This window comes from Carassius gibelio, chromosome A13 (genome assembly GCF_023724105.1).
Source record: "Carassius gibelio isolate Cgi1373 ecotype wild population from Czech Republic chromosome A13, carGib1.2-hapl.c, whole genome shotgun sequence".
Lineage (NCBI taxonomy): Eukaryota > Metazoa > Chordata > Actinopteri > Cypriniformes > Cyprinidae > Carassius > Carassius gibelio.
In genome coordinates this window covers 10,803,133-11,039,124 of record NC_068383.1, presented here as the reverse complement: position 1 = coordinate 11,039,124, position 235,992 = coordinate 10,803,133, and the positions used below count along the sequence as shown (strand labels likewise).

General features: G+C 37.1%; 6 protein-coding genes across 11 annotated transcripts; 3 read left to right on the top strand and 3 right to left on the bottom strand.

Moving 5' to 3' along the window:
- Positions 1–38,424: 38,424 nt before the first annotated feature.
- LOC128026130 (zinc finger MIZ domain-containing protein 1-like) lies at positions 38,425–161,516 on the top strand. Of its 6 annotated transcripts, XM_052612883.1 has the most exons (26): positions 38,425–38,641; positions 76,296–76,414; positions 91,763–91,837; positions 92,304–92,426; positions 125,724–125,843; positions 131,302–131,415; positions 134,866–134,971; positions 142,638–142,673; positions 150,702–150,837; positions 151,426–151,540; positions 151,624–151,841; positions 152,170–152,365; positions 152,459–152,749; positions 152,845–153,027; positions 153,172–153,240; positions 153,373–153,541; positions 153,884–154,019; positions 154,240–154,450; positions 154,712–154,817; positions 154,921–155,081; positions 155,290–155,357; positions 155,458–155,526; positions 155,659–155,909; positions 156,162–156,328; positions 157,472–157,729; positions 158,481–161,516. In XM_052612883.1, the coding sequence occupies exons 5-26, from the start codon at positions 125,775–125,777 to the stop codon at positions 158,586–158,588; spliced, it is 3,237 nt and encodes a 1,078-aa protein (XP_052468843.1). In that variant the 5' UTR covers positions 38,425–38,641; positions 76,296–76,414; positions 91,763–91,837; positions 92,304–92,426; positions 125,724–125,774; the 3' UTR covers positions 158,589–161,516. The 6 variants fall into 6 exon arrangements, with proteins under 6 accessions (XP_052468843.1, XP_052468842.1, XP_052468841.1 ...); XM_052612881.1 differs by lacking the exon at positions 92,304–92,426 and having other exon boundaries at positions 38,426–38,641; XM_052612882.1 differs by lacking the exons at positions 91,763–91,837; positions 92,304–92,426.
- Positions 161,517–163,013: 1,497 nt separating this feature from the next.
- LOC128026129 (peptidyl-prolyl cis-trans isomerase A) lies at positions 163,014–168,352 on the top strand. The gene is made up of 6 exons (XM_052612880.1): positions 163,014–163,288; positions 163,576–163,606; positions 163,969–164,057; positions 164,218–164,314; positions 167,632–167,707; positions 167,801–168,352. The coding sequence occupies exons 1-6, from the start codon at positions 163,148–163,150 to the stop codon at positions 167,934–167,936; spliced, it is 570 nt and encodes a 189-aa protein (XP_052468840.1). The 5' UTR covers positions 163,014–163,147; the 3' UTR covers positions 167,937–168,352.
- A 1,143-nt stretch (positions 168,353–169,495) lies between these two features.
- LOC128026128 (zinc finger CCHC domain-containing protein 24) lies at positions 169,496–205,292 on the bottom strand. The gene is made up of 4 exons (XM_052612879.1): positions 204,738–205,292; positions 202,170–202,370; positions 175,579–175,743; positions 169,496–173,734 (listed from the first exon to the last, which is right to left on the bottom strand). Exons 1-4 carry the CDS (start codon positions 204,972–204,974, stop codon positions 173,621–173,623), a joined length of 717 nt encoding a protein of 238 aa, XP_052468839.1. The 5' UTR covers positions 204,975–205,292; the 3' UTR covers positions 169,496–173,620.
- A 6,247-nt stretch (positions 205,293–211,539) lies between these two features.
- On the bottom strand, positions 211,540–213,378 carry wu:fj13e08 (zinc finger protein 37 homolog). The gene is made up of 2 exons (XM_052613898.1): positions 213,239–213,378; positions 211,540–212,940 (listed from the first exon to the last, which is right to left on the bottom strand). The coding sequence occupies exon 2, from the start codon at positions 212,841–212,843 to the stop codon at positions 211,905–211,907; it is 939 nt and encodes a 312-aa protein (XP_052469858.1). The 5' UTR covers positions 212,844–212,940; positions 213,239–213,378; the 3' UTR covers positions 211,540–211,904.
- Positions 213,379–213,616: 238 nt separating this feature from the next.
- Positions 213,617–216,678, bottom strand: LOC128025998 (peroxisomal N(1)-acetyl-spermine/spermidine oxidase-like). The gene is made up of 5 exons (XM_052612658.1): positions 216,279–216,678; positions 216,112–216,179; positions 214,412–214,780; positions 214,182–214,336; positions 213,617–214,022 (listed from the first exon to the last, which is right to left on the bottom strand). The coding sequence occupies exons 3-5, from the start codon at positions 214,704–214,706 to the stop codon at positions 213,876–213,878; spliced, it is 597 nt and encodes a 198-aa protein (XP_052468618.1). The 5' UTR covers positions 214,707–214,780; positions 216,112–216,179; positions 216,279–216,678; the 3' UTR covers positions 213,617–213,875.
- Positions 216,679–224,176: 7,498 nt separating this feature from the next.
- LOC128026765 (C-X-C motif chemokine 9-like) lies at positions 224,177–225,905 on the top strand. Its single transcript, XM_052614034.1, has 4 exons — positions 224,177–224,282; positions 224,971–225,094; positions 225,181–225,264; positions 225,407–225,905. The coding sequence occupies exons 1-4, from the start codon at positions 224,228–224,230 to the stop codon at positions 225,474–225,476; spliced, it is 333 nt and encodes a 110-aa protein (XP_052469994.1). The 5' UTR covers positions 224,177–224,227; the 3' UTR covers positions 225,477–225,905.
- The last annotated feature ends 10,087 nt before the right edge of the window (positions 225,906–235,992 follow it).

Sequence of the window (235,992 nt, the reverse complement as noted above, 5' to 3'; positions counted from 1 at the left end):
ACTTCTCTCATACTCAGGATTATCATTGGTCATTAAGTATCCTTTCTTCACACTAATTGGTTTCATTACATTTGACAATGTTGATTAAATTAATAAACGATCAAATAAAATGATCTACTTGAAATTATTCCATTGCTATAAAGGTCTCTTTGGCTGGTCCCATCACCCCTCCCCAATGTAACTGTTGATCGGGGTCTAGAAACTAGCGTTAATTCAACGTTATGGATATTATGTAACGTGTGTGCAAGACCTGTTCGACATTTTCTGAAGAGTATGTCATTAGCGTGCCTGTAAAAAGCTATTAAAATGCACGTAATCACAGTGAATAGCAGTAGTGTTTCCCCAAGGTTCTCAGAGGTTTGCGTTACATTATAACATTTATTTGCCTGGCAGATGTCCTTACCTTCGGCAATATGCAGTATTTATATTCAAGTCTCCAAGTGTGACACAGCTTACGGCTGCTTTCAAAGCCATATGATATCTGTACGAGGCAGATCATTTATGTTCAATAAGAATGATTGATTTCATGTGATCTGACCTGTCAGACTCAACGTGTTTCATCAGGGAACTGAAATAAATAGTTTATCTAGAAATTGGAATTAGTATTCTAGAAATATTAATAAGAATATAGATTATATGTTTTTTTATTATACGATTTTTTAGAATGTAATTGCTTTAAATATTTCTAAAACTAAATTTAATTTCAATTAAAAAAACATTCACGCGAATGTCTTCGTAAAACTTTATTCAAAATATACTATTTTGTGTTCCGTAGTATAGTAAAAAGAAAGAAAGCCATATGGGCTTTGAAGGTGACTAAATGTTGACACTGTTCATGCTTTGTGTGAACGATCTCTTTAAAGTTCCGCTAGCTGCCACTGAGTGGCGCTGTTTGCCTGGTTTTGCACGTTGACTCTAAAAATCAGTCACACATACCACACACAAAAAGATATTTCCTGTTGTGAGGCTGATTCAATATTCCACCAGCTGATTTACGCAGAACAATTCTCCACAGGAATGGCTAGAACCAGGCAGAGGAGGGGGTAAAAACATTTCCAAAAAGACTGTGGTAAAAAATAATTATCTCTGGTGTCACTGTAGCACCAGTCTTTGAGGCTGATGTCAATGAAATATTGAGCAGCACAATCACTTTGAATGTGATCTGAGGAGGGCTGGCGGTGGGTCAGGCAGAGCCACAGGAGCGCGCTCAGAATGTTCCGGAAACGTGGGCTGAATGCACTGTCTGCAGTCATTTACTATGTCAAAACACTCCTGCTTCTCCGTGTGTGCGATCCTGGCGTCTGCCAGTTTGCTTTTTCTAAATGAATGTCACGTCTGTGAATATATATAAATAATATCACATTGAATTATTTCTCATTTGGGTGCTCCATCCCATGTTCTTCTCCTGTATGTTTTTTAGTGTGTGGAAATAGCAGCAGAGCGGGGTTTCCTTTTGCTTTGTGCCCTACACACACTCGCACATTGAGTTTGTTATGGTCTCATTGTCAAGTGTGAAAGCCAGTCATTCTCATGCACCCGCAGAAGTCTGTTTTCCTCGGACTGCTGTTTAACTTGCTTAACTGGTCAAAGCAAATGGTCAGCAAAAAGTTGCATTTTAGCATCCTCATCACACTGACCACGACCTTTTAAAGAGATTTGCATAGAAACAGAAGGTCCTTGATGATGAAAGATGCATGCTGATGGTTGTCTTTGAGGTTGCAGATTTAATAAAAGCTACAGCGATGGCTGAACCTGAGGAAAATTTAACTGTAGGCTATATTATGTGGCCACTGCAAGTGATAGCAGATCTTTATCGCCTGCATTTAACAAGCTTGTTTTCTCTCTCTCTGTGAAACTGAGCTTATGACACACTTTACTTTGACCAACTCTTAAGTAGGTCAAATCAGTTGAGGCGTCCTTGATGTCTGTCTCTCGGAAGTCTCCTTTACTTTCCCATACTGTGTTTTCAGTTACAGAAACATTTTCTGTTCACCAACCTGTTTGCATGTTTGCTAATTAGCACATTTTCCTATTCAGTCAGGTACATGTCATATCAACAGGCTTTCATGTTAGTAGGTTATTTTCTTAATAGCCTATATGAACAGTCATCATGGGGTCATTTCTCAAGGGAACAATTAGTCAGGAACTAGTTACTGAGTCACACTTTGCAAGATTGTAATAAAAAAAAATTCAGGATCCTTTAATGCATAGAAAGTTTAAAAGAACAGCATTTATTTGAAACGAGTCTTCTACTGTCACTTTTGATAAGTTGAATGCATCCTTGCTGAATAAAAGTGCTGATTTTTTTTTTTTTTTTTTTTTTTTTTTTTTTGACATAGGAAATGATACATTTGTGTTCGGTTTACATTTACATATTTTTGAAACAGAATGAACAAAGGCATTTTATGACAGATGACAACCTGGTGACCTCATTAAAATGCATGCACAACTAAACAAAACATCTAAAGCATTTTTATTTATATAATAATATTTTAATCCTAGATTTTAGGTTTATAACTATAATGCAGGGAAATATAGTGTTAGGTTACCAGGTTAGTCTAACCAGACATCTTTTCCATACATGTAGAGTGTGTGGGCGCCCTTGCGTTCGATATTTCCTGATCACCCTGCATCTTACCACAAAGGTTACAGCATGCTCTCCCCACAAATTGATTAAAGGAGAGTCTCACTCAGTCGCAGTAAAGTGCAAACAATCCTGCACCCATCGATAGGAAAGAGGCAGCCAGGTAAACTACTGTGTTCAGCCAGTGCTTTGAACACAGCACACATGGCCTTTTCCATTTTCCGTGCCTACTTCTTAACCCCCTGCAGTGCTTCATCTCTGTTCCTCAGCTATTCACTGTCAGATCGTTTCTTATGTTTCCTTCACTGCACTTCAGACTTTTATTGTAAAAATATACAGAGTAACAGTTCTGGCAGCTGTTGCTTTGAATCTTTAATGCTTTAAATCAGAGATAACAGAGCAAAGCAATAAAATAGTTTTAGATCCGTCTCAGAAGGCATTTATGAATCATGCTGGTGTTTTTGGAAAATGCCAACTTTTTACAGATTTGTATTTATTTATTTATTAGTTTTAGTCCTTGAGTTTCATTAGCTGATATTCAGTCCAACAGCACTGGGACTTTTCAGCATTTGTAGTCCTATCGCTTTTCTGTGTTTGCGAGTTCCTGACAAACTGTCAATTTTGGCTGCCTTTACCAAAATCGAGTGCATTATCAACAATGCGATCTGAGAGAACAGCAATCCAACCACTCTCTAAAAGTTGTGTATTTTATGTGCTTAAGATGCTTAAAAAAAAAAAAAAAACGCCCTGTGTATTAGTGGTGGGTATTTTCAGTGACTCCTGCATGTAACAATGTTATTCCAGTAGATGGTGACAACTGTTTTTACAAGTGAGTCAATTCATTCAACCTATTTATTCAAACTGCACTGATTCATTCACGGAGGGAATCAAGTCTTTATAAATAAACCATTCAATGTTTTAAAATGTGCTCTTTCATTAAAAATCAAAATAAGTGATTTTGTGAGCGAGTCATTGAATCAGTCAATAGATTCATTCAGAAACACCACTAGTGTTCCCTGGAGAGGCACTGTGCTTGTTCTGCGCTGACCTTTGTTTGGATTTCATTATAGTGACACAGAAATAGGTTAAGTTTAAGGTCATTTTTATTTATTTAGCACCTTAAAACAACATAATTGCTGACCAAGGTGTTTCACAGAAACCAGTAAAATTAAGACAGTCCGAGTTTAGAGAGTTAAATATAAATATAAAAAAAATATATAAATAAAATATAAATAAAACAACATAAACCATGAAACCAAATAAGAATTCAAGGAATTGAACTCACTGAGACTAACATAACTAAATTATAAATAGGCCTAAGAAAAGACATACGTTTTCAAGGATGATTTGAATGCAGATAAAGAAGGGGAAAATCGAACAGATTGAGGTAGTGATTCCGCAGCTTTGGGGCTAATAAAGAGAAAGCTCTATCACCTTTAGATTTCAAGGTGGACAATTGGACAGTTAATAGTTTATCAGCCGATGATCTTAGAGATCTCTGGGGGGAGTCTGGACAAATAAGGTCTGAGATGTAAGCTGAAGCAGACCGTGCAAGGATTTAAAAGCAAAAGTTAAAACCTTGTAATCAATTCTGAATTTAACTGGAAGCCAGTGTAAAAGTGCTAAAATCGGGGTGATATGCTCACTTTTTTTTCTTCCCTATTAAGAAACGAGCTGCAGCATTATGAACTACTTGCAAGCGTGAAAGGGAAAACTGGTTGACCCCAGCATGTGCATTGCAATAATCAAGCATTGTTGAAATGAAGGCATGAATATAATTAAAAGATAAGAAAGATTTAAGTTTCTGTAAACTCCTAAGCTGGAAAAGACTAGTTCTGACAACAGAGTTTGTTCAACCCGATCTCACAGCAATTCGTACATTTTTCACAAAGTGGCTTATTCGTACAAATTCGTACGACCACACTCGTACAAATTCATATGATTGTTGCCAAACCGTACATATTTTACGAGTTACACAATTCGTATGAATTTGTACGAATGACCTATACCTAACCCCGCCCCTAAACCTAACCGTTACTGGGGTTTAGGCAAATCGTATAAAATCATACGAGTGAGGTCGTACAAATTCGTACGAATAAGCCACCTCCTAAAATATGTACGAATTGGCCATGAGATAGCGTTGAGTTTGTTTGCTTGTCGAAAAAGAACAACACCCAAATTTATTCCATGAGTGCAGACATTTACTTGCAGGAAGACTAAGTAGACCATGAAACAGACCAAGTAACTTGAAATAGTGTGTGTAAAATGTAAGCAACTCCATATTAACTTCCAGCTTGTTGTATATAAGCAACATAGCGCTTGCAATTGGAAAATTTGGTCTAAATATCAGCAAGGATGTGATTATCAATTTTCAGTACTATTTCTCATGTGATATTACTTTAATATTGTATTATATTATGGTTGGGCCATAAATCTGCCTTCTAATTATTACAATAAAAGTGAGCTGCTGATGAAAGAGTCAGAGTGGTGGTGTATGCAGCAGTAGAAGTGGATGTGCTTCTAATATGGCAGCGGTAAGAATGACTTAAATGGAGCTTTCAGCTCAGGGACTGGTAACAGATGGTCTTGGAAAATGAGGTTCTTCTCAGCAGCGCTGACGTGCACTCCCAGACCCCCACCGCCCCATATTTCTCTCTTTTCCTTTTATTCTCCCTTTACTGTTTCTCCCTCTTCATTCTCTTTGCAATTTCTTGTGCTTGCTCCCTTTCATCCCCGATGATTTTGCAAAGGTGCAAAAGGAGTAGTCCTTATCCATGCCAATACAAGTGAAAAAGGTGCACAGAGGGTATGGAGAAGACTGGAAGAATGGGAAGATGATAAAGGGGAAAATAGAGAGCAACAAGAGGAAAGATGCTCCTAACTGAGTAGAAAGTACATCTGCTGTCTGCTTTCTTAAAATCTCTCTTGCAACACAAAATAAATATAAAGTGTGTATTTTTTAAAATAGTTTGTTTTCTCTTAGTCCTGCTTAATTTGCAGTGACAACTAAGACTAGGTTGAGTGATTTAACCAAAAAATGCAAAAAAATATTGATCTTGTTGTTCCGTACATAAAGATTTCATACATTTAAATAGGGCAATTGATTTTGAAAGGTAACTTAGGAAAATATCGTATTTAAATGATGAATTCACAGTGAAACCCATGACTCTGCAGAGAAATCTCCTGTTGCCTATGAAATCATGACTAGAAAATTGCACCAAAAGAACACTTTAGCACCTGCCCATTACTATGAAGCAGTACAAATTATGTAGAGTCAGTCTCCTTAAGCTCTAATACTAGGCCTAAATATTTTTGATGAATGTGAAATAATAATTGTCATTTGACTGTGATTCAAAATGCTTCAAAATTGTAGTTTAATCCTTCATTAAAGCCATTCAGTTAATGGTTTTGTACCTTTTTATTTCTGTCTGAATTTCAAATACTATTTTTACGTCAAATGAAAGTTGACCTAGTAGCTATTTGGTTTGGTTTATGAGTTTTTGAAACTTTTTTTTTTTTTTTTTTAGTTTGTAATGTAGTTATCCTTTAATGTAAACAGTGTGCAAAGTCATTAATAAAAAAACTGCATGATAAATAAAGATATTGTTGCTCAAAAGAAAGAGTAGACTTTTAACCTCCATAACGAGTTGTCATATTTCCGAATCTTCTGCCTGTTACCTATATATAGGTAACATTTGCATAATCCCCACCTGCCCACGAAATACCAACACTCTCCCACAAACACTTCTGCTAGTTAGTGTGTTTACATCAGGTCGAGAAGAGGCTGTGTTCTGTGTTGTGAAAGCAAGTTTGTTTTGTTTTCATTGCCGGAAGATGATGACGTGATGACATCATGTAAAGTACCACATACAAAGTTTAAACTTACCACTGAGAAATGTCCTGATCAAGTTGTGCTTACAGTCGAGTATCCGGTTGAGCAACTGCACCGTTATTATCCTTGGCTCGAATTGATATTGATGCCATTTTTGTAAGCTTATAGCATCTTCTGCCATCTTTTTTTACAAGTAAACCTTTTGTATGCATTGCATACGGAAAGACCAATCACAACAGACTTGACCAGCTGACCAATCAGAGCAGAGTAAACTTATGAAAGGAAGGAGAGTTAAGTTTACAGACCTTAAGCCCAGAACTGCTTAGAATGAATAATTTCGAATACATAAAAAAAAAATACTGTAATATTAAATTCTGAGAAAATTACATTTTCTGATCTTAGATGCATTTAATCCTGTCAAAAGGGACTCCCAACATAATATTAGGACACTTTAAAATACCGTATGACCTGCTCTTTAAACTAACTTGAGGGTCAGTTTGAGATGGGGCTCTGTTTTTCTAGCCAGTTGAAGATGGGGATGTACTTCAGCTTTTAAAACCATCTCTCGTTGACTGATATATAAAATTTTGATTCACATTTGGCATCCTCCAAAATTGCCCTGTATCATCTAATGTATAATGCATTAAGTGGTATTAACTGCATTAACTGTTTCTCTCTTAAGTAGACTAGGGAAATTGACTCACTTATTATGTTCAGACTGGACTTCTAACACTATTCTCCAGCTGAATAGAATTTAATAGAACTAGAAGAACTGAGAGGTAATAGGTACAGTTGCAGGTTTATCATGCATGGATTTGTGAGCTTGTGCTGGCCATTTCTGTCACCTGGGTCCTGGCAGCCATTCTGGCTCTTCCAGACGCAGCTAGCAGATGGCGGGGCTGTGCCTGCTCTTCTCCAGGGGCTTCTGTGGATAGAAAGAGAAACTGAGACAAATGTTTTACCTTTGTTACAGACCAGGGACATCCCCTAGCCAAGGAGTCTGTCAATGTCAAAGTGTCCAAATTTGTTGAAGTGCGTCAAACTGTGTGTTGGTATTTGTCCAGAAATACCAGTGAGATGTCATCCTTAATTCAGCCACCCCCCTTCCAGTGGGATACAAAGTCAGTTCCAGGTTTTGATGCTTGAACACATGGCTTAGCTTGTATTGGTCTGTCACTATTGAGGATTGGCAGGGGTGATTACCACACTACCTCATGTCAAAGCAAACAATGCCTTGTCAAAGATTTTCCTAAAACAAATTGAGGTTTATGAAATTAAAGCTAGAATGAGATTTAAATATACCCAATCAGAACTTAAAATGAGATGGAGTGTATTTGATAGAATTATCAGCGATGAATCAATCGCTATTGTATCCTTTGATCTGTTGTACATTTTTGTAAAGCGTTTCAACTGATGAAATTTGTTGAATGATTTACACAGTTTTTCAGCAACAAAGCAGTTTTCTCTTATAAACATCAAGTTTAAATAAATCTATCCTTAGTTATTATTTTAAAGGAGTAATTCACCCAAATATACTATTTTATCATTATTTTCTCATACTCTTGTAATTACAAATCCATATGCTGTTATTTTTGGAACGATCATTAACTACAACCACCAAAAGAGCTCCAGAAACATCACAAAATATAAGGCAGTTAATAATGTCCTTAGTTTTACCATCAGTTCAAGCCTGAAAGGGGAACGAAGTGGTGTGACAGACACAGTGATGAAGATCGTATGTGTTTGCAATACACAAGTAATGGACGGTTTAGACACCTGACTACTGTGTGACCCTGCTCTCTCTCTCTCTCTCTCTCTCTCTCTCTTACACACACACACACACACACACACACACACACACACACACACATTGATTTATACAAGGCTCTTCGCTCTGAAAAGCTAGGTGTGCTATGATTGGCCAGCTATCTAGTGCTTTCTGATTGGCCAAATGTTTCAAGCATCTAATGGAAATTTTATGCCCCTCAATATATACTGTTATGGTGTGTCCCGGTCAGAACACCGACATGACAGAACAAAAACAATAAAACCCATTACAAACAGCCTGCGGCTTGAGTGAGCGGCAGCCAGCGGCTATAACGAGGAACAGCCAGCAGATTCGATGAAGGAGCGGCCATGGGATGCGGCAAATACGTATGACGACTCCGGGCTGGACTCCGGATGTCGTGTTCCAAACAAAGTAGTTTCACTTTCACAATGAAACACATTCTCCACGAAATGGTGCTGGCAATAACAGAGAGAATAAAATGTACGCCTTCTTTCTTTGTGTGAACATTTGGGCGGGGTTTTGGAAATCTTCCCACATTGTGACGTAGAGATGTGGGGGCGTTTTAGATTGGCGTGGACAAGTCTTAACTTTGATAAAGAACATCTCTTTGGATTTGAGACTTTAGTCTTTGCAACTTTACAGAACTTCTTTATGCACCAAGAGCTTGTAACACAGAAAGAAAATGGTTTTACAAAAAATGTATGAAATAAATAAAACAACAAAATAAAATGAACAACTCCACCTTTAAGGGCTAAGGATGTGTTATTTTATTTAAGCAACATTTAGCTACTTGTTTTCTGTGTGTCGGCTGCTGTTTTAATCAGTTGTATTGGCATCACTACCTCTACATTGTGTCAGTTTCTAGGTACTAATATATAAAATGTGTTGTCTTTAACCCCCTCAGGACGTTGCAAAGGATTTGCTTCAGAGGCCACGTAGGATCGGTAGAATTCTAATCATGTGCGCTGAATCCCAAGCTTTGCTCAGGTTGCGATATTTCACACACACACAAAAGGAAGAATGCATGAGGCATGAAGAAAACAACCCGAATATCCCTCACAGACCCAGTCACATATTTCACTCCAAGCAGATACATATGCTGGTGTTGCCATTTCACAGCTCAGATTCTTTTGGTCAATAGATCATTTCCCCCTCCCTCGTTCTCTCTCAGTTTTGAAATAAATGTCTGAGTGGATGCCTTTCAATCATGAATCTTATTTTTTTCTTTCCTTCAGACCCCCATTTTCCCATTCCAAGCCTCTCCTGGTGTACTGTTGAATGTAGATGTGTTGCACGTGTTAGTGTGAGCATCTCACTCGCTTGATTGTGCAGGAAAACAGAGTGAATGAGATCGCAGCATGCGGTGGGCTGGAAGCATCTGCAGTGTAAAGGACTCTCCTGGCTCCCTCTGATCGCACGTCCCTGTTGTTTTCATGAAGAGAGAGGGAGTGACTGAGGAGTCATGGCTTCAGCAGGGCCAGCAGATGTTCAGATCACTAAAGGAGGCTGGGATGGACTGAGAAACAGGCTCTGGTGGTCCAACCAGAATGACAAACTTGACTCTTTGGATGAGGGCCCACCATTTGTTGAACAGATTGCCGAGTGGTGGTGTGACTGGATGTCGTGCGGACTGATTTTGTAACGGACTGATCCAAGACAAGTTGTGTGCTCTCCATAGCGATTGGGAAGCCTAGTAATTGGCTTGTAGGAGGACGATCTCAAACCATAGCTTTAACTCACGTATCAGTCTGTTCTCTTATCTGAACTGAGGCTGTTGCTGACACCTCCGGTCGTCTGTCTCTCACCTGTGGCCGATTATCTCCAGGCAAATCAGAGGAAAAGGTTTGACTGAAAATGATTCATTCAGCTCTCAGGGATTAAGCCATCTTCATTCGACCTGGTCAGGATTGTATCAAGCTACGTTTTGTGTACAAAAACAGTTTTCATTCCACAAGATCACAGTGATTGTGAACCGCAGGGTAAGAACTTCGACTCCTGAATTATTTGTAAAAACCACACGTTCATCACTGCACCCAGTTCTCATTCAGTCCTCAGTTAATAAGCACGAACAAGGAATTCTGGCATCATTTTCTCACCAGGATGTATTTCATAGAACAGTTCATTACTTTTATCAGTCTCTAAAACTGACAAAAATACAATAATATTAGTCCATATGATGTGCTTTATTCCTGGTATTTAACCAAGTCATATTATACTGCATTGTGTGAAAACTGATTCAGTGAATTAGTGATTAAGTCAGACTTGAACTTGAGCAGTATGATTCATGAACTGAATCAGCAGATTCATTGGGAAGAACTGTTTCAAAAGAACAATTGCTAATTGATCCAGTATTCAATTTAAACTCACTGATTTGTTGATGTTGTTGTTTGCTTAGCTATTATCTATGAAAAGTGGCTTTTATGATAAAGATGACTGTGCAATGCATGCATGTTTTCATTTGTGTTTTACAAAAAATCACATAATATAGGGTTGGAGCAAGAATGACAGAATACAATTGTTCAATTCAAATGATTCATATAATGATATGAATTTCCATCTTTGAGCTAATTGTTCCTTTTAAGTATTCCTTGAAGCTTCCTTAAATGCATTTTAGTGAACTCAGAATATGTAAATGCCTCCCAAACAAGAACCTCTATAAAAGTGTATTTTCAAGCATTTCTCTATTTGTATGCCAACTGGTTTTTAATCAAATATAAATGAAATAATTTCATTACTGTGTGAACAAAATCTAATTCAGTGTGGAGATAAGAGGGCTTCAGAATCCAATTAAATGTTCTGCTTTTTGTGCAATGTTTAATTCATTGGTGTGGGGGTTGCTTCGTTACATGGTAACTATCATTTGCAAAATTCAAGTCATATGTCAATAGTCCTTTCAGTCATAAATTTTGCATGCATGATATGAGGTGCACGTTCATGCAAATTCAGTAATGAACCATTTATTCAGTAATTTCAGCACACTAATATGTGTTATCAAATACAATTCATCAGTAATGGATGCCATTACTTTTGCTGGGCAGTAAATCAGTGGCTCATAAATAATTTATTTGTCAAGATTGTGATGCATTTTGCCTATTAACCAACAACAGGAAACTAACAAGAGGGGGCACCAGTAAAACAAACTAGTTAAATGGGTACTTTTCGTCTGAACATCAAAAACAGCGTATATAGCCTATGCTTATGTAGTGTAACTGAATTTACTTGAATCATATCTACAATTCAGGAATATATATGATTCTCATTATGAGGTTAGAAAAATCTGTATCTGTGTAATTCTAACCAATTTAAGAACTATTTTCATATTTGTTGAGGATTGGTATACATCTCAGGCTTTCATGTTTTGTCTATTTATGTAAAGAAAATACATAAAAGACCCCTGCAAATGGCACTGATGTGTTTTACTGTACATGGCTGTCATTGCAGGTCTAGGCCCATGTGTTCCTGGATCCATTTCAACATTAGGCTGTATTACTGAGAGTATAGCCCGTGTTCTGACCGTCAGGCAGGTGTCATTACTGCACTTCATTTGCAAGGTAAGTGACAGTGGGCTGTGACAGTGGTGGAATTAGTCTGCTGTCATTTTTATCAACAGTGCCTGCAGTGATAAAATGGATATTCCTCCCTCTGCATTAATACCCTCTGCCCCACTTTCAATTCCATTTACTTAACCGAGCACAGAATGAGGAATTTTCCTATCGATTGCTAAGAGGCGAGGCAGATTCTTGCACTACCAACGTGTTTTTTTTTTGTGCTGGAAGACCTCACATCTGCTGGATTAGAGGATGTGTATGGAAAATAATATCTTTCATCTTATTGCTGTTTTTTTTATTTATCTTGTTATTAAGAACAGAGGATTGTGTAGTGCAGTGTAGTAAGACTGAGTTTGTCCATGAATGTGAAATGAAACGTGAAGGAATCTCATAATACACATCATTTTCAATTCCATTGTCTAATTTTATTGGATAGACCGGGGCCAGTTCACTCAAGTGAATATTTCTTTGGGTAGGTCTATTTTGAATAACAATTTCTGATTGGTCACGAAAAAAAAAAAAAAAAAAAAAAGACTGTTGTCGTCCAGGTAAAAGATACAGTTCAGTTTCACTATAAGGGGTAAGCGGTCACAATTGAACCTCCAAATGAATAGTTTAAACAGTTTAAAAGTTGGATTTTTGTTCAAAGAAATTACTATTTTGTTCAGCAAAGATGCATTAAATCGATTCAAAATGTGACAGTAAATATATTTATGACGTTACATTTTATTTGTATTTCAAATAAATACTGTTCTTTTCCATTCATCTAAGAATCCCGAAAATTCAGTTTTCCACAAAAATATTTTGCAGAACAACAATTTTCAAAATTTAGAAAAATTAGAAGTATTTACTGAGCATCATATCAGCGTATTATGATTTCTGAGGGAATATGTGACAATGAAGACTAGAGTAATGAATGACTGCTGAAAATTCAGTTTTGCCATCATTTGGAATGAATTACATTTTAAAATATATTAAAACAGAAAAGTTATTTTAAACTGTAATAATATTTAACAATATTACTGTTTTTATTGTAATTTTTTGTTGTTGTTGGCCTTTTTGTGCTTTTTGAGAACAACACAGTGGAGATTGACAGGAAAGTGTTGGGTGGAGAGGGCAAAGGACCCTGGGTCAGGATTCAAACTCAGGTCGGCTTGAGGCACAGTTGCACTATATGTCAGTGCGCTATATAACAGTACAATACATTTGTGCCAACCCCACATTTTTGAACAGTAGTATTTATTTATTATTATAGCAATTATTTGGCAACTTGTTCCTATAATGAGGTATTTAAAAAATATACCTTTTTTGTTATATTTATTGAAATATTACTTTAAAGGATTCGCAAAGTATTGTAATTAAAGACTGGGTGTTTGAAACCAGCATACAAAATCACTGCTACAAACATCCACTTGCTTGATTGAACTGGAGATACAGTTCTTGTGACAACTAGCCCCAGTCTCCCCTGTGTGTTGCCGCTGGTTCAGTGTTAGAGGCCAGTGATGCTGTGTAGCAGACACCGCTGCAGTTTACAAGCTGGGTGGGGGAAGCAAATCAATAGCCATTGACCTTACGGTTCCTTTTCTGCATGAATGACTGAAGAACAACATTAGCTATTCTGCACTGCCCTTGTGTTTAATACAGCCATAAATAGGAAATCATCATTTATGAATCAAAACAAGGAATTAAAAGCTTTGTTTTAATCAAATAATGTGCACTCTAATTTCCACTCGTGTAACAAGTTTAACACAATTAATCCTTAATAAGTGGAAATCTGTAATGTGCACTGTGCCACAGTGAGGTTCACATCAGAGCACTGTTATAAATGAATGAAATGGTGAAAAGCACTGTTTAAATATGCATGCGATGTGGAGATAGATAGATGGGAGGTCAAACTCCTGACTACTTACTTACCTTTCAAATATTCATGACAAAATGTTCAAATACATCGGGGCCCATATTTACCTGCACTTGTATTTGACAGCGTCTGTGAACACTGTCTGCCCAGGCTGGAAGTCGAGCATCAGCTGTGGACAGAGCTGTGGATTTGATCTGGAGACCCCGGTCTCATAACTCTCTGCCATACGCATTGCAATATTCAACATTTATGAGGTTATGATTTATGAGCTGGCAACCACACAGGTCACTCTTGTTTCTTCAAAAGCATCAGAGGAGTGTGGCGTTTCCACATTGTGTGTCTATAGAGGCCTCACAGGAAGCAAAACACCAGCTTTTCCTCCTTATCATTTTGGACCCACATTCATGGTACATGCAGGGATCAATCATTTCACTCATTTTCAAACAAAATTAGATGACTATAAAAATGTTTTTGCAAGCCTTGCGATAGCTTTATGTGTGGAAAAGAATTCACTGAAAATAATCAGTATTAGCTTTCATCCACAGAAACTGTGATGTCTGATTTGTCACTGAATCATTGATTTTAGTCTTAACATGATTAACAGCTCACTACAGTTTGTTTTTCACACAAAGCTAAGATCTAATTTGATAGTGTCTGAAAGAATAAATACACTATTGTTCAAAGGTTTGGAGAAAGTAGGATTTTTTTGTTATTGAAAGAAGTCTCTCATTCTCACCAAGGCTATGTGTATTTGATCAGAAATCCTAAAAACGGCAATTGTAAAATATTACTAAAATTTTAAATAACTGTGTGTGTGTATATATACAAAGCTGAACTTTCAGCAGCCATTACTCCAGTCTTCAGTATCAAATGAGGATGCTTCAGAAATCATTATGCTGATTTGTTACATATTTCTTATTATTATCATCTGTGTTGAAAACTGTTTTGCTGCTATGGTTGTGAAAACAGGATTCTTTTTGATGAATAGAAGGTTCAACAGAAAAAAGTTTTAAATAAAAAATATTTTGTAGCATCACAAATGTCTTTCATCTCTGTTGATAAACATTTTTTTTTTTTAAATAATTACTACAAAAGTATCTTATTGTCCTTTATAGTAGAGCTTTACGACCCCAGTCCTCATTTAATCTCATATATGAAAAACTCTTCTGTTCCTCAAAAATTAATACCTTTTGTATTCCACAATATAAAAAGTCATGCTGTTTCGTAACAAAATAAGAGTTAGTAAATTATGAAATATTTGTAATTTTTTGGGGTGAGCTATGCCTTTAATTAGCCAGTGTAAAGTAGCTAATTGGTACACAAAGACAATACTAAAAAAAGTTCACTTGGCTGAGTTCTGACAGAAATACAACAGAACTGAGTTATGACAAAAGTGCACCTTGTACATTCTTAATGGATCTGAAATGTATGCATGATTTAGTGCCTGCAGGCATTACTATTTCAGGCACAACAACTGATGCTTGAAGTCCCTGTGGAGAGCCTGTTCATCCTGCATGAGATTATTTCAGAAAAAAAATAAATATTGAGCCTTTGTGGAAATCAGATCAACCAAATTCAGTGTTCAACAATTAGTGGTATTATCATGCCAACGGTGTGACAGTCCAGACAGAACTGTAGGTGTCACTCCTGACATAGAATGGGGGCCGAGGCCGTTCACTCGGAGCTGTCATTCCGAGTCAGTGAGCCCTGTCTTGCTGAAGAGGGCCCCAGTCAGATGTTCACTATGCATGCTGCATTGTCTGCTTGCCTGTTCGATAGGGCTGGCAGCAAAAGGTGACATCTGGTGACTAATGTGCTCCCATGTTCCCCCTCTTCTCTGGACGGCAGATGCTCAGCACAGACAGATAGGAAGATGGGGTGGGGGAGCTGGGTGAGCTTGAGATGGACAGGCAGTGTAACACGTGTGTGTAATAAATGCAGTCTTTTGTGGTGCTTTTTTGCAGCTGATCTATTGGTGGCTGGTGAAGAAACAGAGGAAACAAACAATTAGCACACGAACACTGGTGGATCTAAAACTGGTTCAGATATTTTGGATGACAAGTTATTTATAGCCAAAATCAAAACACTAATAAAAAAAGAGACTTTTTTAAAATCAGTATTGCATGAAAATGTCTCATTTTGACATATCTGCCACAATGAAGCTATTTGAATAATAAAAGGTTAATTCTTTAAAAAGCATTGTTAATCATTACTTAGTTTTTTTTTTCAGTCTAAATATCAAAACATCCTTAGAAACTAGACTCAGTAGGCACAATTTTTGTAGATAACTTCTTGTTTTTAGAGTATTTAACTTGTTGTGAAATATATATATATATATATATATATATATATATATATATATATATATATATATATATATATGTATATATATATATATATATACATTTCAAGATATAGAGTTATACGGTATAATAGTTTTTTAATTGTATTGCACAGTGTTACTATTATTAATTTAGTCATTCATTCATTTATTTCTTCATTCACTAATGTATATATTTTGATTTATATATTTATTTAGTTACTTTATTACGACAGAGCTGTTTCACTTCTGACATTTCGAATTTTTAACTCTCAATATATTAGGATAACTATTCATATTTATTTTTAAGACCGTTTTAATCATTTTATTTTATTTTTCAGTAATTTGGAGCCTCCTGCATTTTTATCATTCTTGACTCTACTTTTCTGTGGTCGTTCTGGGATGTGGCTCATTCTTTAGGTTTAATGGTGCCTGGAGATTTTGTTTCAGCAAATCTTAAAGGTAACGCTTCCAGGGAGCTTCTTTAACCCGGTCCCTACACTACCACATATTCCTATCACGCCATGTCACTCAGACAGCTGTGCTTAACCTCCCTCTGGCCTTTTTGCACAGCTGCAAGTGGGCTCTTATACCCCTGTCTCACCCATGAGTGGGCTTGCAAACGCAAGTACATGTGACAGAGGAGTGGATAGCTTCCTAACAGCCCTTGTTGTTTCTTCACCACACAGAGACTTGCAGCAGAAGTTCACACAATGCCACGCTGTTTTAGACTGGCAGTGCAAAGCTGTGCTGTTTCTAGAAAGCCTCCAGCGTAAAACAAACAGAGAGCGATGGGAACAGACTGATGAAATGTCTCGGTTGTGACATTATATTTTCTCAAGAAGCCGTCATTTTGTAAGATATGCATCTATAATGAATTAAAGTCTGCAAAAATAGCATGTGTTTCACTCAGTATTGGTGATAGTCTCTCTTGTTGTCTACATTGAACTGCCTTTATGCTGATATGGCAATTCATACATTCCACAGGAAGAAATTATTAAAAGCCTTTTCATTTTAAGCTATATTGCCCTGTCTTTCCAGAGAAAATACCCGTGCTCTTTGAGATGAAAAATCTGCAGAGAGAAAATGAATTGGCAGGTTGCTTCCCCCGGGGTCTCCTCTATCAGCTAGTGCAGTGGGTGACAAAATGCAGCGCATGTGTTCCCAATACAAACCTTATTCCATCTGTGGCCCTATCAGCCAGGAAATGACATATTTATCAGAGCAGTGTGGCCTCGCAGGCAGCAGAAAGCATAGAGGCTGCTGACTGTGAAATCTCCCAGAATTAACTGGGGCTGTCCTTTTCTCCCACCACATTACTGTTCCCTGAGGGCCGTGGCAGTTCAAAGTATCCTACATCAGATTGCTTTCCTATTTGTTGTGCTGCATACAATTGATAACATTTGTTTTGACAGAATAAATGCTCTGACACAATCAAAGCTTCCGTGTCAGAATGCAATGCGGCAAAATAAAGAAATCACTGGACCAACTGTAATCTTTTGCAATCTGAATTATTTAATCAGACAAATGTGTAAGTAAGACGTGGAATGAAAAGACATGCAAAGTGTTCTAAGAATGGGCGAGATGAAATATCTAGTACTGAGATTGAATAAACCATTATGTCTTCAGTGCCAGGGACGAAACCGCATGCTATCAGTGCTCAAGCATTGCAGAACAGCCTGCGGAAAATTGTTTTTAATGTTTCTCAGTTTCTGTGAATTTTTTTTTTTTTTTTTTTTTTTCAGAAAACTTATGCATGACAGCCTAAAACAGAAAGCATGTACTTTAGGTTGTTAGACTACAGATAAATGGTTCCATTGGAAATTGTTGTGTGACATTGTGTAAACATATGCACTTATATTAGACAATGAAAAAAAAAAAAATCTAAATAGAACAAAAATAAATAAATAATAAATGAAGACCAAGGCTATTTTAAAAAAATTCTGAAGTATTTTAAATGGTAAAACAGGTGTGTTTTATTTCTCCTGCATTGACTGAATCATTTAGATGCATATCAGAAATAATTCACAATTATTGTTTATTATTCTGCAGATCAATACAGACAAAACCACTGATAACAAATAATGGCTTGGTTGTTTTTTTTATTTATTATTATTATTATTTCTAAACACAGTTATGTAAGCAGTAGGACGAGGTGGAGGTGTGTAAACAGATGTGGTGTCAGTGTGGGGCACAATGCCAGGGGTATGCGCATGTGGCTTTCCTGTGTGATCAACAACAAACAGACCATACACACATCTTACACAGAGTCACACGTGCCACAGTGTCAGGCCAAGTTCATTCCAATCTTGGCGCTGTAATATCAGTCTATACTTGGTTATTTTCGGTATGTGACGTAGCTAAATAAAAAAGACAACAATACAAACACACTCAAATGCATTCTGAATTAGATGAAATTATTTTGTTACACTTAAAAATACAGGTTTCAAAAATGGGGTTAGCAGCATTTCCATAAGGAACCGAAAACAAACAAAAAAAAGTCTTAGTGTGTAGAATATTTTAATTATCTAAATAAAAAAATTCCACTATAAGGAACCTTTTGTGCAATGGAAAGTTTCCATGGATGTTAAAGATTCTTCATGAAACAATCAATGCCGATGAAGAACCTTTATTTTTAAGAGGGTACAGTTTGCTTTTCAAGGGCACTTAAAAGGCTGATGGTTTCGGTGATGTTTGATATTGCTGAAAAGACACCACTGCTTAATGTGCATTTAAGGGTGACTGGCTACTAGTGATCTGTACAGTGTTAATCAGCCAAGAATATGCAATTTAAAGAATAATCATTGAATGTGACCGGTTTCCTTTAGCTAACAAAGGGAATCTGATTAAACGGATGTTAACTCACAGAGCTAATGATATTATGTGAAAAATCTGTACTTGCCTATAAGCTGGTTGAATAAATCACATCTTTTCTCCTCGGTGCAATTAATCCATCAGTTTCCTTTAAAAAGAAATGGCTAAAATGAGCAGTTTTAAATCTCTAGGGATTTTTCTTTTCTATCAATCTGTTATATTTGTCCCACAGGACTGTAACATTCCACCCTTTAGTCACTGCATCAGAGCTGTAAAGTGCAGGTAGCAAGAAAACACATCCGATCACTAGCCGGGTAAAATCTTCTCCTGTGTAATTGCAATGTTCCACTTCAAAGCCTCTGACAGGAAGGCTGGTGTAGGAGTGAGATAACCCTTAAAATAGCAATTAAAGAAGCCAAGGAATAATTTGACCTCTGCTTCCCTGGGTCACAACACTGAAAAGACCGAGTATATTGAGTATATTCTCAGCTGTACCTTTCAGCCGCTGTTCAGAGCATTTATATCAACATCGCTGCTTCCCCGATTAACATTCTCTCGCTTAAAGGATTATTATGTCACAGCACGTCTCTATTTAGGTTCTTCATCATAAGTAAGTATGGTAATGCGGCAGTGAGTTCATTTGATACGTGCAGAGATTCACTTCAAGCTACACTAAAATCACTTTATTTAAACAGATGTGCCGAGGATATGATGATTAAATGCATACTTTTCTGGCTTGGCTGTTTTTAGTTTAATTCTATTCTATATTCATATGTGAAACATCGATTTGCAGTTGTCATCGTCATGAACATGAACCTGGACAAGGGTGGGAAGGAAGTAGTTAAACACAATCCTTGCCACATTTGTCACAGTAGCATGTGTGATGCTCTCCGGGTTGGTGGCCTGATTTCCATTTCGGGATGAATCTCTGTTTGCCTGCGCTGCCTAGTAACGGTCAGATCTGGAGTGTGATTTATGTAAATCGGCTGGCAGGGGCTCACGGGTCAGAAGCGATCTGTTGTGAGACCACTGCTGGGCAATTGCAGGACAAGACACTGCTATCATTCTTCTTTAATAAAACATCCAGCTAGAATACCCAGCACCTTCTAATTATAAATCATCACTCATTTGTATTCATTTTGAATTGATGAATTTACAATGGATTGTTTTATTGTGTCTTTGGATCCAGCTTTTGTGTAATATCAAGCAAATTAATTTGACCCATCAATTTTATAATAAACTGATGATGCACTGTTTTGATCTGATTGCTTAGTCAAGATGATAATGACTACAGTATGTTAATGGATAAATCTGAATCACAATGGTCTTAAAGGGATGGTTCAACCAAAAAGGAAAATGATATCATAATTTATTCACCCTCATGTTTTCTATCCCTTTATAAAGCCAGACTGATTTATGCCTGCTTTGACCTGTCTCTGCACAAAATATACAATTGCAATTGCTATGTAAATACATTAATGCCATTCATGCAATATTATACAGTCTGTGTAAAGGCACCTTTAGTCAGATGTGAAGTAATTTTGCACATGTATTAGATTAACTTCCCCAGGTATTTTGTTGTAAAACAACCAAGATGACTACTTGTATTCCATCTGAGAGTTATTTATTATATTTATAACTGTTTTGCCACTGTTATGGAATAGACCATTTCTTGAGATGTACCACCCCATCAATACAACATACACCAGGGATGCAGCTCTGTGGCTATGTCAGTGACTTCAAAGAAGTCACACACTATCTGAACGCATGGGTTTTGCCTTTGAGTGCAAATGTGTTTGCAGCTGGGTCTGAATTAGAGGAGTGCATTGCAGTGTTGATCAGAGTGCTGTCATAAGCTTCAAGCCATTCTTATCTCCTTTTTGCAGCATGGCTTACAGTGCCGTCATTTGGATCACCAGCAAAACAAAACTGGGCAAAACAGAAGCAGGAATTAGTCCGTTTTCTTTTTTATCCCCTTGTGTTCAGAAATGCTAACTTTGACACAGCGAATAATTCTGAGAGGTTCAAAAGAAGCACGGCATTTGCTAGTCTTCTGTGCATCACCTTAGAGTAATGATATCCAGATGATGTAGAGCTCAGCAGTGCAATCAAGAAAACTCATACAGATGTTTCTTTAAACAGAGGCAAAGTGTCATGAAATAATTAGAGCGGTGCTTGCCAGTCCCTTGTGACAACCGATACAACTGCACCGTGGTGCGGCACTCGCCTTGTTTTCGGAAAGCTCAATCTGAAACGACTCTTATGAGGGTGAGTTCTTCGGTACCAGTGCAGATGGTCTCAGGGCCATGCGGGCCAATGGGAAATTTAATTGCGCTGCATTTAAAAGTATCTGTTTTAATAGCAGGGTTCTGGAGTTTCCCGCTGGCATGTTTTAATTAGTTTGAATACATTAGGCTGCTGTTGGAGCATTACCTGCCAGGATTGATCACCAGACTGGGACTACACAGGGGCCATTTGCATTCACTTCCATTGGCCTCCTAGATTTAAGCTGTTACGCACCCTGCAATTCAGTGCATGGGTATTTCTGCTTCTCTTTATCAGCAGCAGGTAAACATGGAAACCTATTGCCTGATGGGTTACAGCAGTTTTAAGGAGGTGAAAATCACATATTGAGTGGTTTTCAGGAAAAGTATGGAAAGGTTAAGTTCACTAAGACTGCATGTCACATTTTTCTTACTTTTTTCTGTTTTGTTTCTCGTTATACTGTCAGATTTATTGGTGTGATGATGTACCTTCTGTACTAAATTAAACTTTTAAAATTGATCTGTGATTTTGTACTTAAAGCAATGACAGAGAGATTCAATTTCATATGTGGCTGATTGATTTCTTTCAGCACACCATACATGCATATGCTGTTGATCATCGTGGTTACCTAACACAGATGTTCCCTGAAACAGCTTTTTCCTCTTTCGCAATCATAACTTGGGTGTAAAATACAATTTGATTTAAGCAGAACAGCTACGCCTTGATGGAGAACCACAGCACTACTGCTCAAAATCCCATGGTTTCTTATCTCCTCCAGTGAAAAGCTCTTCAGGACCACGACTATAGCTGTATCAGTCAGCAAAAACAAGCTGATTTAGGTCTAATTTTTGTTATGAAAGTGAGAGTGAGAAAGTCTTAATTTGAAAATTCCTGCATCGCGAGCCTGCAGGCACAGACTTCATAGCCATCAGGACTGCAGAGACTGAAACGCCGTGTTTTTCCCCAGTGCTTCAATATTATGATCTCCTGTGTGTCTGTAACCACAGGTTACATTCAAGGAAGGGTTTCTATGCAGAACAAAGTGTTTACTGTGATTACAGGGTCCAGGTGTCATTGACATTTTGAGAAAAAGTAGAAGTTGGTGTTCATTAAAGGTACTATAAGTGAGGTTAACCACTCTGGAACCAAACGGAGCCACTGAAGTAAGTCCTATATCTTTTAAAAACCATATCTAAATTACCTACTATATATAATACTAAATATACTACTAAATTAGCAGATAAAAAATGACAACACTAATAATCTGATGACACCACTAGATATTATATAAATGCTGGTTAGCATGACCTCATTAGCCACTGCTGGCAGATGTTGTAACTAGACCATCTGCCAACAATAATCATCTTTCCTGTTGACAGCCATTTAGATAAAAAATAAAATGTTCAGCAAGCAACATTTAAATTTCAAATATTTAATTTAACATTGTTTTATATATGTAATGTATATATATTTTTACAGTAATAAATATATTTGATATATATTGGTATAATGCATTGGTTGAAATTTAGTTTGAAGGCTTATAGATGATAGATCTCTTTATCATTCTATGAAACATATTTATGGCATGTTTAATGCAAATGTGTATGAAAATTCCGTTTTTAAAATCTCTTTCAGATATTGTCCAGATCAAGCAACACTGGATCCCATTGACTTTCATTGTATGAAAACTGAGACACATTTCAAATTATCCTTTTTTTCTGCTTCAATATATTAGCTACATGATGATGAGTAGACATGATAAATTGCGATCTCTAGCTAGTATTTTAAATGAAACATAGAACCATGAGAAATACCTTTATTTATGATCAGACATCAATCAGCGTGCAGTAATAGAAATCAGATGGGAAAAATGTGAAAGGAATATTATTATTAACCTGTTGCCAAGGAGAGAAATGTGTGTGTGAGATACTGAGTGTGTGTGTCCTGTAACAACCAGAGCTGTTCTGAGCTTACTAGTAAAAGCAGATGTTCACCTGAGACCCTGCCAAAGATATGTGATGTAACAGGTTGAGCTGTGAAGACCCTCCTTGAATCTCTTCCCTCTGGTTCCCCACAGGCCTAGAGCTGTTCAGGGCCTCCAAACCTGAACAGACTGCAAGGAGGAGTTCTGACTACTCCATTCTAATACCCCCGCATGACACACAGTTGCTGTGGAAACGTGTGGGGTACTGGGAAGGGCGCCCTGTGCGCTTTTTGGATGCTTAGGAGACCCATGTGCTCTCTTTAATGATGCTTTTCATTCCAGTTCCATTTTAGTAGTAATTCACTGTGCTTATTCACACAGTTCTTTTTATATTCTGAAAATGTTTGAACATTAACATTGATTTCATAATATACATATAATTTCAATAATAGCAGGCAACAGCTAATGCGAATTTCACTCCATATAGTTCTAATTTAGAGAAAAGCCATGTTGTGTGGCCATTATGTCTAACTAGTCTCAAAGTCAATCAGAGCTGAGGTATTTTTATAAATGAACTATGACAATGATACCAGACATGGCAAAAAACAGCCATTACTCTAGTCTTCAGTGTCACATGATCCTTCAGAAATCATTCTAATATGCTGATTTGCTGCTCAAGAAGCATGTATTATTGTCACTAATGTCCAGTTAACACTCATCTGAAAATACACATGTTCCATTAGCACCTGACAACCTGAAAATTGTTCAAAAATTCTTTATCGGGCCATTGAATTTATATGTTGTTTTTCACTTTTCTACAACTGGTAACTCTATTGTCTTATAAAACAGACATCAGATAAGGATAAAACTGTAGGACGTGTGTTTCTATGTTGTTAATGTATGTCTTTCTCTTGAAAGCCTCCGTCTCTGTTTCAGACCCTTGAAGTTATGGTAAAGGAACTGAAAGGCTCTCAGAGCCCTGAGGGTGATTTGTTGTTAAGGAAACCAGGCAGGAGCATGTTACAAGGCATCAGTTCACTCCGAGCCGCCTGTCCTCTGCTGTGCGCTAGAAGAGCGGGTAATGGATCAGACTGGGGCCCAGGAGACCTCTGCCTGAATCAAACCGTTCAATACGTGCCAACACAGGCTCCTCTGCCTCCGAGCAGCAAACAGAGGAAAGAGCCATAGACAGACACCTGATTTAAAGCTTCAGCTCTGTACATATACGCTCACCCTCAGCTGGTTTAGCATATAACATGTACTCTTTTACTCATAGAAGAAAAACTCACCATTGGGATGGCCTGATTGATTCGCTGTGTTTGTGTATAAGAGGTTGCTGTGCTAACATGGCTTTGTTCCTTAGCCACAGAGCTTTCGTATCCGTCACTGTCCCATTAAGTCTGCCTGCAAATTAGTCTCTGTCAGCTTTTCTTTCCAGGATGCAAAATAAAGGAGTTACAAATGATTAAGTGCAGATGTAAACAGAAGTGTGTTTGCCCTCTTTAGGACTAATTTAAGTCCTTGCTGAATTTGGTTACCTCTAAGTAGATTGATAACTCTTGGAATATCAGAGCAGTTGACTAATCTACTTATTTTCCAAGATATATTGAATTGGTCCAATAACTATAGGAAACCAATTGAAATGCAAACTCTGTAATAGGAAATAGGGGGGAAAAATGTTTTTCTTAAAAAGGGTCAAAAGCATTCTGTAATTAATATTTCTTCACGCCATTAATATTTCTTCTTGCAAGCTCAGTCTGAGTGAATCATTTATTTTTCAATTTTGTTCTAAAAATCCAAGCTCATCCTTACTGCATGTCAAACATAGCTGTGTTATTTCTTCTGAACAAATAAAACAAGTATCATTATTATTGTGCTACTTGAGCATGTATACAATTCTATTATTGTAAACATTTCCAAAAATTCCCAATGAGAAAACGCAATTACGCATGTTCCATCGTGGTACAGAGTCTTGTTGATGAATTAATATCTCATACAAAATTTAAATAATGCATTATAGTATGAAGACGCTACACTCTTAGAAACACTTACAGCAGTTTTGAACTTACTGCAGGTTAAATATGCCTGTGAATATGGATATTATTATCTGAGAGGGAACCAGGTGACTTCCAGAAGACCACTTTATAAGTGGATAGAGCAGCTGACATTTTTCAAAAGGGCAGGAGCATTTCATACCATTAGGGCCTCTGGCTGTGTCTAGAGAGACTCAGCTAAAGCAATCTAGAAACCAAATGTCATAGCAGCGTGCTCAGTCTATTCAACCTGTTTTAAAATCAAAGTGGTGAATGTATTTTGCTTTATACTGATACTGGCTTCCAACATCTGAGTGGTGAGGACCTCTCCCTGTGTTTCTCTGGGAAGAGCGTTCTTTCTTTGCCCTGAGGATGTCCTTGCCTGCTCTGTCGGGCCTCAGCAGCTGTAATTCGGGTGATACATGTGCTGCCCGTGACCTGGCTTGCTTTCCTCTGTCTACACACCATTATTACTTGGAATCTCAAATTGCTTTAGATGAACATTCACCAAGTAAGGCTATCTCGTTCTCCATTAAAGTACTTGCTGTCTCAGTTCTTGTATGTGAATCGATTTAGTCTGGGATGGGGCCTGGTTTTATTGTTGCATTATTTTTCTTTATCAAGGGTCAGAGGTCACGCTCAGCAAACATGTGTCATCGGCTAAACAACCATGTATTCTAATCACCTCACATTTTTATAAAACGCCCTATGACTCATGGAAGTGTATTTGGTCCAAAATTTCAGTCTAGATATGTTCGTTAAATTGTTTGGGGTCGGTAAGACTAAATATGTATAAATATATACATACATATATATATATATATATATATATATATATATATATATATATATATATATATATATATATATATATATATATATATATATATATATATATATATATATATATATATATATATATATATATATATATATATATATATATATATATATATATATATATATATATATATATATATATATATATATATATATATATACTTTTATTCAGCAAGGACTGAAATTGATAAAAAGTTAAAGACTTTTCTAATGTTACGAAAGATTTCTATTTTTAAATAATCAAAGAATCTTGAAAAAAAATGTAAGGTGTTCGGCTGTTTTTAACATTGATAATAATAATATATATTGCTTAATGTTTTATTACATTTTTTTCATGTCTTGGTCAGCATTTTAAAAAACATTTTAAAAAATCTTACCAACTCCAAACCTTTCAAAGAAATGTATAGTTATTAGTATGTGCATTCTTATTAAGAATTTATTTTGAAATTTAGAATTTTGCGACTGAAAACAAATTATTCTTTCATGACCAACATTTATTTGAAATATAACATAACATGACATGACATGAGATAACATAACAACACAATATAATATAATATAATATAATATAATATAATATAATATAATATAATATAATATAATATAATATAATATAGATGAAAAATAAAGTGAAACCAAATAAAATTGAAAAATTAATGAAAGGCTTAAATCCAACTAAATAATAAATAATTAATGCAATTAATTTTGGTTTATTTTCATTTACAAATGTGTACACTTTGCAAAAAAAAAAAGTAACCTTTTTGGTTCATCATAATAAAAAATGACATTATATTTGCCCACTATTGCCTCCATGTGATTTAAGCATGACACTCAAGTCCAAAGTTCCCACAGACTAATACTAAAAATTAAGGTTGAATGACCATGGAAGAGGAATTAAAAACTTAATAAACACAAGTGTGAACCTGATTGGCATTCTCAAAGAACCAAATCACCTCTTTATCAGACGATCAAGTTTTAATAAGGACTTACAGCTCTTACGGGAGGTTGTCCTTTAAACTCAAACTGGAGAAAAGAAAAGGACATAAATCGATGGTGCCAGTTGCGTTCTGAAGCATCTCTTGCGAGGGTACAAAATACTACCCGCTGCCTTGGGGATATTAAAAATGAAATACGGAGTCACTTGCCGCAGAGGGTCAGTCTATACACTGATCTGTTTTTGATTAAAAACAAGCAGCTTAGAGGCTTTCCTGTTGCCTGATAAGGCATCATGTCAGAAGTCTGATTTTAAACATGGCCATACAGACAGTAGTAGTGAGCTTTGGCTGTACCTTAATAATCTTACATCTAAATGTGTGAGAACTCTCTAAACCCTACAGCATCAGTCATTGCTTTTAAGCTTACAGGTTTTGGCTTTGATGGATTTCTCTTACAAACCTCAATTTGGAAAATCTGTGCTCCTTCCCCTCTCTCTCTTTCCAGCCTTGCACTTTTTCAGGCTGACTCAGAGGGTAAGATATGAAGAATCCACTTAGTTTCTTAATACTTGTAAGCTTTTGGATGCTATGATATTTTCATAGTCCAAAGACAGTAAAGATTTCTTGACACAATGCAATGAGGAAAAGCAATAGACTTGGGATATATTACTCTCCAAATATACTACTGTGGATATCAGAAATAGCAAGCTGAAACTGACCTATATTTTAGCACTGTAAATGTTGAATTTTCTGCATCGCTGACATCCACAAATGCTTGCGTGGAGAAATCACGCTCCACTTTTATTAGCCTGCATCTCAGAGTAGATGAGCCTAAACCGGCATGGGCCATGGCAAATATAGTGTGCTCGTGCTGAGGCTACATGAGACAATTGTTCAAGTACACGAACTAGCTGTGCTATTAAACCTTCTCCAGGTCAATAAACATTTATAATAAGAGCAGTCCCCTTTCTGAAAACCTTATTTTTCAGTCCCAGTATGGCTCTGCTTTTCTCAGCTGCATTTAATCCATCCAGGAGGGACTTATTCTGAGTTGTGGGGGCCACTCTGTCCCTCTTTCTTTTTTGCTGAGTTTCAATGGCAGAAAATCCATAGCCTCTCTAAGAGGAGGAATTCCATTAGATAATAGATATGGAATCCATCTCGATTTTCCACCTTATCTTCTCTCGGGGTGAGAAATCAATACAGAAGCTTCAGCTCAACTGCCAACAATAACAATAAATTGATAGGCTTCTGAGAGAAGAAGAGTGATGAAGAGCATTAATGAACAAAACGTCACACTCTTCATCAGCAATGACGCAAATCAAAGCGTTAATTGTGCACACAGTTTTCTGAATGAATGAAGGTAGGACAAAATATAAGTAGGCGTCTTAGTTAGATTTTGTGTGTGAGGTGATGACGTTTTTACTCAGCAAGTTGCATTGTTGCAACATTGCATTGTCTTTATGGGTCACTGAATCATTTAACCAATCAACCCATTCTTTCAAATTAACTGATTTATCAACAATGAAACTTAACCAATTTGCTCAAAAATCACCAAAAATCACTGATTCATTCAGGAAGGTTACTGGTAGCTAATGTGCCTGAAATGTTCACAAACTTATGTAGCCACACCCCTTTTGCACTAATTGTCTTCCAGTTTGTATTTCAACAGCATGATCCTAAGATCTTGTGATTTTAAGAGGATCTCATAGGTTTAGGATCTTATGAATGAACCGCTCATTTAAAAATACAGAGCTACAAAAAATATGAAAATTCCATAAAAAATATTGTAAAGATGGCTGCACGACATGCCAGTGTTTATTGCTCAAAGAAGCACAACGGTAGATGGTTTGGAAAAAATAGTTACATGTAAGTTATTCAGTATTTAGTTCTTATTTGTTGAACTGTTCAAACTTAAAGTAAAATTACACTTCCAGTTTTGCTGTGTAAATATCAGCACGGCTCTGATTAGCATTATCTGTTGCACTTAGCATTTCAAGCACTTTTGCTTGTGTGAGATTGTTGTGTTTGTTTTATGGTTTAGATGTATTCATGAATCTCTGATTAAAGAGACATGGGTGTGCAGTGGGCGGGCTTTTGGATCTTTAGGACTGCCAGGTGAGTTGTGCTGTTTGCTTCGGCTGTTGCCTGGTGACACATTCCAAACAGTGTTGACAGCGGTGTGGAGAGCAACCCCTCGTTCAAGTCTTTCAGCGTGAATTAATATCTAATGATACTGCAATGCTTAACTTCCCGTTACAAAGTATTTCGACAGCTCAGACTGTGTAACGTTTTTTAGAGTTGCACAGTTGTGGCTGGCTCCCGTCACATTATTGATGAGAACCGCATTTAAATTCACCACGATGACTGAGGAATGAGCGCTGCATACCACATGTGTTCTTTCTATTGACTGTTTGACAAAGAGTGTTTATGTATTCCTAATGTTGTTGCCTAGAGAAGCAAAGAGAGTTAATAATTTACATTCTGGGTGTCATTCAACATATCTTGCCATAAATAGAATAGTGCTTTCGTTATGGGAATGTAATACAAAAAGCAGCTGCTTTAAATTGCTTCCTGCATGACACATAAGTTTGCTAACGTGAATTGAAGTGTTCTAAACATGATGTATTGTAACTTGTCTCCTGCACATAAATGCAAATGTGATTAAATGATAAATGCAAACATTAAGTGACATGTTTTCTTATAACTGAATGCTGGTATTTATTGCATTTATTGCTAGGCTATCACAATATATTATAAGTTCCTAATTCATCCATTTGAAGGGTTCTTAAAAGTGTGAAATAGACTTATGTTTTACTGTCTTCTGCTTACATTTCGTGATGGATTTAAGTGAAGTGAATTCTCTGCACGTTTTTGTGCTTCCATCAGCCTCACGGCGTCATAGTGACATAATTATAAAGCAGCTTCAGAGTGATAAGTCACATGTCATCTATGGTTCAGGATATTGGCTCAAACACTTCTGTGGTCCCGTGAGCAAAGATGACAGATTTCCAATTGTGTACTTCCACCTCCAGGTCCTGCACCAGCCGAACAGCTAGTCAGCCACCATTAAGATGAATGGGAGCGTTAACAGATAGCTTTCTCCAGGTACATGACTTTCCTTTAAAAACACTGAGCATCAACTGAATATCACAGTCATAAATCTATAACTAAAGGCAGTGTTTCTCTTCTAACATCATCCTGCTTATATTACTGACACTTAGCCAGCAGATGTCAGTCTTTTCTGTAGTATCAATGGCACAATCCAAATGGCATTGCCCTGGAGGCAGATTTAAAGACTGAAGGGTTGAAACTGTTGAGAGAACATGTAATGGTTAAGAGAAAATGTTAATAAGGATGGACTTAATGAGAATGGCAAGCTCTCAGCACCATTGACTCAGCATTAAATGCAAGCTCTAACTATTAATGATAACATTATTCAATTTAAACTGCACTTGAGGCCTAATCATTTCATTTACATGTATGAGCAAACAGTTTAATCAATGTGTAGCTGCGGCATAGAGTGGAATCATGGTGTTTAGCTGCAGACAGAGTAAAAGATACACTATAAAGCAATCAAAAGCCACTGCTGTGCCATTTGGCTAGTTACCTAGTGCTTTAGAAATAACACTTAAGAGCATGTGATGATATAACTCCTCATCCTAGAAATTTCAAGTCAGTCATAATGAATGAATTCTCACCCAGACATATTCTTCAGGAGAAAATCTAAATGGAACAATGGTATGCCGCTAATATATTTAAACCATGTCATATCTCTTGCGCCTTACACAACTTATCTATTACGGCTTGCGTGGGATCAGTTAGGCAGCTCACTTTTTCATGTTGAGCCACATATGGAGGGAAGACCACCCTCATTGGGAATTGAGTGCAAGTTAATTTCAACCCACACAATGACACAATCTAGAAGACTGCAGAACAGTCTTTTGTGCAACTGCTCTCCCCCAACCTAGTCAGTGGGAGGCATTAGCATCCCTGTCATCAGTGCCTGAGAGCCATCACTTCTTTGAAGGATTAACTTCATTAGCATGTTTTCATGCCACTCGTCTTCTAATTGCCCAATTGAAGCGCCCACTTGTTGTGCTTGTGAAACATGCCTGGACCCACAAGACCCAGTCCGGGACTTCCGTCTGAAGGTTATTCCTTTAATTTGATCATGTTATATTAATGTAATTTGAATTTGTCTGTTATTAAGGCTTTCAAAGTATTCAAAGGTCAGATTTAGTTTTATTGTCTGGCATTGAGAATTGAATGTAATCTGAATTAAGGTAGCATTGCAGAAGCTGAATTTTAATATAAAGAAGTAAAATGAAAGTGAATTGAAATTTAAAGAAATTCAAATAACTGTAACTTTTTAAAACTATAAACACAAAGCTCGTCAATATGATTTATGAATGTTGGCTTGGGGAAACAATTTTTTAAAGCTCTTAAAGGTTCATAGATAGATAGATAGATAGATAGATAGATAGATAGATAGATAGATAGATAGATAGATGGATGGATAAAAGATAGAATAGAAATTGAATCTAGAATAGATACAATAGATACAGACATTACAGAAATTTGTTTAGTTAAAATATTATGTATTATAGTAGTATCTGTCTGTCTATTTTAGATTCAAAATGCTACGTTTTGAAAAATAAATGTCGTTTAATAAACTACTTTTAATTTATAAAAGGTATAGAACGTATTATAAAATATTTTTTATTGTATTTCGTAAACCTATTGTGAAAGTACACTTTGCCATCGGTGTATTGTTTGAATTACAATGCAGTAAATTCTTCAACCTGTCATTCAAATTCCAGTTGAAATTCCTGTAGGGGGTGTGGCCAAATCAATTCAAGCTCGCACACATGACTTGAAAGAGAGCCAGTTCTTCAAATGCACATTTTGTACAATCCTGCTATTTATTGTGATGAGGGACATCATGCACCTTTTTGAAGGTGCAGCATTTGGCTCACTTGGTGTCCTAGGCAAGATATAATATGATAAAAGAAAAAAAAAAAAACACTGTGTCACATCTTAGCAGTTCTTTGAAAGTATAAATTCTCCTACACATTCAATTTATTCAAATATTCATGGCCATTTTATTCAAATGTTTAAGAAGACGGAATAAAACAGCAAGAGAGAGCTATTGCATCAAACATTTTCATCCAGCCAAACAGAGAGAGGTGTTACCCTGCCTGAGTGACCACAGAGAGAGAGGGAGAGATGGAAATCCAAAATCAAAGTAGCATGTATACATAGCCGTGGGTCCTCCTCTCATTTCCCTTATGAATCACAAATACAGACACTGCATGCTTGAACTAAAGCTCTTGCTCTCTGAAGTTCTCCACATGATGTCATGTACAGGAAGGTATTTCTCAGTCTCAACCTGTCTGCTCATGCCAGTTCTTCAGTAATATGATACACATCTAAAGGCTCTGAGAAAATGCTGGTCATTCTCAGACAAGGGCTTCATTTATTTCCCGAGAAGGAGGCTTATTTTCCCGCAGTGCAGTCTGGACTGCGTTTTACACAGCAAATAAAAATCCTCATGCACTCATTTTCTGATCATATGATGAAAGTGATACTGTGTTTATGCAACATGCAAAGAACATAATTAAACACTAACTCCCTTTTATATTTTCACTTCTCTGTTAATTGTACAACACTCTGTAATCCCAAAATCTGACTGTATTTTCCTCATTTGCTGACAATTACCAACACGCATCAACTATAGACTATAAAATGTGTATCTTCTGATGCACTGTATAAAAATCTTAACATTTTAAACTGAAACGGACTCCCAACAGATTTGAAGTGAATGTCAGAGGCTGTTGATATTAAAAAGCTGCTCATAGTTGTGGTGTATCTGAGAGATAAGTAAAGTCTTATTGAAGAACCAACAATCAATAGACTTAAAAAGGTTTTGTGGATCAATGTAAAATTGTTTAGATCACTAACACTATCATTTGATTATTGCCATCTCAAGGAACAGAAATCATCTTCTGTTAAAGGTTTGAACAGACATTGAAGTTTTATTTGTTTTTATGTTTGTTTGAAGGTCAGAGAAGCGAGGCTGGGCAAATCTGGGGCTGGTCGCATTTATTTTCCAGAATAAACCCAGCAGGCATTGAATCAAGAGGGAATTTGGCCGTCCCATAATTTACTCTGAGAGGCACTGGATAAGTTGATTCTCGAGTAACTTGCCTCATGTCATTTAATGAGGATAATTAACAATCAAACCAAATAGCACAGTGAACTTTATGCTCTCTGCTGCTCGTCTGCTGTTTCAAGTTCAAATGCTAAAATTAGCCTCTAGGGAGTGGCATAAATTCATTTCTTTTTTCTTTTTTTTGCAGTTTGCAATTCAAACACATAGTCATGTCTGGTATAAACTGGTTAAATTAAAAATTAACATGGTGTGCAGCTGTAAACTCTCAAGGTATAATATACAGTGTGCATTCCACAGATTGAACCAAGGGCCTGTCCTACCCAAACATCGTACATCTTTTTGTAGAAGAGGGGAAAATAAACTGTGTCCTCCACTGGCTCTTCATTAAGCTCCAAATAAACCTTAACTTAAGTCTTTATGTCCATCCCCTACCTCTCAATCCTCTTTCTCCTCTTTCCTGCATGGCCTGAGGGAGCAGTTAGCTCCCTGAATGCTCTCGCTCTATTGTGAGCTCACATTGATTGTCTCTACCCTCTCCAAAGCCAGTCAGTCCAGTCAGCATGGGGTATAGGCTGTCTGCTTTATCCACCGTAGCTCACATTTTTCTGAGAAATAAAAGAGGGGGGAGAGAGAGTTCCTCCTCCTCTCCTGCAAACAGAGAACCAGATGCATCCCCCCTGACTCTCTTCTCAGTGGCTGTACTCTAAAGGGAATCAATAGTGTACTTAAACGGATTTCTCTTGTGTCTTGTTGTCAAATACGTTGTGCACCTCTGCCTTTCTCCGTGTGGGCTGATATTTGTGTGCTGCAGTAACGTCTCCACAACGCTCATTTATATGCCCTTGATCTGCATATCTGCTCTTTGTCTGTTTTACACTTCTCTAATATCCTTTACACCTACCCAGTTAATGGTGCTTTGGCACAGTCGCTTGTGTTTCCTCTAAGGAGGTCTGTGAGGGCGATAGAGCGTTGTGTAAAGGAGCTGTAAATAATCTGTGAACGCTCAGTCTGTGTGTGAAAGCTTATGTCAGCAGAACTGAAACTCTCCTTCCATCATGTAGCTATGAAGTCCCAGCAGCATCAATCATTTCCCCTGTGATTGTCAGGGAATTAGCTGAGCTGTGGCGCTCCGGCCCACTTTAGCCTGGGTCGAAATGTGCAGCAAAATGGGTATACAAGTCCAAAATGTCTAATCTAGTGTCCTTTCATTTGGCCTTTCATCTGAGAGGGAAGTAGCAATTAATGAAATCAAATTGACACCTGCCAGACCACAAATGAATTAAGGATGCTTTTTAAATTCCAATTCTATTGCAAGTAGAAATTAAATGTTTTGATTTAAAGGGGTGCAATTATGCTTTTTCAACTTTAGTTAGTCTGTAATGTTGCTGTTTGAGCATAAAAAAATAACTGCAAAGTTACAAAGCTCAAAGTCCAGTTCAAAAGGAGATATTTTATTTAACAGAAATCACTTTTCAAAAACTACAACGAACGACTCGTTTGGACTACAACGCATCTTTTCCGGGATTTGTGATGTCACAAAGAATGATGAATGGGACGAGACCCAGTTGAGGTGCACTAGAGAAGACAATAAGTGTTATCACTATGTCGGAGACGCGCTAGTGTTCACAAGACAGACGAGTTTAGAGTGGTTACAATCATCTGGGTTTAAATCACACTCAAATTAATTTGATTTTGACGTGATATTTAAACTGAAGCTCGTAGTAGGCAGCTTTGTCAAGAGGCAGGACATTTCCCGACCAGGCGCCGAGTGCTGTCAATCACAACACACACTGGCCCAGCTAACCAATCACAGCACATCTCGTATTCCAGAAGGCGGGCCTTCTTTTGATACAGGAACTATTCGAGCAGTTCATGCCTGACTGGGGAGAGAGGTATTTTAATAATGTAAGATATGGGGAAAATAATGTGTTTTTCGAACAACCTAGTATGAGAGCTTGTTCTAGTACACCCCCATAACAAAATCAAGACTTTGTAAAAGAGCATAATAGGACCCCTTTAATTTAATTACTTGACAAACTTGTGTGGGTGTTACCTTTTGAATGTTGACTGAGCCTTGCTTGAAAGTTTCGGTAAAAAATATTTCATGAAAGTTTGCTCAGTTTATTTTGTTGATAGAGTTTATAGTTGATATTAATAGATACTATTTATTTATTTAGTTTAAATGTTTTTAAATGTTGATGCATTTTATTTTTATTTAACTTTTGTAATTATTTATTTAAAAATGTATATTTATTTATTTGTATACAATTATTATATAAATAATGTATACTTATTAAATGTATACTTATGAATAAAAATAATTACAGTAAATTCTTACATAACAGTACAGCATTTAAATAATTAAATATAAATATGAAATGCATCCAATGCATTGTCAATTGAGTTCAAATTCACACTCATTAATTGAAAGGGAGCTGATTTTCTGTTCTGAGTTTTGCACAACCCTGTCCAACATGTTCTCAGACCTTATAAATTGTATCTTGATTTCTTGCATCTGTGTGTGTATGAAATGATACCAAGGTTCAGTCAAGCTGAAGTCACTCCACCTAAAGTCCATTCATCTTCTTGGCAGCCATCTGGTCATATTGTCTCAGAATGTAAGAGTTGAGGGCTTATCCACGAACACTAAGAACCCTTGCAACAACTAGCTTTGAACTGAAGTGTGCTGTTCATTGACTGCTCGTGATTTTGTTCGCATGAACCGTGGCATCTTTGAAGGACTTCACAATAACATGATTAATGGCCCAGAACGCAGCATATTACAAGCATCTTAAGAGGTATATCACAATAGATACTGAGGTACTCAGCATTACTAAAATGGTGCTTTGATACTGATGTTACACAGGGATATCCATCTTTGCAAAAACCATCTGAGGCACCAGTCATCCTATCGACTAATTCAGACAGCATCTGTTAAATCACTTTGAAATTCAGGCCTTGATAAAGTGCCTTCGAGACCTTACGATATAAGTACATGTCAACAAAAGACATTCAAGCTAGCCAATGAGGACCGAAAAGGAAATGTGGTTAAAACAGCAATTGGAAAACTAAAGGAATATATCTGAATGTGAGAATAAGGGTGCTTTGACATTGACTGGAGCACTTAAATTGTCATTTGGCGGATCGTGAACTCTCCTACTAAGAACAGGACAGAATGTGACCGATGATGTCATCTGCTAGATTTATCCCTGCCAACTTAGATAACTGTACAGGAGCAAGTGTCCTTGAGACAAAGTGCTCAGAGAATGAGCCCCGTGCATTAATGTCAGCAGCGGTGTGGTGGAGATGCTAAGGATGTCAAAAGACACTTCCAGACACTTTCTCTGACAGCACTGGTCAAAGAGTGCTGGGAAATAATTGACAGATGGCAGGAAAACAGAAAACCCTATTGAGAAATATGCGACAGTGTTCCTTTAATAAAAACAATAGGTTCTGTGAATTGTCAGGGAGTGTCAATTGTCGCACCTTTGGTTTAACCAATTATACATGAGCTATATCACACATGACCACCATCTTCCTGAGGTGACAGTTGATTTATAGACTTAGGCTAAAAGGGGGGAAATGGTCATTTTTCACATCTAATTTATAATTACATTGGTGATCAAGAAAATGGATGCAGGATTATTATAGTTAACTGAAACTAAAACCATAAAACATTTTTTACTTGAAATAAAATAAACTTTAATGTAAATAAAAATAAATTTGTGTACTTTACTAAACTAATTTAGTTTAACTTACTGCAGTAACTAAAACTGAAACTGAAAATTAACTAAACCTAAAAAATGACAAAAACCACAAGATGACGAAAACTTTGACTACAGTTCAATTGAAAAAAAAAATGATATATATATATATATATATATATATAACAAAAAAAATTCAATTAAAGATATTAATCTCAATGATATTAAAATAACACTGAATGGCAGACAGAAGTGGGGTCATCTAAATACGTTTCTCTGAATTAAGTTTGTAATATTCACAGAACTTAAATTCTATAGTATATAAACTAGATTTGCACATAATATGGCATACACTGTTATGTATAATTTCTTTCAATGTTTGCTTTCATTCCAAAGGATTCTTTACCATATTGATTTAAAATGTTTATACTGAAATTGGGGTGGTGATAGGGGATGTCAAAAGTATTTCAAGTAAAAAAAAAAATAAAAAAAAAAAAAATTAACAAGTGTTTTCTATTATGGTTGCAAAAGGGATGTAGATTGTATCAACATCATTTTGGCAATACACAGTTTCATTGCAGATTTATAAACTGCTTTAATTAGTAGCAGACCAATGAGAATACTGTGTTTTACAGCACTCAAAATCTGCCTTTATTAAAAACAATAATAGGCTACCGCTTGAATCATTTGCTTTGCTCCTGTCAGGAGAGAAAAAAATGACAAGCTGTAAAATCCCAGGCAGTGCATTTGCATATCTCCATATTTTAGGAAATAAGTCATAAGGGACATGATGGAATTTTGTTGTGGTGGTGTGAGGCAGCGCAACGTGTGCAGTGACTGATTCTATCTGATGCACTAGACGCTCGCGCGGCGGCGGCCTCCTCCCACTCCGGTCAGTAGAGTCGTGCAGCATTGGCTGAGGAGAGCAGAGGAGGCAGTAGATGCGCGCTGTCTCGGCACTGTTGGAAGAGTCATTGTTCCTTGACGTCACCACTCAGCCAAGCCTGGCGCTGCTGCTCTCAAACATGTCTTTGTTATTCAGAGCTTTCCATCGGCGAATTGCAAAACACGGAACGAGCTGCTCTTTTTATCTGCGGGAAGTAGAAGGACTCAAATGGACGCGCGTTTGTTTGTGTTTGGGGAGGAGATTTTTATCAGATAACTTTAGATTTATAACTGAAATAGAAAAATATGGATTTGTATAACGCATTATTGTTATTATATGCGTATCATAATATTATAGCTATAGGATAGCCTACTTCTAATGTATTCAAAAATATTTTTGTTTTATTTTAGGAGCGTAGAAAGCAAAACAGAAACGATAAAAACAAGAGTAAAAGAAAAAGAGTTTCAAAGGCAGTATTAAAAGAGTAAATCTCGACATAAAAGTGTCTGCTAAATGCACAAACTTGATGCTTAATTTCATGTGTATAATTGTGTAAATGATGTTTACTCATAATTATATCTTGAAAAGAATGTTTTTTTTTGTTGCAATTCTTATTTACTGAAAATACTTACATATTAGTAAGACTTCATTATAGTATAGCTACATTATAAAAAATATTGCACATATTGTTTTGATAACGTTATATATTTGGCTAATCACACTAAGTATTCATCCTGGATCCTGGAAAGGCATTGTGGTCTCCGTGGTTTGATTACAATAAAATAGACCCAAACGACATACTGTAGCATTCAAACAGCAAACAACCGGCACTCGCGTGTAAATCCAGTCCGTTGATCTGCGCACGCCGCCTGCTGTCTTCCAAAGGCGCGAGCCCTTTACGCGACTCTGGGACACATTTTGTCAGCAACCAGCAAGCATGGCTCTGTGGTAATAGAATAGCCCGTGTAATTTGACACTTCAACTTGCCGTGCTCTACGTTAGTTGATTCAGACAGTCACACTAACGAAACGCCGTGCGCTTTTCTACCAGTGTTTGTGAAGTATTAGGGGAGAAAACACACCGCAACTTCTAATCCAGGAGATTTTCGGCGCCGTGTTGTGATTGGACCTGAAAGTAAGTTGTATTTGTGTTTTCCTATCATTTTCCACACCTCGCTCGCTGGGAAGGTTTTTAGGCATCGCACTGAAATGAATCCGTAGCCTCCGCGCTAGCTCCAACCTCAGCTAACAATAGAGTCACTTAAAGTATCGCTAAAATGTGTACACATGGATTTCTGCGGAGGAAACAACTGCACTAACTGAAACGTTGGCGATACGGCTTTGTGTTTTCGAAGCAAAACAATATTGAGCAATTTTTCCTGGACAGTGGCGTTCAGAGGAACGCGGAATTTGGCTGAAGCGGAGAAGCCCACCGTTTACATACCGTTCAACGTATCGGTCTGCTGTGTTGCATTGTTCGATGAAGAGGGCACTGTCATGTGGTGGACGGTTGGTTGGCACATTTAGATGGGCACGTCTGGATGGCTTGGTTGCACAAATGCGATTTAAATTCGCCGGGTCTTTTTGATTTGGTGAAATTATATAGTGGCTGCTTGATAAGTAAGAGGAAACAAGGCTTTCAACCATGTGCTGAAATGTGATGTGATGTTTCATGCTGTGCTCTAGTAACAAGACAGCAGCTTTCGGAAGCACGATTATACGTTGTAACCGCTGATACATTTTAACATCTCGATCGATTCTTGGAATCCTTGAATGTTTGAATGTAACATTGGAGCAGACTTGGAGGATACACGCAGTGTTGGGTACCAACTGACTCTGATCTGCGTTTCGTAATAAGATTATACAAATCGAGTGTTTTTAATTAGAAACCATTCAATTTTTACGTTTACTTATTGCTAATGGGTGACGTTAAATGCCAGGAAACAGCAATAAATTAATGTTTAATAAATTAGCAATTTACTGATTGTACCCCTGTAGCTGTAAAACATGCACCAAACATGCAAAAATAAATTTAAGCAGACACGTATTGTTGTTATGGAGTCATTGCTTTCAAAATATTCATGTTTACATACAATTTTTAGTTTACTTGTTTATTTACAGTTTAATCTTAGGTAACATAATTTGCACTTGATACACTTATTTGTTATTCAGAATTCAACAAGAGGTAATATAGAAATAAGCTGATGAAGAAGATGTTAAAGAAGTACATTTCTTGTTGCTTTTGTATGTATTTGTATAAAATCCAGAAGAGATCAGATTTTTTGTACATTTTTAGTCATAAAATTTGTAATGGGTACTAAATTACATTAAGAGGTTGCAAGATACAACACAGTTCACACATACCAAGTGTCCACCAAGTATTCTTTTATTAATTAATGTATTATTTAATAATTTATGCATTTCTGTTTGTTTTGTCAAACTTTCAGCTTTGGTTAATAAGATTGTATTTTCCTACATGATGATGTATGAAGTGATTTATGAATGTTTTTTGATCACACCTGGCCAATGCTTTACACTGTGTCATGCTATTGCGTTTGATTTTGAAATGATTGATGTTGAATCATTTTAGGAGAATCTATTGCCAAGAAGCCTATGAAGGTAGCCAAAGTTCTTTTTAGCAACAATTAGAATTTACAGTAAATTGTCATTGTTTTCATGAAAATGGGTTTTGTTTCCTCAAAACTAAGTTCTAACGGTAGAGTTTCTCTTTGGCGGGCATGCTTGTTTAAAATGGAAAGGTACTGTTTTTCAGCATGATTCTTCGGTCAACGTTGTCATTTGATGACAATTGCTTTGTCATCTCTCCAGTACAGTACAATCACAGTCAATGTTTACATGGCTGTGTGAGTATAATGTTAAAAACTCCCCCCTTACTTCAGGGTGAATTGCTCCTGGAACAAAGGTGAAAGTACTGACCTCTCAGCTCACTCTCTTTGAATTGTGGTGTTGGTTCATGTTAACATTATTGGAGGAGGTGTGTTGTTAAGGCCGATTATTGTTAGCAAATGATTAAAAATGAACCCACCCATAAGACCGGAGTCTCATTTGGTGAGTCTGCTGGGGGTGTATTTTAAAACACCGCAGATTTACCCACCAGTGTGATGCCCCCTTCTACGAGTGGCTTAACTTGTATGAGTCAGGAATGGAGAATGTGTCTAGGAGAGGAGTTTATTTTCCTCCCTCCTTCTGATGGGGCCCCAGGTTGAGGATCATCATTACCAAGGGCAGAGGCTTTAGCAATAGTCATGTTAAGACACAGATAGAGCTCAAGTCATTCTGTCAACGGGACTAAAGAGGTATTGCACAGGACTTAATTGAGCTTAATGTGGGATTAAATGTCCATAAGATCGTTGAAAAGTTGATTTTAACATGCCAAAATAGAGAGAATCATCAGCTGTCATTTTAACGAATTAACATTGTTGAAATTTATCAGATTTTACACGCAAATTATTCAGTTAGGGTGATTAGTCATTATTACTCACATCACTGCCTATTTATGCACATTTGTGTCTATTGTGTCTAGTCTACCAAATGTGTTCAAGGTTGTCCAGTTTAGGAGCGAAGTCTAGATGATCTCTTTTCACATTCAAATTCTTGGCATGTGTGACAAAAGCTTGCCTAATTCACTGGGCGATTTAAGGGTGGGAATCATGAGTGATTCCGTTATAGAGTATTATCATGATACTTGGGTCACAAAGCCATAGGTAAAGGGTTTTTTTTATAAGTTGTGATACACCAAGTATTATGGACTTGTTAATTTTTTATTGTGAAATTTAGCACCAGAGTAATTATTTCAGCATGAAATAATCAAATGTGGAGTGGTGCAAAACCTTTGCCTTGAGGATTTTTTACAGGTCAAATGAGTGATGAAAAACTTTCAAAGAAATAAGAAAAATCAGGCAGTTTTAGAACTTTAAAAAGACCAACGAGTTCCAATATGTCTTCCAACAGGTTTCATTGTACCATAACATACTTGGAGTTCAGATTCATCACAGAACAAAAGTTTTAGGTTTAGAAATGTAAAAAATTGAGTCTTTGTTTACTTGAGAGCAAAATTTTGTTAAAATGACTGGTACTCTTCATTAATGGTGTCACATACTGCATTGCTGTGTTTCCTCTTCTTCCTATAGCCAGGATAACAACACACAATGTTTTTTTCCCCAGCTGAAAATACTACTCAGTGTTTTGACAGGTTTACATTTAACTGTTAGCACACTGTTGTGGTGAAATTGTGAAATAGTTGGCCCACGTTCATTCATCATAAAGCGAACAGTCGTCTAGCCACCACCCACTCACGCCCACTCTTGAACCCAAGTTAGGCTTTGTTTGAGTTCACATGCTGCACTGTGGATCATTTATTACACTTAATATGCTGATGGCCTTTTTAACAGTTCAAATTTCGTCTGCATAACCGCCTGCTTGACTTGTGTGTGCACTTTTGTTTCTGTGGTGATCAGGGTTAGTGTGTTAACATGAAGTGTAGCCTCCGAACCACAGATTATTCAGACAATAGTAGTGCATGACTTGTGATTTCCTTGCAGACTTACGTGCACATTGCTCTGTTTCATCTTGCGGTTCATGACCTCTGCAAAGCAGAGGGAGAGGGACTTTTGATTTTAATTACATGCATCTGCAATGAGCGTGGCGTGGGACCGAATCTGCTTCCAGGCTGCATAAGTTGAAAGCTCGTTGAAGGCTGCCTCTGACTCTTGAGCTGACAATGTGGCCAAGGATGCCCTGGGATGCAGTGTGCAAAGCATTAGCTAGCTGGTGCCCTTCTAAGTGCTTTATGCCTTAGATAGGGACTTTCAGGCCCACACTGTCATGGGCTCATGCATGTTTGATTTGACACTCTTTGAAAAATGAACGCAGAAGATGTCACAATGCCTGTGTCCCGTTTCTGTCAGCTAGAGCAAGTACTTTGAATCAAAAATGACACCGAGCGTCTCTTTTTCCAATGTTAGGGCTTGATATTTGGCACCATAGCACAAAATGTCCCCACCACACTGACACAATTTTGCATGATCATAAGCAATTACCTTCGTTTTTTTCGGTGCCAATAAAAGCTCCCAGTGCTTTGAAGTCTGATTGCCGCTGTGTGCCGTGCAAATCCAGCTTAAGCAAAACAAACATATTGTCCTCAACATGTTTTCTTTTGACTGAGGCAAATTAGTATACATTCAGTGAGCCATGTTCTCTATGCTAAACTGTTAAGTCCTGCTACTCTCTTAAAGAGATCCATCTCACTTTGAGAAAAAAATATCTGTGTTAAGTCCCCTGATTCTATAGACTCAGAGTCAGGGCTAGGTTTCAAGTCATTGAAAATATAAAACTGAAGTAACTTGTTGTACAAAAGCTATTTAATATATATCTTAACACATAGAGATTGCTAAAATCCAATGCTTTTTTTTTAGCAGTGTTTATCTGTATGCATTTATTCAGGCTTTGCAGAAGAACGCCAATGCATCTGCGTTCATTTTATGTATTGAAATCCTGCCATGTATTCCATCATGTGGAAACCTTGGACCTTGTCACCATGTCTGAGCTGTCTGTCTCTGTCTGTGAGAGGGAGATTTCCCTCCGTCCCAGCAAGTGATCACTGTGTTTCTGGAGGGGGGTTTGCAATTAAGTTCAACACGACCCGGGGGGATTCATACATGTTTTCTGACAAAGTAAATTAATTAGGTTTTCTTAGGAAAGATAAATATTGTTTCTCATTCAAATGTGCCTTTTACGGGAAGGAAGATTTGCATTTGCGGGTGCCAAATCACATGCATATATAACCTTGGCTTAGACATTTGCACAAGGTGAGACTAAATGAAAGCTGAATGAAAGGCAACTAGGAGATGTCAGGAGAACATGAAAAATGGACGGTGGCGAATGAAATTCATACTAGATCCGCCAAATCCCTCAGTGTCGCAGGAAAAAGGTGAATTTATTTCAAACAGTAAAAATGCATTTAATTGTTTCTCAGATTTCTGGGTTTTGTAGGCAGGGTCTGTTCAACAGTTTATTTTGCAGTTTTTGTTGCAAATTTCAATGATTGTAATTTAATTAGCATGCTTGATTATGTTTAACATTAACGTGACCAATTGTATTTAAAATATTTATATATAGGCCTCTATATTTATTTAGTTAGTTAGTTAGTTAGTTAGTTAATTTTGTCAGAAGGTATGCAAAATTCAAATTCCCATGCCAATAAGTAGTTTTTACGATCAACTAGTCAGTGATTAGCCCGATTCAGTCTTGTAAATTTCAGAATTTCTTCCATACAAGTTTAACTCCTCAACACACCATTCTGTAGATTCAGAAATTTTAAATGGCCTTTGGTTCAGTAAGGGTCAGAAATCTTTTTGACTGATTATTTGATAATTCAGATTCTAGTGGTTGTGTTGTATGTGGTAAAGTAATACTTGAAATACACATTGTGTTTGTTTTATTTTATGATACCCAACCTTTTCAGTGATTACATTCAGAAGGTTCATAACTCTGGTAACATGACTTTTCTTTGGCACTGTAGACTCAACAGAGCGCCACTGTTAAATAATGGTGCAGGGAACACTGGTATGATGTAATATCATATTAGTCTTGCGTAGTATGCTGTTAAAGCAGCTCATTTTCTTTACATTAAGCAATTTTCTATAATCTCTTTTTTTCATATCATATACATATCATTCTGATCTTCCATGTATTTGGATTGAAACCTGTTATTATATGGATTCTGCTGCGTCAAAATCACAGAACTGCACGGCCCTGAGCTTTCTTTAGCATTTATTAACCGTACAAGGCAGATCTCACAATGAAAATGTATTCCATCTGAGAACATACCTCTTGCTCCACAAATACACTTCATGCATCACAGCCTCCATGCAGAGCTCATGAGGTGACAGCTGTAGGCAACAGAGAGACGTTCATGGAGTGCTAGTGTAGACTCGGTGCTAGATAGAGCATGATAAATCCAGAACAATGTAAGTGTGTTTGTTTGCGCGTGTATTTCCAGACTCAAATTGGCATGCAATGGCAAGCACCACTTCCCAGGTAAGTGCTGTGTGCCCTGGCTCTTAATGACTGTTTCATAAGCCACACTCTTGGTGGCCACTATGTGCCCTTCCCTCTCGTTCACCCCTGCAGTTCTGAACCAGACTGCTTCACACTCTTATGAGCTCATATCTTTTATTTTCTCTACCTGGGCTGTTTAGATAAAGAGCCATATTAGAAACACCAGAGTGCAAATATTGTAAAATGGCAGGCTGGTCTAGTGGTTTTCACTGAGCCTTGTCATAAGGGAGAAAGTAGAGTTGATTTAATAGTGTGTAGTTTCTTAGAAATCCAAAGCAATTAGGTGTTGTTGTTTTTTCACGCAAAGTAGTCTGATGTTTATTTATGCTGTAGCAAATTGAAACTGTAGGTTTTGTGTATTGTCTTAATACCATCACAATAAAGTTGTCAGCTGAAAGAGGAGCGATAAGAGTAAGTGATATCGCAAACTAAACCTTGATATTTCATACCTCATTCTTGCTGCATCTTTTGAGAAAACAGAAGCCATTGTTGCACCGATCATTTATCATTGCTGTAATGAGATTAAACTAATCGTATATTCAAGAGACAGCAATGATAGACTGTGTGGGGCTTGCCAGGGATCATCTTCAAACAGTATTTGTCATTGTCTCTCAGTGCTTTTTAATTAACTGTTGACAAACAGTGTAAGCCTTTTGGATGTTATGATTTAAAAGCAGACCCATTTCAGTGTGTCTTTAAAAATATGGTTTCTTAAAAAACAAAAGCTAGAAAGAAACAAATATGTTTTGCCATCTAATGGACAAAAGCTCTGTTATGTTCCGTTCCAGAATCTAGTGAGCCGACTCTGACCTTAGTAGTAGTAATAATAATAATAATAATAATTCCTTACATTTATATAGCGCTTTTCTAGGCACTCTAAGCGCTTTACATAGACAGGGGGTATCTCCTCATCCACCACCAGTGTGCAGCATCCACCTGGATGATGCGACGGCAGCCATATTGCGCCAGAACGCCCACCACACACCAGCTTATTGGTGGAGAGGAGACGGAGTGTTGAAGCCAATCAGCGGATATGGGGATTATTAGGAGGCCATGATGGTCAGAGGCCAATGGGCGAATTTAGCCAGGAATTCACCTCTACTCTTTTCGAAAGACATCCAGGGATTTTTAATGACCACAGAGAGTCAGGACCTCGGTTTAACGTCTCATCCGAAGGACGGTGCTTGTTGGCAGTATAGTGTCCCCATCACTACACTGGGGCGCTAGGACCCACACAGCCCACAGGGTGAGCACCCCCTGCTGGCCTCACTAGCAACCTCTTCCAGCAGCAACTAATGCCGCGTTTCCACCGAAATTACCCGGAACATTTTTACCAGGAACTTTTTTTCCCAGGAACTTTTTTCCCCCCAGACCTGTTGCTTTCTGCGTTTCCACCGCGGTGTAAAGTACCGGGTAGATTAGGCAAATAGACTGGTGATGTAGGTCTGCGCGCGTTTCTCAATACAAAGTACTGCTGATTTGTTTTTGTTTTTTTAAAGTACGCTGATTTTGGACGTGCATCCTCGGTAGTTGGTTCAGACTTTGTGCATTCGACTCGGGAGTGTGATGTCCGCGACGACGCAAGTCCGGTAAATCTATAAACAGCAGCGTACTTGATAACTTCAGTCAGCTCGTCTTGGCTACTGCAATTTTCCTATTTACAATAAAAACGAAATGGGATATAAAATACCACTGCCTCCTTTGGTTTTCATTTAAGCATAATAACAGCTGCAGAAATGTACTTAGTTCAGGGATATGTGTATATGCAGCCATTACAATGAAACGAAATATTATATAAATTTGCCTTTTTTATTTCCATTTTAACATATAGATACATTGAATACAGACCAAAGAAAACCTGTTAGATTTACCCCGCAGCTGAATTATATGTTATGTTTAACCACTAAAGACACATCAGAGCCAGCGGCACATATCAGAAGGTCTAGCCGATTTGAGGCTGCATCTCGGCGGATACATGAGGACTGAGCTCTCGCTGATCGAGTGGAGCTCACCATCGCAGAGATCGGCGAAACACATTTTTTAAATAGGCACGGTCTTTATAAATAAACCATAGATTTGCGTTTTAAACAACTACATTCTCGCCTGAAATACTTTTAAAATTACATTTCATGACACAATAACAGTAATATTTGAAAATGATCCAAATAAATGGTGGTTGAACTCAACCAATGCTGCGTGAACTCAGATCGCTTTGGCTACTGCAATTTTCCCCTCAGTACATTTACAATAAAACGAAATAGGATATAAAATACCACTGCCTCCTTTCGTTTTCATTTAAACATAATAACAGCTGCAGAAATGTACTTAGTTCAGGGATATGTGTAACGTTATATACAGCCATTACAATGAAACGAAATATTATATAGACTTGCCTTTTTTATTTTCATTTTAACATATAGATAAATTGAATACAGACCAAAGAAAACCTGTTAGATTTACCCCGCAGCTGAATTATATGTTATGTTTAACCACTAAAGACACATCAGAGCCAGCGGCACATATCAGAAGGTCTAGCCGATTTGAGGCTGCATCTCGGCGGATACATGAGGACTGAGCTCTCGCTGATCGAGTGGAGCTCACCGTCTCAGAGATCGGCGAAACACATTTTTAAATAGGCGCTGTCTTTATAAATAAACAACAGATTTGAGTTTTAAACAACTACATTCTCGCCTGAAATACTTTTAAAATTACATTTCATGACACAATAACAGTAATATTTTGAAAATGTTGATCCGAATAAATGGTGGTTGAACAGAACCAATGCTGCGTCAACTCAACCAATCAGGATGTTTAGCGCCAAAGTCCCGCCCCCGAAAGTTCCTGAACTTTAAAAAAGTACCACCTCGCCAGCAGGGACTTTCTGGGGGGCATTTTTTTACCCGGAACTTTTATTTAGTTCCTGGTTCCTGCGGTGGAAACACACCAAGTACCGGACCAAGTCCCTAGTTCCTGGGTAAAGTTCCTGCGGTGGAAACGCGGCTCTAGTTTTCTCAGGAGGTCTCCCATCCAGGTACTGACCAGGCTCAGCCCTGCTTAGCTTCAGTGGGCAACCGGTCTTGGGCTCCAGGGTGATATGGCTGCCGGCAAGTTCACATAAAACATGAAAATTGTCATTTTCTCATCCTCAAGACATTTCAAATGGAACACAAATTACATTGTCCATACAATGGAAGTGAATGTTGTTTTACATGGACAAAAGCTGTTGAAACATTCTTCAAAATAGAAACATTCTTTTGTGTTCTACAGAAGAAAGTAATAGAGGTTTGGAATGACACAAAGGTGTGTCATAAATGATTCTTTGGTGTTAAAATACTGTTCAAAGTCTAGGTTGTATTAGCTTAGCAATAAGTTAACTCTGAACTCCATTAAAATTGATTGTGATTCTAGTTGCTACCTAGGTAGAGCATTTCAAATTAGCGGTGTATTATTTATAGTATTTATTATTAATTGGAGTTTCTTTTATGTTTTCCACAAATTGACATGATTCTTTAGGGTCTTAATGAAACGTCTGAAACATAGTTTGGTTAAAATTTCTCAATGGTAGTGTAAAACTACACCCTTTTTACCTTGTCAAAAACAGCTCTTTTTTCTTTCTTTACACTAAATGTAAAAACTATAAAACAAATACTGAATTCTGATTAAGAAACATCTTATTGAATGCGTGTTGATTGTGTTGTTTTGGTTGTAAAACTAATGGTAATTTCAAATGGTTATGGTTAATGTTTTCATTTAAGGCCAGTTCTATGTGGTTTCAACCCAATTCGGAAACAGTAGCTAAATGCTGATGTCTGTAGCATCAATGTTTGTATTGGATGTAGGCTACTTACTGTGTAGTTACTGCTGTTAATTTCAGATGGTAACAGCTATGTTTTCAATAGACAAAAGCCAGTTAGGTCTCTTAAATACCAAATAACCATCTTGCATATGTATACTACTTTCTTGTTTGTTGCGTAAAAAAAAAAAAAATAAACTGAAAACTGTATCAGAATTAGCCAGTTTGCTTGTAAAATAAATCGGGATCGGCTATAAAAAATTATGATCGGTCACTAATTTTATTATTATTAGGGAGGTTGTGTATTTATTTCAATTACTCAAAATTATTTTTTATAGTTTTAGTTATCAATAACAGCATTGCGAATTCGTCACTCATAATATTGCCTGATGCTTAGAATGTTCCCTTAGAAGGCAAGCAAAGCGAACCTTCTAAGTGAGTAGTTTTCTTAAACACATTCAATGTTTCATTAGTGGCTGCTGAGATCGTTAATCTGATCTTTCTGTAGTGAGCTTGTCGCTGATGCATAAGCAAACAGTGTTCACATGAAATGTTTTAATTGCACATTAACCCACTGCTGGCATATTAATCTGGCATGCCTTAAAGACGGCACGGCGTCCGTTAAATTCCCCCATAGTTTTGCTATGATGGCGAGGCCCTGGGTGAGACGTTGAACATCAGAGTGAATTGTTGTTTTATTAGCTAGATTGAGCCGGTGGCGGGTTGAACATTGGGTGTGTGTCCTCAGAGGAAGTCTCTGAAAGCTCCTGACTCCGCATCTGCAGTAAGCAGTCATCAGGAACGGATGGCACATGCCAGCTCAAATTTTCACGGCGGCCCTCAGAAGAGGAACAGCAGACTGGGAATAACATGCAGATCTTGTTTTCCCTTGTCGCCATCACAAGTATAGGAAAGCAAAGCACCTTTTTCAGGATATCTCGAGCGTCGAATCGATATCACTGAGCATTATTGAGGTTGGCTTGCTGTGATTTACCCTGTTCTAGCTCTCAAAAGCTGGTTTCGTGCACATGGCGGTCTGTCTAATTTTCTCTGGAATTCTTTTGACTCTGGGACACAGGAACAGAGGAAACTCAATCTGGAGTGCCCTGAGGGGTTCCTCTGCAAGAGAATTCCCACCCAGATAGTTGCCAACACCCACACGAACATATGTAGGTCTGTTTTCAAGGAAGCGAGCGCAAACCTCAAACCTGCGTCACACCACAGCCATCGACAACCGCAGAAGGCGAAGCAGCTTGTTTGTTAGTGGGCAGGTGGGAAGTGTAAAGGCAGTTGAACATGTGCACAGGGGCCACTGCTTATGTGCCGCAGTATCATTAATGAGATGGCAAGTTGTACTAACAAAGAGCCGCAATGTACATGCTTGCTTATTTAACATGTTGGCCTATTTTGTACTCTTCATTCTTTATAGAAAAAGGAAAGGAGGAAATACTGTGTCTGGGATAAATCAGAATATTTGATTTGATTTCTGAAGGATCATGTGACACCGAAGAAGCTGCGGAAAATTCAGCTTTGCCATCAGGAATACTCATACATTAAACAGATTTATGACTAGGCGTGTATTATATTTGGGTAATGGAAAAACCAAGCAAAATATCTCTGAAGTACTTTATCTGAATCGATTGTATTTGTACAAACATTGTTCTACAGTTTTGCATGTTTGTATTAAATGAACTTGTCATATCATAGAACTGCAAAGTCCAAAAATAATTTTAATAAGTAATTTAATATTATTTGTCAGTTGTCCATGTCTTTTTATAGAGTGGCTATGTGTGGACTTGATCTTTTAAAATGATTGTGTTCAGCACATTGCAGTGATCAGAATTGGTCTGTTGTATCTGCATGTAAGAATATTTAAATTAATATTAAGGATTAATATTTAGTTAAAATATTTTCTGGAACTAAATGGCCAAAAATCTGCTCGGAGATTTCAGTGTTTTCATAAAGAGCAGTGTAGTCCCGAGCATGGTTTTGTGTTGTGCCGTCCATGTCAATTGTGCTTTTTGTCTCTATATTCAAATAAAATGGTTTATTTAGACAGAAGAACAACAGTTTTTTTGTTTAGATTTGACCCTAGTAATGAGGTGGTGTACCCCGTGTTGTTAGCTGCAGCTGGTATCTAAAGAATTAGCACACATCGCTGCCCTCTGGCTATGGTTCGTCAGCTCAACCGATATTGAATAATGATAGCGGCTGGTTTGTAGCAAACTGCCGTTCCAAGTGTCTGTCACTTTAAGTGACTTCCACAATGGCAGCCTTCTTCTCCACCCTGTTTGTTGGTGGCTTCTTTTAAAGGGGTGAATTGAGAGCACTCGCGGCCTGAGTCTGTACTAGCGTGTTTCCCGTTCTTGGCCTCCTGTGAGCAGAGGGGGTTGGCGGTGGCGGTCACGTGAATAGTAATTGTATTTGTGCTGGGTTCCTTTCAGGCTGTCGCTGTAAATCTGTTTGTCTCGTCACTTTGTAAATCATTATGATGGCTAAAAGCCTTTTTATTGAACTAAGGGAGGGGGGAGTTGTTCTCCTGAGCAAATGTAAGATGTTTTTGTTTGTTTGTTTGCCTCAAGCTCATCTTTGGTAAAGATGCCATACAGTTTTTGTGTGCTTCTGTTAGAATTGTTTGTTAAAAAGGGAAAGTTGGCTTTGGCTTTGCACTTGTGCTTTTAGTATTAGTTAATTAGTGCACATTTAATTGTCTATTTTAATAACCTTATTTATTTACATTGGTAGATTAATTTCAATTAAATTATCTAGGTAATTTTCAAAAATTATTTTTCTTTTCTAATACACTGAGTCAGAAATCAGTTTTATTCCTCTCAATAGCTCAAGAAGCTTTTTACAGAATGTTACATTTAATTTATACATTTCTAAAAATAATGTCAAATATATATTTTTCTGCATGATGAAAGTAGTTTCTCATATATGGAGTGATAAAAACTGAACCTGGCTTCATACAGTGTTCATATTTCCGTTCTGGAAATTTATGCATGCAAATTAGTGTGTTTATTATTATTTTTTGATAGATTAATGCCTCATTTGCGTATTTAAACATACCTTTTTAGAAAACTTAATATAACAAATTGTCTCAAGAGTTTATTTATATAAAAAATGTTAACCCGCTTTAAATTGCAGATTTGCATGGGCTGTTCCAGATGCTATAACACTATACAAGAATATGTTAAATCTCACAAACTGTTTGAAATTTGGAACAAGCAGGGCAAAAATCACTAGAGGAAGATTGTCAAACTCAGTGTCACTTGCTAGCAGAACAGGTTTTGGCTGACAGAAACATGACAAAGTGCATCATGTCCTGAAGATCAGCTTGGCTTGTTGTCTGATAAACATCTCCGTGCTCCTCTGCCACTCGTGGCTGGCATCATGCGTGGCGGCAGGCGTTTGTCACTCTGAGCTGATGTACTGTCAGTAGCACGCTAGACGGGATAGGAAAACTACAGATCTCCTTTATTCTATTACTTGTTCGCAGAGGCAGAACAAAAGTCATTTTTTGAAAAAGATGTGTTTTATTGTTTCCATATAGATGGAATTGTCAGCTGAAATGATATGTTTCTTGTTGTTAGAAATAGGGTTGTTATGAATGTGGGTTTTAGATTTGAATGATTGGATGCCCTTAAGTGTCAGCTGTATATTGATACACTGAAGCTTTCAAAGCGGGAATGTCAACTTTTGGGTGCAGCTGCTGACGTCAAAAGAGCGTCCTGCCTGAAGTTAATGTGAAATGCTTTTCGCAGTCTGTCTTGCTTCTGTAATATGTATTTCAAAGTGAAACGGGATATTCAATGAGGGGGAAAAAGCAGGGCATGACTTTATTTATCGAAATTGATTGGCTTGTGAAAATATGTCTTTTACAAAAGAGATTGAAAAATTAGATGGATTCTTGAACAATTCTTAAAAGGAAAGTTGTTTCAGAAATGTATTAAAAGTGTATGTGCACACACACACACACACACACACACACACACACACACATATATAAACATTAATAAAAATATAAATAATATATAAATTTAAAAGAAAAAAAAAATCCTCAAAACTAAAATTAATCTCTTTTAAATGGTACAAGTCAGTTATCACGTCATTATTATGTAAAGTATGAATAGTATTCATTGACATTGCTAAAGAATCAATTTAATACTGTTATTAAAATTATGAGTTAACTAAGTGAGCATTAGATTATGGTAAAGGTGATTTTAATGTAAAAATAGATAAATATAAATCATTTTCCCAACATCACCTGATATAGCACCAATATATCTTACACTATTTTTGATTAGAACAGTATCATTCATTTTTAGCTAGTTATCGGCCATAACGTAAAAATGGGGTGGTGTTGGCGCAGTGGATAAGTCGCATGCCTTTGGTGTGAGAGACCCGGGTTCGAATCCACTGTGAGGCACCAATGTGTCCCTGAGCAAGACACTTAACCCCTAGTTGCTCCAGAGGCGTGCGACCTCTGATATGTATAGCAATTGTAAGTCGCTTTGGATAAAAGCGTCAGCTAAATGAATAAATGTAAATGTAAATGTAAATGATATTGACAGTATTTGAAATGTACGTCACTACTTATGTATATTTGCTCTTAACTGTCTTAAAAGGTTGAACACAATTTGAGTCCCAAGTTGACTTAGAAAGCCAGAGAAAGTTGGTTTTATGTACTTTTAATATGTTTGTACTCCGGGAGGGCTCGAGGTTCCTGGAAGCCTGTGCTCTGATGGGCAGCTCCACTTTTATAGTACGAGGGAGGAGAAACAGCTGGAATTTCTCACAGTTGCCTTTCTGACAGAGTAACAACTCAATCTGAAAACTCTTCTGGAAAATATTGATGCTGGAGGAAGTCAGCAGGCTGTCACAAGTGTGGAAGACTTTGTGTGCCTGGTGATGAATGTGTCCTTGGCAAAACAATTGGCTTTTCTAGTGCTTTTGGAGTCTTAGTTAAGCACTTGGATATTGTCTTTTGTTAACTAGATTTCAAATTTCAGTAGTAGAATCAGTCTGGATTTTGGTTGTTTCAACAGTTTATCAGTTCTACAAATTGGTCGTGACATTTGAGGAGAAGATTAATAATTATATCCCATTACAGTAATAGATGCCCTAAAACTGCCTCCCGTAAAGATGAAGCTCTCAAACAATCATGGATTTGATCATTTGCTTAGGCTTCCGTGAATTATCTCAGAAGTGAATCTGACATTTTGTTTATTCAGTTTGCCCACAATGTATTGTTTAGTGAAAGACAGTGCAGACTGATTGCATTCAGGCCTGTCAGTCAAAGGTGTAGTCTTCTCCGTCTCTGATAGCTAATTAAGTTGTGACACATGTTTGGCAAGATGTCCAAAATGGATTATGAAATTATTATAAAAGGCATTCAGAATAGAGGTTCAGAAAGATCAATACTGCATGTTTGCATAAGCTCATTACTAAAGACTTCAAACGCTGGAAACCATGTCTGTTGTATTATGTAGTGGTTAACACATGATAGATATCTTACACCGTTGTTGCCTAGTTTGCTAGCGCAATGATACATGTAAAGCCAAAAATGGCAGCTATACATTGGATTGGATTCTTCTTTAAATGAAAAAAAAATGCATGGTATTATAATGTTATGCTAAATGTAAAATTTAAAACCCTAGAAAAAAACCCTTAAAACGTTTTGCACACAGATTAAAATATGTGGACTATGATTGATTAGGCTAATTGCCACTTTGAACAGTTATGAAATTGTGGGATCCATAACTGTAATCAAAATTAGAAATTCGATTAATTGTGCAGCCCTCAAAAAAAAAAACGGTTCATTGTTTACTGTGCTTGCTTGATGAAGTTGTTTAGGACTGATGAATTATGAAATATGGCTGTGTGGCTCATGTTTACTTGATTTTTGCTTTTTAAATTATGTTGCATGTATTTTACAAATTAAGATTTGTATTCAAATGTTTTTGGTCATTAATCATTAGGGGTGTCATGATTCTCCAAATCCTCGATTCGATTGCATTTTCGATTCTAAGGTCACGGTTCGATTCGATTCTCGATTTTTACATTTATTCTTTTTAAAGCACATATTGTCATTTTTCAAACTAGACTTTTATGTAATATAATATCTGACCTTTGTTTGCAATGTACCACATTACACTGTCAAATTTAAAACTTTTATTAACAACATAATGTAACAATAACTTATATCTTTAGTCAATTGAAAACTTAAAATAAACTGCCATCCAGTTTCTCTTTTGTAAGTGCAGTCTTCTTCACAAAAGATGACATTCAAGTTCATAACAAAACAAACAAAAACAATAAAAAATGACTAAACTAACCTTCAAATATTACGATGTATCTATTTAAAAGATTAAAGATAAAACACTTGTTAAACACTTCACTGTCATTCATTTATATATATATATATATATATATATATATATATATATATGTGTGTGTGTGTGTGTATGTATGTATGTACAGTATGTGTGTGTGTGTGTGCATCATTACAGTCTGTAAAATATGTGTATCTCTTATTACAAGACTGCAATCACTAGCAATCCGAAGAATTCCAGTTAATCAAGTATCTACAAAAAATCTACTCTATAAACAATGCATTAAATTACATTAAAGACAAAAATAAATTAAACAAGCAAAAGAAATGATAACTCACATGTATCTGGTCCACTGATGAAGTCATGGGTCAAGTCAAGTGAATTATTAATCATTTTCTAACAGGCGTCGAATACTGACTTTAGGAAAAGGGGAATAACCAATGACATTTGAGATAACAACTAAAACAGCAAGCCCCGCCCCACGACTGACAAAAATAAAATTGTTCGCACGAGCGGAGGTGAGATGATCGAGCGCGAGGATGTGGGGAATGAGCATGCGCGCGCGAGGGCTTTTATTGCGCGCAGAGTACATGTCATGCGCGCGCGAGAGTTTGAAATGAGCTCGCGGGCTCCCGTTTCTTCGCATCCAATTCAGTTTTCCTCTCGCGGAAGCCATATAGCGCGCGCGCCAGCATCAGTTGAATGTTCAGTTATTTTTGTCATTGATTTGCCGTCATACAACATGGGGGCGTGGCAGCATCGACGATTCCATTTTTTAATTTAATCATGGTATTAAATGGTATCCCCTATTAATCATGGTCAAGTTTTGGCATGTTGGGCCTTGTATATGGCATTATTTGTTTGCATAGGATCACAGTAATTCAAGCATGGTTGTTTGGCCCATTTGTAAGTTCTGCTTTTATGAGCAGTTTGTTAAATTAGTGCTTGCTAATTACAAAAAAATACTAATATGAAATTGTGAACAGTTTTTTGTTTTTGTGTGACATTTCAATTTTTACTGAGTGTCTTGTGTTTGTGTTCCTTGTACTCTATGTCGAATGTGACTGAAATCAAATAATACGATTGACTGGATGAGAGCCAAGACAAGATTACTGGCACAGGGATTGCTGTCAAAAACATCTCAGAGGATAATTAGCTGTGCTCTATTACCGCCGTTTCGGCTTCTTAAAGCCACGTTTATGTACACGATGCCCATGCCTGTTAAGTCTAGAGGGTGTGTAATAAATTATTGTGACTTTATTGCTAAGGTAAATATTAGTTTCCAGTCATTTACTCAATAATATATTATTTGCTAATAATGAATCAGATTATATATTGCCACCACAATTGGAGTGATACACTAAATATTTACATTTTTAAGACCGGCTGTAATGTGGCTTGTGAAAGTGGTTGGTTCACGTTCAAAAATTCCTACTTGTTGACCAGTGCAGTTTAAAGTCATTCTGCTATGAACAGCAGGCGGGTGTTGTGTACTTGTCGATAATTTGCTGTCTTTCAGCTCCACTAGAAGTCTCTACTGTATTCTGTGTACAGTACAGTATGATATGATCTCTCAGCAAAGCTGACATTGACGCTGCACAAAAAGAGTGCTTTTAGCTATTATTCTCAATCAAAGGTCATCTGGTTGTTGTAGAGACAAATCAGAAGCAATAACAGAATTCAGCTGAAATGTCATTGCAGACCGTGGACGAAATCGATGGATGGCAAGAAGGAAAGGGTTGTACTAACAGGGAAAGTGCAGGAGCTTAGTCACAGCTTTGGAACCCAGGATTACAGTTGACGTCTCAGGAAAGCCTCGACCTCACAAGGGATTCCCCAAATCATTGATGTGTTCCTCCCTGAAAACATAACTTTTTCCACTAAAAGAGAAAACATGGGATGGTTTGAGGCTAAATATTATATATTTAACTGGAGATTTTTAGTGTATTTGATAGTTTTTCTGCTTTTTACAGTAAGATTTGTTAATGCTTTTAAATTACAAGTCATATTACCTTTATTTGATTAAAAATACTATAATTATAACAGTAATTTTGTGTAAAAATAAGTGATTTTCTATTTGATTAGATTTTAACATTTAATCTAATCCCATCAAAAATATAATTCTAATATTATTCGGGGCTCAATAAATATTTCTTATTATTATCACAGTTGAAAACAGTGCTGTTTAATATTTTTGTGGAAGCTTTTTGTGTGTAAAATGTTTTTTTTTTTTTTTTCAGGATTCCATAAATGGAAAGTTCATAAGAATAGGGTTTATTTGAAATGAAATTAACTTTATAAGTGTATTTATTTGTGTTGCTTTCGTCAACAAAAATTATGACTAAATATCATTATCAACAAACCTTTAGCAAGTGAGGAAAACAAAAACGTAAATACTGGTCGTGTGACGATGACTATAATTAAATGTATAATGTAGTGCCTTTGTGGTCTATATAACACAAAGTTGTTGTTAAATTTGTAACTAGAGTCCCCAAGATCCCCATGACAAATAATAATAAGATTTTAAGCAGTGCCTTTCTTTCAGATCATTGCACTTCTTGTTTTTGCTGATAGAGGAAACCCCAAATGTTTATAGGAGGTTTCAGTGATTCCTGAAGACTATAACCAGCTCTTATGTTGGCATGTAGACTCCATCACGAAGGGGTTGCCAGTAGGGATACAACGATACCATTTTTTCAGAACCGATCCGATACCAAAAATTCTGAGTATCTGCCGATACCGATCCAATCCGATACCAGCCCAGTTTTTTCATTATTCAATATAAAATTTCTATACTTCTCTGTGTTCTCTGATCATTACTCTCGTGTGTTAATCACAATCTACTAAATATGCACAACTTCATTTTAATGAAAAATTAACCTTCACAACAGTTCAGTCAGTGTTCTGTTTAAGTAAATGAATTACTCCGTGATATTGTTTTATTTTGACTTTACAAAAAGTAATTAATGCTTACTGGAGACACGAACTGGTTCAAACGATTCAGTCCTATTTGGTGAACTGGTTCATTAAGAAGAACCAGTCAAATCAAACGATTTGTTTGCAAAACAGACATCATTAGTACAAAGGGAAGATATATATTTATACATAGTCTATTTAATCTGCGCCTTAGTTTAATGAGACTTTTCTTTGAACAAATTTAAACCTCAGTTACTGTGCGCTCTTGAAGAATTTCATCGTTCTGACTGTAGTAACTGAACATGACGCACCGTTTGATCGCTGAATGGAGGATGACAGACAGCCGCAGCAGAGATAATAGAGTTTATGGGAACTAAAAAAAAAATAATGACTTCAATATTTATATGTACCTCACACTGAACACTTGAGCTTCAGAACACTTGAAATATGTTCTTGAAAATGTTTTGGTGCTTTATAATGTTTTTGTGTCTTTCGTGGAGCTCAACAATAACACAGAATAGTATACACAGGATCGGATTTGGATTGGTCTCATCTGTCCGATACCCATTCCAAAGAAAATGCCTGGATCGGAGCCGATACCGATCCCGAGAATCGGATCGATGCATCTCTAGTTGCCAGCCTTCTATGTTATGATGCCAGGGCAGAAAACACTTGCATGCAGACACTAATTGCGTGATTGGCACCAAAGGACTTTGCACAGAGATACTCTGTATTCCATTAGTCCGAGTGGGTCCGAGTTTGATTATGCTCACCGTAGACATGACCTTAAAGAAAATATTTGCCTGCCTCTAATTGTATTATAGTCAGTTTGCAATTAGACATGCTAGCAAATGTTTCCCAGTGCAGCTGTAAATGACTGATTGTCAAAGATATGCGAGATGAAGTTGTTTGTTAGTCCACACCGAATGCATTTGTTAGAATCCTTGACCTAGAGATCTGCTTCAATACAGTTTGCTCAGGAATGATAAATTCTAATTGTCTGGTTTATTTGAATCCTTCAATTGAAGTGAGATATCGGAGCGTAGGCCCTCCACCTTTAAGTGAGATCCGACACTTGAGGGAGTGAAGTGTTTTCGCTGGGAAATGCATGAATGATTGATAGCAGGAGCAGGGCTGTTTAAAATCGTCCTGCTCCCTGCTTATCAATAATTCAAAGCACTTTCTGTTTTTTGGTGGCACATTAAATATCAGTCACTGGTTTGAATTCTCAGTTTGATTTATATCTGTCAAATACACTAGTGGTTTGTCGTGATTCGCTTCATTTAAATGAGTTAATTTTGTCCATGCTGGGAGTTATCTCACTTGTCTTAGTTTTCTCGTTACTAGTGTTTTATGTTACAAGAGTAAAGTGTTGATTAATAATTAGGCAGCTCTTAGAAAGCGATTTCTGTTGGGAACTTTGACGCATGATCTCAGTCATTGGTTAAAGTCTGAAAACCAATTAATATACAATGTAAAAATAAAAAAAGTAAAGTTAAAAAGATTATTGGAGTACATTTTACAAAGAAAAATGTCTCTCTCACAATTTCATGTATAATTCACTGTTACTTGCCATTTCGTTGTAATTGTTTGTTAAATTTACTGATTTACTAATACTAATTTAAAAATAGTTTTTACACCAAATTTTTTTTTCAGCATTGAATAGAGATGTGACAGGGTAAAGCTGATGGTCTTGTATCACTCTAAAGAGATTGGGTTTGCGATTTCGACCATGGAATATTGATTTAAGGTAAAATTAGTTTAGTATGTAAGGCCAAAGAGTCCATTGAGAGTAGCAAAACTAGTAAAGCCTCATACAAAATTGTTTGCAAGAGGCAGCGGTCAATTATTCAGTGTAGTGATCGTTACAGAAAAATATTTGACAGCAAATGCCATGATTGACTTAATAAGAATCAAGTATTTCAGAGAGCATGCAATGATTTTTTTTAAATGTGGTACTGACGTGACTAAGCACTCCTGTCTCATTCCTGTCTTACACATAATTTACTGTAGGGCGCTATCAGCCTGTGTTCAACATGCCTTCATTTTCCTCTGGCGATACAGTGACGGTAGGAGGTTGAGGAGCTGGTTGCGGCGCGTCCTGATCTTTCCATTTGTTTGCTCTCTTATCCATGAGGAGCTACCAGGATCTCCTGCAAAAGCAAGAGGGCTTTTAAATTTTCAAAGATAAACCATGCGGCACTATTGCGTAAGTGCTTTTTGCGATGCATGGATCCCTGCTGTTAAAAAGCCAGAGTCGACTTTGCTCTCATCCATTCGTGGAGAAGCGCAGCGTCCGGTCCATTTGCATTAACAGGGAAACACAAAAGGATTTGAAGGAGGAAATTGCCTTTTGTGAACACAATGGCCTTTCCTGTGAGTTCTCATGATAATGTCCTGAGTGGCCTTGGGGCAGAGTCTAGAACATTCCGTCGAAGAGCACATTGAGGACTGCCTCTGTTTGGCCTTTAGCGTGAAATGGCAGTGAGACTTGCACCCTGGATATTGAGCCGCAATGAGCACAGTGGCTGGCTGATGTATACTAACAAGCTTGACTTTATTTCAAAGCTGTCTGGATGGGCAGTATCATACGTGTCTGTTAGGCAGAGCCGGAGTGACTGTGGCATGGTTGTTGATTTCCTATGCCTCAGGGACCTTCATGTTGGCTCTAAGAGAAGAAATGGTAAGCAGTAGAAGCGTCCTCCCTCATCCATGTTTTTGCCCTGATTGAACATTACATTACTCTGCATGATTGAACATCCCACTTGAATTGTTTTGTACTGCTGATAAAGGGTTCACCCAGTAAGAACATTCTACTTGCCAAAATGTGGCTCCAAGTGTTTTATTCCCGTTCACTATATGTGGAACATACCTTTAGATGCTTAAAAGGAGCTGTAAAGATGTACAAACCTTTAAACTTTACTTATAAAGTTTATAATCTACAATAATCCACAGTTTAGAGAGAGCAAGATGGCAGTGTAACGGTGAAATTATGTAGTGATGCACATATACATATATATATATATATATATATATATATATATATATATATATGAGAATATAAAGAAAATTGGGGACATCCCATAGGCGTAATGGTTTTTATACTGTACAAATTAAATTGTATATTCTATCGCCCTACACCAACCCTACACCTAACCCTAACCGTCACAGGAAACTTTGTGCATTTTTACTTTCTCATATACCTGTGTCATACCCATTTCATCATACAGAGTTGTGTCCTGATATGTCACACAAACACGCCCACTTTGTGTTTTTAACATTGTGTATGTATGTTATTTGATAAATATGTCTTACAGATTATGATGGGCCTGCTGTTGATGGGTTGAACTGTAGCTTTTGGCAGTAGGAGGAGGAGAGGGACAATTTACATCAGTTGACATTAGCGTCCATGGCTGATTTTGTTATCGCCTGTTCCTCATCAGCTCAGCCTGTCAGTTTGCTGAAATATAGTCACAGTCTTGTGTCAACAGTTAATATTTACATAATCTCTTTCCTCCCGCTTTAGTAACATGCACATCTGAATAGCCAGTGTTTAGATTAGAAGATGGCGATTCATTTTTAACGCCAGAGGCACATCGTGAAAGTCTTGAAATGGGATGTTTGGCCTTTTGAGAGGAGCTCATGTAGCCTGCTAATGAAGTCTGGGAAAGTGTACATATGCAAAACATGACAAAATGAAATTTTAATTTGTGTGCAAACACTCTTAGTATTTAGCGTGGTGTCAACGGTGTAACTGCAGAGCTTTTACTCTCCAGACTAGGGATGTTCATTTTAGTTAACCGATAATTAACCATTACCCAACAACATTATTTTAAATTAGAATTTAATTAAATTAGAAAGGATAGCTAAGTGTATGTGACCTGTTAAAAATACTGACATTTGTTTCCCGGGAATTAATTTTACGTGCACAAAAAGCAGCAAAAAACGTGAGGATTCACACGGTCATCACATCACATACCTGCAGCGCTTCTGCGAGCATAGAAAAATAGAATAAAGCTAGGTCATATATATATATATATATATAACAAATAAATAGGCATATGTTTTTACCTAAATAATAAATTAAGAAAATGAACGAAAAACTGCAACAAGTAGCCTAGTATGCAGAGTTTGTTCATTTTTGTGCTGTGTGAAAGGAAACCTGACGGCTTATATTACAAAATCACAGTGATTTGTTTTTATTGTGAATGTACACAAATAAAGGCAAAGCTTTTACAATTCCGATTACCTTTGACTAAAGGAGTTGGCTAGTTGCTTTCACTGTCAGAATGAAAAATTTAAAGTGATTGCGCTGGCGCCACATGCGCGCTTACAGTTAAGCTTTGCTACCGTGACAATGTCTGTTCATTATCATAATAAAATACAGTCAGTCAAACATATGGGAAAAAACACACATTGCTCAGTGTAATTATGTAGTAAAATCAGTGCCGTTACATGTTACCACCATACTGCCATGATGTTATGCAAAAACATTTTGTTTAACTTGGATATTGGAACGCAAGTGAAGTAACTAGGCTACATAATAAATAATAATTTGGCATTCAGATATATAGTTTGGCTTGAATAAAAAAATAATAATAATAATTATACGCGACTTATGTTTTTTTTTTCTCTAAAAAAACAATTTGTTTATATGTGTAGCATATTTTAACCATACAGCAAACCTTTTTCAATATTTTGATAAATTACTGAAAATAAATAAAAACTGATTGTATTAATCAGTCAAAATTCTCAACGGTCAGTTAACGGTTAAATGAACATCACTACTCCAGACTGCTTGGATAGATGATGGTTTTGTGACATACAGCAAATTCAATATGATTATGCTCTATGCTGTGATTTACTCATCTGTGCAGTTTCCTGTGGGTCATGATTGCATAAGCCAGTTGAATCATATAGTCTGTAGTCTGCATGCTGCTCCGTATGTCAGGGAGTTGCATCTGACAGCAGAGAAGTTCATTAGGTTTTTGTTTTTTGAACTGGTAATGCAGCCCTGCGTCATTGACACTCCTCTTGCAGTTGCACACATAACACATTGTGTGTTGCCTGATAAACAACCTCGCAAATCGAACAGCCACAGAAGTAATTCAGTGGAGCCTGTTAAAACAGACAAGAGGAAGTGCATTAATGCACTTGTGTGCCCAAATAATGAGACTGTCCAAATACCTGGATACAATGCCCTGTAATAGGATCAATAGTAATAATAAAGTATTTGATTTCTATAATAATAACTTTTATAACATTTAATAATAGTACACACACACATAGCATTAGCATTAAAAGCTGTAATTAAATTTTTACACTTCAGTAAGTACATAAAAAAAAAGACTATTTATTTGTGAAAATTGTGTTGAATCTAATTGGCAATGATGGCCAAAACAATGATATATATATATATATATATATATATATATATATATATATATATATATATATATATATATATGTATGTATGTGTGTGTATGTGTGTGTGTATGTATGTATGTGTGTGTGTGTGTGTGTGTGTGTATATATAGCCCTAAAATGTACAGTTTATGGATGAGAGAGAGGACCAGGACACACACTTACATTCAGTAAAGCTCTTTAAAAAGCAGGAACAGAAACCTGCCTGAAAGGACTGCATCATGGTGGCTATTAAAAGGAGTGGTGGCTGCTTCTGATAAGCTCAGTTTACTTATTGCAAAGCACAAGTATTGGGGGCAGAGGATTATTGCCACTTGTGTATATTTCTGCTGATGTATTTTTTTTTCTATCCCTCTTCAGTCAGATGGTGCATATTAGAAAAACCTGTCTGATGCAGAAGTGGAAGGCGTTTACTCTCACCTGAATATAAAGTGAGAACACACAGGCTCTATTTCTTCCTCACACATGTGCACACACAGTCACTTAAAACAGCTGCAGACTTGAAATGTAGACAGATTTTGCTTAACGTGGCATCTGTCAAAACGACCAGATAATATTCTAGCACCTCACAAAAAGACTCGGAGGCCACACCCTCCTCTCCTCGCTATGAGCCACCTCCCCACATCGGCGCTGACGTTATTTACATAAATGATAAACACGGCGGATGGCCGGATTGGCAGTGTAATCCACTTGCAGTGCCATTAGGGAGGAAAAGAGAGAAAGGCTATTACGGCTCTTGCTTCATCAGTGCGTCTCTCTTAGGCCATTTATGGAGGTAATGGAAACCTCTCTCATTAAGGTGCCGCTCACTGTGGCACTGAGAAACATCTCCACTCTGTAATTGATCTTGTTGGTCTTTAGTGCTGGAAAGTGGCCCTGAAGTGCAGCCCGCTTGCTGCATTCATTTTTCAGCTCGGTCAGAGCCGCCCTGCTCGCTCGCTTTCGTCCAGTCACCTTCACTTCTGCTGCCGAGCACCTGCGTGCGGTCTGCACCTTTTGCTCTTTGTGTGTCTCTAAGGGAGAATTGCAGTCGTGTTTGTATTAAAGAAATAGTTCTGTCATTATTTACCGCCTCTTATGTTGTTTGTTTTCTGTGCAAAACACAAGAGGGAATGAATGTTCCAGAATATTCACACAGCTGTTTGCTATACAAAAACAGCACGATGTCATTATTCACTGATCATTTTCCCTCCAGTGAGGTGTTAATTTGAGAACTGTTGTGACCGGAGCATTGAGGCAGTTAGTTGAACTAAAAAAATATATATAATAATAATTCAGTGACTGATTTATTCTTTTGAACTGGTTCTTTTCAGTGAACGAGTTCATCCGATTCACAGACCAGACGAAACGGAGTTCAAATCACTAATTTAATGATTCTGTTGTAGCAGTTCTCGAGTTAACGGCTTGAATTTTTGTCTGTTCCTCACACAAAGCTGCCATATATCTTCAGAAGACTGAAATACAGTATATGTCTCTAATGGATTACTGTCAAGCTGCTGATTTTGGAGCATAACAACCATGATAAGTCAGTATTAATAATTCATGTAGAATATATATATATATATATATATATATATATATATATATATATATATATATATATATATATATATATATTATCCCAAAGAAGAAAGTATGTCATATAATATGATAAAATTTTTTGATACAACTATTTCTATTAAAAGTGAAAAGTGCAATTTTTGCACAATTAGGTCAGCAGTCAGAACTGAAGTCCATTTGTTTGTTTTATGAGCAAGGATTAGTTTTTTCGATGGTTAAAATTCATGTTTAATGTTCAAATGAAACAAGGATGCGAGTGACAGTACCTGCTAGTGTTCCAGAAATTAAACACTTTGCCATTACAATTAGCTGAAACTGTAACTATTACAAATCTGTTTTGTCAAATGAAGTAAAGCTGAAGCTCAAACTTGAAAAAAAAAAGTCAAAAACAACTAACTTTAAACTAATTAAAAGTATAAATAAATAACAGCATATAAATGATATCTTTAACCTTTTTGAAATAAAAAGCAAGTGCATTTGCACTCCGTTGGACCTGGATTATCCAGTGTAGCAAATGATCACCTTTTGTACAGAAAACAGTGAAAACACTTCAGTTGTAGTCTTCAGCTGAATAAGAGCGTGCACAATGAGAAGTGTTATACAGAAGTGCTTTATTGAGTTGTCTATGTATCCATATAAGTGCGCTCTTTATTATCTCGGTCTTGTCTCAGTGGGTGATGTGTTTGTGTATAAGTGTCTGCAGCTGTTTTGGTGTGTGTGTCAGGCTCGTGGGGGCCACTGGGAGTTGTGACATGTGTGGTGTAATAATAGACGAGTTTTTGTGATCCAAACAGCCTGCTCTGCTCTGTGACTCACTGAAGCTGGGCCTGAGGTCTGGACTTGCATCATCACCGGGATCCGCTGTGCTGTCAAGAGCACACAAGGGATCCGGCTCTGTCCGTCAAACAAGAAAATAGAGCATTTCATTTCCTACATTTTCTGCTTTGTTTCAAAAGCAATCCTAACTCAACTTAGAAAAGACAAAACTATCCTAACTGCAATTCTTAGTAGTCTGACAGCAGACAGCTGCTTTCAAATTAGTGTAGCTTTCCAGTAACAAACTACATTTTTATTACTGGGTTGAAATGTCAGATTGTTTTTTGGTAAAGAACTGAAGGAAGATGCAGCTTTGGAAAGCATCATTTTTTCTTAACAATACTCTCTCTTAGGTAGTGTTGGACAGTTCAGTTCATTCTATGTGAACAGAAAGATGTCTGTCATTTCTCTAGGCTGTCGAGTATATCGTGACATTTAAAATGAATAAAAATTCAACATGCATAGTTGAATCATGCATTCATGAAATAGATGGTGTATTTCCATTTCATGGGTCTTTAGGAAGATTGTCCGTTTAAGTAGCTTCAATGTAGTTAGATAATATTGTTATTATCTTGTAGTAAGATAAAGACGTTTAAAAAGTAGCTTTCCCGAATTTTGATCCTAGATATCATTTAGTACAGTGAAATGTCCTGAAATGTGACCTAGCACATAAAAGCACATAAAAGTTGCTATGTTGTTTTTAGGGGATGTTAGCGAGCATTTTTAGCTGATTATTGAAATAAGCTTAATTGTAAGTACTTTAGAATGTTTGCTAGAACGTTTACATTTTCCAGCGCTCTGTTCTTCCCCTTGTGGCGACATGCTTCCATTTAGACCCTGAAATGAATTCTATTTACTGTTTGAGGGATGTTATTGTTCATCTCAGACAAGCAGCGGTTGGGTTTGAACACACGCAGTCAGACCACTGTAATGTGTCTGACCTTTTGTTCCCATTGACGGATGAGGTATTGGCTCAAAGGAAAATGAGATATTTCCAGCATTCTCTTTGACAGGCATACAAATGAACGAAGCAAACTGTATGATTCCACTTGGATCAGATGGATCAGTATTCCAGCATGGTAAGCAGGAGAGATCATCAAGCTTCATGGGGAATATGGATAGGATGACATGATCAGAACTATTGCTTTAGTTATTCCATATAATAGCTCAATGCACTTTGTCTTTATAGTGTCAGTTGACGTAATAAGGGGCTAGTGCTATCATCATCAGTCACTCCGCCCTTGATAAGACCTCTGACATCCCCCTCGAGTGTTATTAATAAAGACTCTTGTGTGAATGAGCACATAGCTCAAGGCTACGCCTGAATTCCTGTACTACATTTCAAATATGTTCTGAAATTGATCTTAACTATTGATGAAGTATGCACTGTATAATGCAGGTGTCACCGTAAAGACAATGTGATAATGTTACAAAAGATGTATTTTTCAAATAATTGCTAAAGAATAAGAAATGATACTTAAGCATCAAATCAGCATATTAGACACTAAAGACTGGAGTAATGGCTTCTTAAAATTCAGCTTTGCCACCACAGGAATAAATTGCATTTAAAATATATGAAAATAGTTATGTTAATAATAATAAAAAAAAATGAACATAATCTACTTACTGTATCAATCGTTGTTTTTTTGCTGTTTTTTATTTTGTTTATACATAATTTTCTCTCCTGTGTATAAATATCAAAACTTAAAAAAAAAAATATATATATATATAATAATAATAATAATGACAATAAAAAAAAAAATATATATATATATGAAAATAGAAAACAGTTATTTGGATTTGTAAAAATATATATATATTTTATTTACTCCATTTTTTACCAAATAATTGTAGCCTTGGTGAACAAAAGAGACTTCTTTCAAACACACGCACATGCACACACAAGCTTTTTAATGCTATTAAACTACTACTGCTGCTTTGATGGACTTCTTCTTTCTACTACTTACTTAGTTTTGCATATTTTTCCAACTTTTCAAATACGATGGTTCCTGAGCTGGTTGCAGACTTCAGAAGATGTAGGTGGTATTCACCCACAATATTATTATCAATACAGATTTTTTGGAGATCATCATTTCATGTTCTGCTGTTTGAATACTGAAGTATGTGTATTCGGACTCTAGTTCTGTTTTTGTTTGATCGTGTTTCGATTTATATCTAGGCCATGTGTACATAACTGCCATCCTCAAAAAACAGGCTAAAGACAGTTTGGAGGTCTTGCCCAGTCACTCATTCCAATCTGCTTTTAAGAAGCTTATACGGGCTTTGCTAAATGGCTTCCCGTATGGGCAGATTTGCAGGGAATTGAACAATTTATGAGCAAATGAATGATTTCAAGAAAAGCATTCTTTCTAAGAACTAGCCTAATATATGAGATGCCATGCGTCATATCTTGATCAGGAAAATGTATCGTTAATCAAGACACTGGGGAAGTGTGCTCAGCATGAAGCAAATTACCTGGATTAGCATAGCAAAACGCTGCATAATGTACCTTTACTGCTATGTGGAGTCTCAGTCAGAGAGAGTTGCTTCTGTTAATTACAGTAGCGGTAAACAGAATGTGAATGTGTCAGGGCTAAATGGAGCTGAGAGAATGGAGAAGCTAAAATGGAGTCCGATTTTTATATTCCTGTCATGTTTGTTTTTTCTCTGACATTTGACTCTGTATGCACATGATCTCTAAGTGGATGAGAGACGCTGGACTCCGCAAGTACTTTTTGACAAGTAAAATTCATCAATATAACAGATCTCAAATGGCCTATAATCAAATGGTTTTCTTTTCAGGCCAAGAACCACATTCGATCAGAACTTCTAAATAATAGGGGTGTAATGATAGGCTATTCAAACCTAAAGAGAAAAACTGTGAGCCACAATCAGTATACACATTTTGTCATCAAAATTAGTATTTCTGAATTTAAAGTGATAGTTTACCCAAAAATTAAATTTACTTTTACTTATGTTGTTCCAAACTCCAAACTTGACTTCAGTATGGCATTTTCCCATTTAAAGTTAGCAAATAATTACGTCTGTAAAACTGCATAATAACGACAGAGCAACAGAAAACAGTATCATAAATGTGGTCCATATGACTTGTGAATTGTTTTTAAAGTCTTCTGAAGGCATATGATGGAGAACATATAAAATTTAAGTAGAACAACTTGTTTAGTTTAACTGTGTGTGGAATGACTAAAATGCCCTAAAATGCCCATCCCCAGTAAATGGTGTACACTAGGGATGCACCGAAATTTCGGCCACCGAAAATTTTCGGCCGAAAATGGCCTTTTCGGTTTTCGGCCGATAGACTTTTATCACCGAAACAAGACGGCCGAAATGTTGTGATGACGCAAACAGAAACCGCGACCTGCACGTGCACCTGCATAGCGCAGACCACGAGCTCCATGCGACATTCACTTAACACCAGTGAGAACATTCTCTCTCTTCTTACTCCTTTATTCGCAGCACTAAAGCGTCTCCTAACAAAGAGATTAAGACGGACCACGAAGTGAAAACAAAGAAAAGTACAGTCTTATAGAGTCTGTTAGCACACGTCTCACTGAGATCTTGTCGGATCCTCTGCACTTCATCGCGAATGTGCTTGATCCGCATTATAAAGACCATTACTTGGATGCGGAAATAAGGCAGCACGCACGAGCAATGATCCAAATGATCACGGAGAACCCGCGTGGAGACGGAGAAGCTCCAAGCGCAGGAGACAGATCAGAGCGCAGAAAAAAAAGACTCGTCTCTGCACCAGATGAGTGGCATGCACCATCGTTGTCTGATATGTTCAGTGGAATTCTGCAAGAAAGTGCCTCAAATAATAATAATACGTTGGCTATTTTGTTCTTAGGCTACTACTACTACACACACACACACACACACACACACACACACACACAAACATATATACATACATAATATCAGATTGTAGCCATATTTATGCTAGATTTTCTGCTAGATTTCTGCTTTAATTTGATAAAAATGTTTATTTATGCCCTGGCCCTATTTAAATTCACTCTCTCAAATATTTCTCAAATGTCAGGCAGATGACAAGCTCAACTGCTCAACAGCTAGATGGTTATCTGTCTGAAGTCCCCATCCCCAGAAGTGGTAACAGTCTTGCCAACTGGAGAAGTAATGCACTTTCTAGTCCTACAGAGAAAAATTTCAAATGCACTTCACCTAAATGCACTTTGTTTTTATGAGAGAACTGTTTATTTTAAAACCTTTCTGCAGGCCAGTAGGCCTGTACATTATTATTAAATATACACATGAGTGGGATACATTTTTAGTTTGAATTTTATTTTATACTGTGCATTGTTGCAATGTGCTTAATAAATATTTGCATCATTTGTAATTATGTATTTTTATGTTTTTTTTTTTTTTTAATAAGTTATGTAATTGTAATTATCTTTGTAACTTTAATATTAATTTATGCAATTGCAATGTCTTAATTTTAGTAAAGTTAGTACACGGTCATAGCAATAAATGCAATGGTACTAATAATTGGCATAATTTCTTTCGGTGTTTCGGTTTCGGTTTTCGGCCTTGGTTTTCTCTTTTTCGGTTTTCGGTTTCGGCCAAGAATTTTCATTTCGGTGCATCCCTAGTGTACACGCAGCTGACTCCATGTACCACAGTTTGAGAAGCACTGATTTAGGACATAGTTTGTAGTTGTGTGTTTTATTTGATGGATTTGCTTTTGGCAGAGATGTTTTGGTTCAAGCATACTTTGAGGGAAATTTAAACAGGCAGTGATAGTAAATCACTGATAGTATATATTTTTTTTAGATATTGTATTCATTTTACATGATGGACTTTTTCCTGCAAATATAGGGTTTGAGGTTTATAAATGCACGTCCTTACAAAGTAACCATTGTAACCACAGTTTCCACTAAATAATCATGTGGTAAAAATGTGGTAACTTGCTATTAGCCACTGCTGTCATCTAAAAAAAGTAAACAAAATGACAGAACATTTTTAAATGGTAGTTTTATTGTTTGCAACATTTTATATTGTTTTAGTTGTGATAATAACTGTCATTTGCTGTGGTATTATTTACAGATAGTTCCCATGGTCATTATTTTGTGATTGTGTGGATAATGTGTGTGACGTTATTTTGCAGCTCCCTTCAGAGTGAGTCTGTTCACACTGATGACAGATATAGGTCACTTAACAGACATGAATGTGATTAACAGTCAAGACTAAAACAAACAAAGCTCTATATCTGAACTTAGGCACTGACAGACATTTTGAAGGAATATGAACATATTATTAAGCATGTGTCTTTTAAATATCCTGAATTCTGATTTGATGCATCTTTAGTAGGGATGTAACAATTAACAGCAAGCAGGTTGAAAATCAATTCAAATATGTGACAATTCAAATCAGTTGAGGTGCCAAACAAATCACAATACAATCGGAGTAGGAGTTTATATGAATGTGTCTCTTAAGCTCCGGAACATTGCAGGGTCGCCTTCTGTGTGAACGCAAACATGTCCTGGGATTGATTATGTGATTGATCCCAGGTTGGGGACCTAGTAACATTTCCGGGTCCAGTCCCGGAACGATCGCTGTGAACAAAAGTAAAGGGTTTGTCTCTTTTACCGGGTGTTTTGAAGGAAGATCAGCGTTCGCGACTAAAAAAAAATATGTGCAAACTGTAATGAAGCAGAGATCAGTTAGTTCCTCACTTTTCATGCTGAAGCTGAGATCGTTAGCCAATTTAAGTGAAAGTTAACGTGCCTAGCATTTTGACATGTACATTACACATCACATCCTGATGTCACGTGTCATTACTAGACCGTTACGGGTTGTGTGTTGTGGGCAAATATTCCAGGTAATCAGTGTGAAAGTGCAAAATCTAGCGACCTGGGAACAATTGGCAGGACACATTACGTGTGTATTTTCCAGAATCAGTGTGAAAGGGCTTTAGGGGATACAACAATACCATATTTTCAAAACCAATACGATACCGAAAATTCTGAGTATTTGTCGATACCGATCCAATCTGAGACCAGCACAGTGTTGTTGTTTTTTTTTTAATATACTCCTATACTTCTCTGTGTTGACCTGATCGTTGCTCTTTTGTGTGTTAAACACAATCTACTACATTTAGACATTTAGTGCTTCTGCGCATCCCGTGTGCAGAATAATTAACTTGAAACGACACTGACTCACAGTGCGCAGTGCGCATGATCCACATGGAAAAGTTAGTACAAAGGGAAGAGATATTGATACGCAATGTATTAAATCTGTGCATTAGTTTGAGCCTTTTTTTTAACAGTTTTAAACCTCAGTTACTGTGCGCTCTAGAAGAGCGTTTCATCGTTTTGACTAGTAACCAAATGAAACACACAGTTTGATTTCTGAATGTAGGAAGACAGTACCTCAATCTGTACCTCACAGTGAACTATGGAACATGTTCAGAACACTTGAAATATAGTGCACACAAAAGTTTTGGTACTTTATCATGTTTTTGTGCCTTTCTTGGGGACCAACAAACAGAATAAGTATATGCACAATATCGGATTAGGATCAGTCTCATCTGATGAATACCTGATCCGGCAGAAAAATGCCAGTATCGGAGCCGATATTGGCATTGACTATCGGATCGATGCATCCTAGTATCTCTGAGGGGAACTATTTAAAAAAAAAATGGTAGTATGGTATGGTTTTTTATCTTGCCTCTGAACAATGCATATTAAAGTAGTGTTCATAAGCGCAGATCTGCTTTGTTTACAGTGATAACTTAGCAAACACTGTATCATTGCTGTTCATAAGCGCCACCTTTTGTCAGAGAGTGAATCTGCATCTCATTAAGCTCGTCTTTTGTTTTGTTCAGATATTTATGTAGTATAGTTCTACAAAACTAAAGTCAGTATATTCTGTTTTTCTTCAAATTAAAAAATTATACAGTCTAATTTAATTAAAAACTACCCATGCTCCATGTATGCTGCATCTTTGTTTGAATCACGATTAAAATTAAGTGGTTGCCTCTAATTTTAAATTAGAAAGAGCACAGACGCCTTAGTTTTTAGAAAGAGCAAAGCCTTAGTTTTTTCATGTTAAGAGATTTATTTTATTTGTGTAACTTGTTTGATTTGGGGTTTGGTATTAATTTGTTAGTTTTGTTATATTTCAATTTCAAGAAGAAACATGCAGCAATAGCCAAATAAAACAACACCTTTTAATTTACTGTATAATGTCTTCAATCTCATATTGTTAAAAAAAGTCGTGAGAAAATTTGATTCGTGAAATCAAAATTGTGAATCGAATCATGAGTTGAGTGAATCGTTACATCCCTATTAATTAGAAAAGCATGTTTGCTTCTTTGAACATTATTCAGTTATAATAATTTTACAGTATCAGAGAGTATGTTTAAAATATTTCTCTTAAACAAAAATTTCAGTTTCTTTTTCTTAGATCTGTATCTGGATAGTTTCTCTGACAGGCATGAACATCTGGCCTGGGCATTGAATTCATTTCTGCACAGTCATGCTTTTAATGCAACCAGTCCTGTTCCACTTGGGGTTGGTTTGTGCACCGATATTTGAGCCAAAGGGGTTTTTAGAAGAAGACTGTTGTCTGTTTCGTTAAAGGTAAAGTTTGTTATTTCTGTTACTGTTTCAAACAAGTTTCCTGAAAACTCCTCCTGTCTTTTATTGGTTGATGAACAGATAGATCTGCCCCCAAACTGTAAATAATAGTGCTGCTCTTTTGGTCTGGTTGGGATTTTCAAACAAACTGAGCAACGTTTCATCCTTAAGGCCTTTCCACACTGAGCGGGAAAAGCGAAACGAATTTTGAACACATAATATAGGCAAGTAGACATAATATAGGAATATAGGAATTAGGAAATTAGACATTTGATTATTTCTGTATGAGTTTTTTTTTTTTTTTTTACAGCTCATGGTATTTTTATAACAATAAATGATTTTTAGGACGGTAAGCAGTGTGGCGTTATTAAACATGCAAAGAGTGCATGTCTGCCTAGAAACATCCCTAGAATCAAAATCAACTAGGCTATAGATCACATTTATTTATCACAGTTATTACAAGCACTCAATGATGGTTTAAAGTGGAAAAATGCATTGCTAAATGCAAGTGTAAAATAAAAAAGCTAGTTAAATGACACATTTTTGTTAAACTTCTCCGATGGAAAATCTTTGAAATCTGTCATGAATTTTAAATAGACCTGTTAACTAAAGTAAATTAAACGTTCTAATCAAATCATCCCTGAAGATCTGACGCATTCAACAGCTCTAAATGGCTTTGCAGTGTACTGCAGAAGTGGCTACACAACAGGAAGACTCATTCCACTCTTAAATACAGTATTCGCTTTCCTTTATATCCCCAGGATGTTTTAGAAATGACCAATTGGAAGGGACTGTGCTCAAATCATTTTAATTTTTGACCTTTACTCTGGAGCTCCAGTTGATGATATCACTGATTTGGAAGGGAGGTGGAACGCTTGACCTGTTTGTTTTTTTTGGGTGGGGGGAGTATTCCTTAGCTAATTTCCCTCTGATAAGTATCTGAAAACCCATAGTGTGGCACATTATCTCCAGCTGAGAAAAACTGTTTCTTCAGAGTGTGAATTGATTTTGCTGGATGCCTGTGTGAAGCAGCGCCTCAAAATGCTTACTGGAGATTGAACCAATTTTTTGCCTTCTCTGTTTGCATGTAAATGATCAATTCTGGGTTCTGCCAACTGACTTTTGTCTGTAGTGAAGAACTCTACTGTTTCACCTTAAAAGATGATGTTTGCACTCCCGCCCCCCACTTCCATTCGCAATTATCAACTGTTTGCACTGCTGGCTACATTGATTTTTTTTCTTTCTTTCTACATGTCATGACTCAACATTTAGTAATCTGTTTAAATTGAATTAAAGGGTGTGTTATGTAAAAATAACTGGTTCTTTCAGAAATGTGCAATGTGAATTTTAGGATGCTGAGAATGATGTGCATGCAGGAGCGTGTCGCATTTAGAGGTTGGAGAAGGGTAATGGCTTTAAAGGGTTGAAGCAAATCAATGGAATTGTGCACTGTTGAAGAGTACATGGCTGTTTAATTAAAGTCCAGCCTAAATGTAAATTATTATACTACTATAATTTAATTCAAGTAAATCCTTTTAGCAAACAATAGGATATATAAAGTTAAAAGATAAATGTTTGATTTTATTTTATGCTTTTAGTATTGTTTTTTTCACAATTGTTATTCATGACTTTGTCAGAATAGGCCTGCAAGCAGTTGAAAGGCACTTGTCCAAAGTGGAAAATGACTTGTATATAGCACTTCATAAAGAATGATCACACATTTTAAAAGCATGTGCATGTGTTTTCTCTGCATTTAGTAACTGTACTGACACTTCCAATAATCTCTCTCATTTTGAAACACATGCTATTACTCAGGCATGTTTTTTTAGGGTTCTTTTGAAACCTCATTGAGAAACAGAATCAGTTTGATTTGCTTTAGCTCCTTACTTTTTTCCTAGATCTGCACATGAAACTTGATTGCAGATATGCACCAAATTTTCCACTACATTTATTTCTCATGAATGTTTGCATATTTCAGTGATTGCCTTCTAGTGGATTCAAATATGCAGAAATTGTAATCTTCCTCTCCTGGAATGAAGCATGTACTGATTGTACTCATTTCACAGCCTCTAATTGTGTTTCTGTGTTGTGTTTCTAATTGTGTTTCACTTGCACAAAGACTAAAGTAGTTGCTAAAGTAGAATATTCACTCTGATCATTCATAGTGATATATGATATGTTCACTCACACACACACACACACAAACATTTTTTACTTACTGTACATTTTTTTTACTGGTGAAATCTGAATTTGATCATTTACCCATCCGAGTTGTCATGGTGTTGTGGGTAAAACTGCTTTGAAACAGCTGCTTGGACAAGTTAGAGACTTGGCTCTTCTCTTTATGCCTCACATTTGAGTGTTCCTGTGTTTGCTCCAACGCAGACATTGCTGCACATCGTCATCCGCTGATCCTGCTCTCGTCAACTTAGAAGATATGTGTATTATGCTCAGAGAGATGTGATGGTCAGCCATCCAATCCAGTTAGCAGCTATTTAAGCCGGGCACGATGAGAGTGCCCCATCATTATCACTTTCACATTTATGCCACACATTACTGTCTGACATTACTGTCTGACCATTGCTATCACTCAGAAAGCGGCCCCAGGAACCCGTGTCACAGGGTGGCCGTTCATGCCAAAAAACCAAAGATTCTCCATCTTTATCCCTTATACAGGGTTAATAGGAACCTAATTTCCTTACCTAACAATTTGTGATTAGTTGTGAGGTCAGTAAATTTGATTTGCTGCTGACACATACCACTTTACATGTTTATGCCACTTTTGCGATTTCACAAAGCATCTCTGTCCTTTTTTATGCTTTGTTTTACGCTGTCCTTAACTCCCAGTGAACTGTGAAGGATCTCACCCAGCCATTCAAGAAACGTATCGTATTAAAGTGTGGTAACTGCTATATGTAATGAATTTTGGATTAGGAGCGACAAATCGGCTCTGTGATAACCTTTCGGAAGGACGCAGTTTGTGAGCAGTGGGAAGCGGGTTATAGCAGGAGTCTTTACTCCTAGGCAGTCCAGGGTGGCTGTGTTTGATGTCACTCTAGCTGAAAACTCCCAGCGCAACAAACAAAACATGCCATACCAGACCTGTGCAGGAGACATCAGTGGAACGGGAAATATCAGATCTTCAGGGGTGTATGTGTGAAGTGATTTACTTTGGTTTGGAGAGCGGTCCTTGGAGGATACTCTTATTTCATGCTGAAGGTGTAACGTGTTCTTTATTTTTTTTTGCAGGTGCGGTGGACCCTAGTTTAGACGGGAGCTCACGGAGGGACCTTCTCCACGGACTTTATGAAGGGAGGGGAGGGGGAGGGGGGGCTGCTGACCTTACTCCCAGCTTGCAGAACACACAGGTCGGCATGCCTTTAAATTTGACATTGTTTTCTTTCAATTTCATGGTTCAATGTTTTTTTTTTTTTTTTAACAGTGCTTGTAAATTTAGATGTTTGTCCTTAATGTGCAATTAATTTATTGCATTTTTGCATTTAGATTAGTACTGTTTTTGATTTTAAGGTAGTTTCCTGTGCATCTTGTTTTTTCCTAAGTGCTCACCATTTTTTGTGTTCATTGGGGACGGTGTGCATACAACAGTGTGCACGCAAGGTGAAATGTTCAGACAGTCCACTTTCATGTTCAGAGTTCACTAGGTGGTACTGCGCCTGTTTTGAACTCATCCATCTGTGTGGAAACTGCTGTGCGTTAGACTGAGCAGAATGCAGAAAAATGAAGTATACCTTAACCTTTAGGTTGAGGCTTACGTAAAAAAACAATTAGATTATTTGCGATTTAGCTATTAAAATACATTTAGGCCATCAAAATTATGTGAAAAATATAGCAAAGAAAAAAATATATGGTTTCATATTTTTTAAACATTTTATAAGAATTTATATAGCGCACTATTATAGTTAGATTATAAAATGTAGATTGACCTAATGCTAATTATTAGTTGTTTTTTATAATTTATTACTTTTTATTATATTTAAACATCAAACGAAGTACTATTTTTGTTACATTTATAAAAAATATTTGTAATGCATAAATATATGCAAATATTTATAATGGAGAAAAAACTAATATATTAAATATATTTTCATATTTTTGTACAATTTATAATTCTATCATGTAAAAATATATAAGTACATTGTATTAGTTTGTTTGCTTGGTTGCTTCTAGGGCAGTGAATAACCTAAATGAAATGACTAACAGGGAAAAATAGGAAAACAGGACTAGGATGTTTTTTAGAAACGTATGTATGTCATTCCACATATCAGCATCAGCTATTAGAAAGAAATCCTGATTGACCCCTAGTACTAAAAGATTTTCATATGGTCACTATGATTGTATGTAAACAACTCCCATTGTCTCCAAACTCATGAAAAGTCACGAAACAGTAACAACAATTAAAGCGGCTTAGAACAAAGTACATAACATCTGGATAAAGTCTGATCTTTGCACATTGTATTCTGTACCGGCAGCGGGTCATTCCCGTCCTCTGCCATAAGCTACGAGATGTTTACATATCCCGGACGACTATGCTTTTTCATGGGAGCGCGGCGAGCAGAGAGGAACATGCTGGGTTGATTTGGCCAAATTGGAAGCCTGTGAGTAATATACGGCAGAGCAGAGCTGGGCTGGATGGACGTCTGGTAGTGTTTATGCACAGGGTAGCAGCATATGCACACAGCCCAGTCCTGCGGATGCCTCGTACCCTCAGGCCTCCAGCACCTGCATAATGGAACAACAGAGAAGAAAGAAAGGGGAAAAGAGATCAAATGACAAGGGCTTGGGTTTCTCACTTCAAATGTTTCTTATTTTTGACTTACACCAGGAAAATGTTCCAAGACCTCAGAGAGTTGCGTGTCGAAATGATAGAGTGGCCTTGTCGCTGTTTCGTAAACATTTGTCTTATTATGCGTTTGGCTGTTCTCCCCAACGCCGCTCTTGGAAATTCATGGAGGAAAACAAATTTCTTTGAAATGATCTAATATAGTGCTATTTTTTTGCCCTTAGCTTTTTAGTTAGGGATTAAGAATTGGGGCAGGCGGGGGCAAGGAGGGAAATAAATAAATATATAAAGGTGCCGGTTAATCTCGCTTGGTGCAGTGTGAACGCTGAGCAGTGCTGTAGCCTGACAAACATCTGCCTCACACACAGCCGAGCGGGATCAGCTAAAGCGATTAGTGCACTGCGTGCTCACGTCAGCCTGTGGAGACGGATGCCCATTACAAAAGCCAGAACACCAGCCTTTCCTCCCACACTCCACCTGGAACACTGACACTGCAGTGAGAGGCCCCGCTCCGAAAGCAGTGCTAGAACCACCTCACAAATGTTACCCTTTTCCAAGGGCATATGCTCTTGTCTTTTTTCCCGCTCTCAGAACAAAGCAACATATAACTTTGAGGATTGAACAGATGCTTATCACTGCCAGAGTTGTATCTGAAACTTGTTAATTAGCATGTATGTGTAATGAAATATGCCATTCATTAAGGTGTAATTGTAATTTTACACTTGCTTTGTACCGAGACGGGGGCCTTGATGTGATCGCAGGCGACCTTTCCATTGCTGTGTATAAAGAGAGACTGTATCCTGAACATGCTTTAACAGTTAACCTCATTAAAGCAAAGGAGGGGCAATACTTCCTGAAGGGGTCTCGACAACTTTCTTTTTTCACTTTTTCTCCTTTTCCTTTCCACATATTTTTAATTTCACTTCTCTTTTGTGTTCTTCACTGAAAATGTTTTATCAATCATCTGCATTTTATCAAGTCTTCATTTACAATATATTTAAGATATTAAAACATTTTCCCCATATTTTTTTGTAATTTATAAAAATATAAGACCAATTTCTGAAATCAAGAATTAATATTTAATATTCATGTTTTATATTAATATTTTACTCCTGGTTTTATAGATTTGAACCATAATAATTTATATAATTTATAAAATATGTAAATGTACATATAATTAAAAATGTATAAAACATATTTTATATGTACTTATTATTAATTGCTATTATTGTAATAATTCTTATTTTTACTTTAAACTTTAAACATGTTAGTATTATTATTAATTTTAGTTATATTTATAAACATTAAAGGGTTAGTTCACCCAAAAATGAAAATTAGCCCATAAATTACTCACCCTCAAGTCATCATATGTGTAAACCACTTTCTTTTTCAGAAGAATCCAGTCAGTTGTATTTAAAAAAATATTAATTAAGCTGTCCCTAATTAATAAAAAATTATTTGATCTTTCAAGCTGTTTAATTCCACTTAGTGGGTGTTGCAGTACATCAATTCAAAAAGAGTTGAATAAAAAGCGCCCATCCTTAATAAAAAGTGTCTCACACAGCTCCGGGGCTTAACCAAATCCTCCTGTAGTAAATCGCTGCGTTTTTGTAGGAAAAATAACCATATTTAAAACATAATAATCAATTTAATCTATTTTGCGCTCACAGCTCCAGGCAGATGATGTATGATGTCGCCTTTGCGAATGCCCCGCTCAGAAGAGACGAACGCAGAGGCACTGGGAGAGATTACAGCAAACACAGCTCAATAATTAGAAGTACAAAACAAGGATTTGTAAAGAATGTCCGAAGATTTTGATATAAGCTGAGCCTGGTTTTCCATTTGCTAAAATAAGAATACTTTGCTTCCTTTGCACCCCCCCCCCCATAGCAAAAGTTAGTTTTCACGATACTCACCGGTGCATGCACAACGCTGACCTCATATGTCATCCTCCTGGAGCTGCTTCTATGTCCAACTGTTGGTGCAAGCTAAATTAAAGTGATTAGTAAGTTTTTAATATGGATATTAAAATAACTTCAGGAAAACATTACCCTGACTAAAGTCTATTATTTCAGCCTTAAGTGACACATAATCTTTTAGAAATATTTTTTTTTGAGTTGGTGCTCAAGAAAAATGTCCAATCTACTTTGGAAACAGTTGTGCTTTTTTTTTTTATATTTTTGTGGAAATGTGATAATGTTTTAGGATTCTTTGATGAATAGAGTGTTCAAAATAACATAATTTATGTGAAAATAGTTTTTGTAACATTATAAATCTTTACTTTTATTTTTGATCAAATTAATATGTCCTTGCTTAACAAAAGTATAAAAAAAAAACAATGTTGAAAATACAACAATGATCTTAGTCACAGCAATTAACTTACATTTACACAACTTAAGTGGAAGTTGAGAAAAGCAGCATGTTAGTAAATATTTTCTACAAAAAAAGACCATAAAAATGCTTTTTCTGAGAGTTCAGGTAATGAATCAATGAATCATTTAAAATAAACTGTTGATTTACGTTAATGTGGATGAACCGATTTACAGAAATGAACCTGACTTCTAAACGTTTAATTTATTACTGCAGTTTATTTGATTGTAAATCTGCATACCTAATATATGTCTACAAGACTAAGCTGCTACAATATGGCCTTTCGCACCACAGGAATCTTTTCATAGTACCCAAACCTTTTTAGTATCAAACTGCCTTTTTCGTAAACCAAATTAGCTCCTACTCTGGAGCAGGGTCTAACCAGCACAACTGGTACTAAACGTGATGTAAGTAGACACTGATTGGCCAGATGTGTTCGAAACGACCTTACCGACCATGATTTAAAACACAGTGTAAACATACTGTAAACATTGCGTCAACTTATTTCACAAGTGTGATGAACAGCAATAGATGGATGGACACTGAAGTGCAGGCACTTGTAGCAAATTTAGCACTGCCAGTTGTCATTGGAGATTCTTAATCCTCCTTTCCGTTCTTTCCAACAAAAACACCACTCCGATCACATTGTCCTCTATCCTCCTGTTGTTGACGTTGTTCTTCTGTTGTTGAACGTCACGCTCAATTGACGTTGCTGTCGACCGGCTTACGCCATGTCCTAGAACACATGATCGATGTGAATGCAACCCTTAAAATGGTACTGGGAAATAGTTCGCGCAAGATCGTCCCAGTACTTTAGTACTGTACATTTAGTTCTGGAACTATAGAAGTGCGAAAGGCCCCAATAATACACCAGCCTAAATCTGTCAAATAAGACAGCTTTGCCAAGAATTGTCTATATACTGGCACTTTGTTGTTGTTAATGGATGTTTGCCATTGTTACTTTACTTTTTTTCCATTGTTGGCTCAGATTAAGGTCAACACCCCTTTTGAATGGAAGGTGTTGAGACAAGCTGAAATATCCCTTCTACCCATGCCAAAAGTGCATTCATGAAAAGCACTGACTGTTCAATGCGGGACAGATGTGGTGATTCCTCTGGAAATATGTCTTTGTGTAAATGGGAAATGAATGCTTAGGCTGGGATGTTCTTCATCAAACTTCTGGAGGTGAAGAGGCAGAGGATTTAGCATCTGTGTTGCGTTTATGCTAGTGACAGCTAGCATCCTGATGGGAGTCACAGTTTGACACTATGCCAAAGCTGATAGTCAAGAACACTGTTTCAGTGTAGCATACATTTGAGCAATGCAAGTGTGATCTTGTAACCTATTGATTTTAGAATCCCAGTACAGCTTTTTTGTAACTTCAGAGGTTTAGGTTTTGTTTTTGTGATTTGTGTGGAAAATAATGGCTTGTGCATTATTAATTATTTTTCTTTTTATGTTCCACAGTAAAAAAAAGAAGCTCAACTTGAAATTATTGTTACTCATAGGTTGTCATAACAGTGAGATATTAACTTTTCCTTTGTCAGTTGCTCGCCAATAAAACAAACATCTGAATCATTAAATGCACAGACGTGTGCTACTCTTGACAGGAAGCTATATGATTACAAAAGCTGTTTTCTGTTAGCCAGCCAGGCTATGCAGCCATGATGAATGAGTGTAATATACAGTGCATCAAGAGTGGACACATGCATTAATGGCTCTGAATAATTTGAGCAATACGTTTCAAATTCTACTTTCACACAGAGGCTGATTGTTTCTGAATGATTTAATCTTGAGTTGTGTCTCTCCCCTCCCATTCGTGTCAGTAAACAGGAAAACAATGTGCTGATTTGAATAATATCACAAATTGTGTAATTCCTGGCAGTCCCGGGCTGTGCCGTGTGAAAGGTGCCAGCCCTCAAGCTCTGAGTGAACAAAAACAAATCACTTGCATTGCTTACACAATTACAAACCTGCTTACTATTCATCTGCACAGGATATGCGAATTACTTATCTGAATGCGTCTCCAGATATTATCACTAGTGCACAGTGTTGCACAGATTGAGATGTACGAGATATAGATTCTCAAAGCAGATCGGTGTGCATGCATAAGAAAAATCTGGCTGTAATAATAGACTTATCTTTTTAATGTATTAGAGACTATCAAAGAGACAGGATAATATCTAGGAAAAAGGAACCCATTTGCCCCACTTTTTTGTTCTTTTTACTGAGCCAGTTAAAAAGATTCAAAATGGTGTTTTGATTCAAGCTGATTTATCCAGTGGATCATTCCGAGCCATTACTGACTCACTCACTGGGAATCATTTTTCGGTTCTGTTGCATTTGATATGAAATGAGCATCATTATAGTGGTGTTAATTTTAAGCGTGTCAGACTTAACATTAATCTAATTACTAAATGGTTGTTCATATAATGCATTTTAAATATATATATTCATAACGAGTTGTCTTTTGGCACTGGAAATTATGTAGGTACTGCTAATCAGTTATGCATTTTATTTTATTTGAATTTTATTGCAATTTAATTCAGTATTCAGCCATCTAGAATTTGAAGTGATCCTTCATTTTAGTTTCCCTCAGACATCTAAAAGAAATCACTTGGCTCCTAAATGTTTCATTTTTGAGCCAATAGCTTCCTAATAGTTGTTCTGGTCTGGATCCCTGGAAGAGCTTGAGAAGTATTGGGGTGGAGGCTGAACTCAAACAAAGCCTTGAATTATCAGAACATACCGTCTCGTCCAGCTGCACTGATTATATGAATTTCTCTCATTTATTTGCTGGTGATTTAGGGCGTTCACGATGTTGGTGTTGCTCGCTGGCAGATCTATCTGGAGTTGATTTACGGATGCAGTCTGTTGGATAGAAAATCTGAGCCTATTATGATTCTGCCCAGGCCAACATTAAAATGTGTATTTATTGCACTTCCAGTTTTTATGTGTGATCCGTAGCAGGCGGCGTGCACCAGATTGGATGCTCTCATTTGACAAACCTCCATGTTGCTTGTATCTGACAGCAGTCATCCCGACGCATTACATCCAGCATACTCACACTACTTCTCCAATCATATATTTTCATTCTCTCCTTCCAACTCTGAGCTCTTTATAGACTCTATAAAGAAATACAGATGTTCCAAGTTTTTGGGTTTCCCCCACCCCAGGCTCCCCATGTTGGGTCCCGGTGCCATCTTTGGTTCAAGGCCCCCAGAAGGATCAGCAGATGTGTAGCGGTGTTCACTCTCTCAGAACTGCCGTGACAAAGTAATTAAGGAGCTGAAATAAGGAAATTTTATAGTGTCAGTAAGGATGTCTCTGAATGTCTACGAGGAAAGAGGAGTGTGGAATGCATTTTAAAGCAGCAGGACATTCATGAGCTGAATGAAAACGATTCCATCTCCAGCGAGGCCTCTGGTAGCCCCACACTTTCTGGAGGAGGAAAGCTTGAAAGACATCCAGACTGAGTTTAAGGCCTTGGCGCTATTGTTAATGAAGCACCGAGAGGGAGGGAGAAGGGGCCTCTGATATGTGTTTAATTAGCACAGGGTCTAGCTAACTGACTATTAAACTTCTGATTACAGTGTGGAATTTCACTTAAATTAAGGAGTTCAAGAACTCTTTGAATGGAAGTGATGGCAGGAATAGGACAGTTGTTCAAGTAGGTAGCTTGCTGGTTCTTGGCTGTTAAAAGATTTTTTTTAATTACATTTAGAATATTTTACCTCAATTAATTTCTCCAATGGTTAATACATTTGAGAAAATTGTCTCAATGGTTAATAAAATGTATACATTTAATATTATGGTTTTATTATTTATTAAATGTTATTTTATTATTTTTAAGTTTATATATATATATATATATATATATATATATATATATATATATATATATATATATATATATATATATATATATATAAATTTTTCGTTTTTGTTATAAATTTGTATTGTAGTAGTATTAGTAATATTATCATTATTTTTATTTATACATTACTATTTATTATAATTAATTTGTTTTCCTGGCACCAAGATTATTTTCTTGATGACATTTTCATTAAAGTCAAGCACATTTTACATCCGTAAAAAATGTATACTTCATATTATGATATTTGCATAATTATCATAAAATGGTCATTCTTGTTCCTAAAAATGGGTTTCATTTTCTTTTTTTGGGGTGTAACAAGACTGGAATACATTTTTTGTGAGATTAATATGACTGGTTAGAGTTTTGGGGCCAAGTTGTAATGCTTAGCATGAATCATTCAGCTAAAAAGGTTAAGTGTCACAAGCTCTCCGCTGACGTTCTCAGATATTTCACACATGTACAAGCACAGTTTAAACTGTTTTGAGAGGCAAATAGCTGCATGGCTGCGTGAGCTGCAGTATATTGTTGTACCGTCCAGACCCAGATACCAGAGAGTGAGTTATTCCCTGCACCGTGACCTGATTAATTGAGAACGGCTGAGGTTGTCTGTGGGTTGTGTTCAGGCTCCAGTCGCTGCCCCAGCCTCATCCATCTCAAATGCTTGTGTCTAAAGGTTGGCCACCGAACGCTGACCCCTCGCCTCAGCTGCAAACAAAAAGTCAGTGTGTTTAAGTTGATTGAATGAGAGTGAGCAAGAGAGTGAGTGAGGGATCAAGAGAGAGAGAGATAGTGTCAGAGTGAGCGAGAGACAAAAAGAGGCAACATTTAGACAGCTGCACGCGTAGCACCATGTATCCATGTCTGTCAAAGGAAGATATTTCTGTCTCCTTAGTGCGGCACACAGGCTTCCAAGCAGGCCATCTCAATGTCATCACCGTCACCCTGCTGTCATTGGCTAAAAAGGCCCGGCTGCGTGCATGCCTGAAGAACAGTGTGTGCTGGAGTTAAGGGCTCTACTAGCCCAGGTCTAATTGGAGTGCTTCAGTCAGGCAGCTTGACTCATCGAAAATTACTGGGAGCAGTGCTCTTAATAGGAAAGCAGATAAGAATGACAATAAGGTCACGAAACCACCACATCCAATGGCAACGATCACATTCCAAGGCTGTGGTAGTTATATCTTATGAGCACCTCATGTTGACAGTGTATGCAACGATAGATGGTCACATGGCGTTGAGAATGAAACCTGTAATGTTGATACAGTCAGGGTCCAAAAATAACACTTGTGCCAAATGCAAGTAAAAATTGGCTTTGGTGAGTACAAAACGTCACTTTCTTTGGAGCTGCAACATAATATGTGGTTTAAATTGAATTGAAAGAAGAGTCTGACCTCGCTGATATAAGTGACATGAGCAAATTAAATCAGCCATCAACTAAAGAAAACATCTGTTCTGACTGGGAACTTGAGCTTCAGTCAGTGGAAAATGTTAACTTTTCGATTTACATGTTAACCACAAATAACATTAAGGCACCAAAATGAGAAGTATGAAAATCAATAAAAATAAATGTTCAATATATTGTTGTTGTTTTATATATTTAAATAATTGTATATTAATTTATTTACTAGTATTTGTTATCGTTATGAATGTTGTTATTATTAGTGGTTATTAAATGTATTAATGTGTGTGGAGGCATATTGTAAATAATATTAATATTAGTATATATTTGTATTATTATGATGATGATGATAACTATTCTACTTTAGTTTTTTAAAATGTGTGTGCATATATATATGTGTGCCAAAGTATCAGTGACATCTGAGCTGTGGGAGCCCAATTCAAATCAAAGCAATGCTGAGAGATTTCTTGTGTCAGGCTGCCAACGCCTCTCATATAGCGAAGGTTAGATTGATAGCCTGAACCTGCTGTTGACTTATATCTGATGAAGCTACCAGCTTGCATTTCTCAAAGTCTTTCATTGACATTTGGTTCTAGAGATTTCTTGTTTTCATGTAAATGTGAGTGTGAACACGCAAACCAGAACTGAATTGTCATTTGGCAGGCACATGCATGGCACATTTGTTGAATGGTCAGAAACTGAAGCATTGCATTCGTTGCTTCCGATTGCTTTGTAACCTCTTGGCACACATGCTTTTGCGGTGAAACGTTAGGGGGGTGTTTATGTTCTTTAAGTTAAGATTTGTATGGTTATCTGTGGAGGAAACCTGGCCTACTGGCTCTGTTCTGATGAGCTGACTTCACTCCGCAGCTGCAGAAATATTCTCTCTCACTGAGCTGCAGGGACATGCCAGTATTTTCATTCCTAACTTCAGGCATTTCCGAGCGCTAACAAAGGGAGAGTGAGGTGATGAAACCAGGGTGGATGGAAGTTGTTTTGCAAAAGCACCAGATACATTTTTCTGTGTGAGCAGTAGATGCCTATTTCCTCAGATGCGCTATTAAGGTTTGTTCAGAAATATTTAATGCCGTTTCTTCATTATAAATATTGTTTCAGTAGATGTTTTCTCATCAAGACAAGTCTTTTTCTTAAATGTATGTTTTTTAATTTTATTTTCCTGAATCAAATTTTCCACCAAGTAGAGTAGACTGGGACTTCTTTTCACACAGGAAAGTTTCAATTGTGTGAAAAAGTTAATTAAAAAGTGTGACAACACTAGTCTGAATGCCACATCAGCACATATTTCCCTCCATTTAATTGCTTTACTATATATTTTTTTTAACTGGCGGTATTGGAAAATTACAAGCTAGCGCTCTAGTCACCATCTTGTTTTTAATCCTTTTGGAAACCGCTTCCCTCCTGTCTAATGCTGGTGGATGAGCCCAGAGTAACACTGCCTGCTTAAACCGGAATCCCACTCATTTCTGTCGAGTTACGCTCAATCTTCTTCCATTGACCACTGGGAAGACTCCTGCTGAGGATTGACGGGGAGAGCCTCTGACAGGCGGATACCAATAAACAGGGAATTGCCCTTCCAGAGAAAATAGCTCTGTAATTGCTGGGTACGTTCAAGCTCGGCCGCAAAGAAAAGGCTAGAGTGGGCCTGTGCATTTTTCTGCCCTGTGTCAGGGTTGTAGATGTGTCAGCAAGCCCCTCGCTCTTGTGCGCATGGCTGTGGCTGTCTGCTCGACTTGGCCCGCTGGTGGAGGCCCAGCTGAATGCTTAGTGGTTGGCAGGCTTGGACACTTGCCTGTATAACTGGAGTTTGAATGAAAGGGGCCTTGTGAACTTTCGGGCTACTGTGGCAATTTCCAGCTGCCGAGCGCAGTAATTAAAAATCTTTAGCGATATTGCTGAAACGTGTTGAGTTACAGTGCTCTATTTGCTGGAAACACATTGTGAGGCTAGTTTCAATCTTGATTCTTGTTCCTTTCTCTTGATTTTGTTCATGGCTCTCTGGTTTCATATCCACACATTTGCACTTTGGATCTTGGACTTGCTTTTTGAATGTGGTTTGCACCTCTCTCTTTTTTTTTGTTTTTCTTTGCACTTGATTGCCACTCACGGTCTCTGACAAAGAGCCTTTTTGTTTGAGAAGAAACAAGTTTTTGGTTATATTAAAACATGAGAAATCTGGAAATATTATGGATTTTCTTTTTTAAATAATACATTCTTATTAAAATATTGAACTTTTATATAAATATTATTAATAATAAAAGATAATAATAATTGTTGTTGTTATTTTATGTAAATACATAACTAGATTAGCTAGATAGATTTTGTAGTATATGAACATACTACAAAATAATATAATAATATTACTAGTGCAACAACCACTACTATTACAAATTATTACTGAATGATTTTTATATGGATATTCTTTAAAAATCGAACATTATCATGCTATATTATATTATATTATATTATATTATATTATATTATATTATATTATATTATATTATATTATATTATATTATATTATATTATATTATATTATATTATATTAGTGCCCTGTAACATGGAAAAGTGTGAAACTGTTACTTTGCAGTCTGACATGAGCTTTTTCTTCTTCACTGATGACCCTCTTAGAGTGTGTCTTGCGTACTACAGTTACTGAGTAAATTAGAGCTGCAGAAAACATGGTGACAGATGTCTTACATCACTCTCATGTGATTGGCTGTGAGTTTTTTATTGTCTGTGTGAAGTCTCATTACCCACTGCCCCTGGAAAAGAGCCTAATAAGGCAGGCAACTGTCTGCGGTCTCTATTGAACTGTACAGAGAAAAATAAAGGTCTGCACCACATTTAAGGACACATGCTTGCTAATTTGTATGTCCACAGAATGCTCATGTTGTGCCTTTTTTTCCAGTCGGAACAAATATATGCTCTGATTTTGATGCAGAAAACCAATTGGGGGAAAATATGTCCCTTCAGCGGGTTAAGCCCTAAATGAATTATTCAGATCTGCATGTTGTGTGTTTTGCCGGCCCATTCTGCTTCATGGCATCTTTTATGACATGCTTCAGAGACGACTCCAGATGCAAGACAGCCTCGGCATTCCAGCTTTCTGCATTGCCTCACTGTGTGCCTGAGAAACAAAGCTTAAAAAGCTGGAATTCATTTCACTTTTAGTGTCCCATTAATAAACGATTCGCAAATCAATGGCTGCTTTTGTCATGTAATTTGTTTCCGTGCTCTGTTTTGTGATAATGTTTTGCAAGCAAGGCTCTTTGGATCAATATGAGATTGAAGGGAAAAACACAAGCCTGGCTTCTATTTTTCTCTTCAAATATTTGGAAAATGATACAGTTGGTGCATTACCTCATCCAGAACAATTTCTCTTCTTAATGGAATGCTAGTTTTTGTTCAGAGAGGAACAACAGAAGTGTATTTGAACATGCTAGTGTAAGAAGATTCGTATTAAAATCTACTATAATCAGAAAGAGCTTTATCATTCTGATTATATGCTTGATCAAACACTGATTAGTCTTAATGATGTGTAAGTTAATGTAAATGCCAGAAAATAAGCTTTTATCATTTAAAGATCATTGCCATTTATGCAAAACAGCAAAACATGCACATCTCCAATGTCCAAACCAGAGAAAACCCACTAAATTCAAAATCTTTTTGCAATTTTTTTTTTTGCATTATCGGTTTTTATAATGAGCTGATTTTCAACTCATCAGTGCTTTTGTTTTACATACTACAGCCCCCATCAAAGATGTGCAACACCTCAGCAAGTGTGTGTTTTCTATCTTTGTGTGTTTGTCTGTGTTGTGCTTGGTCTTTCCTCAGCTGCACCTGCACTAATTGTAAGTGTGCAGCTGTGATGTGAGAGCCGTGCTCCAGCTGGGAGAGCTTGTTGAGATGCCACACAAACCCGGCGAGCTAAACACCCCAGTAAGTCTCTCCTTGACTCGGCTAATGAGTGCGGAGCACAGACAATGCACCCCAATCCAACAGCCCATCTGAGCGCCACTGCAGTCCAAGAACCGGAGGAGGCCGGCTATAGACAGCTCTCAGTTTGTGCTCCGTGACCGTGAAAGTGTGGATAATCAAGCCTTTGCTGTCTCGGCCTCCTGTATCCCGACTGTGTCTTTCCTTTATTGTTCATATCAGTCCATCTCATGGGTTTCGATCGCGCTGAGTGACTCCAGATCAGTCATCCAGCCTGAAGGTCATATTTTCTTCATAAGTAAATAATACTTGCTCTGTCACGAAGGTTTCATGTTCATGCAGGGTTTTTATATTATTTATTATTATATAATGTGTCTTATTGCTTTTTAAATGTTTCAGAAAGACATGCATTAGTTTTTTCCTTATAAAAATTATTTTATTATTATTAAATCAATAATAAATGTTTTAAATGTTTAATTGATTTATTATTCCGCATTTAATTTGTATTATTTTTGTTCATTTTATTATGATGCTGGATGTTACATCAGATGTGGGTTTCGATAACCTAATTGTACCAATTAAAACGGTAGTAGCCCGTTGAAATCTGGAGCAGTGGCAGTCCTTAAGGAATAACCTATAACATCATCGTGTCTAAACCTTATTTAAGTAAGTCCTTGGGCATCGTGTCCGGAATAACACTGGTGGATGTTCTTCGTGCAGGACGTTAATTTGCACTTCCACATTTTTGGAGCATTTTGTTAATTAAAAGGATATGTCCAGTTTAATTTGACTCAAAAATAAGAAAATAAATGAGAGGGTCACAGCACCCAACCAGATTTGAGTGTAATTTAATAGCATGTGTGGGACTTGTTATTATTTATCATCATCATCATTCTGGTATCTGTAGTCACTATGACCCGACACAATTACAATATTCTGCTATATCAAAAGTGGTATGTGGGTATTAGAAATGAAGTCAGGATAAATTAGTCCGTTAATAGTCAAAGCATGATCCCATTAGGATATCAGTAGTTTTGCTTTACTAAAAGCTGACTTGAAATATTCATATCAAATTACAGCTTTATGGGTCCATAGGGGTTAATAGCAGGAATTCAAGCAATAAACACAGCTAATAGACCCTGCACTCCAGTCGCATGCAGAGGGCCGAAAATTGGACAGATCTCTTTAGATTATACATCCATTTATTCAGGTGAGAGGACACTTGCATGACAGGATACGGATGGTGGTACTGTAGAAGCTGAAGATAAAGATAAACAAAGACCGTTTTATATGAACAGATTATTGCTGCCTTCATTTCATGTCAGAATTATCGCATTTTATGAAAAGAGTGCATGTGTGTAATAAGTGCCATTTGGAAATCCTGGATTTTCTTTGAACACCTGACTTTTTGAGTCGCGGATGTGTCCATTATATAATCATGTTGGATGATTTTGCTTATTGGTTATAATTGAGCTGGGGCAAGTCGTGGCCTAATGGTTAGAGAGTCGGACTCCCAATCGAAAGGTTGTGAGTTCGAGACCCGGGCCGGCAGGAATTGTGGGTGGAGGGGGTATTTCTTAGTGTTACATTAGCCCTAAAAAAGCTTCCAGGGTGTCTGTTTTTTTCTCCCCAGAATATTTAATGGTGTAACTAAAAGCTGTAAAATGACTTTTAAACTCACAAGATGTTGTATATTGTAAAATCTCATTGTGTGATTTATAACCTGTGTTGTGGTCTAGATAGGATAGAAATGTTTGTTGTTGGTACTCAAACCACACCCCCACGTGCATACATTAGCATTTCATCAGCATTAAATGGACTAACAATTTAAAACTGAAATTGCTAATTACTAATCTAATATATCTCACATTACAAAACTAAATTCTAAAATCCACAATCATTTAGTATCTTATACTAAATGTCTTGTGATGGTCAGTTTGTTAGAGTCGGTGGATAGGTTGGACCAAGCCAGTTGTCGGATTAGTGATTTTTCCTTGTTATTAAAGACCTATTTTTTCTTGTAATTAAATTTAATTGTTGTTTCTGAAAAATATTACAGTTGCTGTTCTATGTCATCGCTATAATGGTCAGATTGTTTTCTCTACTTGCTGATAAATGCCACTGATTATAATGGTACATGATCCCATGTGCAGAATGAGTCCAACCGTGTGCTTCCTTTATTTAGCAGTGTGACATTATCAAGCAGGGGAGGTACAGAACGGGGGATTATGAATTCTGAGAAGAACATTTGTAACCGTGCACACTATTTACTTTGGCAAAGGATTAATATAATGTGTTCTTTTTTTAAATTCTAGATCAGTTCTATGATTGATGAGGATATGTGAGTGAATTTGCCAAACACTGAACAAAGAAATCTGCTGCATCCTCCGGTAAGCGCTTTGACTGATGATCCTTCACTGCTCATTTCTGCAAATGATTGTTCACCTAATCACGGATTTGCACATACATGTGGCGCTCTCATGGTGTTGTCTTCAAAACAACTTTCCCGAATTAACCCGAGTGGCGTAATTGGTGCTAAAAACGGGAAAGCACGCACACTGTCGTGTCAGACGCTCATATTTCTTGAGCACAGTCAAACAACGAATTTATTTAGTGTTTTTGAGCAGCAACAGAACGCTCTGTATAACATGAGTCATAATTAGCAACGGGGCCTCTCAAATCACTCGCTTCTTTGTTATTCCCCTTACAACGTCAGTGTCAGTTTTTTTTTTTACATGATTATTAAAGGCAGGCACAGTTACTGAGATGAGTTTCTTTGGGGGGAAAAATGAGTGCTGATGAGACATGGAACTGCTCGAAGGTGAAAATGTTTTTTTTGTTTGTTTTTTTTTGTAGCATCTACATTATGCTAATGTTTTTGTAAGTGGGTGGAGCCATAAAGGCCAGATTGCCAGGAGAAGAGAAGCCTGTAAATTATGGATGCAAACTGCCATTTCTGCCAGAGCAAAGAAAAGAGAGGTGCTAGGAGAAACCACAAGTCATGCATATCAGATTATCCTTCCTTTACCCCTTCCGCTCCCTCGCTTTTACAGAATTTTCTTATCATGCATCTTGAGCAAACTTGCACACACAATCTGGGCTGTGTATCTCCAGTCACATGAGGGCCAGAGGTGCTGACGAGCTGGAATGCTTGGCCTGGTATTTCCTGATGCTCACACACACATGTACACAAACACACACTTGCATAAACACACAGGGCAGGCTATATATTTGTAGACGGGGTTCATGTTTGACTTGGTGGCAGAGAAAGATGCAGAATGTTGAAACACAGATGATGTTTTAGTGTCACATGATCCTTATAAAATCATTGCAATTTTTTTATATATAGATTTTTGTATATGTAGATAATTAGCATCCTTTCTGATAAAGGCAAGTCTTGTTTACAAAAAGATTGTATGAAAACTTACCATCTGCTCTGGCATGTGACAGCAATTATTTTGTTGAACTGAAAGATTATGTATCATTTAGTTTGGTAATTGGCTCCAGTCATCAACAAAGGGAGAAAAATCAGTCTATATAAAATTATTGAATAATTCCAAGGCTAATTAACTGCTGTATGCATAATAAAAGCCTTTCACAAGGTAAAATCTTTAAGATTAATAATTAAACCCATTAAAATGTTCTTAAGGTCTGTTTTCAACCTTCAATCTATTTCAGTGATTCATTCTGTTCTGTTTTGTTCCCACCTTCATAAAACGAGGTAATTTCAGATATTTGTGTTTCAGTAAGATCAGGTCAGAAGTTGGTGGATCTTTGTGAAATTATGTATGTTTGTGGGGGAATAATGGAGCTATTCTTCAGCTCTATGGAAGCCGCTGTACAGTGGTGTGTGGTGGACCTGCCAGAGGCACTAGGGTCTCCTTAAAATAGTTCCAACCCTCGAATGTCAGAAGCTGAGACCGCGCACTGAACACTGGCCATTTGAAAGAGAGCATCAAATAAATCATTGTGAAGTCCTTGAGATTTTTGCTACAGCCAGGAAAACATCCAGTCATTATAAGTTAATCATGTTTTGATTTTGATCTAATCTTGAAACGTGGCGGTCTTTTGACATTTGTGCAGGAATAAATTTCCGTATCATACCACAAACCCACAAATCTGGTTGCATGCATGGCAGGCAGATCCGGAGAGCTAACAGATTGCCCATCAGAATGTTTGTTGACTATGCGGTTAGGATTATTTTTGCTATAATCAGAATGATTTCATACTAAGTCACATGTTTGACATGGGTTCATGATTTCAGTGATTAATTCTGCTGCTTCTTGCTCTACGTACAGAAGCAGAAAGCTCAGAGAGAATAGAAGCAGGGATCATTTCGATATGCCAATGAGAAGCATTAGTAATCCAACCTAACATTCCAAATAAACTGAGATACCACACATCTCTAAAAACAAACAAACAGTCAGAACAGTACATGCTGTTTCTCAGATATTTATTATTAGTAAACCACTATGCTGCTCGATTCTCAAAAATGGTTGAATAAATTTGTTTAGGCAATGTTCAGTATTATTAATTAGTTGTCTTATTCACGGACAACCAGCAATCTAGTTTAACCAGACTTTTTTTTATTTCTCTGTGAAACACAAAATATATATTTTGTCCATACATTGAATGAATGTATTCAGTTGGGTGCAGTTTTGTTGAGACCCTAAACATTCTTCAACATATCTAGATAGACAATATGCCATACAGATTTGGAATAACATGAGGGTAAATGATTTTTAGTGAACTATCCCTTTTAAATAAGACCCATTAAGAATTGGATTTAGATTGTACATTGTTCACTTAAACGAGTTAATGTTGCACCATTGCGCCATTACTACTCAAACAAAGTAGGCAGTAATCGGTTTTGTTTACAATTCTGATTGATCGTGACAGTATAAGTCTTCATATGAAGATCAGATGATGGAGAAGGGCACTGGAACTTTCTACATATCCATGCGTGTAGACAATCTTACTTTTGTCATTTTAAAGAACTGATTTAGGTGTCTGTAGTGGTGACATGATAGTCCCAGTAAAGTATGTCAGAATGTGGTATTTTGTCATCTAACCTAGAACCACATATAAGATGGGGAAATCCGGGCATGCAAAAAAAACAGAGCAAACAATACTATCAGTTTGTGCAGTTTCTGTTTTGTCCTTAACCTTCTGCCAAAGTTAACGTTGTGAGAGTGGTATGGCCTAACGCTATAATAAAATTTACTGTAGCAGTTTGAACAACAAATGAATTCCCGGTTTGGGACACTGGTGTTACGGGCACCTTACATGCTTCACCCTGTGCCCAGGTGAGTATAATCAATGGCTGAATGGTTCATAAATAACATACTTGATTTCTCAGGCTCAGTGCTTGGCTGTAGTGAACTCCTGCTACGACACCTCATGTGTACTTTTAATCTTGCTTGAGCAGACAGATGAGCATTGGAATCTACCCTCCAAAGGGAATTGAAGTGAACTGAAACAAATAACATTAGAGGGCAAAAGCTGATCAGGGGATGAGAATGATTTGATTTGAATCATATGTAAAAAAACCTGTGTTGAGGAAGCTGCTTAAGAAACTGTTACTTAGTTACATAACTTAACTACGTCTAAGTCACGCTTTTTGAAGTAAATGGTTGCATTTTAAGCTATTTAAGGGAGTAGATTATTTTTAAATATTATGAGGTCTCAATTTGACAACTTTAGACTTGATACACCGAATTGGTTTTTAGGAACCAGTTCATTTACATATGAACCATACGAATGAATGATTCTCAAAAGTGTTTTGGAATGAAAACGCTAGTTTTGTCATGGAAAACATAGCGTGATGCTGAAAAAAAATATTGTTTTCAGCACAACCAAGCTGCTGAAAAATGTATTTAGTAGTGTCTCTACCTTTAATAAGTTTCTTCCCATTAATGATCCTCATGGTGACCTATAGATGTCACAAAAAAAAGACTTTGTTAATTGACCTTGGACAGTAAGACATGTAATGGGTCTGTATTTTACCTCAGGATCGTTACATGATATACAGGCCTGTTTCAGTCTGAATTGTAAATATTCATGTCCTTGGAACAGGCTGAGACATGATCTCATTCGGATCTGCCTGGGCATCTTGTGTAGGCACAGACTCTGCAGATGTAAATCACTGTTTACTTCATTACATCATTAGCTGTGTTTCCTTGGGCCCTGGAGAAACGAGGTGAAACACTGGTTACTGTGTGCCTTCTGTGCCCTATCGAGCTGGAGAAACCCGCCAAGTGAAGCTTATTTCCTCCCTCTATTTGCAGAGGAGATTGTTTGGAGATCCTGTTGAATTTTCTTGGACAAATTGAACTTGTGTGCACATCCAAATTATAGAACATTTGCCTATTAGAAGGCCTCTTCTTGCATTTATCATATCATCGCACCATTATTTGCCTCTTCAGTGATTTCCGGGTGATTGGATTTCAGCACGGATGGAATCGCAGATATCATTGACCGCTCTGCACAATAGCGCTCTAAGGTAAAGAGCTAAAAGAGAAGCTCTTGTTTATGAAAGGGGTGTGTAAAATTAAAGCAGGTGCAGAAGGAAATCATGCTTGTAGTACAATGTCTTTAATGTGGACTCCTTCCTACTAACGTGTTTGCTCTGACAAGGTCTGATACATTTGATGTTTGTTTTAGGAATCAGATAAATATTGAATAGTCAAATTTTTTATCTAAAACAACTTTCAATTAATTTGAGGATCCAAGACATGATCATGTAACAGCATGGAATCTACTATGGTAATCCTGACATTTTGTAGGAAAATAAGGAGTTATCTTGGGGTGAGATAATACAGGAATCCGTTTCTGTGAGTTGCTCTGTTGCTGCCAATAATGATAACCAATAATCATTTTTTGTTTTAATTTATTTTATTTTTTTATATACTTTGATTTATTTATATAACTTTATTTATATAATTTATTTATAATAATTATTTTTCATTATTTGTAATAATTTCCCAAAATGTTACAAAGCTTACAATTAATACAAGTTTTTACAATGCATATAGGCAGTTTGAGCAAATTCAGATTTTTATTTTTGCTGACAAATTGGTTATATATTCATGATTGGATCATTACTGGAATCAGTTCAAACTTCATACATCAAACATCACAAATTGATCAGTTGAATCAATAAAATTTTGGAAACGTTGAAAGCGAATATTCTGCTCAAGATTATTGGCTGTAATTCCACTACTGGCAATAATAATAATGTTATTATATATTTATATATTGTGCGCTTCTAAAACTTGAAAACCTGACAACAAGAGTCAGACAAAAGAAAACCCCACAGAATCCCAACGGTGTGTATATGTGTGCATTTGTAGTTCACGCTTCGTTCGGAAGCCTCTCATTAGGAGCACAGGAAGCTTGTCAGTGTGCCAGTTAAGTGTTGGTGTGAGTAGGACCAGTGTGGCCCCTTGTACTCACTCGATTACGCACCTAATCAAATCACCTGCTTGTTTATACGCTCCATACTCCTGTGTCAGAAAAGCAGCCCTGCTTCATTCATACTGCCTGTTTTCCTTTGAGGACCTCCAAACAGCGGTCTGTGCTTGATTGATTTGTTTAGAGCCGGTGGCATCATAATGACCCCACAAGTGGAGGGAGCTGACTTACATTTTCCGCTCTGTTATACTTGCGTTTTTGGAGTGTGGCTTTCCTGAATGCGCTGACTGAGAGTTTGTGGATATTGCATTACAACAATATTGTCTCTGTATTCGCTTAGTTGTTCGCCGAGAGACAGGCTACATATGGCCGGGTAGCTGCTTGTTTAAATTCTCCCAAGCATTTCTAATGCCTGGATTATCTCCTAGAGAAATTATTTAGTGCAAATAATGGCTTCACAATGGCCCCGCTGCAGCAGATATACGCACCAACCCAATAACCAGTCCTCTGAGAGAGTGTATTGATTGTGGGAATAATATTGCCCTATTCCCTCAAAAATAAAAAATAAATAAAAAAAATAATCAAGACAAGGATAAAAAGCTGTTATTTTTTGATTGATTTTTTTTCCAAAGCTGACTTGTGCTGAGCCCACCTAATGCTGAATCCGGAAAAGATTGGCAAACATGGAAGCGTGGGTTTGGAAACTTTATTCACTTCCTGCCAGAAATGCAGAGATCATCAGAAATACTGGCATAACTTCACCCCGGCTCATTGTCCCCAGTCGTAGCCCTTCCACCCCTGCTGCATGTTTACGCCGAGACACTCTGCCTGCCTCAGGATCAGATATGACATCATTTTGCCACAGCTGCGGGCCGCACACGAGGCGTGGAGAGGGAACAATTGACCAGGGGGGACGCAGGAAGAGCCGACTGACCTGATTGCTCAGCTGGCCGAGCAACTGGGAAGGAAGGCCCAAGGCGGAGCCGTGGATGTGGGGAGGGGTGATGGTGGTGGACAGTGCCCCCGTCACCCTCCCCTCCTCCTGGATGCAGTGTTCGCGATCGCCCTGCCCTCTGCTGTTCTCCTGCCTGTCTGCTTGTCTGAGCCAAAGCAGATTTGTACATGAAAAATGATCTACAATCTCTGTGGCTGTATCAGCTTCCAGATATAGACATTCCTGATAGGCCAAATCCCCTTTAAAGAGGGCTTTATCCTGCTCACTGAAGAGCCACAGAAAACAGTGCATTCTTTTTCTCTCTGCACCTCAGTATGTTCTAAATATGTGCCATTTTTTTATCTACATCACCAATCTGTCCCGATCAGCTTGTGTTCGGTAAACATGGTAGCGCTTATTTTTTAAATGTTAGAACAATCTACATTACATTGATCGGTCTTAATTATTAGAGCCACAGCTGCTGCCTGAATACGAATCAGATGGATGTTTCATCTATGTATAGATAGACAGCTGGAAAGGGCATGATGCATATGACCTACCACATGTTCATTTCCATACAGAGAAAGAAGACAACAGTGCACTAAAACTTTGAAATGAGAATATTATATTGTAATGTTATATATTAATATTTCATATTAAGCTTAGTTTTTTTTATATATTTAAAATAAAACTAAACATCAAGTAGTAGTAATAACAATAATATTAATAATAAAAATAGTCTGTACTCTGTACTTTTTCTGTCATACTTTGTTTTAAGGTTTAATCTTTCCAAAAATGCAAACTGTATTTCAGTCCCTCATCTAAACCTGTATGCATTTAAAATATATATTTATTAATTTATTTATTTATTTTTGAAGTACGTTTAAGCTGTAAAGTTTCCAAACAATGAAAGTCAATGGTGTCCACAACACTTGAGATTGATTGAATAGTAATTTTTTATTATTATTATTTATTTATTTGTTTCAGAGTTTTCTTTTGCATCGCATAGAAGAAGAAAAAATGTATAGAGGTTTAGAACGAATTAAATGATGACAAGTTTCAGTTTTGAGTAAACTGTTCTTTTAAAGTCCCCCAGGGATATGCTTTACCCATGGTTGAGGATTGCTAAACTAAGGAAGTCGTTGTGTCCCAACCAATGTAAACCTACTTTTTACTCAAGGAAATGGAGCAAAAGCCTGGAAATAGATGACAAATAGGAATGTATAAATATGGCGAGGGGCAATGGGAGCATTGTTTGTATATGTTTGTGTTTGGGTTAGAGATTGCGATAGCCCTTTCCTTCTTAAGAGATATGTTTTCAGTGCAAAGAGCTGATTCCCATGAGGCGGGTGATCCTTTTTAATGACAGGGATTCATCTGTTAGCGTCCCTCAGGCCCCATGCAGCACTGTGCGGCTCCTAGCAGCCCACAGAAAATGGGCGGCATTCTCAGGAGAGCGCACCTCCTCAACCCCTCAAGATGCCGTGTGGGAGTTTAATTACTCCTGCGGCCACAAACCACAGCTTACGCACTCTCATTACTACAAATGCCTTCATTCTCTGCTGTTTTTAATCATTTTTAGGCAAAAATATCACACTGGAGTTGCCTGTGCCAAAGTAAGAAATAGAATGAGAGCAGAAAGCAAGTGATTGCTCTTGTGAGGGGGTTGGGTTGGTTGTGTGTGTGTGTGTGAATAGGGGGTCGAAGTAAGGGTAGCCTACAGGGAGGAGAGGGGGCTTTGAGACAGGACTTTGGATTACTAACGCGACAAAAAGGACTAAACCTCTATTCAGTCAGTTCCTTCTGGTCTTTAGGGCCTATCCCTGCTGCTTTAATGAACTTATTTAGACTCTGTTTAGTTCATCCCCCACTACTTAGAAGAATTAGGCTACAATTTGTCTCCTCATATTTGTTTAAGACTTTAAAGTGTAACCACTTGGAGTAGCCCAAGATCTAAAAGAATAGACAGAGTAAAACTGGATGATCCATGTTATTTAGGATGATTTGAGATGTTCTACAGAGCATCTTATGCAGATTTCCAGCTTTCATTGATCAATAGTTATGTTCCAACTTGTTAATTTAGTTTGAAAATTGCAGATATTGTTTAGCTAAAAGCAGCAGATTCATGTGAGGTAAATGACTTATGCAGCAGCAGATTTCTTTTTTTCTTTTTGGAAATTGGAACATTTTGGAATTTTATATTCCATTGTGGTGTTTCCATCCTCCATTTTATGTAAGTTTTTATTTTAAAAAAATGCACACACACACATACAATACACGCACACACATCGTTTCAATATTTTTATTTTTATTATTTTTATTTCAATTTTCTGCCATAATTTATATTTTATTTTGTGGGCAAAAACATTTTTGTGTTTTCCCCTTGTTTAGTGGTATATGGAAATTTACATAATACAACAAGGACTGATTCCAGCTAATATCATGCATTTGCTGATTTGATTAGTGATTTATCTCTTACAAGTTAAAATAAAAAACATTCTGCCTATTTCTATGGTAAAATTTGATTTTCATCAGATTTTTTTTTTCTATTCTTAACCCATAATCTGTCACTGCTCTTCAGAAAGCAGTCCACATGCATCCTTCCTTGCCATATTGTTTGCACTGTTAGATGTGCCAAGACCATGCACTAATGTTTGTTAGTTAAATGTACTCCCTGTGAGGTAATGAGTGGCAACCCAGTACATGCTGCATTCTCCTGTTTTAATTACCGTTAGTCCACTGGCTGTTGTCCAATGAGGTCATGTCAATATTGAGCTGTTTACTTCCCTCTGCCGTTAGGAGCTTCTACAGAGTAGACACACTGCCCTCCTGACAGACTGGCCAATGATCTGATTTTGTGTATTTTATTAATTTCTTCACAGCCATTCTGTTAAAAGCTTTCTGAAATGGTTTGTCATCTGTTCTACATAAGTAAAGCACCCTTCTGATGGTTACACAATTGCAAATTGGATCTGTCTGAAACAGACTCTTCCTTCCCTGTCTTGTGTCTCTTGCTTTCTCAGCCTAGTTGTCTCTCTGAGAGACTGTGAGACGTATTACTGGCTGTAACCCTGCTCTCAGGGGCCTGCTCTGGGTGGCTGCTGTCTGCATCAAGGAGAATTTCTGCAGACCTTGTGCAGGCTCTCAGTTCATTACCAGCCTCCCTCACTGAGACTTTGTCCCCCGCCCCTGCTTGGGCAGTGAGCTGACACGCAGTGTTTTATCGACGTGAAGACCTACCACCAAACAGCGCGTCTCCTGACGTAGCACCATGCAGAGGACAAGCTGACTGACACTCCTCCGCTTGTCTCTGTCCCTCCTCCCCTCACTGTGTCATCTTAAACCTGTTCATCTGTTAACAAAGCATCAGACAGCTTATTATGAAGGTGTGAAAAGCAGAGAAAATCACTCCACATTCCTGCATTGAGACACTGTGTCGAAAAGCCAGTTTCAGTGAAAGCATCTTGATAATACTGCAAATCATTTGCAATCCATTTGTGCATGCCTTACACTGAATTTTTTCTAATTATTGTATAAATATTGTATAATTTCTAATTGTATATTTATATATTTAATTTATATAAAATATATATTTAAATCATGTAAGTAAAAAGGTAATTACAATGTTACATAAAAAAGCCTTTAAAATGCTCTATCTCTTTTAAAAATATTTATAAATGTATTTATTATTATTATTATTATTATTATTAACATTTTAAATGCCAAAAGAAAAAATACCTTATATAAAATTTAGGTGAAAATGAACACATTACAATATTTTATGCTAGATATTTATTTTAGATGAAATTTAAAACGTCATTTAATACATTTTAAATAGTAAAAATCTAAACTTTTTTAAAAAATAAAATGTATAGGATCTATTCAAGTACAGTAAAAATAAATATATTGAAATAAATATAATACAATAATATAACCCCCCCACCGATACATACATCTATATGTGTGTGTGTGTGTGTGTGTGTGTGTGTGTATAAATACAAATAAATATAGAAAATACAGATAATACGAAAGGGGCTTTGTAGTGCAAATGTGACTTTATAGAAAAGTGTTTGCATGTGTCTGGGAAAAGCATCCTGGCAAGCTGTCTTCTGCATCCTAACTGAACAGCAACACAGGAGCTGAAGTTTCAGCCTGTGCCGTGGCCCTGTCCGCTGGGCCCCTGCCAGGGTTCAGAGGTCACACTTGTGAGGCATGTGTGTGGAAGGGGGACTCAGTTTGGGGGCCCCAGCCTCACACAATATGTCCGTCAGCAAATCTCTTTGTTTTCTATACTCTTAGCCGCTCAAGTCCCCACTCTGTATCCAAGGAAATGTTGCCAGGGGAGATGAGTCCGGGTAACGGTACAAGAACCTAGGGGTATGTGTAGATGCTCTGTTTGCCTTGATAAATGTGTGGTGTCCAAGGCATGCCTGATTATTTTGCTGCCGCTTCTTTTTTTTCCCCAGGTCCTTTTGCCTTTGTTGCTCCTTGGGGACCCATGCATTCTGTGTACATGTGTGCACGAGCTAGTGCGTGCATGTGTGAGTGCTTCCATATGTCTAGACAAGAGTGGAATCCCAGGGGCCCCACACGTTTAGACTCAGGATATTAAATGACCTAATGGCCATGTTATTTGTGTAGGATTCATTTAGAGAATCTGGCGAGGAGCATTAAATCATAATGAAGAGGGTATGAATTTTGATGTAAGGCAGAAGGCTGCGTTGGGAGCTTGTCCAGGTAAAGCTTTGGCTAAGACTGCTGCATAAAACCCTCATTGAAAGCTCCAGGCTGTGACCTAAGCACACAGACAAGTTTGAACAGCCAGACGTAGACACGACATGACCAGAGCTTGAGGTGCATGCTCAGACCTCTCAGAGAGCAAGAAAAATGATTAACATGACAGGACAGACATCCTCACTCGCTCTGTTATAAGAAGCCTATAACTCCCTGTAAGAGCCTCAAATAAAACACTTTTGATGGTCTTGTATTACATTTGGATGAGTAGTTTTGTCACTGCGTTTGGGTTGAGGACTGTAGCATCAGGTGAAATCTGAAACATCATCTCACGGAGCCTCGTTAAGATTAAGACTGAGACTGAAACTTTTTGTAATGACTGCCTTTGATGTTCTGGGCAGGCTAGGACAACATTCCGAAGTCAACTTCTGAAGGATTTAGTCATAAATATGCTTACCTTTGCTCAGCATACGTTTACCCACTTCGTGACACCGCTAGAAAGGCTGTTGTTTTTTAAATATTTTTATTTAGCTGGAATTTTGTTTAATATATTTATTATTGTTTTTATTCATTTTTTTTTATATACACTACCTTTCAAATGTTTGAGGTCAGTTCGATTTTAAATGTTTTTGAATCCTGTCAGTTATTATTTGTAAAAAATTCATTAAAATGGAAATATTGTTATACTGTTTTCTACTTGTATAATATATTTATAAAATGTATTTCATTCCTGTGTTGGTAAAGCTATATTTTCAACATCATCACTCCAGTCTTCAGTGTCATAGTCATTCATAAATTATGCTTTTTAGTTGTGCAAGAACAACTATGACTAAGATATTTGTAAGTTGACTTCCTTAAAGAAAAACACTGACTGTGTTTGAGCATGTCGATTTCTGGCTCAGCCAATGGTGCGTGTTTCGGATGGAACTTCCTGTTTGGCTGAACAATGGAGGACCGAGGGGAAAGTTCAGGAAACTATGTTTGGAAACAGTTAAGCAGTCATTATATATATTTAGTCTAGTGCCACTAGTGACAGAAATTACACACTGCACCTTTAAGTAGATTTAAAGTTAGTTTACAGGCCCAGAGATACCAATAATTATACACTAATGTATAACACTTATAGTTAGCTCTTACTTGGGCCTAGCAAATACATCATTCTTGTATTATAAGACTTTTTAAACTATTTATCTTGGTTAAGCAGTGATGTGCTGCTCTGTTGTGTGAATTTCAGTGGCATGAATCCTCTCCTTCTCCCAATGTTCCTCAGCTAACAGGAACTCCTTTATTTCCTGAACTCCCCTCACCATTTCACTCCTGAGCTAAAGACACACACACACACACACAGGTCACACCTCAGGTGTCACCATATCGAGAGGCCAAAAATATGAACCTATATGTCTGTTAACATCCATGTGCTAACACAGACTAACACTGTGCCCTAACCAGTAGAAACATAAGCTTCCAGCAAAAATAAATGTATCAGTGCACATTGTATGTGAAAATACATAACAGTCACAGCCAATCAGTATGTATTTGGTATTTATAAGGAATTTAGACTAGTGAGATTTCACTATGGGCAGGGCTCGGAGATCTTCCTAATTGATCCCTTAGTTAAGGTTGATGTTTCATTCATCAAACGAGCAGTCAGGTGATCGGTATCTTTAAAACGCCCGAGGCTATGATTGAAGCTGCAGAGAGAACAGATCAGTGAAAAGTGTTCCTGTTTAGATGTTGGACAGTGGAACATGTTTTCATGAGGTTGTGATCTGTTGATGTACTTGTCAGAGGTTCAGATGATAGCTTGGTAAAAAGAGGGTGGGAGTGAGTGAGAGCAAGAGAGCGGAGCTCTGTGACACAGGGTTGTAGACCCCGACTCTAGGTTGATTGACCCTCTGTGCTCTAACCAGTAGATGTTGGATTCTTAGCTCATGCTCTATTGATCCACGTGAGCCCACTCCACTCACAATGACACACATTCACTCACACAAAAAAAGAAGAAAAAAAGACAAAAAACAAACTGGAGATGGCACAGTCAGGGAACATGCCACACCTGTTGACAGGAATATATGTACTGAAAACATACTTTTCCAATTATTTAGTTATTTATTTTATCTTATTTTCCTGTAAAATAATAAAATCAACCTGAAGGAAGATAAAATATATATTTTTGGCATCGTCTCAATCCAATTTATTGATATATTTATTTTATACATATTGCATGAGGGCATAAATCATGTAATTTCATACATGATTATGTGTTAAAACTGGACAATAAATTAATATGTGTGTGTGTGTATATATATATATATATATATATATATATACACACACACACACACACACACACACACACATACATACATACATATATGTATATATATTATGTTTTTTTTCCAGTTTGCTGGCAATTTAAACACTAAAGCCCTAGTCACACATGGTATTTTTCTGTGTCTGTTTGTGCTTGGAAGTGTAAGTGTTTGCCTCTGCATGTGTGTGTGGTCGCACTTAAACAGAGTTGAGGGCGGGGAGAGAGGCAATAAGGGAAGAATGATTACCAGACAGGCCTCATGCTTGCTGCAGATATGCAGGCCTAGCAGTATTTTGCTTCTGCACAGTGTCAAGCATATTGATCATCCTCTTGTAATAGAGAGAGAGCAGAGTGCAAAATCAATGTTCAATTTTTCCCTCTCTCGCTCTCTCTTTTTTGTTCTCTCTTTCAAGCTACCTTTCTGACTTGCACTGAAGCTGATTCACATATTTGCTGTTTATTCTGCCACACTTATGAATGCTATGATTGTGTAATAGGGATTTGAATGTCATCATTGTTCCACTGTTTGACCTTTCTGCTTCAAAGATTTAAGAACTGAAAGAAAAACAATTTTAAAATGAATTTGTCCATTGATAATGTGCAATCTGTATGGAAATGAGGTGTTTGTATAAAACCAAATGTTATTTATCCACTTTAAAGGGTTAGCTCACCCGGAAAAATGGGGTGTAAGAAAATATCGATACACGTATTGCAATATTTTGTTTGGTGATACTGTATCGATTGTCAAAAATGGAATATCAATAAAAAAATAAAAAAAATCATGCAAGATACATGGCAGTGGTTTTGTTTGAGTTTACATCCTGACCGGTAGATGGCAGTCTTCATCTCTGAACGACAGTGAGAGTAACAGGAAATCCTAGGGCACGCCACTAATGTTAGCATTAATATCGCTATTCGTTACTAGTAATGGAGGATGAAAAAATTACCCCTGTTCCTGGTTCGGTGTACAAAGCTGAAGTGTGCCATCATTTGGGCTTTTGTGGTAACATCCACAGTGGGACCGTGGCGAGGGTGCCGCCTCGGTCCCGCCATGTCCTGTGTGAAGAGGGGCTTGCGCGGGGTGGGTCGAGGCGGTCGGTAGGCTGCAGCTTTCTCTCATTTTGGGGGTGTTTGTGCAGTTGGGGCGGTGTTCGCATCACGGTTTTGGCGGTTCCATGCAGAACATAAATAAAAAATTAAAATACTGTGAAATCCAAGTGGAAATGTTCGACATCTGTGTTTAATTTTTACATTTTTTAGTTTTCTTTAGGAATCCTGTAAGCACTTTTTTATTGATATTAAGCAGATGTAATTTTTTGTTCAGATCAAAATGTTATGGCATAGTATGTCACAATTGTAAACTGAAACTGTGAACCTTTTAAACCAAGTTCTATATATATATAATATATGTATTATTCATTTAACTAAAGGAACAACCTCACCCTTTACTCGTACTGCTCAATAATTGCTGTTAATAGTGTTAATCATCTGAGTATGTCTTTAATTGATTTTTTTGTACATTACTGCCATATGAACTAGGCCTGTCACGATAACATATTTTGCTGGACAATAAATTGTCTAGGAAATTATTGCGATAAACAATAATATTGTTGCTCTAAGACCAGTTTCAACTTATATAATGATAATGGCATAATAACAAAGGTACACCTTTTCAAAGATCAATAAACTTTATTTTATAGCAAATTCCAAGCAAAAAATACCAACATGTTGACTTTGTGTGGCTTAAAATTTATTAATTTTGTATATTTGTATGTTATATTATGTTTATATGGAGGACAAGATGAAGACTAGTTGTAAGTCCAGGTTCGTGAAAACCACTAAAATGTAGAAGAGAATGTAGATGGTTTGCACTCTGAAAAACTAGACAAAGTCTTTCACAAAAAGAATCAGTCATTTTATTAGAGCAAGAGCAGACGTTTCAGCCATCCAGCTATTCTCAATGCTCATAATGTTTATATGCCAGTTAGGGATGCTCATATTGACCGTTTAACCCTCAACCGAAAGTAAACATTTTGATCGATGAAGGGACCGTTCACATATCACGTCTTTTTTGGTGCTCAAGTTCATTATTTCAAATGCGGTATACACGCTCATAAGAGAAGACATGCTCGCAACGTTTTTTTTCAGGCCCGTCCGCACCACATCTAGTAAAAAACATCTCAGCTTTTCAGAATGATGCAAACGCACCAGGTCATATGACAAGAACCAACTCTATCAGCTTCCTTCGGGGTGAAATTCCCCATGTTTTTTGAAAACTGGGGTGCACCCAAACACTGCAGAATTTTTTTTACTTTTCTTCGTAAATAAATCTTTTAGCATATTTATAGCAAGGGTTTTTCGGTTGTGGAAATATGGATATCGCAGCTGATGGAGGCTTAGCAACGACAGACGCCTCGGGATTGCACCTGCCTGAGCGCTTTGGAAAGGAGAAAACGACGTGCCCATAGTTGTCCACTCGTTTTTAGGCGGGACATGTGAAACGCCCCTGTGTGTGTGTGTGTGTGTTAACTCTGTGGGTTCGTTGACACGCGCAACTACACGCCTACAAACATATTTAGCTGAGCAAGCCGAATGAAGCGGATTAAATTTAGGCCCATTTCGACAGAAAGGGCAATGACGTAACTTACAAAATATGCTATGCGGTATTAAAATAAAGCAGTAGTGCAAGTACAATGCAATATCACTTGAGATGCAAACATCCACAAGCAAATGAAAGGCACTTCCCAAAGCTGGTCACTCTAATGAGACATTATCTCTTTATTCCTGGGACATCTGTGCCTTCGGAGACGTTGTTTTCTGCCGCGGACTGCGCTCCAAACTCCACATCATGACAGGTTACATTTTTTAAATAAATTATCGAGCTCATTTTTTTTTCTTCACAATTGAATTAATTGATTTATCGACTATCGCGACAGGCCTAATATGTAAATAAACTTTCAGTCAGAACTGATAAGCGATGCTGAAAGTATCGCAATGTATTGAAACACATAGTTTTGCAACCCCTGTATCGTGATACGTATCGTATCGCCAGATTCTTGGCAATACACAGCCCTACTTTTCTTCGGTGGAACACAAAAGATTATCATTTGAATACTGTTATTTTTGTACATACTGCAATGAAAGTCAATGGGATACAGATTTGTTTTGACCACAATGTTCTTAAAACAGTGTTCCACAGATGAAAGTAAGTCATACATCTCTGGAACAGCATGTGGTGGGTAAATGATGACAGAATAGTCTTTTTGGTGGAAGAATCCCTGTAACTAGGCTGACCAGTTTAGTCCAGTATGAGAATAAAATCAAGCATCTTTTTTTATTACGCAAGCATCCCCCCCGTTCTTTGTTTGATACAGATTATAAAAAAGATTAGGTCTGGCGTTACTGTCCCAGTCTGTCTACCATCAGAAAATAGAATTCACTTAGGTAATCCAGATGGTTTGTGTGTCTGGTACTTGGCTGGAAGTCAACAGCTTTTAGCAGCTCAGGCTGAGCTTTTGTGTTTGCATAGAGTGCTGAGGACTTCGTCACTGCTCATGTGTTCACCAGTATCATCGCCGACAATGAAGAAACACACACCTGCTGCTAATCAGTAGATATTGTTTAACATTCAAAAAATGTGCCACAAATCCTTTTAGCTCATCTTCGGTGTCTTTATTCTGATGCTACTGAGATAATTGATTGATTCTTCCTGTAAACCAATTAATGCTGCTAAATGCACCTGTATATTATATTGTTGTTGAGGCCTGGCTGTCGATATCTATTTGGTTAATTCATTGATTAGATTCACAAGAGAGCTCATTATAATACAGCGGATGTAAAATAGTTGATCTTGTGAACAAAACAACAGATTTTCTTCAACGGATGCCCCTTAATCTATATTCAGCTTTCTATCATGTATGCTTAATTTTTCACTCTCTATACACAGCCCCACGAGTCTTTGTTGCACTCATGTAAATGATCTGGCGTGGGCTGCCGTGTGACCTTATGGCAGTGCAGACCCCATGACATCAGTCAGCACTGTTTGTCTCGAGGCTGCAGCATCTTAATGAGCGGTCGCTGTGCCAGACTTGGCCAGGCTCAACCTCTCTCTGGTTTGGTTTGGACGCCGGCCTGTGCTCCTCCAGAAACCACCCTGCCCCACTCACAGCCCCACCACAGATGCATGCGATTTGCCCAGCCAATCTTTCCCCACTGTTGCAGCAGAACGATGCACAACACGCTCTGAGACGTGATCCCTCTGCAAGCAGATGCCCTATATGGAACGCTTTGGGCCCCAGTAGAGCAGGTTGGGTTGGGGTAGGGCCACCGGGCTGTGGCTGGCCGTGTTGGATGGACGATGATGAATGGGGCTCACCTGGTGGTCTCTGTGAGGGCTGGCAGGCTGCGCTATGGGGATCTCCCACCAGCCTGTCCCAGGCAGCGTGTGGCAGGAGGCAGCAGCCAAGGCCACATTAATCAAAACCTCCACCTGCCTCTTTTTCACTGTCTCCCTTGCTCTGTCTCCCTGCTTTTCGCTTTACACATTCTCTACCAGGCTCCTTGTGCGGAACAATGAGTCTTTGAACAGAGTCAGAGCAAGGCCAGTCTGTCTGACAGTGGCCATTTTACATCTATACCTTGGACTCTTTTTACATTCACATGTGCTGGGTGTTTAATTCCATTACATCAAGGCAAATGTTCCTCTCCCCTGTCAAAGCCAGGAGCATGTATAAAAGCTGAAATAGACTAAGGATCCTTTAGCACTTAATATTGGTAGTCTTTTGCCCTGCTCTGAAGTCTTAACAGCTTTGGCTCTCTAATGCTAGAGTTAGTGACACCTCCTTTTGAGGTCACTGAACACATAATTGGGTACTTCGTGGGGCCTGGTGCTTGGCGTTGGATCGCTTAAAGTTATGGTTCGAGACACTCTGTGGACATGACGATCCAGTGTTTGAAAATTTCAGAGCTGAGCGATGAAGTTTTTTTTTTTTTTTGCAGAATATTTAAAAGATAAAAGACTAAGTTAAATATTATAGATTGTAATTTGGAAAATATATATTTTAATTATTTATAAATACATTATAATAAAATAAAATTATATAAAAACACACACAAATATTTACACATTTACAAATTATATTTTATTTATAAAAAATGAGCTCACGACTGTATTGTGTAATTTTATATGATATATTTATTTTGTATTATGCTGTAAAAAAAAAAATGTAAATGTAGTGACAAAGCAACACTGGCACAAGGCCATTTGTTGTCTTAAATAAAATGAAAAAACTAAACCAGCAGAACAACATTACAGCAACAATGATAGAAGAAATTCATAAGCCAACATGAAAAGCTAAATCGTTATGAAATAAAACATAAGCAGCAACTCATCCTAAATGATTATTTACTGCATGTGAAATTGACCATTGTTTCCCTTGTGATTTTTATTTTTTGGCGGGGGGGTCAGATGAGCACTCGAGTCTCATTAAATATACATGCTGTGTATTGAGCTGAGCAAGCCAATTAGCCAGGTTTTCTGTCGATTGCTAATAATCGCTTGCTGTTTGCAATATCACCAGACTCCACCTCTCCTTTGCATGTTTGAAGCTTTATTCCATGGCTGCATTCACGCAGCAACAAAATACAGTTGTCAGTCCTGTTTTAGAGTGCTACTGTAAATACATTTATGTTCCCACATTCTGTGACCGAACTGACTCAAATCAACTGATCTGCTTGTGTAAACTACTGTCGAAACAGGACCATTTTAGAGTCACGCCTGTTAGTAAATGCAATTTTCAGTCACTGGCTGTGTGAAAGTAGCCTTTGTAATGTGATCACCAAATAACATTTCCACTAGTCCATAGCTTCTAGCTACAGGGATTTCACATTGCTTCTACCAAAAGGCAGCATCTCAAACAGACGCTGATCTCGAATGCAAGCTGCCTCGTTCTGCAGGTGGCAGCCTGACTTCATTATCACACTCGTCTGTCCGCGCATGTTTTAGAGCAGGTTCGTAGATGAAGGCTGAGATGATGCAAAGTGATCTGTGGAAGCAGCCTCTGTGCATCAGCGTCGATTGCGCGTGCATGTCATCTCTATCGTGAGGATTGCAACATAGCTTTCAGACATCAGTGGAGCAGCACTGGCGCTTTGATTCTAAACTGCATCATCAAAGCTGAATAAATAGTGTTTACAGATACATCTTCACTCTTCCAGGATCAAACAGTCCTGTGTTAACCATGTACAATCAAACATGAAGTGTCAGACAGTATTAGATAGCGATGACGACATCTGAAGACAAAGTTCAGCGCAGTAATATTGCGCTCTTTGTTTACTGCAGTCGCTTTTCACGTCGCTATACGAGGGCAGTTTTCTTCATTTTTAGCAGAAGCAGTTTTGAAGTTGTGCTCGCTGGTTAATCATCTTATCTCCATGTAATTAGGGGCTAGAGTGGCCTTCCGTGCATTTCTATTTCAATCATGCCAGAGATACCGTGAGAAACAAATAGAGACGGGCCAAATGCGGCTCAATTACCGCACGCTAGAGAATATCTAAAACTGTCTATTACGGCACATTTTATGGATAAACTGTTGCTGCTAACTCATAAATCCTGTGGCTCATGCGCGACACGAATCTATTAGTGCAGTTGAAAGCTCTTAGATTTTAAAAGGATATCTTTGAGATTTATCGTTGATGCCACTGTTGTTGTGTGAGCTTGTAGATGTGTGAAAACGTTTTCCCCATCTACAGATTTGTCAAAACGCTTGATTTTGATTTGGTCTTTGAAAGCTGGCTTTCCTCTCAGGAAGTGTTGTTCCTCTCCTTTTTCTGTAAACAGTGGAAAAGCGACTGGAAGAATATGTCCCAGACTCACTATTTCCACTGTAAACACTGTGCTGTTTCCATCCACAGCAGTGGCTTTCGTCTGGGTCTGCCCAAGGCCCTTTTCTAGGGAAGGATTTTCCAGGGAAGAAATTGGTTTGGAGTTTATAGCAGCATTGCTAACTGCTATCCCTACTAGGGTGTGGATGTTTGTGCAGACTGTTGCGTAGAGTTAATGTGTCCTCTGTAGAGCTGGGTACTGAGAACCTGTTCTTAATCAGATCAGGTTGCATTTTGTTTTAACTACTACCAAATAATTTTTACGACCTTTTGGTTCTGATTTGTGAATGAATTAATGATTCATATGAACCGATTCTTTTAAATGAATCAGTCAAAATTCAGTCTCAGACTTGTTTTGGAATCTGATCGATTTTAGAGTTGTTCTTAATTAACTGAATAATTGTAGTATTTTTTTTCACAAAGAAATATTTCTTTTTATAAATATGTGAAATTGGTTACATTCACATGAGATTGATTTTAGACAGTTTAGTTAAAGCTTTCTTATGGATCATTTTAGCAGGTGGATAATTGTGTTGTTTCTTTAATTTCTTAAATTCTTAATATAACAAAATAACGATTTTTCTGAATAAGTATTTAGTATTTTATCTTTCTACCTGTTTAATTGAATTCTCCCTATTTAAAATTCTTTGTATTTCTCCCCCAGTAGCTGCAGTAGCAGAAGTGAACAGTCTTCCTCCTTTGTTCCTTACACACTGACTTGATCTTCCACTCTCTCAGCAAGTAATTAAACCATTATGTTAAGAGAAGAAGAAAAATCCCCAGTATCATATACCAGCTATCTGAGCGATAGTAGAGGTAAACCTGCATTTGAAGCCTGGAGTGCCATTTTTATTGCATCATATCAGCCGTGAAAGAGGTGCTAAGATGGACACTCTGTATCACCGCCGCGCCAAAAACTAATCTAAATGGAAAACACATTGTCTTCATTATTTTGCAAGTGCTGAAAGAACATTGTTGCCATAGTAACTGGCAGGGGAGGCCGAGGGCTGCTTCAGGGCCAGTGAATGGAGTACAGGAGAGCCCTCCCGAGCCGACTACAGAAATGGCCAGTTAGAGAGTGTAAAAGTGCTGCTCACTCATGTAATTAATTTCAAGGAGGATTGGCGTGTGGGGGGTGCCGGGACGCACGGTAACAGATTTAACATGGATACTTAGGAGCTCTTCGCCGTGAGTCAAATGGCAGCCCCGGATCATGAGAGGGAAGGACAGTATGCGGGTGTGCGGTGGGGGTCGATGAGGGAGTGTGTTTGATTAACAGCAGCGATGATGACATGCTGTTTTGCAAACATGCGGCTGAAATTGCTCGCATCCATAAAGCCGTGTTTGCCAGGCATAGCTTGAGTTTTTCTCTGGAGGATTTTTAACGAATGCCAAGAAAGCTGTTGTTTTCACGAGGTGGTATCAGACAGTGTGCGCGCGCACACACACGCACGGGCCAAATAAAGGCAGAAGAGCTTTATTAAAAAAATCATATGAGGAAACATAGCATCAGTTCATATCGCTAATGCCATGAAATCCAGACCAAATCCCTCCTGTGCGTGTATTTATCTCGTCTCATATTTTGAATACCAAAAGGATGTTCTTTTCAAGCTGTTGGCTGTAATTCTGGGAATCCTAATTACAAAGGTCTTGCCAAATGGGCGGGGCTTAACGGTTTATTTTAGCATGAACATTTGTGTCGATCAACTTGGTTGATTTAAATGGCTTTTTGCATCAACTGTAAACCGTCTAATTGGTTAGGGTAGGTGTTAGTTAATGATCTCCCGGTCGGCTAATGAGAAAGAGCTAACCAAGGTGGGCCGGGTGTCAGGGACGGGGCTCTTTTCCGAGGAGGAGGACAGTGGTGTGACCGCTAATGGCTGCTGTGCTTATGTGCAGAAGCTGTTTGTCATGGCAATTCATGTCAGGGTGTAATTGGTTTACCTGGCCGTGTGTTTTGTGAGGCTAGTCTGCATGGCTAAAAACAAATTACCCACTAGTGACCTTTCGGTTACACCAACCGCCTGGACACACTGAGGCAATCGGGTGGGGAGGAAGTAGAGAAGATGGGAGAGAGGGAGTCGGAAACAGTGTTTGAGTGCCATGATGATGCTATTTCTTGGCTCGCCGCTGTTTGAAGGAGAATGTTTGAACGAGGGATGCCTTTGGGAATATTTATTTGAGACAGTTCACAGCATGCAAGGTTTTAAAAGGAACCGCTTCCATCGCAGACTCGGCCGTCCCATGCTCTATTTGCCCATGCCTTGATGAAGGCGACCGCTGGTTTTAAAAAGCAGCGCCTGTGCCATGCAGCTTTGCTTGCACCACTTATCTGTCAAGAGCAGTAAAGGGAGGAAAGAGGGATGCCGTAATTCCCTACTTCCTGCATGAAGGATACAATATCCATTTTAGTGACAGCGTAGATGGGCCTCAATTTAAATCTTAATCCACGGGGGCTGAGTCGCAGTCGGCCAGATTGATTCTAGCCTGCTGCGTGTATGACTGCGTGCTCCAGGCGACACTGCACAAGTTGATTTTCTTTGTGAACGTCTGACACTTTGCTGCCACCCCTCTGCATGCTCGATGTCTTCACTGGCATGTTCGGTTGACAAAAGCAGCCCTGTTTTGTTCATCTAGCCCTGTTTTGTTCATATATTTCCTCCTTGCCAGAATACACTTCCACACGAAAACTGGAGATTAATTTCTCAATTAAAGAAATTTAAGAGACCTATTGTTGGAATCTAATTTCTTTTTTAATGTAGTGTATTTAACAGTGTTAATAAGCTATCACTCTCTCTTTCTCTCTCTCTTTATATAATATATATATATATATATATATATATATATATATATATATATATATATATATATATATTTATATATTTATATTTCTCTGTGTGTGTATGTATGTATATATATATATATATATATATATATATATATATATATATATATATATATATATATATATATATATATATATATATATATATATAATACACATTTATATATCATACACATTTAGATGTATTTCTGTATTTTAATAAAAACATTTTCTGTATTTATATATTTATGGATTATATTATATACATGACATTATATAAAATGTTAAATTAACATTTATCCACTGTCCTGATATTACAAGTATAAAAAATTTAAAGATTTATATTGTATAATATGTTCTTGAAACTTGATGACGCTGATCTTCTTGGTGAGGGTGGTTGATTTGTGTTGGCAACAATAAAAATAAATAAATTAATAAATTAAAAATCAACAGGGCAGTCCATTACTTATGCAGACAGGACGTAGGAGATCGTGTGCTAATTGTGAGTTTGATGTCAATCAATTTCAGGTTGATCCCATTAGCTGTGCAATCTAAGTGCTTTCTAAGCAGTAAAACCTCTTTTGTAACCTGCTGTACTCCGGTCTCTAGCCCCCAGGCAAAGTGTGCTTGTAAACAGGTGTAGCAGCTATGAGCTAGAAGCGCTGTGCCATTGATCAGTCCATTTAATTAGTGAGTGAGATAATTAAAACACTGTATTTTTAGTCAGCTGGGTTCATTGCCATATTTTTTTAAACCAATACTAAGTAGCAGAATTTACCCTACTGACAAGTACTATTCCTGGAGACGTTTGTTTTGTTTTTTTGCTTCTAATAGTTTCTTTTCATTTAATTGGAGTTTCACACTAATTATATTTGTCTTAGAAAACTGAAGAAAACTCTGGCACAGCAGGAGTTGCCAAGCAGGAGGTCGGATGTTGGAGACTTTTGAGAAATGTTAGTATCACTTGTGAACAGTATGTAAAGGTCTGATTGTGGTTGAATCGCTTTGTTTTTCTCATCTGTAATCTTGCTGTATGAACCAGGCAAATCACTTTTGCATAATGCACCTTTTTTAAAATCAGTTTTCATTTGGATGCAAATTTAATAACATAAGTGATACAAAACATTCGTTCAACCCACATTAGATTAGTATACTGTAGGAGTCTGAATACAGTTCTTTTATGACAATATACAGAAATATCATGGTTTCCACAAAAATATAAGGCAGCTCAGTGGTTTTCAACATTGATGATAAGCAATGTTTCTTGTGCAGAAAATAGTCAAATTAGAATGATTTCTGAAAGATCATGCAACAATGAAAACTGGAGTAATGATGGCTGAAAATTCAGTAAAATAAACTACATTAATAAACAGAATATTTTTTTAACTGTTATTTTAAAATAGTAATATTTCTTCTATAACTATATTATTGTTATTTTTATTTATGACAGTTTATGCATTAAAGGAAACATAAGTGAGACAAATAAAATTATCTTCTGAGATCCTTCTTTGTAGATACTGGCATTAGACTTTGATAAATGCATTAATGCCTAGAACATTTGTTGAAATATGTATTATTTTTGGATCTTCTGACAGAGGGAAAGAGCTCCTGTCTTTCAGTCTGAGTGAGAGCCCAGAGCCCAGTGGTAGACTGCAGTTGCTGATGTTTCAGCACATTTAGGCCAGGCCTGAAATAGACGGCTGTGGAATTTCTCAGCTTACCTATTCAGCAGTAGGAGCCCAGAGGTGTGCACCAACAGCCAAGCTGGTCTGCTGTCTACAGGGGTCGGTTTACAGCAGCCTGTCAGCTCTACTCCCAACTCATGGTCCACAAACCCAATGTTTTGTTCTGCTGAGCTCGCAGACAGAGTCATGGCTCTCGTCCTTCAGTCTGAAATACAGCCATTCACTTTTACCAGCGGTGCAGGAACGTAAATTACACTTCTTTATTTTTTTTTCTGTTATAAAAAGCTTGGCCTGGAATTCCTCCCCTCTGCTGTCACCCTAAATTAGAAATCTGACGATTTATGCATGCTTATGAAAGACTGCATTTACTCTCAATGATACCACAGAAATAATAAATTGGAGTAGTAAACTTCTAGCATTGTCATATTACCACCAAGTCTTGAGTTTTCTCTTTTTGAAGAAGTAAATTGATATATAAATGTAAGAAATCGTTTTAACTTTCACATGACAAGCATTCATCTCATGCGACTGTGCTTCTGAATCCATTTGAAGGCGTCTTTTATGCTCTGAGAGATGCTCAGAAGCTTCCTTGCCTTGATGTGCATTAGGGTCTATTTTTAGATGGGAACAGTACATAAGATTCGCAATCATGTGTCTCACTGTGACCTGATTTTTGAAGACTTACTGACCATCCATTCATAACCACAGCCTGGAGTAATGAAAAACATAGAGTCAGAAACAGATGTAGAACGACAGTGTATTTTGATTGGCTTTATATCAGTGATCCACAAACTATTGTCTGTAGAGTTTTAAAGTTGAAAAACAAAACAGGAAATTCACTGTGATTTGATTCTCAGTTGATTGATTCAGTGTTGTTATTTTTTGCCAGGATTTAAAAAAAAAAAAAATTATAATAACTATTAAATTAAGATTTTAAATTACAATTTTTATCATTACAGTTTAAATAAGTATTTGTAATTATGCTCACCAAGGCTGCATTTATTTGATAAAAAATGTAAAAAGAACAGCATTTATAATTATTTTTATTTTTTATTTTTTTTACAATGATGTGAAAGTCTTTACATTTAGATTTTAGAATCCTTGGTGAATAAAAGTATTAATTTCTTAAACAAAAAAAAAATCTAATTATAATTTTCTTTAAATTTTTGAATTATTTTATTTTATTAAAAAAAAAAATCTAATTATAATTTTCTTTAAATTTTTGAATTATTTTATTTTTTTGTGAGTACCTTGAGATGAATTTGTGTTTTTCTTTTTTTCAGTGAAATAGTAGTAAAACAGAATTTGGGGAAATTGTGTCTTGGTAGACATTTTCAAGAGTTTGCGGGCTGTGATGAACATTAGTTAAGACATTAGTTGTTTTGAGTTAGTTGATGGTTTCCTTTTCATTTCGGGTTGTTAATTACCTACCTGAAAATTTAGAGAACCACTGCTTTATGTTCAACGTATAATTCAGAAGGAAGTGAAGGAATGTAACAGAAGCAGGCTTTAACAGCCTGGGCTTGGGCTGGTTTACTGCTCCTGCCACTCTAACCCACTGTGAGGTGAAAACACTTCCTGGTTTATATACACAAGGCTGTCCAGGCCTGGCAGTTGGCGATCTCTGACAAATGAGAGATTCTCAGTATGAGCCAGAGGAGGGTGAGAGAAGATTGTTAGGAATGCTGGCCATGCTTTTGCTCAGTCTCACATAGACACACACACACCTACAGCCATGCTTGGCCATCCTTGGCAGTGTGTTGATAAGAGCGAAGAGTACTATTTTTTTATTTTGTTTTTGTTTCATTTTTCCTTAGTCTTTCTTATTTAAATGTTTCCTGTTCTCAGTGTTGCATGTGTATGTATGCATATTTGTACCAAGAGCCCCTAAAGAAAAAAACTACAACAAATTCCTTGGTGAATAAATCTCATTCTGTTTGCGATCAAATCATGATTTACGTGATTTGTTGCTGTCTCTAGTTGGATGGGCTGATCGCCCCACAGACCCAGGGAGCTCTTATCTGAGATATTTGGAGTTTTTCTCAGCTCTTTTCTCAGTCCTGTGCAGTGAATCAGAGATGAAGTGAGCAGACGCCGAGGAATGAGAGTGAGTTCACGAGTGAGGACCCCCACCTCCTCCCCGCCAAACGTGTTCATGGCATGATGGGATTGTCCTGGAGTATCTGGTGACACATACCTGCCATTGTAGAGACCCCTGGCACCATACTGCTGTTCAATATTTATAGACACCAAATGCTCTCAAATATCAAATAGTTAAACAGCTGCAGACAATTTCCAAACTGGCTGCTCGTTTTGGGAAGTGCACACACCGCAGGGGTAGTTGCCAATGTAAAAGAGTTAATTTTCCTCATCAATCTCTTTTATATTGGTTAATTAATTGATTTTAAAGAGTGAATGTCGTACTTGTTTCCATGTAATGAAGTTCAGGGTGTATAAACGGACACTGTGGAGGAAAATGGCGCGATAAACCACAGTGAAATGCACAACAAAAAGAATCCACACTGACCCCAGATTAGTAGAAAAAGGTTATTATGTGTTGGTATCATGCTGTAAGCTGATGAAAAATGGCTGTCACATCCACAGCCTGGCGTCAGTAGCTCCCTTGTGAGAACTTCCCCTCAGGTGAGAAATTAAAGTGGATATTATCTGAGCAGCGGCCCAGCAGCAGATCAGTATGAGGCCAGGATCCATTTTGCTCTCTGCACACAGGAAACGCTGGGTTGACATTATTTGCAGGGCGGCCATACTCGCCCTCTGGTAGTGATGTGCTTTTCATCACCTACTCAAGGGCAAGGTCAAACCGACTGAGGTTGTTCCGCTTCTACAGAGGTGTAAAGGAATTGTGAAGAATCAGAGCGGTGAACGGTTTCTGGTGTGGGCGTTCATGAATAAATGTGTGGTTGATGAATTGTTAGTTAGCATTTTTTATAGGTAATATGTATAAGAAAGTAATATAAATTTTGTTGATGAGAAATGGTTCCATATTCATATTGTATAAAATATTTCTCAGAACATGAAATGGATAGTTACAGTAAATTGGATTGACCGAGCATTGTTTTATAGTTTATATGTATTGTGTTAATATTACTTACATTGTAATTGTTAATGTAATAATTGTATATTTTGTGGTATGTGTGTGTGTGTGTGTGTGTGTGTGTGTGTGTGTGTGTATATATATATATGTATATATATATATATATATATATATAGCACTGTGCAGTGGTGTTCTGAAATGAGGAAAGCCTTTTTTATTTAATGTAAATTCATGTCCCAGTCATATTTTCTTGCTTAAATAAACAAATAAACAACAAGTATACTATCAGAAAAATAGAAAAAAAACCTTTCAATTATATTTTATTTTTTTATATTAACAATGTAATCAGTATTCTATTTATTAAAGCCAAGTACGAAAAAGTGTTTTTAAGCATTTTACATCTATTCCAAAATAATGACTTCAGACAGTAACAATTTAAATAATATTCATCTATTCTTTTAAATAGTTAACTTTAATTTATTTTTTTCATTTTTCGGATCATCATTCATAAAAAGCTGGGTAAATAGCTATTGGTCCCAGACACAGATTTACTTTTAACTTCACCAAGCTGATTACTCAAGAGGCGAGATTTATCACATGAACCAATCACAGCTGATCATAACCTGATCATAACTGAGCTTTCCCCCATTCATTCTCTTTTCCCCCCTACTAAACCCCGCCCCCGCTTTAGGGGGTCTGTTAAAACTCAATGGGCTCAGGGGAGAGGAGAGAGACAAGGACTACTTCTGTAATGTCACCCGCTGGTGTCACTGTTGGACAATGTTCCTTTATACACTTTTTAATGACATTTTCTAATATTTACATTTTTTTAATGTCTGGTAGCGGAGCAAAAATATACATATTGTAGCAAATATTGGATCTGCATTTAGAGATACCAATGCAGACACATATCAACCATAAATACAAAATAACTCTTAGAAATTTCAAGTAATTGCATTTAATATTTTAGGTGATTAAATATTTTGTAAATTTTATAAAATAGGTAGTTTGCTTATTTTTGTATTTATGTGCTGTGCATCTTATTATCTGTATTAATGCATTTTAAAAATAGATTGTATTAGCTAGTATCACAAATATAATGGCTGACCAGGACAGTTTGTGGTGGGGGGTGGTCTGTCTGTACAAGTGCCCTCCCCTCTCCCATCAGCTCACAGATGGACCACACCAACCTTCTGTTTTAGCAGGGATCCCAACAGATCCGAGCTCCAAACAAATAATGAGGGAGAGAGAGACAGGTAGAGAAAGAGGAACAGAAAGAGTAAATTAAAGCGAGCGGGAAGGATGGGGATCGTGCTATTGTGGAGGATGAGGTGAGGAGAGAGGTGAAGGGACTGAAAAGCAGACTCAAGTAAGTAGCTAAGTGCCTTGTGACCAGAATGAAACAGAAAGCCTCAGGCAGATGTAAAGAGTAAAGAAGAAAAGGAGGGGATGGCAGAAAGGGAGGGGGGAAAGCGGAAAGGGGGAGTCTGTTTGAGAGTAAGAGGAAGGTAGAGTGAGTGAAAGAAATAAATAGAGAGCGTGAGAGGAAGAGAGAGAGGGAGGGCGACGGTGGGGGAAGATGGTGAGCCGGTGCGGCCGTGTTCATTGGCTTGTATGAAAACACATGACTGCAGTGGGGAGCCTTTTGCTCAGGGTGAGTGGCTTTGCTTCAGACCAAACCACATTAGATGAAATGAATCCATTCCCCGGCCTGTTAAAGGAGCACGCAGCCTGGGTTCCAGAGAGAGAGAGAGAGAGAGGAGGGGTGAATTGAGTGACAGGAGAGAATGGGGGAGAAAGAGAGGGAAAAAGGAGACATGGGGGCAGGAGGAGGCCAGTACACACACATATGGTGCTAGAGAGACTGCTGAAGAGATTACGGCACATTTTAGGTCAGGACAATAGAGAGCGGTGCAGAGCTTTACACTGCCTATCTGGACTCACATAACAAACGCTGCCTTGTGCTGTCTGCAGGGACACTGTCCAGCTCACACACGCAAAATGGGTTCAGAGCACAAACAATATGGTTATGGGCTTGGTTGTCTTTCACTATTTGCATATTTCTCGCAGTTTTTGAGTTTTGTCTACATAAGCGGTGTTGCAATTAGCTAATACAGTGTGCTTTTGGTATACAGTGGCTCTGAAAATGTAAATATGTTTTGTTTATTTTCTAAGAGAGACAACATAAGCACACTTTTCATTCAAGGTAATTCACATAGTTTTGTATAGGTTTTTAAAAGTAAGTTTGGTAAATAATGTCTATAGATAAAAGAACTCGAGGATAACTTGAGCAGAATATGGCTGATAATAGTGAAGTTAGTTGGGAGAAAAAACTTTTTGGTTTTGTTATCCAGCCAAAAATATGGGGTCAGTAAAATCTTTTTTTTTTTTTTTTTTTATTCAGCTAGAGTGCATTAAATAGATCATTTGATTATTGATAATAAATTAACTAATTTTTTGTAACATTACAGATTTTACAATAATAATTATAATAGATTTCTATTTCAAATGAATGCTGTTCTTTTGGGATAACTATTCATCTGAGAATACTGAAAGACACGTCATTTAAACATTTTTTAAAACGTCTAACATTAACGATAATATGAAATGTTCTTTAGCAGAAAACCACCAGCATATTATAATGATTTCCGAAGGATCGCTGCTGAAAATTCATCTTTGCATCACAAGAACGAATTACATTTTCAAATATATTAAAATGGAAAACCGTTACTTTAAATTGTAACCGAAGTTGTATTTCGGATCAAATAAATGTAGCCTAAGAAACTTCTTTCAAAAACATAAAAAATTAAATAAAATCTTACCAACCCCAAACTTTTGATCAGTAGCGTAAGTGTCCAAATATTTTTGGGGGGTCACTATAGGTGGCTTAGGGTTAGTTGATAGTGATCGATCTGAGTAGACTGCAGAATGTGGCACCAAACGCAGGTGCACTTGTCGCCTCTGTGCCACTCAGCTGTGGTGCTGAGACACTTCCACTGAAGGCAGTCTGATCTTTAGTATGAATTCTTTCTGAACAGCCAAGCATTTTGTGCACAGGACCTGGCTGAGATAGCTAGTTCTTCTGATCTGATTGGAAATGAACATGAGTTTTAGGAGCCGTTTTGAATGGAGGAGAACTAATTACTAGATTTGTTTGGCAGATGAGTGGCATCAAATCTTTTGGAAATTCTCAAATATCTAAAAGAAGGTGACTAGTGTTGAGCCAAGTGTATATTTTCCCCTCTTCTATAGAACATAAAAGAAGATATTTTGAAGAAAGTTTCAAATGTCACTTTTTGTGGTCATCAACATTCTTCGAAATATGTGCTTTTGAGTTTTGCAAATGACATTAGGGTAAATTGTGCCAGTTTTCATTGAACTGTCCCTTTAATGACTTCAAGATCAGTTCTGATTGGTGGTTTTACATGTGATTCAGACAGATCCTTGCTGAGTAAGTGGGAAGCTCTTGGCCAGAGAACAGACGTAATGCTGATTGAGTTGTGTAACTGTTGTCCTGTGGGCATTAACGGGGCGAATGAGACGTTTACACCACATGAACGAGTCAAGTTGCTTTGAAAAGATCTCATGGGTGGATTTGAGCACAAGCTGTAATTATGATCATTTTTTTAAGCTTGGCCTTTTTCTTGAATTGTGTTCCAGGCTGGTATCAGTCTCTCAATCACTGTCCTTAACCCAAGAGTGCCACTGATGGTATTTATAGAGAGCTACCTTTGAAAAGGGAGCCAAGCATGAGTGGAAATGCAAAACTCACTCATGTGGTGTGTGTCTGATTATCAAGAGATAATTCTCTCTGTACAAATGAAGTTCTCTCTCTCTCTCTCTCAGCCCTCTGTCTGACCCCACCTTTCATAAGATTAAACGTCTTTCTACCATGTTTTTTTTATACTTCACTTCCTTTTGTTTTTGTTCTGACAATATGAATTATGTCTGTTTTATATATACAGTTATATTTTTTGAGGATTAGGTTCTGTACCCTGCTGATTTTCTTTCAAATTCTGGCAATTATAAAAATTTATAAAACTGATATTGGTTAATTAAAATCTATTTTAATCAAAATTGTATTATTCACCCATATCATCTTAAATGATTTTTAAAGCAGTGACATAATGAAAAATTGTAATAATTACATGTACGTTTTAATTGTTTAAAAAAGTCTTCAAAGCAACCTTGTTTTGTCCAGGAGTTGAGATATAATGTCCACCAAAAGGCAAAATAAATTCACACACGCAGAGGGAGAAACAAATCTACAATTATATTTAATTATTACTCATACAAATAATAATAAACATAAGTAGTCTAATTATTATTATATTATATGAAGAGTATTTGATCTGAGTTAACAGTTAAATGCTGTGAAATTCTTCCAGCGTGGCCAAATATCTGACTGTAAACTTTGTTTGGAATGACTCCATGGCTAGCTTCTACTTCTCTTTGAATAATGAGAACAAGAGTTTGTTTTCATTGAGGTAGTTGGTGTGTTATATAACTAGTGTTTTTCCAGCCTTCATTGCCTGAGGGGTGAGAGAGCGACAGGGAGAGAGAGAGAGAGAGATGCGTGATCAAGCTGTGTGGAGTTTTGGACCCTGTTTTAGTGCTCTTTGACGTCATAGATCAGGATGTTCAGCAGCCACTGTAAAGATGTTTTCATGTCATCATCACACTCTTGAAGCCCGTAGCTTAGAGTTTCCACACCAAACAAGAGCCATCTCATGAGAAAGAGGAGGAGAGTAAGAGCATTGTTCTCTACCGTACACTGCTGGTAGCTGGAGGTGAGAGTGACAGCGGGGTAAGGAGGGAAATAGTTAATCAATAGCCACAAGGTCAGACAGGCGAGCCTCTGGTTTGAGTGTTCTCTGTTAGTGGGTTGGAGCAGAGGATTTGTAGCGCTTGTAAAGGCTTAAAGGAACACTCAGCATTTATTTGTGGTGGTGCTGATGGTCAGGGTGACAGGACTGCAGTGTGTGTGTGTGTGTGTGTGTGTGTGTGTGTGTGTGTGAGTGTGAGAGAGAGACACCTGCTGGCCTTTCACTGGCACTGCAGTCACAACGATCCAAACCCTGTCAAATTAGTATAGAATATTTCTAGAATTGAGAAGCCAAACTGTTTAATATATGATTTGTTTAGAGAGAATATATATATATATATATATATATATATATATATATATATATATATATATATATTTTTTTTTTTTTATATTTTATTTTATTTTTCAAGCAATGTATAAATGAATAATTTAATTCAACAAGGATGCATTAAAATCTTACCACCCACAAACTTTTGAAAGGTTATTTAAATCTCACAAAAGATAAAGATAATTATGTGCAAGATAAATATTTCTATACTATAGAAATATAACTTGAATGAATATTTTTATTATTTATTTTAATACAAATAGTGAAATAGAATATATATATATATATATATATATATATATATATATATATATATATATATATATATATATATAAATTGCAGCATTTAAATCTCTTGCACATTTGCTAGAGATCTTTGGTTAAAATGGGAGCGAGTTGTGCTTTTGTGTGACTCTAGGGTTGTGATTTCAGCCCACTTCCATTATGCAGGTACCAGGTCTGTGTCGCCTCATCCGTGACTTACATGCTTAAACATTTCATGCGGGCTTAAAAAAAGCACTCTTAATACCCGTCCAGACATCACTTCCTGAAACGCACTGACTGCTTTGACATATATATGGCACTATCTAACCCTCCTGAGAGCCAGAGACTCTCCCCGTTCCTGTGAGGTATTTGAAGAGAGCTTTATCAGACCACTGCAGTGGGCGGTGGGGGAATTTTGCTGTCTGCCTATTTTTATATATATATTTTTTCACATTTGTGCCTTGGAATTTTAAGAGTGATTTCGCTGAAGTGGCCAGATGAGAGATGAAGCCCCGACGCTCCCGTTACTCACCAATTAAACCGTCTGCATGTCAGCGCAGTGAGCCCTTGTGTTTATTTGCCAACGAATGCAACTGTAAATCAGCCCATAGTGGCTAAATTGATAACCTTGTATCCAAGGCCTGATACCTTTAACAGCGTGTAATAGACACACTGATGGTGTTCAAGCATCTGCAGAGGTCTGATTGGGGAGTAATTGGTCACAGTTCTTCCTTTCAGCGCTCACACACTTTTTCTGCTCCATCCTTACCGAGCTGTGCAGTTTATTTTGGAAGATCACAGTTGTACTTGTAAGAAACTGAGAGGCGTGTCCGAGTTACACTGGAGCGATTTGATCAACATGAAAGACGGATGGGATGGCTCCTCCTCACCCACTACTGGAATGTCATCTGAGCGCTCCGTGTCTTTCAGGGCCTTGTTGAGGAGATCACAGATTTGTGCTGAAGTGCTGTCCCGTTTTACTCTCAGCCTGACACTCTTTTGTCTGTCCGTTTTTCAGAGAGAAGAACTTTAATGGCTTCCAGGTAGAGAGAAAGAGGCAGCAGTCAAGATGAACTCGATTCCTTCGATGGATAGGCACATACAGCAGACCAATGACAGGCTGCTGTGCATCAAACAGGTGAGGAGACAAGAACCACAGTGACACAATGACCGTCTGTCTGTTCATTGTTTCAGAGTGCCCCCACTGTCTCTCTGATGGCAATCTGGAGTTTTCCATTAGCTTGGCTCATATCAGGTTGTCGAATATGGCTGGAGTCTGAACCCTGTTGTCCTCCTCGGCTGTTTTCCAAGCATCCTCTATCAGCCGACGCTTGTCTGTGTGCACATAAACACATGCACACTACTTAGCCGTCTAAATGCAGACATGCCATAGACTTCTTTTACTTTTAAATTGAGCTAATTTTACTACTGTTCAAAAATTTGGGCACCATAAGATAAAAAAAAGAGAAATTCATATTTTTATTCAGCAAGGATGCACTGAATTGATCAAGGGTAAAAATATTTAGAATGTTACAAAGATTTATATTTATAGAAGTTGTTATTTTGAACTTTCCATTCATGAAAGAATCCGGAAAAAAAACGTTATTAGGGATTTTACAAGAATATTGAGCAGCACAACCATTTTCAACATATATATACATTTTTCTGTTATATTATCATTAAGTTTATCATTGTGCCACTGAAAACTGTAGCAGTGACTGCTGAAAATTCAGCTTTGGAATCTCAGGAATAAATAACATTTTAAAATATATTCAAATAGAAAACAGTTATTTTAAATTGTAATGATATTTCACCATATTGCTGTTTTTTCTCAATTTCTTTTAAACAAATAAATGCAACACTTTCCTTTAAACATATTTAATTGAAATGTCCCGGTTTTAATGGGTTTTAAGTACGCTCGCTCAGGGACTTTAGTAAGATTTTACCAGAAAAGATTTTAGATTTTTTTCTCATATGGTACATAAAAAAAGATCTTAAAATTTTAAAATCCTACAGTTTTAACTGCTGTATTTTTCTGTTTGCTTGGTTTTTATTTTATGTTTATGTAAGTATTGTATTATCCAAATGTCAGCATTTAAGGCTATCCGCATTGTAATTAAATTAATAAGCACTAATACTACAACTACTAAATGCAGCCTTCTTTCAAAAACATGAAAAAGTCTTACCAACCCCAAACTTGAGCGGTAGTGTATAATAATGACTCATGGTTTTAAAACGTTTCTAAACCCTAAGCCCATCAGTAGGTATCAGTGCATTGAAAGTAAAGATTTGACTGATTTAATAGCACTTCAGATAATGAAAACCATTCAAATGTCCTCATGTTTCAATATATCAGAGAGGACATTCGAGAGAAAAAAAAGTTACTCACAACTATAGTCTAACTTACACACACACGTAGGTATGACCCAAGGCTATGTCTTGTGCTTCTAGACTTTGGTAATTGCAGTGTGCTGTGTAGGTGTGACAGTTTGCATATCTCGAAACAGATTTATGGAAATATTTGACATGCCAACTTGTATATTACAGACGGTTCAGCATTTTTCATGTCCGCACAGATTTCCGCTAGGCTTTGTTGTCTCTGCATCAATTAGGCAAGTCTTAGCGCTAATAAGATCATGTCTACAGCATGTAAGAATCCACTGAATTTTCTAAGCCTGTTTAATTGGTTACAAATGACACTGTTATCCCTGTTTTGCATGGAAGATTGAGTCTGATTAAAACTAAAGACAAAACGCAATCGATTGCTGCTCATTAATCATATTGATATGGCACATTTAGTGTGGCTAGAGTCATCAGTTATTAATATGTCCAGTTCCAGTGTTGTCCCAATGAGCTCAATTTAAGCAGAGACTGTGTTTGTTTTTTAATGTATACTTTATCATTGTATGTCCACATAATATTTTAGTCAGGTTTTTTTTTTTTTTTTTTTTTTTTTTTACAACAACAGCAATAAAGTTTTGCACAGAACACAGTAGTAGTTTTAGAAACGACTGTACATTTCAAACTTCCATATGTAGGCTAACTGACCTCTAGTGTCTATGGAAATGTTCTCTTGTTTGTGGCATCAATATGTCAAAAACCTGATACTCTTTCAATCTAATGGGGGTGTTTCCTTTCTTCTCTGTCTCATTTCCCTCCTTTCATCATTCTGTCATCCTGTCACTCAATCATACAGCTGCCTGTCATACAGTCTATTCTTTCCTCAACTTTACTCAGTTGGTTACAATGACGGTAGTGTAAAACATAATATCCGACCCCATGACTAACATCATCATGTTGTGATTGTAATGTCGATCAAACGGACCACTTTCTCTCTTGACTTCTTTGACTTGTGCTATCCTCATACTACCAGACTCTCGCACTGCCATCTGACTTTCATTTACAGAGCCCTGCCTTCAGAATTCCTCTGTTATCCCATCGAGGGCTTCCTCACCGCACGCTGAGCAGTCGGCAGCCAATAGCTGTCAATCACACAAATTGAGATCCTCTTGTGTCTGAGAGGAGCAGACTGACATCACAATCAACTCAAGTCGAACCGTTGCATTGAACCGAAACCCAGATCAGTTTCTCCTACAATTTAGTTTTTAGTTTTAACTGCATATTAATCAAAACATTTCAATTTACTCATATACTTGATATATATATATATATATATATATATATATATATATATATATATATATATATATATATATATATATATATTCAGAACATTAAGTAAAAGTCTGGCATCTGAGCACAGTGCCCCCCTTTTCACCATTGTATTTTTCCCTGTTTGGTGAGCTTCATTTCAATTTTACAAACTAAAACTAAAACTCTTATCGTTCACAGTGTTTGCCTTTGAATGCATGATAAACGTTTGGATGATCAGAACAATCCTCGTGGTTCATTCTCCAACAAGAACATGAGGAGGAATTTAATGACTAGAAATAATAAGTGAAACACGGCACAGCGACTCGGTTTAATTAGACAGTCTTTTCTTTTTAAGAAGAAATTATCATTCACATGGAACATGAATGCAAATTTGCTGAAGAGTATTCTGCTACTGGAGGAGGCAGTTATTCATGGTCCATGTCCCGTGTAGGACTGATGAAATGAGCTCATGCTCGGGGATTTCCTATGACAGATTAATAACTGATGAAAGAAGTTGCCCTTAAGATTTCAAGACCCTGACCTTCCTTTTTTGTCTTTCGTCTGGGCAGAGTGTTGAATGTGACTGAATAATTAGAATATTTATTTCCATAAAATGTCCTAATATGACTTTTATTTTCTAAATTTAGTAGTTTTCTGTACCAGAGACAAGAAAATAGTTTTTTATTTATTCATTTTATAGTAATTGTAAAGTATTTTTATTTTAATTGTAATACTTTTGTGCGAAATTTCTAGAAAAAAAAAAAAAAAAAAAAAAAAAAATATATATATATATATATATATATATATATATATATATATATATATATATATATATATATATATATATATATATATATATTATTCTATACAAATAGTGTAAATATAAATAAACTTTTAAAGATCAATGACTTTTCTGGCCTAGAAATCCTGTTTAAAATACCATGATGTTTCTGGGTTTCCATGTAACATTAGATGTAAATATTCTAATGGTTGTGACATTACTTCACACGGATTTTTGCTGCCTAGTTCCTATAACTGTACTGGGAGGACAGCAAGAAAAAGAGCAACATTAAATCAGTGATATTGTTGTATAGATGATCAGAAGTGTAGATGTCCAGGCCTGGTCAAGCAACAAGACTTCAGTGCTTCTGGAGTGACTGATCACAACAGAGGTTCTGTTTGGACACAGCGTGCTTAGCAGGGGAAAGGTGGAGTGCTGAGATTTGGCTGCTGTTGCATTAACACCTGTGTTGCTACCCTGCCAAAAACCCTTCACTGCTGACACACGCTCTGAGTGCCCACCATCACAACAGCCAGCTTTCAATCCCCTCCTCTCGTTCCTGATAATTGTGCGGTCTGAGCCAGACACCCGCTTAAACACAACAAAGAATTGCCTCCCTCAAAACGAAGATTCTTTTCCACCAGCTTTTTGCGGCGAGAGGGGGAACATTTTCTCCCTGCATATCCCTTATGCTGTGCAGGATTTACTCAGCAGGGTTCTGCGGCAGTAGACATTGGCTCTTTGTCAGATGAGCTCTTTGTCAACAAACATACACACCAAAGCCACTCATTCAAATGGTGACCTCTGCCGCCCTCGGAAGACAATGCTGCTTCCTCACTGTGAGCCAGTGAAGAGGAGGTGTCCGTCGGAGTTTAATGCTCTTCAAAGTGTGCAGTCTCCCCATCAGAGCGGCCAAACAGCGCAGAGCATTAAACGTGCAAAGGCTCTGAAGAGGGTGTACAGATTGCTCGTTTGTTTAAATTTCTTGTCATGTCTTGTGCGCCACCGGTCGCTGGAGAGTTTGGGTTGGGGGAGGGCGGTCATGAGGGGAGGATAAACAACATCGGCGCTCAATAAATAAAAAGAAAAACATAGGGAAAAGGGAATGAGCCTCTTTTCATTGAATTCTGGCACAAAGCCCCCCCTCTTGTGCTCGCCTTATTGGCCGGCCCTGCTTTACTATTGCTTTCAGAGGTGCAGATATGTTACATCGTAGTGGACAAAAGATGATGAAGAGTCTGGATTAGGACATACCGTGTTTGAGGAGGCCTTGAAGTACACTGAGGTCTTTGTCAGGAGGGTGGATCTGTCCCAGAATGCACAGCAGCGTTCAGACCAGGAGACCGAGTCAGAGGGCAGGAGGAGTTGGAGCCCTTGGCCGATTGAAAATACCTAACCCTGTCGAATACTGGATGTAAATATGGCATAAAATGTTTAAGGAATATGGTATATGATTCAGAAAAGAGCAGAATCAGTGGTTGGTTTTTTGGTTCACATGCTTTCAAATGTTTTTATATATATATATATATATATATATATATATATATATATAAATATATATATATATATATATTTTTTTTCAGTGGGTTTTCAAGTGCTGCTCTTTTTAAAGAAATATTTTAGAATATTCTAGAACAACGTCTAAATTGTATTCTCTTTTTCACATAAAATATATTTTAAATGCAGTTTTAATATGAATGTGTTAAGTAATAGCTATCTTAGTAATATTAGTAGATGTGTTGATTATATTTTGTGATGTTTTAAATATATTAAGTTATATTTATAAATGTGAAGCTCAGATTTTTATTACAAAATGAAAGATAGTTGACTCCGAAATGAAAATGGTCATTTACTCACACTCTAGTTATTACAAACCTGTATGATTTTAAGTATGTTTTGGTCCCATTGACTATCATTGTATGGGTTTGGAATGACATGAGGGGGAATACATGATGAGAGTATGCTATTTATGTGATATTTATCTCATGGTAACTTGTCATGTTGGACTATTATGGCTATGCTTTCAAAACAGTGTGATAATTGAATATATATTTTTGTGTTATTTTTTATTACAAAAAATTACGTTTTTAAGTATGCTTAATTGTTGACTTGATTTTCCCTCTAGATTTCGTAATTTTTATGATTTCTTCTCTTCAAACAGCACCTCCAGAATCCGGCCAATTTCCAGACAGCGGCCACAGAGCTGCTGGACTGGTGCGGAGACCCAAGAGCCTTCCAGCGGCCATTTGAGCAAAGCCTTATGGGATGCTTGACGGTAAGACAGCAGCTGCTGAAGTCTTGTCCTCATGTTAGGGGCCAGTGACGAAGGTTAAAGCAACAGTCACGCTTCATGTGTCCCTCTGCCCACCCACTGATCTCCAGAGGCTGGTGTTCAAGGGTTTTATTTTTTGATAATAAGGTACCTTCTCCTACAGTATCTCACCTTGCAGATTCAGGTATTATTAAACCATTAGTAGTTCTGTCTATTGATGCTAGTGGTGCTGAATTGATATCAAAACGTATGTGAAAGATTGGTCTATGCCATTTTGTAGTATAAATAGTGTAAGATAGGTGGTTACACTGAAAGTAAAAAAAAAAAAAAATACCTGAGTGATGCACTTAACTAAAACAATTTATAAATATAAATAAATGGAATGTTGGACTCTTCGTGCATTTAACTGTTGCAGCTTTCCTTAAGTACTGCAGGTGGAAGGGCTATGTTTCAGTGTTGGATGACAAAACAACACTTATACTAGATGTTGCATAGTGTATAGGGCCTCATTTGGGAAATAACTCACAATTAATCTTGAGCTAATGGTTAAAGCCTTTGGAACTAAATGACAACTCTTTGCCAACAATAATGTAATTGTTCTTTAAATGGTGACCATAACCCTTTAAAACCAATACTTAAACTTCCATTAAGTTATTGATTGAATTACTTTATAGCTTTTTTTTTTAAATATATATATTCTTTATACATTTTTAATGAATTAATGTACATTATTGGTCTGGAATAATTAAATATTCTTAGTGTTTTTGAAAGAAATCCCTTTAAAAAAAATATGTTTTCAGCATTGATGATAATAATAATAATTAGAAAGTAATAATAAAAAATGTGAGCACAAGACACTTCAAAATTATTTAAAATAACTCGTAGTGTACATGCAGTTTTAAGCAGATAGTCACTAGTAAAAAGTTCAGGACCAGTCATCATTTTCATGATATGTTTTTGTGATTAGTCACATAGCATTAGCTCAAAACAACCTGACTTCACAACGGGGTCTCTGCACCAAGCCACTGCTTTTGAGATGAATGGGAATGTTAACATACAGCTTTCTCCAGGTATTCCAAGACCACCTTGGTGCTGCTGCTGCTGCAGTTTGGTTCAGCCTCTCTCTCTGGAGTTGATGTCGTGTGTGTACATGACAATGTGTCCCCAGAACACACACGTTCACTCCAAAAGAATGCACAGTATGTCTGTGCTGTGTATATTGTAATTAATTTGTCTGATGCGTTGCGGGTCCCTCAGAGAGCAGCGCAGAGGTTCTTCTCCCCACAGGTGAGGATGGTGGAGAGATTAAAGAACTGGGGAGATAAAAGTGTTGGCTGACAGATGTGGACATGTCTTACACATTTCCCCTCAGGCAGCAGGTAGCTCTCTGTTCTCTGCAGACCTGCATATGGAACTGTTCTTCCATTGTCTCCCAGCTGCACAATATCAGCACTCAGCCAAATGATAAATGACATCTCCAAACTGTCAGTAGCTTTAGCGATGACAACTCTCTCTGCTGTTCCATTGTCTTTTCTTGTCAACCCTGCATAGGTGCAGTACTATGGTCCTCGCACTGGAAAGAAAGAAAAAAAGAAATGTCCATTTTTTTCTTACATATTATATTGCACGTCACTGGAATGATTTTTTTTTTTTTTGTTGAATCCCTTCATATTTTAGGCCTGTTTTCTGATAAGAGAGTTTATGTGGAAAAGGCTTATGAGAGGATGCATTTCTAAACGCCAGTGGAATCTATACCAGCCCTCGTGGCAGCAAGCCTGGCTAGGGAAGTAGGGAAATTCAAGTTTGGCAAGAGAACAGTGGCGCTGCCTGTCCAAAAAAACACAAAATCTGGGCTAGATTTTCAGTTTCATAGATACCATTCTAGAATCCTGTTAATCTATTATTTGAGCATTAAATCGTGAATAGAAATCTGTCAGCGAAGGTTTGAATTGTCTTTTTAGTTGCACCGCCTTGGTAGCAGATGTATGACAATTTTTGATTCAGAAGAGGTTAGTAAGTGGATAAATGCAGCACACAGCTGCAGCAGTGTGATACAGAAGTCATTAAAGATCATGTTCAGCCTCGTTCAGAATTTACAGCAGATATTGCAAAAGATCAAATGCCTCTCGTTTTATTATGGTGTGTATTTTTTGATTGAGTGATAGAATAATAGAGATTGAAAGGGGAAACAAAATGAATTCTTTCAAACTGGATTTTATTCAGAGCAATATTTATACCCATAACTTTAAAATGAAAAATAAGCACCTTAACCACTATTTAAAAAAATTGTCGTTGTCAGCCTGTATTATATACAATTTAAGTGTTCATAGTTAATAGAACACTTAAATTTATTTCTGTCTTTCTTTACTCACCTTTGTGATGTTCTAAGGCCATGTTACTTAATTTTTTTATTATTATTTTGTTTTGTTTTTCATATAATGAAAGAAAAAAAGGACCATGGGCTGTAAATCTCAAAAAAAAAAAAAAAAAAGGGAAAAATAATTAAATAGCTTTTCTTTTTTACTTTTTGTTTTGTAGGGGGAGGGGTCATAATTCATTTAGGGCATCTCAGAGAGGGACTGAATAATTTAAGTTTTGTTTTGCTACGGTCACCAATTTATTGCATTATTTGAATTAGAATATACAGCCCCGGAATCCAAATTGATTACTGTTATGCCACTTTTTGGTGGCGAGTAAATGACAATTTTGGGTGATCAATTCTTTAAGAGATTCCACAGGTAAAGCCACACTTTACCTTTAAAACATTGTCAGCTACCCTCTCAGTCTTACATGTGGCTTTAGGGTTTTATTTACACACTTTTGAATTGTTCTGTGAAAGACCACAAGATGCACTGAAAGAAGCTGGAGCTGCGAGTTCAAGGGGCCAAGTGCGGGCTGTGGTCTCTGCGGATCAGGGTTTTCAGAGAACAAACACACACGTCTGCGCAGCAGTCACACAGATCTCTGGGGAAAGATCATCAGTCGTGCCCTGCAAATATCCACAGTCTTAACACTATTCTGCATCATGGAGGTGGCTGTTTTATCTTTGAATACATTATTCATGCACATATATAAATATTTGATATGATTGCACTAAAAAAGGGAAATTGCTCTTTTATGAGTCGTTTTTGGAGAGATATTTGGTGTACAAGGAAGCGGGGGGTAGCCGGGTGATGCGAGTAAACCGCTGGTTTTCACCTTTCTCATGGGAGTCTTGGGTAGAATTTCAAGGAAGCTTGATTGCACATAGCTCATGTAGAATATTGAAAGACTCAATAGCCTTAATGCTAAAGAGTGTGTTCAGAACATCTTAGCTTGATTTTTTTACAGTCTTTAAGCGGATAACTCTGTTTGCACCTCTCTCGTGAATGCAAATAATGGACACACACAGGCAGATGAATGGCATGAGTACTCAAAGACCCATTTTAACACTCATATGGTCTCTTTCCCCAGGTTGTCAGTCGCGTGGCAGCGCAGCAGGGTTTCGACTTGGACCTCGGCTATCGGCTCCTGGCCGTGTGTGCCGCAAACCGTGACAAGTTCACCCCTAAGTCAGCAGGTGAGAACAGCTTTTCTTATTGCAATGTTTCTTCTCACTCATCATTGCTTATAAAACTCAGAGACACTCTGCCTGTAATGAATCCACATTTCTCATTAAGCGATGTGACAGGAAATCCTTTAATTGCGGCATTATGCAATCAAAGCACACGGCCATGCATTAGCATCCTCTCACTTTCTTTTGTCCAACACTCACTCATCTCCTTAAGACGTCATGAGGCAATTTAACCTCCTGAGGTTGTCTTTTCCTGCCGATTTTAACCCGGGGAGCTCTCTTCATTCCAGAACCACCCCGGAATAATTCATTGATAAGTTGCCAGAGTTCACTTTCCAACAATCATTCATCAGCAGAGCAGCATTGCTTTCTAATTAGCTGTTTGAAATCCTGACCTTCTCAGCCAAAGCTGAGTGTCCTGTTCTTGTACATTTGTCAAAGTGAATTGCAGACGGGCATCAGCCAAACAGAGATAGATGGCCAGCAAACGCCGGGGTGTAGGTGTGTGAGTGTACTTCATTTGAGAAGGGCCTGACACTGCTCGCTGTGGAGAATGAAGATAAACTGTCCATTTGAACCATGGTTACTGTAGGACACCTTGGGCTTCCTGAAATTGTTTTTGTTTGTATTTTTAGGTCACTGCGAAAATATATATTTTTTAATTAATATTTTTGTTTTAAGAATTGATAATTAATTTATGTACTGTTAAAATATTTAAGAAAGCTTTTATTTTAATTTTTTCAGTTTTCATTTAAATTTTAATTTGAGTAATTTTGCTATCTGTTTTTTATTAGCTTTTTGGTTTATTTCTATTTAGCTTTAATTTTTTTATTTCTATTTCAGTTTTAGTTATTCCTTCTTATTAACAACTTGTTTCTTTTCTTTCATTAAGAATGTCGATTTTATTTTATTTCACTTTTATTTCAGTTAGCAAAAATCTAACATTAACATTTAAGACTTATTTATTTATTTTACTTTTTAATTTACTTACTCCCAGTAATTAAAATTGCTTTAAAGATTTTATATAATTTGAATCAAGATAAAAATACTGCTTATTAAATATATTGTTGCAGTGAACAGGTGTGATAGTGGCAGTATGCTGTTAATAACACTCCTTTGATAACATGCATATTTCTCAGTTCAGTGATATCTCCAATATTTCAAATATAGAAATGTATAGTTTATACATAAAGAAATGGGTGGAAGCAGATATGACTCAGGCTTCCTCTCTCTCAGTGCATCACGGGGGCGTTCATCTTACCTCAATCATAATTGCGTCTGCCGCCCCAGACACGCAGACAGCAGTGACACGGCTCACTCTGATAAACCCATCCTCTGTCCCTCTCGCTTACTGTCCTCCCTGATGCCACAGTCTTTCTCTCTTTATCTGTCTACGTCCAGCACGCAAATACACAAAGAAAGAGCAAAAGGAGAAAAAGAGAGAGAAGAGATATGCACATCAGTCAGGGATTTGTCGAGAAAGTGCAGCCCCAGCGAAAACCCAGTGACAGGCAGGATGGCGACAGAGGGGTGGCCACCCGACACCACACACCGGAGTTCAGTGTGTCTGGCGCTCTCAGAGCCTGAGAGGAGCGAGACACTCCCACATTACACGATCAATGCACAATCAGGCGGCCGCAGAGAGCCAGTCACCGGCTGCAGGATGAATCGGTCATGTTTTGCTGTCTCTGTGATATACAATGCAGCTGACACTTGGCTGTGAGGATGGCCAAAAGTCATCCACTTGCACTCAGAATTACACTTTTATTTGCCTCTCGTAAAATAATGTAGAGTACTACCTGTAATGGATACTGTAAATGTCATAAGATGTCTTTAGCTTTGGCTAATGTTATATTTGAAACGTTACAGTGCTATAAATGATCACTTGGAATCCTTATTTATTTATTTTTTAAATGTGGTATAGGCAAATTTTAACAGACTTGTACCTCATTATATGATGTTTCCCCAATGACAAAATCGCTAAGCACACATTTATTGTCACTGCAAAATCCTAATCTATATATTTGTCTTGTTTTCCAATAAAAAAAAAGAACATCCATCAAACAAGATTAATTTGCAAAACGTATAAATATGAATATTGTAAAATATTTATTAAATATAAATGTTAAATTAATATGAAATCATAAACTCTTAACGTATTTTTTTTTTTATGAAAATATAAGAAATATTATTATTATTGCTGTAATAATATATAAATAATAAATTTATAATTTATATATTTTATAATTTATATATTTATATATAATTTAAATTAATATAATACATATATAGATCTCTTGACGGGGAAAAAAAATGGAAAATGCGGAAAAACTAGTAATTCGAGGATTTTTTTTTTTTTTTTTTTAAAGATATTGGTAATAATCATACTGATTGGAAAAGTGATTTTTACAGTGCATTGACAAAATAAATATATAATCAGTGCAAAGTTCTGGAAGCGTGTTGTGCATTACCACCAACTGATCTTCAGGAATGTGTCAGAGATGTGGTGTATGTGTGTAGATGAAGTCTAGTTTGTTTGTGAGTGCTGACCTCTCTGTCAGCAGGGTTATCTGGCAGTATTAATCTGTGATTATGGGAATTATCTGTCCACGGTGTGTTTGCATCTGTTTGTGTGTATGTGTGTGTGCTATTATTAAGTCTGATCTTCTCTGCTTACATGCTACTGACAGACTTTTTACCCAGGATTTGTTTGGCACCCCACTGCCAGTGCAATAAGATAATTATTTAGTCTAAAATCTCCCTCTTTAGAGAGGATGCTAAATACCTTGTCTGAGATGCTTTTATTGAGCATATGGTAATTAATTATACACAGCATCACAATTGCTTTGACAGTATTACAACAATATCCTGTCAGTCACAACAGTCCCCTCATTTAGATCAAAATCGAGTTCTTCCCTCTGTACGTGTCATGCTGATATTTAATTGAGAGCAGGTTAGTCGAAAGATTGACAGCTGATGTGTTTGTCTATTAGGACATATTTCTCCCTTGCATGGCCCTATTCAGAAAGCCTGCTATTATTTAAACATCTTCCTGAAAAAAAAGTAATCTTCCCAAATGATGTTTGTGTCTGAATACGGGAGCAGAGATAGTGTGCCATTGTTCAGAGTAAGATGTTGCGACAAGATAATTGCAAGGTGTGTCTCAATTCAAGTGTTTTTAAAGTCTGTTACTGAGCAGATTTGGCACGAAGTGCAGAAAACATTAAGTACCGGAATTTGAACAATGCTTTGTTTTTCCCTCTAAAATCTGTTTCTAAGAATTCCATAGTTTGCGTCATTTTTCCGTTCTAACAAATTTTTTATGTTGCTTTATATAACAATTATGTATATGTAGTCATACAACAGTCAGTTTTGTGACTAAAACAAGTTTCTGCACTCAACAAGCCTTACTGATTGTTATTTTTTTTAATTAAGAGATACAGTTGTTTGACGCAATTGCATGTCAAGATAAAGTTGACATATGGCTGTTAACTGAGTAGCAGATTATCCAAAGTATGAAATTGGCCAATGGCCACACTGTGGGGTGAAACGGATCTCTCAACGCAACAACGAGGAATGTTCCGGCTCTACATAGAAAGTCTTTCAGCAGCTTGTAAATCAGCCCAGCTGGAAGGCACGTCAGGAGAGCAACCAATCCGCCATGTCGAGGGTGACGGATCGCTTTCCAGCACCTAGCTGTAATTCACATGTCATGTACACACATGGTTTACAGAGAAGACACGAGTGCAAATACACAAGAAACTCAAGCCTGGGGACCTCCCCGCTGGTTTGATATACCACAAACCCAGGCTACCTCTATCCGTACCTATATCTTGTAATTTGAAACAAGTATGATGTATTATGATAGATTTTTAAATACTAATAATAAAAAAAGCATCAAGGTATTTATAAGATCGCTCATTTGTAAAGTACTGAAGCCGTGGAGAATGACTGGAGTGATGTGTTTGTGTTGGTGGAGGGTTATGATATGACTCACTGCTTTGCAGTAAAAGTTAAAGGAAGCTCAAGTTCCTGTTTGAGCCAGATTTGGCTCTTCACCTCCTATTTCATGTAGCCCGTAGCCTTGACATCTCTCATTTTCTCTGAGTTATTTCATCCCCTCATTGTTTGATATTAAAGGTATCTGTCACACGCAGTGCTTCAGTGCTGGCCAGGGAGACGGCGTGCGCACTGAGGTCTTGATGCTGCGTGCTACATAGTAAGTCTTTGAGGCTAAAGTACATTGGAGCTTTTTAATGAATTATTGCTAATTTGATGTCACTTGAAATTTTGACAGTGCTTTTTTTGCAGTGTCAAGAAAAATCCTGCTGTTGATGCAGCGTTTTTATTAGCAGATTAGGTGAGGCTAATTCAAGCACTGAAGCACAGCTATGTATTAATTCATTAATGGACACATGGTATTGACAGCCTGAGGAAGTGCTGGATCTCTTTCTGATATTCAACACTTTTAGATGTGTGTAATTAACAGTGTTAGCAAGTGTCAAGTTAAGGCACTTTGCGTTAAAAGCTAACACAGTTTCCATTAATTTCACCCTCGCATGACACTCAGGAGGGCCGCCCACCAGCCCTGAGCATAATTAGCATGTGCGGTCTGATGGATTTATACATCAGTGTCATGTGATTAGCTCACCAATGAGCGGGATTCACCCGCTTTGATAGCAGTAATAGCAGGGCTGCGAACGCAGCTTTAGCCAAATTGATCTGAGTGTGTTGTTTGTTCTCAGTCTTTCTCCGGATGATTTGGTCACGGGCCAAGATACAGCCCGTCTGCCGCGATAGGCACCACCCTCTCTTTGCAAGTTTGAAATGTGATCCGCCCATGCTTTCCCCCCCTTTTCGCCCTCTGGCAAAGTGGCCATCGCATTGCATGGATGTGTATATGAGTGTGTGCGTGGCTGCGTGCGTGTGTGTGTATGAATGTGTGGCTTCCATCAGTTTCTAATGAATGAGGGTTTTAGGCATGTGGACTTCACTTAGGACACCATACATCTGAGGTGAGAGGACATGTGCTGCTTTTTTTGCTGCTGTCTCTTCTCTTTCCCTGCCCCCACATCCCTCTCTTTCTCTCTCTAGCTTCTTTTTTTTTAACCCCTTTTGAAACACAACGGTGCTTCCTGTTCATTTTGTGGTTTTACACTGCAGACACTTTACAGGCTTTTCATTCTGTATGTGTGTGTGTGTCTGAAGTTTTCGAAGAGCTTAACCTGATTCCCTGTGGGCTACGTCTTGGAGCAGAGGAACCAGGTATAGCAGGAGCCCATTAGCACAGAACTCCATCTGTGATTGGCTTTGCACTAGAAACCCAGAGACCGCCGCTGAATAATTGATGTGTATTGTGCAGTCGCCGGACAGGCGAAGAGAGGGAAAACGGAGACAGCCCCAGACAATCAGACCGAGATAGACAGAAAGCTCGTAGATTTCTCACAGGTTCGTCTTTGCCTGCTGGTAAAATCCCATTTTCTCTGTGCAATGAGAAGACTGCGATGAGAGCCAGATCTCAAGCGCTGGTAAGTCACGTGTCGGTCAGGGTGCATGCGGGCGAGTTGCAGGCAGGTGTATGCGCAGGGACCAAGTCCTGCACATGATCGAGTCGTAACAACTGACTGTGTTTGACCTAGTTCCTCTCTCCCACAAAAACGCTCACACATAGAGGGTCAGAGTGGGCTTGATTATCTCCAGGAGGAGAGCTGACCTACTTGAGGCACAGTGTTTTTGTCAATCCTTTAGCGGGTTGATGTGAGCCTGGCGACAGAGTGGCTCCAGCCGGTTACATGGAGAGTCTCTCCCTCTATGTTCTATGTTCCTCTACTGTTGGTGGCGAGTGTGTGTTTGTTTTTACGGGGTTGTAAATCATTGGATGGGGAGAGGTTTTTTGCATTGCATTCAAGGTTCTGTCTGAAGGGCCATAGGGGCAGTTTGGGAGGGAATGAACGTGGGAATTTCTGTGAGTGGGGGGATGTGTGATGGCTATGCCCCTGCTGTTTTTATATTTAGAAAGCTGGCTTCATCTCTTGTGTTTCTACAGCAGTGTCTGAAGTCTAGGCATGATCCCTAGATATTTATAGTAAGTAGTTGTTTCTGGTAACTGCTACAGGGCGGCAGTAAAAGCATCATAAGGATAATATACTGCTCGAGCCAAGTCTACAGGTTCCTGTGTAGTTTTGTTAAAGCTCTCAGTCTCGGAGTACATGCTGATGGGGAAATAAACAGCAGTTTGCCATAATGAGGTTCCTGCTGTTCATGTGAGAAACTTCCTCCTCGGTGGTGAGGAGCTTTTAATAGCTCGGTGCTCTTTGCCCGTGTGTTGTTTGCGTTTGCTGGATTTACTTAAATAAACGTTAATGTTATGCTAATGTATTGGAGTACTAATGGTTTTACACTTACATTTTCGTAAGCTGTCTAAAACTATGCTAGATTCTCTTGAGGTTAAGACAATAAGAGAGAGAGCCCCAGATAGTCAGACCGAGATAGACAGAAAGCTTGTAGATTTTCCACAGACCCTGATAAAGTGCCATCACCCGTGCAAGCATTTACATTTGTTCTTAGTTACAAAGTGGATGCAAGGTAAACATCTAAACAAGTAGGTTGTGTAAACATACCGTAAACTGTCTTATTACTGTAGAAGTTTTAGATAGGATAGTTTGGATTTTTAAATTCATACAATTCTTGGAAATGTCTATTCATCAAAGAATGCTGAAAAAATGTGGTGTTAATGTTAATGGTTTCCACAAAATATTAAGCAGACTGTTGATAATTATGTTTTCCAAAGAATCAAGTAACACTGTAGACTGGAGTAATGACTCCTGAAAATTCAGCTTTGCCATTACATGAATAAATTACATTTTAAATGTATTAAAATAGAAAACCGTTATTTTTAATTGTTATATTGTTAGGCTTTCTGTAGTAATACACAACCAGTCAATGATGTGAATAAGGATATGACTGAACAGCTAAGATTGACGCACATGTATGGTATAGGAAAGTCATCTTCTGAATCTTTACAATTACAATTTTATCCATCTGTGTCTGAACTGTCTTGTTATGAAGTCCAAGAGAGAATTTCCATTAGTAATATAGGGAGGTCATAGCCTATGGAAATAACATAGTGACTGCCGAATAGCTATATGCTTGATAATGTGACTAATTTGATATTTAGATGTTTCCTCAGACAGTGACAAATGTGTTAGTCATATGAAGCATTATCAAGACTTAAGCACATCTGTCTAATTTAAACGATGTGTCATGAGATTCTGTGGTTTCTTTTTGGACATATTTAGATTTGTAAATGCTGGAATGTCATGTTAGGTTTTTATCATTAAATTCAAAAGAACCAAATACTGTTTGATACTTTTTAAATGGATCAATTTTATTAAATGATATTCTACTCTAGGTTACTTTTGAGGTTCTTAGCTTGAAATTTCTGACAAATGTGCAAGCACCTGGAATATTTCAGCAAATGCGTTGATTTTTAGATCACTTCTTTCTCTAAGATGAGAAGTCAGTGTTTCGGACAGCAGGCCGGGGCAGAGTCCCATCAATTCAACCAGGACATCAGTTCACCCATTGATGACGTCAACTCTGCTTACTGATACTATCTTGTCTTAATATTTCTTTGCCCCCTTGAGTAAAATGTTGAATTTGAACCCTACAGAAACCACCACCTGCAGGAGATGTCAGAGTGACACAGGTACTCTTCTGTGTTCTAGCATTGTTTGGCTTGTGAAACACATCTATTGGAGAGCTCTCTCTCCCTCTCTCTTCATCATCACCCTGGGCATTCATTCTGTTTTTGTTTTTTTTATTATTCATTCGTACGCAGTAACAGGAGATGAATCACGATGATGCAGACGCTTTTGATGTGCTTCCTTTGTTTGCGGGGTGTGTATGCGGGGGGGTCATTGGCTTCTGACTGAGCATCCATACCTGTTTCACAGACGCATGGGCTGCAGTGTCATCTCAGATTATCCTGGGATTTTTCTGCTGTCATCTATTCTTTCGCAAAGGCACTCTGTATGTTTACGGCCCAGGTTTTCAGCTTTTTCAGACTGTGCATCTCAGGAATGATGTCCCATTTTGTTGTATTTAATGATCAAAACAAAGCCTTCATCCGTATGTCACTCACTTCTAGGGCTGCCCTGTGTTTCGTGCCAGTCTGTCTGTCAGCTCTTCTCCATTTCATCGCAGTCGTTCATTCCCATTTTACTCAAATCTGTAGCGACAATGCACTGTGCCGTGTGCTTCAAATTCCTTTCCAATTCAGAAGCGCATCAAGGTGTTTCGATCCTCTCAAACAGAGCAGAATGTCAGCGAGTGCACATTGTGCGGATGTTACTGCGCTGTAGGAGGTGAATTACATCTGTAACTGACAGAAACAGCGATGAGATCGCTTATTTATGCATTCAAATGAGAAATATCACTTTCATCTGTTCAAGCAGCTACTCTTTGTGTGTGTGTGTGTGTGTGTTGTGCTAGAGAGAATCCTGAGTGGTTACATCACCTGGTGATGTGACCTGAGCGCAGGTCACTTTGTGGCCTGTTAACCTCAGTTAGGGGTTAAGAACTCTGACTTATGTGAGTGTGTGTGTAGACTGCACTCAGGTTCAGCTCTGGTCTTAATTAATATGTGAGCCTCTCGTATGCAAGGACCTGCCCTGTGTCATTAGTTAGTAGTGCGCTGCCTGAGCACATGCCTGCCATACTGCCGGTGTTCTGCCGATTTGTGCTAGCTGCTCAGATTGTGCTACCTTCCATTTAAAAAGATAGGTAGCACTAATCGATAGCGAAAAATGCTACCTATCAGATCGTGCTACCAGCATCTTATTCATGTGGTTTGAGGCTTTTTTTATTGTCCATACATACCCCTATGCATTACGATTTAACCATTTATTCAACTACACATTCAAAAACACTGATAAATTCAAAGAGAGACATAATGAAATGAACTGTTAAAATAATTTAAACTTTGAGCACCACATTAGAGTATTTTTATTTTCTTCTTGTATTTTTCTGGCTTGTGTGTGGCGGCGGTATTACACAAATCTCTCTATGAAGGCTGTTGGAAGAAGTTCTTTAAGCTGCTTACACTCACTGGGAAAGACCTGCATTAACAGATTGAAGTATTTAGGATGGATGAATTTGAAGAGGAATTCATTAAAATTTGTCTAAGGGACCCAATAGTTCAGAATAAACAGATTATCTGTGTAACTAACTTCTTTATCGGTTTCAATTGTTGTTGTTTTTTTTTTTTTTTTTTTTTTTCATTTATAGTTTTAAAATAAAAACAGCTTTTAACAGTTTCTATAGTGTTCTCGATCACCCGTGGTCAGCTGTTGGATTTCTCTTTGGTTGGTTTTCTAGGTCAGGTAAGGTGCTGTGATGATCTTAGAGAGGTGAGGATGAAGGGCAGACATGGCCATGTGGACAAGCAGGGTTGTGTATTTTCACTAAGTGGTCCAGGAAGGTCAGTCGACATGTCTGCCAATTCACTGTGGCGTCGGTCTGAGACTCTCACAGACTCACAGATTGAGAGTGAGGGTGAAAGAAAAGGACTCTGAGGACATTTGAAAATATGGCTGGTGTTATAAATTCCAGCCACATTTTATGCTCGAGACGTCCTCGTGAGGTTTGAAATCTTCCCACTTTCCAAAGCTGCACTAGTCAAAATTCCAGTGTATTCTGAGATTTAGAAGTGGACAGGACATAGATAGTGTATGTAATTCTTTTAGTGTGGTTTGGCTTTTGTCAGAAAATCTGATATTTATTTGTATTTTTAATTTTTTGCTCTGTTCCAGAGCCTAGTGAGCAGCCTACCTAGCATTAAGAAGCATTGTGGTTTAAAGCATCTGGTTTTGCCAGTGTAAGATACCAAATTTTTGCCAAATTTAAGGCAAACATGCATCCTTTACCAAGACAGTTATCCTTGAATGCATTGTGACAAGCTTAGTAAAAAAAAAAAAATCCAAGATGGTGAAAGAAATCAAACAAAAGTTGACTAAGTATGCTTATACTCCATGCAGAACTGACGTTTATCAATTAAAATGCTATGCAAAATAAAATACTTAAGACAGTATTTGTGTTCTCTGTATGGTTATGGATATTGGTGTTTTAGCTTAGCAACATGATAACTTTAACCAGATTTAACCATTGGAATCATCTGTAGAGTACATAGATTAAATGTTGAGCACCTAAATCAGTTTCTTGTGAGGGTGCATTTCATTTAGGATGCTGCCTGTGTAGGTAGTAGGACAGCATGGCAGCTCCATAGGTTTTTGGAACAAAGCATTTTATTATACAATGAACTTTCTACTTGATTTTTTTTCCTTACAATTTTGGCTTCTTTCCCGTGTCTTAACTTTAATTTACTGACATCTACTTTTTATTAGCAACATCATAATCAAAAAGCTCATAGAGAGGAGTTGAAGCCAGTAAAACCAAGAGTTTGGCCAAAAAGAGGTGCTGGCAGAGGTGAAGCTGCCAACTTGAGAAGGAGCGATGGACAAACATTCTTGGGTCAGCTTCAGAGGCGATTTGGGTAACCGGGGGTGACCTTGGTTCCCTATAAACTGGATCATTTGGGGATTTACCCTGGTCAGTTATTCAAAGCCCACTAAACCTGCTTGGAGAGGCTCTTCTCAAGACAAAGAGCAGACAGGGAGGGGGGTTGCTTTGTGTAGTCTCTGTCTCTCTGCTCTGTTTTGCCAGAAGTCTGTAGAGCCACAGGCTGTTGTCCCCTCAGTAAGATGGTTTCTGCTGCAGTCTGGTACCTTTAGAAATGGCAGAACATGGCTAATGTGATTCACAGAGCTTGTATGGATAGCATGGATCATACAGCGTTAGCAAATATTGCTCTCTGCATATTTGGAGTACTGTCTTTTTAAAAGCGAGAAAAAATATCTTTAAAAAATGTCTTTAAAAATATTACTGGTCATATTTAGGACTTTGAAGAGGGTTGTTTTTATTGTCATTTTTACTTGTCATTCAAGTATTAGAATATACCATATATTAAAACTTTTAAAACATTTATTTTAGATAATTTTTGTTAAAATTTCTTTTGTGAGTCAGTTTTTCCTGGTTGTTTTTTTTTTTACAACATAAAAAAAAAGTTTATTTCAAGTTTTGTTAACAACAACACTGGTAGTTTCGTGCACATTTTCTTCTTCTTCTTCAAAAAAGTATTTATTCATATTAATATATGAAGTGATTTATGATGGCATAATATGACACTGTACGATTGATTGGTAAACACTGTTATTGTCTTTTTTTACACCCTGAAATTGCTTCTTACACTGTGTTTAACAACCGTTTTTGAAGCTGCTGGGTTGTGATAAATGACACACTAAGTATGCGAAGCCTCAGACTGTATTAGAGTCTGGCTGGTGTAAGCAAACCTCAGTTTTATTGTCTGGCATGGCTTTGTGAGAGTTATGCTATATGTCGGTCCTCGTGTCTCTTCCTGCTGGGATCACTGCCTGGTGCACACCACTGTAAGCCAGCAGTACCACCACAGAGCTAAAGTAGCCTACAGCCAACTTAACACTCAACACAACCCATTCTGGAGCAGGTGTCTGGCAATGCGAGCAGGACCAAATGAAGGAAGAGAGACCGATGAAAGGAAAACCGAGACTGAGAGAGGCATTTTAATACAGTGAATGAAAGAGAAATGTAATTAATGCTGATTTACTGGTGAGTATAAGGATTCATGATATCATTTGTTAGAGAAACTTTCTTTTTGGTACTCACTGCTTCTATGTGGTAATAATGTAAAGTACAGTAGGATGTGTGGTATAAGGACAGCATGATTGTTTGACTAAAAAAAATGTATTGAATAATAAAATATAAATAATAAAACATGCATGTTTATTACCACTTAAAGTCAAGTAATTCTAGGAGAGCTCCTCTGTTTCCTTTGCGCTTGCGCAGTTGTCTTACTGCACAACAGGAGCTCTATGCTGGCGTGACTGCTGCTAATTAATTAAATGTCATTTGTCTTGAAATAGTTTTGTTATGGGAGCATTTAAAGAGCCAATGAACTGAATATTGGATCTAAAGTCAGTGTATCAGTGCATCCCTATTGATGAGAGAGATTGCGTTACAGTAAACATTATGCATTAAAATGACAACACAGCCCCGTGGGTAGTGGTGGAGGCGATGATGTTTGTGGGAGAAATCGTGTAGCTGTATTCAGCTAGGTAAGAGGGATATTGTATGCTGCCGGAAGGTGCTGTGTTGAATAGGTTGTTTTTTGGGTGAGTTTACTGGTTGAATCGCAGGCAGGAGAGCGCTAGTCTTTGTTACGTGTGGGAGGCATGCTAGGCGGGAACAACAGTTGAAAATTGGCAGGCGGCGTCTGGCTGTAACCTGTCATATGAGCTCTAAGTTGGTCTTTTGTGAGAAAATAACAGTTGCCAGCATGCAGAGGTAGTGATTTAGCTGGCCGATAAGCTCTCTGTAATGGCAGGGTAGAATAATTCTCATTGAAGTAGGTGGGTGATTCCAGCCTCATGCTCCAATCCTGCTGGGACGGCTTTCACGCCTGTCGCAGAGAGGTGAGAAGCATTCTCTTTGAAACAGACCCCTTTGATATATTTACACAAACGCGATTTTCTCACTGTAATTGTGTGTTTGAACTTGGATGGGAGAGTGTGTCAGGTGCCGCTGGGATATTGAATAACTTAAAGCTGTTTCTTGGAAGAACTCCAGTTCAGATTCATCAATGCATTAAGGGTCTTTGAATTTTATTCAGGAATTATTAACACAGGCATAAAATGACTAATGTCGCACAAATATGAATGGAAATTCTGTCATTTACTCTAGTACTTTGATCTTCCTGTGGTATCTCAAACTCAAGAATTTAAAAAATCACCATAAAGTATCAAAAACTATTCCATACAACAACTTTGTGTTAATCCCCTCCACCTTAACTCTCAAATGTCAGGGTGAGTAAATTATTTTTGTGTTAACTATCCGTCAGGTGCAGACTGTGGTAAATAAAGCCCTATTCGTATGGGATTAGTATTATCTGGGGACCTCGTGTAATTTAGAAATGACCTTCCCACATCTGAGTTTCATGTGGTGCATTCACACAGGTTAAGTAAAGCCTCTGATTTTACTCTAATTTACTGACTTGTCTCCCAGATGATCTGGATGAACAGGTCAGTGATGCTTCTTCAAAAAAAGTTCCTCATTCTCATGTGTTTTAAGGCTTGTCAATTTAAACATGATTTTAAGCCATTCAAGTGCAAGACGGCACGAAAGAGATCTCAGTGCAGTACTTGGACACTGTGCGCGTGCACACCTGAAGCACGTACACAGAAAGCCGTCTCTGAGACAGCATGCAAATGGCAAATTATGTCATTACTGTCTTAACGACTATTAGCATAAAAATGTTGTTGGTTATGTCTTAAGTTAACGTAAATGGTTAAGAAAATACCAGATGTGCATTAATAAAGGTGATCCATGCATGTCGTATGTTAATGTTAATTTAACAATAAAATATAAAGAGAGAATCACTCGCTTCTCTTAACGAAGTAACTTCTGTAGCTTTAATGGATATTTGTGTGTATTTACTTGGTAATTTGTATCTTTGCTTTTAATGGTCTGTCTGAGGGCTCAGCCTGCATGTAGATGAAATCCTAACTGTCCCTGTATAGCGTTATGACCCAGCACCCAAAACACCATCAAAACACTCCAATGCAGCCTCCATTCTTCGCGAATGAAGGCGCACAGAAAAATAAAAACCTTTAAAAAAATATTTTATATACGACACCGCCAAATCACAGAGATGCCAATTCACACTGGACTAATATAATCACAGGACCTCTGTGTTCTGCGAAATATGGTAGGTCATTTGCAGGGAAATATTTACTCTACAAATTACAATCATGGCTGATTCGCATGGGATTAAGATCACAGACAACCTCCGCAATTATTACAAACAACTAGAGGTCAACAGGTAATACTAATCCAGGTCTCCAGACTGAGGTGTGTGTTTTTCAGGAGCGTGTGTGCTGGTTTACGTTCCCCCAGCAATAAAGGCACTGGAGACAGCTGAGCAGTCTTCATAGTCATTACTTACTGATCGATTTAGAGAGGAAAGAGCCAAGACAGACGTCTGTCTCTCTGCACCAGAGAGAGAGAAAGAGAGAGAGAGAGAGAGACATTCTGGACTCTTGACACCACCCTCTCTGTTCAAATAGCCATAGCAGGCTTTTTGTTTTTTTTACTCATCTACTTTCTGTGAACTAGATTTAGAGAAGAAAGAGGGGTATTGTTCCATGTATGAACTCGTCTTAGGGGAAAGAGAATATTTTATAAGGTCCCTTGCAGAATCTGTTTGATGGCAAAGGAAGACTAGAGGTGCAGCACTACTGAAACATTTCTTGGCTTTTGTTCTTGTTCTGTCGGCGTGTGATTATTTTTTGTTCCCTGTTCTCTGTGTGCAGCTCAGAGTCATTCTATGAAACAGGCACCTTTTTCATGATGGAAAGATGATTTTTTAAAAGTATATGACTGTATTTAAATGCAATGTGCCACCTCAAGTTCAATTATTGTTTTGAAGGACTCTGAACACGTGACATTGGGAATGTGATGAAGTGGAACATTTCAAACAACAACAACAAAAAATATTATTTTCTAAAATGTTCTCATGTTTTTTTCTATATGTGATTCGTTGAATATGGGATATTTGTCAAATGATAAGATCTTGTCAAGCATAAGATTCATTCTGAAAATTGAGTAGAAACTCCAGTGATTTCACTTCCTCTCTATGCCATTTAGAATGAGAATTTTAATGATTATTTTAAAGTTAATGAGTAGTGTGATTTAGATAAATAACCTGCAGTTTTGCAATGTTTCAATCTTACAAATTTGTATAACATTTTTAAACAAATGTTAAAGTTAAAAAAGCAGTTGTTTGTGTTTAGTGCACTTCATCACATGTTGTGGACTCAAATGGTACTCTTCTCATAGAATGATTCAGCTAGCAGTGAGTATCTTTCTAAATAGTGTCAGTTAGGAAGTGTAAGGACCGTTTGTATGAAGAGCACTTGAATGCAGCGCTCGTGTTTCAGCCGTATGCAGTGTGTAGAATCGATTAGACCAGGTTTTGGTCACATGCCAGCTGCTGCCATCCCGAACTGACTCCATCACCATGGTGAGAGACTCGTTTTGTCACCCCTCTCAGGAGTAAAGTGCTGCCAGGACACAACACCGGCATGATTCACTGATTCTCATCTCCCATTTCTCGCTCTTTCTCTCCCTGTCCTTCATCATCCTCCTTTCACAAGAGGGTAGACAGGTCTTCTGTAGAAGGATCACTGCTTAAAGTGCACTGCAGATGAAAAGCATATGATCCTATGAAAAGCATACTGAAAGAAGGCTATTATAGAGGATCTCAAGCATGCTTGTACCTATACTGTGATTGTAGGGACCTCTAGTGGTAAAGACATTAACTGATTGATTTCGCAAAACACCTTTGGCATCATTATCATCATTTGCTTATAAAATTATATAAAAGAAAAATACTGACATTGAAACAAAAATGGCACCTAAAATCATATTAAGGAATGCTATGGTAATACTTGGCAGTGAGTTTTGCTCTTGCTAAATAGCATTCTGAAGATAAAATAAGAAAGATTGCTGCTTAGTCAACAGGTGATTTGTCTCTGTGCCAAAGATCTTTTCTGATCGTTCTTTGTGTTTGTCTCTTTTTCTCCAGCTCTCCTTTCGTCCTGGTGCGAGGAGCTGGGACGGCTTCTCTTGTTGCGGCATCAGAAGAATCGTCAGAGTGATCCACAGGGAAAAGTACCCTTGCAGCCGCCCATGAATTCCATGAAGCCCTCGCTCTCGCACGGGTCAGTACCCTGACAAAATTCTGCTCTAACCTGACACTTGCTGGAGCCATTCCAAGCACTGTTAAACTTACAATAGTCTTGCCCCTTTCTGATTTCTCAGAATCTCCTCTGGAAATTGAGTCTTGGTGCACTCATCCAGCACAGAATTGTTTGTTTTTATGTGGCATATGATCGTGAACACAAGGCTTTTCCAAGAAGCATTCGACCAAGCTTTCATTACAAGCCCTGTAAACATGACATCACTGAAGGCTGAGCAGATGAAATTCATTCTCACAGTGTTCCAAACAACAGCAGAAAAAACGTGATATTTTGTAACATTACCCTCTAGGTACGTCAACAAGAAGTTGATAGAGATTGATAGATTGCCAGAGACAACGTTTGCTGAGGAACTTCACTAGCTTAGTGATGTTTTTCAGAACATTTTCTGCTCTAGGACTAGTGATTGCCTACTTTCGCAAACATTACAGCTTCATTTTCATGGAAAAACAAATGTTCTGTAGTCAGGAGGGAGATTTTTTTCTTTATCTGTTTCTCAACACATGTTTGATGCCCCTGATCTCACATTACTGTTTGAACACTGTTTTGTAGTGATGGGTCCTTTCCATATGACAGCGTTCCCTGGCAACAAAACACTAACCAGGCCCCTGGCTCGTTGTCAGTGGTTACGACGGTGTGGGGCGTAACCAATACATCACAAAGTCAGGTGAGTCACACACATCCTGTCACTGTACAAAAACAGTAATGGTAATAACGTTGATCTTATAACCAGTGTTGCCTTTGATCTAGGTATTGGGTAACCCCATGGCCAATACCAACAATCCCATGAACCCTGGAGGCAATGCACTAGGGTCTGGTATGTCAGCCAACAACCCAGGGATCAACTCGCATCAGTTCCCTGGCCAACAACAACAGTTTTCAGCCAAAGGGGGATCCAACCAGGCCTACATGCAGCAAAGCATCTATGGGCGTCCAGGGCACCCGGGAGGAGGAGGTTTTGGTGGAAGGTAATGTTTCAAGCATTAGAGAGTCCGTTCCAGACAGGATGATGGGAAGTTGTTTTACAAAGTTGTTTTGCATCTCTTTGGGAGATTCAATAAGCTAAAGAAGAGTCTCCCATTAGTGATACTTGACACATGGGTTTAAAGCCAAGCTAATACTCATTTTAAGGATGTTTTTCTTGAAAGGGATGATATCACCTTCTTGATGTGCCAAGTGCAAATCCAGGAAAGATTTCTGTGGCATTCCAACAAGTTTTATTCTAATAAATAGACTTTTTTTGTCTCTGTAATTTGTGATGTAGACGTTAATGTGATGTGTATTCCTTCTGCTCAGTTACCCGGGTGGGCCGAATGCTCCGAGTGGTATAGGCATGCCCCCTCATACACGACCGCCGTCTGATTTCACCCAACCCGCTGCTGCTGCTGCTGCCGCTGCTGTTGCTGCTGCAGCCGCCACCGCAACAGCTACTGCCACAGCAACCGTAGCGGCCCTGCAAGAGACCAACAAAGACATGAACCAGTACAACCAGGTTTGTCCCTCATTGGTTTTGGCTTCTTTCCCTACCCTGGACTTCTAAATGACTCCACTTATTCATGTGAACTGCCATTGGCCTTTTCCACAGGTCTGCTCCTCTTTCCAGATGGGGCCTACGCAAGGCTACAACAGCCAGTTCATGAACCAGCCAGGGCCCCGTGGGCCCCCGTCCATGGCTGGAGGCATGAACCCGGCTGGTATGGGTGGTGGCATGAATAGCTCCAACATGAGTGGCCCTCCAATGGGTATGAACCAGCCCAGAGGCCCAGGGATGGGGCCCTTCAGTGGCCACGGCCAAAGGATGCCTCAGCAGAGTTACCCTGGACCCAGACCTCAGTCCATGCCTATGCAGGGCACCAAGAGGCCCTATCCAGGAGAGGTAAGACCACCAATGGTTCAAATAGAACTTGAGTAGATATTTTGTATTGGCTGTTTGTGTTTGTGAACCAACTGTTTTTTGTTTTTTTCCAACAGCCTAATTATGGAGGCCAGCAGTTTGGACCCAATGGCCAGTTTCCCAACCAGCAAGGGCAGTACCCTAACCCAAATGCTTCTAGAGCTCTTCCTTCACCCAATTACCCTGGGCAAAGGATGCCGGGACAACAGGGCTCAGGCCAGTATCCCCCTACTGGGGTAGCCATGGGCCAATATTATAAGGTAAATTCATATTGCTTGGTCTTTGCAGTGTTAGTAGACACAATTTTCTTGAGGAAATGGTGTAATTTGGCTTACACTTCTAAATATTAATAGCAGCTATCTTGTTTTCTTTATTTAAACTCTGTATGCTCTTTCCTGTTTCAGCAAGAGCCATTCAATGGTCAGAACAACAATTTCTCTGGAGGTGGTTATGGGTATAATCAAGGAAATGGGGTAGGTGGTTAAACTATTGCTTTATTTTCATACACAGATATGTGTAATCTCCCATTTGTACTATGTAATATGTACAGATTTGAGGTTTGTTTAGTGACTGCATTCAGTGATCATGTCTCTCTTTGACTAAAGCCTCCTCGGCAGGTGGTGAACTACCCACACTCGCCAGTTCCTGGGAACCCCACGCCACCCATGACCCCTGGAAGTAGTATACCTCCGTACCTGTCACCCAATCAGGATGTCAAGCCCCCATTTCCTCCAGACTTGAAGCCAAACATGACGCCTCTGCCTCCACCTCCAAGTGAGTCACGCAAAGAAATCCCACACCACGACCGTTTCATTGTACTGATCTCCGCTCTGTCCGTATTACAAACTCCGTTACAGTCAATCAGAATAAATCCCTGAGAATCTTTTGATCCACCACCTGCAGCTGAGTGGGAAAAAAAAGTCCCATTGCACATTTATCTGACATTCATGCATTTTTCACATCCACTCAGATCTCATTCATAATATATGTGCTTCGGTGGGAAAGGGTGAATCTAGGTGAAGGGAAAGCCAAACTTGAAAGCCTCTTACACATTGATACTATGGTCTACATGTGTAGACTGTTAATCCATCTAATCTCTAAAATTTGTTCCCATAGCCAACGAGGAGCTTCGTCTGACGTTCCCTGTGAGAGATGGAGTTGTGCTGGAGCCCTTCAGATTAGAGCACAACCTGGCTGTCAGTAACCACGTCTTCCATCTGCGCCCCTCCGTCCACCAGACGCTCATGTGGAGGTGTGCATGTTACTACTATAAACTGCAATTGCTCTTGACAATGAAATCCTTCATATTTAATTATATTTCTGTCATTATTTACACACACTGTGTGTGACATGACAAGCAGTGTGCACATTCTGCAAGGCATCTCATTTTGTGTACCACAGAAAACAGTACAAGTTGGAATGTCATGAGGACTATTGCATTAAAACTAGAACCTTCTCCTCATGTCCTACAGATCTGATCTGGAGCTGCAGTTTAAATGCTATCATCATGAGGACCGACAAATGAACACCAATTGGCCCGCATCCGTCCAAGTCAGCGTCAACGCCACCCCCCTCACTATTGAGAGGGGCGAAAATAAGACATCCCACAAACCCCTGCACTTAAAGCACGTGTGTCAGCCAGGGAGAAACACCATCCAGATTACAGTCACAGCCTGCTGTTGTGTGAGTATTCCTCTGCTGTCTTTCAATAATGTATAGTCTTTCATTTAGCGGCCATGTCAAAGAGCTGTTATACAGCATGTGATATGAAATCAGATAACACTGATTTGAAGCAGCTTCTGTTCTCTTCCTACTACATTTGCTGGTATCAGTTTTATGCTTTCCTGTCTGAAAACGGAACGGTACAGATACTGTATCATGTAAAAGATATTCTGATGTGGAGATGCTTGCTAGCGGGTTGTTATATGTTTGGTCTTGTTGCAGTCGCATTTGTTCGTGCTGCAGCTGGTCCATAGGCCATCGGTGAGATCGGTCCTGCAGGGACTTCTGAAGAAGAGGCTCCTTCCTGCGGAACACTGCATTACCAAAAGTTAGTAGATGCTGGATTCTTTGGAATCTGTGGATGTCACTCTGTATTATCATCTTCATCAATCCCTAATCTTTGCAATGTCTCTTTGTCTGTTTTCCTGCAGTTAAAAGAAACTTCAGTAGCGTAGCAGCGTCCTCTGGGAATGCCACACTAAATGGAGAGGATGGAGTAGAGCAGACAGCCATCAAAGTGTCCCTCAAGTGTCCAATCACATTCCGAAGGATCCAGCTCCCTGCTAGGGGACATGACTGCAAACACATCCAGGTAAGCATGGCTGAAGTGCGTATCTTATAAAAATACTGATTATGATAATGATATTTACTATTTCTCACTAATCTGCACTATGCAAATACATGTTTTTGGGGATTTCTCATATTACCAAAGCAAAACTTTGACAAATATCTGAATCAAAACAAATTGTGCAAATCTGTTATTTTGCATTGATTAAATTTAGATTTGTTTTTATGTGCAGTGCTTTGACTTGGAGTCCTATCTGCAGCTGAACTGTGAGAGAGGAACGTGGAGATGTCCTGTATGCAAGTATGGGGCAAACCACACAAGAATTGTTTTGGGTAGCCAAATAAATGTGATACGTTGTTCCTCTTTGCTCTGTGTTTTATATGTTTCTCTCTGTCCCCAGTAAAACAGCATTACTGGAAGGGCTGGAGGTGGATCAGTACATGTGGGGAATTCTCAATGCGATTCAAAAGTAAGTTTATTAATCAAACATTGGATCACGTGGTTTTTCAGTGCGAGTCCTGTAAAAATGCACCTGAGATATGATTGTTAAATTAAAAACATCCTACTATTTGCATTCATTAATTTTGTTTCTTTCTTACAGTTCGGAGTTTGAAGAAGTCACCATCGACCCTACATGTGGTTGGAGGCCGGTGCCCATAAAGTCAGACATTCATATAAAGGAGGACCCAGATGGCCCTTTGGCCAAGCGTTTTAAAACCATGAGTCCCAGTCAAATGATCATGCCTAATGTGATGGATATGATCGCCCAGCTGGGTCCCGGCCCTTCACCCTACACCCCCCTCCCCCTTCAGCACGGAGGAAACAATGGTGATTATGGGGGCCACGTTAGAGGTCAGCACCTGATCAGGATCTCTGTTCTTTTCTTGCTCTCGGTCTCATAAAACAGTCCTTAGCATTTTACAAGCTTCATTGTTTAGGAACGCTTCATGTTTTCCCTTCAGTCGTAACAGTCAGAAGAACTTACGCCTGTGAGCTCTTACCAGGCTGGTTTGCCATCCAAGCTGTCTAAATCTCTCTAGCTCTTTGTCTCTGTGATTCTGAGGTAATCGCTGCTCACTGCTGTTTCTCTGTTTTGTGAATCAGGCAATAGTTACCAGGGCCATGGAAACTTTGACTTCTCCCACAGTAACTCTGGTGGAGGAGCTCCCATGAATGACTTCATGCATGGACCCCAGCTCTCACATCCGCCAGACATGCCCAACAGCCTCATGGGCCCTGACAAGCCTCTCACCCACGGCATGCCTGACTCGGTAAATCACTTTATATACCCCTTGTTTTGAGACATATTTGACTAGATTTTTTGTATTAAAAACTAGGAACAAATCACTCCGAGATAGAAACCCCTTTAAAAGTTTGATATTCACGAAAGGTCAAATGATACTACTAAAAATCTAAACAATTAAGACAGTAAGAAATTTATATTTTTTAAATGAATACAATAATTTATAGCCTAATTTTTTGACTTTTCTAAAAATGGTTTAAAGGCTGAAATGTGACGTTTATAAATTTGTTTTGTGAAAACCTGCATCTGAACTGTAAATTGTCTTTTTATGGTTTTATATGGTACCAGGCATTGCCCTACCCCACTCATATGGCATTCATTTTATTTGTGCAGGTCATTTATTTGAGCAGGTCATAAAAAGCCATACATTTTAATAAAAAAAAATTTAAATAGTGATATAAAATTGATATTTGTATTTTGAAAATGTTTTTTATTGATTTTTAGACTATTATCAAATTTTCTCCATCAAAAAAAAAAAAATCTTTTTTTTTTGTATCCGGTCTAGTTATATTAATTTCTAGCTACCAAAAACTGAAGAGTGCCTGCCCAAAGGTCTATCAGGGAGTTTGCAATTTTGCGAGCCCTGCTGTAGCTTCTCAGAGAGAATTTTATCATGCCTCAGCATGTTGAACTTTGTCTAAGAGGTTTGGTCCCTATTCATGCCTTTTAAATCCTCATCACTGTAACTATCAAAGCATGTAGCAGATCCAGCAATAAATTAAGAAAATTACTGTCGAACTTTGCCTGCTTGCTTGCTATTAACATTATTACTTTTAATACTAACATGAGGTGTTTCAAAATAAGTCTCATATTTTACACCTGCTATATTGATTTCAAGCTCGAAAAATCTAAATGGCTCCAAAAGCATGTAAATGAACCATTTTCCTCTTAGTATTAAGATCAAGTACACTTCAGGTTTGCGTAGACAAATTAGTTTAAATATATAGTTTTGCAAGTCATCTTAGTTTTATGAAGATGTATGTGCTCCGGAATCATCTGCATGGCACCTGTTTTGCTCTTTGTCTGTCTATGGCTGCCACTCGAGCTCTCTCAGACGGAGTGCTCCACTTTATGCAGAGAAACTCATCGCTCTTCTCTCCTCCCTTCGCAGATGCCCCATCCCGTGAGCGCTGATCAATCCCATGCTTCCATGCAGCCAGGCATGCATGCATCCCCTCACCCCAACAGCCAGTCAGCTCAGCCATTGCATCACAGCGGCCCCCCATCCTCCCAGCCCCCACGCCAGCACCCACCCCCCCAGCAGCCAGGCCAAAACAGTCACCCACATGCTGACATGACCTTCAACCCTGCCGCCGACGGGCAGGCAGGTGGCCAGGGACCTGCAGACATGCCCGAGCCTTCGCTGGATGTGAGTATTCACACGGATGCTTGTTTGGGCTTCTTTCATTTCAAGAGCCACATGCTACTTACATTTCTTGCACAGTCATGTAAGCCTCTCGCTTTCCCCATGGTCCAAAGCTCTGAGTGTCCCAAAACATCCTGATTCAAGAAATATTCTGGATTCAGTTCAAGTTGAGCTCTATCGTTTGAGCATTTGAGGCACAATGTTGACATAATTACCACAGAAATGTATTTCTATTTCAGCTACTTAAAAAAAAAAAAGGCAAAAAAAAAATCTTGGTTACAATGAGAAACTTACAATGGAAATGTCTGTAAGCATAAGCAACATTTGTTTGTCTTAAAACTTCTGTTTAAAGTTATATCCAGTTTTACAACTTATTGACAACTTAATGCCATGAACCCTAAAATATTATTGCCATAAACCCCGAAATAATTATTTTAAACATCTTTACAGCTCAAATAATAATCAAACAACTTACATTCAAGTAATACTACTTTGATCAATTTGATTTCCCTGCCATTTATAATATGATAAGCTTCACATTCTTTTAAGTCCTCCAGAAATTGTCTCCATTTACTTCTATTCTCATCCTCATTGTAACCTTTTTTTATGCCACAAAAAGCTGTTGACTGAGATTAACATGTATTGAGCTATATAATATTTATATATTTCAAGATATATTCCCATTATTTTTAAGGTTCTTAAAGATCGTTTGCGAGATTGTATCGTAACTGTATCTGTCTGTCGCTCTCTGCAGCTTCTGCCAGAACTGGCGAACCCGGACGAGTTGCTGTCATACTTAGACCCTCCTGACCTCCCAAGCAGCAGCAACGATGATCTGCTTTCCCTTTTTGAGAACAACTGACTTCCTTCAGGCGGCCTTTAGGAGAGAGGTCCTCATTTGTTTGGCTGTCAGGAATTGAGAGGCATATGAAGACTGACTCTGTACTTTGCAAACAGGAAACAGCCATCCTTTTGCCTCTTCCTCGTGTAAATATCTCACTCTTTTACAAGCAACCTTTTCCACACATATATGGCAGCCATGTTGGTTCGCACTAAAGTGATATCTTTCAATACTAATGGAAATACATGTGCAGCTATTATCAGTTCATATGAATACGTCACACAGAACTGTGTGTGTGCTCACTAGGAAAGTATTGTAGCATTTTTAATTCAGATTTTTTTTCCTTTTGTGAAAAGAAGACCTGAATAGAAAATATATATATAAATATATATATTTCTTCCTGTACTGGCCTCTGTGTGTCCGCAATCTCTTGAAGGTTTGTTCTTCCAAACTCTACCACCACTTCCCAAGAGGCTTCCCAAGTCCTCGTCTGCTGGATGTCCACACTGTTTGTCAGTCCATCTCCCTCGGAAAAGCACAAGAGAATGCGTCAGACTGCACCTGGAAGCCTGTTAAAGAGAGGACAAATGAAAAAAAAAGCTCATCTCGTAATCACCAGAATGATCTAACCCTCCCATCCCAGAGACTAACGATGGGAGTTTTGCGAAAGTTCTCCAAACACTCCCAAACTCTCACGCCACAGGACACAAGAAGGTGTTCTGTTCTAGTACACCACCACGCAGCTTTGCACCTCATTTTGTAATGTGATTTCATGTGTCCAGCACCTTCAGACGTATGCATCATGTTCTAAACAAATGCTAGAGGCCATCACGGCGTGCATTCTTTCCTTCTCGAGACAGAATCGCAAACATTTCAGCACTCTACCCATGATATTGTGCAACAGACTGTTCCTCCTCCTGCAACGATCTGTGGATTCTCCACACCAGCGGTCACAGAGCAAGAAGAAAGCAATTCACGTTTCAAAGGGAAGTCAGTCTTGTGTCATCGGTCTTCTCTGTGAGTTCTCTTCATGCGTGAGGCCCTTGATGTTCGTACCCCTCTTCTGACAAACTGCACACAATGTGGAATCATTCATCATTCCCATTCGCCCCTTATTTTAGTGATACGGTTTTCTTTTCTTTTCTTTTTTCAACAATTTCTTCTGTATTGTTTTAATTCAGCCTTTTTATTCATGAATTTTCATGTTTAAGTTTTATTTTATAATGCACATTATATTGTTCATATAATGGTAAGTATTTGTTTTTTTCATGTTGTTACAATTGTACAAAAATCTGTACATTTATCACATGATGTCCATGGATTACCAAAGTTATGCACCCTGATTTGAGAAGGTGGCCCAAATCGATTTTGACAAGCCCTTAAGTTGTTCCCTGTAGAATTTGATCACGTTTAACGTCTCACATTCAGCATTTTGTTTACATGTAAAATCATAGTAATTACAGAGCAAACAATGAAGAAAGTGTTTTTTTTAGAATATGTTCTCTATTTATAGATTTTTCCTTTTTAATTCAGTTATATAATTAAACTATATATTATCTCAATACCCATCAGTGCATTCAATTCTTACAGAAACTGTACATTTCAGTAAAAATTCAGTAAAACTTTTATATCAGCAGCTCAGTGAAGGCTAACAACGTCCATGTGTACAAGACTGATTTTCTCAAAGAAAAAACGCTTTTTCTGGATTTTTTTTTTTTTTAAGTCAAAATGGCCAAATCTAATAATTGTCCATATTTATATTTGTAACAACATTTCCATGATACTGATGTTACTTAAAGACTGTTGAAGGCTGACATCACCGTTTGAAACATGTTTCCATTTTAAGTTATTTTTTTGCAATAATAGTTTTAGTTTGCCTGTTTTTTTTTTTCTTTTCTGTTCTTCTTGGTGTAGAATTATGTACAAAAATGTTTGTTGTTGACAATTTAAATACTAAGAACTCCAACAGGAAAATGTGGTTTCAAGTTCTATAGCGTTTGTCTGTAGGTCACTTGTATATCCTTTTTCAAAGATGCACTGCCGCATTTCCGTTCCCACTTTGTAGACACAAATAGGCATAAACTGAACTTAAAGACTCCTGAAGATGTTGTCTGTGAGCTGTCACATGCTATTGATGTACAGTCATTGAAGAGACACAGTGGGTGCTGAGGCAGGAACAGAAAGGTTTAAATGAAATAGATGGTGTGTTCATTACCCAGCCACAGGGTGAGGGTTCAGTGCGGGTCGAAGGAAAAAGGGTGAAGGGACACATTAGGGATGCATGTACATATGTAAATGATAAATAGAGACACGTTAACAGAAATGTATTCATTTTCCCCAGGGGAATGTGCATTGTGTATTTAGAAATTGTAAAGCTTGCATCCTCCCATCAGAATCTAAATTGGGTAAAATGAATCTGTGTTTGTTAGCGTCTGTGGAACCTCTAAGCATTTGTTCACTTTTGTAAAATATTCATCCCACATGACTGAGGAATTTGGGGAGAGGATTAAAAGAGACACATTTGTTTTACATTTGTGTAATATTTAGCTTATGTGTATTGCTCCATTTTCTTGTGTACTTAATAAGGTGCTACAGAAGATAATGAAGAAAATCCTGGGGAAATAATTTGGACAATAGGGACACGGGGCCAGGGGCGGTTCCAAAAGATTGTAACCAAAATCCAGAGTTTGTACAATTTTGATATCATGATCAGGAAAATTAAAAACATAAATGAGGTACAATCTGAGGTGATTGGCACCAAACCTTGCAGTTGTCTTTTGCTTGTACATTCTGTTGTACAATCATTTCATATTCTAAACCGGTCAGAGAGAGAGAAAAAAAAAAACAACAACAAAAAACTAATTGTGATTTTTAGTCTTGCAAAACTGTATGTAGTTAGATGCTGTGACATCCTAATATTTATCTAATAAATATGTATTCAGATGAAACGACCTTGTGCTTCTGATGTTTCAATTGGTAAAAATGCATAGTTGTGAGAATCTGTTGTGAAAGCTCCAGGCTTTACAGGTTTCTGCAAGAAAACAACCACAAAGAAATAAAGCAGCAATGGTTTGTAACCACTGGGAGGCAGATGTTTCCTTATGGGTTATATATATATATATATATATATATATATATATATATATATATATATATATATATATATATATATATATATATATATAGCTTTAAATAGGATTTTTATCCTATCAAATTTTTGATGCACTGAAATGCACATAATGCTTGTTACCAATTTCAATATCACAAAAAATACTAGCCTAACTGAAAGAAGAAAAATTATATTGAATAAAGTAAATGTACAAATAGATTAAAAAGTCTTTACTGTATAAATTCAATCCATTCGGATTTATTTTACAAAAGTGATTCGGTCAAGGACAGTGAGTGATTTTCTTTCTGATGTTTGATTTATGTTATTGACACAAAGGGCAACAGCAGCTATATTAGAAAAATAGTTCACCCAAAAATTACAATTATGTTGTTGTTCTAAACTTGTATGAGTTTCCTTCTGCTTTTGAATGCAAAATAACGTTTTTAACCAAACAGTTGCTGGGCCCTCATAGTATGAAAAAATGTCTATAGTATGAAAAAAATACACTTTTAGAGTCAGTGGGGGCCAGACACTTTCTGATCACAAACATTATTCAGAATGTCTTATTTTATGTTGAGAAGAACAAAGAAATGAATACAGGTCTAGAACAACCTGAGGGTGAGTAAAATATGACAGTATTTTCATTTTGAGGTGAACTATCCCTTTAAGATCTCATATTTTAAATGACTATGCAACTGATGGCCAGTCAATCAAGTCCACAGCCAATCACAGCCCGCCTCCTCGTTCGGGCCACGGCTTCAGGTTTTCCACAAAAATAAAACAATCACATTTATTTTTATATTTTACTATTTAGTTGACTGCTGGGAATGCGACGGTATGGAAAATGGAGTTTCAGTATAATGTTCTTATCTCTTATTATCAACCAATCACGGCTGATAATACATTACTTTTTTACATTTTCATACTTTTTTTTTTTTTTTACCTTTTTCTCTCCTCTTGTTAACGAAACCTGAACACGAACAGAATAATCTCCTTCTAAAAGATATGTCAGAAGTTGTAATGTTATAACAGTGTGCTGTTTAGAAAATTTAGCCAGTTTTTTTAAAGACCGGAAAGTAGTGAAAGGGAGATTAAGTAACGTAGACTAAACGATCGATACAGTGTATGCAAATCAATGAGAACATACATAAATCATATGGTAATAACGTGGATATTTTACTTATTAGATTTGAATATTGATGACCACGAGAAGCTTAGAAAGGTCATTGAACTGAACTGAATAAGCAATCATCAATTTGAATTATTATCATTATTATTTCTACCCACCAGACCACTGGTGTCGCTGTTGATTTTAACTTGACTCACTTATAGTGCTATGATGGCTCTTGTCTCGACCATAGAAGAACATGTCACGCGCTGTGTGAGTGTGTACAATAGCGTACGCTAGTTATAACCTTGATCGCTGATTTTCATATGTTTTCGTTGATGAGTTTTCAACCCTACAGCAAGAATGTTACAGATGAAAAATCGCTTGAAATATTGCTCCGTGGCAGTGGCTGCGAACAGACTGGTTTCAGGACCGCTGAAGAACCCTGTTGTTTTTCTGGAGATTGCAGCTGACGGCGAGTTCATCGGAAGAATCATTGTTGAGGCAAGTCATGAGTTATTTAAACTGAATGCCACAGTGTTTTGTAATGCAATTTAAATGCATTAATCAGAGACTGTCACGATGAAAAAGCGAGGAAAATAAACCGTTCTTTTTCATGCAGTTTTAATAAATAGTGATATTTATTATTATTGACGATGATTGTAATATAATAATAGTAATACCTTATAAGCAACAACAACAACAATAATAATACATTTGTATAATAATAATAATTACAATTATATTATTAATATTCATTATTCAAAAGATTTCACTTATTTTATTTGCAGCTTTATGCTGACGTCGTACCCAAAACAGCGGGTAAGTAATCTATAGGTTTCATAAAAATAATTTTTAAAAATCATGTATAATATAAATATAATGGTAACACTTTACAATAGGGTTCCATTAGTTAATGTTAGTTAATATATTAACTAAAATGAACGAACCATGGACAGTACATTTATTGCAGTATTTATTCATCTTTGTTAATGTTAACAAAGTAGTTAACTAATGAGCCTTATTGTAAAGTTTTATCAATACAAAATTTATTGTACTATTTTCATTACAAACATATTAAAATGTACACTAAAGATACACAATGTACAATACATGATTTTTAAAAAATCTAAGTAAATTTCATAGTTTTATACAGTTCGGTTTTCATGGTTCTTGTCTTTCAGCAAATTTCCGGGCCCTTTGTACAGGAGAGCATGGCTTTGGATATAAAGGCTCAGCATTCTACAGGATCATCCCTCATTTCATGTGTCAGGTAAACTATTAGTGCTACTGTTAACTTCTGCCCTTTAGCATTACCATGTCTATTTATTTATTACATCAAATGTCATATTATCTCTTTAGTGTTTATTTATTGGTTATGAGTTATATGTTTTGGTCCTTAAGTCATCTAATGATTTATGTTTTGCTGACAGGGTGGAGATTTCACTCATCATAATGGCACTGGTGGAAAATCTATTTATGGAAAGAAATTCAATGATGAGAATTTCAAGCTGAAACACAATGGACCAGGTGATGTCACTCATGTTACTGTACCATACTTACCATGAACTGGCATGAAAAAACTGAGTTAACACCTTCGCATTCCTGTAAAATTTGCCTAAAACATCTAAAGATCATTCCCATCCATCTGTTTCTTTTTTATATAATAGGCAGAAATATTAAGCATTTTACACGAGTCAGGATTTTTTTAAAAGAATCTGTAAAATGATGTAAACATGGCAAAAAGTGTTAGCAATAACAGAGCTGATATATATATATATATATATATATATATATATATATATATATATATATATATATATTTATTTATTTATTTATATAAAACAAACAATGGAAACTTTGTCAGTGGAGGACAATCAATTTCTGTGGAAATCCATAGTACCTTTCTGCATGTGACTAGACATGGTATCTACTCAGTTCCTCTGGGATCTGATTCAGCTCAATTTCATCATTACAAGCCTGTTAAAACTCAATTTACATTCATTTGTATAGCACTTTTCATAATACAAATATTTGCTAAGCAGCTTCACAGAAAATTAGTTTCTATATTATATTTAGTAGTAGCTTATCAGTGGTGACTGTGTCAAGGTGATGTCCTTATGGCAGAAATGTACAGTAAAAATCATGCAGTTAGTTAATGAGATGTATTCAAACAAACAATGAACACTATTAACAGCAATGATTATATGTTGCAATCAAACTTATAGCAAAATCTGGTAATTTTGTATGTTGGTTCAGTGTTGTCATCATCTGAGGTCCTCTGAGGGGTTGGCATCATCTCTACTCAGGTGTTCGGTCATCTCAGATCTTTGTAATGTTTGGATTCATACTGAAGCGTATGTAATTCCTAGCTACCTCGGGATGCCCATCCCATGGCAGAAACAGAGGGAAATACAGAAAATTAGCGTAGCTGCTGTTCAAACCAAGCAAAAAAAAAAAATGTATTTGTTCTAACCAAGCAAATACAAGATTATGATATAAATGATGTGAATGCTTGGCTAAAGAGATGCGTCTTTAATCTGATTTAAACTGAGAAAGTGTGTCTGAACCCCAAACATTATCAGGAAGAAAATAGAACATTGCTGTCCTAGTTACTACCAAAAGTCCAGAATTTTGTGACTTTACGGAGCATGATGGACTGTAGCATGATAGAAGACAAGTTCAGGAGCTAAACCATTTAGGGTCTTATAAGTAAGTAGTAATATTTTGTAACCGATATGGAACTTGGGGTAATATGATCATATTTTCTTGACCTAGTAAAAACTCTGGCATATTTCATAGTTTGGCCATTTTTTTCTAAGATGGAAAAATGTTGTTTTTGTAACATGTGAAATATGATTATTAAAATACAAGTTGCTGCCTAATATAACACCCAATTTTTTTTTTTTTTTTACTGTAGAGGAAGTAACAGTACATCTGTGTAAATGTAAATTTTAATCTAAGAGATTCTGTGTACTGTTTTTTGGTCCGTTCAGGAATTTCTCTGTCTTATCTGAATTTGATAGGAGAAAATTATTGGTCATCCAATCTATTAAATTTTATTTTAACACACTCTGTTAGCTTAGATAATTTAGAAGTTTCATCTGGTCTTGTTGAAATATATAGTTGAGTATCATCTGCATAACAATGGAAACTAATCCCGTATTTTCTAATAATATTACCAAGAGGCAACATTTATATTTAAAGTAGCAGAGGGCTTGAGACAGAACCTTGCGGCACTCCCTACTTTACTTGCTTAAATTGAGATGATTCCCCATTTAAATAAACAAAGTGATAATGGTCGGACAAATAGGATCTAAATCATCTTAAAGCCTTCTCTTGAATACCTGTATAGTTTTGTAATTGATCTATGAGTATTTCATGATATATAACGGGTAGTGAACTCAGGTCCTGGAGAGCCCCTCCTCTGTAGAGTTCAGCTTCAACACTAATTAAAACTCACTTGCCTGTAGCTTCCTAGTAACCATTCAGACCTTGATTCACTTGTTCAGTTGTGTTCGATTAGGGTTGAAGCAAAACTCTGCAGAGCTGCGGCTCTCCAGGGCCGACATTCACCAGCTCTGATCTGTAGTGTCGGATGCAGCACTGAGATCAAGTACAAATAGTAATGAAATTGAGATGCAGCCTTGGTGTGACGCAAGAAGAAAGTCATTTGTAATTTTAACAAGTGCAGTTTCTGTGATATGATGGGGCCTGAAACCTGACTGAAAATCTTTATAGATATCTTTATTTATTTATTTATTTTGCAGGAAGGAGCACGGTTCTTTTTCTACAGTTTTAGGCATAAACAGAAGATTTGAAATGGGTCAGTTATTTGCCAGTTCATTTGGATCTAGGTGTGGTTTCTTGAAGGGTTTCGCACATCACCTACTGTAGAGATAATGAGTTCATAATGTTTGTTTCTTCTGCTACAGGTAAAAACTTTTTCAGTAATTTAGTGGGTACAGGATCAAATAAATATGTGAATTTTGAATTATACATCATCTGAAAGCTGAATAAATAAGCTTTCCACTGATGTATGGTTCATTAGGATCGGACAATATTTGGCTGAGATACAACTATTTAAATATCTGTAATCTGAGGGTGCAATAAATCTAAATACTGAGGAAAATTGCCTTTGAATTTGTCCAAATTAATTCCTAGCAATGCTTCTACTAATCAAAAATTAAGATTTGATATATTTACAGTAGGAAATGTAGTAAAATATATTCATGGAACATGATCTTTACTTAATATCCTAATGATTTTTGGAATAAAAGAAAAATAACTAATTTTGACCCACAATGTTTTTATTTTATTTTTTTGGCTATTGCAAAAAATATACTCCAGTGTCTTAAGACGTTGCAATGAATGAAGCTGAATTATTATTATTTTTTTTGCAAAAACTGCATCTGTTTACAGCCACAAGGTGGTAGTAAGGCTCCCTCGTTAGCAGAAAGTGCTTTTGTAATCTTCAAACAAATGACCTACTTTTTAAGCAAGTCAGAGCCAGCCTATCCTAGTGCATTTTTGGTGCCAGGGGGATCCTAGACCAGCAAACCCTCTTTATAGATTAATATGGGCAAATAGTGTTGGGTTGTGTAATATATGACTGTATGTAATTGTAGTAGAGAGCCGTAACTTACCCAACCCAGATGTTGTCTTCCATCCAGTACCCCCTGCTTCTTTTCAAACTTTTGTTTTTTGCTTTTTGTTTTGTTATTGTGGAACTGTTGATTGTTAGATTTTCCCTGAATCACTATATCGTTAAATTATTAAAAGTGCCAAATTTGCCTATAACAACTCAGGAGGTGATCTGATTTTCTCTCTGTCTCTTTCTCCTAAAGGTGTTCTGTCTATGGCAAACTCTGGACCAAACACAAATGGGTCCCAGTTTTTCATCTGCACTGCAAAAACAGAATGGTACGATGGTGGAAAGGTTATTGGTTTAATTATTTCCCATCCCAAGTGTTAGAATTTTTTTACGGAATTGATGTTCCTGTCATTCTCTTTCAGGCTTGATGGCAAACACGTTGTTTTTGGGCAGGTCAAAGAGGGAATGCAGACGGTCTCTTTAATGGAGTCCTGTGGCCTACATGGTGGAGGAACTGTAAAGAAGATCATCATCACAGACTGTGGAGAACTCAAGTAACAAAGAATGTGTATTCATTTCAATGTGATCAAACGTTCTCACAACAAAAATGCTTATTCATGTAAAGTAAATTATATAGTTTTTTTTTTTGTTTTTTTACATTTATGTTACCTAAGTACCTATTGCCATTTTAATGTGTCTGTCTGTGGATTCATTAAGGTGTTTTATGCTTACTAGGTAAGCAAATGATTCAGTATTTATGGTGATTACTTACCCCTACACAACAAATCTTGCTTATAGGTCAAATGTCCTGGGCCATAAGGAAATTTATACTGTTAAAAATACTTTTTTTTTTTTTTTTTTTTTTTTTTTTATTAGAATAAAAGCTAAACAGAGATTGTTTACTTTCTAAGAACCATGCCAAAGAAACCCCAGGAGGTTTTTTTTTTTAAATAAATAAATTACACATGAAACTGGTTTTGACATATGGAATTTCTTCTAGGATATTTGCATCCTGTGCCCCTTTTTTTTCTTTTTTATGACTCAAGGCTGTTTTCCAGATGAGGGCCGGCTACAACTGCAGCAGTATATCTAGTTGCTTGGCATGCTTTTTAAATCTTCCTGAGAATGATCCCATTCTTTTTTAGTCTATCCAGTGACCAGATTTCCTGTCCACCTAAAGCAGGATATGACATCCTGTTTGGCTATGAAGATTCTCCACCTCCAAACGTTAAACTTTCAGCAAGAATCTTCTGAACATGTTTATACAATAGTTGTGTAGACAGTTGGGAATACGTGTTTGTCAAATGTATTCCATTATAACTGCAGCCAGCTGACTTACACACATACTCTGAAATGAAAATGAGCAGTCAGTTTTAGACGGTGTGTAGGTGTAGCTTATCACAGTAATGCCTTATGAAAGTAAATTATGAACCTTTGTGGAAAACAGTGCTCTTTCCTAAATGAAACCATATGGTGTCTGAACTCACAACTGGTTTGTTTGACTTCTCCGATTGCAATGTTGCTATAGAGACTTTTCTCATTCCCATTCTGGTTAAGTCTGCATTGTTGCAGCAAACTTGATATCATTTGGGCCTCCACCCTCTAGTGAAGTTTAAGAGATCTGGAATGTGTAGACCAATTACTTAAAGCTGGCTTCAAGAGGAAAGCCAGAGTCATTGCCAAGTCCTAATGTTCACGTACAGTTCTCATGTGTTTACAATCATTACAAGTAATTATGTCGAGTTAAAAAATACACATCTGTGTCTTCAAACATGTGCTGTTGCAAAGACGAGGTGAACGCTGAACTAAAAGAAACGCTCTTTGGGCTATTCGACTGTAAATGAATGGGATGTCAGAATGACAACTGTTCCCCAAGGCTTTAGACTATGGTTTTCAATTACACAAGCATCATTCCCAAGGACCATTTCTAAATAATTAATCAGTCCGTACTGCCTTCAGCATGACTGATTTAAAATGGACACAATTTCCCCACACCTAGACACGGGCCAAAGAACATGTTGAAATCCACAAACAAGCTGTACGTATACTTGGCACAGATTGTACAGATATATATATCATTCAGTGCTATTGCAAAAAACAAAAAGAAACAGTCATGATTCACTTAGTCAATGTTTTAATTGAACAAACTCCTAAAAGCACAGTCTTCAGTTTTCCTAACTAACAAATAAGGCACATATCGGAATGCCGTTTCATGGACACAGAGCAACAGATTTCATCTCGTCTCACAGTCTAGCAGATTCCCTCATAAACTCTTTCTGTTGCTCGGTCCACTCCAATATGATGACAAATATTTTACAGACATTACAAACATGAGGGTTAAATCAGTACATTCAGGAAATCTATTAATGGAAAATACTAGGAGTAAATAGAGGCATTTATTTATGACTAGAAATTAGAGAGGTGTATTCTACAAAATATCTCTTGGCAAGAATTAAACGTATTAATATTAAATAAGAATACATTGCACAAATGATGAATCTGAATCATAAAAAAAAACAAAAAAACATGCACATGCAAACTTCAATCCCAAAGACATTTGAAAAATAGTCCGATTATTTTCCATTTTTACATATGAAGAAAAATATTTCACCATCATTCCTGGACTTGGCAGTAACTGGAGACGGCTAACTAGAGCTCACATTTTCATACAGTATGGGCTTGATTCACGAACACATTTTGAACAAGTAAAAGGTCTGTACGTGCAATTCATTGTTATGGTCAATGACTGGAGTTAGTCATGTCTTTTTGCCACTGTTTTGCATCAATAAAACACCTCAGTAAAAAAGCCCTATGACTTACAGTATGAGTCAGTCTCTGTTGTGATAAAAACCGCTGTGACGTTAGAAGGTTTCCTATACATGCAAATCAAAACATAGATGCTGTACAGCAGACACACAAAGATTAAACAACATTGAAGCACATGAATGCTCCTAACAGGTAAGGTTACTATATACCAATAACATCCAGAATAAAAAAACTAAACTAAACAAATAAATGGCTTGTAAGGGCATAATCATTATGTACCAACTTTTGAATAATATTCTATGTAGTCATCAATATTTTCTTCATAGAGTAGCTTCGGCTGCATCTTTTATACAAAAAAAACAAAAACAAAACAAAACTGAATTGTTAAAAAAAAAAAAAAGACCAGAATCCTTCCATAAATATTTCTGTAGAATATAACCAAAGATTATCGTAAAACATCAAAGGAAAGGATAAAACGAACAGCTCTTTTGCATCTCAGCATTTTGCCCTTTTTCACATACAAAGTTTTAATATTGCATCATAACATTTTGAAATTGCTAACTTGATAATAATGGTAATCGAATATATACACAAAACACATACTAGTATCTTTGTAAGGGAAAACAACAAAATCATATCTGGATATCAAACTGCTCCAAAATCTAAATAATCTATATTGTTTCCAAAATACACATAACTTTAATAGAAAATAACAAGTTTATATTGAAAGTGAGCTATAAAAGTCAAGTATATGTATTTCAAGACAAAAACACATGCGGATAAAGCACTTTGTATAATGTTAAATGCATGTACACTGTCAATACCACAAGCTCTGTCTTTCATTCAATATAGAAGAAATCAAGGCAAGCTCAGTTATGTAAATCTGCCTTCAACATTTACAAAACTCAGGGCTGTTATCGTTTAGTCATGTACGTAGTGCAATGCAAGTATTTTGCTATAATAAAGCAAATTGTAATAACAAGACCTCGATCTAGTGGTGCATCTGTTAAAGTGTACAGAACTTGAATTGATCCCAAAGATGCATGAAAATCACTGTGTAGACTACCAGCTATGGGTGATAAGCAAGGATTATGATGAATCCACAGTAATCATTTATTTTACTGTTTGTTTTTTTCATTACGCCATTCATTATGATGTTTATCAAAAGCAAAGTAATTCATTCCAACCTAAATGAAGCCTGAAGAAAATCTTGGCATGTAAGAATGTACGCACAGCAAAGCCATTAGCAACTCCAGAAAAACACAGTTACTAAGAAATAAAGGGTCTCAGAAAAAAAATGACGACGTCCGAAGAACAAAGAAGTGACTCACAGAAACAGCCTTGCTTTTTATTTAACAGTTATCTAACGATTGAATCCCTGGCAGTTTATAGTCCTTGAATTTCCCATCAGAAACTCCAACCCATTTTTGTAACTAAAGTAAAATTAGCTGGTTAACATTTTCAGACATCTAATCGGCTCTTTTATTCCTCAACATCATACATAGCATTTCTTGGCAAAAAAAATAAATGTTCTACTAGACGTTTCCAATTCATATCTTCATCTGAGTTTATCCCAATAAATGAAACTAATATTCAACAGACAATTTGTTGACTCCAAAGATAATTAAACGATTATATACATTGTATCTGCCATGTAAATGCATTTAACTTCTTATGTACATCTAGGGTTAACAACGCGATGATGCCATTTCTCACAGTATCTGTCTATGACTTCCCACTGGAACACGTAAAACTACAATTATTGTTCAGTGATCCTGGGTCACACTCAAATATGATCAATTAGTACTATGTGTGAGCCATAACAAGAGGTAACAGCACATATGAGATCCTGTACACGTTTATATCCATCCAAATATTAACACCCTCCCATCATAATGCTCTCAATAATAATTGTCTCCTGATCAGTCAAATGTACCCAAAGTGTTTTCTCATTACATCTCATAAAAACTCTTCAGCATTACATACTCTGTCCTTATTTTCCTTTTACAACCATATATTTGTCCACTCAAATAGAAAATGCTTCCCAAAAATCACAGTTTAAACGGTGTAATTAATCAGGTGCGTTTGTAGATAACGCATAAATCTGTCGATATGGGTTAGGCAATAAAGATGTTTAAAATTAAGGATTTACAGTAATTCTGAAATATGATCAGAATGATTGTGTTAACAGTGGCAGTTTTTTTTTTTATGAAACATATTTTAGTGCAAGGGCCAAACTGAACACTTGATGTAATTAAAATGTTCTTCACAAACTGTTCTTCTGCGAACCCAAAATCTTCTTTTAAGTCATTGCTGTGGAAAAAAAAGCTCCTTTGGAACTTTTATTTTTAAGAGTGAAGGATGTGAATGACTCATTTTGAAGTTAAAAATGAATGTGTTGCATAATAGTGAAATTAATGACATTTTCTGGAGCAGTGTTTGTATAAGACACATGCACAGTATGTCATCGGAGATGTGTCATTAAAACACACTCTTTATCCTGAGGCAAATATCTCAGTGAAGAACAGGCGTTATGTTTTTAAATGCTAGCATATGTACTGAAAAGCTCACATTTTAACCCCTGTAAAAAAAAACACCTCATCTTTACATAGGTTTGTAAGACGTTTGAAGCAGTTCTCTGGCAACAATTGACAACATACGTAATCACATTTCAAAGGACGGTGACGATCATCCACACACTTCATTTGACTGCGCAGCAATGTAAAGGAACTGATGACTCTGCATTAGCTGCAATGGTTTTGCATAGTTTCCAACTACTCAGTTCAAATGTTATGGGTGCCTCCAGGGCTGCACTTAGCCAACTTGACAAAAATATCTCACATTTGGCAATTCAAAGCGTGCACGTGAAAGATATAAACTACCTGACGCACTAATCCGAAGCATTAGAAAGTTCTATTCTACAGTAGTTTCTAATGGCAAGAGGTGGGGTTAGACAATACCTGTCCAGATACAAACACAGACGAAATTATCCCAGTTTAGTTAATTCAATTGCACTGTGAAACGATATACAAACATAAATAAATATGTCACACAAAAGCTAGGGACGGAAAGTCCATTGTCCCTCTGTTAATTCACAGTTAATATGATGTGCTATTGACCCAAAAACTCTGCAAAGGCACACTGGGCCCTTGTTTGAGCAAACTAACATGACACCTTTAGTGCTTGGCACATCCTTATAGTTCACTTGGCAGGGAGAATGAAGGGAAAGTCTGTAAACACACAATCAGGAGACGCAATGGTGAGGTAATCCACTGCGTCCCGTACGGATAGAAATACTGTCCCAACCATATTCATTTGTCCATTATACACAATAAATGCATCACATGCTGCTGATAGACAAAGCCATTACTAGTGTTAGAGATATTTACATGAATATTTTGGCACTTTTCACTTTTTCTTGGAGCATTCGGTAGGTTAAGCGATGGAAAAGGGTGGAGACGGCCTCGGGATCCTCCTTATTGCACACGGCGGCAGTAGTAGCCCAGGACTTTGCACTTCTCGCACAGATGCTGCGGGTGTTCCTTGCTCTGATCGGAAACATCCAGGCCGTCGGGTTTCTCTAGAGGACGCTGAGAGGAGCAGAACACGTGAATCACACTTTGAGCGCATGTCAGGTTACAACTGAAGATCTCTTTTAGCGCTTGGCTAGACTCTGGAGATATGGTTTTGGAGAAGAAGTATCAGGATGTCATAGGTCCAAGTCTCAAACCACAATGGACCAACTGCTGGGGTGTGTCAGAGATCTGTTTAGAATGGCTGTCAAGAGCCAATTCGTCCTTGTTGTGTTTGCAGTCACTGCCAGAAGTACATGTTTTGTTACTAAAACTTGTTTTTTTCTTGAATAATTTTGCATAGATTAATATACAAGAGGGTTCTGAGCAAGTTTACATGCCTACAGGATTTCATCACTCAAGACAGCAACCAGGGAGGGAAGACTCTATAGCAAAACTTTGTCTTGGACGTGACACAAAAGACACTGAGAATGTGCACGGGCCAAATCTTTTTGGCTGTTGATCACAATAATACTTTGGCGATTATTTGTTTTCCCACCCATTGCTTTTGGAAGATCGTTTTACAATCTTGTTATTTTTTTCCTGTACGTCTCAGTTGCGCTCCGTGAATTACGGAAAACCAGGTTACGATGGACCACTGATAGGAGAAAGCGCTGTAACTCGAGGGAGTGTTTGCTTGAAAGCCAAATGCTTTTGTGAATGATAATAAGAGGAAATGTCTAATACCTCTGTGAATTAATACATTTTCAACTGTAGACTGATGCTCTTAATAAGAAGAATGAATTCCTTGCAAAATCTTGAAAAAAAAAAAAAAAAGAAGCTCGGGAGGACTTTATATAATATCTCTGTTCCATGTCTGCTCTCATACTGTAAAGATGTCAGCAGTGTTCCCTGTGCATGTCGTTAAATATGAGAATGATAAAAGCAGGGACCTTCGGACGCCTGTTTCTCGAGCACATTCTGGTTCAGGCCTTGATATTTTATGCAGCAGTGTGGCATTGGCACAACTGAGATACTTTCACTTGATCGTCCATTGGGAGCGGCTGGAGGTATAAAATACCTTAATCTAAGGTATTGAGCGACTTCCATACTGCATGACTTGGAAGAATGATTTCCATTGTGAGAGAACAATAAAAACAGAAAATGTCATATGTTTGCTTGGGTTACAGGGAAAGAAGGCCAGCTGCAAACCCTTAAAGGCTTTTTGATGTATATTGCAGTGCGCTGCACATCTCACACGCTTACTGCAGGAAACATGTTAAGTAGGTGAGACTGAAAGCTAAAGAATTTGCTTGTCAGAAGGGTATTAACCATAATACTCTGTCCTGTGGAAGAGTTGGCTTTTTCAACATCTGGTCCGTTCAGTATGATGGCTGCTAATGCATTGTGCTTTTGAGGAAGAGAATTGCAATGAATGCTTCCCTTCCTAGAGGTGCGAAAACATATCCATTTGCATAGTTACCTGCCTAGAACCATGTAGTGCCTACACCAGCAAGTTTACAGACATCATTTAAGAATAATGACATCAATGCTTTAATTCTTGCCTTATTGTCTACACTGCAAAATAATAACCTAAAAATAAACAAATCAATCCAAATACAGATTTGTTTTTAGATAACATTTATAGGTTGCCACTTTTTACAGTGTAGATGAGTTCAGTGTTCAGTGACTTCCTGAAAAATGACCTCTTCTTAAGTTGAAGAGGTATTTGGGTTAGACGGATGCCTTGAGTTTGTGTCTCAAGTTTCAAGTGTACCTGCTGGGCCCCATCCATAAGAACTTCTTGGAAGGTTACACCATATGTGCTTACGCAGTTTACTGACAGATTAGAAAATCTTGCATGTAGTATTTTAGCAATACAGTGTCACATTATATGAGCTGTTAAAAGACGGATACTGTACCTGTTTATGAGGATAAACATTGATATGGCATTTGATGCATTCCTGTCCCATGTTAGCCCAGGAGTTTCCACTCATCCACTTCCTCTTGCACTTAGGGCACTTGTATTCACCGAAGCATCTCTTCTTGCCTTGGTATGGAGTCAGTCCTTCACCTTTGGGTCTTGCCTGAGAAGACATGTCAGAGACAGCGTCTGATTAATGAGAGTTCAGCTCAGACAATCTACATTCATCCGATCAGCTGAAACTGTTTCGAATTAGCGCAGCTCCAAAACAATTTGAAGCTTCTGTGCTTCGTGGAAAATTTGTATACATTTGTGACTCACCAAATTTCATGCAAATAAGTAAAGTATTGCACACAATATTTGATGTTATTGGAAAACAAGACGATACTTTTCTTTAAAAAATAAATAAATTTAACAGCTGGTGAGCATCATGCAGTTTTGTTTTATGGAAATAAGCAGCTTTTAATTTTTTTTCTTAAATTCTAGATGATACCGATCCACTGACAATTAATCTCATGTTATGGCCAACTGATAAATGGCTGTTATTAAAAAAAAAAAATTCCTTTAGCAAACATAGTGAGCAAGAGAAATTACTAATTGCTACAATCTCCCAATAACTTTATTATTGGAGAAGTTTCAACAAAGTTAGTCAGTGCTGAAACCAATATCTAGGCCTTTACAACAGCAAAAGAAAAGACCATGTTTTTCATTTGAACATCACAAACATAAATTTGGTCTAGGTTTGTCCAAACCAAACACACTTAAATTGCTTAACTCGAGTCTGTCAAACCCTGTCACAACTGATTCTACACTGCACTGCAAAAACAGAAAAAACATCTAAACAAAATGTTGAAACTTACAGCGAGCTGCTGACTTGAAATGTGATGCTGTTATTTTTATTTACTTTTTATTTATTTTTCATCTTTCTAAACTAAAGTTGCTATGTCTGCTGGAGAGATCAGACTCCAAACCACTACACAAATTTGAGAACTCTGTATATGTGGAATTCTAATGATTTTAATTATGCAAGTGAATTCAAACCTCAACGAATAATTGCGGTGTGGTTTCAGTATGCTTTCTGGTCATAGAGTGTACATTATTACATGCTTTCTGCATCCTTTTTGACTCAACTCTACTTAAAGAGGACCAAAAAGTGCCTAGTAGTCGTGCATTATGAGCACACGAGTGCCTATGATTTTTACCAAATTGCTGTGACACTAAACAGGATTTAGGATGTGAATCCATGCATTCAACCATGTGTAATCTTGCATAGAAAAATCACTGGCTACTGAGTGTTTCTTCCACACTGTTAAGGGGATAGGGAGGCCTAAAGCTGCTTTACTGGTGAGAGGATTTGGAAATAGAGTTCCAGGTCCCATATGAGCAAAACAGAAGTGATATCATTTATTAGCATCTGCTCCCATCCACCCAGAGCCAACTGGCCAACTGACACACTGCATGCAAAAGGCTTTCCTCCCCAACCTTAAACACCATGAGTCAAGCACTGTCAACAGAACTGTCAACAACAGCTGGAAACCATGATGGTTGTGGCTGTTGCTTTGGTGATACTTTCAACTTCACAGAAGGTCTGACGCAAGGCTATTCCTATGATGGTGCCAGTCCCTACGCTATTGTAATGTTGGTGGTCTGGTGTGGGTGAGGTCCTAAATTGGAGAATGGGCAAAACAATCTGGTGTCAGAACCACTGGTTTCCTTCAAACATTTTTAAAGTGACTTGACATTGAGCCAAGTACGGTGACCCATTAATTAACATGGAGTTCGATTTAGGTGTGAAGGGTTGCCTCATGGTCTATAACTCGGGTGTACGCTAAATGACCTGTTTTTGAGAATAGTATTAATTCAAGAATGGATAGAGTTGATGCTTCATATCATGGAAGAGTGATATTGGGAAATATTATTACAATTTCACTTAATTTTTTCATTTATTGTCATTAAGCACCAAATAAGCATTAGGATCATGTGACACTGAAAACTAAAAAGTAATGTTTGCTTAAAAATCAGCTTTGCCATCACAGGAATAAATTACTTTCTAAAATATATTCAACAGAAAACAGTTCTTTTAAATTGTAATAATATTTCACAATATTCATATTTTAAAGTATGTTGAAGTAAAGAAGTGCAGCCTTGGTGAGCATAAGAGATCCCTTTCAGCAACATAAAAAAAACATTTCCAATCTTTTAACAAGTAGAGAGACAGTGTTTGTTTGTTTGTGTGTGTGTGTGTGCGTGCGCGCTCATGTGTGCGTGTGTGTGTGTGTGTGGGGGGGGGGGGGGGGTGGAATATGAGCCTGGGTCACTTTGCATGATAAACAAACACTATACAACCAAGCACGCATGGGCGGATATCCTCGGTTCGCAACTGGACAAGACTGGACAGACCCTCGCAAGTTAAGGCATCTCTACGAGAAAGAGTTGATGAGAAAAGACTCTATATATCCAGCACAGCAGAGGTCTCTGGGCAAGTGCCAGAGGACACACATGATATTCTGTTTACAGCAGTCTGGCCTATTTTGGTTGCGTTTTTAATAGATTTTAGACCAATAGAGCTACACTGTGTAAAGGAAACCTGGTAAATTTGACATTTAGACATTCTGTAGCTCATAGAAAAGATAAGCTTTCAAGAGCAGGAATGGAAAAGGAATAAAACATCCAAACGTAATGTATTGTTAAATATAATAATTAAAAAAAAAATTAAACTTTAAATAAATGAGAGAAAATAAAATATTTGTTATTCATTTGAAACATATTAGTCTTGCACTAACCACCAGATCAGAAATCCACAAACACAAGAACCCAAAATTTATTTTCCCTATTGTTTTAGCTCTGAGAATACTTCTCCCACAAAATAAACAATTGCTCAAAACAAAACACTTGTAATTTTCCAAAATGCACCAATCTCAGAGGAAATAAAGCAAAGGAGAGTACGCTCTACTTACAGTCACCACCAGGGAAATGACAAACGAATGGCGTTTACAGTAACACCACAGTCGAAGCACATCCTGATCAAAGCCTGTGTGTTGCAGATTTGTGTTTACCCAGTGCATTGCTCTAGAAGTAATGTGACCATTTCAACCCAACCTGAGCTTAATGGACAATCCAGGTTTGTGTAAATAAATCTGGATGTTTGTCCAATAAAAACACATCTTAAAGACAGGAAAGGGAATCAATAAGCGCAACACTGAGTGAATAGCTGATGTTTGATATGTCTCTTCCATCCTGCCGCAAGTCAATGTTTACTTCAGAAGCAATATGCATTCACTTTAAGAGGGTTTTTGAAGAAAGGGACCACAATATCCAGCTGTTCGAGGGAGTTCGAAAACAATTTTTTGGAGTAAAAATAGACAAAAACAGCAACTAGGCCATAAACATGTATACCCAAAATTCTGTCAGCACTCAGTAATAAGGTGAATCGTGTTCCAAAGACCCTCACATTGTTAATCCTAGCAGCCTTAAATGACAGCAGGTCACATTTTGAGGACTAAGCAGAAAATTCCTGAGCTTTCTTGCTTTGGACATTGAAGAGATTGAAGTATCCAGTGACTGTAAACACTTATGGAGAAGGGATATCAGATCGAGCATCTCCTTTCACCATCCCTCCAGCTGTGTTCCCTATGGAGATTGAAAGAGGGGGTGAATCTGACTGTCCAGCAGCAGAGCCAACCTCACCACAACAGGACAAATACCACAGCACGGCAGTCATCATTCACAGCTGGAGATGTTCCTCCAATCAAACCCTACAGGACTGAAGGGGGAAGGAAATCAGAAGCAGATGGGTTCCACACTGGTATAACATGAGAAACTCTAAAAGTCCCTTTTCAGATCAGCCCTCTGTTTTTAATTAAATTAAGACTATATTAACAAAAGCGTGCTAGAGGAAAAAAGTGAGAGATAGTTTTAAAATAGATAAGACTCAAAGGAGAGAAAATGTTATGAGGGGTCTGATTAGGGAGAGTAAAAAAAAAAAAAGAGCAGTACATTTATAAATCACTTTCGAAACAGACTTTAAATTAACTTTTTAAAGTAAGTAAGCGTACACAAATCTGGATCTCTGCTCACTGCTACAAAAATAACCAATGATTTTTATACAGTACAGTGCCTGCTTCAGTGCAATATATCAATCAATAAAAAGATAAATAAATGGATTAAGTTAATAAAAGAAATCTGACAGGTAATGGACATGTGTTGTATTTCAGTTGGCCTTTAAAAATTAAAATTTACTTTAATTTCATTTCATTTCATTTAAATCTGATGACATCTTTCAAAAAATTCTCCAAAGAATTTTATGGGGGTGCTACAGGGTCTTGCCATCTATCTGAGAAGGAACGGTAGATCTGCAGAGGTCACAACTTTAATTATAATTCACCACATTTTACTTTTTTTTCCCTGTTATTTGTCTGTCTGCAAAATGGAGGAATTCTTGGAAGGGTGAATATGCAGTTTAAGAGAATTCTTGGTGGTAACTGAAAAAAAAAACAAAAAAAAAAAACATTCTTTGGCCCAGGCCGCTGAAGTTTGGTTTTGCAAGGAAATGCATGTCAACTCTTGGGACAGAGAATCAACAGGAGATTACAAAAATCAAAACACTTTTTTTTTTTTCAAGCCTTCACCAACACAGTACATAAAAGTTGTACATAATGTTTGGCTTATCATGAAACCTTCCAGTTACTGAATTACTGAACAGAATATTTTCCTACATACACAGTACTCACACAAACAAATGTAAGGTGCCCTGCAAAAAAACATTTGAACATTTAAGCCACACTTTAACTGCATAAAAGTTTTTGCATTAGTTAACAACATATAAAATTTATATTAAAGGTCCTGTTCTTCGTGATCCCATGTTTTAAACTTTAGTTGGTGTGTAATGTTGTTGTTAGAGTATAAATAATATCTGTAAAATTCTAAAGCTCAAAGTTCAATGCACAGCGAGATATTTTATTTAACAGAATTCGACTACAAAAAAATGACCCGTTTGGACTACAGCCCTCTAGTTCCTGCAGTAATGATGTCACTAAAACAGTTTTTTGACTATCCTCCGCCCACAGGAATACACAAAAAAGGGGGCGTGGTCTTGTTGCGTTCGCATGGAGGAGGAAGAGTTGCGTTTGAAGAGTTCTTTTGTCGCCATGTCGTTGAAACGCTGTTATTTTCATCTCGGAGTCCAATCATCTTTGTTTGGGCTTCCCAGGGATGCTGTACTTGGAGACTAATGGTTACAATTTATGTTTAACTCGGTTCCCAAAAATCATAATCCACATGTAAAACTATGTGCAGCACATTTTGCTGAGGACAGCTTCCTCAATCTCAATCAGTTTAATGCCAGATTCGCACAAAGATTATTCTTGAAAGATGGACCAGTTCCCTCTTTGTCTGGAGAAGGCATTGTTTATGGACCACAACCGGTAAGTGTATTTTATTATTTAAGTTGGTGCGATTAACAGTTTCTGTAACTTATTACACAAAGGGCAATGCTGTTTAGCTTTGTTAAAGAGCCACACAGATGGGAAATCAAAAATTACCTGTATTACAGTGTATGATGTAGCTGTCCATCTGTGTAAACAATGTGCAAGGTAATTAAACCAAAAAGTACACGATTTATAAAGTTATTGGCTTCTAAAGTAAGGAGTCGACTCTGAATCGCTGAAACGAGCGTTATAGATTTCAAATCTTTTGCCCATCTCTATGTATGTCACTAGGAGCACTTTGCATAATAATCTCCGCCTACCGTCTTGGGAGAAACGGAACTCTGACCTGCACCCCCCCCCCCACCCCACCCACACACACACACACAGACGCTCTGGTTGGTGTGATAGCATCATGTCGAGGAGACAGTGTGTTTTTAATTGTAAAGGCAAGTTTGTTTTATTTTCACTGCCAAAGAATGAAAATCAGAAGAACCAATGGCTAAAATTCATTTTTACCACAATACCAGAGCAGTACAACAAATCCCTTTTGTTGTGTTCACAACATTTCACTGATGACAGCTTTTCTAATCTCGGTGAGTACAGCGGGATTTTCAAAGCGTATGGCCATAAAAGAGGGTTCATTAACAACTTTATTTAGAACAACGAGCATCTCCGAATCACTACACGAAGTATGATTATGAAGTTATGTGTCTGTTTTCTCCTGAGCGTCTTATCAGTATGTGTGCTGTCTGCAGCCTGTCTGCGCTGATTGTCATGTACAAACACATCATTAAAATGAAGTGTAACTCCGTGAATACTCAACGAAGAGACATGAGAGAGATATCTATAGAAAGCTTGACTTTCTACTTTATGTCTACTTTAAAACTAAACAAGTGCTGCCGAAAACAGATATTCTTTGATAAAGTAATCCATATGAAAACAACGCAATGTCTGTTTTTCATGTCTCCCTTGGTTATTTCTAATGTGACCACGCCCCCGCACTGAACGCTATATTCAGATTCAAACTGAAGCGCGCGGCTTGAATGCACCCACACAGAAGAAAAAGCAGCGAGACTGTTCAAGTTTTTTATTTTAATGTTTGCTTCGCAGTGAGAGGAACAAGACATAATTCACCCCAAACAGATGTTAACGCATAGTTTACCGTGGAGGTGTATGTGGAACAACCAATCAAACCTGACTATGTTAGTTGACCAGTCAGAACACAGTATGCTACCGAAAGGTGGGGTTTAAGGAAACTGAATCTTTTGAACAGCTTCGCGCGAACCGTTTGGGGATCTCTGAGAATTGAGGTAATTTTAAAATGATAATTTGACAAAATGACAATGTTTTTTAACCTTGGATGGATTTAAACCTAATGTACAGGACTTATAAACAGTGATAGGAAGCTTAGAATTTTCATCTTACTGGCTCTTTAACTAGATGTTAGGGCTGTGCAAAAAAATCGAATGCGATTTTCATGTTCATCTCATCAGTAAAGTAACTTCCTGTACTGTAACTTCCTCTACAGTCAGAAATCTGGGTGTTATATTAGACAGCAATTTGTCTTTTGAAAATCATATTTCCAATGTTACAAAAATTGCATTCTTCCATCTTAGAAACATTGCCAAGCTACGAAACATGTTATCTGTTTCTGATGCAGAAAAGCTAGTTCATGCATTCATGACCTCTAGACTGGACTATTGTAATGCACTTCTAGGTGGTTGTCCTGCTTCTTCAATAAACAAGCTACAGGTCGTCCAAAATGCAGCAGCGAGAGTCCTTACGAGGTCAAGAAAATATGATCATATTACCCCAATTTTACAGTCTCTGCACTGGCTACCTATTAAGTTCCGCATCAGTTACAAATTATCATTACTTACCTATAAGGCCCTAAATGGTTTAGCTCCAGCGTACCTAACTAGCCTTCTACCACGTTACAACCCATCACGCACCCTAAGGTCACAAAACGCTGGACTTTTGGTCGTTCCTAGGATAGCAAAGTCCACTAAAGGAGGTAGAGCCTTCTCACATTTGGCTCCCAAACTCTGGAATAGCCTTCCTGATAATGTTCGGGGTTCAGACACACTCTCTCTGTTTAAATCTAGATTAAAAACACATCTCTTTCGCCAAGCATTCGAATAATGTATCTTTTTAATTGTGAGTGTAGTTGCATCTGATCAAAGGTGCATTTTTATTCATTAGCTTGGGTTAAACTAATTTTACTTTGTTGGATCAGCAGCTATGCTAATGATGTCTGTATTTTGTTTCTATGTTTTGCCACGGGATTCACATCCCGTGGTAACTAGGATTTACACAAGCTCCAGTCTGGATCCAGAACACCTGAGAAGAGATGATGCTGACCCTCAGAGGACCTCAGATGATGCTAACCCTGAATGAACAAACAGAACTAACAATTATTCCTAAATGTGTGACTTAATCATATAATAACTTAATTAATAATATTGATAGTTCATCGTCTAGCTGACTACGTCTTGTATTATTATTATTTTTTAGTTTTTCTAAAATCCTGTCAAATGTGCACAAACTACTAGCTACTACTAAATATTGTAGAAACATAATTTTCTGTAAAGTTGCTTTGTAACGATTTGTTTTGTAAAAAGCGCTATACAAATAAACTTGAATTGAATTGAATTGAAAGTAAAGGTGTTCTGTGATTAGAAGTACATCTCCAGCACGTGCGTTCAGATCAGGATTGCCAGGTTTTCAAAACAAATCCTGCCCACTGGCTTCTCAAAACTAGTCCAAAACTAGCCCAATTGCGTTTCCAGAAGGGTAATGTGCACTAAGCTGCTGTCGAATCACAACACAGGAACCGCTGGCACAATCAGAACTCGTTAGGGACTTCAAAGAACAAGGAAGTCATCAGCCCGTTTTTATGACAGTGAAAACAGTGGTATACAGATAGGTGAATTGTGTGAATAATAATGTTTTTTTTTTACACGCGAAACATGAACACTTTATATTGCACACTGTAAACACAATCAAAGCTTAAAAAAAAAACACAAAGAACGTGACCTTTAAATATTTTGACTGAAATTAAACTTACATTTTTAAACAATACATTTCACAAAACTGCATTGAAATCTTAGATTTCAAATTAGAAAAAAAAACATTATAGATTAGAGACATTATAAATATAATATTAAGTAAATAAATAAAATTTTGATTATCACTTTGAGGTTGTCCAATGTTAGTAAACCAAAATAATAATAATAAAATAAAAATATATCTATTTTTTTAATAAATAAATGTTTTAAATAAATGTATTTATTTTTATAGATGATATTCAGACATTTACAGTGTCCAAATACTTAAAATAAATAGGTGTCATCTTATTGGTTAGTACATGTAAACAGACACGAATGTATGAACACATGTTACAGAGCTCTAAGCCATTAGCATCACAATGTGAGAACGGATCAAGTGGAGCTCTGTCTGGCCTGGGTGAGGAGATTCAGCCAAGGCCAAGACAGAGCCTGCAGATGTCCTCTCCCAGAGTCCCACACACAAGAATGATAGTGTCGAGCTCATCAGCTGCGTCTGTGTGTGATATCCGGAGTGCTCCGCTAACGGCCGGACTTGAGCAAGCATTCCAGTCAGGTGCATGCTGGGGTTATTTATTAATGCCCACTAGCGTGGCTAAATGAGGCTAGTGTTTTCCTGGGTCTCTCCGTGTCCTTTTCTTGTGGGTGCAGCTGTCCCTTTTTACGCCAGAAAGGCAAGGCCAGCATCGCAGAGACTGACAAGAGGGAACAGGTGTGCTGTTTAATGATAAATCTCTTAGCTCACAATGCCTCAGTGTTAGGAAAAACAATCCAATCACACAGAGTCACTGACAGAATTTAGGGAGAAACCAGAAAATACGAAAAGTTGAGGTTGACATGTTATTGCTTTAGTTACTGACCTGAGGTCAGCATTGACGTTTCTTTATGGATGATTGGTTTTGGAGAGTCTAAAGTAGCTCATTCCTGATCTGTGTTCATAAAGAGGAAGGGACGGAAGCTGCTAATAACAACAACTAGTTATTAACATAATGTCCCCGGTAACACTTTACATCAAGGTTCAATTTATTAAAATGCGTGAATTAGTGCTTTAGGGGTCAACTGACAGTGAACAATACTTTAAACGTATTCATTAATTTTGTTTCATATTATTTAATTAGCATTTCTAGACATTTTTAGCATTTGTAACTATAAAATAAGCTTTGTATAACATAAAAAAAGTTATTAATAATGAATAATAGTATTATAACTGTATCTTTTGTAAATGTGTTCATTATATAAGTTAAAGCTAACAGGAAAATACAATTAAATGTTGTAAACACACAATACTTCAAAACCTTTTTTTAACCTCGTATTTTTATTAAGAAACTCACCATAATCTTCCACTGACATGACAGTGGATGTTTGATAATCCATTTCACACAGATATGCATCACAATACAGAAGAAAATATTTGTTGCTACTTTAACAAATTGAGATTTTTTGTAAAGCACTGCTCACCAAAACACAACACCAGAACTACAGCAATATTGAAATTGTAGTAAAACAACTACTGTAGATGCTAACACTATTCTCTTGAGCAAATATCCCTGAGCCTTAAATATTCCTTGAAACAACTATTTTGAATTGTGAAACCAACACATGTCTAGTGGTCACTGATAATCACTTTGAAAATTCAGCGCAGATTTGGGCTCTTTCATTCTTTTCTAGATTATTACAATGCTAAGCAATGTTTTCCAAGTATTCCAGATAGCTCTGGACTGCTTCCTGGTTTTTTGGCATAGGCCCCTGGCTCCCTCTGCCAGCATCTGGAATCCATCAGTATAAACAATGGAGGCCCCGATGCTGGAGCCTCTCACCCGGCTCCCATGGGACTGCACTCCGCACAGCACAGGAACACCAGTCCCAGCAGATCCAACGTGCTCAATTACCCCACATCGAAGTTAAGAGGAAGAAAACTCAACTTTCTACTTATCTGTGTTTAGATTGGCCGGGATGCAGAAGAGATTGATTCGCTGATATGCCCAAACACACACAGATCAAACTCAGCCATTCCTGAGGGTACACTCTCTACACTGCTCTGTTTGCTCTGATAATTAGCTGCAAATCTTTTGATTAGGATTCCTATTGTTCAGTGCATTGTAAATGAGTCACACACAATGCACTGTGCACACCAACACTACAATTCCTCTGCCAAACATGCGGTGATGGGAATCGCAGCACACGCTGTCCCTTGACCTCCATTTTCTAGAACTGAAACATATGTTATAGATTACACTAAACAACAGACCGAATTTGGCTCAAGTGAACAGCAATCTAACACTTGCTCAGAGATATATGGGTTTACAGAATCCCTTTGGGCAGGGGTGTCAAACATATGGTCCGCAGTCCGAAAACATACAGCCCATGGAGAAGTCTAATCTAATTTCAAAAATTTCATTATGATAAAAACATTCCCAAACATTTATTATATCTGTATGATAGATTCATTATTTTCTACTTTTTTACAGCAAGATGGATGAACTCGTTTATTTGTGGTACAGTACCAGAAACCTTTTTTCCAACAAATTGCGGCACACAGTCTACGTCTCGTACTTTTCACTTGAAACTGGATCTGTACGTTTTCTTAATCATCACTGAATAATTATTAGACATCCTATATACATACTATATTAGTGGTTTTCTCTTTTGGTCAGTATTGTTTAATTAATATTCCTTAATTCCTTTATGTACAGTATACATTATCTGAAGGCCTCCATTCCACATTACGTTTTAAACCAATAATTAATCCTAGAAGTGTGAGTATGAATTGTGTGAGCACCCTCTATGGGTTCACCAAAGTCCAATTGGGCCTGAGACCTAAAATGAGCTGGACACCTCTGCATTAGTGATGTAAAGTATGGTCCGCTCACTTGCTTGGACATGTTGAGATTGCTAGCAGTGGGAGTTGGCATTTCATAGATTCCAGACTAATATAGCGAGACCAAACCCATATATACTGACAAGTGTGAAAGAAACAGAGGATGCAGAGGTAGGCAGCCCTCAAACTTGGCCTCTAAATGCTAAGCTAAGTGTGAGAGAGTGTCTTTATGCTAAATCGAGCTGCAGAACATGAACCTATTTATTCATACAGATGTATTTATAAACTCCAGTAAGTTAAGTACCACTGGCATTAGGTCAGTGAAAAATACACAGATCTTGCCGGACACAAATTTTTTGTATGATTATGTAAAAAAGTATATATAGCTGTATAGCAGTTTTAGTTACACAAAGAGAGGCATTGCTTGGGCCCTTGATTTGTTCACTAGCAGCTGCTCCTTCCCAGCAATGACTGCTGAGACAAGCATTCTTATCTTCTACAGTGCTAAATATAAAAGCCATGCATAATCACTGTATTAAAACATTTTGCACTGGTAAATAAAAAAGTAAGAAAGAAATTACATTTGATTGCTTTCTAAATGTCTTCTAAATATGAAATTGTTTAGCCTATCTTGGGTGAACTTTACTTTTTAACAATTTATTTGTTTTTTAACAAAGCATTTAATAAACCGTGAGAGGACATGCATTACAGCGATTTTATCTCAACAAAGGGGTGTTTTCCACTTAGTGTCTTGCTTAAAATTCCTTTAACTGCGATACAAATCACTGTAATCTCATACTGCTTATTATTAATTTTATAAAAGGGCGAAAACAGATATAAGGCGGGACACCAGTATTCAATTAAATTAAATACTACAACACTCAAATAATATAGTTCATGACCTTAACTGTCAGCTATTTATGGTTTCCAAGCACCATAGCAACTCTGCGTATTAATATAGATACCATGGCTTTGAATGCACCTCGTCGAGTCAGAATTTATAATCTGAATTATCCGTCTTATAATTCACATGTATATATATATATGACTTAAATAATTATTACAAAAAAGCTGCTTTGCTACAATGATTCATTAAGTAGGTGTTTTAGCAGTCATCCAAAGGTCAGTGTGGATCAGTCAGCCTCTGCACTATCCAGGGTTTCTGAAAAGACTTCAAGGGGCAACATGCTCAGAAAAGGTTGTACTTGTGCAACATTTCCAAATAGCTTTCCAGTCATGAACAGAGGGTAATGATAATATAAACTTCTCCAAAAACTCAAAACAAAGAATATTAAAGCAAAAATAGCAAAGCGCTCAATACTGCAGCATTCACTGGAGGCTGAATAAAATTACACTCAATACATCATTTCTTGGGAAAAGCTCTCTTCTTATATATAGGTAATAAAATTGCATTCAGTCACAAAAATAAATGAACTAGTTATTAACATACCACAGTGTTTGCTATGTTTATCTCTCCCCTTTGAAAAACACAGGGGATTTCCAAGAGACCTGGCCTGCCTAAATCGCACATATGTAGATGACACAAAATGATATGTAACATATAGCAACATTAATAATGACAATAACGGGTCAACAAGCATGATACAGGAAATATGTGCACTGCCCTTCAGCATTACTCACACAGACACTTTATTCAAGGTAATGATGTAGTATTGACTACACAGGTCAAGCTCAAGTAAGTCTATACTACCTGCTGAAAGCTATCCCTTTACATTCCCATTCATTTCAATGGCAGATTATTGGCTGGTGCAGGGAAGTCTGATTGCTGATGAGTAGCTAATCAGAACCAAGAAAAAAGGTAAATGAAATAATTACAACTCATACAGTATATGTTGCTTGCGAATAAAAATATTTAATCTGAATACACTGCTACTTCTGAATTATAATCAATGAAGCAGTAGAAAGGAGCAAGTTATGCCATGCTGATCAAGCTGAAGTGAATGTTTAACAACTATAAAGGAGGAAAGAAACTATATTGCAAGCTCACATAGTCTACTGGCAAAGCAGAAGGCATGGACATATCCAAAAACTGATGTTAGGCAATCATCTCAGCACTCAATTGAAACTGGTGACAGGCAAATAGTTGGCAAACCTCTGATATTTTTCAAGAGGGCTTATCAAACACAAGCGTTAGCCATCATGTGGGTAAACACTCATGGGCCTGTACTGTAGGTCAAAACCTCAATCCAGAACCCAAGGGAGCCTAATCTTGAAATAACACTGAATTTCCCATTTAAATTTAGTCAGAACAAATGTGGGTTTCAATGACGGCCTTTTTTCTGTACACTGTCAGGCAAGACGGCTTGCTGTGCCTGTTAGACAGACAAGTTTGGCATTCCTCTCATTAGAAGTTCACCACACACAGTCACAGCAGTGTCAGTGAGGCCACTAACCTCTGCTGCTTTCAAACTAGGTTGGCGTGTTAATTCAGACATGATTTAAGGTGCAGGGCCCTTTGTTGTAATGCTCTCCTCTTTATAAAATAGCTATGGACAAATGAGATTGAATTTACAGTAGGACTACCGTTCAAAAGTCAGTAAGATTTTCAAAATGTTTTTTGAAAGAAACCTCTTATGCTTACACCTAGACTACATTTATTTGATCAAATCTACAGTAAAAACAGCAGTATTTTGAAAAAATACTACAATTTAAATGAACATTTTCTATTTTAATATTTTAAAATGACATTTACTACAGTGATGGTAAAGCCTGGTTTTCATCAGCCATTGCTATCTGATTCAGTGTTGCATCATCCTTCAGAACGCATTCTAATATGCTGATCTGGTGCTGATTTTTGAGCTGATTAATATATTTTTGTAAACTGTGATACATTTATTTATTTCAGGATTTTTTTTCCTTTTTTTAATCCCAAAAGGCATTGCATTTATTGAAAATAGTTTTGTGTAATAATGTTTAAGCCTCTGCTATCACTTTTGATCAGTTTAATGCATTCTTGTTGAATAAAAGTATACTTATATACTTGGAAAAAAAAGTGGATTTCAGATAAAATAATCTAATAATAAACTGTTTTCACGTTTTTACAAGGAAAAATTTCCTTGTTTCCTTGTCCATATTTACAAGGAAGCATCAATATATATATTATATATTTTCTGCATCTAATCTGCTGTGGAAAATGTGTGCATTGTCTTTCCCTAATAAAAACAATGCAATAATTTACTGGATTAGTTGTTTTTATTTATCCAGTAAATGAGCACAGAAATAGTCTAGGCCAAAACCATATTTCTGCAATTTCCTGGAACCTGGATAAAAAGTAAATAATCCAATTCATCTAGAAGACATGTTGGCTGCACCTAGAACTGCATAATTTCTCACATATTGCTGCTTCAAACCGACGTGCTATCGGTAATTGAGAAGAGATCAAGAGAGATGTAAACAGACTGTTCTGAGAGGGTCTGCACACTAAGAGCTGTTTAGTCTCTTCTCAAGGACCGCGAGCTTCATTCCAGCTCATTTCTTTCTAGTTTTACAGGAAAAGACATCACAGAGACACGTGTTGTTGGTGTGCTGCCACTGCTGATCTAGTGTTATAAATGACGCACTTCCTTATCACGGAGGCTTGTCAGTCAAGAGCGTAATCAAATTATGAGTCACATTTTATGAACCAGAGGTTATGGGAACAACTCTTGCTGTCAAGGGTTCTTTTGATGTTGTAGAGTAGAAAAAAAGACATCTGAGCAAAACTTTGCAGTACTTTTCTTGCCAAGATATTGTGATGAAATACCGTCCAAACAGTCAGTTTGCGTTGGTCCATCAGTTGAAATAGTGTTGGTCGCCCTGGCAAACAACTAATTAAATATCTGATATCAATTTCCCAATAAGGATAATAATGATACTATACGGTCTAATTCAGTTCTGAGAACAGCGTCCTGGAAGAATACATTTCAAGAACATCATTCTTAAGCTGAAACCGAATGGCTGTAATACAAGTACAGTAAGCCCTCCATCTCCTAAAACAAACAACAACATGTTTACTTTTCGTAGCAAACTAATATGAACAATATCTGAAATCGCTTTGCCGGGATTACCCTTTAATATTATGCAAAACATTATTTTAACTATGTTATTAATAAAACAGAACCTGGGTTAACAGGTTCAAATTGGTGTTGTACTTGAAAAGAGTACGGGTGGGAGTTTTATTTATGAATGAGCACATTGTGTTCTTCGGTTACTCAGGAGGAGGTTTTCTCTTGGCCTGATGTGTAGATAAATGTTTTTTTATGTATTTGGTTTCGCTGGAAAAATGAAAGGGGTTCGCATCAACACTACCTGGCATTGGCAAAATATCTCACGCAGATAATACTGACGTTTCTCTTAATCGGTTCTGATCGGGTTCGAAATGTCTCTCTCGCCACACACGTACATTCATCATTTTAATGCCACGTGCGACCCTTGAAAACGGATGACACATGAGATGGGAATTCTGGACTGTATACCGGATGGTGGTGACATGGCAACAGTTTTACACAAACTAAGTCTGTTGCTACGGACTATGACACGAGACCAATTCCCGGTAGGGGTTGTGTCCCATGTTAAAATGTCCCTATATTTCTCAAAACGTTCATATGTAAAAGATCCTTGTATCTGCAATGGTCAAACCCAATTCCCAAGCATCTCTGTGCCAGTCTGGCTAACCCTAACCCTAACGACCTGTGCAGCTGCAAAATGGGATTAAGTTACCGTAGCAATGAATGACATGAGCAGGTTGATTGGCTTGTGTGTAAAAAGAGGTAATGTATCTAAATGTCTCCATCTTATTTCAGAACACATGGTTGCAAACAGGACATATTGCACCAGTTTTTTTCATGCGAGAGACACGTTTTTTTCTCTGCTGAAATGCACATTTGTTTTTGAGCACTTAGGATATGGCTGCGCACATGTGAGCTGTTTAACTGTGTGGTTTGTCGCTGTATTATCATGCTGTCTGTTTATCTGACTACACTGCGATAATGACGAGGGATTTATTGTGTAGTAAATATCCATGTAAACGCATGTCGTTCTTTGGATGAGCTGCTCTCGGTCGTGTCCAGAGAAGAGGGCTGTCTGTTATGTCTCTAGCCATGGAGATAAGCTCAATCTGTTTACATTTCAGCCTGTTTCACTGTCTTGTCTCAGATAGCCTCGCCGGTTTCTCTCTCCCAAACACACACACACAAGCACTAAAACTATATATACAGTATTGTTCAAAATAATAGCAGTACAATGTGACTAACCAGAATAATCAAGGTTTTTAGTATATTTTTTATTGCTACGTGGCAAACAAGTTACCAGTAGGTTCAGTAGATTGTCAGAAAACAAACAAGACCCAGCATTCATGATATGCACGCTCTTAAGGCTGTGCAATTGGGCAATTAGTTGAAAGGGGTGTGTTCAAAAAAATAGCAGTGTCTACCTTTGACTGTACAAACTCAAAACTATTTTGTACAAACATTTTTTTTTTCTGGGATTTAGCAATCCTGTGAATCACTAAACTAATATTTAGTTGTATGACCACAGTTTTTTAAAACTGCTTGACATCTGTGTGGCATGGAGTCAACCAACTTGTGGCACCTCTCAGCTGTTATTCCACTCCATGATTCTTTAACAACATTCCACAATTCATTCACATTTCTTGGTTTTGCTTCAGAAACAGCATTTTTGATATCACCCCACAAGTTCTCAATTGGATTAAGGTCTGGAGATTGGGCTGGCCACTCCATAACATTAATTTTGTTGGTTTGGAACCAAGACTTTACCCGTTTACTAGTGTGTTTTGGGTCATTGTCTTGTTGAAACAACCATTTCAAGGGAATGTCCTCTTCAGCATAGGGCAACATGACCTCTTCAAGTATTTTAACATATGCAAACTGATCCATGATCCCTGGTATGCGATAAATAGGCCCAACACCATAGTAGGAGAAACATGCCCATATCATGATGCTTGCACCTCCATGCTTCACTGTGTACTGTGGCTTGAATTCAGAGTTTGGGGGTCGTCTCACAAACTGCCTGTGGCCCTTGGACCCAAAAAGAACAATTTTACTCTCATCAGTCCACAAAATGTTCCTCCATTTCTCTTTAGGCCAGTTGATGTGTTCTTTGGCAAATTGTAACCTCTTCTGCACATGCCTTTTTTTTAACAGAGGGACTTTGCGGGGGATTCTTGAAAATAGATTAGCTTCACACAGAAGTCTTCTAACTGTCACAGTACTTACAGGTAACTCCAGACTGTCTTTGATCATCCTGGAGGTGATCATTGGCTGAGCCTTTGCCATTCTGGTTATTCTTCTATCCATTTTGATGGTTGTCTTCCGTTTTCTTCCACGTCTCTATGGTTTTGCTCTCCATTTTAAGGCATTGGAGATCATTTTAGCTGAACAGCCTATCATTTTTTGCACCTCTTTATAGGTTTTCCCCTCTCTAATCAACTTTTTAATCAAAGTACGCTGTTCTTCTGAACAATGTCTTGAACGACCCATTTTCCTCAGCTTTCAAATGCATGTTCAACAAGTGTTGGCTTCATCCTTAAATAGGGGCCATCTGATTCACACCTGTTTCTTCACAAAATTGATGACCTCAGTGATTGAATGCCACACTGCTATTTTTTTGAACACACCCCTTTCAACTAATTCAACTAATTGCCCAATTGCACAGCCTTAAGAGCGTGCATATCATGAATGCTGGGTCTCATTTGTTTTCTGAGAATCTACTGAACCTACTGGTAACTTGTTTGCCACGTAGCAATAAAAAAATATACTAAAAACCTTGATTATTCTGGTTTGTCACATTGTACTGCTATTATTTTGAACAATACTGTACTATCTCTGAAGGCATGTATATAAAGTGGGCACTAAAAAGTACAGAATTTGGACACCTAGAAATGTATTACTTGCACTGCATTAAACAAATAGCATCTGCAAACAAATGATTCTATAGAACAACATTGTAGCTATTTTTGTAATGCATTTTAACTGGTGTCACAGTGATGTATGGATGTATGAAATCAACCTTACCCAGGTGTTTTCGCAGAGTAACCACAGATATATTTCATCACATTAACTATGGGCATTTTCCACCATAAAAAAATGTTTGTCTTTAAAATAAATGCCATTTGATTTGATATTTTATCAATGCAAATAAAACATTTTTCATTTTATTTGGGGCAGTTCTAGGACCTGGAATGAGACAGATTCAGTGTATCAGAGAAGGACTGGAGCAGAATGGAAGGAAGACCACAGGTCAGACTGTAAAAACATTCCCATACTAGCACCCCCCCACTCCCCACCCCACACTCAGTGATTCTCTCCCTCACACCCCAACTACTTCCCCGAGTCCTTCCAGCCTCCACAGTGACTTAACACAGGCCTTCCTGATCACTACAAGAGCCTCTTTTGTATGTCAAGAACCAGTACACCACAGTGTGGGTTTAGCTCTGTCATTTCTTGGTGACAGAAGATTTCTTAATGAAGAATAATATTATTAATGGTTTTGTGTAAATTAAATGTTTTAAATGCATGCAGCAGTGTCCCGTCAGAAAGAAATTGAGAAAAGAAGACCAATCCCATTTCAGAATGCAAACATTGCAATGACATCATCACCATCATTATGATTTCAAATAATGATGAACATTCTAATGTAAGTCAATGTGATATTTTAACATTGAATGTAATAATTCACTTAGTAAATCCTTACAACCCCCGCAAGAGACAGATTTTATCTACAGAAATAAACAATGTAAAAATGTGTTGATGTAAAGAAGAAAGAAAAAAGAAAATGGTGGTCTTGCAAGCACTTTAATAAAAAACAACAGCTTAAAGTGATGATTATTTGGCTCTTGAGATAGCTTTTAGATACCTGGCTTGAGTCCTACCTCAGAGTCTCCCCAATGGTTTGTCAGCCTGCAGAATGATATCCTGCCATGTTATAGACTACCTCCAAAAACACAGCTGACTGTCTTCCCTTGTCCTCCATAATAACAGACTCTATTGCTAATAGAAGATAAGTCCAACAGGAGATTGTCTGTTCTGTGATTAAAAAGGAAAAAAAGATCTGTGGTCCCCACTTGTGCTGTGGTCAGCATCCTACTGGGTGAACAATATGAGCTGACTTCCTGACCCCTACGTCTGGGGATCCTATAGACAAACAATGGGACCCTTAATTAACATCAGCCATTCCCAGCACTAGGCCCTCCCTGACGATCCCAATTCAGACCTGAACACAAAGCTTGCTGTGTTGTTGCTTTGACACCATCTTACTGTGCTCGTGTGCCCTGGCCCTCAGTATGAACGCTTCCAGTTAGGCCTCAGTAATATTCATTTTGAACAGAAGACTCTCTGCATCAGCACTTTCATATCCTGAGGTCAAAATATAAGAGATGGCATTCAGTTTGGAATCTAGTGACTTGTGAGAGGGATGGATCTGTCTGGGTTATCTGTTTATATGATATTAGATGAGCTCATGGTTGTATATTATTTGTTCTTCTAAGCTGGGCTGGATGTGTTTCCATGTTAGATGAGAACAAATAAATGGTCATTCCACTAAAGTTATTAGGCTGGTACAATGTAATTAAAGGAACTAATCTTGTAACATCAACAATAACAATGACCTTGTGCAGGTTCACAGTGGCTCTGTCTAGGGTTTAAAACTAAGCGACTTTGAACAATAATTCAAAAGGTGACTTCCTGTGACTAACCAATGGAGAAATCTTAAGTGCTTACATGTTTTGTTACCATTGACTTTCATTGTGTGGACAAATTTTTTTAATGAACTATGAACTTGCTTTTAAGAAATCAGGTTGGTCTCAGCAAGAAAAAAAGCTTTTTTATTGTTATAATTATTTATTTATTTTTTACAAGTAGATTGTATAATATGCTAATAACAATAAAAAATAACAATAAAAAAGCTTTTATTCTTGCTTTTTTTTTCTTTCTTAACATTACCTTCTTATATTCGTTTTCTTTCGTTAACGTTTGTTCTCATAAGACCAGACACGACCACAACCTCTCACTGAGAAATGATTGAAATCTTTATGAAGGATTCTTGACAAATAAAAGTTAATGAAAATATAATTATAATGGATTTATTGAATAATTATATTCAAAACTCTGGTCCACATCTGTAAAGGGCTGTGCATTTTTGTCACTTTATCCAAGCAGTATACCCTGTCTGCACAAAGCAGGAATCTCTGTGGTTGTTTTGAGGGTCTTTTTAAAACTGAGAATAGCATTGTTGCCTATAATTTGTCCTCACTAATCTCTTTGAGGAGAGCATGCTTTACTGAGCATGCTTTAAAAAAATACACTGAAACAACTCTGAAACAGGACACCAGCCACATTTGTGGTCTTCTTATCTCTAAATATGACAACAGATCACAACTCTCACTTGGAGAGATGTTATCATTACTCTCTGGTTGTTGATATTGAGGTCTCATGCAAAGGGACATCTACAGGCCAAAAAGAGGGAGGCGCATTCACAGTTGTATCAGCAAAAGTCAGAGGAAGAGTGCTATTCTCTGAACAGAACACAAAGCAGCTGGCAGGAAACCTGCTTTTCATATTCTTTTAACTTTGATTTCCGTTTTGAGGAAGTTTGTTAAGTGTGCTCTCCCTAGTGCGGTCCTTCATCAGCTGACTGTTTCACACCATCAGCAAAAATGACGCTTTATTAAGATGTATCTAAATACAGAGGCACTCTGTTCTACACCCAGTCGCTGTCTGTTGCACTTCTTACAAATGCACTTACATTTATAATTTATAAATATACATTACTGTTGTATACGTACATTACTATTACAAAAGTTTTGGGTTGGTAAGAATTTTTTATGTCTTTGAAAAGTCTTCAGTGCCACTTAATCATTCAAAAATCATTCTAATATGCTGATTTGGTACTCAAGAAACATTTATGACAATAATGCTTAATTTCATTGTAGTAACCATGATTAAAAACAATTTTTAAGATCCTTTGATGAATAGAAAGTTTAAAAGAATTTATTTGAAATATAAATCTTTTGCTATTATAAATGTCTTTACACTATTGATTGATTTAATGAATCCTATTTAAATAAAAGTGTCTAAAAACGTATTAATTCATACTTTTTGACTATTGACTTAAGTAAAGACTTTTATTATTGTACATAACTATGCTATACATAAAAAAAACAACAACACATTTTGTTTACACTAAATCTACATTACAACATCAAACTGATTGTTTCCCAGGACAGCAGATTGACAGGCTGTGAGGAACACTGAGCAGCTGGTCTGGACAAACATGAATACAAACAGATTTATGAAGCAACATCACACTGAGATTAATTTACTGAGTGCAATTGCATATAATAACATCAATCTCTGTAAAACAACTTCAGAGCCGAGATTCTCTGTAATAATGCCAGAAAACTCTGTCAATGGAATACAACTACACTACAAACTATTATTTCTTTTTAGTAGAACAATACTGTATATGATCCGTCTGATACAGTAAAGAGGGTCTCTTAACTATTTGCTTATTAGCATGCATATTACTAGAATATTAGCCATTTATTTGTACTAATTAAGCACATATTAAGGCCTTATTCTACATTACCTTATTCTACATCCCTAATCCCACCCAATACCTAAACTTAAAAACTACCTTACTAACTATTAATAAGCAGCAAATTAGGATTTTAATGGGAGAAAAGTTATAGTTAATGGTGAATAAGAGTTCCCTTTTCTAAAGTGTTACCGAGAATTTTTTTCATAAAATTACACTAAATCCAAAACTAAAACTGTAAAAATGTTTTATGTTGTAAATCTGAAAAACTGACTTTCAGTTTAAGCTGGATTTCAAAACTGAAAAGTCTGAACATAAAAGAGAAATATTTCCGAAGCAGATCATCATAAAACATCACCAGAAATGCTTGACAGCATGTTTTGGTGCCGAAAGGAATCAATTCTAACCCAGTTCATAATTCTTTCAAGATTTCAATAAATCCTGATTAAATGTCACAAAAACAGATAATGATAATATATAGTGTACAACAAAAGGCACACTTGAATCCGCAGAGAATCTGACCATGTCACTGATTGTATGTGGCTTTTGATACAGTTATTAAATGTTTTCTAGCACTCATAGCAACTGTCAAATGACAAACTACGCAATATATATTACTATATATGACAAACTACGCACTGTCAAATGACAAACTACGCACTATATAGCATTTTAACAATGCATATTCACACCTCATTACTCGAGCCTGACATAGTTTCTGACTGAAAATGGACTTGCTTATGTATGCAGTTACAGCTATTTTTTGTTTTCTATCAAGAAGCAAGAAATGCATTGTCACTTTGGCTCCCTATTAGAGCCATATTTATGTAATTATCTCAGCAAGAGACTGAGGAGAAGGTGACTGTCTACTAAGAGCTCAGTGAATGCCTCTTACATCAGAGAGTTTTTTGTTTTTTTTTCACAGACAGGAGCAATTGTAATGGAAGTTTGTCTCAAACAAAGGTTTCTTGTCAAACAAAATTACACAACCCCAGGCTAATGTTTACAATTTCTGTATCTTACATAATGACAACAACAAATCATGAAAGCCTTATCGCTCTGACCAATGGTGGATAAACTGCTTGGTGAAATAAAACATGAACGTTCACAAAGGTCTTTGCTTTGGTAGTAATGACGTTGTCAAACTGTGCTAAAGTGCTAGGGTAGATTTCACTCATACTGATGATGATGTGGGACGCCTCCAGACTATTGAAGTGGCCCAAAACACTTTGTGTTACATTGAGAAAATAAAAGATACTTGAATGAAACCTGCATCACAAAATGCAAATTACATGATTAATTAAAAAATATATTACACAAATTACAAAAAGTATTTTACAAATAGTAAAATTACAAAACAGTAAAAAAGCACACCTCTAAAACCCAATAAACTGAATAGTAAAGATGCATGATTAAAAGTTTCTAGTTTGAGCAATAAAAACAACCAACATCCCATTTGTAGCACAGTGTTACTAATACACAGCAAGCAGGGGAAATGTAAATAGGAGACAGAAACACGATTGTGGCCCTGTAGTAATTTCTTAGTACAACAAAAGACATTCTTTTATGCACCCTGTACCATGTTTCAGCGATTTCCTGACAAGACTCACATTGATCGGGTGAGGGTGGGAGTCAGAATGACATCTAGTGTCACTATGAGACTGTGACACAAAAAAAGGGCATTGGCAATAGGGATGCATTGCAGAGGACGTGACTCACGAGCTGAGCTTACCTCCAGGGCTCTTACAGTTCTACAAGCCACATTCCAGCGCACACATTTTCCATGAGGAAATCCCACCGCATCTCTGTTTAAGGGGTAGATTGAGCCTCATTGACTGATATTAAACTGGCATAATATAAACAAGAAGGACAAAGTCATGGCTTTTTGAGGACTCAGGAATTATGGGTAACGAATGACAAGGCAAAACTGTTCCCCTGTTTTGTCAAGCTTCTTTACATAACTCTCACTAGCTGCCCTTGGGCAGAGCAGAGCTGGTCAAACAGATGTCTGCTCAATGGTGTTCTTTTCTAAACTAGTGCTCCCTGTGGAGCTCCGCTAGGGCCAGAACCACTTCCCGAGGTGACACATGTGAGTCTGAACCACGCACACCAGAAGACATAACCACCACACTTCCTGCCCCCACGCTCTACTCCAACCAAGCCATGACATTCCCCAATTCCTGTCTGGCCAAGACACCCCCACCACAACCAGCTTCAGTCCTGGGGATGGCTGTGTTTTGAAACTCTGCCCCGTCCTGACTGGGAAGCTTGGCCCATTGCACCTCGTCTGGTGGGGAAACGAATGGAGACCTAGATGGTGCGCTGGTAGAAGGCATGACAATGTGATTCTCAGCACTGGCTTTAGATCACAGGTCCCGCTGTGCCCTGTGAAGTCAAATCCTCAGTGTTTGTGTTGGCAGGGAGTATGTAGTGGACAGGACAAACCCTTATTGGGGACCAGCTTACCCTGGAATTCATTTCCTCTGAGACAAGATCAGACCACATTCATCATTTTCAATTGTCGTTTCTGGCAGGAATCAAGGGCGAAATGCTGCGTCCGGAGGAGAAACTACATGGATGCACCATATGACAAATGGAAAGTAAATCTCAGAAAGTGAGACCCCAGGGGGAGGTAAATTGCAGCAGTGTTGAACTGAGTAGGTATGGACACTTTTGGGGGACAGGACTTTTCTTGTGTTTCCACTGGCATCCACACAATCAACTGAAATTTAAAACAGGACAGTTCTGACAATGATTTACTGACTGGTCTCAGACTAGTATTATAGCCTGTAGTGTTTTGTCATAATAAAACTCAGCATTTGCTCTTTTAAGTTGTTTAACATGAGAGGGTGATTCCAGCTTAGTGAAACCCATTGTGTAGATTCCTATAGACCAGGGGTTTTCAGACTTTCAAAGTGCAAGTGGATTTTTTTTTTTTTTTTTTTTTTTTACATTTTTATTATGTATTTTTAGCATTGTCAGAATTAACTGTAAATCTGCTCTAGAACTATTTTTATTTTGAACCACACAATATCAGCATAGTTGAAATGAACTGAAAATATGTTTTTTTTTTTTCAGGTTTACAAATCTAATATTACTCTAACAGTTGACAGGAAAAAAAAAGATAAATAAAATTTGGCTTCAGTACAGTAACAATATAAGGCCATATATATATATATATATATATATATATATATATATATATATATATATATATAAAATATTTGTAGCCAACATCTTTATAATATCATATTTTTTTCACACACAGTATAAATGGGTCTTTATACATTTTTTCCTAAAAGGAATTTCCATATTTGGGGGCCCTTAGCATCTAAAGTTTAAAAAGCCCTTCTTTTGAAAATGGCTCAATATCTTAATGGCAATAACAATAACACCACAGTTAACGTAATATGACCATGACTGCTATGTTTTTGTAAATCAATCCACGATTACATCATAACACTGATACAACTACAGTTCAAGGCCTAATGGCACATGAGCAATATTTTCCATCACCCATCTGTGACAGCAAAAACCCTTATAATAACAAACATCAGTGCATTTCAGTACACCATGTTGACAACGTCAAAGGAAAGTCTATAAATTACCTGAGCCGTGCACAAAGAGGTGGAGATATTTTATCATGATAGGACTTTTAGCAGTCTGCAGGGAACCCTCATCATCTTTCATAAAGGGAGGTTTGCCACTTTAATCCCACATCTGGTCTGCATTACCATTCCATGCAGCTCTGACTTGAGTCTGGGCCTGAACAAGAACCTCACCCTGTCTCTATGTCCAAAGACTATAAAACACTAAAAGCTTAAACACTAAAATTAAAGATGACACTGGCTCCTTCACAAACACTTGTATTTTATCTTTGTTTCTGGAACTTTTGCAAGTTTAACACTATTTCTATTAATTAAATTAGTATTGGGATGAAAAAAGCCAAAGATAAGACAAGGAAAAAATCTGGAAAAAAACAGTACTCTACATTAAATCTGCCCATTCCTGTTTAAATTCATGTTATTTTTTCCCTTGTCCTGAGGGTAAGCATTGCTCTGAGAATGTTGTTGCAATAGCTGAAACAAGACAATTAAAGGTCAAGGAGTGGTTTCTCATGATTTCCTATGGTTTTTCTAGTAAAACAGTGCATTTAAGCGAATTTAAATCAGAAACTTGCCATCTGTTTATATCGAGGGCACAACATTCTCACTCCAGCATCTCTGACTTCTGCAGTATTTCTTATCTCCCTGGAGTCCATTCATACCACATAAACTTGAACATTTGTTTAAATGTGATGCCTTGTTAACATTTTGTCATGAATCTAAACAAAACCACTGCTTTATGAAACTTTTAGTTAAATTTGCTAGAACAACAACGGCTAATATCACCTACAAAACACATGTAGCTAAGAGACTATTTGTGAAAATGACTGTGTGCCTCTTTTCCTGCTGAACACATTTTATGTGTGATATCCCTGATGATAATGTTTTTATTATTATGGACTGATGTTACTGACATAAAAACAGGATGATTTATTTATTTATTTATTTTTAGATTGCTCAGTGGCCTTGCGTTACCCCTCAACACTCAGCACAGTAGCACTCCGAATTAACTTAATACCCATGACTAAAAAGACAGAGAGATGCCTGTTGGGAAAGCTGGTCAATGAAGCAACATGTCTCTCTTTCTATCTCCCCAGTGTGTGCAGAGATCGCTGGCTGCTTACCTGCGGGCAGTCTTTGATATAGTGTCCCTTGTTGAAGCAGAGATGGCACAGGTAGTTTGGTGGCGGTCTCTTGCTGGGCTTGCGTGGCTCAGAGGACAGGGAGAGGTCGGAGAAGTGGTCCGTTAGAGAGGTCAGCCCGTCCACTATGTTGTTAAGAGAGCCGTATGGGGACACACTTTTGTATAAACCATTATTCAGGGCCTGCAAAACATAACAGGACATACATAATCCAAAAATTGGTTTATCCCAATATGTAAAAAAAAAAACAAAGAAGCAATTTAATCTTAACATGTCATAATACGGTGCTCTTAAATACTGTTTATAGGCAATGTTTTTTTTTTATGATTAAATATATAGGCAAAAACAATGTCCTCAGTTATGTAGAACTCTTTTAGCAATATTATCTAAAAAAAAAAAAGAAAAAATTTAAAAAAGAGAGATTCCTAATTCAGGATAAATTAATAAAATGGGGCGACATAATCCAATAAAGCCAGTGTTAAGTACATGAGTCAAAGATTTGCAAATCAGATTGCCATTTTACAACAGAGAGTACAGTAGATAATCAAACAAACTCTAGAAACAGTTTGAATGGGAAGATGTTGCTTGAGTGATGTCTTCCTCTGGTTCTGGTTTGGAAGGTTATGTTATTGTTGAAGTCTCATGTTCGACAGTCCTGAAACTTTACACTTGGCAAGTCCAGATAACTGTCATCTAGTTCTCAGCAAGCCAGGACAATAAACAGTTTGTGCACATATCTCTCAGACAAATTTGTATTCATCAGTTAGGTAATCTCTGAATGCATTAAACAAGCTTTTTAAGATCTTTCTTTTATAGCTGTACATGTGATGTTCATTTTCCATCCAGGCTGGTCAAATCCAGCTGATGTTCATTCTTTGTGAGAGGAATCCATGAGGAACACACAAACCTCAGAGTGTGTCTGACAAAGATTATGAGTTACATGCAATTAGATATCTTTAGACGTGTTTGTTTTCAAAAAATAATCTGCCTATAAAAAGTTGTCATGAGAAACTAAGCCTGCAGCTACACTATTTTCAGATATGAACAACAGACAGTGTAGTCTCAACAAGCAGTGTATGTGAAGGCAATGGAAATGTATGGAGTTTTGTGTAAACCAAAAAATAACAAACCATACAGCTGTGTTTTAAATGTCAATTTTTAAACGTCATGGAAATACAGAAATTAAGATGATCAGCAGATATGTCTGAATGGATTCATACAATTATTTTTGTGCAATAATGTGACCGCAATACTGAATGTAGCTGTCAGAAAGGAATTTAGCTGTGTCTCCAGAGGGATACGGCTCTCACACACATTTACACCAGCGGACGACATCTCTCCTCCTCACTCCTTCACACAGCTGGAGAGCCAGTCAGGGGGTCACTCTAACCTCTCCCATTCACCACTAACACACAACACCAGTTAACACTTTACACTCCACTTTCCACTGAACATCAAAACTTTACCTCTGTCTCAGCCACAACGCTGTCATTACATCACTAAAAAGAAAACGCACTCATATGTTCAAGCTTCTGGAAGTAATTCCTCTCATTTAAAAAAATAAAACTGAATAATACAAAAAACATTCAAAAGACTTTCAGTTCCTTGTTTGCTCCTTTACCATACCGAGTGTCATAACTGTAATATTTAATCTGATGAGCATTCCTAATTTTAATGATAAACGAAAACCATATTCTTTTCTTCTTATCCATGTTTCATGACACAATTTCCAGTAGCCACAGTATAAACACAGCAATATAAGCAGCTCCCAAAAGTTGGCCTACATTAATCTCAATTGAATCTTGAAATAACTTATGAATTATACATTTAAACACTGATAAAACAAACATACTAATTTACAAATGTTCCTTAAATATTTTCTTCTCATAAACTGGCATTGTATCCTTTTTAATAATACAATCAAATCTAGTTATTCAGAGAGGATCATTAATTATATTTACAATTTACTTTCTTTACCTTATAAAAAATAATATAGATTAAGTCTCATGTCTTCAGCAACATAAACAACCTCATAAATCAGAATCATCTTTGATTATCCTCAGTCATGGCAGCACACATTTAGGCCTGCAGAGATCAGCAAGCAATCATCAAACCTAGAATTCTGATTTACTGGACCTCTACATGCTGAAATTAAGCCTCATTTCGCTGTACACGTGCTGTTGCAAAATAACAATAAATTGAGTGTGCAAAGCTGCACACTGGCACCATTTCATGATCATTGAAACTATAAATTATTCGCATAGTATTGCAATTAAATAAATAAATAAGATTTAATATTGTTAAACAATAGAAATGGAAAAAAAATGTATTGTTTCAAGTTTCCAGAGATTAAAAGATTATGTAAGTCGCTAAAGCATTTGTGTATTGTGCAAATGTAGCCAAGACTAGACGCGCTACATTAGACATGCATTAGTCAACTGCGCTTTACATAATAAATCTTATTCCAGTGGCCAGGGACCGTTATCTCCGTAAACTTATTTAAAATATATAGATAAGATATACACTGTAGGAAACCAGAAAACGATGTACCTCATTCCTCTGCAGCTGAAAGAAGTTGTTGAGATAGTTGGAGTTGAGAGAGGAGCTCAGGTCATTGGCAGGAGATTTGCTGTAGTTCAGGTCCGGATGGGAAGAGTTGGGCTCGGGTCGGAAGGCATCGAAGGCGCTCGTTTGATGCGTGTCTTGTAAAGAAAGGTAAACCCAGTTGAGAAGCTGTGCAGGCTGGTACACTGAGGTACTGGTGTCTATAGCAGACAGCAAGCTCATATTGTTACTGTAACTTTTACTCTTCCACTGTTACTTCTGGAAAAGGCAAACTTGTTCAGAATCTACTGTGAATGCGCCGTCCGGTTTTCCACACCCAAAAAAAAAAAAAAAAAAAAAAAAAAAAAAAAATCAGAGCTTCTCTCTCTTCTTCCAGCACAGACCCCAATTCCTTCGCTGGGATCCGTGTCCCAGGTTCGTAATTACACAAAAGTCATTGCTCTAATATGTCAGAAATAAAAAGTTTTAGCCCGCTGTCCACGGCCCGTTATCTCGCTTTATTTGCACTGTAACAGCAAGGAAATCATTGAATATTCATGTAGCGTCTGTGCGCGTCATTGTCTCACATGGCCAATCAACACGCGCTGTTTAACATATGCTCTTTTATAAAGCTAATTTCAACAGAACATTCATATAAACATATTTAAAAAAAACAACTATTTAAAAAAAAAAAAAAAAAAAAAGCTTAGTTTGTGGTTTCATAAAGACTAAAATTATTTAAACGAGACGTCATCTAAATGTACGGTTCCAACAGAGCAGTTTTAACGAATCTACTTTATAAGCATTAAAATTTTGTCGTATTTACTCCCATAAAGAAACCCATTAAAGCACTTTAGAAAATCTCCTCTACAAAACAATTTAACTGACACCAGTTAATATGGAAGAGGTTACTGGACGGGATATGTGAAACTAAACACCTTAGCAATAGTCTGATGCAGCAAATGGGGTTGTTTATTTAACAAGAGGGGTGAGACTCTTAAGTGATGGCCCACAAACAGATGTTGGTTAAAAACACATGAAAAAGACCGATCACATCAAGTATTAGTATTAGAAGTTGTGAAGAAAATAATAGAATATTACTACCAGAACATAAGGGCTGCATTTTGCTGGACCAGGTGGGTTTCAAAAGATTCTCACACAGCAAACAACAGAACAACTTATTATCTCACCTTAGGTATCTTTCCCTACAATGGCAAACTGATTTGTACTTCACCTTGTGGTGTTGTTAATATCCTCACTTGCCTTTCTGAAGACACTTTTCAGAACTTCATTCACCTGATCTAAACAGAACAGGTAACATTACCCCCAAGAATGTTCCTGGGATTCAGTTAGATGCATAGCATTCATATAAATGTATACATGTTTAGTAAATAACTAAATTTTAATGTTCAATTAAGTTTAATGCACAAAAAGGATTAATTCAACATCATATCTAACCACATGGATGTCCAATTAACATTGTACAAAAAAAGATAATGAATCAAAGATTAAAGGCACAATATGTACGATTTTTTTTTTTAAATATCCAAAAAACAGAAGAATGGTCTTATATATTTTGTGGACTTGGGTAGCCTTACATTATCACAAAAATGTTGAGGAATGTTTAAATCCAGAGAAATAAGCAATTTTAACTAGTTACATGGACCATGTCTATAGTGTCATTGTGTCATATAGTGTCACTGTATTGTAGAAAACATGGAAACACCAAAGACGCTTTAATATTAATATTTGAGTAGCACTGCAGAACATTCCTAAGTATCTAATATGATAAAACATTGCTGCTTCAATTAACTAATTTAAAATTTAGAAATCGAACTTGTCATTATCAATAAAATAGAAATATTGAAGCTGTTTCTGTGTGGGTCTTAAGGCATGCCCTGGTAGCAAATCACCACCATGTGACTGATCTTTGCAGACACAGGGCGACTACATTCACTACAGAGTTGCTCACTTTTCTGTCTCTTCCAGATGGACAGTAATAACATAATTTTCTGATTCTTTTCTGACAGCTCTTTTCTTGCAGCTCAGAATTGACAGCTAACAATGATGTGCACATCCCACATCTGTCTATGGCCTCAAGGCTGTTCATGGATAATCCAGGGCTTTCTTCTCTGCACCTTTGAATCTGAGACACTACAAGCTCTTTCACCAACTCTTTTATGAACAACCTTTGGGTGTTATGACCACCTACCATGAAGCGAGTGTGCTGAGCAATGAAAATGGAGTTGGAGTTTACAACGGCAATATTACGGCACATTACTGGTATGCATTGTACTCAACAAAATAATTTGGCACATAGCTTACCATGAATACTTTGCCACAAAAACCAAACTCAGAGGCATGTAGTGCTCTTAACATGAAGGTGGCTCATGTAGATTCTTATGGTGTCGGGTCCCCACCATGGTCAAGCTTTTCTCAAAAAGCTTCTCTGCCAGAGGGACACAGGTGAAGTAGCTGTCCATTGTAATGTTGAGACCTATCATGAAAAATAAACACATAAGGCAAAGCCATTAGGTTACACAACAACAATCGCAGTCTGGAACGGCGTTAGAGGCTATGGGCTGGTATCTAGAAGGCCATTGATTCGATCCCTACATAAATGAAATGTGTGATTTTAAGGAGGACAGTTAACCCAAAGTGCCTCAAATTTAAATATTCTGCTAAAGGCTATGGATAAAACTGCCTGCTAAATGTTGATTTACTGTACAACTTTTTCTCCTGCTTCTGACCATTCAGTGCAATGGCAGAAAGAATCACATTATACAAGCAAAGGGGACTTTTAAGCATCATTACTCCGGGCAGATCACATGATCTTTCAGAAATCATTCTAATATGCTGATTTGGTGCTCAAGAAAAAAAAATATTATCATGGTCGAGAACAGTCATGCTGCTTAATATTTTTTGTGGAAACATTTATGCTTTTTTATGATTCTTTGATGAGTGTAATGTTCAAAAGGACAGTATTTTCTTTGGAAACACCAGACACCACTGATTACTAATAATAAAAAAAAACCTTGCTTGCAGAGATGGGACCAAGTCACACATGTGCAAGTCTCAAGTAAGTCTCAAGTCTTAACCTTCAAGTCTCAAGTAAGTCCCAAGTATTTTTTTCTTGGGCAAGTCAAGTCAAGTCAAGTCACAAGCTATGTCAAGTCAAGTCCAAGTCAAGTCACCTTAATATTGTTATTTTACCTGCAGAATCTGATCTTAATAAAGTTAAAAGACAAGATATAAGTAACTGTCAGTAAATTAAAATTATTTGGATTTGCATTGTAAATACTCATGTTCAGTAAAATATCATGGAATCAAACAAAATTGTAACTTGCTAAAATTATTTATTTTTCACTTCTGCCAACAGTGTTTGAAATGTTTTACATTTTCAACATTGAGTCCATAACACAAATAACAGCTAAACATCCAACAGACTCCTCTCTGAACACCTCTCTCTCTCTCTCTCTCAAACACAGTTTACATACAACATTAAACTGTTACATTTCTCCTCTCTCTCTCTCTCTCTCTCTCTCTCACACACACACACACTCTCTCTCTCTCTCTCTCTCTCTCTCTCTCTCTCTCTCTCTCTCTCTCTCTCAGAGTATAGAATATAAATATGACGTATTTTCAGTTGTTTCATACTTTTTTGTTATGTACAGTACAGACCAAAAGTTTGGACACACCTTCTCATTCAAAGAGTTTTCTTTATTTTCATGACTATGAAAATTGTAGAGTCACAATGAAGGCATCAAAACTATGAATTAACACATGTGGAATTATATATGGAATTATATACATAACAAAAAAGTGTGAAACAACCAAAAATATGTAATATTCTTGGTTCTTCAAAGTAGCCACTTTTTGCTTTGATTACTGCTTTGCACACTCTTGGCATTCTCTTGATGAGCTTCAAGAGGTAGTCACCTGAAATGGTCTTCCAACAGTCTTGAAGGAGTTCCACGAGAGATGCTTAGCACTTGTTGGCCCTTTTGCCTTCTGTCTGCGGTCCAGCTCACCCCTAAACCATCTGGATTGGGTTCAGGTCCGGTGACTGTGGAGGCCAGGTCATCTGGCGCAGCACCCCATCACTCTCCTTCTTGCTCAAATAGCCCTTGATGCCTTCAGTGTGACTCTACAATTTTCATAGTCATGAAAATAAAGAAAACTCTTTGAATGAGATGGTGTGTCCAAACTTTTGGTCTGTACTGTACATAACAAAAAAGTATGAAACAACTTAAAATACGTCATATTTATATTCTGTACTGTATATATATATATATATATATATATATATATATATATATATATATATATATATATATATATATATATGCACTTCTCATGATTGGGTAATCGCGGCAGCTACATTAGTTTTTCTGATTAATTGTTTTGCTCTATGAGAAAGACAAGGTAACAAAATATTCGGGGCTTATAGCCCAGCCCTAGCGCCGCCCCTGGAATGCGTTTTTTTTGACGGCCTGCTAGCGGATCATTAGGGGCCGTTCACATCACGTCTTTTGCGCGCGCAAGTTCGTTATTTCCAATGTAGGCGCGCGGTATGCGCGCTCATAATGGAAGCAACGCGCGCGCGTCGCACCGCATCGAGTTAAAAACATCTAAACTTTTCAGAATGCCGCAAGCGCACCGCAGGTCATGTGACAATAACTAACCAATCAGCTTCATCCTTTCCCGTAACAACGTTGAAAGCTCAGCTAAGATGAAGGAACAGCTGTTCATAGCTGTATATGGATTGCCATTTTGAAACGAATTTAGTAGCAGAGCTACTGCGAGCGATTTTTAGTGCTGCAAATCCATTTATACTTTGCTGAAATTTCCGCGTCTTCACTGAGAGAGAGCGTGTCATGGATGCTTAGCAACGACAGACGCCCCAGGAGCACTTCTGTCCGAGCGCTTTGGAAACAAGGAGAAAGCGGCGCGACTAGCGTTTTCCACGCGTTTTTAGGCGCGAACTATTGAAGACAAAAGAGATGACCCTCGGTACCTCTCAGGCTGACATGTTGATGCGATGTGATATCTGATTTAAGTGGGCGTGGTGTGTGTAATGTAGAGAGGGCATGACTGATGATAGTGTCCTGATCCAGTCACGACGCTATTCTCAGCCTGCGCTCCAGCTGAGTAATCAACTTTATTTTAAAAAATAATTTATATATTTTATATTCAAACTGAAAACATGATGTGATTAACACTCAAGTCATTCAAGTCATCGTGTCTCAAGTCAAGTCAAGTCCCGAGTCTTCAACTTCCAAGTCCGAGTCAAGTCTCAAGTCCTAAAAATAGCGACTCGAGTCGACTCGAGTCCAAGTCACCAAGTCACAAGTCCCCATGTCTGCTTGCTTGTTCCCTGGAATGGCCCAAGCTGCTTGCAAACAGTGACACAATCCCTGGAGATGAATCTTTTCTTAAAGTTGATCATGAACGGGTCCCAAACATTTCGGATGGCTGCCATGTGGTCTGATGTCTCTCTTACAGTTCTGGTGTTCTTGTTATCTAATTGCAGGAATTTGTGAAGATCCTGGTATCTACTAACAGACATGGTAGTTCTATACAGTGGGTTCTGTAATGGATCAATAAACAGTTCCCGGATTGGTATGCAGCATCTGTCTACACTAATGAGAACACTCAGACCAGTAAAGGCTTTTAGCTCTTCTTTAGTGATCTTTTACCACACTTTGCTTTTTTGGTAACGCTGCTCTCAGCCCACCCAGATTAGTGCATTGCAGGATCTCATCAATGATGTTTTCACTCATGAAATGTTCCCAGGCATTTTTAAGCGTCTCTACTGATGCAGGCCCTGGACAGCTCTGTGATTTCGCTTCGAGGAGGATATTTGCTCCAGTAAGATTCTCCTTTACTCCATTGACTCAAACGATCTTCACTATCCTAATCACTTAACCTGTGAGGGCCCTGAGCCTCTGTCACATCCTGGGACATGCTGGCATTCTGGGCCATCACTATCAGAGACTTCAGATTCCAAATCAGTGGCAGCAATGGATTCATATTCTTCTCTTAGTGTATCTGTAAACTCAGCTAGAGGCCTTTTAATGCACACCATGGACAAAACTGTAAAAATACAAACACAAAAAGCATAAACAGATGTAATGTCACATCAAGTTCAAAATATGCATCAGTGGTATTACTCATCTGAATGACGCTTTTAGTACACAACTTACATGACTCCACCATAGCACACACCGAGCATTATCTTTCCTCTTATCGCTTATAAATCCATGTGATCCAATACACTACTTGATTAAGTTATACTAAATTCTGAATTTGCTAAAGATGCGATTTTTTATATAAAACAAAAACATGTTAATTATTTGTGCCAGCATTGTCAACATTTTGATCTGAACAGTTCTATTGAAACTGGCTGCATACTGGGCATTTGCTTACTCAGCAAAACTCAGGAGCGGTCAGAATGTAAAGCACTTGGCCTCCCTCTGGTGGAGAAATGTAAAAAATAGCTTGTTGTTCCAAACCTGCATGACTTTATTCTGAACATCAAATAAGATATTTTGAAGATTGTTTCAAATGTGTTTATCCATACGATGAAGACCAATGGTGAAAGAAAAGGTAATTAAAGAACAAAAAAATGCCCCCAAACTTTGAATGGTAGTATATAGACATATATGTGTACAAAACATGGGCCCTCATAGCAAAATTACATTCTGTCAATATTTCACTCATGTAAGGTTTATTTCCACACTGTGTTGTGTTGAAAAATTTCTTCCAAAATAAAATGTCCTTAAAAATAAGAGAACTGAGACTTAAATTTGTAATCCTCTAATTTTAATGCAAGCTTGCTACAGAAAGCTTCTTGGAAAACATTAAAAATGTGTAAAAAGCAAAAGAACTGTCTCTTATTAATCATTGGACAACTACATGAGTAAACTACAATCTCTTCAAGAGGGGAACATAGTCATGAGGATGAGATGACTCATTCAAACCACCATAAAAAGTATAGATGAAAAAAAAAAAAAAGATTTTAGTCAATTTCAGTCAAAAAGCCTTCTCAAGTGAAATAAATACTGAAAACTCGTTTTCCACTTTACATAAGCAAACATTAATCGTTTAAAGAATGAATAAAAATGTAGACCCTTTGATTGTTAAGAAATGTGCTGATACACATCATGGACCCTAATCAAGATGGTCTTTTAGATGCAACCTGTAACTGTAGCCATATCTGTATGCTTTACCACACACAGAGCACTGGAAAGGTCTCTCCTGTGAGTGCGTCTGTTTATGTTTGTTAAGTACGTAAACACGTTTAAAACTCTTCCCACACTCAGGGCACATATAAGGTCTCTCTCCAGTGTGATCTCTCTGGTGCACCCTCAAGTCATAGATGTCAAAAAACCTCTTCTCACACTGGTTACATGGAAAAGGCCTGTCACCGGCATGTCTACGCAAGTGTATTTGTAAATACGAGGGCTTGGCAAACTTCATTTCACACTGACCACAAGCGTATGGTTTCTGTCTCCTGTGAATCTTCACGTGATCCGTGAGAAGATCTGAGCGCTGGAATTCTTTCCCACAGGTTTCACAACTAAAACGCTCTTCTTTGTGCTGTTTGTCAGATGTTCTGCCTTTTCCCCCCTGCATTACTAAACATTTCTTTCCTTCGTTTGACACATCAGAATTCATTTCAGTTAGTATAATTTGTTCTGTTCGCTCTGTTAATTTTCTTTTTCTCGTCGTTGTCTGCTTGTCTGTGCTTTTTTTTCTTTTGCTCAATGAGTCAGATCTTCTGTTCAGAGGCTCATCTGGAGAACTGTGTGTGTTCTTTGTGATTTCAAACTCTTCTTCCATCTCAACTGGAGGCATTAGGCCAATTGGTAAGATTTGCAGCCCGAGGTCCAAAAACTCCTCTTTAATATTCCCCTGCGAATGAGGAAATGTTCCTAGTTCGTTCACATCAAGCAATGAGGTGTCATCTAGATCAGGTTCCACTTTAACTTGTATTTCTGACTTAATGAAGTCCGATTGCAAGATTAGTGATCTGTCATCTTCATTTTTTAAGCGTCCATTCATAAAGTGCTGGGAAATTAATTTTGCAGATGGCGAACCTTGCTCCATTTTAACCAATTCTTTGACTTCTGATGCCCAGCTCTAATTCAACTGCACTGGCTCCTCTTGAGACTGGACTTGAATCCTTCAGAAAGCTGAACCAGAACTATAACAAAAATGGCATCAATATCAGATATCATAATAGCATAAAGATATCAATGCTCTGCCCTACTACGTATTTGACGTGTTTTCTTTTTATCGAAATTACTTTTGAAACTGCATTATTATCATCATCATGCAGTTGCACAGTTGGCTAAACTAAAATTACCATAAAATACACGTGCTAAATAAACTGCACTAACTTCACATCAAAAATATGACATTTTTCTGTTAAGTTCTGATTTGTTTAGGAAAATTGATTAAAAAAAAATATTGGAAATGCAGGCGTATTACACAAAACTCACCGGATATTATAGAATTCAGGAAAGTTTTTATTGTAGTTGACAAAAATCCATATTTGCCATGATATTTGCGTCGCTGAATCGTTTTCTTCGGTGCCTTTAGTAACGAGTTGAGAAGCAACTACATATGTGCGTAATGCCACCTACTGGGCGGGATTGACAACATCAAGTCTCGGGCAATTCTGTGCCCATTACATTTATTGGTTTACCTGAAAAAGTAGAGGGTCCCATATGAACAATGTCCAGATATTTTAACTAAATAGTAGGCCTACTATTTACAAACAATTTCCTTTCTTATATCAGCTAAACCAATAAAACTTAGATTTTTTTTCAATCTAATATCTAAGTTTATAAAACACAAAACAAACCCACTTCATAAAGTATTATTAGAAGATACATTTAATAAAAAATCACAAAAAATAATAACATTTGTGCAAGGTACAGGCATTTAGTGAAAATGGTTAGAAATTTTGAGATACCCACAAATCAACATTTGCTGAATGCAATTAAATAACATTGGATGTCGTGTTGAATATTACAGTCAGAAGCCATTATTACATTCCAATTTTATTTCTAATCCTTTACTTCTCATGAAAATGACTGTCAGTCCTTCTTACTCTTCAGAACAGGAGGACAGTTTTCACAGTTTAGATGAGACAGAGCCAGAGGCAGGAGTGTAGTGAGTTATAAGACGCTCTGCTTCTCTCCAGCCACTCAGCAATGCTCCATGAACTGTAGAGAAGAAAGACCTGTGTGTGGCTTCTCCTGCAAATAACACCTGCAAAGACTGCAAAAACAAAGTGTCATTCATGTTTATAAGACATTATCAAAAAATAATTAAAAAAAGTGTAGAGAGTAAAGGGGAAATGTCCACATATGGCACAGTGCTCATAGAGAATGAAATCTTATGCTTAAACAAACATTGACAAAATGAGAGTAGTTGCACCTTGGAATTTGAGCCTTTCAGTGGCAAGGGTTCAGCAAGGTTATCTATATCATATCCTGAGCAACCTCTGGCCACATAGGTGTAAGATCCACAGGAATAGGGATCATTGAACCATTGAGATCTTAAAAGTTTCCTTGGTGTAATAGTTGGATTTCCTAAACATTTTTATGAAAAACTTCATAAGTTATTTATTCATTCATGTTATCTCTTGTACAAAGTAAAAATGTTACCAGTAAAAATGCGCAGGAGTTGTGTGACACTGTGCAGCACTTCAAGTTCAGACAGAGTTTCAATGAACTCAGACTCCCGCCCTGCGATCCATCCATAGAGCACAAGTCCATATGGTCCTATGGGCTTCAGCACAGTGAACCCAAATAACTTTCTATTCCAGGACATATTTATATCAGAAACAACATTGGCAAGATGTGTCTCGTCCTCCCATAAAAGGTAGATCAATTCACAGTCTTCATCCCAGAAAGGCTGCTCAAACTCAAGAAAGATCTTGTTGTTGGTCCCAAATCCCATTCTCTGGATGGAGAGCAATTTGTGCAGTTGAAGAGGAGGGTTCAGAAAAGTGCTCTGGTGCTTCTTCAGGTATCCTGTAATGAAACGGCACATCAGATGAGTTAAAGGCCCTGCAGATAATGTAACAATAAAATTATGAAGCAATACTATGAAAACTATTTTATATATAAGCTATACTATGTAAATGAGGGATAAAAACTAAGCGAATCACCTGACTTTGTAAATCAGAAGAAAATAGTGTGGTGCAAGAAAATAGATCCCGAAAGAATTCGCCACTGGTTCCTTTTCTTTTTTTTCAGTTTATGAGTAAAATAAAATTATGTGGTAAACATAACTTGAAGACATTTTGACATTTCGTTCTACAACATAAACTGCACACACTCACACCAAAAACCCAAATTTTGAAACAGTTATGTTTATTTTTGAAAATGTGGGTTTCTAATTAATGTGTGTTATAGAACAAAACATCATACTATCAAGTTATGTTTACCACAAGCTTTATTTTAAAAATTTAAAACCCCCATTATAAAATCCCCAGGGGAAGATCTCAAAAGAACCTGGATTCTGATGTGACACCTGCTCTTAAAGGAAGTGGGAACCACATAGAATAATGTAATGTTCCTTGTTCCCAGGATGCCTTCCACTGTGTATTATGTGCACTCCAGCCAGAAGGCACTAACTTCATGTCTCACTCTCAAAAACATGAGCTATTATAACTTGTGGGAACTGACTCGCAAAAAAAAAAAAAAAAAAAAATTAGAAATGCTGATTGTGAGCATGAGGGAAACTACTTTTTTTTCTCAAGCAATAAAACAATGATTTGAGATAATGCAATGAAGCACAAATAGATTGTATTTTAAGAAAAGGTTAATGAGCATCCATTTTAAATATAATGATAATAGCAAACTGACTTTTAATGTTGTCCAAAATCTGCTGGAATTTTTTTAAAGGTCTCATAAATATTTTTTTAAAGGTCTCATAAATATTTTTGAGTAGAAAACTCACATGATACTGTACAATGTGTTAGCAACACAAACATGAGGCCAAATGAACACAATTTAAATTGTATAAAAAGGTAATATTGTTACTGTAGAAGCATGTTAGGAGTTTATATGTTCTTAGTTTAACAAACAAAACAAAACAAATATTTTAAGTCATGGAGCATAAGTACATCATAAAATAACATTCTATTTCATTTGTAACGCCTGAGTATTGTGGGTAAAAATACTTACAGTTGCTAATTACTAGTTGTTAATTACAGTAGCCTATACTTTTTATTTACTAATTATTGCACTAATGCCTTCACCAAAATGAAAAACCTTAAACTAGCAATCTGTGGCTCACTTCTGTTGACTGTACAACAGAGAAGATGCCTTTGATCTAAACTGTAAGCACATTTTCTTACAAATAATTTGCAGTGTTAGAGATGCCATCCAATTTTTGTAATATCATTGACCTCAGTGCACTGTATCTCTGAAAAACAAAAGTACAACAGGTTAAAATAAATAAACTGTTGTGTTGTTTTCGTGAAACCGAATTTTGTGTAACTTAATTTCTTGTTATTTTTAAAACCTCTCGCTCTTCCTCCTCTTTCAATTTCTTGATGAAACTGTCCAAAACAGGCATTTCAAACGTAATATACTGTGCAACCTGTAAGACAATGAAATTTAAGCACACAATATTTTGAACGTTAACAAAAAACAGGGCATAGAACTTGCACATGTGCATCAACATTTTCAATTTACAATGAATGTTTATTCTGCAATTTAAATATTTGTTGTACCATTGTTAGTTCCTAGGATAGGATCTTAAAATTAAACTTGACTATTGTTTACTGTATCTATGTTTGAACAACAGAATGTAAGTTTGCCAGTGAAAGCATGTTCTGAATGACCTATTGTGAACTATACAAATGTGCAAAATACTTAAATCATATGTAATCTCTTCACCAAGGTCCTTTTCCATAATAAATTTTTTGTCAGATGGAGGAAATCCTGCTGGCCCGTGTCTCAGCTCTGTTTCAAGTGATGAAGAGGCAGTTGAAAACAGCAGATATTCGACTGGAGGTGGTAAATTTATGGAAAGTCACTTAAGGAGGAGTACAACAATATAGCACAGGTACCAAATGTATTATTCAAGAGATTGGTTCTGAACGATGCTGTGCTTTCAATTCAATAATATTTACTATAATAATAATAAAATAAAAAACAGGCAGACAGATGAGATAGATAGATAGATACTTATTAAAGAGATTAAACCAAAACATTCAGGACAGCTACTTAAAATAACTAGTTGTAGCAGATCATGTAACACAACCTTCTATTTTTGTACAATTAAAGGATTTAACCTAATTTGATGAGCACCTTTCTTAGCTCTACTGTATAACTTTGGTTTTAGCTGAAAGGTGAATCTGAGGTGAGGAAACACAATTCGCATTTGAACATTATAATTTGCATCTAATATTCAGCTGCATTTCAACTTAAAAATCCATATTAACTCTATATTAATTCAACAAACCAGAAACTCCTTAAGGTGACATCTACACAATTAGCCTATATAGATGGAAGAATTCACGTTCTGATAACACAGAACTTTATTTAATTCTCAATTGTTCAGTCCTCAGCAGGAGATTCTTGGGATTCTTTAACTAAATAATCATTCAACACAGCCACAAAGTAAGACAGAGGTCAGAGCTGCAGCCCACCAGACTTTTCCCCAATGGATCTCTGAGGACCTGCTCTTCAACAAAAACCTGTGACCAAAATAAAATAGTGTAATGGTGTTGGGAGCTGTTGTGATTGCGAGTGAGTGCAGTCAAGTGTCATGTAGGTGGAGGGCTAAGTGCTCCCAGGGCCTCATTGTTCCTGTGATGTAAACATTCAGGGCAGCTGTGGCAGGGTACCATTGGTCAGCTTCCTTTCTACTCTCTGCTCAGCACACACACTCTTCCTGTCAGGCATGCAAGGCCAATGCTTAGCTAAATTTAGTGTCATTAGCCTTGGCTTATGGTCATATACTGCTGTGGCCTTATAAAAGGCAGTGCGCTGCCTCTAAACCAGATCAAACCAAACACAGTCTCAGACACAACCTCTGCACAACAATCAGCACCGTGATCCTACAAGCTTGTCCTACAGGTACGTTTGAGATATTTGATTTACTGAATGATATATGGTCATTAAAACTAAACATTTCTTGATTTTTAAATGTCATTATGCACTCTTTAAAAAATAAAGTTTCTTCATTGGCATCTATGGTTCCATTAAGAACATTTAACATCTATGGAAACCTTCCACTGCACAAAGGATTCTTTGCAGTGGAATAACCCAAAATTGGGAACACATTTGTTTTTAGTGTTTTTTAGGTCATTGTTTTGTGGATGACAAGTGTGTTTTTGTTGGCTGTCAACCTTTGCTAGTGTTCTGGAAGAATGAGTTGATTTGAGACCTGAAAGAAGTGTTTTGGTAGTTGTAGTGCATTTTGAATGTGAAATGAACTGCTTTGCCAAGCTGAAAGTTGGTTAGGAAATCTGTGTGAAGAGTTTTGAAAAAGTGTCCTAGCATCTGTAAAAAACTGTATATGGCCTTTGTGCAAAAAAAATAAATAAAAATAAAATAAAAATTAGAACCTTTATTTGCAAATGCAGAATGCACAAATAACTAATTGTATCTCATCTCTCTCCAGGATGAAACCCAGAAGATTACTTTTGTCTGTGCCTCCTCTACCGACAATAACAGAGTCACACGAGGACCTCTCACATTCCATGGAGGAATACATGAACTCCATCAAAGAACTTGCCCAGCCTGCTTGTGGTCCTTTGAGGATATCCAGGACTCAGAGGCGTAATGCGGGGAAGCATGTGGGCTCTAGCCCAACTTCACGCAGTGCTTCGCGGGTTCTGCAGCCCAGCCGTGCTTCTCTGGGTCTGGAAGAGGTCATGGTGAGCTTCAACAGTCAGGTGGACCACGGCACTAATGACCCACTGGACTGGTTGTTTGCGCAGACACACTTACAGTCACAGGGAGAGGATTTGCACATGACTGACAGTGCACCTGATGCTTTGAGGTTACTCTAATGAGCCAAAGCGTAGAGACATGCTGATGGGAAGATAATACCGAACGAGGAATGGATGAACTCAATGGAGGATATCATGAACTAAACTTTTTAATTTATTGTCTGAACACACTTTTTGTACAAATATGCTAATGTTTACATGCTGTTAAAGTCACGCATTTCTATGTTGCTTTTTTAAAATAAAATTTAAGAATGTAATTTGACTTGTACCTTTATGTGTCCTTTACTAAAATATCTATCTATCTATCTATTACATATTACAATCAGCTGCTAAATATATTTTGGCAGTTCTAGCTATCTATCACTGACATATATATTTCTGTAAACTTTCATTTTTACAGATCAGGAACAACTTCCCACAGTATTATCCCTGGAGCAATTTTTTTAATAAAAACAAGGCCAGAGGCTAAAATACAACAGCAGTTTTCTTTGTAGTTAGAACCGCATGCGGTCACATCAGGTTTCCAAGCCAAGAAATAACATACTGAACTGTATTTGTGAGAGATAAGCTTAAAGGCATAGTTCACCAAAAATAAAATCCTGTCATCATTTCTGATATTCTTCAAAATATCTTATTTTGTGGTCAACAGAAGAAAGAAATCCGTACAGCTCTGATTCTGACATGTCACCTAAAGACAGGAAACATGTTGATAATAAGTGTTTTCTTTAGTAGTATCATCATGAATCATACAAATGTTACAATATGTAATGCAGAATATATAGTAGATTTTCGTTTCATTTTAATGGCTTCTACTGTTTTCCACCCATTACAATCACAATAATCCCATTATTAAAAATTTGTTTATAGACATAATAATTAATAACAAAATAATTACTCAGTAAATCCATGATTGATTGTACAGAAAGGACAGGAAAAATTCTAAAAAAAAAATGTGTTTAAACATGAGTTTCTGTCTATTTATATAGTACAGTTTATTTCACAGGAATTGCTTACAAAAGAGGAACTTTTAATGCTTTTGCATATGACTTTACTCATAGATGTGATGCACAACCCTGACGAAATGTCAATTCCAGTTATTAGATTTTCCTTAGTACACTGACTGTGTAAACATGTTCCCAGAATTGGTGTACCTCGACGTCTGGAAGTTGTGAAAAAAGTTGAATGTCCAATCAGATGCTCAGTGAACAGACTGTGGGTGGAGTCTGAGAATAATCTCTCAACTCTCAAAATTAAGTCTAAACAAACACCATGAGGCAATATGATTTTACACTGAAGTGTTTTTCTTACAAAAACCTCTAGATGGAACTGTTTATGAGCAGTAGGTTAGGCTGTTAAACTAGAGTCATCTATCTCCATGGCAGTTAGCCGCGGTACAACTTGAAAGTTATTTTTCACATAACGTGTAAAGAAAAGGAGAAGGGAAAAAGTAATCTATCATGTTTTTAAAAGTCCTCAAAAATAAACCAGACACTGGTAAATCATCTTTGTTTTATATATTGTATTTTATCATTATACACAACTGATTTTGAATGACCTTCAATGGAAATTGCTACATGAATACGTTTCTGCTCACTTATTAGTTTCCTTTCAGGACTCTTACTTTCCCATGAACATTAAGCCATGTGTCTTTCATCAGCCTTTGTACTCTGTACTCTTTCTCTTTCTTTCTTTCTCTCTCTCTCTAAACAGTTATCACATGATAATATCAGTTTATTCTCACATTATCTGTGACTCAGCCTCATGTGATCATCTTGAATAAAAGAAAAAACGAATTTTCTAACGTCCTCAATGAGCAATTACTCAGTGGAGTTACTAAACAGGTTTTTCACCACAGGTATGTCGTCATTTAGATCCTAGAACTTTGCCAAATGTAAATGACTCAGATTCAACAATACACATGTTCTTTAATAAATTCAAAAAAAAAGGAAGTGTAACATTAAGCTGATGAAATGTTTGAGCAATAACTCTTTTCATTCAGTCACATAAGATTTTAAAGTAAATTCATTCACTCACACAGACACAAACAAGAAGACGACACACTGTAAAACACACACACACACACACACACACACACACTGATGGCGTTTAGTTGCAAATATATTATGCATATAAAGTATTTTCATGCACATTCATACTAACTGAGGTTAAATTTGACTAAACTCATTTAAAAAACACAAGCAGCCTGCAGGATTTCCCAGAGACCGTAATGAATTTAACAGATCATAACAATGTGGCGTACAGTATTGTCTCCTGTTTGCTGGCAGGTCAGACAAACCTCCTACTACAAAAAAAGTTACTTGTCGAGATAAAATTTGAAAATATTAGGAGCTTATTTGTACTCTCTGTCATGTTCACTGACTAATTTGTAGATATTTTTTGCCTCTCTCCCATGACCTTGTAAAGGCCATCACTGTGAAAACTGATAAAGGGATAAAGTGAGTTTTTTTGTTATCAATGACCAATAGATACGTAAAGTTACATATTTTTTTCTTTAACAAAATAATATGTGACCCTGGACCACAAAACCAGTCTTAAGTCCCTGGGGTATAATTTTAGTAATAGCCAAAAAAAAAAAAAAACATTGTATGGGTCAAAGTTGTCAATTTTTAGTAAATATCCTACCATAAATATATAAAAACTTAATTTTTGATTAGTAATATGCATTGTTAAGAACTCATTTGGACAACTTTAAAGGTGATTTTCTCAGTGTTTTGATTTTTTTAGATTCCAGATTTTCAAATAGTTGTATCTCGGCAAAATATTGTCCTGTCCTAACAAACCATACATTATTTATTCAGCTTTCAGATTATGTATAAATCTCAAAAAAAAAAAAAAAAAAAACACTTAAGACTGTTTTTTTTTTTGGTCCAGGGTCACATATAGACTTTTAATTATTATAATGTGATTTATTTATATAAATAAATAAACATATAGTTTATGTGTATATACTGTACACATGTGTATATACACATACACATACATACAGTACTGTGCAAAAGTCTTAAGCCACTGGTATTTTCGCCAACAAAAAAAAATGGTTTTAAGTCAGTTATTTCTATGTTTTGCTGTAGTGTAGTGTGTCAGGAACTGTCAGTTTACATTTCCAAACATTATTTTTGCCATTAATTATAATAATCCAGTGAGATTTTAGTTTGCACAAGGAGTCTGACAGCAGCCAGTGCTACACACAGAGATCTGATTTTATCATCATTAGTCGTTCCCACAGTTCTTCTGGATTGAGTCTGTCTCAGTTTATTCTGTTTCTTCTTGTTATTCCAGACAGATGGGATGATGATGAAATCAGATCTCTGTGTGGAGCACTGGCTGATGCCAGACTAATTTTGCAAACAAAAATATCACTAGATTATTACAATTAAAGGCAAAAATAATGTTTGGAAATGTAAACTAACAAACTACAGTGAAAGATAGATATAACTGACTTAAAACTATTTTTTGTTGGTGAAAATACTAGAAAATACTACTAGACCTTTACACAGTACTGTATATGTATATGTATATGTATATATAAAATATATAATAACAGTGCAGTGCGTGCATAATTATTGCAGTTCTGGGAAATTGTGGAACTAGAAACTAAAGGGTTCCTGATGCACACCTAATTCCTCACATTAATTTTTTATTATTTTTGCAGTTAATGTGTCTTTTCTTCTTCACCTGTTTTTGTCTGACCCTGCTGACCTAATGACCTCTTCAATGGTCACGCCTTAACGTTGCAATTTATAGTATTGCATTAGTATTGCATCCTTCTCATGGCCATTTAATAATTTTTGACTAGTCAATCTGAGTTAAATCTCTTTTTGGCTCATTTTATCTGTAAAAGAAAACCTCCTTAATTATTTCCATCCCTCACTGACACTTACATATAATTTATAAATGATTAAAGACAAAATTAATAGTAGTTATTTATATTGATGTGGTTTGGAATTTGTAAAATGTGCTAGGAAATAAAATATGATCAGAATATCAAATTGCATAATAATAACATAATAATTATTGCAATAATTATGCAAGCACATATAAGATCATAATATACAGTATGATTATAAATTAAATTAAAGTCACTAATTATTTCAGAGCAATATAACATTGATAGCTCATAATACATATCCCTGATTATGTTATCGTTCCATCTGGACTAGGTTATGTGTAAAAATGGAGCCTATCACTTGTCATCTAGAACCATCTAATCAAGATTTTTTTTTTTTTTTTTTTTTAAGAAGGGTGCACTTATAGATTTACTCCAGTGACACACATTTCTATTCTGAGACAATAGTCTTTTTGTTTTGCAGTCTCACACACTCAAACCTTGGCCCGATTAGATCTAATCAATAACCAGGAAATTAAAGATTTGTCAGTTATTTTCACTCTCTGTGACCTAAAATACCTCACGAATCTGAAGCTGGAAGCTTTTTCCCTCATGGTAGTTGTACGTTCTTAAAAGGGACAAAAAAATCAGACCTGAAAAAGAGGGTTTAAGGCATGTTTAGTGTGTATCAAAAGTGGAACATTTACTTTGCAATTACTGTCTCCTCATTCAACCTCACATAGGAGGTCTTGTCAGGATCCATAGTGGGGTTCCTCAGTAGAAAGGCTTTCAGCTAGAGAAGAGAAAGACAATGGGAGAGAAAGCAAGGAGAATGAGTCAAAGTTATTAACATGAAAGAATGAGTGATTAACAGTGAATAATGACATAATGTTCCATGTGTAATGTGGCTTTAAAAAAAATCACATGGTCTTACAGTTAATGGAAAAAGTGTCATCTTGCCGTAAGGCTTGTTATGACATGTTTTCAGACCTTCTGAAAGAATCAAGAATAATCACTTTTTTCAATGGAATTAAAAAAAAAAATCAGTGAATGCATCTGACAAGCTCCAAGAGAGAGAGGGCGAGAGAGAGAGAGAAAACACTATAAAATTAGCCCATATGAATTTAATTATTCACTGAGAGTTATTATAAATAAAATTATAATTGAAATATTCACACCACTGCAGTTCTCAAATCTCTTTCTCAATATTAATATTCATATCTGCTCCTCCATGATTAGTGGCTAGTCTGAGATGTTGACTTTTTTTTTATCTGATACGGTTGCAATTGAGATTCCATTTTAAGGATAGGGATATTTTCTGTGAAAAAGAATTAGAGTCTGTTCCACCACATAGCTATACATATGGCTTCAACAGTGAAAAAAAAATATTGGAACGACAAAAGAAAATTATGACCGAATTTACATTTTTGGGTGAAATGTGAATAAGGAATTCCTCGTAGCCTGCTTAATGTACATGTGAACATGTTTTTAAAGATTGTCTTTAAAGGCTGTCTATTATCTGTGTTCAAATGGATTGAGCCACTGGGAGTAGCGACAACGCACTGGAATTTCCAGTTGTGACGCAAGAGATGGGAAGTCCCTCAAAGGGACTATAAAACGACAGCAGACGACTGAGCACTTACACACAGAAACACTTTCAACATGACACTGACAGTGTATGCTTTGCTGGCTTTCAACCTCAGCATCCTCCTAACAGGTGAGTTGATCAGAAAAGATGAACTACAGTAGACTCCCAGACCCACTAAAACAGTAACGGAGCACCTGCTGGGTTATAGCTGAGTTGGCAGAATTCTAGTAAATTAAATCTTCTTACAGCTCTGCAAAGCAAGCTGTTCTTTAACTACAAATAATTTTCATTATAATAATAATTTAGTTATTTGACGTCTATACTAACGTTTGAAACATTTTGAATGCTTTTGTAAGAAGTATTTTATGCTCACCAAGGCTGAATACTAAAACAGTAAAATTGTTAAATATTTTACAATTTAAAATGACTTTTTTTAATGCAGTTTATGCAGTCTTCAGGGTCACGTGATCCTTCAGAAATCATTCTAATATAATTTTTTGGTGCTCATTCATTTTTTTTTTTCTATTATTATTTTTTTATCTTCACAGTTTGTGCTGCTTAATATTTTTGGAAAACAGTGAAAGTTTTTTTTTAAGGATTCTTTGATGAATAGAAAAATTAACACAGCATTTATTTTACTGTAAATGCATTTACAGTCAGTTTTGATCATTTAAATTGGTTTCTGAATAAATTTATAAATTTGTTTCTTTTTTTTCTTCTTTTTTTTTTTTTTTTACAAATCTTACTGACACTGAACTTTTTTGACACATCATGGCTGTTTAATAATTTAAAAAAAATTCTGTTCTTCTAAATACAGTGGTGGAGACTCAATACATTCCAAAGACCTGTGAGTGTCCACAGGCTAAAATAAGAATCAAGGGACCATTTTCAGATCTCAAAGTCACTCCAAAAAGACCTAAATGTTTACAGGATGAGATCATGTAAGTTAATACATTTTACTTTTCATAAGATTCTAAATGCACCATTGGATTTACATGACCTATTATTTTTCTGTATTTTTCATTAGAGTTACACTGCAGAAAAATAATAGTCAACTGTGTCTCAGTCCGGAAGGACAACAAGGCAAAAGACTCCTGAAATGTTGGCAAAGGTAAGAGATTGTTTATACTGAATGAGTCTCTAAACTACAGCACAGCTTATCCAAACAACACACACTACAAACGTCTCCAAATATGTTGGTGGTCTGCATGTCTTAATCTGCTGAGTTTAATTCTACTTGTTTTTTTTTCCAGCATGCAAAAAGATGGCAAGGACAGCAAAAAATGCATACGCAATTCAAAAAGATCAAAAGCAAGGACATAGAAACAGGAAACAGGTTAAATCAAGGAAGGTCACATCTTAACCTCAAATTCTAAGGATACTGAGGCAAAGAACATAAGAGATCCAAAGGAGAAAATTCTCTTCAAAGTTGTGCAAAGTGCTTTAGCACTGCTGTACATTTACAAGCCAAGGACATAAGAAAAGGCAGAATTCAGAGGAGTGCACATCTATGGAGGCCAAGGGATACAACAGAGACAGCTTCTAACCTTGATGTGTTTTACAGAGATGAGTTGAGCCCTATGCAGGTTTTACGTACTGGCCAGTCTGAAGAAATATATATATAATGTGTACATTTTTATATATTGTTCTTTTAAATGTCCATTTTCTTATAAATATGTATTCAGTGATCACATGAAGATTGTTTTTTTAACAGTTTAGTTTAATATAAAATAAACTGATATAATAAACATTCTTAAATTCATGTCTTAAATTTAACAGATGTCAAATCATATTCCATATATATATAGGAATATATATATAATATATATAATATAACTCCAGCTTCTGCCTAATTTACTAGACTAAAAAAAAAAAAAACCAAAATGCAAAGTGCAATGCTGAAAGATTAACTTAATGTTAGGGTTCCTACAAGGTTCCATGTCTCGAAAGTTATATTTTTGGAAATTAATTTTCTGTTATAAAATAAGAGCTAAACTATAAAAAGTGCAATGCAATTGCTAAGGAACTATTTCTACCTTATTAAACACTTAAATATTACTTTTGATGGTATTACTTAGTGCAGTCTGGTTGATTCAGTTTTTATGATAATAATAATAATAATAATAATAATAATAATAATAATAATAATAATAATAATAATAATAATAATAATAATAATAATAATATACCACACAAAAAGTCAGTGAAGTGATGTGTGGTCAGGTATGGTGACCCATACTCAGCATTTGCCTCTGCATTTAACCCTTCCAAGTGCACATACACACACTGTGAACACACACACTCGGAGCAGTGGACACTGGGCAGCAATATTGCTGTGGCACCCAGGGAGCAGGGGGTCTCACCTCATTTGTGGTGTTGAGGGAGGAAGTGAGCATTGGTTATTCACTCTCCATGACAACAATTCCTGCCAGACCTGAGACTCAAACCCACAACCTTAGGGTTGCAAGTACAACTCTCTAACCATTAGGCCATATATCATATTTACAGTTATTATTAACCATATACATGTATACAGTGTGTGTGTATAAATCTAGTTATTAGTATACATCTATTAAAAAAAGTTATGGAAATGTCTTGGAAACTCATTGGGCAAATGTGTAGGAGCCCTTCAGTTTGAACAAATGATCCTAAATGGATACAGAAAAGCGTATGATCAAATAAAAACTTTCTGAAGCATTCAACTGAAAAACACCATATAAACAACATTCCAAACAACAAAACCAACCTGCACAATGTAGGTACACAAGTGTTGAGAAATCCTCTCTGGTCTCAAAGCATTTACCTGAAATCATGTGACTCTGATCCTGCTTAATATGGCAAAACAGGAAATGCATAAAGGAGGGAAAGGGAGTAATAAAAAGAGGACAGTTCTGTCCAAACTCTAGTGCAAACACACTCGAGAGACATTCTTGTGAATGACGCAGCTTTAGAGAAATGGCTTTCAGGACTCAGCAAGCAAGCGTCTGCCTGCTTCTCTTCATCTCGGTCTGCTTACACTTCATCACTGGTACAGTAGCATTAAAATACTTATCAGGACAGTTTACAGATTTTTCAGATATTGGTCATGGAGGTGATGTGGGACACATTGTTTTATGTTTCTGGATTTGTCTTTAGATGCAGTATACATTCGAGAAAAATGTGAGTGTGTTGAGGAAACTGGCTCAGTGCAATGGAGAAAAATTACAGACTACAGGATCATAGAGAATGATCCTCTTTGCAAAAAGGTTCAAATCATGTGAGTACAAAGCATCATCCTCATTCACATGTATCTGAATGTGTTGTGCTCCTTAAGATGTCAAGTCAAGTCACCTTTATTTATTGGCGCTTTAAATAAAAAAGACTGTGTTAAAGCAACTGAACAACATTAATTAGGAAAATAGGGTGTCAATAATGAAAAATGACAGTTAAAGGCAGTTCATCAGTGAATTCAGTGATGTCAACATTGAGCTCAGTTCAGTTTAAATAGTATCTGTGCAATCATTTGCAATCAAGTCAACAATATCGCTGTAAATTAAGCATCCCCAACTAAGCAAGCCAGAAGCGACAGCGGCAATGAACCGAAACTCCATCAGTGACAGGATGGAGAAAAAACCTTGATACACTGTCGTAACTGAAATTCATGTATTGCCCTCACTTCACTCAAAACTCAACATCATTATTATTTTTGGAATACAAAAGGTGTTATGGCAACGTTGCTCATTTGCATTTTTTAAAAGCTTCGCGATTGCTGCCTGTCTTGGCCAGATGCAATTATGAATGTTTTAACATCTTTAAATCAGAAAAATTAAGCGCTTTGAGTGTCTAGAAAAGCGCTATATAAATGTAAGGAATTATTATTATTATTATTATTTTTAAAAAAATTATATATAAATAAGTGAATGTGACCTCTCAATGTGCATGATTCCCCAGCCTCCAAGCAAATATTGTACTATTCTATTAAATTCAGTCCTTTACTGTAGTATAACTAGAAGTCTGTAATGATTAACATGCATTTATATCCCTCCTGGACATTTTACAATCCATGTATTTGTTAGCGATGTGTGTGAGGACTTTACACAACATGTCACGTTGAGGCATATCGTGAGTTGGGATAATATATCTGGAGGGAAGCCCAAAACCAAGCCATGACAAGTTCAGTTTTGCATTAGAATAGTTTTATTTGAATTTTGGCATGAGCGGGCATGAAATGGATAACACCAATGAACTCTTCCTCAAGGAACTGGAAATACAAGCTCTCTTATGGCAAAATCTAGTGAATACAGATGCAGTTGGATGATTTTTGATAATTTTTCATTGGTATTCTGATGCCAAATGACTTACCCCTCACAAAATACTACTTCAAATAGCCTTAGAGAAAACAACAAATAATAGGAAAAAGGAAGAAATGTGAAATGCAAAACTAAAATGTCTCACTACCTGCAAAGCTGCTGTCGGTAACTTTTTTGTTTAAAAATACATTTTTGAGCAAGTACATGATCTGGCAGTGTTCAAAATGATCACCTTACTTTGGCTCGATTCACAATGGTAAGCTTGTAATAAAGTTTTCCAAAGTGATACGGGTAGATTTATTGCGGGAAATTCGAGCATGGTGCTGCGTCATTATGTCTGGTCTGTAAACATAAAGAAGTTGAAACACTGAAGTATGCCTTATCGCAAGTGCGGATGCTGCAGGTGACTATAGCCATTTCTCACAGCAGCTGGAATAAATGGCAGATTGTAATCCAGAAAAATACACGCACTCATGCAATGCTGATGTTATTAACATCAACAATTTGAAAACAGTATATAACAATAATAATAATTGGCATGGTTTCATGTGAAATGAGCTAACCAATCTTTAGATTTAATCACCACTGATACTGCAATTTTTTGTAATGCTTTTTTCCTCTGCTGATCAGAACAGAAATGCCAGCTGTTACTTGCTTGTTCAGATGACATTTTCCAGTGAAAACTCTTATTTGGGTCATACTTTCAAGACATAGAATCTGTGAATACAAAGTGCAGTATCCAGACATTACATTCATCCGCACTGGAGCCGTGCCAGTTCACAACCCACGCAAGGAAGATAACTGCGCAAATAGCTGCAATTGCAGGTTTTCAAACAGAGATCGCGACAAAGAGACAAAACTTACGTACTGCAGCTTTAAGTCTGAGACTTAAGTTTGTTTTAGTAAAAACACTTTTACAATAATCTAAGTAATGATCAAAGATAAAATACATTTTCGGTATAATTAATAAAAGACTTCAAATTAAGATTGTTTGGAAAGCTGGCATGAATAAATCCCTCAGATCAAATGTTGCTGTATCTTATAGCTTGCAGTGGTTTGCACACATTCAAAAACACACTGTTCTCCTCCACAGAGTCCAGCTGCCAGGTAAAAAAGCTTGTCTAAATGCAGAGTCCAAGCAGGGGGAAAAACTACAAAGATGCTGGAGAAGGTATGTGAACAACAGCTGCCCTCTGATCATGCTGCAAATGATTTGATTATAACATTAATAAACTTAATACACTTATAAAAATGATATAAAAAAGTGTGAGTGGGGTACAGTGATTTTACTTTTTTAATTTAAATAAAGTGAAAAACACTGCCACTCTGTGGCAGAAGCAGATACTGTCATGACAATACTCTTTCTAAAGATTCAATAGCTTCCCTCTCTGCACACCATGTAGGTACAAAAGCTATAACAGCATATTAATGTATTTATAATATTGTCAAATACAAATATTGACAATGTTTTAAAGTAATATTATATTTTTAAAAATATAAATAAATATACTTACTACTATATGCAGCACTAGAAGCCTTGCATTATGCAAATTGAATATACTGTAGTTATTGGTGCTTTCAGAGATGTTTGAGTAAGGATAAATATGGTCTCTGAATTTTAAGTGTTTACACAATTAATGGTGTGCATTGATTTAGGGTTGAGAACTTTTTTTTTTTGCTTGCTCAGCTTTGTGGGCCTCCCCAATAATTAAACCCTTTAACTGTTCTATTGTCCAGGATTAAATTCAACACACAAAGGAAGAAGGACTGTCTTAAGCTCAAGAAGAAGAATGGACCAAAAAAGCACAAGAGGGATTAATTCAACAATCATTACCTTTTATGTGTATAAATACTATTTGTTATTTGCTCAAATAAATGATATATGTATTATGTAGATGAAATTTGTAGATGTAGTGTATATATATATACTATATATATAGTTGTAGATGGAACATATATATTGTACTACTATTTTATAATAAAACCGTATAAAAGTTTTTGCATGGCTTGTGCAATTGATGTGTTAGCTTTTATCATTTTTTGTCCATATTTAAAATAAAGCAATCTGACATTTAATTTATATAATACAAATACTTTTACACTTTAGAATTGGGAACACTTATTCACTATTAACTACGAGTTTTCCCTCAATAAACTCCTAATTTGCTGCTAATTAGTTAGCAAGGTAGTTGTTAAGTTAGGTATTGTATTAGGTAGGATTAGGGATGTAGAATAAGAATATGTAGAATAAGGCACTAATATGTGCTTAATTAGTACTAATAAATGACTAATATTCTAGAAATATGCATGCTAATAAGCAACTAGTTAAGAGACCCTATAATAAAGTTTAAAATAAAAAAAGCCTTCTATTTAGTGTATGAATAGAATTTGAATATTCTATCAAATATGTCACTTAAGTCTGATGGTAAGAAACACCTTTCAAGAGAAAGAAAAAGAAAAAGAAAAAAGAACACAATCTACTGTGTGTACCAGAAAGAATCGCACTTATGCATTAGACCAATTTAAAAACAAGGGGTCACATCTAGGGACGCTCTCCACCTGCATAAAGGAAATGACACTGTGAAGCCCCCCTGCCCACCCAAACATATACTCAGTTGCACGTGACACATATGAAAACTCTAAACTTACATACCTAATGAAGATTCCTTTTAAGTACTAACATACACGAGTAATATGTACCTTTAAGGTACTAATTTGCACCCTTTATACAAAGGTGTACCATTTTGAGACTCACAATAGATAGATGGCAAGGCAAGCTGTTGAACTTCCCGTCTCTGAGGACACATTCACAACGCTCACGTTAAACTAAACATGCAGAAATCATATCAACCAATATTAATATTATGAAGCATACGTGTAATTAATGTAAAAAGTAATAATCGATGCGTTTTAAATATTATATATAAGGTTGGGGGTTTTGATAAAAGCGTCTGCTAAATGCATTAATTTAATTTAATTTAATATATATATATATAAACACGCACCTTTGGACTTTCCACAAAAATGGGGTGCATTTTTTATTGTGGCCACTAGATGTCAGATTTGCCACACACACACCACTACTGGGCAAATTAACCTATGGCCAGTATTGTTGTGCTAATTTTAAAAACAATGTATGAACCAAAAATGCATATTCCCTGCTGAACCTTCCACTGTCAAAATCAAAAGGGTTTCTCCTTTAGAGAATTTGTTGATTGTCAGCATTCTATACTGGTAGTTCATTTATAGATAGATAGATCATCAGTGCCATGGTTAGAAATCTTCTCGCCTGAGCAGAAGTGTGCCTGCGACCCAGTGCAGAACGTTAGAAATCAACCCAACATAGAAAAGAAAACCCAAACACTGACCACCCTCTGCGTGTTCCTGCTACATTCCACCTCTACTCAAGGTGAGGGGACAACACAAAAAACTTTACAGTTAAAGATCACCTGGTACCTGAGATCACCTGAGCACAAATAAGGCATGTTCCCTGAGGAAAGACACACACTCATACATAAGTACACACTGCACTTGCACACAAGTCTGTTGCAGGACCCTCAAAGGTTTTGAGTAATGTGACCTTCATGAGGAGAGTATTCTACCCTCCATCCTTTTACAGCTGCTGAAGGACATTTTCAAATTACATTATCTTCAGCCAATCAGCCAATTAATCAAAAATGTCCTTGCCTAAGGTCAGATGTGTTTTCACAAAGTAAATGTACATGGAGGGAGTCTCAAACGCCAGCTTGATAAGCCCTGTCCTGAACCGGATGATTAATGGTGGAGAAAGCAGCAGTACTTTCATAGCCCAATCCTGACACAAGACAGACGTTAATCATTCTCCAGCAGTGAACACACACCATCCCATCCAGTCTTTAGTTACCTGTGTCAAAGGTCAGACTTTTCTCAGTCATAATAGATCACAATTGATTAGAACCACAATGCGCCCACATGACGGCATGACACAGTGAGGGTCCTAATTAAATGTGCCTACAGTTTTGCTAGAATTTCAAGCTTCAGCTTTGGCATTACTTAAAGCTGCAGTCTGTAACTTTTGGTGCTCTAGCGGTTAATAAACAGAACTGTGTGTTTATGACGAATCACGCAGGTATTGAGCTACCCGAACCAGTATAAATAGTCAGAATATAAGGCAGTTATTATAGGTGTACCATATAGATTCAGGACAAGCCAAAAACACAGTTTTGGAAAAAAGGATTCATGGTGTACTCGCTTATTATATATATATATTTTTTTTTTAAATTTTGAAGACAAAAAAGTAACGACTGCAGCTTTAAAATGGCACATCATTTTTTATTTTGTTTTTGGTTAATACATTTACTGATTCATCATGCTTCATATTTCATAAAACTGAACAGAGAGATAAATAACAACACCAAGGTGCCAAAAAATATCAATAACTAGAACATACAACTGAGTTAAATATTTTAAATATGAATAATATTAATAGTAATAATAATATCTAAAATAATGATCTTTAACACAATTATTATTATTATTATTGTTAGCAATAAACATAAAAAAATAAATACAAAAACTAAACAGATCAAATTTTGTGATTTCAAATTACATAGGCTATGATTAAAAAAAAAAAGGAAAACTGGGTGGAAAACAGGGTTAAGTTAGTGAATTAGTTAATAAGAAATCAAACAGATTGTCTAACTATGAAATTTATCATATGTTAACCATAATATCAAATATATCTATAATATCTAGCGGTGAAAAATCATGTTTTGTGTTAGTGCTTTAAAAGTAAGTTGCAAGACACTAAAATGCACCATATCATGGAATGTACATATACATATACACTTGACAGCCATTACAACATAACTGAACACAATTGTGGAGAAGTTCATGGTCTATCAAAGAGACAATCAAAATCCTAACATCTGTGTGAGTCTCTGAGGTTAAATGCCTCGTTGACCAGCTCATCCTTAAAGAAAATTCATGTTTATAATGATCATAAATAAGCTAAATGTAATGTCATGTGAAATGTAAATTATTAGGTTTATATGACTTGGAGACTTTGAGGACAAAAGAAAGACTCTGGAACTAACAGATGAAATTACTTCAGTTCTCTGTTAAGTGAGGGCCTGGATGAGACATTATATACATCTTACCGTCCAGAGTCAATCTTGGCAAACACTTGGAGAGTTCTGCTCTAATTTACAACTCTGATATCCAAGTTGACTCCTGCTAAGAGGAAAAATGTAAATCCCTTAACATTAGAACAAGGCTACCTTTGTTTTCTGCCTAGATATACTGTTTTCCAGATTAGCTGCATATTATTCCAGGCATGTGCGTGCATTTCTGTGCTATGTTCTTGATTCAGGCTGTGGATTCACAGTCACTGACCACTAAAAACAAGTTTAATAGTTTGATAAAATAAAATAAAAACCTGCATTATAACAAACCTCTGCACATAATGTGGCTTTTGTATGCGTTTTCCTTACAAAATGTTGAATAAATAAAATCACAAGAATTACATTTAGAGATTTTCAGTGTCTCAGAGATTTGAGGGATTGAATCATCTGCCAATGGAAAATCCAGACAGACATCAACCTGAGTCATTATAGACTGATCATCTTAGTTGAGTTTACTGTAGTGGGTGTAGCTTGAAATCTAGAAGAGTTACATTTGGAAATATTGGTCTCTGTGATGTTGAAAAAGCCCTAACCCTTGTTTATTATGTTGGTTTTGTTAAGACAGCATAATAGTAGTATTGTCTCCTTGCAATGATTTGACTGTGTCATTTGTTTGTTGCTTTGGATGAATGTGTCTGATAAGTGAATAGATGCAAATGTACATTTATCCAGTCAGTGCATCTCAGGTTAGTGCTACTTGCATCTTTCAAGATCACAGAAAATCAGAGTTGTTATTTATGCAAAATAAAATGCATGCATGCAACAAAAAACTGTCTTAGAATTGCTCTACCACCATGACATGTTTTAACCTTTTGACGACAACTCTGCAGACTATGACTACATTTAATTACATTTAGTCATTAAGCAGACGCTTTTATCCATAGAAGTTTACAAATGTATACTAACTTACATTATGTAAACTATAACAGTGCAAAACAAAATAAATATTAAAATGTTTATCTGATCTAGTGAAAATTTCATGCTACTGCATGTCATGTGTACTATAGTATTAATTAATGCAAAGTATATGTACCATAATAAATTATTTTGAATATTTATAAAGAATGTAAATAAAACTTGAACAAAATATATTGATACAAACTGAAAACAGGGAAAGTAATTTAAAGTTGCTAAATAACTAAGCAGCAACAGACCTTTTTAAATTGTGACATACATTTGAGTAAAACAGATAATTGACAAATAAAACATGTAGGGCAGGAACTTACTTCTATCCATTGGCTGTGGATTGGATCGAGATATATCAGAATGCAAGCTTGCAGCTGACTGAAAGAAAGGAGTGTGGTTTAAATGACTGGAGAAGTTTGTTTTGAGTTGACCAAGTTTTGACATTTTGATTGAACATATGTAAAAAAAAATGCATGCATGAAAGAATCATTCACAATAAGATCAACAGCATGCATCTAAATAAAAAGGATGAATTTTAATTTCAAATTTACAAATTTATGCCATTATGACAATGCGAAAATACAACACAACATAAATATCAATTACATGTTCCTAAAGAACAATAAATCAGAAATCAATATAAATAAATGCTTGGTATTTAGGTTTTGGTTAGTATCTATGGCTGCAACATGTCTGGGTTCTGTCTGCAAGGACAGTAATTATTTTAGTCGGAGCTGAACCACACTGAGCTGTGATCCTGTAAAGAATGACTGGTTACTGGCTAATACATATGCTGCTGAGTCCAAAAAGTGACCCCTAATTCATGCACTCCAAACATTCATGTTCATCACATTTATGGGCCTTGAAATGATTTTAACTCATTTGTCCCATTCATAAACACATGCTGGGTGTGAATGACTCCCTTAGGGAATGATATATGAAATTTGATGGCCTTTGCAGTGCCTGATATTTTGCTTTACTTCAACCAGAAAAAAATCTTATCTTTAGTGAAGCACAAACGTCATATATGTCACAGAGCCATTTATCTTGCTGACACATGGATGAAAGACCTTTTCTACAGCAAATCTACCGCAAATCATTTAATGCCGACAATGGTGTTAATGAGCTTGATAGGCCAGATAAGGTGTCATGACATGGCAGTCAGTTATAACACAAGTTTTCATCAGACAGCCCAATCTGGAATTGTTAATCATATGTGAGGGATCTATGTGAGCTGTTGGAATTTCCCAACCTACTGTTGAAATAACAAGGTCAGAACTCTGTGTTTTGCAAGCAGTGGTTCAATCGTGATTTGTAGAAATTCAGTTAAAATATGATATTTAGATAAAAAAATAGGTGATTTGCAATAAGTTATAGGAGAAAATTCAGCTGTAGATGAACCATATTGTTTAATGTGTGTTTCTGGACTCCCCCTTATTTGCAATTCTATAATGAGATCTCTGCCACGGATCTGTTATTCAT

Coding starts and splice junctions, on each gene's coding strand:
- wu:fj13e08 (XM_052613898.1), bottom strand. CDS start 212,843: ATGGAGCAAGGTTCGCCATCTGCAAAATTAATTTCCCAGCACTTTATG.
- LOC128026765 (XM_052614034.1), top strand. CDS start 224,228: ATGACACTGACAGTGTATGCTTTGCTGGCTTTCAACCTCAGCATCCTC. Junction 224,283..224,970: donor CCTCAGCATCCTCCTAACAG/GTGAGTTGATCA, acceptor TTCTAAATACAG/TGGTGGAGACTCAATACATT. Junction 225,095..225,180: donor TGTTTACAGGATGAGATCAT/GTAAGTTAATAC, acceptor ATTTTTCATTAG/AGTTACACTGCAGAAAAATA.
- LOC128026130 (XM_052612882.1), top strand. CDS start 125,775: ATGAACTCGATTCCTTCGATGGATAGGCACATACAGCAGACCAATGAC. Junction 154,818..154,920: donor GGAACACTGCATTACCAAAA/GTTAGTAGATGC, acceptor GTTTTCCTGCAG/TTAAAAGAAACTTCAGTAGC. Junction 155,910..156,161: donor TTATGGGGGCCACGTTAGAG/GTCAGCACCTGA, acceptor TTTGTGAATCAG/GCAATAGTTACCAGGGCCAT.
- LOC128026129 (XM_052612880.1), top strand. CDS start 163,148: ATGTTACAGATGAAAAATCGCTTGAAATATTGCTCCGTGGCAGTGGCT. Junction 163,289..163,575: donor TCGGAAGAATCATTGTTGAG/GCAAGTCATGAG, acceptor TTTTATTTGCAG/CTTTATGCTGACGTCGTACC. Junction 164,315..167,631: donor GCTGAAACACAATGGACCAG/GTGATGTCACTC, acceptor TTTCTCCTAAAG/GTGTTCTGTCTATGGCAAAC.
- LOC128025998 (XM_052612658.1), bottom strand. CDS start 214,706: ATGGGATTTGGGACCAACAACAAGATCTTTCTTGAGTTTGAGCAGCCT. Junction 214,337..214,411: donor ACTCCTGCGCATTTTTACTG/GTAACATTTTTA, acceptor AAAAATGTTTAG/GAAATCCAACTATTACACCA. Junction 214,023..214,181: donor TGAAAGGCTCAAATTCCAAG/GTGCAACTACTC, acceptor TTGTTTTTGCAG/TCTTTGCAGGTGTTATTTGC.
- LOC128026128 (XM_052612879.1), bottom strand. CDS start 204,974: ATGAGCTTGCTGTCTGCTATAGACACCAGTACCTCAGTGTACCAGCCT. Junction 175,744..202,169: donor ATATCAAAGACTGCCCGCAG/GTAAGCAGCCAG, acceptor ATGTCTTCTCAG/GCAAGACCCAAAGGTGAAGG. Junction 173,735..175,578: donor ATGTTTATCCTCATAAACAG/GTACAGTATCCG, acceptor TGCTCCTCTCAG/CGTCCTCTAGAGAAACCCGA.